The sequence below is a fragment of the Cnephaeus nilssonii genome, assembly GCF_951640355.1.
Source record: "Cnephaeus nilssonii genome assembly, chromosome: 14".
Lineage (NCBI taxonomy): Eukaryota > Metazoa > Chordata > Mammalia > Chiroptera > Vespertilionidae > Cnephaeus > Cnephaeus nilssonii.
This window is the reverse complement of record NC_137085.1, coordinates 14,564,379-14,852,736: the sequence shown is the minus strand read 5'-3', so window position 1 is coordinate 14,852,736 and position 288,358 is coordinate 14,564,379. Positions and strand designations below refer to the sequence as shown.

At 43.6% G+C, this 288,358-nt stretch overlaps 3 protein-coding genes across 4 annotated transcripts; 2 read left to right on the top strand and 1 right to left on the bottom strand.

Annotated features, from left to right (window-relative positions):
• Positions 1 to 15,960: 15,960 nt before the first annotated feature.
• Positions 15,961 to 107,129, top strand: MEGF9 (multiple EGF like domains 9). Its single transcript, XM_079789787.1, has 6 exons — positions 15,961 to 16,688; positions 66,406 to 66,607; positions 94,981 to 95,120; positions 100,205 to 100,348; positions 100,883 to 101,152; positions 102,972 to 107,129. Exons 1-6 carry the CDS (start codon positions 16,091 to 16,093, stop codon positions 103,421 to 103,423), a joined length of 1,806 nt encoding a protein of 601 aa, XP_079645913.1. The 5' UTR covers positions 15,961 to 16,090; the 3' UTR covers positions 103,424 to 107,129.
• A 12,653-nt stretch (positions 107,130 to 119,782) lies between these two features.
• CDK5RAP2 (CDK5 regulatory subunit associated protein 2) lies at positions 119,783 to 276,396 on the top strand. Of its 2 annotated transcripts, none has more exons than XM_079789850.1 (37): positions 119,783 to 120,005; positions 130,239 to 130,306; positions 133,944 to 134,011; positions 145,902 to 146,012; positions 149,984 to 150,060; positions 155,936 to 156,059; positions 158,789 to 158,943; positions 162,569 to 162,731; positions 163,807 to 163,860; positions 164,717 to 164,836; positions 167,525 to 167,617; positions 168,627 to 168,845; positions 189,643 to 189,819; positions 194,728 to 194,871; positions 200,764 to 200,861; positions 204,266 to 204,396; positions 206,152 to 206,261; positions 208,384 to 208,512; positions 213,196 to 213,291; positions 214,898 to 215,085; positions 222,516 to 222,948; positions 228,617 to 228,848; positions 230,135 to 230,711; positions 232,447 to 232,679; positions 242,678 to 242,726; positions 245,261 to 245,433; positions 249,450 to 249,569; positions 251,536 to 251,652; positions 253,559 to 253,748; positions 254,674 to 254,795; positions 255,794 to 256,018; positions 257,298 to 257,375; positions 258,324 to 258,589; positions 260,512 to 260,655; positions 267,118 to 267,244; positions 270,982 to 271,028; positions 271,442 to 276,396. In XM_079789850.1, the coding sequence occupies exons 1-37, from the start codon at positions 119,950 to 119,952 to the stop codon at positions 271,496 to 271,498; spliced, it is 5,571 nt and encodes a 1,856-aa protein (XP_079645976.1). In that variant the 5' UTR covers positions 119,783 to 119,949; the 3' UTR covers positions 271,499 to 276,396. The 2 variants fall into 2 exon arrangements, with proteins under 2 accessions (XP_079645976.1, XP_079645975.1); XM_079789849.1 differs by having other exon boundaries at positions 206,149 to 206,261.
• Positions 276,397 to 278,494: 2,098 nt separating this feature from the next.
• LOC307111225 (dolichyl-diphosphooligosaccharide--protein glycosyltransferase subunit 4-like) lies at positions 278,495 to 279,313 on the bottom strand. The gene has a single exon (XM_079790963.1). The coding sequence runs from the start codon at positions 278,854 to 278,856 to the stop codon at positions 278,749 to 278,751; it is 108 nt and encodes a 35-aa protein (XP_079647089.1). The 5' UTR covers positions 278,857 to 279,313; the 3' UTR covers positions 278,495 to 278,748.
• Between the last annotated feature and the right edge of the window lie 9,045 nt (positions 279,314 to 288,358).

Genomic DNA, 288,358 nt, shown 5'->3' with positions numbered 1-288,358 from the left:
CCGGCCAGGGCCTATATTTGTCATTTTTAAGCTGGTCATAGTATTCCTTCAAGTGAATGGGGCAGGGTTTGCCCCTCCGCCTGTCATTTGGCACTTGGGTAGCTCCAATTTTCTGCTCTTATATATCTTTAGAAATATTTCTTTAGAACAAATCCCTAGAAGCAGACTGAGGGGTCAACAGGTAAGAATAGAGTTCCTTGGCCTTGTTATTTAAGGTTAGATCATCCTCAAGAAAGATAAAACCAACTCACACGTGTTCTCTCCTGTTCTGAAATGGGCAAGGAATATGGAAGCAGTGCCAATGAGATGACAACACAATTTGCTGAGCCAGGCAGAATTTTCTGGAAGCGGGTGGAAGGGCTGGGCTTCTCTGTGAGAATGCCGTCAACTGAAATCCCAGTGCTCTGTCAGCTTATTCAGGGCCACTCCACCCCAGCCTCAAGCGCCTCGGCAGGAATTGTATCCTGGCAGTTGGTATAGAATGGGTGTTCTCTAGAATCTCCCACAAATTCTCAAGAGTCAAGTGCCTGTGGTGGGTGGGAGTAAATGTTATACCTGAACCAGGTAAGACAGCCTGGTGGAGGGAGCTCTACATTGACCCTGGATTTAGAAGACCTGGCTCCAGGCAGGGCCCTGCCGTCACACAGATGACTCACCAGGCCCTCCCTGTCACACTCACAGGGGTGGCACATTACTGACATTTCACAATTCTAGATGCATTCCTTTGACCAGGGACATTGACTCGATACCATGCAGGCCACCAGGGACAGGGCATGGTGCGTTCATACCCAGGGTGAACAGACCCGTGTGGGGAAGGAGGTGAAGGGCCCCATGAAAACTCTGAAAGCAGGGAAGGAGCCCCAAGAAGGAGGTGCAGCTCAGTCTAGCCTTTCATAAAAACTCAGCACCTAGGCTTCCTTCTCTAGTCGCCTCGGACTTGGGGGCGGGGCGGCGGGGGGGGGGGGGGGGGCGGGCTCTCCCGGGAGTGCACAGAGCCTTCCTGAGGTTTTTTGGCCTGGACAGAAACCTGGGATGGATGTTTGCTGTCAGCTTTGAGAACTGGCCACATATTCCCATGGATTTGCCCAGTGACCCTACCCCAGCCACATTGTGTGTGAGCCCCTGGTCTGCGTAGCTCACATCACACATGACCCGTGACTCCTTTGTGGCTCTCCTGTCTCCTGGACTCATCACTACGATTCATTCTTTAGCCAAACCCAGTGCGGCTCAGACCACTGTCTCCGCACAGATTCTGTCTCCTTCCTTCTTCCCCTCATTCCCTATCTTCTACCCATCCTGCCTTTTCTCTTCCTCAAACACACTAAGCTGGTTCCTGTGTGAGAGACTCGCCATGTGTGGGTCCCTGTCCTTGGATCTTCCCATGTATCCCCTGGTTCTCATTCAGGCCTCAGTTTGATGGGCACCTTTTCCCAAGAGGTCATTCCGCTGAGCCATTTGCTATCCCCTTATCAGCCTGTGTTTTCTTCTTAGCACTGTCATTTCCAAAAATGATCTTATTTACCCAGATATTGTCTGACTCTTTAACTAGAACGTAAGTTCCATGAGGACAGTGACAAGGGCTGTTCTGTTCCCTGCTCAGAGCTGAGAAGGACGCCAGCATCTGCAGGGGACCCATCCAGGAATCCCAGGGAGAGTGGCCCTCCCTGGTCTTCATTCAGCTCCTCAGTGGGATGTGCTTGGCAGCAGAGGGAGCCCTGGCTGGGCTGCATGCAGATTGGGGTTCCTGCCCAACTCAGCAGTTTTTTTTTTTTTAAATACATATATTTTATTGATTTTTTACAGAGAGGAAGAGAGAGGGATAGAGTTAGAAACATCGACGAGAGAGAAACATCGATCAGCTGCCTCCTGCACACCCCCCACTGGGGATGTGCCCGCAACCAAGGTACATGCCCTTGACCGGAATCGAACCCGGGACCCTTCAGTCCGCAGGCCGATGCTCTATCCACTGAGCCAAACCGGTTAGGGCCCAACTCAGCAGTTTTACCTGTGCTGTAACCTGGACCACCTCCTACCCAAGTCTGCGGGTGGACCAGACTGGACCCAGTGGGCAGAAGCTCATAGAGAAAGTCTTTACTTCGATATGAAGAGAACTTTTGAACAGAGCTGACGGGAGACAGAAGGGCAGTGCTGCCGCTCACCTGCGCCAGCTCCACACCTTGTCCATCCCTCTGTGGCCCGCTCCCTACCCTCTGCCTCCAGGGCGCCTGTCCACCAACCTGCTGGCTCACTGAGCTCACTGGCTCCTGGGCCTATGTTCCAGCACAGACGCTGGGGAACTAGATCAGATGATCTGTGTGGGCCATTTCATCTCCAGTTTCAGGGGCTTGGCCGAGAGCAGTTCATTTCTAATCTGCAGCCTGTGGACAGCAGGGCCTCCAGGGAGTGGAGGGTGACCGATTGGGTTAAGATGCTAATGGCATGCCAGCGTTAATGCTCAGTGACTCACAGGCCAGTACACTGGTTAGTAACCACATCTGACCCACCTGCTCTTTGCTTTGAACTGAAAGCTGACGGTCTGAATCAGGAATGCAGCACCTAGGGGAAATATGAGCTCCAGGCTGCGTCTGCTGCCGGGTTACTGCATGGGCTTGACTAAGTCCTTTCCTTCTCTGAGCCTTGTGTTTTTTTGTTTTGTTTTCTTAATCCCCACCTGAGGACATGCTAAGAGAGAGGATGGCCTAGAGAAAGAGAAAGAGAGAGAGACAGAAAGAACCGATGTGAGAGAGAAACATCAATCGGTTGCCTCCCATACATGCCCAGACCCAGATCAAACCTGAAACCTGGGTATGTGCCCTGACCGGGAATTGAAACTGGGACCGTTCAGTGTACAGGATGACACTCCAACCAACTGAGCCACACTGGCCAAGGCTTAAGGGCCTCTCTTCTAACCTTAACATTCTAGGATTCTAGTGAACCTCAGACGTGAAAATCCTAGTGCTCGTGCCCAAGCTCCAAGGATTCTTTAGCAGGTCATCCTTCTTAGTTGACATCCCAGCAAGGAACCAAGACCCCTGGCCCCCATCAGCAGCCCAAGTCTTCCGGAGTGTCTGTGTTTATTCGCAGCTCTGGCTGGGCAGGTGACATCAGTTTGTGACCTGTCAGTGGACAGAGCTGGAGATGTCCATCATGAGAGAGGTGAGCTGAATCTAGTCCAGAGTCACCTGGAGGCGGTCCCACCAGCACCCAGACTGGTCTGCTCATCCTGAGGTCAGGAGAGGGACTTTGTGCCTCTGACTTTGACCATGTGGGCACCCCGTGGGCAGCAAGCATCTTGGCCAAGACCTCCCTGGATGTGGCAGCCCTGGGCAGACCTCCCTGCGATGAAAAGGAGCCTCTCCATGATGCCCTGTGATAATTGCATGATGTTTATAGTAGTTCCACGTTGCTTTCCTGAAACTCCTCTGAATTAACCTGAGGCACGACCACACAGGAAGAACAGGAAGCCTAAGACTGAGTTCCTGGGGCCACTCTCTGTCCCGAGCCAGCTTTTTCTTTCACCCTGTAGGGTTCCTGTAGGAATGAAAGACTCAGAAAGTCCAATAGCTGAATAAACATTTCCCAAGCATCGTCTCTGTGCTAACCCCAGGTTGGAAATCAGAAATTAAAAATGAACCATTAGCTTTTTAATGCTCTGTGCAATATATATATATATATATATATATATATATATATATATATATATATACCTACACAAACACACGGTATAGATTCTCAGGAGAATAGGCTTTTCATGAAACAAATCTTGTAGATACCACTGTAAGGATGGATACACTGGCTTTAAGGGAATATACTTGTTTAAAAAATAAAGAATAAATACTAAAAGTAAAAAAAATGAATCAGACATGGTCCCTGTTCTCAGAGAGTTTGCATAAATCTTTTTACCCTCTGAGCCCTAGTTCTGCAAAATGGAGTTAATATTCCCTGTAGGGTTGTTAGATGGAGCGAATAAAAGTACATGATACTTAGTTAAATTTGAATTTCAGACATGCAAGGTATAATGGTTTAAGTATGAGTATGTCCCATGAAATATTTGGGACGTACTTATACTTAAAAATTCTTCACTGTGTATCTGAAATTCAAATTTTACTGGCATCTTGTACTTTATCTGGCAACCCTACCTCTGTCCAAACTAGTTCAGGGACTTTATGATGTGCAACAGGAATAATATATGAATTAATAATGTCTGAAAGTGCTTTCCAGTTTGTAAAGTTCTATGTCACCCATGAGTTTGGATTGCAGTGCTCTGATGGAAAAGGTTCTCTTGCAGGTCCAGGAGTCTCCTCTCACTGTGGAGACCCTACGAGACGAGGAGAAAGATTCAATGCCGCATCACAAGTGAACACCTTTTATTCTTGGGCAGTGGATCCAAAACCAATGGCACAAGATGAAGTAGTGCATGTGAGAAAGCCGAGGGTTTTGGTTCACAGAAAACCCAAAACAGGACCCACTAGGATGTGCACAGCACATGCATCTTCTGACTGCATCATGTCTAGAAGGCTGTGCTGCTCAGACTCCCCCTGGAGAACTGAAAGGGACAGGAAGGGCTGGCGTTAAGGGGCCTGGCGACAGACCAGTGTCCTGGCAGGGATAGGAGGGCTGAGAGGTATTTAACTTGGAGATCTGTGGATTCAGGCGACATAAGCCATCGGCTGCCCATCCAGCCGGGGTCTTGCTTCTGGAAGGTGCCACTTCCATCCAAGGTGGCATTTTGCTTTGGTAAAGAGCCCCAAGCAGACATTCCTTTTTTGTCTAGCGGAGAAGCAGAGCACTAATAGCAGCAGCAACTGTTCAAAATGTGAAGGCTGGACAAGCCCTTAGAATCCCCACTCCTCCCTCCTTCCATCTTCCAGAGAGGGAAGACCGGGCTGGAGAAAAGACTTGCCCAAGACCAGGTAATAAGTTAGGGCAGAGCTAGGCTGGAACCCACACTTGCTGCTTCCCAAGTCACAGTCCGACTCACTTTAACCCATCCTCTTCTGAGATGTCCTCCTGTCTCCTCCCCCCTCCCCCCAAGCAGCCACTGTCCTCCAAGGCCAAACATCCAGAGACACTGCTGAGAAACCTGTTTCCCACAGAGGGCAAGGTGGTTATTTAATAATAGTGATGATAATCTGCTTGGGGGCGGTACTTTATAGTTTAAAAAATACTTTCATGTCATTTATCTCACCTTCATCAACTTCTACCCGCCTACACCCTACACTTTCTGCCCTTGTCCACCCCTTAAGGTGCAGATCTCTCCCATGGAGAGGCAGGCTGGGGGATGGTTAGAGTGTGGCCTCTGGAGCCAAACTGTCCAAGACTGAAGCCTGGAGCAAGATTGTGTGGCCTTTGGCAAATCATGTGACAAAGGTTAACTGTGCCTCAGAGTTCCTACATGAGTTGGTGTGTGCTCACAACAATACCTAGCACATTGTTAGGACTTCACAAATCTCAGCTACCTCCATGACTATATTATTATTGTTGTTGTTATTTCAGAACTCTGTTCTATGGCCCAAAGCCTTTTCCTTCTTCCTGTCCCTCCTTCAAGACTCAGTTAAAATTCCCCTCCCCTAGGAAGAGTTCTTTGATCCCTTTCCCTGAACAGAGGTAGATGTTCTCTAACATTGACTGCTCCTATTTAAATGTAGAAATTTGCCTATTTTCTGGTTTCTCCCCATGACTAAGCTTTGAACTTCATCCCCTTATTTATCTGCAGCATATATGTGCTTAATTGATGTTTGTTGAATGAATGAGTGATCCCACTGATGCACCAATCTAGGAATCATTCTTGATTTCTTTCCTTCCATCACCCACACCCAATCCAAGAGCAAGTTTTGACAATTCTATGTCTAAAATACATCCCCAGTCTGCCTCTAGGCCAGTCTAGGCCACCATCTTCTCACACCTGAACAACCTGGCCTTCTCACTGGTTCCCATGCTCCTGTCCTGCCGCCCTGTGATCCACCTTCATCCCCTCCCAAGAACCCTCCCTTGACATCTCATTGCTATCAGAAGAAAATCTAGCCTACTGACATGGCTCTAGAGCTCTGCATAACTAGCTCCTACCCTATCTGGCACCATTCTCTCCATCATTGATACACTTCCTCCGCTCTGGTCTCCCTTCCAGTTCTTTCCCGCCTCATAGTCCCGCACTGGCTCTTCCTCTGGTCTTTGCAGAGCCAGCTTCTTCTTCTGATTTCAAGTTTAATGTTACATCCTCAAAGAGGCTTCCCCTGAGCACCCTAAGGGAACGTCTCCCAGTATTCTGCGTCACAACACCCTTTTAATCTCCTTTGTAACATTTACCATAATCGGTAAATACCTTGCTTGTTCACCCATTAATATGTGAATTGATTTTCCCACTCAATACATTGTGAGCACAAGTTCAGGATACACTTCTCTTTTTTTTCTTCTTCTGCATTTCTTTTTGTCTTGTTCACCAGAGTATTTCTAGATCAGTGCTTAATACATTTCCGATGAGTGAATGACTCCTCCTAGCACAGAACGAGTAGCCCAAACATGTACGCACGCTTTATAGCTGGCAAAACTGAAGTTTAGAGAGGTTGATTGCTGCCTTAGGTCACATAGGCTGGAAGTAGGGCACCAGGCCCACCAGATCATGGACTTTTCCCATAAGACCATTTCACCTTGAAGGGAGACAGACTCGGGGCTGGAAGCCCGGCTTAGCTGATTCATAGACTAATTATCCAACATGGAAGCAGATGGCAGACATCCCAAGGTTCTTGTCTCTAAACAATTAGTGCTTTCCGAGCTGGGTTGGCTCAGTGGCTAGAGGGTCGCCCTGCAGACTGAAGGGTCCCAGGTTCGATTCCGGTCAATGGCACATGCTTGGGTTGCAGGGTTGATTGATCCCCCGTGGGGGGCGCACAAGAGGCAGTCAATCAATGATTCTCATCATTGATGTTTCTATCTCTCCCTCTCCCTTCCTCTCTGAAATCAATGAAAATATATTTTAAAAAAATAAAGAAAGAAGTAGTGCTGCCAGTATGTAGCTCAGGATTACATCCAATTACAAATTCTGGGCTGCACCTGAGGCATTGCACACCCCCAATACACACCCAACGGCCGTAAGAAAAGTGCAGCGATTGTGTGAAAAAGGAAATCAGACCCACAGGCCTGAGAGCAGGCTTGCTCTCCCAGGACCCTCTTCAGGGCTGTTCTAATTTAGGCCTGATGGAATGGGAAAGATGTTGTTTCTAGTTCCCTTACACTAATGTGGCCTAATTTGGAAGATTTTGCCATTCCCGAGTTCCTGACTGATGCCCGAGAGCAGACCCTGATTATTGCCATCATTTAAAATACTGCCTTGGCCATTGATCAAAAGCTGGCAGCGAGACACCATTTCTGTGAGTTCAGGAGGCAAGTTCCTGGAGAGGGAGCCCGGTGACATGAGAATCCAGGTTGGGAAGTCAGAGGGCAGTGTTGTGGCTGGGAAGACAGACCCTTGGATTTCCAGCTAGCCGACTGTAGGTCCCTTGCTGACCCTCACCTGCCTCCTCTGTAAGGTGTGATTTGGTTCTGATGGTGGCCCTCGAGTCAGAGGGTTTGCATCTGATGTCAGGTCTGCTGCTGATGTGTGGTGAGGACCTTGTCAAGGTCCTTTTCTTTGGGTCTTGGTTTGTCATCTGCACAAGGACAGGTTTGAACCCAGCTCTGATATTTCCTCTTTCTGTGTCTTTTCCAGAGAAACAATTTCCCCTTTAGAACTGGGTTTCCAGCCCTAGGAAGCTAGCATGAAATCAGCATGGCTACTTCAAAACAGTTCTACAAAGAGCATCTTAGTCCTAAAGGCCTGGATTTCTCAGGGGCACTCGAGGAGTCGAGTGGCCATTCCTGTCACAGCCCTAGAAGCTGGGTACACATTTCAGTGACAGGTACCCACTCCAATGAAGGAGGCTCTTCAAGAGGGCAAAGTCAGGGAAGCAGGTTGGGGAGTGGTGTTCCTCTGAGAATCTAGAAGTTCTGAGCACTGAACCCCAAGGACATAGTACTTTCCTGGCCTTATCAGAAGACGAGGTTTAGGAAAATCAGGCATGTCCCAATGTCTTTTGAGCATTTACTGTGGGGCAGGCTTTGGCTCATCACTTTATATACATTGTTTTGTTTGACCTTGAGTCCTATGAGATAGATATTATGACCTTCATTATGCAGAGGAGACAGAAAGTAGAGACTCAAAGCTAAAGTGACTTGTCCAAGGTTATAAAGCTAGAAAAACCACGGTTGAACACAGTACTCTATTGTTAAACTCCTAATAAGCATAACAATAAAAATAATCAAAGTTGCAGAAGTTCAGCTTGGCCGGTGTGTCTCAGTGGTTGAGCGTCAACCCTTGAACTAGGAGGTCATGGTTTGATTCCTGGTCAGGGCACATGCTGGGGTTGTGGGCTCGATCCCTAGGGGGGGGCAACCAGGAGACAGCTGATCAATGATTCTCTATCATCATTGATGTTTCTATCCCTTACTCCCTCTCCCTCTCTCTGAAATCAATAAAAACATAAAAAAGAAAAGAAAAAGAAAAAATAAGACCACAAGTGAAGACTGGTCTTATTGAATTAAAAAAAAAGTTGAAGAAGTTCAGTAAGCAGTTGTGGACATTACTCTGGACTTGAGGTCTAAATAAATGTCTATGAATTCTAGTTCTTTCATTTATTAGTTTGGCGATCTTGGGCAAATCATTGGACTTATCTGAGTGGCAGTGTGTTAACATATGAAGTGGAGGCAATCACTCCTTCTACTTTATATTATAAAAGTAAAGGGGATAATGTGCGTGAATTGTTTAGCATTGGTGCCTGGCATATAACAAATGCTCAGTAAATGTTAGTCATGATTATTGTTATTACTACCTTCTCCCCAGAGTGGTTGCAAAGCTTAGCTGAGATAATGGTTGGGAAACCTCCGTGTCTTTTGCACCTGTCAGTAAATCCCCTTTATTACAATTATAGCAACCTAAGGGAGAGAGTTATTTGTGAAGCTCTGGCTCCATTCCTCCCCACAATGGTTAAAATTCTTTGATTTGCAGCCAACACTGATGACGAGCAAGGGTTTGACTGGGTGCCCACTGTGAATGACGTCCTACAGCAGATCTCCAAGAACTGCAGCAAATGCTTTTCTGAGCTTATTTTTAGACCAGAAGGTCTCTGAAGGAGGATTTAAATATTTAGCTTCATTGTTTGGGGAAGGCTATTTGTGATTAATGTGAATTTATGACTTAAGGCTTTCTCTTCCTCATCATCTTAAAAAGGTACCATGGAGGTAGATCAATTATGTGGTTGGCAGACTTACCTCCAGACCTAAGAGTTCTGTTGTTGGTTATTCCTGATTCTTGAAACAATATGTAGTTGTTGTAAAAACAATTTGGAAAAATGCAAACAAACAAGTATGAAGGGAAAAAACATGCAAATACCCATAAATGCAATCATTCAGAGATAAGATTATTAATATTTTGGTGTATTTTCTTTTGGTCTTCTATTTAATACTAGAGGCCTGGTGCATGAATTCATGCACGGGAGGGGTCAAGCCAGCCTGCCCTGATTGGGGGGGGGTGCCCATTGAGCTGGGCTGTCTGGGGGGAGGGGCCGTGGACAGTTGGCCAGCTGGCCCCACCCCCTGGTCAAACTCCCAGTTGAGGGGACAATTTGCATATTAGCCTTTTATTATATAGGACTAGAGAGGCCTGGTGCATGAAATTCGTGAATGGGTAGGGTCCCTAGGCCTGGCCAGCTATCAGGGCCGACCTGTGGGGCAACGGGTGGGGTGATCGAGGGGCCCCTGCTGGCACCTGCTTTGGCCGGCCTGGCGCCACCTGCTTGCCAGCCCTGCCCCCTGCTGCTGCTGCCGATCGCCTCCCTCTGCAGGGCAACTGGTGGGGCAATCGGGGGGGCCCCCCCGCTGGCACCTGCCTTGGCTAGCCTGGGACCTATGGGCTGGGGGCAGCTCCTGCATTGAGCGTCTGCCTCCTTGTGGTCAGTGTGCATCATAGTGACCGGTCGTTCCTCTGGTCGTTCTGCTGTTTGGTCAATTTGCATATTAGGCTTTTATTATATAGGATATATAGTCACACATTGTTTTACATAATACACAGTCATGTAACCTATTTTTAAATAAAACTTTATATTTTCAGAGTAGTTTTATGTTCATAGCAAAAAGAGAGGAAAGTACATATACCCCCTGCCCCAAAACATGCATAACCTTACTCAACATCAACATCCTCACCAGAGAGTACATTTGTTACAATTAATGAACCTATATTGAAACATCATATTCACCCAAAGTCAATATGGTTCACTCTTGGTGCTGTACATTCTGTGGGTTTAGACAAATGTATAATATACATATCCATCATTATAATATTATTCAGAGCATTTTCACTGCCCTAAAATTCCTCAGTGTCCCACCTATTCATCCTTCCCTCCCCGCTCCCCCCAAAACTGGCAATCACTGATCTGTTTATTGTCTCCATAGTTTTTGCCTTTTTCAGAATGTCATATAATTGGAATCATACAGTATGCAGCCGTTTCAAACTGGCTTCTTTCACTCAGTGATATACATTTAAGACCATGTCTTTTCATGGCTTGATAGCTAATTGTTTTTAAAATATATTTTTATTTATTTTAGAGAGAGGGAGGGAGAGGAATAGAGAGATAGAAACATCAATCAGCTGCCTCCCACACCCCTGCTCTGGACTTGAGGTCTACCACCAGGGCATGTGCCCTGCCTGAACAGGAATCAAACCGTGACCTCCTGGTTCATGGGCCGACCCTCAACCACTGAGCCACAATGGCCGGGCCAGCTAATTTTTTTTTTAGTATTAAATAATATTCTGTTGTCTGGATGTGCCACCGTTTATTTATCCATTCACCTACTGATGGACATCTTGACTGCTTCCAAGTTTTGGCAATTATGAATAAAGTTGCTGTAAACATCTGTGTGCAGGTTTTGGCGTGCACATACATTTTCAGCTCCTTTAGGTAAGTACCAAGAAGCATAACTACTGCATCATATGGTGAGTCTTCCAAAGTAGTGTGGCATTTTGCCTTTCCACAAGTTATAAATAAGAGTTCCTGTTGCTCTACATACTGGTCCTCCTTGGGTGCAGTGTGTCCAGATTTTGATCATTCAAAGAGGTATATAGTGTAACCCATTTTTTCACAAAGAGTTCCCTTCGTGGGTATCATTTTTTATAGACGTATAGTAGTCCAACCTAGGGAGTCCATAGGCCACAAAGTATTTAACCTATCCCTTATTATCAGTTTAGATTTTTTTCTAATATTCGCTATTATCAATAACATTTCGATGCACATTTTTGTACATAAATCTTTATTTTCATCTGCTTATTTATTTCCCTTGGATATATTCTTAAAAGTGGAAGTGAGTCAAAAGAGTACAAGCATTTTTCAGGACCCACAGTAGAAGCATGGATGATCCCTGTGTGAGGCCCAGAACTGGCCTGGATCACTTCGGCAAGGTCTTCTAGTCTGGGAAGGTTCTATCGCTTTACATTCCTACCAACAGCGTGAGGCACTCCCTTGCCAGCAACAAGTATTACCAGTTGTTTTAAATGTTTGCCAAACCAATAGGTTAAACAATGATAACTCGTTATCTCAATCTGCAAATCTCTGATTACCTAAGTTGAATGTACAGTACAGGTATTTCATGCTTCGTATTTCCCTGTGAGTTGTCTGTTAGTGTCCTTTTCCGGGCAGACTTTGTTAATAGTGGCCCTAATAATCCTAACGTTGATGCCAAACCTTGAATTTAGCCACATCTGATATGTGGCTGGGCTCCGGCAGGATTAGAAATAGTCCCTGTCAGCACTGCTGTCTCCATGAAACCAGAAGGGGCAAAGTTTTCGTGTTTTACTGGAATCTGGGAGATGAAGTTATTTTGCTGAGCCACATCTATTATATTATTATGCCTTCCTTTCTTACTCCCAAAGCTTCCCTTTTCTTCCATTCTGCTCTAGCAGGAGAGCTAGAGTTGGTGTGCATGGAGCCTTTCTTTCAGTATGTGTTCTTCAGCCCCCTACTCTGTGCTGCACAGTGGCCACATGAAAGGACTGTGGGGTCTAGAGAAGAGCCTGGGCTTTGAAGTTGGGCAGATCTTGGGCAAGTCCCTTAACCTTTCCGAAGCTCGGTTTCCTTTTCTTTTAAGTACCGGTGATAGCCCTCCCTTTGGGGAATACATGCTTTACGGATGCAAAATTCCTGGAACAGTGTCTGTCCCATCATACGATTCCATTTAGTTCAATAAACAATTATTGAGCCATTTCTGTGTATTTGACACGGTGCTAGGTGCTGAGTGTACCAAGAGGAATCAGATGGGGCCCTTTGCCTTCCAGGAGAAAAGGTCAGGCTGCTCATGGACTCTGACAAGGCCCTCCCTGACCCCTGCTGTTCTGCGGCCGCTCATTAAGTCCTGGGCCCACGTGTGGTGGGTGAGTTGACAGCTCTCTTTAGAGGCCTGAGCCTTAGTTGCAATTCTGGAGCAACAGGAAGTGCCAGGCAACATTTAGTTACACAGAGTCACGACTATAATTTTTATTTTCTCTTTTCTTCTTAACATAATATCATAAGCATTTTTTCTTTTATAGCACAGTTGTTAAGGGAACCACTAGAGCCAGCCATCCTCACTAAGTGAGCTTGGGCCAGTGGCTTAACCTTTCTGTGCCCTATTTTCTCTATCTGTGAAACAGGAATAATAACAGTATCTACTTCCTGGGGTTTTTCTTAGAATTCAACAAAATATTTCATGTGTATCTCTTAGTATAATGTCTAGCACCTAGTAAGAGATCAATGATCTAGTATTACTAGTTGCTATATGGCCTTCTTAGCCACTCTTACAATGACTTTATATGATTAAATTGAAGATACAATACTTTTTTCTGATGTTGGATATTTAAGGTGTTTCTGATTTTAAAACAGAGTAAAACATTATCCCTAAGAATGCCGAAACCGGTTTGGCTCAGTGGATAGAGCGTCAGCCTGCGGACTCAAGGGTCCCAGGTTCGATTCCGGTCAAGGGCATGTACCTTGGTTGCGGGCACATCCCTAGTAGGAGGTGTGCAAGAGGCAGCTGATCGATGTTTCTCTCTCATCGATGTTTCTAACTCTCTATCCCTCTCTCTTCCTCTCTGTAAAAAATCAATAAAATATATTAAAAAAAAACTCAATTAAAAAAAAAAAATTATCCCTAAGAAAATTGTTAAAAATCATCTTGTGGTTTAAAGGCAGAGCAAGAAATTTAAGAATTAAATGTTGAACGAATAACATTAATACGCTTAAGTTGCCTTTCAAAAGAAATTAATATCTCTGCACACATTACACAGTAATTAACCCATGGTAGAAGCATGGATGATCCCTGTGTGAGGCCCAGACCTGGCCTGGATCACTTCGGCAAGGTCTTCTAGTCTTTCTCCAGGCAAAGAAGCTGCATCAGCAGTTCTCTCCTTCTGCCAGAGAATCTTGGATGTAGCACAGCTGAAGGTCAACCCGGCATTTTCAGCTATCCCTTGGGACTACCTGGTAGGGCAACTGTCAAGTCACGTCTCCTGATGGGGAAGTTACGGGACAGGGATTATGCTGTGGTTCTTTAGCCAGCAAGGCTCAAAGTCAGCACTGGTGTACATGAAAGACGAACCTACACGGATCTAGCATCTTCCATGTGCCAGGCTCTATAAAAACATCCTCTACCATCCTTAACTCAGCTAAGTAAGACAGAATTTATTGGTCCCATTTTATAGATGAGGAAACTGAGAGGTATAAAGTTTCTTCTAAGGTTGCACAGCTGGCAGAGTCATGACCCAGATCTGTCTGATACAAGCTCTTCCCATAGCACACTGGATTACTTTTTAGTTTAAATCAATTTAACCAACATGGATTAACACTCACATATATGTATTACCCCTGCTAGACTGAGAACAGAGAGAGTAACCTAATAACAGAGACAGACCTAAGTCCCAAGTTCTAGTAGTTTTAGTAGTAGGCAGATGCATGCCTGTGAGAAGTAATAAAGCCATGTGAGAAGTTCAATTTATCTTGTGTATTTCTGAAAGCCATCCTTAATCCTTTCAGGAAGAGGCAGGGGAGAGATAGACTGGGTTGTAATCAATGAATAAACAAAGGACAGTGGGAAAATGGGGATGGAGAGACTAATTCTCACTCAGAGAACCACAAAAGTCTTGGAGGATATGGTACTTTGGCTGAGGTTTGAGGAAGAGGAAGAATCAGCTAGAGAATATTGGGAGGGGCATGTTGTGTTTGTCCTGACAGAGGTAAAAACAATCCTGATTTGTGTTTGCTAAATATTGCTCTGAAACCAGAATACCCACACCCACCTCCCTCATCTTGCCCTCCCCCCCTTACATACACAGACGACCCACCAAAACACTCATACTCACAAATGAAACAAACACAGAAAATACACATAAAACACTTACTAGTACACAACATACACAAATAGATAATGGCTCCCATATCATAAGCTCACACAAATTACATATAATATTCATACACGAAGACTCACAAGGATGTTTATGCTTTTATACACAGGTATGTACATATCCTATCCCCTCCCACCCACTACTCTTGCAGGTAAATAAATTCATTATTTCATTAACATATATGCAGGTTCACACGCAAATCTCATCCTGCCCTTCTGGTTGGAGGCCAGTGACTAATGGGAAGCCATGCACAAAGGCAAGCATCACCTAGCGGGGCCAGGAATGGGTTGGCGGTGGGGCTGGGATTAAGCCCAGTCAGATGACAAACCCGCCCCGCCTGGCTCCCTCTGAAAGCTGCTGAGCGGAGGCTGCAGCGCCTGAGAAAGCTCTGGATCCCGGGCGGATGGTGCGAGGCTGCGCGCCAGAATTCCAACCTCATTCAGGGTTTTAGTGTCACCCAGGGTCAAACTCTGCTATCAGACCCACCCCAATCCCTTCATTAGGCTGGCGGCTCTCGGGACACAACGGGGCTGTGGCCAGGGGCTTGTTTCAGCCCAGTACACTGAGAGGAGTTAGCATTAACAAGGGTTTACTGGGGGCCAGACATTGGGGGGTAAGCCTCTCAGAACATAATTCTTACAGCAGCTTTCTGTGTGGAGGGTGGGGTGCAGTGGGGTTAACATCCTCAGTTTAGAGGTGAGGAAACTGCGCTCTGGGCACAAAACCACTCAGCACGAGACCAGGAGCTGAGGTTTCACCCATTCGGTCCTATTTTCCCCGGGGTTTTGGGAAGAGTGCGTGTGAGTCCGTCTCCCCAATGCAGGGAGCTCTAGATGCCCTGTCCTGTATGGCACAGAGCTTGGCCCACAGCAGGTGCCTGGGGAGGGCGTGGGTCTTAGTTCAATAAGGCCCTCAACAAGGGCCTCAGTTTCCCCACCTCTGAAATGGGGATGGCAGCGCAGACCTCGCAGGGCCGAGGCCAGGCTCTCTTGGGCAGCAGAGGCAACGCTGAACTCTACATCCTTGTTGCTGTCGCCCTCGCCCATCGCCGAGGTTCCAGCCCAGTCCCCACCCGGGTGCGGCGCGGCGCCCCATTGTTCGAGAGGGCGGGATGCTCCCGGGAGCCGAATCCCCGCCCCGGGTGGCGCTCGCCGTCCAATGGAGCAGACGACTTGGCCCGGCGCCTGCCGCGCGGGGCGCGTCCTTTGTCTGCTCCGCGGCGCCCGGTGCCCGAGGCCCGCGCCCCGCTCCGCTGGCAGACAAAGCCGCGCTGCCGCGAGCCGAATCCGCTGGAGCGGGGCTCGCACCACCCTCCTCCAGCCTTAGCACCGCCCCCTCCTCTTGACGCCCTCTGATTGGCCTGTGAAGCTACAAAGAGGCTGGGGAGCGGCTGTGTCACGTGGGATAGCGTGGCCTTCCATTGGTCGGACGGGGCTGCCAATCGGAGAGGGCGGGCTGTCCGCGCTCGGCCGGGTCGCTCCCTCCGCGCTGGGGCCCGCCCGCGGGGCCGGCCGCCTGTCAGAGGGAGGTGGCGATGGTGCGCCGGGTGGCGTTGGCGCTGGCGGCTGCGGCGGCTTCCCTGGTCCGAGTGCAGGGAGGAGAAGATGACTGACCGGCCGAATGACTGAATGAATGAATGGCGGAGTCGAGCGCGCCATGAGGAGCCTGCCGAGCCTGGGCGGCCTCGCCCTGTTGTGCTGCGCCGCCGCCGCCGCCGCCGCCGCCGCCGCCTCAGTAACCGCGGCGGGGAATGTCACCGGTGGCAGCGGGGCCGCGGGGCAGGTGGACGCGTCGCCGAGCCCGGGGCTGGAAGGCGAGCCCACTCAGCCCTTCTCTAAGGCGACGGCTACCACGGCCCAGACCGCGAGGACCGGACCCCCGCGCGCTACCGTCCACCGACCCCTGACGGCGTCCTCTTCAGCCGGGTCCCCGGAGACCACCCCTCTTCGGGCGACGGCCGGACCCGCTCTCACCACCTCTCGGGCGCCACTCGGCCCCTCGTCGGCCGCCCCTGTGGCGGTGGAAAGCACCGCGACCACCCCTCGGGCGACGACCAGACCCGCGCCCACCACCCTCTCGGCGACCACTGGCCCGGCGCCGACTACCCCTGCGGCGACTACCGTTCCGGCGCCCACGACTCCACCGACCCCGACGCCCGTCGTCCCCCGGAGCAGCGTCCCGCCCACCCCACCTGCCACCGAGGCCCCCTCGCCGCCGCCCCCTCCCCCAGGTGAGTCCCAGCGCTTCCTCGCCCGGCCGGACCCACTCAGCGGCTGCCCATCCCTACCCCAGCCGCTGGGTCTAGGCTGGGCTGTTGGCTGGAGTGGACCATTTCTGGTCCCAGAGGCTCCCCAGATCTGGGCTCCCAAGGAGGGGGGCGGGGAGGGGGGGGCAAGCTCCAGCTAGCCTGCTTCCCACCCCCAGCCTGGAAAGTCTTTTGTCCCCCTGGGCTGGGTGGGAGGCATCGCACCTCCTTCCAAACGGGGCTTTCTGGCCTTTGTCAGAGACCCGGAATGGGCACAAACTTTTGGGCTTGGTTCGCCCATCCTGCCTCTCCGCCTGGGTCATTTGGGGAAGTTCGAAAGCCAGTCCAATACCTCCGTCAACCAGTGAGTCCAAAGCTGAGCCTAAGGTTTCTTGTTCGTTTCTCCTTGTTTATATAAACATCAGCTGTGCGTGTGGCAGGTGGAAGGGGCACCCGGAGCATTTTGTTTACAAATAGTAGTACAGTCCACTTGAGGCCAAGAGAAAAATAAAAGAGGGATATGGTGAACCCCCCACCGAAACAAGTGGATTCAGGAGGTCATTTGGGACAGGTGTGTATCTAGGTTGAGCACATTTATAAATTAGGTTAAATCCCTTCCTTGCACCATTTTTTTTTTCTCTCCCTCAGATACAAGGTCAGTATGTCTGGACAAATATACAATTTAAGCAGGGATGTCCCTTTTTTTTTTCCTTTCCCTTAAGCTAGAATGTTAAATTTGCTGATGCCGATAAATGCTGATTTCTGTTTGAGTCCACATGGAAAATAAGGCTTTTCCTGCTGGTTTGAAGTCTTCAAGCAAAGTCAGAGACTACTTTTATTCTCTCCCTTTTTAAAAAAAAATCTAAAATGGGCTTGGAACTAAACAAATAACACCTACCTTGTCCAAACCGTTTGCCTAGATGTACTTGACATTAATGGATCTCTGACCTAATTCTTAGGCTCAGTGATTGACTGCGGAGTCAGGTATGGACTTTGGACTGTAATTGAATTTGTGGAGTTTCTCACATGATTATTAGTCTTAATACAGTCTTGAATCTTGAGTTCAAGCTTGGCATTGCAGATTATTCACTCAAAAGAAGCCAAGATTGCATCTCTCCTAGCTTCAGGAGTGTATTAACCAGCTGGAATATAATCTGTTTTGGCCTTTGTATGGAGAGATTGACATATTATTGAGAAACAGGAAGCAAGTGGTTAAGAGTATGAATTCTGGAGAGCCTATTCGTAGGTTTGAATCCTAACCTGTGAAATGAAAGTAATAATAGTACAGTACTTTACTCTTCATAGGATTGCTGTGAAGAGTAAATAAGTTAATACATTTATAGTGCTTAGAGCAGTTCCTGGTGCAGAGTTAAGGACGGTAATAACGTGTGTGTTAGTTATCCTTATGATGAGGCTGTGTGTGTGTGTGTGTGTGTGTGTGTGTGTATTATAAAACATTTGAGAAACCTAGTAGGGATTTGTGGTGATTTTTATTTGTTTTAGTAAGGTATAATAGAAAAAGGATGAATTGGATTTTCTGGAATTTGAAGCACGCAGTAGCATTTAAGTAGCAAGATCATTTATTTTGAAGGGTCAGTATATGATAAATAAGTCTGTGTAACTGATGTTATTTTACTTTCATTATTTTTGTGTTGTTATTTTTAAATCACAATGTAACCATTACTTGCAAAAAATATTACAAATAACCAGAGGTCCTCAAAGGACCAAGTGAAAGTCATTCCTTTATTGCCACCAGGTTCCAGTCAGTCCCTAGAGGTTACTACTGTTAATAGTTCGATCTCTTTTCAGACATTTTTCTGGGCATATATGAACTTACACACAGAGTTTTTAAAAAATCTTGTGTGTAGCTTGGCTGGCATTGCTCAGTGGTTGAGCATTGACCTATGAACCAGGTCACAGTTTGATACCCGGTCAGGGCACCTGCTCGGATTGTGGGCTCCATCCCCAGTGGGTGGTGTGCAGGAGGCAGCCAATCGATGAGTCTCTCTTATCATTGATGTTTCTAAGTGATTCTCCCCCTCCCTTCCTCTCTGAAATAAAAAAATATATATATTTAAAAAAATTTTAAAAATCCTGTGTATAAGTTCATATAAAATAGTTTTTAAAAACTTTAAATGAAATAATTCTGTATATATTGTTTTGCAACTTGCTTATTCACTTAACTTTGTATCATGGGCTCCCCCACAACCCCACCCATGTTAATACTGAGGTCTACCTTATTTATTTATTTTTAACAGTTGCCTTTTGTGTTGTAGAAATGTATCATAACTTAATTAGTCTCTTATTATGTACACTTTATAAAAAGCACAGAGAAGAATGTGTTCTTGTTGAGTCCATTATATATATTATACTCTCTAATACTTTGGCTGGAGTTTTATAGACTCTAAAACATTTTAGATGAAGTAAAGCAAGACTGATTATATTTGCCATATGAATTGTTCAAGGCTTTTCAAGAACTAACATATACCTATGTCTGTGGTGGTCTTTGGGTCACAAAAGTCTTAGGAGGATGCCCAACTTTGGTGACTCTTGTGTTTTAAATTTTCTGTAGTTTGTACTTTTCTGTGAATTCACTATGGATTGCCTGTGTCTGATTCTCAGCGGCTGAACTGACTGGGCATATAAATAGGCAGTTTTAGCTTTACAGTGATATAATCAGGTGCAGCCTTTTTATCTGAGCATGGGTTCTAGTTTACTTCAAACAGTAAGCACATCTCTCTGACACAAGGAAAACTTCTACCTGAATTTGAGAGACCTGGTTTGGCTTGCAAAGTTGGATTCCCTGGCATTTGGGAAAATGGTTGTACAGGGCTTTTATTTTAATGCTCCTCTAAGTACTGAGTGCCTTTGATAATACATTATGTGATAGGATGGGTCTTCTGGTTGCTCTTTGAATTAATAAGAATTTCTTTCATGGAGGACTAGGTAAGAGCTCCTGCCCGCCTCTCAGTTTGGGCCCTCTTTTATTTACAGGGACACTGATCACAAACTGAAACTAATTGCCCAGTAAGTAGGCACTTTTCCTCCCACAGACCTGGCAAAACATTTGGCTGATTGGTTGGTTAGGTAGGACATTTTAAATAGGGTGAAGGGAGAGGCTGTGATACTAGAGAATAATAGTTATAACAGCAGTAAGAGACTGAGGTGATGACACATGTTTGATTTGTAAGGTTATGGGCCTTTAATGCATCTATTTGACAGAGCTGGAGCAGTTACTGTCTGCAGCTAAGGTTCCAGCACAGATGCAAGAAAAAATGGTCCTTGCACTTTCTGTCTGATTGTGGCAGCCAAGATTGAATGCGGGGCTACTGGAGAAAAAAAATATGGATCTTTAGGGCGCGATAGAACGTTACCACTACCTCCTAATAGGGCTCTACATTTCCGGAAATACTTCCATAGACTTAGCTGAAATATTTCTCTCTGTGGTTAACACAGACTGGTTCTGGTTCTGCCCTTTGGAGCCACACAGAATAAGTCTGCTCTCTCTGTGTCATGACAGTTCTTCAGGGATTTGGGGACAGTGATCATGTTCCCTCTGAGTCTGGACTAAATACCTTCAGCTCCCTCAACTGTTCTTTATGTGACATGGTTTCAAATTCCCTCACTATCCTGGTCACCCCACTTCTGAACTTTTAAAATCTTTCTGTGTCTCTCCCAAAGTGTGGAACACAGAGCTGAACATAATACTCCAGATGTGTTCTAACTAGCTGTAGCAGAGAGGGCAGTTACCTCGTTCTTTCTGGATGCTATACTACTGTTGATGTAGTTATTCCTAATCAAGAGTAACTTTTTTGGCAGCCGCACTATGTTGTTGACTCATTGAGTCCATTAAGATAGTTAAGTCTTCTTTTCTTTTTTCTTTTTTAACATGTGCTAGATGAATCTTCATTTATTCTGGACTTGGAAATTTTTGTTGTTTTTTTAAAGTATAAGCTGAGGCATTTGCTAAACATGTAAGATTTATTATGCTAGGTTCAAGTCATCCTTTTAGATCCCAGGTCTGTCGGTGTACCCCACCCAGTTTATTCATATTCACCTACAGGGTGTTCCTATAGACAGAGTCTAAGGACAAGTTAGTGCAGGTTATTCTTACCTCATAGGGGAGAATAAATTTATGGATGTTAAACAGTTTGGAAGGAAAGGAATAATAGTTTAGATAAGTTCTCAAGGGTCTCTTCCAGCTCTGAAATTCTGTAATGATGTGGTATGCATGATTGAGGACACATTAATGCCCCCCCCAAATATTCTTAATCATTTATTTGTGATCTAAATTAAGAGAATAGGCCTTGTTTAGAGTTTGAAAAATCTTGTTACTATGACACATACATAAATTATTACGAATGGATTTTATTTGAAAGGAACGTTCTGGGAATGCACCTGACTGTACTGGGGAATGTTTTCTTCATCCTAAAATTCTCTACTGCTAAGTTCAGGGTCTTATTTGCTTATAGTTATTTAAGAATATGACATTCATTTTAAGGAAATAGAAATTATTCAGATTCCAAAGGTAATGTAGGTCCATAATTGTATCCAAAACCTGTGGGGCTGGATGTATTTCACAATTTAGAATTTTTTAGGTTTTAGGAAGTTAATAAATACAACCCAGTGAAGTCTGGGGCAGTATCCTGTAATCAAGCACATTAAAATATTTGCAGCAAAATGCATATATATTCACACCAAGTAGGATAAATAAAAACTATAAATAGCCTTGAATTTTTTTCAGCTCAGGTTTTGGTGCCAAATGAGTTACAGAAAAACTTTGGTTTTTGGAGCTTCTGCTATTTAGCATCAGGTCTGAGGGATTGTGGACCACTGTCATTGTAATTGCAAACACATATAGTACTCACTATGTTCCAGGCAATGTTCTAAATGCTTCACATATATGTTTCTTAATCTTCACAACAATTAGGTGTAATCAAGTTATTATTATCCTCATTTTGTAGATAAGGAATCTGAAGCTTAGAGAAGCCTAGCTGTGGCAGAGCCTGGATTCGAACCAAGTTGTTCTGGTTCCAGAATCTGTATTACTGACATTTAAAGAAGTAGCTACAGCGTCATCTTGTACACATAAAAGGTTGTGGTTTCAGTTCCTAGGTTTTGGGTTTGATCCCCGGTTAGGGCACATACGGCAACTGATCGATGTTTCTCATGTCAATGTTTCACTCTTTCTCTCTCTAAAAACAACAAAAAGCCACACAACACATATCCTTGGGTGAGGATAAAAAAATAAAAAAAAGGAGGAGCCATATAGTAGAGAAGAGAAGGAAAGCATTTCGCTAAAAATATTGGTTCTTGGATACTAACCTGAAGAAAAAAAAAAATCTGTTCTCTGGCATGTATTCCCTTTACTCCATTGTGCACTATTCATTCACCTCAAATTTTCTGTTTTATAACTGTGATTTTAAATTATAGCTCTAATTCTTCCTTTGATTTGATTCTAATATGGTTTGTGACAGAGAAAAACTTGACTGTAGTCATTTTAGGGCCAGGCCCAAGACATCTCAAATTCACTATATCTTATTTCTAGGCTAAATACCTAGCTTTCTGTAGAAATTCCTTAGTCTGATTAGTTTCTGGAACATAATAGTTAAACTCAAGAACATTAGTTTCAATTCTTCTGAATTATGTCCCCAGGAAGCCTTCTGGCTAGTTGAAAATTTACACATTGATATAATCTGACTAGGTCTTTTTATCTCAATTTTTTTTAAAGACCCATAAAATTAAAGTGTGCATTACTTTCATCTCAGCATTTTTAAACATGTATATATTAACTTCCAGACCTCCTGGCACCCTTATAAAAAGAATGGAAGGAAAGTATCACAGTGCTGTTTTTACTGATGGGTAAATTATGGGTAGAGAGATTACTGCTCTAGGGCACTTAATAGATCAGAAGAAAATAGAAATATAAGATTGTGTTTGGCTGAAAGACAGTGTTAGATGATATTTTTAGTTATAATTAGCTTTAGTTTATGTTTTTTTGCCTTGATCTTTATATTTATTTATTTATTTATTTATTTTAGATATGATATGAAAACCTTTGTTACTAATGTTGAGATCATGTTACAGACACCTCTTCTATGGTCCCTTCGTCTTTTTTCAAGAACACATTATGGTTTATCTGTTTTTTAGTAGAAACAATTACCCTAATTGTACTGGTAACTTTAAAGGGAGATTTTCAAAAATTGTGACAAAAAAAGATAAAGATTATGTCTGAATACGTATGTGTTTGGATCACAGTAAAAGTCCACTCAAAATAATTATCCTCTTAGATGTATTTAAGTACATGCGATAAATTTGTGTCAAAATAATCCCTCTGGTAATGTCACTGTTCCACAGATCACTATTATTGTTAGGCGATATCTTTTCCTATTACTTTTTCTTCATTAAAAAAACTCGTTTGTCCCCCTTGCTAATTTTTTTTAACTTTAAACTCCTATATGTTCCTCTCACTCTTATTTCTTATTCTTAGCCTCATCCATTCTTTCATGCTCTTTAAGGAACCAAATTATTCTCTCTATTTAACAATTTACCACTTTGTCCTTCTTCAGTGCCTTCTCAAAGCTCAATTCTTCCAAGAAGTCTTTCTAGAGGAACAAAAGGTCCTTGAAGATGTCCTGGTAACAGGGTGCACAGAGTTGAACACTTTGCACTCAGAACAAAACCTGTCTTTCTCTGTGACTTTGACTTTCTTCCTTTGAATTTGTTTTTAGTCTATTTAATTTAGATTATTAAGCCCACTTGATAAGAAAATGTCATCATTTATGTGGTATATAAAACATGGAATTAATTATCCCTTTTTGAAAAAAGGAACTAGAAAAAAATGAGAGAAAAGTTTTGGTTTTGCTCTGGGGTCTTCTTTATTGCCCAGCTTCCCACCCCTCTCCCCCCAATCCATTCTCCTGAGGAACAATACAGAAAAAACTGTAATAACAGAAGTTATCTGTCTCAATTAAAAAAAAAATCAAATACTTTGAATAAGTAGCAATTTTTTTCTACTTATGAATAATATGAACTGGTTTTGAGGGGTAGGTGGATTGGGGCTGTATACCAGTATAAAGGGGTTAATTTGGTTGAGAAACAAATGTTTGCTCTTTTGAATGACAAAATGTCCCCTATAGAGATTTTATTAAAGTTAGTAGTGAACAAAGTGCTTCTAATAATGAATAAATATGCGGTGTTTTATAGTTTACAAGGTGCTCTTAGAATCTCCAAGATTTTGACATCCATATTTTGTTAATTTCTGAGTATTTCTTGAATGAATAAAGGCTAAGCTTCTGTTTTCTGTTGGTACTTTTATTGGTGAATATTGACAAAATCTTTACAGGTTTTTTGTGGATTTCACATTTGATATTTTGTATTTCAAACTGTTGCCTTTTAAGTTTATCTTGTTGAATGTAAATCTTTGACTGGTTTAGCTTACCCATATTTATAGGATGGAAAATGGTATTTGGAAAAGTGGATTGCTTACTTAACATTTTATTTCCTAGGTACTATATGGGGCTGAGTGTTATGGAAAGAGCCCAGTATTCATTGAAAGTAAATGGTGATGTAGATAACAAAAGTGAACTACAGAACTTGATTGAGAGGGCTCATGTAAATCTCACTTCTTCAGATTGAAATATGATTTAACTCTCTCCTAGTGTAGGAATCTCTTTGGAATTATCTTAACATTATTTTAGTTGTAATTCCTCAAATCAGTGTGTCAGTAGCAAAGAGACCTACTCTCTCACCTCTCATTTCTAATATAATATTTAACACTTTATCAGGAAAGGTAATTAATATTAATTGAGCACATATTACATGCCCAATTATTTACCAGGATTTTTTTTACACACATCATGTTATTTAATTCTTAAACAATGCAGTAGTTAAATATTATTATCCTTACTTTATGGATGGCAAATACTCAGATTTAGAAATATAAAGTAGCTTGCTTAAACCTATCTATATATATAAAAGCCTAAGCGACCTGACAACTGAATGACTGGTTGACTGGTCAACTGTTCACTATGATGTGCACTGACCACCAGGGGATAGACTCTTAATGCACAGGATTGGGTTCCCTCCTGTCTGGATCAGGCCTGTGGGGATTGGACTCCCTCCTGTCTGGATCGGGCCTATGGGGATCAGGCTGAAACTGGCTATCCGATATCCCCTGAGGGGTCCTGGATAGCAAGAGGGTGCAGGCCGGGTTGAGGGACCCCACCAGTGCGTGAATCCGTGCACTGGGCCTCTAGTCAGGTTTATAAAGTCCTTGAGGGCAGGGACTTCTGTTTGTTTTGTTCTCAATTGTATTCCCAGTGTTCAGCATAGAATAGATTCTCAATAAATATTTGATGATTAAATGAGTAAAAAAGAAGGAATGGTTTGTAGCTATACTACAGTTGCAGTGTATTCTTAAGGAAGATAATGTAATCTCCTGGCCTCTTCCCTTATAGTTTAGAAATGAACTTTTCTCCTTCTTTTCCCCTTTATTACTTATGACAAATAGAGTTCCTTGAAATCTAGCAAATTACATTATTTATTTACATTTTGTTACATAACTTTGTCCCTTCTATTTTTCTCAGTTAAAGGAAAGGAAGAACAGCAATAGACAAATAAACACTTGCTGACTTTTGTACAAAGAGCAGCTAAATTGGAAAAGTTGAGCACTTTTCTGTAAGTTATTTCTCAGGTCTTTCACCATTTCTGATCTTGGGCAAGTAATTACATCTGTAAAATGAGAGAGTTAGACTAGATTTGTGGTTTTTACTAGTAAACTGTATTATTTTGAGACCTAGGGTTCCTTAGATGTGTTTGGGAGGCAGTATAGGGACTGTGGAGGCCAAGTGGTTCTACTTCTGGGCCCTCCACTCCCAACTCCCACCCCCATATCACCACCCACACTTCAATCAGCTCCATTCTCGTCTGGTGTATATGCTGGGTTTCTTTCAGTAAAGATTTTTGAAATAGGAATTCTTCTACTCTACATTTCTACTATAATGAAATTATAGTAATCTATGAACTACTATGCAGGCATTAAAATAATTATATTATGTTTAGTAGCAATATGCTAATATACCATAGTGGCTAAAGCTAAATAATGAGATTATGGGTCATTTTAATTACCTTCTTTGTGTTTTTCTGAAATTTCCACTGAATATATCTAATTTTAATTTCAGATTCATAAAAATAAATAAAAAATAGAAAAAAAGTTGTGATAAGGTTGGTAAGCATTTATTTACATGATGACATCAAGTTAGTTGATATTACCTAGGGCCACTTAATTATAATTTCTTAATTGACTTAGCAATTTTTATTTGCATCAGAGATAATTGTTTAGTCTCAGTGAGTTGTCATTCTGAAGAGAGGAGATTGCTGAAGACAATACTGAAGAAAGGAAACTTTCCTGAGGCTTGACAAATCTTAAACATATGGTAGGGATGACATCTAAGATTTGGTACCTTTGGGAAGGTTTATCTGGGATCTAGAAGAGAATGAAAGCAGAACTGGTTCTTTATCCATTTAATTCTGTCTAGGAAATTTAAAGCATGCACTTAAAAATTAATTAAAATAGCTTATTAAAATAGTTCTTATTTAAATTGTGCAAATTTTGAATTTATGTCATGGTTCATAGCCTTTGCTAATAGAAGGTCTTTGATTAGATCTTCCTTTAAAGATATAAAGTTTGGTTTCAGTCTGTCTGTATGTTTTGCAATTAGATCAGATGGGATTGCTTTTATTCTGGTAATATACCAGCAGCTCTATATGATATCCTTGCCAGGGAGACAGCTAAGCTCTGAGGGAAAGGGAATTTATTCAATTAGAAAAAGGAATGTATTCTGATTAGTCACAGGGAAAATGATAAGGAGTAGGAATGTTTTCAACCTGGCTAGAGAATGGTAAATAACCTTTACTTAATAAGTGTTAGACTGACTTTGGAAACTTTTGTTTCAGTCTTTCATGTTTCCCAGAAACTGTCATATTACCAGGGATCTTATTATATTTTAATTATTTATTTTTAAAAAACTAGTGCTTTTGCTTAATGTATGTGAACAAAAAGAAGAGGTTAGGAGTAGCAGTTAAATGTAAGGAGAAAATTGTATTCTCTATGACCATTTTAATTTTGGAAACGGTCTTTAAAGGTGCAATTCCTTCAAAAATATTCTAGGGGAAGTTTAGATGTTGGCCTCTCGGAAGGAAGTTGGATGATTTGAGTACATTTTAGATTCTCTTCAGTCCTATCATTTATAGGGATGTAATAGTAGTTTGGGAAGAGTTAATGGAAATAATAGGGGATAAGAGGAGATGATTGATATTTCAATATATTTTATTGTTTATTGAGGCTTGCTTGATTAGAAGAAGCTTCGCATTGGGCTTTTTCTGCCATAGACTTCTCATTTGACTTCATATTCATTATAATCCTACCTTGTCTTTTGATTTATCTGTTCTATATTAACTGCATTAACAATATAGCCCCACCATCCATTGATGTTGTGTGAGTTAATGAATAGTTATAAAGTGTATCAAAAACACAAAGCAATCTAGCTGTTGGGTATTATTATACTGAATTGTTGGTATGTTGCCTGCAAACCTATCCTGTTCAACTGGTTTTAGTTTTTAAGTTAATTTGTTGCTTAAACTTGTCCATGAAGGCTGAGTTGAATGGACCAAGCTAATCAGTGGAACAGCAGTCAGAAGAACTGCATTTCAGTTTTTATTTCCATTCACTTTGTGAGTTCTTGAGCACATTTTTTAATGGCTCTGTGACTTAGTTTCTCTGACTATAACATAAAGCCTGCTACTTCCAGTCTCCCAAGGTTTTTGGTAAGTTATATGTGTAAATTATGGTGGGCTTTTCTCAACACAAAGGCTTTATAGAATTCAAACATTTATTTGGTATTCTTTCCTGATTATATGGTTTATGTAGCTTACAATATAATGTGAACAAGATAGCTTTTTTTAAAAAAAATCTTTATTGTTCAGATTATTACAGTTATTCCTCTTTTTTCCCCCCATAGCTCCCCTCTACCCGGTTCCCCCCCGCCACTGTCCTCATCCATAGGTGTATGATTTTTGTCCAGTCTCTACCCACACCCCTCAAGTCCCTTTCCCCCCGAGGACTGTCATTCCACTCCCTTTCTATGCCCCTGATTCTGTTATATTCACCAGATTATTCTGGTCATCGGATTTTTTATTCACTCGATTTTTAGATTCACTTGTTGATAGATGTGTATTTGTTGTTCATAATTTTTATCTTTACCTTTTTCTTATTCTTTCTCTTCTTAAAGAATACCTTTCAGAATTTCATATAATACTGGTTTGGTGGTGATGAACTCCTTTAGCTTTTTCTTATCTGTGAAGCTCTTTATCTGACCTTCAATTCTGAATGATAGCTTTGCTGGGTAGAGTAATCTTGGTTGTAGGTTCTTGCTATTCATCACTTTGACTATTTCTTGCCACTCCCGTCTGGCCTGCATAGTTTCTGTTGAGAAATCAGCTGACAATCATATGGGTGCTCCCTTGTAGGTAACTAACTGCTTTTCTCTTGCTGCTTTTAATATTCTCTCTTTGTCTTTTGCTCTTGGCATTTTAATTATGATGTGTCTTCGTGTGGTCCTCTTTGGATCCTTTTTGTTTGGGGTTCTCTGTGCTTCCTGGACTTGTAAGTCTATTTCTTTCACCAGGTGGGGGAAGTTTTCTGTCATTATTTCTTCAAATAGGTTTTCAGTATCTTGCTCTCTCTCTTCTTCTGGCACCCCCATAATTCAGATGTTGGTACACTTGAAGTTGTCCCAGAGGCTCCTTACATTATCTTCATATTTTTGGATTCTTTGTTCTTTTTGCTTTTCCGGTTGGGTGTTTTTTGCTTCTTTGTATTTCAAATCTTTGACTTGATTCTTGTGATCCTCTAGTCTGCTGTTGGATCTCTGTATATTATTCTTTATTTCAGTCAGTGTATGCTTAATTTCTAGTTGGTACTTTTTCATATCCTCGAGGATCTCACTAAATTTATCGGCCTTTTCTAGAAAATTCTTGAAAAACCTTATAATCATGGTTTTGAACTCTATATCCAGTCATTTGCTTTCCTCCATTTCTTTCATTTGTGACCTGTTTCTTTGTCTCTGCATTTTGGCTGCTTCCCTGAGTTGATAGAGTGGCTTTGTGTGCTAGGTGTCCTATAGGGCCCAGTGGCTCAGCCTCCCCAGTTACCTGAGGTGGACACTCTTGGTGCACCCCTTTGTGAGCTGTGTGCACAGTCTTGTTGTAGTTAAGCCTTGATTGTTGTTGGTATCACTGGGAGGAACTGACCTCCAGGCCAATTGGTTGTGAGGATCAGCTGTGTCTACGCTGGGAGAACTTATGTGCTGGAGACACCCTTCTGAGACAAGACTTGCTTCTGTGGGGCTTTGGTGCTCACTGAGTCTGCCCCCTGATTGTGTCCCTTATGGATCTGAGGAGTTGTAATCTGGATGGCCCTACTCTGACCTCTGGGTACACTGTCTCTTAGATCTCCAAGGAGGTGCTAATTTAGCCTCTGCCTGAGGCCACCCAGCAGGAGCTACGGAGAGATCTGCAGATTCCTCTTCTTTATTTGGGTTTTGGAGGTGCCCAGATGAGGCCCAGCTGTAAAGCAATGCAAGCTACTGTGGGGCCTTGGGCCTTCTTTTGGGTGTTCTGGGTCTCTCTGACTCAGCTGCAGTTTGTTAGGTAAGTGTAGATTTCAAAGGACCAGGCCATTCATATGCAAAAGCCTCTGCGTACAGCTTGGATGGGGCGGAGTCTCAGGGCAGAGCAAACAGCAATGGCTTCCCTTCAGCCCTACCCTAAGAGGCCCCTGGGTCTCAGTGTCCCTTGGTAATCGCTGCATGCACCTCTGAGAGAAAGCCGCCCTTGAGTTCCTCCTGCTGCCAGACAATCCAGTTTCTCCCCGTATGAGTCTGGGTCCCCAGAGTCTCGCCCGGAATTGGAGTTCAGAGCAGTCGGGAGCTTGTATCTCCCTGCTGATTGAAAAAGCCAGCCGTGTCCTCAGTTGCCAGCCCTCTCTGCACGTGCACCTCCGTACCTCTGCCTTTACTTCTGCAGCTCCTAAGAGTCTCAGTGTGCTTTTCTCTTTCCTTCTAGTTGTAGAATTTCCACTCAGCCAGCCTTCCTGTGGTTCTGGATGATGTCCGTTTTGTCTTTTAGTTGTAGTTTTGAAGTTGTTGTGCGAGGCGGCAAGTTCAGGTGTTTACCTATGCTGCCATCTTGGTTTCTCCTCAAGATAGCTTTTGATTAAACACAACAAAGAAGTGAATACATGCATTTTAAGGGGCTTCTTTATGCAAAAATATTTTTATGTTATTTTGTAGTTAACAAATTTGTATTGGTATTTTCCAAAGATTTGGGATCCTAAAGTATTATTTTTCTTCCTGTACTACCTTGAAAATAAAATAATCCTTATCTCATATTAAACTCATAAAATAAATCACTTATGCTTTTGTAGATCTTTAGTATTACTTTTAGTTGATCTCTTTAAAATGGGTTCCACTTAATCTTTTTTGTGATTTCAAAAATAATATGTTTATTTTAGAAAATATAAAGAAATATAAAGACAAAATGAACCCAGATACAACTAAAGTTAACATTTTAGTGGTAACTACAGAATTTTTTTATATCAATACTTATCTCCCTCCCTACCATTGAGGTAATTCTATATGGATATATTGCTTTGCAATTGCTGTTTAATGTAATATGTTTCAAATACTTAGCACTGTGAAATGGAACACTTTTCAAATGAAGTTGAAAGTAGTACTTTTGGTGCTATTACTGTAATTTAAATGATCAAACTCTGAGTGCTTACTCTGTTCAAGCTACTATATTAAGTGTCTCCTAATAGTTACAGAAAAAAAACTATACCATAAAACTTTTTAATCACTGACTGAATTTAACATTTTATTACTGCATACATTGCTTCATTTCTCACAGCAATAAATTAGGTCACTTATTTGTTATTAAAACAGGTGTGGGTTCTAAAGTCAAGTATATGACAGATCAAAATGGGGAAAAATTTACCCCATTTAAATCATTTGTCATGTCATCAAAAAGAACATAAATCTATTTTAAATAGAGATATCAGACTCCATATGATGCTTTTCTTGAGACTTGGTACTCCTTGGCAGAACTAAACTTGTGACTATTTTTCTTGTGTCTGTTCCAGCACAAGCATGATTTTTCTTGGGTTCAAGTGGTCTCTGAAAGCCCAAAGCAGTCTGAAACGAAGCCAGGCTTTTAGTATTTTCAATTCTGTGATGAGAGAAATCAAGGTGTCCATCTGCCTTGCTCATACATTGCCAAAAAAGGCCTAGGTGCTGGGCTAAAGTATGGCTTTGATCTTCAGGAAACTGATATGTATTTCATACGGTGATCTCTGTTCTCTGAAATTTGTGAAGAAAGGGTTATAACTTTCAAATCAAAGCAATAATGAACCATAGTGTTATTGAGAGAGGGTTAAATTATTAATGCATTTAAAACAATTCAGAAGTGTTTAATAACCAGCACAGATTAATAATCAGCACATAGTAAATACTCAAAGTTAGCTATAATTATTGTTAATAGTTTTTATTACCTACTCACAGTGTTTGAAAAACAGCAGAGAAAACTTTGTCAATTCTAGATTAATAAATTTACCTGGTTTCTTGACAGCGTCTGTAGACTGGCAACACATTGGTATTCAGGAAGACTTGCACATCGTAACATGTCAACCTTTCTAACAGGTAGTTCTAAGGTATAGAGTAATACTAATGTGCTTGACCACATCTTATCTTGTCAGAGTGGCCCAGGTTAGAGTGGCCAGAATTATCCTGTGACATGTTGCAGATACAACAGTAATGGTATTGCTCAGAACTGGACTAAATGGAAGCTGTTTTCAAAATGCAAATGCAAAGATAGAACTCCAAGGAATCCCTGAAACAGCCATTGTCCAGTTCTGGCAGATGGATACTTTTCTGAGATCTTTTGAAGGTATCAGGCCATAGCCACAAATAACCCAGTACAGTGAAAATAAAACTGGCCTATAGAAAGACATGACCACTCAATTTTATATTGGTTACACATTGATATTTTTGAGAGCCTGCCAAATACAACATGCACATAACACAGTGCAAGTCACATAATCTCCCCAGACTTCTATACCATCATATGTAACTTGAGTATAATAGTACCAATCTAATAGGGTTCTTGAGTGTTGACCTAGAATTGAAACCCAGCTCTGTCTGACTTAAAAGTCTGTGTTCTTTTTTCTTTTGACTAAACTGAGCTGCATTGCCAAAGCAGATGGGAATGAAATAAAGCAGTCAGTGGTACAGAGCACATTTAGGCTTCTGTTTCTATCGCCTTCTCTAGCCACCCCCAGCAAGCCCATACATTGTCCTTCTCAGCACTCATTCTGAATTACAGTGACTCAGGTTTGATTTCAGTAGCTCCTGTGAAAATCAAAATTAGATCAAAGAGTGTTTCTCAGAGGTAGATATGGTTGTGGAGTGGAGCTAGGGAGAGGAGATAATAGTGGAAATTAGTTGAAAGTAAATAGGTAGACAACCATGATAAATGTTAAGCAGAACTGAACAGTAACTATGAGGTTGTCTGGTCAGCGCCAGCAGGATTGGTCTAACAGAGACTGTAATGCTTATTAGCATTTGGCAAGAAATACCACACACTGCAAAATGGTAGTATCGATTGTTCTTGACAGTAAAACCTTTCATCTTTAACTTAATAGGGACTCTAACTCAAGATGCTGATGCAAGTCAATATGTTTTAAAAGGTAGCAGGTGACATTTGATTTTATGAAAGTCATAGAAGAATCTCAGATTTGCAAATGTAATGAATAGTTCTGCCAGTCACCTGAGGATGTATTCCCCTTCCCCATTTTATAAACTTCCCTCATTATGCAAAGATCAGACAAAGGAGAAACTATTATTTTAAGTATAGACCCAACTACTTCAGATATATTTGCAAAATATATTGGCAGATGATATACACAATTGGGAGTATTTATTAAAAAGAATTAAATAGCTTCAGTTTGTATGGTATCAGGGCTCAACAATAACATGCTGCACGTGTACAAGGGCAGTGGTCAGGTCGACTATGAAAATTTAGCTGTGGAGAATATATATATATATACAGTGCAAAGCCTGGTCATATCATTCTCCTAGTTAATAATTTAATGTAATCATACTTCAATATAATTCTCCTATTTTAACCACATAAATAATTCCATCCCAAAATGCTTAAGTTTCTTAATATGATTTAAAATGTCTTCATAATCTGTCTCTGTAATAATTTCCTACCATCTCCTTATACTCTAAACTCTAGCACAAACTGCTTTTATTTCCCACAAATACCATGCTTATTGTTATTAATAAGGCAGTCATCTGGGTCAGATACTCAGCGCTTTAAATGAATTATCATGACCTTGTTTAATTCTCAAAGAACCTAATAAGAAATATGTATTATTATCCCTACTTTACTAAGCACAAATTGAGACTTTGAGAGTTTAAGTACACCGAGCAAGGTCTTATAGCTAGTAAAATGTAGAACCTTGATTCCAATTCAGATCTGTCTAGCTTCAAAGCCTCCTTTCTTAATCACTAAACTAACTGGTCTCTAGTTAACTTTGTTTATGCTATTCCCTCTGCCTGGAATTCCCTTCTCTTCAGTTTTAATAAGGGTCTTAATTATAAGCAACAGAAATTGAATTTATTAAAAGGATATTGAAGAGTTCACAGAATCTCCAGGGAATTAAATTCAGGACATGGAGCTAGACATATGCCCTGTTGTGTCACAGAGAAGTCCACTGAATATGCCACTGACACCACCACTGAACATTAGAGGCTATAGTTGCAATACCAAGTACTGCTGCCACTTATCATACTGTAGCCATTTTCTCTCTGTCACTAGAGCTCATTGCTTTGGATCATTATTCTCTAATTCCAAGCCAGATGAGGGTGCATATGATTGTTAAAGCCTCAATCACTTGCCCATGCCCTGAAAGCAGGGAAAAAATGATCTGGTATTATGAACTTTTGTGGTACGATAGCAAAAGATTGATAATTTCCCCAAATAAGAACGAATTCTGAAATAGTAGGAAATTAGACTATGACACTAAGCTGTCTACCACATCCCTTTCTTTCACTGGATACACTTATTTGTCCTTGAAAAACATCCATGCAGCTTCCTATACTATTGCACCTTATATATTACTAGAGGCCCGATGCATGAAATTCGTGCAAGAGTAGGCCTTCCTTCCCCAGGCTGCTGGCACCTGGGACCTGGGCTTCCCTCGCAGCCCCAGCTTCGTCTGGAAGGATGTTTGGTCTAATTAGCATATTACACTTTTATTATTACAGATAACTAGAGGCCTAGTGCGTTGGGTGGAGGGGCTGTGGGTGGTTGACCAGCTGGCTCTGCTCTCTGGTCGAACTCCCGGTTGAACTCCAGGTCGAGGGGACAATTTGCATATTAGCCTTTTTATTATATAGGATATTACTGTACATATTATATTTTTATTACTTTGTAAGGATTCTTATTTTAAAATATTATTTGTTTATACAACTGACTCCTCTATATCTTGTTCTCAAGTAGCTTATTGACTGTCTTTTTGATGTTTGTAGTCTCTAACATCTACCTAGGACAGTGTTCAGCATATAGTAAGCACTCAATAAATAGTTGAACTGAACATAAATCCTCCCCACCCACCACCATTAGAATGTAAGTTCCATAAGTGCAGGGATTTTTCTCCCTCTCTCCCTTCATTCTTTTTTTCCCCCCTTTTCCCTCTCTCTCTCTCTCTCTCTCTCTCTCTCTCTCTCTCTCTCTTTCTCTCTTTCTCTCTTTCTCTCTTCTCTCTCTTCCCCACTATATGCCCAGCGCCTAGATTAATTCCTAGCATCTGGTAGGACCTAAGTAAATATTTATTAAATAAATGAATACTCCTTAATAGTAAATTATTTATCTCTGAGAATGGTATGACCAGGAAGACCATTAAGAACTATGTGATAGCCTGACTAGTCTGGCTCAGTGGATAGAGCGTCAGCCTGCGGACCTGCGGACTGAGGGATCCCGGTTTCAATTCTGGTCAAGGGCATGTACCTTGGTTGCGGGCATATCCCCAGTGGGGGATGTACAGGAGGCAGCTAATCGATGTTTCTCTCTCATCGATGTTTCTAACTCTCTATCCCTCTCCCTTCCTCTCTGTAAAAAAATCAATAAAATATATTAAAAAAAAAAAAGAACTATGTGATAATTTCCAACTAGACTGAATACTACAGTTTGAGGCCAGAAACTGCCTTTTTCATCTCTGGTTATCTCTTCCTCCTATCCAGAAGCATAATCAGAAAAGGGCAATTTGGAAACCTGGAATTCTTTCCCAGACCTATCATCATAATCACTAGCTGCAAAAGTGGCCCAAAATACCATACCTGCTTGACGTAAAACCTGTTTTTGTTGTCTCCTTTTGTATAACCAGCTACGTATATCCTGAGATTACATCTATCCCTGAAAGAAAAGGTTGTTGGGCAAAATGTCTTGTATCTTGTTTTAAAGTATAATAACGTACGACAATAGCATTTTACATAGAAGAAATGAGGAAATGAAGTCTCATGATTATGAAATTATTTGTACAAAGGCAGTAGAGTAGCAGAGATGTACTGTAGATTGGAGTTCTGTAGCTTTTAGAGGTTAACTTTTTGGAGTTAACAGAGCACAATTATGTCAATCTAAAAGAACTTGTTCAAGCTAACTAAAGAATTGTTATTATTATAATAGTGAAAACTATCATCTCTGGAGCCAGAATGCTTAGATTTGAATACTTTTCTCTACTACTTATTAGTTGTGTGACCTTGGGCTGTGCCTCAATTTTCTCATCTGTAAAAATGGGCTGAATAATAGCATTTACGTTACAGGAATATTATAAGGATTAAGTGAAAACATATACGAAGTACTTAGAATGTCAGACATAAGTAAGCCTTCTAAATATGAGCTGTTCTTTGTAGTTTTATATTTTGAATATCTGTGCACTTTCACTACTTCCATTCTTTTTGATTCTTCACTACCTCTACTTTTTTCAATTCTGAATTTGTAACGTTAATCTATTTTACAGAGAACCAGAATCTGAGGTGAGGTCCGGTTGTTTGCCCAATAGATACCTGGCTAGGAAATACTAGTTAGTTGGGATTCAACCCAAATCTATGTTATTTTTGAAGCTCTTTCTATCATGGTAAGTTAATATGCTAAAAGTAGTTTGAGTTTAATGTATTCTATTATATCTAACCTCTGTTGTTAATTTTAATGCACTTTTTCCCTTCTGCCACCTTCACTCTCTTTTCTGATTTGTAGTCATTGTTTTTCTGTCCATACCATAGATTTTTTAAATCACCCTGTTGGTTTTCCTTTAATTCTTTGGATTTGTAGTAGAAAGTATGCACTTTACCTGAAAGACCAAAGCATATCCTCACATACTAGTATAACTGTCCATTTTAATTTTACTTTTTTGTTAGTCTAATTGACCTGTACAGTGAATTGGTTTCCAGAGGGAAGACAGATATCTGTTATGAATCAGATAAGTAATTTTACATATTATCTAGGATGGCATTTAAAGGTAAATTGCATAATTCCAAAAACTTAGCATTTCAGTCAGTGTAAAAGATGACATACAAGTTTGTTAGAAATAGAGACAATATAAAAAATGCTATTGAGTTGCTATAAAAACTTCTCAACTTAATAAAGTACTTTTGTGTGTATTAATCATTGTTTAATTTTTGCATAAAATTTTTGTTGATAAATTCCAAATGGACTTTAGACATTTGTTGCAAAAAAAATGTTTACTTAAACTTACTGCTTTAGAGAATTATTTCTCTTAGCATATGATCTTTCTTGTTAACAACAGGACTTTTAACAGTTTATCAGAAAGTGGGGATTTATCTGTGCTATATTTCTTTTAGTTGACATTCTCATATAATAAATCACTCAGAAATACACACACTTAAAATCAGAGATTAAGTAGTCTTCATGGATTAAAGCCACAAGTGTCAGGAAGTTATTATTTTCTATTTCCTTATTGCTTAACCAAGCTTCCTTTTTCTTCTTCTTCTTTTTTTTTTTTTCAGCCAGACAAGATTTCAGATCCTCTTTTTATTTTATATTTTTTGTCTCGCCATGTTCATACTGGCCTTCAACTGTGTCTCAGTAAGATGGTTCAACTTAAGATTTTGCATTCATTTTTACTTAAGCAATGGGGAAAAGGGTAATCAGTAAGTTTACAGTGGGCTTTCCATTTTAACAAAATAAGATTCCTTTGTTTATCAGATCTTTGTTAATCACTTGCTGTGCACTTAGAGCTGGGGTAGAGAGATGCTGCAAGACAAATAAGATGGTTTCTGTCTTTGAGAACATATAGGATACAGAAAATCAGATGACAGGATGGTAAGTTCCATCACAATGGTATGCATATACTATAATAGCCAAGAGGGGACTCCTCACCCAGACTGTTTTTTTTTTTTGTTTTTTTTGAGGGTGGCGGTTTGCAGGATAATGTCAGAGAAGGCTTTCTGGAGGAAGTTTTCTTTGAGCTGAGTCTTGAGGTGGGGGAGGGGTTAGGGTTAGGAAAAGGGAGCGGCATGTGAAAAAGTACAGAGGTGAAAAAAGTACAGAGGTAAGAAAGCACATGCACAGCCTATACACGGTCATGAAGACCTGAGTGGCCTGAGTAGAGGAGGAGAGGTTGTGTGAGAATTGAACAAGGAATGGTGAAAGTTGAAGCTGGAATTTTCGGCAGTTGTGCAATAATGAGGTACTTTATATATCATGCTCAGAAATTTGTTCTAAATGCGACGAAGAAATATACTCCTCAAAGTTACATGGTAAGGTTTGTGTTTTAGATTAGTCTGGAAACTACAGTGCACTTCCGAAAGAGTAAATGATCCCCAGAAATGATAATTAGAGGCCACTGACTCTCTGTATAAATTTTTTCCAGCATTAATTTTGGATTAAAGGGTTTACATGCTAAGATAATATAATAATAGGAGGGGGACATCAATTAGTTTTCTGTCCTCTCTTATTAAGCAAACATTTGAAACCTATTTTGCTTGTTGGTATAACACACAGACTTGACAAAGCCAGCAGTTGATGCTGGACCTCTTAATGGATCTGCTGTTAGACTGAACAAACCTAAGTGCTTCCTGTGTGCTAGGTACTGTGCTAGGAGCTGAGGATAGAATGATGAATGAGTAAGGCATTTACAGTCTGATGGAAGGACAGACTTGTATATAAATGCTTTAGGATACTTATGTAATAGACTAGAGGCCCGGTGCACGAAATTCGTGCACGGGTGTGTGTGTGTCCCTCAGCCTAGCCTGCACCCTGTCTAATCTGGGACCCCTTGAGGGATATCTGACTGCCCATTTAGATCCCTACCGGGATCGGGCCTAAACAGGCAGTCGGACATCCCTCTCACAATCCAGGACTGCTGGCTCCCAACTACTCTCCTGCCTGCTTTCCTGATTGCCCCTAACCGCTTCTGCCTGCCAGCCTGATCACCCCCTAACCACTCCCCTGACAGCCTGATTGATGCCTAACTGCTCCCCTGCCAGCCTGATTGCCCCCAACTGCCCTCCCCTGCAGGCCTGGTCACCCCTAACTGCCCTCCCCTGCAGGCCTGGTCCCCCCCCAACTGCTCTCCCCTGCAGGCCTGGGTCACCCCCAACTGCCCTTCCCTGCAGGCCTGGTCGCCCCCAACTTCCCTCCTCTGCCGGCCTGGTCACCCCTAACTGCCCTCCCCTGCAGGCTTGATCACCCCCAACTGCCCTCCCTTGCAGGCCTGGTCCCTCTCAACTGCCCTCCCCTACTGGCCTGATCACCCACAACTGCCCTCCCTTGCAGGCCTGGTCCCTCCCAACTGCCCTCCCCTGCTGGCCATCTTGTGGAAGCCATCTTGTGTGTTGGAGTGACAGTCAATTTGCTTATTACTCTTTCATTAGATAGGATAGAGGCCTGGTGCACAGGTGGGGGCTGGCTGGTTTGTCCCGGATCAGGGTGGGGGTTCCCTTGGGCATGGGGCGGCCTGGGCGAGGGGCCTGTGGTCGTTTGCAGGCTGGCCACGCCCCCCTGCGACCCAAGCGGAGGCCCTGGTATCTGGGATTTATTTATCTTCTATAATTGAAACTTTGTAGCCTTGAGCAGAGGCTAGGGCGGGCAGAAAGCTTGGCTTCCTCCATCACCAGGGAAACCCAAGTCTCCTGCTCGCTCTGTGGCCGCAGCCATTTTTGTTGGGATTTATTTATCTTCTATAATTGAAACTTTGTAGCCTTGAGTGGAGTCCAGGGCCGGTCAGAGCAGGCAGAAAGCTTGGCTTCCTCCATCGCCAGGGAAACCCAAGCCTCCTGCTTGCTCCGTGGCCACAGCCATCTTGGTTTGGTTAATTTGCATACTCGCTCCTGATTGGCTGGTGGGTGTGGCTTGTGGGTGTAGCAGAGGTACGGTCAGTTTGCATATTACTCTTTTATTAGATAGGATTACATTTTCACCTTGCATCCTTACCTCAAACCTTCAAAGTGTGGGTGAGGAAACCAAGGATAAGAGAAGTTCCCCCCACCTTCAATTGTCACATATAACGTTGTGTAAGTTTAAGATGTATGGTGTGCTGATTTGATACACATATATATTGCAAATGTTTACCCTAAGTAAGGTTAGTTAACATATCCTTCACCTTACACAATTATCATTTTATTATTATTGCTATGGTGAGAATATTAAAGCTGTATGTACTAAGATATTTAATTTAGTCAAGGTCATGTAATAATGAATGGTAACTAGCTATAATTCAGTATTTGATCTACCTAACATCAAATGTTTTCCATTCCCCCACTATATACACTGCTTCCCCTGACAAGACAATGCATGTATATTTTTAAGCCAGAAGTAGTTTTTTTCCTCTCTTCTCTTAATTCTTTCCAACACTACGCAAACCAGTATTGTTGAGCCTCGAAGTATCCAGTCCTTAGTAACTAAAAGTGTAGGCTCTAAAGTCATTGTCTGGATTCAAATCCTAGCTCCATCTCTTACCTTTCTGTAAATCTGTTTTCTAGTGTTATGTTATGAGATAATGTTTCTCAGCCACTTAAAACAGTGAAAGCACAGGGAAAGAATTCAATAAATGTTAGTTGTTAAAATTGTCTTTGAAATAGAAACTTATCTGTTTTCCAAACATTCAGGAAATTTTGTTAAAATGCATTTAAACCAACCTACTTTTTTTCAAATTAATCTTGGCAAAGAGCTTTTGCCTAGCATGCATATTTAAAATCTGACCCCTTGCTCAGGGCATCAATGAATAACCTTGCTATCACAAACAAAAACCTGCGAAAATATGCCTGTGAAAGTAGCATAGACACTTAGAAAATTTTTTATTATGGAAAACCTTGAAAATATACAAAAGTTAACAGAATACCGGTAGTGTAATGACTTCTCTCATACCTGTCATCCACTCAGACAACCATTTGGGCCAATCCTGCCTCATTCATACCCTTATCCATTTACCTGCCTCCTGTATTATTTTGAAATAAATTTCAGACATCTTATAATTTTGTCTATGAATATTTCAGAATGTATTTCTAAAATCCAGGGCTGCTTATATTTTTCTTAATTAGCCACAATGCTGTTATCATACCTAAACAAACAAAAAAATTGAATAATTTCTTATCATCAAATACAGAGTCAGCAAAATGCTTTCTTTATGATTAGGGAGAAAATCCTTTCCTTAAAAAAAATTAAATCTAGAAATTTTATTATTTTTTGGGAGAGGTAATGAAAATTGGTAACTTCCATGTTGCTTCTGACATTGCTAATTACTTTATATAGCCCAACTGAGGCTGAAAACCAGCAATATAAATGGACTCCTTGAATTGTTCGAGGAGTGTTGGTTATATTAGATTATCCAGTTTTTACATGTGAGTAAACGAACTAAAAAAATAATTTGTCAATGGTCATATAAACTGCAGACAACTTGTGCTGAAATTTGTCATTTGAACCATGCTCATTCCATAAATATTTATTTAGTTCAAGAAACTTACTATTTATATTTCTTTTTAAATGTCTATGTCCCACATTATTTTTACAACAAGGACATTTTTCTTTTTGATCACCTAATTTTTTCCATCTTTTGTTGTCTTAGAAACACTTTCCCCCTCCTCTGCTCTGTCCTAATTTTAAGCTGGTGAAGTGACTATGGCTAATACAGGGGAAATTTTGGTTTCCAGCAGAGAGTCAGTTTCAACTATGAAAACAAGTCAGGCAAATGGTCTATTGATAGTGGAACTTTTCATTATAAAAAGTTTTTTTCAAATTCCTGGATATTGGTTGCTTGGTCACTGAAGAGTCTGTACTACCATTCACTAGCACCCTGGGTGTCTGAGCAGACCTGGTTAGGAATGTACTGCTTATATTGAATGAGAAAAAAGGATAGAGAAGCTGCCTCAAACATTACATCACTTAAGTCAAACATTGTACATATTATATAGTTAACACAAAACATTAGTCTTTTTGAATATACCCTAACAAACAACTAATTTTCATTTTGAGTGGTTCTGTCTTTGACTACAACCACATTTTTTACTACAATAACATTTTTTAATATACACTTGATATATACAATATGAGTTCTAGAGGGCATTGATGAAAGTTATTTGCTTTTCTGGCCTTTCTCAGTGAATAAGATTGTTTTAATATGTCAGGTCTGGTGTTGTCAACAAAATACCCCAGTGTACCTACCTTTTTTATTACCATTAAATTTTTTTAAGCCCTCAGACCTCATAATTTCCCCCAAATTTTACATACTGTCCACTGAACAATTAGCAGAAATCATAGTGTTAATGACTATGTCTTTGATATTGGTTTAGTTATATATCCAGAATGTTTATTTCCCTGAGCTTTCCAACCAAGGAAGCTGGGCATGAACTCCTACTTTGGAAAATATCTGAGTGGGCAGACTCATGTTGTTACATTACCCTCTTTGTCTGTCTTTGTTTATTCAGCTGAAAAGCTGTACTTGTCTTTTACCCATTGATCTCAAGGTCTCAGAAGCTGTTAAAATGGGTAGAAAACTTGTTTCGGGAAGGGGAAGGAATGAAAATTGTTATCAGATATTGACATAATGTATAATGAAGATGCTCTCTTAGGGAACAGCATGATGGCTTTTCATATTTTTGTATGGGCCTGTTTTATTAGGGTCTTAGATTTTATACAATTTCCCTAGCTTCCAGATAAGAGACTTTGATAATTTATTGGCACATATGATTTGTTTTTGCTACAGTAGAAAAACAAGTTTTAAGGACATGAACCTACCACCTGGCACAGGTAATGATAAATTTCCTGTGGTCTTAGTAATATACATATGCGCTTGGAGGCTCCTGAAAGGTCTCCTTACCTTCATTGTTTCCCAATCCATTCTTGGCATTGTAGTCAGTAATCTTTCTGAAATGTAGATGTGATCATGTCATTCTCTCTTGTTTAAAATTCTTCCATAGTTACCCAGCTGCTCTTAAAAAAGTCCTTCACCTGTCACCACTCCTACCTCCTATTCTATGCTGGAGCCAAAAAGAACTTGACTTATTTCTCTATGTACTGTGCTCTGTCTTACCTCCATGTCATTCCATATGGTACCCCCTTGCATTTGAGATATTCTTCCCCTCTACTCTTAGCCTGGCTAAACTTCCTCATTCTTTATGTCCCAGTTTAGATTTCTTCCTGGAAAGCTTTACTTGTTTCTCCCTGTGCAAATAGGCACACCATGTTTTCTCACATGCATATTTCCATTTTAGTACTTACCACACTATATTGCTTCTTTGTTTTTCTCTTTGTTATAACACCGTGAGCTGTTAGGAGGGTAGGGATCATGTCTTTCTTCCACATTATTGTATCTCCAGCATCTAGAAATTGCACTACCCATTTTTGACACAATATTAATTTGTTGAGTGAATTAATAATCATGGACTTTACCAAGAATCTTTTCTCTAACAAACTCAGAGAGAAAAATAGCATTCTGTTTTCATATTCTCGATATTTTCTCCCCATCTTCTAGTCATATTCATTCACTCATTTATTTATTCATTGTTATTCAATAGAATATTGCTTTGTGCCTTTTAAACCTCCATACCTTGTCCAGAAGCACGCATAAGGAACATGCAAAAGGAAAGCTCTTACATACCTTTAACATAGGCTTCTGTTTTCTATCCTATCTAAAATTGCACTCCCCAACACACACACACACACACACACACACACACACACACACACACACACACACAGTCTATCCTCTTCCCTGCACTCCATGTTTTCCTTTCCTGCATTGCTTTTCCTCTTTACCATTTTGCTACCTCCTAACATACTAGATATTTAACTTAAGTCATTTATTGTATGTCTCCCCCATGCTGAGATATAAAGGGCATGAGGGCATGAATTTTGGTGTATGTTATTTACTACTGCATCCCCAGCACCTAATATAGTGTGTGGCACATAGTGAATCAAAATATATTTGCTGAGTGGATGAATAAATCCATGGCCTTAGATGTGCATCCTTTTTGTTTTTAAACCTTTCAGTACACCTATTCAGTTCTGTTTCAAATACTATGTTGTTTTTCTTTTTTATCTTTCTTTTACTTTTCAGACTTTATATATAGTCCTATTTTGAGGCCATAATCTTGGATGCCCCAGGCAAAAATTCTGTTTATCTACTTTATTGCTTCAGGTAACTATCACTCAACTTAAGTTTGACCTCTATATCATCTAACTTGGTATCTGACTCTCACAGAGCCATGTTTGTGTATTTTGGGGAGGGTTGAGGATGCATTTAGAAATAAGTCAGATGTAAAACCTGTTCTAGAACAGGGGTGGGAAATCTGTTTTCTGCCAAGGACCACTTGGATATTTATGGTATCATTCACGGGCCATACAAAATTATCAACTTAAAAATTAGCCTGCTATCTACCTAATAAAAGAGTGACATGCTAATTGACCATAGCTTCACGACACCCATCAGCCAATCAGGAGTGAGTATGCAAATTAACCCACCAAAGATGGTGGGTTAATTTGCATATGTGGGCGCCGAGCGGCCGAGGCGGGGTGCTTGTGTTGTCATGGCGACGGTGCAGGCGTTCCACACCACCCCAACCGCTCCGGGCCACTGGGCAGCGTGGGAAGGCGGAAAGGGGGCTCTGGGCCAGAGCGGAAAGGTGGCTCTGGGCTGGAACGGAAAGGTGGCTCTGGCCAGAGTGAAGGCAGTGCCAGCAGCCAGGGGAAGGAAGGCCCATTCTTGCATGAATCTTTATTCATTGGGCCTCTAGTATTTGATAAAACAGTTAACTCACCCCTAATGCCTTGACCCCACCCTTGTTCTAGAATCTGGGTAGGACAGGTAGATAAGTAACTGTACTATAATATAAGTTTGAGTAGAAGAATATTTATTAATGAGAAATGTAAATGGGGAGAAGCTTATGTCTTATAAAAAATGATGAACTATATCAAGCTTCCAAAAAAGTATAGAAAGTAATATAGTGTTATTCACTGTATACCTACCTCTCATATTTGTAATATCTGAATTTTCTCCCACATTTGCTTTGGATTTTTTTTCCCCATTTTGAGATAAAATGCCAGATATGATTAAAGCTTTAAGTGCTCCTTCTTTATCCAGTTTTCTTCCTTCCCTACTCAGATGTAGCCACTATTCTGAAATTGGTCCTATGCATTTAAAAATGTTCCCATTAAATGTAATTCCTTTACACCCTCCCCACTCCAACCCCTGGTAATTACCATTCTAGTCTCTATTTTTATGAATTTGACTAATTTAGATACATCATATAAATGGAATAATTAGTATTTGTCTTTTTGTCACTGATTTTGTTTAACATAATAAGTTCAAGGTTTATTGATGTTGTAGATGTAGAATTTCATTGCTTTTTAAGGTTGAATAATATTCCATTGTATGTGTATCCCTCATTTTGTGTACTCATTCATCTGTTGATGGGCATTTGGGTTGCTTCCACATTTTGGCTGTTATGAATAACTAGGAGCCTGGTGCACAAAAATTCGTGCACTCAAATTTGTGCACTCAGGGTGGAGGGGTCCCTCAGCCCAGCCTGAGCCCTCTCACAGTCCAGGAGCCCTCAGGGAATGTCTGACTGATGGCTTAGGCCCGCTCCCGTGGGGAGCGGGCCTAAGCCACAGTCTGGCCTTCTTCTGCGGGAGGCAACTAGGCAGGCTGATCAGGGGACAGCACTGGGGCCCACCTCACATTGTCCCCCCCCCCCCCCCCCCGCTGCCACTGCTGGTGGCTCCCTCTGTGGGAGGCAACAGGGCGGGCCGATCAGGGGGGCACTGGCTGGAGAGCACCCCCCCCCAATCGTCCCCCACCACTGCTGCTGGTCACACCCCCCCCCCCATCACCGTCCCCTCCCTCTGCCCACTGGCACATGCCTTGGCTGGCCTGGTGTCGCCTGCTCACTGGCCCCGCTCCCCTGCCAACTGGTCATTCTGCTGTTAAGTCGATTTGCATATTACACTTTTATTATATAGGATGCTGCTCTGAACAGGGGCTGTACAAATGTCTCTTCAAGACCCTGCTTTCAATCCAGAAGGTTGGTCATATGGTAGTTCTATTTTTAACTTTTGGAGGAACCTCTAAACTGTTTTCTACAGCAGTTGCACCATTTTAAAGTCTCACCAACAGTGTGGTGATAGCTTTTAATGGTATAGAAAGTGATGAGTGAAATACATGAAATTAGAAGTGAAGTAGGAAGAATAGGTAAATTCCACTAGTGTGGAGATAAATTTCACTTAGCCTGCCCTGGCCTGTAGCTCAATGATTACAGCATCAGCCTGCGCACCAAAGGGTCACAGGTCATGTGTCTGGGTTGCGGGTTCCCTCTCATCCCCTGGTTGGGGCACATGTGGGGAGCAACCAGTCTCTTTCTTTCTTTCTCTCTCTCTCCCTCCTTCCCTTCCTTCCTCCCTTCCACTTTCTCTGAAAAGCAATGAAAAAAATATCATCTGGTGAGGATTAACAAGTTTCTGTTAGATATTTTAGCTAACATTGCTTGCTTCTCTAAGACTGACAAGAAAAAAAATCTGAGATGCCCTAAATTAAATTATAGCAGGCGGAAGGGTGGAAGGAAGAGACGAGAGAGGTTAATCAGTTAACAACTACAGGGCAAAACCAACAAAGACTGCGTACATTCCTAAATATATGTTGAAACTTTGAATTAATTTCCAGGTGGCTATTTTCCATGATTATCTAAAGAGAATAGCCGGGCAACTCCGTTTCTTGCTTGTACATGAACTTTCTGGACTGCTGCCCACAACCAGTCCTGAAGAACAAACACTTCTTCCTTAAAGACTTGGTGCCTATCTCAGAACTAGCCCCACTTCACCTTCTCCCACCCCCTTTAACTATAGTCAATGTCAATTCTTTCAAAACAACTTACATCTTCTTTCCCCAAACTATGTGCATGAAAGAGCCTCTTCAACTCCATGACAGTGGACATGTTTGTCTTTTCCACCTAGCCCTGCTGCTGGTGGTTCAGACTGCATGACCCAGGACCTGGTCCTTTTCTGGCTAGTTATTTGGCTCAATAAATCCTGTCTTTCAGAAAAGCTTTTGGCCATGAAATTTTTTTAATAGACTATTACTTCAGGAGTGGAGGAGGAAGCCAAATAATTTCTTTTTGATTTATTAAATTTTTATTTTATTTTTGTGGGCACTTAATATAATATATATTTAATTGAGGTAATATTGATTTATAATATTATGTAAGTTTCAGGTAGACAACATTATAATTTGATATCTCTATACCCTATAATGTACTCACCACCAAAAGTCTAGTGTCTATCTGTCATTTTACATTTGACCCCCTTTACCCATTTGGCCCTCCTTTCACCCACCTTCCCCTCTGGTAACCACCAATGTGTGTCTGTGTCTATGAGTTTGTTTTTGTTTTGTTTGTTCATCTGTTTCTTTTTCTCTGTTTTGTTTTGTTTTATATTTCACATATGAGTGAAATTATATGTTTTTTGTCCTTTTCTGCCTGACTTACCTCACTTAGTTAGCATAATACCCTCAAGGTCCATCCATGTCGCAAATGGTGATATTTTATCCTTTTTTTATGGCTAAGTTGTATTCCATTGTATATATACACCAAATCTTCTTTATCCATTCATCCGTAGATGGGCACTTAGGTTGTTTCCATATCTTGGCTATTGTGAATAATGCAATGAATGTAGGGATGCATATGTCTTTTTGAATTAGCATTTTTGTATTTTTCAGATAAATACCCAGTGGAATAGCTGGTTCATATAGTAGTTCTATTCTTAATTTGTTGAGAAACTTCTACACTGTTGTGCATAGCAGTTGCACCATTTTGCAATCCCAGTGGCAGTGTGGTAATAGCTTTTAATAGTATAGAAAGTGATGAATGGGATATGTGAAGTCAGAAGTGAAGTAGGTGAATTCCACTAGTGTGGAGACAAATTTCATTTAGCCAGAGTGTATTTCCCTTAGATATATTAGCTAAATAACATTGCTTGCTTCTCCAAGACTATTATTTCAGAGTGGAGGACAGAGACAAATACTTTATTTTTTTATTTGGTTTATTGACCACTGGTCCTTGAGAATTTCTGAGATTGTTAACTTCCAGTAGTGCCTTAGCAATTATTAGGGGAAGTTTGAAGGTTGTGTTTTGTATTGTTTGCAAACTGGAACAAGGTCTTTAACATCTTGGTGCTCCCAAATTCTTATTTGAAAAAAAATGCAGCCTTCCAATCTATGTTTAGATCACTTATGACCATTTCGGTTTTCTTTTTAAGGACCGTGTGTATGCGCGCACATGTGCATGTGTTTTTAAAGAGGGGTGATTAAGTTCCTCTAACGGTGTGTACAAAGCAGGAGTGAGCAGTGGAGTTGGAAGAGGGGTTTCTTCCTCCTCATGCCCTTATTTTCGAATTTGAGGTGTTACCCAAAGGCTTAGTCATGATGATAAAGCAAAGAACTTCATAGCTTGCAGTATAGAACAATGTTTATACTGTATTACGTGTTTGTTAATAGTGAAGAATGGCAGGAGAGTGGGAATTTGTCAACGTTTTGAGGAGTAAGAGAATTAGATAGGGAAAACAAAGTAAGATAGCCCACTTCCAGTTCCAAGAGAAGAAAGTACTTCTGTTAAGTGTCCTTTGGAATAATGTAAGGCTCAGCTATTTTACTTGGCTCTTAACTCCAAATCTATTAAACTTTTAGCACTGCAGACAGGTATATTTTCCACCTTGCAGTGTTTATTTATTTAAAAAGCAAATAGACTTAATTTCACTGGATAATATATAGACAAAGTATCTGTATGTTTGCAGAAGCAATCTTTACTAGTGACACTGCCCAGATTCAGATTTTCCTGTTAGACTGCTACAATAGTTTATCAATAAATCCATCACCTCCAGTCTCCCCTGAATCTTTCATTCACGTTGCTGCTAAAGGTAATCTAATTCCAAATGAATGCCTTATGGCATCGACCTTGGGGAAATTACTTAATTTCTCTGTGCCTCCATTTCCTTATTTTATCCCCTCTCTCTCCTGTACCTACCTTATTGGCTCGTTGAAAGTTTTTAATGTTCATGCATGTAAAGTACATAAAATAGTGCCTTGCATGTAATAAGTAAATAAATAAGTGAACAAATAATAAATAGTAGAGATAAATACTGTTGACATTACTATTGTTGCTATTTTTGTTTTTGTTGTTTTTACTTTTGAAGGGCAGCTCTGGCCACATCATTACTCTGCTCAATAATCTTTCATATTTCCCTTTGCTAGAGCAAACTTTTTGGGTATCAGGATCACTTTTGAAACTTGTAAAAAAAAAAGAAAAAAGCATATTCCTGAGTACCTCCACCAGAGATTTCTATTATGTCGGTGTAGGATGGGACCCAGGAATCAGTGTTTTGCTGTGCTCCCCAGGTGATTCTGAAGCAGGTGGTACTTATTTGGAGAATCATTCCATATAGGATGAGGTGCAAACTCCTTCACTGGAATTCAGAGTCCCAGTATACCTTTGTAATATGTATTTTCTTCTTCTATTACTTCCTGCCAGTCTTTGTTGCAACCCTAGTAAGTAGTTTTTTCTTTACTGACTCTTCCCTGTGTACCCCATGTATTTTTCCCCGGATAGTTTAGCATAATTTTGTGATCAAATACATATTTATTCCTAGTAATCTACAAACCATCCACTTAATAAAATGTTTAAGGATTGGCTGGGATGAATGCTAAACAATAATATGTGAGAACAACTTTACCTTTTTTGAAAAGTAGGAAAATTTCTAGGTTATATCACTGGGCATCTTAGAATGGTATTTTTAAATTGACCTTTCCGCTTGCTCTCTATGCACTCCTTTTCTCTGAATTAATTTTCCAGGTAGTATGATGAGCAAATACGTAGTTCTAGCCTTTAAGTTGCTCAGCTGTGCTCTGTAAACAGAGACACTAAGGCAAATCTAGTACTCGAAACAATTGGCAGTACTTGAAACTGAAGTTCTTTTATTTTTCTTACAGTTTCTGTTCTATTGCTACAAAATTAAGGCATTAATGAATTTATTTAGGATAACTTTTTAGTGCATTCAGAAATCTCTGATGATCCCTTTTAGTTCTCGATTTTTGCAATCTGTAGTAACATTTAAGGATGCTGCTTGCTAAAAAATAAAAAGTTGGCTTATAATAAAAAGTTAGGTGGGGATAGAGAAGGTCCTGTCCTAGGTATTTTCTTTGCCTTGTCTTTTCTATTTCTTAGAATACCCGCCTAAGTTAGGTTTCATTATCCCAATTATATGTAGTTGGACATTCTATATTTTAGAATGCTATATTAGCTAAAATTAATTGAACACGTGCAAAAGCACTATTTTATGAAAAGTCTTTACAAAGAGAGCGTGAAATTTAAGATCAAAGAGCTTATAAACAATGATTTCAGTATTTAAACCCAGGTCCCTTGACCTCATAGACTGCTCTCTTTCTGTTGTGGCCTGGAGCCAGATTTTAAGTTGTTCAAATTCATTTTCTGTATTTGCTTCTCCTCCCACCTCATCTCCCCTTGAGCTCAAGGGTACTGTGAAAACTGCTGTAAATAAAAAAGCTCATGTAACTTCAAAGTTTGTTAGAATAATTTTTATTTCAATCCACTTAGGCAGTGTTTGTTTATGTTTTAAAATTTATTTTTCAATTACACTTTATAATCAATATACTAGAAACCTGGTGCACGAAATTTGTGCACGGGTTAGGTCCCTAGGCCTGGCCGGTGATCAGGGCCAATCTGTGGGGCGACCAGCAGGGCAATTGGGAGGCCCCTGCTGGCACCCGCCTTGGCTGGCCTGGCACCACCTGCTCGCCAGTCTCGCCCCTCGCCCCCTGCCGCCACCACCAGTCGCCTCCCTCGGCGGGGCGATCAGGGGGGCCCCACTGGCACCTGCCTTGACTGGCCTGGGGCCTGTGGGCTAGGGGCAGCTCCTGCATTGAGCATCTGCCCCCTGGTGGTCAGTGCATGTAATAGCGACTGGTCGTTCCACTGATCATTCTGCTGTTCGGTCCATTTGCATATTAGGCTTTTATTATATAGGATTATTTTGTATTAATTTCAGGTGTACAGTTAGTTCTTTTAATACACCCTAAATTTGATAGGGGCCTTGCAGAATAAAATACCCTTTCAAAAAGTAAGCCATTAACTCAGTAAATGGCAAAATTAGTTTTTTTCAAAGCCTTGAAAAATGCAAACAAATGGGAAAATAATGGCACAAAATGAAAATTTTTTTGCCTAGGTTCAGATAGCAGTTTGGCAATTTAGCATAGTTCATATCCAGAATTTATAGAGATATTAGAAATGCTAATTAGCAGTATCATTTTATTTTAATTTTTAAGGTTATAATTATTTTTCAAATTTCAGCTATGAGACTACATTTAAATAAAATAAACAAATCCTAAATATTAAATTATGAGCATGTGTCTTTGGCTGTAAATAACATATTAAGATCCACCAGCCAAAAGCAAATGCGAGGTGTTCTAAGTCTCCAGTTGAGAAATTTTTTGTACCTTGAGCAAGTCTTTTCCCCTACTGTACTGTTTGTTAATCATTTGACTCAATGTCACTTGCTTAAAAAGAAAAGAGAAATAAACAAACAAACCCACCCAAACAATAAAACAATTGCATTTAACAGGACCAGGTGGAATTTTTTTCTTTCTTGCCCCGTCTCTTCTTCCCTTCTTTTTAAGGAAGAAAGCTCTGTGGTGAAGTGGAATGATGAAGGGCATTGGAGTTAGATAAACCTGGGGTTTGAATGCTGTCTCAACTACTTTACTGTAACTCTGTGGTCTTGGGCAAGTACCTAGCTTCTTTAAATTCTAGTTTTCCTATTTCTAAATAACCATTGCAGTGTTGTTGTGAAGCTAAATGTTCATGCAAGTAAAATGCCTGACAAAGGCTGAGACATGATAGGTAATAGTAAATGGTAATTACTTTTATTATAATCAATAATAAGGCTGACCTAGGGATTAAGATATGCAGCTGTGTGAAACAGTTTGCTCTATTTTGCCAACAAACTGTTGTCGTTGAGGAAATTCAGAATTATATCTGTTGTTAGCCAGGTAAGAGATGACCTTCAGTGAAAGACCTCACTCCATGTCACTTAAAAATAGAAGTCTTGCTCAGAAGAGTCAAGGAAAAACCATTAGAAATAATAAAGGAGTTCATCAAAATGACTATATAAGTATACCACAAAATCTAAGTTAATAAGTATTACTAGCTAGAAGAGATAATGGGGAAAAAAAATCACAGTTTTAACCATTACCACTAATGATGACAAGTTTAGAGATAATTTCAACAAGATATGTATGATACTCATATACATATATTTTTTAGTTTGAAATGTCACTGAGAGATATAAAAGAAGACTAAATAGATGGAGAAGCATACCAGTGCTCATAGATGGGAAAATTGAGTATTGTAAAGCTATCAGTTCTTGATACATTAATTTTTAGAATAAGTGGAATTATTGGGGAAATTACAGTAGGATTTTTTTGGAGGAAATATGGCAACAGAGTTCTGATGGAAACATAACTATGAACAACTAAAAGAAAATGTAAAGAAGAGTAATACATTAGTGAAACGTGATAAAGCTGTAGTTATTAAAACTTTAATATTGTACTGGTATAAGCATAGATCAATTTAATAAATCAGAAACAGATTCTGATGTGAAAAAATCTACATATATAAAAGCCCAGTGACCATTACGGCAGAACGACCAGAATGACCGGTCACTATGACACACACCACCAGGGTGCAGACGCTCAACACAGGAGCTGCCCCCTGATGGTTAGTGCGCTACCACAGCAGGAGCGCGCTGCTCTGCCAGAAGCTGGGCTCATGGCTTGCGAGTACAGTGGTGGTGGCAGGAGCCTCTCCCGCCTCCGCCGCCTCTGCCTCAGCGCCTAAGGAGCAGCGAGCCAAGTGGTAAAGAGTGAGCAGGCGAGCAGTAAGGAGCGAGGGGTCCCAGATTGCGAGAGGGCTCAGGCTGGGCTGAGGGACCCTCTCCCCCCACCCCTGAGCACAAATTTCGTGTATAGGGCCTCTAGTACATTAATATAAGTCCAGCCAGCGTGGCTCAGTGATTGAGCATTGACCTGTGAGCCAGGAGGTCACAATTCGCTTCCTGGACAGGGCACATACCTAGGTTGCAGGCTCGATCCCCAGTGTGGGGCATACAGGAGGCAGCTGATCAATGATTCTCTCCCATCATTGATGTTTCTACCTCTCTCTCCCTCTCCATTCCTCTCTGAAATCAATAAAATGTATTAAAAATATATTAATATGATATGAAAAGAATAAGCCAAACTTTATTTAACAATTCACCAGTCGAAGGTCATTAGTTCCAACTTTTAGTGATTATGAATAAAAGTGCTGTAAACATTTACTAACACTTATGTGTGAACATAAGTTTTCATTTCTCTTGGGTAGATACCCAGGAGTGGATTGCTGGGTCATACGGTAGGTGTAAATTTAACTTTATAAGAAACTGCCAGATTGTTTTCCAAGCATTCTTATCAGCAATATGTAAGAGTTCTATTTGCTAAGCATCCTTTTTAGTACTTGGTATTGCCAGTTTTTTAAAAATTTGGTCATTCTATTAGGTGATTTGGTCATTCTGTTAGCTATTTATTTATGGCTTAATTTGCATTTTCCTAATAAAAGATTTGAACATCTTTTCAATGTTTATTTTTCATACATTCATTTTCTTTGGTGAAGTGTGTGTTCATACCTTTCCCTCATTTAAAAATTTCAGTTTTCTTATTGTTGAATTTTGAGAGTTTTTTTGTATATTCTTTATTCAAAAACTGTGATTTGCAAATAATCTCCCAGTCAGTAGCTATATTTATATTCTTTTAGTAGTCTTTTAAAGAGCAAATGTTTTTATTTTAATAAAGTCCAATTTATAATTTTTTAAGTGAATTGTATCTAAAAGTCTTTTGCCTAACCCAAAGTTAGATTTTCTCCTGTGTTTTCTTCTAGAAGTGTTATAGTTTTGCATTTTACATTTGGGGCAGTGATCTATTTTGAGTTAATTTTTGTACAAGGTATGAGATAAAGCTGAGGTTCAATTTTTTGCATATGGATGTTTTAACTATTTTTACACCATTTATTGAAAAACAATATCATATCCCTGTTGAATTACCCTTGCACCTTGTCAAAAAATTAGTTGATATTTGTAAGGGTCTCTTCTTGCACTCTCTGTTCTGTTCCATTGACCATTATATCTATTCTTTTTTTTAATTTTTATTGATTTTTAGAGAGACAGGAAGGGAGAGAGAGAAACATTGATTGGCTGTCTCCTGCACGCCCCCTCCGGGGGATTGAGCCCACAACCCAGACATGTGCCCAGACCGGGAATCAAATTGGCAACCTTTTGGTGCATGGGACAACCAATGCCCAACCAAGTGAGCCACAATGGCCAGGGCCATTTTGTCCATTCTTTTACCAATAACACATTGTCTTGATTATTGTAGCTTTATAGTAAGTCTTGAAATCAGTTATGGAGAGTCCTCTAACTTTGTTATTCTTTGCTACTGAAGTTTCTTTGCTTTTTCATATTTATTTTGGAGTCAGCTTGTGAATATCTACCCAAAAAAATCCTGATGGGATTTTGAATGGGGTCATTGAATTGATAGATCTAATTGTTATAGTATGCCTCTCCATTTACTTAGGTCTTTTTTGGTTTCTTTCATCAGGGTTTTGGAGTTTTTAAGCATAAAGATCATACACATATTATGTTAGCTTTATACCTAAATATTTCATATAGACAGAGGACAAGAATCATCCACATTTTATAGATTGAGGCACCCTAAACTCAGAGCAGTTAGACTTATTGAAGGTCACAGTGCTGGTTAGTTAGCAGTAAATTCTGATTTTAAGGCATCCTGGCTCTGTGTAGTGTTTTTTCTACTTGTTTTCATAGGCAGAAGCTTGTTATGGTGAAAAGATGTGGACTTCAGAGTTACTCAGTTTGGGTTCCAAACTGTTCTCCACACTGATTAGTTGAGTGATTTGTTTGACCTCTCTAAGACTAATTTTCCTCATTCAAGGTACCTAACTCACAGGATAGTGGTGAAGACTAAAGGATACCATATGTATAAACTTTCTAGTGTGATGTTTGATGTAAACATAGTATACACTCAATAACTTTTTTATTAGTAATAGTGAATGCTAGTTGTTTTAACCTTTCCCAGAACTTGTCATCTTGTCTCATTAATTAGATGAATTTCTTTGAATTGTGGAAAAGTGGCAATGAGCCAGCGACAAGCACTAACAATGTGGTCCTTAAGTTCGAGACAGAAAAAATTTCTACAAAACCTGTGTCATGTTATTCCCCCTTTTTCATGTCTACCACAAAGTAGAAGAAATGTTTTGCAGTAGTGAATTGTGATTGGAAATTTTAGTGGGTACATTTTTATTTTAAAAGGTAAAGCATAAAGCGTTTCTTTAAAAGTGAAGGTTTTAAAACTTTCCGAATTACTTCAAAGTCTGGTTTAACTCAAAAATCTCATCAGCTTTAAAATTAAGTTTCCCAGCTTTGTAAAGATTTGTGACCCTGCCATGGCATAACATAAATGTGAAATGTAATTTGAGTATTACTGTTATGCTAGAGTAAAACCTTTTACAAAAATAAAAACTCTGTATTGATAATTCCTTTTCCTTAGAATGAGGCCTTTCTAAGATTCCTTTATTCTAAACCTACAAAGAGAAATAGGGGCCTAATAAAAAGTACATTTTTGAAATAAAGATACCATGCACTTAGGACAACAGGCCTATAGTCAAGACAATATATTTCATTGTTGTTATTTTCTGTTCTTTTGATGTTCAGGCTGAGGTTTGAAGTATTATTACTCTTGATTCTGATAATTATTTTTCCTTTTCTTTTCAATTTGAAAATCAAGAGAGATGTTATTTTTGTAGATGCTATCCTAGGTTTGTTAAAAAGGGTGAAGTTCTATGTTGGATAGGGAGGCTAGATTCAGAGTTGTTATACATGCATTTTTCTGGCCTTTGTTTAAATAGAGTAGGGTTTTTAATGATGAATCTCAAGGAAATAAATGATTGTATTTGAAAAAACGGCTGGAAATCCTATACCTCTTTAGCTCTCATTTTCTCCTATTCTCCCTCATTCTACTTGTAGCAATTACAACATGACTTAAGCTAGAGCTAAAGGAGAAAGATGCTGCTTCTTTTAGTTAAATAGTGTTTTAAGTCCTAAAATGTTCCACAACTTCTTATGCAATCTATATATATAAAAGGCTAATATGCTAAAGTGAACGACTGTCCGTCCAACCAGTTGCTATGATGTGCACTGACGACCTGAGGGCAGACACTCAACGCAGGAGCTACCTTGACATGCACTTGCCATTTACAGAGAAACGGCACTATGGACCTGGTGCTAACAAAGCAACACTCGGCTTCTCCCATGTGGGACACAGGCCCCGCCACCACCCCAGAACGACACCCCACCAAATCGCAGCTGATGCTGCCAGACCCCATGGCACAAAATGTGTCCCGCAGCCCAGCCTGGAAATGGTGGCTGTGGGCTTCGGGTAGTGACGTCACATAGCAACGCCTGGCTTCCTTTCCCTAGTGCAGTGATGGCAAACCTATGACACGCGTGTCAGCACTGACATGTGTAGCCATTTCTGATGATACGCGGCCGCTGAGGCGGCCGCATGCCGAGGATGAAACATTTGCGAAATAATGTTTTTTCCTCAAAGTGACACACTACCCGAGTTATGCTCAGTTTTTTGGCGAAGTTTGACACACCAAGCTCAAAAGGTTGCCCATCACTGCCCCCTAGTGACTAGCCTCCTTGCAGTTTCTTCCGCACAGGAACACGACTTGCTTCATAGCCAGGTGGAAACATTTTACACTTTAACCAGATGTCTGTGAAGCATTTTCCCGTGCCTCATCTCCTTTGATCGTCACAGAAGTCCTGGAGTAGGTAAATAGGAGACTCAGTGGAATCCTATTTTCTTTTCATTAGCTGGAAAAAGGAGATTTTGAAAGCTTAGAAACTTGACCCAACTGAAAAGAAGTAAGAGGTTTTCTCACTGTGCAGAATATAGTCAAACACTGCTGCAGTTAAATATTTTCCCCTTTGTTCTCCCTGCATGATCTATAATAATAATCTGCTTTGTATTGATATTTACTGCTGTGTTACTGACAATTACCTGAAAGAGAAGTTGGGGTGCTTCACTGGGCTGGAAAAAGTTTAGCTAAATCAGAAAGCACGTCTAATTAAGCAAGTTTATCTCTATATATAAAGCTCTCGCTGGTGCCAATCGCATGCGTGTATTTCCATCTGTCATTGTCGTTCTTGAATTTGGTTGACACTTCTATTATAGAGAAAGGGCAAATAGCGATATTAAAGTATTCTAATTAATTTCCTTTCAATGTGCATGGATTCGTGCACCAGGCCTCTAGTAATCAGATAAAGCATTAGTCAATTCTTGCTATCTTAATTGTAACATTAGCTTTAAAAAAGTTTATTAGTTGGGTGCCATGTTGACTTTAGTGCTACAGTCCAGCTAAAGTAGTTGCTTGTGGTATATCATGGCTTTTAGCAAAATTTAAGAGTCTAGTAAAACTTCATTGCTTTTTAAAAAAGTTTTTGTTATGAAATTTACATCTGATAAAATTTACTCATTTGATATTCAGTTCTGTTAGGTCTGACAAATGCACATTCAAGATGTAAAACAGTTTAATTACTCCTCAAAATTCCCTGTGCTTCCTTTTTGTAGTTAGCCCTTCTTCCTACTTCCAATTCCTGGCAAACCCCTGATCTATTCTCTGCTCTTATAGTTTTGCCTTTATCAGAATTTCATGTAAATGGAATCATACAATATTTAGTTTTTTGAGTCTGGCTTCTTTCATTCAACATAACGCATTTGATATCCTTCCATATTTGTGCCTATCAGTGGTTCATTCCTTTTTATGGCTGAGTAGTATTACATTGTAAGGATGTACCAATTCACCAGTTGAAGGACATTTGGGTTGTTTCTTGATTTGGGTGATTATGAATATAGCTACTATAAGAATTTGTATGCAAGTTTTTGTGTAAACATAGGTTTTCATAGTTCTTGGATAAATAACTAGGAGTGGTATTACTAGGTCATATTGTAAAGTATATTTAGCTTGATAAGAAACTAGAGGGTGGGGTCCTTCAGTCTGGCCTGTGGGGATCGGGCCGAAACTGGTGCTCTGACATCCCCTGAGGGGTCCCGGATTGCGAGAGGGCGCAGGCCAGGCCAAGAGAACCCACCAGTGCACGATTAGGGCTGGGGAGGGACCGCAGGAGCGCTCCAGGGCGTGTCTGGCCCGTCTTGCCCAGTCCCGATCTGCTGGACCCCAGCAGCAAGCTAATCTACCAGGCGAAGCGTCTGCCCCCTGGTGGTCAGTGCGCGTCATAGCAACTGGTTGAATGGTTGTACAGTCGGACACTTAGCATATTAGGCTCTTATTATATAGGATTGTCAAACTATTTTCCAAAGTGTCTGTACTATTTTGCATTCACAACAGTAATTTTTGAAAGTATCCTTGTCAACACTTGATATCGTCAGGTTTTTTTGTTTTGTTAATTTTAGGCATTCTAATAAGTGGGTACTTATTATCTCTTAATGTGAAGTTTGTTCTTTGACTTCCATTCAGTGGATGTTGTTCTAATGGTTGTGTTGTGTGTATAGAGAACTACTATCTACTTTTGTAAGTCAGATCATGGTTCTAACACTCTTAGTATCTGATATCTATTTTGCAGTTAGAATTTGAATAAGTAAAAAAGTATTTATCAGAGCCCTAGATATATGCTCACTAAGTGGTCATGCTCTTCTCATAAAGATACTAAAGTATAATATGTGTGCAAATATTAAAAGTAGTATTTATTATTATGCTAGAGAACCAGTGCACGAAATTCATGCACGGGGGAGGGGGGTGTATCCCTCAGCGCAGGTGTATCCTGCACCCTCTCCAATCTGCGATCCCACTCACAATCCAGGACTGCTGGCTTCCAACTGCTCGCCTGCCTGCCTTCCTGATTGCCCCTAACCGCTTCTGCCTGCCAGCCTGATCATCCCCTAACTATTCCCCTGCCAGCCTGATTGATGCCTAACTGCTCCCCTGCCAGCCTGATTGCCCCTAACTGCCCTCCCCTGCAGGCCTGGTCACCCCTAACTGCCCTCCCCTGCAGGCCCGGTCGCCCCCAACTTCCCTCTTCTACTGGCCTGGTCACCTCTAACTGCCCTCCTCTGCAGGCTTGATCGCCCCCAACTGTCCTCCCTTGCAGGCCTGATCTCTCCCAACTGCCCTCCCCTGCTGGACATCTTGTGGCGGCCATCTTGTGTCCACATGGGGGCATCCATCTTTGACCACATGGGGGCAGCCATCTTGTGTGTTGGAGTGACAGTCAATTTGCATATTACTCTTTTATTAGATAGGATAGAAGCCTGCTGCACGGGTGGTGGCCAGCTGGTTTGCCCTGAAGGGTGTCCTGGATCAGGGTGGGGGTTCCCTTGGGGCATGGGGCGGCCTGGGCGAGGGGCCTGTGGTGGTTTGCAGGCCGGCCACGCCCCCCCCCCCCCCCCCCCCCGGTGACTCAAGCGGAGGCCCTGGTATCTGGGATTTATTTATCTTCTATAATTGAAACTTTGTAGCCTTGAGTGGAGGCCTGGGCCAGCCAGGGTATGCAGGAAGCTTGGCTTCCTCCATTGCTGGGGAAACCCAAACCTCCTGTTCACTCTGTGGCCACTGCCATTTTTGTTGGGATTTATTTATCTTCTATAATTGAAACTTTGTAGCCTTGAGTGGAGGCCTGGGCCGGCCAGGGTGTGCAGGAAGCTTGGCTTCCTCCATTTCTGGGGAAACCCAAGCCTCCTGCTTTCTCCGTGGCTGCAGCCATCTTGGTTGGGTTAATTTGCATACTCACTCCTGATTGACTGGTGGGCGTGGCTTGTGGTTGTAGCGGAGGTACGGTCAATTTGCATATTACTCTTTTATTAGATAGGCTGCATACTTACTTTGCATTGTATTCTTTATTTCATTTAATATACAAACAATAGACCAAATTAGTAGAGAAAAAGAAAGAAGGAACGGGAGAAGGTATAGGAGTAGACAGGTATTCTGTAGGAAGTTATGTTTTTCTTTGGCTTCAGGGTACAATGAGAAATGGTAACAATTGTTCCAGTATGATGGGTGATGACATGATCTCCGTTATCTGACCTCAGTTCATAAAGCTCCCCAAATCCTATATAATAAAGCTTAATATGCAAATCAACTGAATGGCGGAACAACCGGTGGAATGACCGGTCACCGGAATGGCGGAACAACTGGTGGAATGACCAGGGGGCAGATGCTCAATGCAGGAGCTGCCCCCAGCCTGCAGGCCCCAGGCCAGTCAAGGCAGGTGCCAGTGGGGGCTTCCGCAGAGGGAGGTGACTGGTGGCAGCGGCAGCGGGGGACGGCACCAGCTGGCGTGCGGGTGGTGGTGGCGGTGGCAGCAGGGGGCAGGGCCAGCAGTTGGGAGGCACCAGGACAGCCATGGCAAGTGCCATTGGGGGCCCCCCTTTAGACCCGCTGATTGCCCCACAGATCAGTCCTGATCGCCGGCCAGGCCTAGGGATCCTACCCATGCACAAATTGCATGCATCAGGCCTCTAGTATTTTATATTCTAGAGTCAGTTTATTCCTTATCAATAATAAGCCCAAGACACTTAATTTCTCCATAATTATAGATGGCCTACTAATATTGACTAACAAAGTATTTATGTTTTCCTGCTGAAGATACTAAAGTACAGTATGCAAATAAAATGTAAAGTTTCTAGATATTTTGAAGTCCTGAGCATAAATCCTTCCCCTAGATTAAGGACTATTTGGAACAATTTAAAAACTGGTGGTGCTTGAGAAAAACACCTCTTATAGATATTAAATAATTTAAGAACAAAAAGTATACTTTAGAATACTTTGCTTATAGCTTATATTGATAACTAGAGGCCCAGTGCACGAAATTCGTGTGCTCGGGGGAGGGGGTGGTCCCTCAGCCTGGATTGCGAGAGGGCGCAGGCCAGGCCGAGGGACCCCACCGGTGCACAGTCGGGGCCGGGGAGGGACACGGGAGGTTGGCCAGCCGCAGAGGGACCGCAGGAGGGCTCCAGGGCATGTCCGGCCCATCTTGTTCAGTCCTGATCGGCCAGACCCCAGCAGCAAGCTAACCTACCAGTCGGAGCATCTGCCCCCCTGGCAGTCAGTGCATGTCATAGTGAGTGGTTGAGCAGCCTTAGCATATCATTAGCATATTACGCTTTGATTGGTTGAACAGATGACTGGATGACCGGACACTTAGCATATTAGGCTTTTATTATATTGATAATGTTTTTAAAATATTTTCAGATAAGCTTAAATTTACTAATGAATTTTTAATGTTTTGAATTTGGATATAAGATTAAGTACTGAACCTTAATACATTTTAAATACATATCTTTTAGTTTTTGCTACTTTGAGATTGAACAGAAGATGCCATTAATATTATATTACATTTTATGTCTTCTGAATATGGGGAAGAATGAAAAGTTTTGGAGTAGCAGGGAGCAATTTTTTTATTCTTTCAGTATCTAAAGATACTGATAAAGAAGAGTGAAGTTATTGTTGAAGGAATGAAAAAGAGTCAGAAATTAAATTTTTCAAAAGTATTTCTATAATTTTGCTATAGATAGAATTTCAGGCTATATTCCTGAACTAGATTTTTGTGAGTGGTCTGTGTTAGTTATATTTACAAGTATTTTTCCAGTATCTATGCAATACTTACTTTGTAACCATTTTAGTTCAGCAACAATACTGTTATCAATTTACATTTCTTTGTTGTATAAGATTTGCATCATGAATTGACTGAGGATACAATTTTTTCATCTCCTTATTCAAATCCTTTATTTACTGCCTTAAAGTTTGTTCTTATCTGCAAAAGATTAACACAGTATTGTACCAAACTGCTTGAGTCTCCAGACATCATAGTTCATTACACCTCCCAGAAAGGACTCCAGGAAGAGGTACAGGAAGAACAAGGACACGTTAATTAGAACATACTATCACAATTAAAATTTTTCTAAAATCAGCTTATTCTCATCAAAGTAGCTGCAGATACAAAAACACAATTAAAATTTTCTAGAAGATATAATGGACTTTTTACTGGGCAGGAACATGAGGTGGTTTAAGTTTCACACAGAGAGAAGCCTGCCAGGTGTATGAAAGGTCCAGAAGAGGTCTTAAGTATGTTCAAGGAGATAATATCTTGACAAGGACAGGTGTTTGTGCATGGGGTGGGGTGGGGGGACTTGTGGGACTTCTAAACAAAATTACTCTATTGTATTTTTCAGGTGATTAAAATTTTCATCTCTTGGTCCTTGGTAGGGAATGTTGCAAAAAGTACAGTGTGTGATTTAAATGCAAGGATTACTCTGGATACTTTTACATAAAAAACATTCCATAAATTCAGGTTCTCAGAGAAAAACACAAATTTATTGTCTTTTCTTTGGGCCTTTATATGTCTATTTTCAAACAGTTTGGCACCAAATTTTATTTTCTTATTCTTCTTCAGGGTTCAAATCACTGTGTTTCATTGCTCTTCAGAAGCCAAACAAAAAGAAAAAACATTGCCAAAGGTTGCAGTCTCTCTGCTAACATTTGCTTTCTACACACTACATTCTTCTCTATTTCTCTATAGAGTTTTCCTAAGAATTATAGATCACTGAAAGGAAAACTGCTACTGAAATGACAGAGAGTTTATTCCATATTTGATCTTAGGCAACCAAATGAGCTTTTGGCATTTTATTCATACTTGTCTGTGATTACCTTTTTGTGTCCTCTTCATATTATTTCATTCTCATTATCATCCATTAGTCATGTTACAGACTCCTTTGTGCTGCTCTGGTATCTATTATTCTACTTCATTAAAAAATCAGTGCTTCATCTCTTTTCTTTGGCTATAGGTCCTACCTATTGCTTCTGACAATTGAAATTTTATTTCTTTTCATTTTGCCAACCTCCTAGTAAACTGCATTGTTTCTGCATTAACTCCTGTCTGGTTCCATATGAATATTAATAACTGTGAAGGCTCTGAGATTTTATTCTACTGACAAGTTAGCAAGCTTTCCTGATATATTAAATGGATGTTCATGGTACTTTACATTTATTACTGTTGCTCAGGCTATTTATTTAACTTGAGTCATTTCATTTGAGGTCGATCCCTGGGATAGGGCCTTGGATTCTGAGCTCCAAACAGAAGAGATGCACATCTTCCTGGGCTTTGCTTCAGCTTCCTTTTCTTTGGTTAATTTGGAGAGGAATGTTAACATGATAGTGTGTTTTTGTCTTGATATATCAGCTCTCTTCCTGGCACTCAAGTGGTCTGTCTTGCTGAAATATTTGCCATTCACGTTACTACTGTTAGGAATAAATTCTCTTTCTCATTCTCTCTGAAAACATGTCCTAAACTTTTCTGTTTTTGTCATTGTATTTATAGGAACCCATATTAATAATGTATAGAGCCAGGCATATGTGGGATACCATTTTATTCTCTACTTATAGATGGCCCACAACTTTAAATTTAAATGCAATAATTACTTTGAATACTTTTACATCAAAATTATACCATAAGTTCAAGTTCTCAGATAAAAACATGAGTGTGTAGTCTTTTCTTTGGGCCTTTATATTTCTATTTTCAAACAGTTTAAAAACGGGGCTTTCAGATCTTGTCCACAGGGTACAACAAAGCTGTGTGGCCTATGAATCTGACATCTGAATTGTGTTTATTTTATTAGGTATTCATTTCTACCAGCAATTGTATTAATTATTGCAGTACTCCAAATTACTTCCAGCTTAGATGTTGGGGCTAAGTGTTATAAGTACTATATTATGCCCTTTTTACATATGAGAAAAGAAAGGCACAAGGTTCGCTAACTTGCTTAAGGTCATAAAGTTCATAAGTGAGAGAAGTAGATTTAACCTGCAGCTGTCTGCCTCTACAGTCTGTGCTCAAAACTGTTTCACTTTATTGTCATATGAGAGTTATAAGTGGTAGATGTTATGGATTCACACTAAAAACAATAGAGTTTGAATTTATGAAGGAGTAAATTTCAACTGATTCTTGAAATAGGTTTGAATATGTGGAGAGGAGAAAGCATTTCAAGAGAAACAGAATGAGCAAAGGTTCAAAGATGGGACTAGAAAGAATATATTCAGGGGATAATGAAGAGTTTGAATTGCCTCTATAGAAATAACTAATGAACTTGGTTAGTATTGAAGATTTAGCCATTAAAACTTTACTGAAGAAAAACCTTACTATTGCCTCAGAGTTCTTAGATTAATTGAGTTCTTAAAAAAATACTACTAATTATTCATTGGGAATACTGATTCAGGTTTCAGATGAACGTAGATTAGTAAGGAAATAATAGGATAAAATTCTCAGTCTTTTTTTTTTTTTAGATCCTCACCCAAGGATATGTTTTCATTGATTTTAGACAAAGAGGAAGGGGGAAGGGGAGGGAGGGAAGGAGAAAGGGGAGAGGAGAGAGAGAGAGAGAGAGAGAGAGAGAGAGAGAGAGAGAGAGAGAGAGAGAGAAGGGAAACCTTCAATCAGTTGCCTCCTGTATGTGCTCTGACCGGGGATTGAACCTGAAACCTGAGTATGTGTCCTGATTGGTAATCGAACCTGCGACCCTTTGGTCCATGGGGCGACACTCCAACCAACTGAGCCACACTGGCCAGAGCAAAATTCTCAGTCTTTATTATAGAGTTAAATAAACATTTTTTTTTTTTTTTAGCTAGTTTTGCCCCTACTAGTATAATTTGGTTAGGTAACTTGTGGTGAAATTGGTTCAGCAGGAGGAATTTGGATGCATGTTGAAGTTCTGCCATATTTTGGAAGAAAAGTGTTATTTTAAGCATTCTGGTCATTTTTGGTGGAGTGAAGGTCTTGCCATGAAGTTGTCATTGGCAGGTTTACAGACCACTAAACATGGCTTCCTTATTTACAAAAACCACACACACACACACACACACACACTAGAAATAATGTGAAAATGTAACTCTGTCAAAGAAATGTCATGCTTATATAGCTAATAAAAATAAGAATATTGATTGAGATTGGAAGCTGATTCCTTTCTGAAGTTTGGGGCTGAAGAAATCTGAATTTAACTCTAGGTTTGTAACTAACTCACCACTCAAGCCTGACATATACATAAAATAATCACTCACCCATATATATTTTTTATTTTGGTAAATTTACAAATTAGAAGAGGTGGAAAGAGCAGGGAGATAAGCTGACATTAAAGGTTAGGAACTGAAGAAATGTGGAAGGTATAGAGTTGGTCACATGGGAATATCTGTGTGGAATCCTTTGTTTTGACTTGTGTGAATAAACTGCTTCTGATGACATAAATGTTTTTGAAGGTTAATTTCCTTTTCTAGAATAGAGAAATAAACTCCTTTATAAAACTCTGGATTTTCAGTTATCTCGTAACTTTTAAGAAATCATCAAAAATTACATTAAAGATTTTTTTGAGCTAAACTTTTGTCAGAATAATGCCATTTTATATAGTACCTTATCTATTCAGAAATATAATTTGTATGATAGATTTCTCTGAGCTTTTAAAACCTAGGTTCATAGCTGTTTTGGAATGGGGGCTATTCCTAAAATATGTACAAAGTTTTGTTTTATCTGCAGTTTATTATAAGTTTTTGCATGTTTGCAAAACTATGCTGAAAATGCTTTCTTCCTAATAAAATGAGTATAAATAATAGCACAAGCCAAATCCTAACTGACCTTTAAATGTATCTGAATTAAAAGGGTAACACCAAGGACTTCTAAATAACTTCATCTAAAGAACTATTTGAAATGTATCTAAAGAAAATGTTGCCGAAACCGGTTTGGCTCAGTGGATAGAGCGTCAGCCTGCGGACTCAAAGGTCCTGGGTTCGATTCCGGTCAAGGGCATGTACCTTGGTTGCAGGCACATCCCCAGTAGGGGGTGTGCAGGAGGCAGCTGATCGATGTTTCTAACTCTCTATTCCTCTCTCTTCCTCTCTGTAAAAAAATCAAAAAATCAATAAAATATATTTTAAAAAGAAAGAAAATGTTTATTTTCTAAATCTTTTAACTTGGGAAAGAGATTCAAATTGTGATTGGTTTTAACCCACTGATCAGGACGACCCTATACTAGTAAACTTTCTCATCTGGGATTTATCTTATCATTTTCTCACCTTAAAGTTTCAATTCTCTGTTAATTTCTTTCTGGGAAGAACATATTAACTTATGATTCTAGCTGTAGCACAATCTTGTCTGATCTATGTAAGTTATCACAGTTAACTATTTGAGCCTTAGGCTTTTTCAGCTATACAATGGGATTATTTATCTACACTAATAAAAGAGAAAGATGCAAATTGACCGTACCTTCACGACACCCACCAGCCAATCAAGAGTATGCAAATTAACCCAACAAAGATGGCAGGTTAATTTGCATACGCAGGCACCGAGCAGCTGGGCGTTCTGCATCGCCCCAGCTGCTCAGGGCCTCTGGGCAGCGTGGGAAGGCGGGGCCGGAACGGAAAGAGGCGGCTCTGGGGCCTGAGTGGAAAGGCGGTGCCGAGAGCCAGGGGAAGGAAGGCCCATTCCTGCATGAATCTTCGTGCATCGGGCTTCTAGTTATTTAATAAGTTGTCATTTTCAACATGTGCCCGGTGGATAAGCTTAAGCCCTGCCTTTGGCAATTTACAATCCAGAAAAACTAATAATAGATATAGACCCACACACATTGGATTGTAAGGTCAAAGAGCTAGAAGATGAAGAGTACTGGAAAGGAAATTGAAATGTCAGTTTTATAAATATGAATGATACATAGTTTCATGACTTTACTATATATATTTCCCAATTTAAATGAACTAAGTAGAATAGAAAGTGGATTTGAACTAGAATTAGTTTTATCTATCCATACAAAGCTGTCATGAACATTGATTAAGAAAAATAGAGTTCATTTTATTAAGAAAGCATTAAATCTTAGTTAATAATGTCTCTTTCCTTCTCTCTGCAGAATATGTATGTAACTGCTCTGTGGTTGGAAGCCTGGATGTGAATCGCTGCAACCAGACCACAGGGCAGTGCGAGTGTCTGCCAGGGTATCAGGGGCTTCACTGTGAAACCTGCAAGGAGGGCTTTTACCTGAATCACACTTCTGGGCTCTGTCTGCCATGTGAATGTAGCCCACATGGAGCCCTCAGCATCCTCTGCAATAGGTAAGCAGCAGAAGGTAGAGGTGAAGTTAATTTTATTTGATTAAAAAAAAATAATAATGCTCCTGCTCTCAAGGACCAGACTGGTTTAAATGAAGAGGGAGAGTGGCCATAGACTTACAAAATATTTCACAGACTTTTATCACCTCATTATATATATATTATGTTATATTTAATGTCAAGATTACAAAGCTTCTAATTTACAGATTTAGTTCTTCAGAAGCACCTGGGTCCCAATTTTGCTTTGTGATAGTTTCTCTAAATTTCATGGGGAAAAAAATTATTGAGAAAGCAATCTGCTTTATGGAAGCAGTAAGTTCAGGCATTTCTGGTGGAAATAATTCTATTTATTAACATGCCATTAGAGGTTCAGGAAATGTATTCTTTGATTTATTTTTTTCTCTTATCAAAATTCTAGAACAGTGTCTTTGCACATCTAAGGCTTAAACTTGAAAATTTATTAATTTCTTTAGCTAGTGGGAAAAAGACTGAGTTCACTTTATGTACCAGCACATTTTTGGGGACCAAAACTAGATTAAGCAGAAATTGTCTGAAAGTTACCTTTAAAATAGTATGTTATTTGGAGGTGACTTAATCTAGTAGAACAAATCTGAGGATTTGCCTTCTCCTACACTGAAAATAATTATTCTTTGACTTTGTATGAGACATGTAGCTTTTTGTGGACCCCATGTCAGAAAGCCAAAGAGATGATGTTATGTAAAGAAAAGAGCACAAGCTTTAGAATCAATCTAACTTCAGTATGGATCCAAGATCTGCTGCCACTTAGGAGCTGTGTGTTTTTGGCAAGTTATTTCATTTCTCCGAGTCTCAGTTTGTTCTCAAGGTTGTTGTGAAGGCCAAATGAGTAGAATGTATATAAAATTCCTAGCACACATCACTTAATAAATTCTGGTTTGTTTTAATTTGAAAGGAATATTGTTAGCTTACTGAGGGAATATCTTTTAATATATTTTATTGATTTTTTACAGAGAGGATGGGAGAAGGATAGAGAGTTAGAAACATCAATGAGAGAGAAACATCGATCAGCTGCCTCCTGTACACCCCCTACTGGGGATGCGCCCTCAACCAAGGTACATGCCCTTGACCAGAATCGAACCTGGAACCCTTCAGTCCACAGGCCATTGCTCTATCCACTGAGCCAAACGGGTTAGGGCAATGAGGGAATATTTTTAAAGAACTTTTAGCTCTGTAGCAGAAAAGGTTCTTTATACTTAGCAGTAGATATTTTGTATGCTTCATAAATCATAGTGTACTATTGTACAATATTGTATCATATTGTACTTCAAAGTATAGAAGTGAATTTGATTAAGAAGTCTATGATTTCAAGTGCAACAATAACAAATTTAGGATGCTAGTTATGTTACATAATTATTTCCCTTAATCCTCACAACTCCTTTTATGTATGTTATTAAATCACAAAGGTTGTAAGTGGCAGAGAAAGAATTCCAAGTTAGGTCTTCTAAGTTCAGTGTTCTTATCACTGTACCATATGGCTTTTATAATGAGAAAACTGTTAATTCCTCTATTGAGGTTGAGAACATAATCATTGCTTACCATTGCTTCCTTTACTCCCCCAAAACATGCCTACACAAGTTATATTCAGAAGGTTCACATTTCTTACCATTTTAAAAGATGAGATTTGTTCATTCTGGTATCTAATGGCCTGTTCACTGTTATCTTAATATATAAAAACCCAGGGTCCGTAATGACCAAAGGCTCGACCAAATGCCAGGCTGCGCACACAGCAGGCTCCGGTGGGCAGGGACTGGTGAGCGGGCTGAACTGCTGACCTCTTGGGGAGAGAGAGAGGCGGGGCTGATCAGCGGCTACTGCAGCTGCTGGCGAGGCTCTGAGAGAGCGAGAGAGAGAAGCAGGGTCTGATCTGCAGCATCTGCGTATTAGACCCTGCTTCTCTCTTTCTCTGGTCCTGGCCAGCAGCCACACCTCTCTCTCTCCGAGAGATCAGCAGTTCAGCCCGCTCACCAGCAGCCTGGGGTGGCTGTTGATCAGCCCCGCCTCTCTGATCAGACCCGGAGATAGGCCCGGAGATACTGACTGGCATTGAAACTGACCAATCAGAACCAAATCTGGGTGAACTGCGAGGAGCCAATGGCTGCCTAGGATGCAGATCTTCTGATGCTGACTGGCATAGAAACTGACCAATCAGAACCTAATCTGGGTGAACTGCGAAGGCAGAACCTAAGGTGGGGGCTGAGGAGGGGTTTTAAGGGCAACAGCTGTTTGGTGTAAGGTGTAAGAAAGCGGTTCAATTTTTTAATGACCGATTTGGCAGTATAGTGCATATTGCTGGCTATCAGTCCAGATATAGGGATTATGTATTTTTGTCTGCCAAGAGCATCTCTTCCTGCTGAAAAAGGCTCCCCCCCCCCCTCCATTTAAGCAATCCTATCCAATATAATCTATCTATATCTATACTAACAAAAGGGTAATATGCTAATTAGACCAGGTCAACCGGCCATCTTCTGGACGTCCGACTTCCTTCCGGACAAAGCCATTGTGGTGGGGGCCAAGGCAGAGGCAGTTAGGGGCGAGATCAGGCCGGCAGGGGAGGGCAGTTAGGGGCGATCAGGCAGGCAGGCAGGCAGGTGAGCAGTTAGGAGCCAGCAGTCCCAGATTGCGAGAGGGATGTCCGATTGCCGGTTTAGGCCTGATCCCATCACCCAAGGGGTCCCTGATTGGAGAGGGTGCAGGCTGGGCTGAGGGAACCCTCCCTGTTCATGAATTTCGTGCACCGGGCCACTAGTCTATTTATATATAAAAGCAACCGGCCGACCAGCCAGTAGCTATGATGTGCACTGACCACCAAGGGGCAGATGCTCAATGCAGGAGCTGCCGAACTGTGGTCACTTGGCAGTGGCGGTTCTTAGGTGACCCGGAACCAAAGAGGAGGGAGCCCGATTCTGGGGTGTGTCACCCGAGAACTGCCCTCTCGTAATCTAGGATCCTTCAGGGGATGTCGGAGAGCGGGTTTTGATCTGATCCCCACAGGCCAGGCTGAGGGACCCCACCATGCACAAATCTGTGCACCGGGCTTCTAGTTGTTAAAATAAGATAATGCAAACACATTTGCTTTGAGTACTTCTGGAAAGAGAGAAAAATGTTTACTTCTAAGCCTGTACTTAAAAGAAATCTTTAGAAGGAAGACATGGGAGCCCTAAATCTAGCTCGAAGCACCACATTTCTTACCATCAGAAAGGAAGTTAAATTGACCTGAAATTAGAGAAACAGAAAGGGAAGTTGCAGAACTATGTGTTTTGGCAAGAACATATGGTATACTATGAGGAAACACTTCTCTGTGTTGTGCTCTGCTATTAATTATATATAGGTGAATTAAAGGAGAAAGGAAATTGTAGGCAAATATGTGAGGTGTAGTAGAAAGGAACTGGAATCTGAAATTAGTAGATTTTGATCCATTCTTGGTTTAGCCATTTACTAACTATATAATCGTTACTAAGATGTTTGACCTCTCTGGGCCTCAGTGTTTTCATCTGTAAAATAAGATTAATATATACAACATAAAGGATTTTTGTGAGAAGTGTGTGTGTGTGTGTGTGTGTGTGTGTGCCCACTTACATTGTGACTGGCACATGGATTCAGCTCTATAACTTCCTAGGAGTTGAATCTATTTTTTTTTTTTTTAAAAAAGCAAAGAATAGAATTGGTGAATCACAAATAAGGAGGATTAAGTCAACCAGACTTAGCTATGAGTAGGGATTGAAGTATTTGGGTTTTTTGGGTAGGTTAAAGAAGAAATTATTTATTCTAATGGATATATTTTCTTCCATTTTCATAAAGAAACCTATTAAACTTTTAATATTAGGCATTCTATATTTTAGAATAATAATAATAGGTAAAATTAATTGAACATGTGCTAGGCACTATCCCAAGCCTTTTGCATGTAGTAGTAATTCACTTCTCAGAGCAGCCATATCAGGTCAAGACTATTATTATTATTCTCATTTGCACAATAAAAGAATTGTAAGTTAGGTAATTAGTCTAACTTACAAGGTAATAGCCAGTAAGCAAAAGAGTTGGGGTTGAAACATTTGCAATCTAGATCTAGATTATGTATTCCTATTCATTATGCTGGTACAGCTTTTTTTCAAAATCTCAGATACTGAGCAAAGAGAGTGAGTACTGTAAGAAACTTCGATGCTATGGAATAAACTATTTGATATTTTATAGGAATTTCTTTTTAAATACTTTTTATTGATTTTTAGAGATAGAGGAAGGGAGAGGGATAGAGAGATAGAAGCATTGATGAGAGAGGACATCATCAATCGACTGCCATCTGCATGGTTCCCACTGGGGATTGAACCCATAATCCGGGAAGCAAACCAGCGACCTCTTGTTTCCTGGGTCGATGCTCAACCGCTGAGCCATGCCAGCCAGGCTATAGGAATTTCTTATGGTTGTACTCTGGTAATCAGACCCTGACTTCAATGTGATGTCATGCTATATGAATAACTTCTTGGTAAAAACGTAGTAGAAATTGAGAGCATCAGAGGATCAGCCCTTCAATGAATAATTATCAATTACAATATCTATTATATTAACATCTCTTTGTGTCAAATCTGTTTTAATAAAAAAAAGTGAGGAATAGGATTGGTGACTTACAAAAGAGGACTAAAACCTTTGGAGTGAAAACAATACTGCTTTTGCTTTTGTGAAGAAACATGTAATTTATGCAAGACCAATAAAAGATGCAAAGCTGCTAAAACCAATTCAAAACAGTGCTAAATTTCTAAGTAGAGTAGTTTACAGTGGGAGAAAAACAGGAATAAGCTGAACTAATAAGGAAAGGCGTTCAAGAGAAGGTAGGAACTAAGATGTGCTTTCCAAGTTATGATTTGGGAAGTTAGAGAGATGAGAAGATGACTGTATCAAGAGGGGAAACAAAGTGAATTCAGCCCTAGCTGGTTTGGTTCAGTGGATGGAGCGTCGGCCTGCGGACTGAAAGGTCATGGGTTCGATTCCAGTGAAGGGCACATGCCCGGGTTGCTGGCTCAATCCCCAGTAAGGGGTGTGTGCAGGAGGCAGCCGATCAATGATTCTCTCTCATCATTGATGTTTCTATCTCTTTCTCCCTCTCCCTTCCTCTTTGAAATCAATAAAAATATATTTTTTAAAAAAGTGAATGCAAATGAATTTTATAAGATTATACAGAGAGATTAAAAAAATCTGATCTCTTAACACCTACTCAAATTCTTTCCTATTGTAAACTCCCTGTTCCCTTTTTAAAAATAAATAGAAGTAGTAAAATGGACTCAATTCTGACTGATTTCTCTCATATATCTAATACCCTGGGAACAAACAGCTGGCTTTTTAAAAATTTATTTCCATGTTCTTTATGCCAATATATTTTAGTGGGAGTTGTCCCAGTGAGCGTAGAATTTGGCTACAGGCGCCAGATGTGGGTTGAGCAATGTTTTTGTGTACAAAAACAAAGTCCTTTATGTTCTGACAGATGGCCACCCCCTCACATCACCATTGGTGTTCCAACCTGTTTAACTGGGACAGAGTTGGTTTATAAAATATTAACGTTTCATTTTTGCTTTTGGAATTCATTTCTAATGTTTTCATGATTTACATTTGGACATATGTTTAATAAACAAATGAAGAAATCACATAGCATTTTATCTCAAAGAGCAGTATGTCTAGTGAGGAGAGCCCGAGTCTTTTAATACAGCTCTTAAAAAATATTTCAGGGCTGACTTTATATCTAGACAATTATATACGTATTTGAGATTTTTAAAAATGTATTCATAGTATGTTAAGATGCATCATTTTAGACTGTCTGTAAGATAGCAAAGAAATTCTGTAGTGGTGTAATATCCTTTTCATAAAATCTGTGGTTGCTGCTATACAGTGTATTTTGAAATATTTACTACTTTGTACTTTTTTAAAAAAATCTTCACCCAAGGATATTTTTCCCATTGATTTTCAAAGAGAGAGTGGAAGGGAGGCAGGAGGGAGGGAAGGTGAGAGGGAGGCAGAGAGAGAAGGGTCAGGGAGAGAGAAACATCAATGTGAGAGAGACACATCGACTGGTTGCCTCCCACACGCCCCAATCAAGTCCGGGGATCAAGCCTGCAACCAAGGTATGTGTCCCTGACTGGGAATCAAACATGTGATCCTTTGGTCTGTAGGCTGAGGCTCTAACCACTGAACAACCAGCCAGGGCAGTATTTTGCACTTTTAATTATGGGACTGTGCCCCAGGACAGAGGGCAAAATTTTACTCATGAAGTAAAATTATGCTGAAATAAATGTCAAGTAGAAAGATGACAAAACCTCCAAGGTTCACATTCATATGGGGCTCTGAAAATCATCTTTTGTGTAATAATTGAGAATAACAGCTGCTTGTATAAACTCTTATTTATTACTTTGCCTGTAATTCTGAGAGATCAAGAAAAAATTATTTGATCACTAGGTACAATTAGTTATTGAGGAAAGCTTTGTCATTTTACTCACTTGTTCCACTGAATAAAGACATTGCATTTGCCAATTATGTGTCCAAAGACATTATAATCCCTGTGCTCAAGAAACTTACTGTTAGAGGAAAGATAAAAATGCAAGTAAAATATGAATATTCATAAAGTGCATAAGCAATTCAGAGAGGTCTTGAGAGAAAAAGTTGCATCTAAATTGAGACTTGAAGGATGAGTAGAAGTTTGTATAAAAAAATTAAGGCATCTTTAAGTAGATTGCAAGAGGTTATTTCTTGAAGGCAAGGAATCCTCTATAATAAAAGCCTAATATGCAAATGGACTGACCAGTGGAACGACTGGCGGAATGACTGGTCTCTATGACGTGCACTGACCACCAGGGGGCAGACGCTCCAATGCAGGAGCTGCCCCCAGCCTGCAGGCCCCAGGCCAGCCAAGGCGGGTGCCAGCGCCGCCCCCCCACCACCACCACCACCACATCACTCCGCTGGTTGCCCCACAGATGGGCCCTGATTGCCGGCCAGGCCTAGGGGCCCTACCCGTGCAGAAATTCATGCACCGGGCCTCTAGTACTTGATAATGGTGGAGAGGAGGAGTTGAAGGAGAGTGGGGAATGCTAAGACATGAGACTTGCCTTTTTGTTTACTGTTGTATCACTAACACCTAGAACAGTGCCTTGCACAAAGTAGTCTCAGTAAATATTTGATGAATTAACAGATTGAATGAAGAATAAATAGGGCGAGGCCATGAAGGACCTGCTGTGTGCCATGCAAGTTATTTTATCCAGTGAAGAATATTGAGTAAGAGTAATATCAGATTTGCTTTTTAGAAAAATTATTCTATCAGAAGTCTGGTGGATAAAGACAGAGAACTCAGGCAAGGAGACCAGCAAGAAGGCTATTATAATAATCCAAGCAAGAGAGGTTAAAGGCCTGATGTAAAGCATTGACATTGGCACTGGCAGTGGTGCTGGAGAGCAGACAACCAATGTAAGAAATATTTGGAAGATAAAATCTACAAGATTAGATAGTTGATGTATGTATAGAATAAGAGACAAAAAAAATAGCTCCCATATTTCTTTCTCACATGGGCACATGACTGAAAAAATATTTTATTAACTGGATAAGAATATAGGTAAATAAGCAAGTTGGAGGGACATGATGATGATGTTGATTTTCAGACATGCTCATTCAGTGACCATGGGACATTCAGATAGAGATGTCTGGTAGACAGTTGCATACACATAGTATACCAAAGTCAAGAAATTTTAACTTGCATTTTTCATGCTGTTTTAGAGGAAAACAGAACAAAGCCTCATAGCTTTAATTTTAAAATAACTTCATTCTGTACCCCTATTATTATTCTTGCAATCATACCAATCTGTAGTTTAAATTACTTTTTTTGGGTACATTTTAATATTTTTTTCCTTGAAGGTAGAATTTTAACCATCTTGATCAAAAGCAGCTAACTCTACTCAGCCTCTGACCTATCATGATTCATTTGCTTCAATAATTTTTGTACAGTACCACATGGTTTATGTCTTAGAAGATATTTTAAGCACATTATACCAAGTATCATGTTAAATTTATAGTAAACAAATTAGAGTAAAACTTGAATGTTAACAAATGGCCAGACAGGGGCTTATTCAGAAAAAGGCTCTGAGTGTATTGAGGTTTAAATGTAAATAATGCTATTACAGTTTGGAAAGCTCTGTGTGTTTTTCAGTGCATTTCTATCTTAAATCCTCCATTCAACAGGACATGATCTGTCCTCCTGGTCTTCTAATTATTACTTAGATATCAGCTCTAGTCAAATGAATGAGAAAATAAAACAAAAACAAGCATCGTCATACTTTTCCCCCACCAGCTCTCAGTGACCTTTGTGAACATTAACATGTCTCAGTGAATTGATGTAGTTGCTGTTGATCAAACATGTTACTTTCCCTAAACCATTTTACAGACTTTTTTATGCTTTTCATTTCTTTTAAGCCACTTCTAGGTGAGTTTGAAATTTTTAAAAGAAATATTTTAAAGTTAAAAGTTTTGTTATTGATAATATTAAAATATTATGTTTCTTCTGAGTGGCTCCCTCAAGTCTGTAGTTATGTATATGTTAATAGTACAAAAAACCAAGTTCATAACAAATGCTGTATTTGGTACCAGGGTATTTATTTGTTCAACACATTTTGTGCTGGATACTTTAATAGGCCTTGTGGGAAACAGAAGATAAACAGGACAATGGAAGACCAAAGGAGCTTCTGATCTAGTAAGGTCACTAAGAAATATATACAAAACTGACCCACATCATAAAACATTAAGATAAAAAGTCAAGGGGGTTATGAAACTGGGAGATATCATTTATAGCTGGAAAAATCAGAAATGATTTCATTGAGGAGATAGCTTTTGAACTTAGTTTTGAAGAAAGGAAAGGATTTAGACAGAAGTGGGAAAGTCATTACAGAACAGGAAACAGCAAGATTAACGTCTCAGAGATGTGCTTACACAGGATGTAAGGTGGAAGAGAAGTAGGGGTAGAGGAGAGTTTGACAAATCCTGCTGGGGTCAGGTCACAGCGGGCCGTAAGGGCCTGACAAATTATTTGGATTTTATTCACAAAGCAATTTTTAGGCAGAAGAACGGTCAGCACTGTGTTCCAGCAGTAGTAGAATGGATGGGGATAAATAGGAGAAGATTAGAGACAGAATGAAAACTAGTGAGGGCCAAAATTAGAGTAATAATAGTGAGAATGGGTGTAATATTGAAAGAATGGAGAATAATGAGAATGGTGATATGCAGTGTTTCTGTGCATAATTCTCTAGAAAGTTTGTGATTTTTGCATTAATACATACATACAAATATAAAGGTAGTTTGTATTTCTCAGTTGAATTTAAGAATTTGCTCAGTCCTAGGGTTCCTTCTCAGGCCCATACCCTCTCCCTGTGCTTACCATTCTTCCTTTGCTGCAGGCTGCAGAAATTGAATCTGTTTTCCTCTGCTTCAGTAGTTGCTCCCACCCACTGTATCCCCTGGTATTTTTATGCCTCCATAAGCTTTGCTGCTGAATGTCAAGCAGTGTCCCCATACTCATGTTCTTTCTGTGTTGCTAAAATTAATTCAAGGGCCCTTTATTTTTTAAGAGTTTTAAAACTATTCATCTTTATAATAAGGCCTGTTTGGGGAACAAATATAATAGATATGGGGAAGTCGAAAGCTTATGTAACTGACAAACTTTTCTACAAATAGAGTTCAAATTTAGGCATACCTGTTTTTCCCCAGTCAATTCCTCTGACACTCATATACCTCAGTAGCATAAATCCAGTGCCCTCCTTTTGAGGCAACCCATTCTCCACCAATTAATTACTTTATTTTTTAAATAACTCTAGGAGTCAATCTTCCTCTCATGCTAAGTATTAAGGGAACATGATTCTGATTAGTTCGCTGATATTGTTGTTTGCCACTCCTACACGGGTTGAGGCCTGGCCCTGAACAACCTGACAGATGATGCTTGTTCACTATTCTGATGAAGTTTTTATTGGTACAGCAACAATTCTTTAAGGGAGGATAAACCCACTCTCTTTGTGCCAATTCTTTAAAAAAATGCTCTAAATTGGGGGTCCTAAGTTATAAATCTTAACAATCATCTCCTTCAGTTTTATACATACATCCACATCCCACTGTGCAAGCCAGCTCCAAGAGTACTGGTGGAGGACATTTTATACAATGTTTTACCTAACAAATTCCTAACCCCCCTTCTTCCGGTTTTCAAAAGGTCTTATTAAATCCTTCTCTATGAACAGTGGGGCTTGTTCACTCTATACTTACATAACTAAGGGAAACCTAACTTAAATGATTCTTCACCCAGTCAGGAAGACCTACTTCCAGGTTTTTTTCTATCCCTGCCCAAATGGTAAAGCCATTATAAACTTCTCTTGCTAAAAAAGGAACTACAAATTTAATCTCAAGTTAAATATCTCTCTGCTAGGACATTTTACTACACTTAAAGTTTTTAAAATCTTACAAACATATAGTGTTTTTCTGATCTGTAGTTTGACTTCCTTCTAAGATGAAAATGTCACACAACGTGGCCAATACATTAACATTATTACTACCACTATCTAGTCCAGAATGAACAGCATTAACATTTATTAAATATTTATTATGTCCCAGGCTAAATGCTTTATATATACTATCTTATAAGGATAAAATAGCAACTGATTGAAGTGGTATTATTTTACAGATGAAAAAACTGAGACTTCAATAATTTGCCCCCCAACAGACTAGTAAGTGGCAGAAACAGGCTCAAACCAATGCCTGTTTGACTAGACTGCCTTCAGTAGGTCCTAGAGTTTATTAATTGAGTGGCTGAACCTCTACTTATTTTCTAAATAAGCATGATAACCATACTAAGTTTAGCTCTCATATGGACAGATTCCTAACATGAAAAATTCTCATTTGCATGATCAAGATAATAACATAATCAGTAATAAGTTATATATATAGTTATCATGTAGTCCCTAATAAGATGCAATGAGAAGAGCACATTATCTCTGTGATATTCTTTCCCAATATAACCTCAGTCTAATTGTGACAAGACATCAAGGAAAATCAAATTGGTAAACATTTTACAAAATATCTGACCAGTACTCTTCAAAAGCTTCAAGATCATAAGAGACAAGGAAAGCTGAGAAGCTGTCAGATTGGAGGCTAAGGAGATAAGGCAAGCAAATATAAGGTGATATCCTGATTGGATCATGGAATAGAAAAAGGACAGTAGTATAAAAATTAGATTAAATATAATAGTATATAGTTTAGTTAATAGTACTAAAAATTATAGCACTGTTAATAATTTTTAGTTTTGATGAGTATACCATGTTTATATGATAAGTTAACATAAGCGGAAGTTGGGTGAATGATATACAACTGTACTATCTTGACAACTTTTCTTTAAATCTAGTATTATTTCTAAATAAAAAGTTAATAGAATTGTTATTTGGAGCAGTTAGTCAAGGGAATATGGATAATATTACTGTATTCTTTTTAAAAAATATATTTTATTGACTTTTTTTACAGAGAGGAAGGCAAGAGGGAGAGGGATAGAGAGTTAGAAACATCGATGAGACAGAAACATCAGTTCAGCTGCCTCCTGCATACTCCCTACCGGGGATGTGCCCGCAACTAAGGTACATGCCCTTGACCAGAACTGAACCCAGGACCCTTCAGTCCGCAGGCCGACACTCTATCCGCTGAGCCAAACCGGTTAGGGCATATTACTGTATTCTTATGAGGACAAAGTTGTTTCTGGATAATTGTTAGCCTGAGGTCCAGAAGAAGAATCAGGATAAGGAAATAGACTTATTCTGGTGGCATAGATATCTACCATTTTAGATGTATGACATTGTGCTTAGAATATTCAATCAAATTCACAGCCTATTTTAATGTTTTAAATACATTTTTTCTCTAAAGTTTTAAAAGAAGAGCTTCTCAAACTTATGTTAGACTTAGGCTGAAATAGAAGGATGCTTGTTGCCACAAAGAAGGCTTTGTCTTTTCCTCTGTCCCTTGAAAGAAAATTAAATCAGCATGACTTTTTCCATCTCAGATGGTTCTTTTCATAGCAAGAAATGTTTCCTAGAGGGTAGAGAGAGAAATATGGGACTATTCATCTTTTTTCTCCTTGGACTTGATTTCCACTCAAAATATCTAAATTTTTTAATTCCAGAGAGAGATATATTTTGACTTGAAGTTTCTCTGGATTTCCTATGAAAAAGGTACATAACTGCTTCGGCTATGATTACTTTGGCATTCAAAGTATATAGGACTAGGTTAAAAATTGTTAATTTCATTATTTTGGTTCTTTATGTATTAAGTGAATTCTCTGGTATTATTTATCTCATATGTTTCAATAATTTGGGTTTTCCAAACTTGTGCCTGTATTTATAAATTCAGTAGTTTCCAGGGAATGTTAATAACTACTTACAAAGTCATTTACAATAAACAGTATTCTTTTCTCCTGTACATTTTCTTATTTGGTTCTAACAACAATCCCAAGAGGTAGATAAGGACGTATTCCATCAAATTAAAGATGAGAAATATTAATTGAAAGGTTCCATAATGAGCCCAAGCTTGGATATCCTATCTAATAAAAGAGTAATATGCAAATTAACCATCACTCGGCTATACCCACAAGCCACGCCCACCAGCCAATCAGGAGTGAGTATGCAAATTAACCCAACCAAGATGGCTGCGACCACAGAGCTAGCAGGAGGCTTGGGTTTCCCTGGCAATGGAGGAAGCCAAGCTTTCTGCACACCCTGGCGGGCCCAGGCCTCCACTCAAGGCTACAAAGTTTGAATTATAGAAGATAAATAAATCCCAACAAAAATGGCAGCAGCCACAGAGCTGGAGAGAGTAGGAGGCTTGGGTTGCCCCCGGCGATGGAGGAAGCCAAGCTCCCGCAGCCCTGGCCTGCCTTGGCCTCCGCTACAAAGTTTCAATTATAGAAGATAAATAAATCCCAACAAAAATGGCTGCAGCCATGGAGCAAGCAGGAGGCTTGGCTCCGCTCAAGGCTACGAAGTTTCAATTATAGAAGATAAATAAATCCCAGATACCAGGGCCTCCGCTTGGGTCACCGGGGGGCGTGGCCAGCCTGCAAACCACCACAGGCCCCTCACCCAGGCCGCCCCATGTTCCAAGGGAACCCCCACCCTGATCCGGGACACCCTTCAGGGCAAACCAGCTGGCCCCCACCCCACCCATGCACCAGGCCTCTATCCTATCTAATAAAAGAGTAATATGCAAATTGACCATCACTCCAACACAAGATGGCTGCCCCCATGTGGACACAAGATGGCCAGCAGGGGAGGGCAGTTGAGAGGGACCAGGCCTGCAAGGGAGGGCAGTTGGGGGCAATCAAGCCTGCAGGGGAGGGCAGTTGGGGGGGACCAGGCTGGTAGAGGACGGAAGTTGGGGGCAACCGGGCCTACAGGGAAGGGCAGTTGGGGGAGACCCAGGCCTGCAGGGGAGAGCAGTTGGGGGGACCAGGCCTGAAGGGGAGGGCAGTTAGGGGTGACCAGGCCTGAAGGGGAGGGCAGTTAGGGGTGACCAGGCTGTTAGGGGCAAACAGGCTGGCAGGGGAGCAGTTAGGCATCAATCAGACTTTCAGGGGAGTGGTTAGGGGGTGATCAGGCTGGCAGGCAGAAGCGGTTAGGGGCAATCAGGAAGGCAGGCAGGCGAGCAGTTGGGAGCCAGCAGTCCTGGATTGTGAGAGGGATGTCCAACTGCCTGTTTAGGCCCGATCCTACCAGGATCGGGCCTAAACAGGCAGTCGGACGTCCCTTGAGGGGTCCCAGATTGGAGAGGGTGCAGGCTGGCTGAGGGACACCCCCCCACCTCCGTGCACGAATTTCGTACACCAGGCCTCTAGTTAATTAAATATCAGAGTGATAAGAAGAGTCAATTCAAGGTCTTTTGAAACCATATCCCATGTTCTTTCTGTTACATTAAACTCCCATGGTTTTCATTTCTGGGTTAGTATATGCTCCTATGCTCGAGATCAGAAGTTCTTAACCTAAGAGGAGGGAAGCATGTGAAATGTAATGGTGAATATGTACATATTTCTGTGGAGGCGGTCTGTAACATATAATAACTTTCAATAGATTCTCATAGAGATCTGAGATCCCATCAAGTTTAAGAAGTTTTATTTTTAAATATTTAAGTTTTGTGCTATGTATTTTATTTATTTATAACTCCATAGTATGAACTCAGTAAATGTTAATATTGCCTTCTGACCATTCCACCACTTAAGGGTTCAGAACTCAAAGGCATAGGACTTGGGTTTAAAGGACTTGGTCCTCAGCACTATCAGTATACTAGTAAACATTTTGTTTTTGTTTGCTCTTCTGGAAACTAAGCCACCGCTTTTGCTGTCGTTTCTGTGAAAAAATGAGTTCTAAATTCTAGGCACTATGATTTAATTTTTGTGACATAGCATGTATACAAATCAAGTATTAATAATCACCGAAACTTTTGTAATGGTTACAAAGAATAAAAATGTTAACATATTTGAGAAGCATCTTCTTTTCAAGAAGATTATACTGGACTTCGTGCTTTTTCTCTTTTCAAAATGAACTTTTGAAATGCAGAAATTTTGATCAAATAATGGAGTAATCGTGTAGGTTTGAGAATTCTTATGGCTGTATTTCTTCCATAAAAAAAGAAAAAACACGGAAGTAAGAAATAACTTTCCTAGTTACATTAACTTAATCTTCCTAAGTTGTGGTTTGGGAAATATGACACTTTTTATTTTTCTTTGCCATTAAGTTTTACTTCTGACTTTTTAAGTAAACGTTTAAGTTTGATTTTTTCAGCTATCAAAAAATATTTTTGTACTTAGGTAATATCCTTTTTGAGTATTGAGACTTTCTGTCTGAATATGGATTTCCTCTAAACATATTTTAGACTATTTACTTTAAAAAATATAAGGAATGTTTAGCATAATGGCCCAATGTTTTCAACTAATAAAGCTATCCTTTTTTCCCCCTCCAGAAAAGGAGCTTTGCTCATTGCATAATGGTCTTTTCCATGATTGTAGATAGAAGAACACTTAGTGCAGATAGTCTTTTGCCAAAATGTTTAATTATTGAGTTTATTTCATAACAAAAGAGGAAAAATTATTTCTTTCATTACCTTTATAATATGACACAGACATGAAATTAAGAATTTATTTTCCTATGTAAAAGCTTCTTCCAGTTAGAAAAATGTTTTCTAGCTGTCTTTTTTTTTTTTTTTAATTATTGATTTGAGAGAGAGAGGAAAAGGAAAGAGATAGAGAAACATGGGTGAAACATCGATCGGTTGCCTCTCATTTGTGCCCCTACTGGGGATTGAACCTGCAACCTAGGTAGGTGCCCTGATGGGGAATCGAACCTACCACCTATTGATGTACAGGACTATGCTCCAACCAACTGAGCCACCCAGCCAGAGTTAGCTCTCTGTTAATATTATTTTTAAATTATTGAGAGAACTTGTAATCCACAATTTACTGACAATTTCAGTACTTTCAGTCTCTCCCTAAACTAAATTTACTTATTTATTAAAAAAGAGGAAGAAAATAATAGATGCATTTGTTTATCTATTTTTTCTGTTTCTCGTTCTTTCCATGATAGACTGCCAATATGTAAACTGTCTGAGGAAGGAGGAAAGAGGAAAAAATAAAGCTTCTTAATAAATTAATTTCCCCTAACTAGAACTGTATCTTTGGTTATTTTGTGACTGCTTGAGTTAAAATTAATAACATGATAGCTAAAGGTATGCCATACATACAATTTGTAGCTTATAAATATTAGGAAGAAAATAGACAATGTTTTTTATAACAAAACATGCCAAGACATATGACAATTAAAAAAAAAAAAAGTAAAATCATTTAGCTAGTTGGTACAAAAGCACATCAGGTCTCCCTGGCTTTGGTCCCGCCTAATGTAGGAGTTGCTGATCCTTTCCCTTCTCAATTTTTAATTCTCTTTCCAAAAACCTTTTCTACCATGTGTTCAATAATATGCTTTCTTTTCCTAGCCACATTTGCTTCAATCTAGTAATTACCCTATAAATTCTTTCAATTTTTCCAAGTTTGTTAACAGAATTTGAAAAGTAAATAACTTAGTCTGTCTATCTTTGCCTACTAGAGATCCTAACCCATTCTCCTTACAATTCTCAGGAAAAAATTCAAGTTCTAGGACATTGTTATTATCCTCATATTTCTTTCATTTTTGAGTACTGATTATGTGCCAGACATATGCAATATGCAATCTTTAATTTTCACAATAATCATACAGAGTTTGGTATAATTGCCTTCATTTTACAAATGAGAATACTGAGTCCAAGATGGAATAAGTACTTGGTCCCAGCTAGTTACTAGCAGAACTGGAATTTGCTCTCCCTATCTCCTCAGGCTATGAATTTTCCATAGACCCTGATACCTCCCTTCCTGTGTTCCACCCTTCCCACCCTAGCCAGTGTGATGATAAAATAATGGAAATTCTGAAGATTCTCCACCCATTCATCTTAAACAAAACAAAACCTTTAAAAGGACATTTTGGTTAATGCTTGTATGACATAAATATTTACCCTATCTTGAAATAATACACCGTTGAATTTCCTTTTGAAATATTAATAGCTTCATTTCAGAAAACATACTACTTGTTTACATTTTAAGAAATAATTTTAAGTGTTCAAAATTTGTAATAGTTGCTCACACCTATGAGTGTGATAAAGTCTCTAAGCACTTACAACCATAAGAAAATCTGACAATTCCATTTGGGATAGTGTAAGATATGTGTAGTATATTTGTAGTTATACTTAGTGTAGCTTAGTTCCACAATGCTTGTGCTTACTTTATAATTAATTATATATTCTTTTTTTCTGATATAATTCTCTATACCATGTTATACTTTACTAGCAGTTAACTCATATCTATAAAGAGTGACATCAGATGAGCAGTTCTATCTTAAATTCTTTGTTAGTTTATCTCAGTAGTATAGATTTCTGACTTTTATTCAAACTCCAGCTCTTTGCTCTTATTCTCTAGGTATTGTTAACGAAAAAAACCATTGAAACCTGTAAAGAATTTTAGTGAGTTTATTTGAGCCAAACTGTCGACATATGCCGGGAAGCAGAACCTCAACGAATTGAGATTATGCTCCGAAGAATGGTGGGTTACATCTGTATTTATGCATTGCCATCAAAGGAGGGACATAGGTGGGCTACATGAAATTCATTGGATAAAGTCAAACGGTGGGAAACCCCTGGGATTGGACAAAAGTAAAATGATGGACACATACTTAGGTGGGTACAGGAACAATTAACAGGATAATGAAGGAATTTGAGGCATCTGTCCTGGCGCCTACCACACTTGGTTGTGCCCCAGGGGCTCCAGCAAAAGAAGGAAGTTACAAGTTACCCAGACATCTCACAGATATGTTATCTTAGAGGCGAAAAGGCAAATGGGCTCAGGAAAGAAGATCTAAGTTGATCTTTGTCAGGGAAGGTATCAGCTTAGGAATGACTGCCCACTATAACCTGTTTGTAGTTAAATATTTAATTTTCAAACCATCCTTTGTGGTTATTCCAGGTCTCTGAGTTTGCAAGACTGCCACGCAGGCCTCCCCTGAGCTTGTCAGGTTAGCATGTGGCTCCTTTCGTCCACACATTCCCCTTTTGGTCATAAATCAATCCAAAGGATGCATTGATGACCAACCTTTTGGTTGGATAATGGAGTCCCACGGTGCTAGGAAGGCTCATTCCTAGGATGTCTCAGTGTCAGCATGTCTTGCTGAACAGGTGGACCACTGGGGATGGGGCAAGACCATAACCTTAGATGGCATTTAAGGTCGAATTATATATTTTAAAAAGGCAGGTAAATGGGAGGCAGTCAAATCCTATATGTCCTTGTTAAAAAGTATTCTGGATCATTTCTAATTTTGAGCCACCATGATCCGAGTCTTTTTGCTGTTTGTCTTACGTTTTGCTTTTCTGCATCTAATATAACATTTACATATCAAGAACAAAAGTAACAATAGTAAACCAATAACAACACTGATTAGGAACAGAAAATGTCTAATACTAGACAAGGAAAATTCTAAGGGGAACAAGCATCACAGCTAACCAAAAAACCCTTTACATGTATTATCATAATCTTTTATTAAGCTAATTATGCTTTCCTCCTTCATCCACTGTCATTTGTACCTTATGATATGTTTGGCCAAATGAATTAAGACTCTACTATTTCATTATCTAGAAGCTCTAATTTTCTTCTGGCCAATTAGTTCCCATAAAAATGGCTTCATGGGGAGGAGTTCAATTTCCCAATACATTGGTTTTTCAGTATCAATATTATCACAGATTTTATGAACACCAGGCAAAGTCATTCTGCCTATAATTTCAGTATTACACCATATTCTAGTATTATTTAATGTAAACTTGGTGATATTACAGTAAAGATTGCTTTTAACCCTTCCCAGCAAAACGCCCCTTTCCTATATACTATATTATTTGTTGGGGTAGATACAATAAGCCAGGACTGGGTGAATTCAGTATTCCATATGGATTGAGGGCATAACCATTCACTTTTCCAATTTTCACAGACAGTGAGATGGGTTCACATTGTTTATTATTTTTAAATATGGCCCATCTACTTCCCATTGGAAGTATTCTAGTATTATTGAGGATGGTCCCTATGCCGGCCAGTTGAACTACTGGGAATTTAAGCCTAGGATTTAACTCGCACCTGGGCTTTTAAAAACACAATATTGTAGATCACATTTCCCATTTAAAATTTTCCAAATGCCTGGGGAACCATATGAGTCCCATAAGTGTCTGGCCTGGGCTTCTGCAGCCATTATAGTTGGCCATTGTTTCATAGCCACTTCAGATTCCTTGCATTAGTATAGACAACAGGCCCAGTTGAATTAGGGCACAAGCATGTTCCCATTGTTGGGTTTGGGCATGAGTTTTTAGTCTGTCGAGCCTGTTCTATCCATTAAACTAAGGCTTTATTATCTTTCCATGCTGCTTCCCACTGTTTTTCCTTCTTCCAGAAACAGCATTCCCTCTATGTGACCTATTTGAGATAAAAATCTTTTTCTAATGAATGACATTCTTCATTAGCTACATACAACTTCAGCTTGTCCCGGATACCAAGGCCAGCCCCTACTGCTCCAAGTATTCCCCTTTTGCTTCTTTTAGGGGGACCAATGTTGTTGGATCCACCAGAAATGTTGTTGCCATTTGGGTAGCTATGGCTTGGGAGCAGTTAGGGTATACTGAGTGGAGCCAAAAATGTTGAGTTTCCTATGCCATAGTTAAATGGGTGAAGGTGACCCCCAAATGAGCTAGAGTTTGAGTATTCATAGGGCTCCTCAAACGTCCAGGACACAAGGACAGTGGGGTAATTATAAACATATCTACCCACCAAGTGATGTCAATAATTTCTGAAATGGGGACCCATTGAATTCTCTCTTGTTTCACAGACATCCAGCCATAAGAGCATGGCTGGTGAGTCTGAGGACATGAAATGCTATGACAGATAGCACAGGCTGCTGCAAGCCTTTGGCCATCATATCCAGGTGTTTTTCTTAGTTATTCATCACCCATCTCTATAGCCATACAATATTCATCCAGATTACATCCATATACAATTCTACCAGTGGAATTATCAGGGAGATATTCTTGGAGGTATTTGCCTAAGGTGGGTCCTTTAAAATAGAGCCAGAAAACAACAACAACAACAACAACCAAAGCTTATATTGATAGGAGAAGACCAATGTGTGGCTAACAAGGCATTAATTTCACTATCATACCTGATAACCAGAACATCATTGTGTAGTAGGTAGGAAAGATTAGCAGGTATTTAGGTTAAATTTTTTCATATCTAATAAAGAGGTCTGGGGAGGTAGATATTGTTTCCACTAGGGAACCATAAGGATAATAATAATATGAAAATCATTTTATGTACATTCAATCAATATCAATCAGATGATATAAAAACAAGCAATATCAGTTTGTGAGTATACAGGCCTTGTTGACGTCATCTTGGGATAGCTGTCTGCCTCCGTGGTCAGCGACTTCTCGTCCTTGAAAAGTCTGTGATCTCCGCTGCAGACGGAGATGGTGTCAGAGATGGGAGTAGACGTCCATTCACAGTCAGATGCCTTTTTTAAATGAGAAATGTGAATCCATGAGCTAACTCCTTTAAGCTTAGCTGCACATGGGTTAGTTAGTAATACCTGGTAAGGTCCCCTCCAATGAGGTTGGAGAGTTTTTTATTTGGTGTCTTTTCTTAAGACAGCAAATCTCCTGGTTGTAAGCCATGATCTTTGAACGCTTCGTCTCCTGGGAGCGCACTGTGAAATGAATCTGTTACCAATTTGTTAGTTCCTATAATGCAGAATGTCTGCTCTTTACTTTTCTCTATATTCAGGAAACAAGAGATTTAAGAGTCAACAATATTTTAAATAGAATCATAAGAATAATTATTTTCAATTCATTTAGTCCCATAGTTGTTTTTGTTTATTTATTCCTTGAAGTTCTATAAATCTTTATCCAGTTCAAAATATGACCTGCTTAGAAGCCTGCAAGTTAGAGTAAATCTGAGTCCTTTTCATGGATTTTTCTAGACATATATACCTACAAATGCATCAGAATAAAGCTGTCCACAAATGACAAAAATTTAAAAGTGGCATGGTTATAGATTTGATAAAAACTTTGCTTTTCTATAAAATATAATATTCCAAGACAACAACTTCTTGGTAAGTAATAATCCCTGTAAAATGACATAGAGAATAATATAAAATTTGTATACCTTTAGATTCAATTATAATTTCAACATATAAAGAATAATATGTAAGAGTTTAAAATGAGGCACATGGCTTATTGCAAGCAGTGTATTGAGCATTGAAAATAATACATAAACTCCCAATATGTGAAACGCAAATACCCAGAGTATCACTGGCAGACGCCCCCACAGGGAATCATGACGCTTGGCTTGCCAGTGTCCCTGACTGGACACATGCTACCCTCCTACAGTTTCCTGTTTGAACTTAGCTTTGAGAATTTTTGCAATTTTCTTTCTGAAGCAGAGTGCCTTAACAAGGCACGTAACCTGTCCTTGCTCTTGATTGGAGCTCAGGCACATGGTCTTTCCCGATTGGCTAATTCAAAGGGAGGGGTTGGCCCTTGCTCTTTCAAGGGGAGCAGCAAGCCATGCGGCCAACATGGCGGCTGCCAAGTCACAGACCAAAATGGAGGCTGTCTAAACTATTCTTTGACAGAGAAGATGATTTGTTTATTCTCACAACAAATAAGGAAAGAGCAAACCAAATCCCTAAAAGATAGACAGCCACAATTATATTTTCAGACAAACAGACACAAATCTCACTAGCTGTTTCTGGAGGCTGAACCCTGAGAGGGAGAGCAAGAAGAGCCCCCAAGATTAATAAGAATTCTTGGCAGCTGCTGGGACGTTCTTGCAATCTCTCTCACGCCTTCAACCTCACCACACACAACTAGGCTTCCCCAAAGCGGGAGTTGCCTCTTCTTTCAACAAATTAAACAACAACAAAGAGACACAAAAACATCAACACTCTTATACAGGCGCGCAGAAAACACACTAAGAATTTACACCAGAGAATGTCTAGCATTAAAATTACCAAAGCAGTGTCTTTTGTCCCCGGTTCGGGAACTGCCTCTCTCTAGAATTTCAGTACATTCCCAAAGGACTATTCAAAAATGGCTGTAGACATTTGTTAACTTCAAAATAGTTCTGAAACAGTCTCTGAAAATCTTTTTTATTAATTTCCATCTTATTGGAAGAAAATTTTTTCTTAGAAGCTTCTAGTTTCCAAATCAAGATACGCTTCCCATATACTCATTCACTTTAATTTCAGAGCCGGTATTTTTTTTTTTCTCTGCATGCAAAATATTAACATAGGTATCCCAAGCAAACTGCATTTTTTTTCTTTCTTTTTTCTGGCCATTCCTCAGTTAATATTTTCTAGTTAAATTTTCTCATTTCTGTTAAGTACTTGCAAGTAAAGGCTTCTTATCAGGAGTGTTAAATGAGGGCTGGGGTCTTGGGAGCTTCTAGCCTTGGAGGCACAATTTCCCATGTTAAATTTTTTTATTTTTGGATATCTGTAGTCTGAGCAAACTTTAGATATGTTATGTAGTAGGTCAAATGTGGCCTCAGTTTCTCTCCCGGCTGTCTAAAACCACAAAAAAAGTTTTGGGGCCCGGGCAGACCAAGTCTTTATGGGGGCCCCCTAGAAAAGCCATTTAGCAGTTGTGTCGGAACTTCCAGATGGGGCTCCTGCATTTCTGACACTTCCACAAAATTCTTAGTCACCTAAGAACACCTCAGAATCGGACTATTCTTTAAAAATAAAGAAAATGTTGCCCCTTTATCTTCGGAGCTGAATGAGTTCAGCTCATTTATACGGCGAAAGTTACTTTTGCTCAGACTCTCAGCAATTCCAATTGAAAAGCCAAAATCAAAACCAGCCACCCATATTTTTTTTTCTCCAGTCCCGCCTTAGCCTGGGTTCTGCCAACCCTTAACCTGGGGTTCTGTCAACCCTGGTTCCACCTCGAGGATTTTAAAACAGCTCAAATAAAGTCAGACCCTCTACCAAAGCGAGGGAAGGTCCTGGATCCAAGAGACGACTCACCCACATTCACCCAATGGGCGGAGAACCGGTGGGCTCAAGGGGCCCTTTGCTGGATCCTAGCTCCAAGTCCATGTCCAAGGGATGATCCCGGGTGAGTCTTCTTTGGAATCCTGCCGACTACGCCAAGTAATGTTAACGAAAAAAACCATTGAAACCTGTAAAGAATTTTAGTGAGTTTATTTGAGCCAAACTGTCGACATATGCCGGGAAGCAGAACCTCAACGAATTGAGATTATGCTCCGAAGAATGGTGGGTTACATCTGTATTTATGCATTGCCATCAAAGGAGGGACATAGGTGGGCTACATGAAATTCATTGGATAAAGTCAAACGGTGGGAAACCCCTGGGATTGGACAAAAGTAAAATGATGGACACATACTTAGGTGGGTACAGGAACAATTAACAGGATAATGAAGGAATTTGAGGCATCTGTCCTGGCGCCTACCACACTTGGTTGTGCCCCAGGGGCTCCAGCAAAAGAAGGAAGTTACAAGTTACCCAGACATCTCACAGATATGTTATCTTAGAGGCGAAAAGGCAAATGGGCTCAGGAAAGAAGATCTAAGTTGATCTTTGTCAGGGAAGGTATCAGCTTAGGAATGACTGCCCACTATAACCTGTTTGTAGTTAAATATTTAATTTTCAAACCATCCTTTGTGGTTATTCCAGGTCTCTGAGTTTGCAAGACTGCCACGCAGGCCTCCCCTGAGCTTGTCAGGTTAGCATGTGGCTCCTTTCGTCCACAGTATGAATATGTGAGTCTTTGGTTCTTTCATTTCAAACCTATGGATAAGCATAAGTGGTTTGTTAACAGACCCACTTTTTTTTTCTTCCTTGCATTTATATCATTGACCTTTGCTTCCAAAAGCATTCAGCAGTTTTTAACAGAGGGATACCATGAAAGGGGGCGTTGTAAAGGCTTTATTCTATAAAAGAAGTCACACAGGGAAAGCTTTATATTTGCTGAGTGATTTAATTCTTATACATGCAGAGCTTGGCCATGGGCCATGAGTAGCATGGTGGAAAAGCCTACTAGAGCAGCCTCACAATTAAACTTCCCCACTCCATTCTGTATATTTTTTAAAAAGAGAGAAAAAAGCATCTTCTTTCCTGTTGTTCTGAAATATGCCCAAGAAAAGTGAAGCATGGTGTCTAGACTAGTTAACTGCTTATCAAGATTCTTAAAGCCATTCATGGATTTTTTTAAAAAATCATCAGCTAATGATCATATACTCCAGGGAGAAAGATGCCTGCTTAAATTAGACTTCCGAGTGCCCAGAGAAGAATTACAAAAGGAAAGTCCACTTAAAAGAATAGCATCTACTTTGAGAACACTGGCTGTACCTTATAATAGTAATATATTATTAATTAACAATAATATTAATTAATTATTAATATATTATTAGGTATTCTAAGATTATACCTTTTATAGGTGGTGGATTGGGCAAACACTGTCATTAAAAATAACTATTTATTCTTCTATATACTGAATAATCTAATGTCTGTAGAGAAATGAGAAACAAGCCTATTTTGGTTAATGTTTTAAAAGCTTTGGAATTTGGCTAGTGAACTAGTGAACTGTTGTTAGCCATTCTCTGAAAGGTACCGTTATATACTTTATAATTTTCAATATAGCAAGACTTAAATTGACTGGTTACTTCTTGTTGAGTCATAAGGTATTCCTGAAGTTCATTTTGATGAACACACATTTTCATTACTAGATCTTTAAGTAACTTGGGATATTTCTGTGTGAGACTGTATGTATATCACAGACTGTATATATATATAAATTTTCTCTTTAAATTTTTTTGCAAAGTTACTTAAGAGACATGGTTGTTAGTAATCAATTTCTGTAGCATTTTAAAAACAATGCTCATCGTCTATACTATGATCAGTACAAATTTTAATTGATTTTAATTAAGCTTTAACTAAGCATCACAATTTTGGGGATTTGTCTTCTGAGAACCTTGGATTTTGCTAGTCAGTTTCTCTTCAAGCACTAATACCTCTTAGCTTTTGTTTAGGAAGTCCTAAAATTTTCTGGCAGTGAGAAAAGAGATGAGAGTTTATTCTGGGTAAGGCAGAAACAGCTCACTGGGATTAGAACTTAAATAAATGGTGAATTGTGGTGCTTGGAAGCTACATAATGAAGCTTGATACTCAAGGGGTGACAAGTTGTTTGGCAGGCAAATTTCTTGTAGAAATTTAGAGTCAAACTTAGGGAAGGATAAGTAGCATGGTATAGGGGGAAAGTCTATCTTTGTATTTCCTAATAATTGCTAGGTGTGGACAATAATTTTAAATTTTTTGCATTTCCTCAATAGTAAGATGAGGATTATGACCTTTACCTAGTAGAGTTATTTTGAGGATTAGAGAGAATATATAATTGACAGTCCCTTAATGAACAATGGCTCATTGTTTTTATCATCATCACGCCTGCTTTCAGATGCTTCCATTTTACACTTTCTGTAAATTTATTTGTTAGTCAAGAAATTGAATAACCAACCCAATATACTGGGCAGCTTTAAGATAGAAAGATGTTGGTAGGCTACTTCTCTGGATACAAGACTTTTAAGATATGTTACAAATAGAAGCCTGGCTTTCTTTCCTTTCTGGACTGGTTTTGTTTGAGGAAAACCCTAAAAAACATTCCATGTAGAACTGTTTTTCTACTCCTTTTTGGAAGCCAGGCTTCTATTTATTTATATATTATCTCACATAAAACAATATTTCTTAGGTTTGTATGCTACAAGTAGAATACACAGAGTTGAAAGTTGCTTTACTTCCATTCTGCAAAGTTTAACCCAAAGTTCCAATAACTCTCAAATTTAGAACTTCCATTTTTACTACAGAAATAGGAATATGGGAAATAGTAGGGGATTACTTTAACTGATGATATGTGTAAGTATTAACAATCTGAGGTTGGGCTCCTGAGCTAAAACTAATAACACCATGGGGACTCATTAGGAGCTGAATTTCTTTTAAAAAATTATATTGAGAAGCAGTTCTACCTTGGATTGTCTCCCATTCAATATCACTGGTGCCAAAATCTACTCAGATGCAGTCTAAAAATTTAAGATACAGAATGAGCATATAAAGAAGGGTTATACTGTTGGAAAAAAAAGGAAGAATCTTAGCTGTTCTGAAGGGTAACTAGTATAGCCCTTCACTTTTTTCCCTTCCAGTACTTAGCTCTAACATTCAGTTTGTGTATTTATTGTCCATTTATTTGTCAAGTATATATTAGGTTCCTACAACAAACCAGGTACTGTACTAGACTCTGAGGATATTAAGATGGCTAAGTACAGTCCCTGGACTCAGAAAACTTACCAAGTAAGATGTATGAAGTGAAAATAGTTATAGTACACTATCTGTAGGCTTGTGCTATGTCTTGAGGATAATAAAAAACCCCTGCATGATACAGTCATTGCCTCAGGTCTTTAACAATGTAATTAGAGAAGCAAGAGTTTTATATATATACTAGTAGCCCGTTTGCACGAAGATTCGTGCAATAGACCTTCATTCACCTGGCTGCCTGCACCAGTTTTCTGCCGGCACCAGGGACCCAGGCCTTGGCTGTGGCCACCGCCTTCTGCCTTTTTCAGGGTCGGGGCTTGGCCCCGGGCGGTGGCCTTGGGCTCCGCGGCACCCAACATCCTTGCTAAGGATCTCAGGAGCTGACCCCCAGTGGTTTCCTGTGATCGGTGCAGGCTCCCCGCTGGTGCCCAAGGCCCGGAAAGCCTCCGCCCCAGGCTTTCCTGGCCTTGGGCTCGCCACACCCAGCATCCCTGCTACCGATCACAGGAGCCGACCCCCAGTGGTTTCCTGCGATCAGTGCAGGCTCCCCGCTGGTGCCCAAGGCCCGGAAAGCCTAGGCCCCTGGGACCCCCTGGAGCGGCGGGAGGGGCGGGATGGGCATGGCCAAGCCCCCCCAGGTGGCCGATCACCCCCCCCCGGGACCCCTGGGAGGGGCGGGAGGAGCCGGCCACGCCCCCCCCCCGGGGTGCCGATGGCCCCAGGCACCCCGGGAGGGGCGGCATGGGCCCGGCCATGCCCCCCCGGGGTGCCGATGGCCCCAGGCACCCCGGGAGGGGCGGCATGGGCCCGGCCACGCCCCCCCGGGGTGCCGATCGCCCCAGGCACCCCCGGGAGCGGCGGCATGGGCCCGGCCACTGAGCACCACCATCTTGATCTTCTCAACGGCGGATATGCCACCTGGAGTCCCGCCCCCAGCCTCCTGCCGGCCCAATCGTGGGCATAGCGGAGGTGCGGTCAATTTGCATGTTTCTCTATTATAAGGTAAGACTAGGAGCCCAGCACGCGATTTGAAATCACGCGGTGCCGCCGACCCTCGAGTCGCTGGTCCGGCCCTGCCTCCCTCTCCGGTCCTTGAAGCAGCCTCGGCCACTGCTGATCAGGCCTTTTCCCAGGGCAGGCGCATGGAGGCCCCTGCCACCCCGCCCCCGATGCTGTGCGTGCAACCTCCTCCCGTCGGGTTGACCCGTTACAGCATCCCAGTTAATTAGCATCTTTCTCTATTTTATATAGATAGGTAGATAGATAGATAGATAGATAGATAGATAGATAGATAGATAGATGAATGAATATAGAACAGACCATAGTTAAGGTTAAAATTTATGGTGCAGAGAATGTGAAGTCAGGAAGCCAAAAGATCTCTTTAGAGAAAAGTTTCATAGAAAAAGATGAGCGTGATAGCAGGAAATTTTTGAGAGGTGGAGAAGGAAAGACATTCTAAGAGAAATATTTGTAGAGGAAATAACAATACCAAGAGATATTTTGAAAGAAAATTTGATATAAATTAGTGAAATATTGGATTTGAGTGAGTGATTGTAAGAACATGGGGTAGAGAGGACTTGAAAATGACAACAGAGATTTAAGTTTCACTGTTTGGAAAGAGGTGATATTAATGTAATGGTCATCTAAGAAAAAGTAAATAGATTAATAAGAAGAGATGGGATATTAAATAAACTATTTTTCTTTAGATTTTTAGACCTTTGGGTTTGAAAATCTATAATTTTTATATGGATTTAATCTAGAAAGTGATAGATGTCACCATACAGTCATTTTACATAACTGTGAATTCCAGTTAAATTGCCAGATATATTTTAATATAGCCTGTACCTAAAATAGAAAATTATATCAAGTTTCCAGCATCTAAATGTTAGTTGACACTTTCATTAAGATACTGGTCTTCATATTCTTCACCCAGAAGCTAGGGTTGGGTGAAGGCTAGGTGGTTTTTCTTTTCATCTCCAGATTGGGCAGTGTGGATGCTGGTGGAACTGTGGAATGATTCAGGAATGAGATGTAGCAGTAGTATCAGTTCTATGCCCCAGTACTTAATGAACAATGATTTCTAAGCTCTGGGACTTATATTCTCCATGGCTCCTTTATCATTCATTTTAAACCACCTAGTAGAGGATTAAGTTGTCACAAATTATTGGTATTAGTACTATGTTAATTGAATATTTATGGAAAAACATGTGGGGTACAGCCAAAAAGTCATTCTATTTAGAGGAGCCCTAAACACAAGGCCAATACTTCTAGTTGAAATAATTTCTACATTAAGATCCTCGAATGATGGGATGTTAGCAACACAATTTTAAACTGATTTACTTTGCTTATTGTCTTTGCTTTTATTTGCAGTTCTGGGAAATGCCAGTGTAAAGTGGGTGTCACCGGCTCTGCATGTGATCGATGCCAAGATGGATATTATGGCTTTAGTAGGAGTGGCTGCTTGCCCTGCCAATGCAATAATCGATCTGCCAGTTGTGATGCCCTCACAGGTACACACTTTCCTTATCTTTTTAAAAATCAGTCCATTGTTCTTTTTACTTTGAGGTCCTTCATCTGTAGGTTGATTCTTTCTAAATAGTTTGTAAGGGTCTTTCTCCTTTAAGTGGGATGTAATAGGTTTAGCAAGCCAAACTCCTGCAACAAAAACTTGAAAAAAACATACAAATAAATTTTAAAAATCTTATTGATCGTAGAGCTGTGGAAACAAGGAGGATGATATGAACTAAAATTCCAGAAAGTGTAGAACTCCTACGTAAGCTGATGATCCTAGCCATTTCCTTTCCAGGGGACATTTGCTGAATCTGGGCATAGGCTAAGGAACAGAGGTTAGCCCAAGCAAAGGAATGATTTTTGAGGAAAGAGATACAAGAAGAGCTTTTGGCAGTCATTTGGGGCTTGTGTGATGGATTGGAAACTAGAGGCGCTCTAAACACAAGGCCATTTTTCCCTTAGGACCCTAGCTGACTGTGTAGGAGATAGAAGGCTAGCCCAAAAGGTAGAAAGAAATTTCTCAGCCTTGTAGTGCTTAGGAGACAAAAATCTCTTTAAAGAGGACCTGCTACAACATACAGCCATCTCTCTCTCAAGACATTGCCAGATTTTGAAGGTGCGAGTAGGACCTGAAGGGAAGTGCTGAATCTGTTGCAGTCTTTCAGGGCTGAGGAGACTCAGGCCTGTTAGGTTCTCAATTAGAAGTCTTAGAGGGCCACGACCAAGACTTGTGATGAACCGTTGGTGAACTGACTCATACTGAGATTGTGATCATCCTCAACCCCTCTCCATTTCTGATTGGTTGGGAATCTAACTATGACATAGTTCATAGGTCGACGCTCAACCACTGAGCCACGCTGGCCGGGCTCCTAGGCAGTATAAGAACAAGAAATCCACATTTAGGCAAACTTAAAGTATTAAAAAACTAAAGACAATTAACATTTCTGGTCTTTAATTTTGAAATATTTTTTCCCCCAATAAAAATTCAGGATGCTTAGAACGGCCTTTCTAATACACTTCTATCCCCAACCCTGGACCCTTTACCTTAATAAATCATATCCTGCCTTCAGGCCTTTAGTTAAAAGTTACTGCATTAGAAAGCAGTTCCTGATGCTTCAGGATAAATGATAATTCCCATTTATACACATTGTATTTTTTTATAGCCCTTATCACAGTTCGTAATTGCATATTTATTTGTGATTATGAGTCACATATGGCTTAGTCACTACATTGTAAGTTCCACATCAGTTTTGTTCACCATTGTACACTATCTTTAGCATGTAACTTGGCACATAGTAATTCTAACTAACATTTAAAAAAAATAAATGAACAAGTAAATGGAAATACACACAATACATGAGTTCCAATCCTAGGTAATAGCAGAAATGCTTCATCATATTGAGTTGATTTAAATTGCTCCCTAGATCTTTTGCGGGACCAGGAAACAGCCCACATTGCTGGTTGTAACTTCTTATTTTCCTTGCAGCAATAAGCTAGCTATCTTTAATGTTAAGTAAATTCCAACCTGTCCTTGCTCTGGAGATAATTTTAAGGCAAAAGAAATCCTTTTCATGGTTATGCTTTCTAAAAGCAGTTAGTAATAAGAGAAATAAATGATTTATCTGTTTTGAAATATAATAAAAATGGAATCCAATGTGAAGGATCGCCAATACTTGATTTAAAACTGTATGCTTAATATAAAATTAGTCTTTCGTCTAAAATGAGATTTTTTTCCAAGAGTGCTGTGTTACGGTTGCCCTCTGGTGGCCACTTACTATGTTTTCATAGTCTTTATTTTTCCTCACTCTAGTCTTTTTCTATACCTTGTATTTTATATTGAAGTAGACTTTAACCTTTTTGTGATAAGATATATTGGGGGGAAATTTGGAAAGCAGTTTGACAATGTGTATCAGAAGTCTTAAAAATACTTCCTTGATTCAGTAATTCTGTTTCTAGGAATCTAGTCTAAGAAAATAATTCTAAATTCATAAAAAGCTTTATGTTCAAAGATGTTCATCAAAGTGGTACTTATAATTCTAAAAAATTAGACCATCCTATTTCTAGCAGGGAATGAAGCAAATTATGTTATCTAGGCAATACATGGTTAAGAGCACAGAAAGTGAAATCTTTACCTGTGCAAGTTTCTTAGCCTGTCTTTTTTTTTAATCTAGAAATTTGGGATAATGACAGTAACTGCTTCATGGGTTGTGAAGATTCAATGCAATCCTATATAATAAGGAGCTAATATGCTAATTAGACCGAACAGCAGAACAACTGTCCAGATGACCTTCTGGGTGAAGCCGGGGCTGTGAGGGCCGAGCCCCTTGCACGAATTTTGTGCATCAGGCCTCTAGTATACTTATAAAACTCTTAATACAGTGCCTGGCTCATTATAAACAATCAATAAATGGAAACTGTTATTATGTTGTCATTAAAATGTTTTAAAAATGATATATAACAATATGAGAGGGAAAGAAGCAGGGTATAAAAATGACATGTGGGGTACGTTTAGATTATTTAAAAAGCAAAATCCAAACCTCTCTATGTGGAGATTTCAAGTAACCTTTCAAAATCTTACACAGTTCTTTGGGTAATTATTTTGTCTTTCTACTCTACTGTATTTTTCTAGATTTTCTTTATAGAGCACATATTTTCCTTAAAGTGGAGGTGGGAGGACTATTATTTTTTAAACTAGAACTTTCTGTTCATATTGTGTACTTCTTTTTAAGAATTAAGCTCCTTCATGTATTCATAGTGTTCCATGGCAGCTTGACTGAGTTGAATACTCCTTCACTCCTCAATGACTTTCTTTACTTTAGGATATCACACTTTTCTGGCTCTTTTTCCCTATCCGAAATTGGCTCAGCCCTTGGCATTCTTATCTTTTCCATTTATACGCTCTCTAAATGATCTCATTCAGTCCCCTGGATTTAATTTTTTAAAAAAATATATTTTATTGATTTTTTTTACAGAGAGGAAGGGAGAGGGATAGAGAGTTAGAAACATCGATCAGCTGCCTCCTGCACACCCCCTCCTGGGGATGTGCCCACAACCAAGGTACATGCCCTTGACCGGAATTGAACCTGGGACCTTTCAGTCTGAAGGCCGACGCTCTATCAACTGAGCCAAAACGGTTTTGGCCCCCTGGATTTAATTTAAATGTCATCTACATATGTGCTGATTACCAGATTTACATTTCTTTCTTGATCTTCACACTCAAAGATCTAACAATGCTTTCGACATTTTTACTTGAAGGCTTTAATTGGCATCATAATCCTAACACATCCCCAAAACATCTCTATTTTACCCTATAAGTCAATCTGCTTTACTCTTAGTGTTCTTCATTTTGGTGACTGGCAACCATTCACCCAGTTGCTAAGTCCAAAAGCCTGGGAGTTATATTTTATTCCTTTTTTTTCCTACTGCAAATATCCAATCCATCAGCAAGTTCTCTTAGCTTGACATTCAGCATAACACCCAGAGTCTGACCACTGTTTATGATCATTGCTGTCATCCTTGTCTAAGCCACTGTCCTCTCTCTGAACTACTTTGACACTCATCTGATCTCTGCCTCCTCTTTTGTTCTCTCATCCCCTAACCCCCACCCTACCATAGTCCAGTCTCCATGTAACAACCAGAGTGATCTTTTAAAAATGTAAAACCAGATAATGTCATTCCCATGCTTAAGGCCTCTTGGAATAAAATTCAAACATGTAACTGACACACCCCTCCAATCCAGGGGTGCTGTCTGTAAGACGGGAGACACAATTTCCTGATTTGGGGTCGGTTCCCGGAGTAGCTCCTGGGAGGGGTCCCCCCACACACACACCGCCAAAGGGAAGATGGGGGCGCGCAAAAAATAAAGAAAAAGAAGAAGCATACAGCACCCTGTATTCCCAGGCGGTCTCCCATCCAAGTCCAGGCCCGACCCTGCTTAGCTTCCGAGATCAGACGAGATGGGGCGTGTTCAGGGTGGTATGGACGTAAATGGTGGAGGAAGCCTCCGGGAGCCCCAAGAGCCCGAGCACCCAGCCTCCAGGCCCGCTCAGCCCTTGGCCCCCTCGCTGACCTGGTGCTCAGTCTCCCTCCCCACCCCGCCTTTCTCTTTGACCTTATCTCTTGGTACTCTCTTCCTTGTTCATATAAGCTTAGCCTTTTTTCTGTTTGACAGGTTAAAGTTTGCCTTCTGCCCTGTAGACATGATCAGTACTTGCTATATTTTTGACAGGTTTATATATAAACTATGAAATGGTGAAATAAATGAGGAAAAGTCTTTTTACATGTGGCAATTTATGTTTTCAACATTTTGTCACTGAGTTTAGTGGGAAAGGAACCATCTCTCCTAGTGACAATAACAATAAAAATAATCAAAGTTGAAGAAGTTCAGCCTGGCTGGCATGGCTCAGTCAGTGTTTGAGCATCGACCCATGAACCAGGAGGTCATGGTTCAATTCCTGGTCAGGGCACATGCCCTGGTTTTGGGCTCCATCCCGGTGGGGGGCATGCAGGAGGCAGCTGATCAGTGATTCTTATCATTGATGTTTCTGTCTCTCTTTCCCTCTCCCTTCCTCTCTCTGAAAGCAATAAAAACACTTAAACAAAAAAAGTAAATACTCTCCTTCCATATATATCATTCTGCAATTTGCTTTTTCAACCGACATTATTTTTAAGATTTATGCATGTTCGTAACATATAGGTTTAGTTCACTTATTTAATTCAGTATCCCAGTGATTCAAATCGTATAGTTTTACCTATTTTCTTTCAATGATTTTTAGATTGTTTTTGTTTTTTCTTTATAAATAGCTGGCCTACTTTCAGTATGTAGTCAATCAATCAACAAGGGCTTACTGCAATTCTTGTCACCTTTCCCTAAAGAGTTTACAATCTGCTAGGGGGCACCAAACTTGCAGACCTGGCCAATGTAAGAAGTAAGATGGGGCAGAAACTGAACTCTGTCCAATCTCTATTGGACCACTTTTTCTTGATATCTCTTAAGGTCTTTTTGTTGCAGGTATGATTTATATAAAGTTACTGTGCTATCAGAGTAAATCTTTAACTTCTTAAAATAATTTACTTCTTTTAGGTGCTTGTTTAAACTGTCTGGGAAATAGCAAAGGGGACCACTGTGAAGAATGCAAAGAAGGATTTTATCAGAGTCCCGATGCCACTAAAGAATGTTTTCGCTGCCCTTGTTCAGCAGTGACATCTACAGGCAGTTGTATCATAAGTAAGGCCTTTCTCTAAATCTTTATTTTTTAGAAGCAAAAAGAGTGAATCAGTTATCAATAGGTATAAAATGTGTTCATAAAGTCTGGGTGCTGCAGGTGAAAGAGAGTTATAAAAACAGCAAAAATTTCCTTTCAAGGCATTTGCAGTCAAATCCAAATACATATGTGAAATGAGACTTGAGAGAGGGATGAGGAAGTTTTTGTTAAAAGCATATTCTATTTAATCTGTCATGAGTAAAGAGGAAGGGATAAAAAATTGAGTGCCTATTCATTGTAATTATTTAGATTCCTTATGTAAGCATATTTCTTTTGTTCTCTACTGAATAGGTTCTCTGTGGCCCCATCATTCTCACAATAAATTGGACAATTAATAAATAAGGTGTAGATTTTTAGTTTAATTCCATGTGTCTCTTAAATTTGAGAGGAGGTAGTAGGGAAAGCTTATAATCTGTTTTGAGAACTAGTAATTGTTTTGCATTTTCAATTGTAGCTTGAGACTGGACTAAATTATTTTGATGTTCTCTCTGTTTTAGAATTGGGTGAATTGGAACCTAAATGTGTCCAGTGTAAAGAGGGTTACACAGGCCAGAACTGCAATAAATGTGAAAATGGCTATTACAATTATGACAGCATCTGTATGAAGTGCCAATGTCATGGCCACGTGGACCCAATTAAAACTCCAAAGATTTGCAAGCCTGAGAGTGGAGAGTGCATCAACTGCCTCCATAACACCACTGGGTTTTGGTGTGAGAACTGCCTAGAAGGTTATGTTCGAGACCTGGAAGAAAATTGCATCAAGAAAGGTAAACTTCACCTAAGGTTGTAAATTTAATATCTAAGCCTAGCATTGAAAATTTCAGGACAGCTACCTTTTGCTTTGTAAAACCTTCTAATTCCACAAGAGGAGTTTTCTGGAAATAGATTTTGATAGATATTTGCCTATAGAGAATTCCTTCCATTCCTGCTGCTCTCCTGATACTCCAAAATCAACTCCAGAAATTTGAGGACCAAGACCAAGTCATTGCAGTGTTTTCACATTTTCTATTCATCTACTTTTATTTTTATGTTAATAATTTAAAAGTCCTATCATTTTTTTTTCCTTTGCTTCCTGTATTCTCATCATCTCCAGTGATCAGCAAAGGTCTTTTTAAATAGGGACCTCTAATCTGGTTAGAAGTTCCAGCTGAGAAAAATGAGTTTGTTTTAGCATCTATCCTAACTCTGGGCCTAAGATTTCCCGTATGTAATGGAGGAAATAGTAATAATATTCCTTTTGATTTTTAAAAGAAAAGGTTACTCAAATGGCAAAATGTTTCTTATAGGGAGGTTCAGGAAGGGTTTAGATACAAATTAATGATTAGAGATACAAGATGAGTTAAGAATATTTAGGCTTTACTAGGTCACAGAGATTAGACCACGTTCTTTTACAAACTACCCTTTGATATTCTGACAGATGTTGAATATTGGGCTGATGGATACTTAGCCTGTGGCAAGGGTTGTCCTGCCATTTTCTTGATATCCTTATTCTCTTGTGATCCAGGCTACGAAACTCAGATTGAACCTTAGCACTAGCCTGGAGATCCTGTCACTCATTTCTCTTTCCCACTTGGAGGCATACCTTGTCTACATTTAGGTGTCAGGACTGTGGTGATTATTGGTTATTAAATAATATAAAACATGCCTCTTTTTAGGATAAATTGATGTGGATGATTGTGGTGATGAATTATAAAGATAAAAGTAATCATTTTGTTGAATGACTACTATGTGCCAAGCACTGTAAACATTGAAAAATAACAATGTTATTTCATTTAATAATGTATTTCATTCAATGTATGTTATCTCATTTAATCTTTCAATAACTTTGCAAAGTAGATATTATTATTCCCATTTATAGATAAGGAACCTCAGTTTTAAAAAGATTGACTGACTTATCTATAACCACACACTTCTACTTAATTCTAGAGCCTTTGGTATTTCCACTGAGCTATGCTGCCTCAGAAGTACAAAGTGTAGTATGTTAATTATAAAATAGCTAAAATCTACACAAGAAAGAATTACTATACATGAAATTAAAGGAAGTCTCTTTTTTTCTCTTGACTGACATCAACTTTGGACATTTAAATTGTGTTATTCAGAAGTAACTAGAAATACAGTTTTTTTCCCTATTTTCTTTTTGTCTCCTTTGAAGAGAAGTTTGCCCTTATGAAATGCCATCAGACATGCTGAACTTATTTTAGTTCAAATGATTATCATCTATCCCTGTCACTTTTAACCACGTGATTTAGAACTCAGTAGTGACATATTTACTGTCTTTGCAGGAATTTGTATGAATCTATCCAAGAATAAAGAAGGATGGAAAATTCCAACATTAGAATTTCCCCAAAGATTTTAATATAGATATTATACATTTTAAATAATAGCCATGGATATAATAATCAAGCTTTCTAGATCTTGATTCTTTTCACTATATTTCTCTAAAAGTTATTTTTAACTTGCATGACCTTAAAGAAAACTATCATGTCAACATGCCATACCAACTTCCACTCCCATGTATTTCTTTTATTGTTTCTTATAACTAGATAATTTTGTCTTTTACATTTCATTCTCTGTTTTTATTTTCAGAAGTTATTGTTCCAACACCTGAAGGTTCTACCATTTTGGTTTCCAATGCCTCTTTGACCACATCAGTGCCCACCCCTGTTATAAATAGTACATTTACCCCCACCACCTTGCAAACTATCTTTTCAGTAAGCTCTGCTGAAAACAGCACATCAGCTTTAGCTGATGTTTCATGGACCCAATTTAACATCATCATTTTGACTGTCATCATCATTGTGGTGGTGCTGCTGATGGGATTTGTGGGGGCTGTATATATGTATCGGGAGTACCAAAACCGGAAACTCAATGCCCCCTTTTGGACCATCGAGCTGAAAGAAGACAATATCAGTTTCAGCAGCTACCATGACAGCATTCCCAATGCAGACGTGTCAGGATTGTTGGAAGATGATGGCAATGAAGTGACTCCCAATGGGCAACTGACTCTGACAACATCCATGCATAATTACAAAGCCTAAGGAGCTAGACATGTTCTCCTGAATTGTTAGACCACAGTACTCACTAAGACAGCATCAGCCCCTGGGCATGACAGAGCCTGGGTAGAGTTTGCTGAGAAAGCAAAGGCATATAGTGCATGGAAGTCTTCAGGTACAAATTCATAATGCACTTAGCCTATTACTTTTAGTTTACCATGAAGATTTGAAGCAGTCACTATCAATAAGGACTTGAAGTAAAGTATATTTTTGTACAAACCACATGGGAGTATAGAAAGGCTGAACCCAATAGTGCAGCCCTAATTGCTTTGACCTCCAAATAGACTCTTGGGGAGTGTTCACTCAACCAGCGGAAACAGGATGATGAATGTGGAGTGGGAGAGGACTACTGGAAGACTTCATCTCCATTCCTGAAACACTTTTTTTAAAAGGAGGTTCAGGGACGATATTCATTTACTGTACTAAAAGACATCATTGAGGAAAAGCTAATGTCTGGGCTGTATCACAATAAACAATCTTGATTGTTTCTAAAATAGGAGCAGAAAAGTCCCAACAAGGTCTTTAGAAGGGTTTCATTTTTCCTTTCAGAATTCTTGCTCAATGATAGGATTAAGGCACAAGATAAGCTTCTAATGGTACAGAGAGGAAGGCAATATCTGGGAGCAGGAAGCTGATAGTCCTCCTTAAGGTCTCAGTGTAAATGATGAATTATCTAAAAATAAGGAATATTCCTGCCTCTAGAGAAATAAGGTGTATATATTTGATGTAGCATATCTGGTCAACATTGTATTTGTATCTATTTGTAAAAAAATCATGTCATATTTTATCTAGAATGTATTTGTACAGCAGTTAATGACAATGTAAAAAGAAAATATGGGGTTTGGTTAAAATAATGTAAAATAGATGGCAATATTGCTAGAGCTGGGACTCTGGTGAGCATCATTCATTCTTAGTCCCTCTTTGGACATCATTGAAATTTATAAAAGGTTGAATGTTTCTAATCTTTCTTTCCCTTTCTCATTCTAAACATAGAATTATGTGTTCTTTGACTTATAGATTCAAGCAATAGATTTTGAAGTCAGTGATTGTTAAGCTGGAACACAGGCTGTACTCTCCAAGCTACTCACCTAATTAGACATTAGCCACTCTCTATATTTTATATAGATTAATGTGGAACATAGCCTCATTAAAATGCTTTTTAATGTAAAAGATAGTTTTTCAAAGGAATTATAAATATTTTAGTTCCAAAAGAAAAGCCATCATATCACTTGGCATCCCATTTTCATGCCTGTGAAATATTTATATTTCTCCTCCCCACCTCAAAAAAAAGTATCTCCTACATTTGAACATAGCCTGTCACTCATATACCATGAGGAATGTACCATCTCTCTGCAGGGCTACAGTTCTCCTATCTTCTTGTCCAGGTGAGAGTAGCACTGTAGTTGAGTGGATATGGTTAGTCCTTGTTTTTAGGGCAGTTTTTTTCCAGAGGCCATCCACTGTTGCTCTCATCTGTTATGATATAGGCAGATTGTGGATTAAAGTTAGAAAATGCAGACAGAAGATAACTATAGATATTTATTAAGCAGAACAGAAAACTGTCCAAGTGGTTAAAGAAGAGTAAAGACTGTACAAGGTGCCATCCAGGGCCTATGCCTATGAAGGACTGTATGGAAAGAACACAGGAAGATTACTATCTGAAGCCAGTATTGGTGATAAGAAAATAAAAATACCTGTTTGTGCTTCATTAAAGTGAATTCTTCCAAGTGGGGAGAGAAAACCTGCGTTCCTCCGCAGTTGCCACATAATGTGTGTATAGGCTGTGCACTGCACATTTGAAGGAATTGTGCAAAGTGGCATACCTGCTTTCCCCCAGATTACCACCCCTCAAAGCCAGGGATTAATGATGGTGAGAAATAAACATTTGATAAACAGAAGTTAACCCAATAGAGAAAGGAGCCAAACAGTCCACATTCTGGCCATGTAGAGATTCCTTGAAACAGACCTTAGAAGGTATTGCAAAAATTAATCACAAAGAATGTTTACCTTTAAAACTTAAGAACAGTCCTAGATCATGTTTTTAATTTTTCCCAATGGAATAAAATGGACTTAAAAAATTTTAAGTAATATTTCATGTCCCCTCTTTTAGCTGGTGGAAATAATTTTGCTTTAAAATTTAAGTCAATCATGAAGTGATCTACCACCAAAATCAGACTAGAAAACTAGCATGGAATGCATTACACAATATTCATTTCTCTAAAGGCATGATCCATCCTATGAACTATGGCATTCAGCACGAGGATCCCATCAATCCTTTAGAAAGACTAGTACTGGAAGAGTTTTTGTCTAGAAATTAGAAATGTGTTTATTTTCAAATAAGGCTAGTTGAATCTTACTGATAAATAACAGATACTGCTATTGAGTGATACTTTTATCTTCATTAATTCATTTTAACAAGCACTTAAACATTTCAGACAGTTAGATGCTCTAAGTGTTGTTAAGTATGTTTGTCCTCCTTTATTCCCTCCCCTCCCCTCTATCCTCTAGCTCCCAGAGGTCTTTTATTAATAATTTCTTCAGTTATAGAGAAAAATGATAATAAAAACTAAAACTCATTTATACTAAGGTCCTGTGGACTTAATGTGTTACTCTTAGGGATACCTGAATTTTAAGAGAGGATCAAAGAGTAGACATGGAATGGGAGGAGATTTGGGGAGAAGAGGATTTGTAGAAGCATCAAATTATATGACTACTTTCTAGCCCAATATTCCCAAGGAAATTGACCATTAAAGCAACACTCACTGACCCCGGTTTAATTTTGGTCAGATGACTTGGTTATTTTGGAGGCAGAAAATTATTTCCTCCTGACAACAGTACTTCCTCCTGACAGCCTCAGTTGGGATTGGGTTATTAGATTATTTACCTTGGTCCTATATTTTTTGTAGGACACGTGGGGAACATAACACCACTTGTAATGGATATTCCCTGGTTCATACATTTTGAAGTAATATAGATAGGAGTTGAATTTACACATCTCAAGGAAAACTCTCTGACAAAAGTTCAGAGAAGTAAAAAGCACCCAATGTAACCTGTTAGAGTAAGGAAAGCATTTCTGGCCTCATCCATGAAGAAGCTTTGGTCTGTTATGATCTTGATACAGTAGTAAGGAGTTTGGGAGCTAAAATGAGTTTGGTGTGTGCAGGGGAGTAATAATGGAAGATGAATGCAAGTTTTCTCTTTAACCCTGAGCCAGTGACTATGCCAAGGGGAAAAGCAGGAAGAACATGCTGATTCATCTGAAGAAGTCAAATATCAAATGGACTACGGGTTACAGATCATTAAAATGTCAGTGGCTGAATGATGCTTTTTCAAAAGCAGTTGGGAATCTGTCCTACGCGCAGTAACTGCGACAGCAGCCCTGGAATGTGAGCCCAGGGCTCCAGATTTAAGTTAATGCAAAAACTAAATGCTTTAAAGTTAAATTTTAATGCTAGGCACAAGCACTCTGTAATACATTAAATTTCAGCCCAAGCAATTAGAGAATGTTTCTGAAACATTAAAGTTGTATTTATGTCACTAAAATTCTAACACAAATTTTAAAAACGTGTTCTCATCCATATGTTGTACTAGGCTTCATGATGCATTTCTAAATTTGTGTATGATTTGAATATATAAAAGAATTTATACAAGAGTGTTATTTAAAATTATTAAAAATAAATGTATATAATTTGTACCTATTGTAGATTTGTTGTTTTACTTTTTTATGTGGTAAGAGTGGTTGGAAGTCTTTTGATATATGTCACAGATCATTTATTTTCAAACCATGTCATGAAAATCTTGAACCTTTCACTTGTTAACTATGCTTTTTGTTTTAAGAATTTCCACCTGGCGAGTGTTGCTCAGTGGTTGAGCTTTGACCTATGAACTAGGAGGTCACAGTTCGATACTCCGTCAGGGCACATTCCCGGGTTGTGGGCTCAATCCCCAGTGGGGCGTACAGGAGGCAGCAGATCAAGGATTCTCTCTCATCCTTGATGTTTCTCTCTCTCTCTCCCTCTCCCTTTCTCTCTGAAATCAATAAAGAATGTTTTTCACTTGGGAAAAAAAAAGCCACATTGAAGAAGATTCCCCTTCTTAGAACAAATCAAAACAACACACCATGAGGGGGAAAACCTAGATATTAACATATATTCTTGTTTGTGCTTTTTTTTTTTTTAAAAAAAATGGTTTTTTTTATTGATTTCAGAGAGGAAGGGAGAGGGAGAGAGAGATGGAAACATCAACGATGAGAGAGAATCATTGATCGGCTGCCTCCTTCACGCCCCCTACTGGGGATTGAGCCACAACCCCGGCATGTGCCATTGACCGGAATTGAACCCTGGGACTCTTCAGTCCATAGGCCGAAGCTCTATCTACTGAGCCAAACCAGCTAGGGCTTGTTTGTGCTTTTGCTTGTCCCCTCCCATCCATTGGGATTTCCATGGAAATGTTATGGGGAAAAAACTCGCTCCTTTTGGATTCCTTTTAGTATAAATTTGAAGGGCCACAACCATGTTCTATGTGTTTATTAGATAACTGATAATGAGAGTGCATCTTTTTATTTTGAAATACCCTTGAAGATCCTCTATTCTGACATAGTTTAGAGGTGTTTAATTGGATGCCATTTGGAGACCCAAGGGGGTATTTGAAAAAGAAGAAAAACTTAAGGCCTTTCTTTGTGCTGACAGGTTTATAAACTTCAACTGGTTTATTCAGCATCACTTGTTGATATTTAAACTTTATAACCCTGTTTTTCTTTTCTAGTCACACAAGAAAGTGGGTTTTATTTATAATCCCACCTTATAATTTATACATAGGGTTCTATACATGTAGATATAGGATGTACATGAATTGGGTGTTGTTTCAAGGAAACAGAATAAGCATGGCAGAAATCTAAGCAACTTAAAATTTCAAGAGAAAGTAAATCTACAAATTTACTACAAGAGGAAAAAACATTACTTTTATAGAATTGTAGTCATACTTTTGGTGCAAGTCCATCAGATAAAGATATTTACTAGATTGCATTGTCAAAATTGGTTGTATTCATTTTCCATAGGGATATAAAATTACACATGATTCCTTATAATTCAATCAGTAACTTCAGAGTAACAGTTATGCTTAATCACACTTAAATAGTTTAAGCTAAATTCAAAACAAAATATTTTTCATGAGATAGTATTAGGAGTGTTAATTGACAGGCTAAAAAGGAGCATTCTCAGTGAATGTTAAAAAGTTATAATTTTACCTATGTAGGTTTTTCAAGACAAATTTATGAAGAAATTATTGTCATAATTATTGTATAGGCTTCCTAATACTTCGGCTAATCAAATGAAAGCCATCAGACAATGTTACATTTTAAATGTGTTGCCAGTTTGTTTTAATAGGTAGGTTTTAAACCTTGTATGTTGAACACCAAACTTCAGATAGCTGCAGAAAAAAAAACACAAAACAGGCAAAGTCTTTGTATGTAGCAAGAGTAGGTTTGAGTAATAAAGGAAGTATTTGGGAGGAAATCTTCTTTTGTGGTTTCCTTTGTGTTGTCAGATCAATTGCTACAGTCTTATACAGCAGTGTTGTTTTTCTTAGTCTCTATCCCAAATAAGGAAGAGCCTTAGCCTCTCCTTATGTTCACTACCATTCTAACCCAACCATGTTAAAATTCATGTATAATTTCCTGTATATGCTAGGTTATATGATGTCTCTTTCTGTCTTTGCTGGTGCTGTTTCTTCTATCTATAGCATCCTAGAGCAAGCATGTCAAACTCGCGGCCGGCGGGCCACATGCCTCATTTATTTGGCCCATATTAGCCTTTGAGTTTGACATGCTTGTCCTAGAGAATACTTCTTCATTCTTTGCAACCCCTTGATAAAAGAAAGTTGATCAATCCATAATTTGTATCTCTACTTTGTCTAATGAATACCTCTCTTATTATACATATTTTACATAAATACTTGTTATTTTATGTCTTCCCCAGTAGATTCTATTCCTTGAAGCCAGGGGCAATTATTCTCCTGTCTCTAGTATCTGGCATAGTGCTGGCACATGTGGGTGCTCAGTAAATGATGGTATAAAACAAAAGGTACTTGACAGATACAAGAGTTGGTGTGTAGACTTATTTGGTGAAGTATTATAAGAAAATCATATTCAGTGAGTAAGTCAATATAATTTTAAATATGTTTTGATTGATTTTAGAGAGATAAGAAGGGAAAGGGAGAAACATCGATGAGAAACATCAATCGGCTGCTTCCTGTACGCCCCCTACTGGGCATCGAGCTGGCAACGTGGGAATTGAATGAAGGACCTCTTAGTGCACAGGACAATGCTCAATTCATTGAAGCACACTGGCAGGGCAAGACTATTTTTAATTTAATAGAGATGTCAGCATAGTATGCACTTCAGAGGGTCTGAGAAACTGTTGAGATTGTATGCTGTTTGGTTTGTGAATACAAACTGTGTGTGTGTGTGTGTGTGTGTGTGTGTGTGTGTGTGTGTGTTTCTGAAAAGGTCCATACCCTTAATCATAGTCTCCAAAGGATCTATGATCCCAAAGGGTTAATTACCTGGAAGGGGGTGACTTTATTTATTTCAGCAATAAAAACCCTTCCACTGAATAAAAATCAGTTCTGCCTTGATTCAAGAAATCCACATCTGGGAACCCTTTTTAATGAAATGACCTAAAAAACAGAGAATTCTGTGCAAAAAATGTATTAAAAAATGGGACAAACTCTAGGTGTTTAACAACAGAGCATACACTTGTTAAGATAACATACAGATATTAAAAAGAATAAGAAAGAATGATTAAAAACAGAAAGTTAAGTGAAGAAAAACAGGGTATTTTGAACATGTGCACCAGGACCCACGACTCACATTCTTCATTGAAGCATCATTTGTTACAGCAAAATAATAATTTGAAACACCCAACTGTCTGTCAGTAGAAGAATGTATAAGTTGTGGTCTATCTATATCCTTTGAACAGAATTTTATGCATTAGTCAAAAATGAATGAGTTACAACTATATACATCAATATGGATGAATCTCAAAAACATAATGTTCAGCAAATAAGTCATAGAGAATATATAATTTCTTTTATATAATGGCTAAAATGGAAAATGTTATTTAAAAATACGTAAGTGGGAAAACTAAAGAAAAATAAGTGAATGATTAATACAAAAGTGAAGATAACTTTTTGGAAGGAAGAGAGTGATGCACAGATGTCTTCAAAGGCATTGGTACTATAAAGTGGTGTGTGTGTACATGGCTTTTTCATTGTATTTTTTAAAAACTCTATGCATGTTTATACACATATATACTCTGGTATATATGTAAATAGCAAAAATTTTAAGATATAAACTGGTGCATATAACATAATTTTCAACTATGTTGGAAAATACAGAAAATGTTTGAAAGGAAATGCCATAATTTGGTGATATCTGTACTAAAGAGACAAAACAAAACCACTACATTTTATTTCATAATGGTAAAGAAATAAATCAGGAGGATATAGTAATCCTGAATGTTTATGCACTTAGTAAAAGAGCTTCTGAATACATGAAGCAAAACTTGTTAGTACTGAAAAGAGAAATAGGCAAAACCATAATTATAGTTGGAGATTGCAACCCCTCTCTCAATAACGTATAGAACAAGTAGACAGAAAACCAGTAAGGATATAGAACACTTGAACAACAACATCACCAACTTGACCTAATTGACACAGAACAGTCACCCAACAATAGCAGGGTATACATTATTTTTAACTGCACATGGAACATTTGTTAAGATAGAGCATACACTTGTCCATAAAATGTCTTAACAAATTTAAAAATATAACAAAATATTTTTTCTGACCACATGGAATTAAGTGAGAAATTAGTAACAAATATATCTGGGAAATTCTGAAATATTTAAAAACCAACATACTTCTGAATAACACCTAGGTCAAAGAAGAACTAAAAAATTAGTACTTTGAACTGAATTAAAATGAAAACACAATATTACACATTTGTGGAATGCAGCTGAAGCAGTGCTTAGAGGGAAAGTCAGAGAGCACTGAATGTTTCTATTAGAAAAGAGGAAAAATCTCAAATCAATGACCTAAGCTTCTATATTAAAAAACTAGAGAAGAAAGAGCAAAACAAACCCCAAACAAGCAGAAGATAAGAAGTAATAAAGATAAGGGCCAAAATAAATACAAAAGAAAACGGGAAAAAAAATCAATGGAACTAAAAGTTGGTCCTTGAGAAATTCAATAAAATTGATAAACTTCCAGCTAAATAATCAGGAAAATGTTTAAAAGGAAGAAGACACCCCCCCCCCAAAGAAAACAATATCAAGAATGAGAGTGGCATAACTATGGCTTCTACAGACATTAAAAGAATAATAAGGGAGGTTCAGCCAATACATTTGATGACTTAGGTGAAACGTACAGATTTTTACTCAAAAAAAAAAAAAAAAAAGATAACCTATGTAGCCCTATTTCTATTAAAGAAACTGAATTTGTATTTAACAACCTTCCATAAAGAAAACTCTAAGTGTGGTTAGCTTCACTGGTGAATTCTATGAAAAACTTAAAGAAATAATACCAGTTAAACACAAACTCTTCCTGAGAGATTAAAAAGAGACAATATTTCCTAATTGATTCTATGGGACTAGCATTAATCACCCTGATACCAAAACCAGACAAAGATATCTAAAGAAAAGAAAACTACAGATCAACATCTCTCATGAACACAAACCCAAATATTGTAAGAAAATGTAAGCTAACTAAATACAACCACATACAAAAAAAGATAGTACTGGGGTTTATCCCATGAATGCAAGATTGGTGTAATATTTGAAAATTAATGCAATTCACACAGACTGAAAAAAAGAAAAAATCACATGATAATCATCTCAGTATATACAGAAAAAAAAGCATTTGACAAAATCCAGTATTCATTCATGATAAAAATGATGATGATGAAGAAGAAAAGAAGAAAAGGAAGAGTGAGAAGGAGCGGGGAGGAGAAGGGAAGAGGAAGAAGGAGAAGAAAAAGAAGAAACTCTCTGCTATCAAGTTATCTGTTCAATTTGAAGGCTGGGACAATCTTTATCTTTTAATGCCAAGGCCAAGCACAGGCCCTGGTACCAAAAAGAGCTCAATAAATATTAGTGAATGAATGAATGACTGAATTAGCTGTGTTGCCATTTTTGCACTGGTAAATATGGTGAGACATGTACTGCAGTTTGTAGGCTTTGAATTAGACAAAGCCTAACCAAAAAACAAATATACTGTTATTTTGGGCAACACTTGTACGTAGGGATGTTTTTTGAGTGACCCTAGGAACAAACAGCATAAAATTTCCTTTAGTGGAATGGTGCCGATGAAAATCATTCCTTCAGTGCAGAGAGATCTCGCCCACAGACTGGATTGAATGTCCTCAAACACTGTGGCATGTGCTGACTGGGTAGGAGGCAGACTTAGTCTGCTATGTGGATGCTTTTGGTGCCTTCCCTTCCTGCCTTTATGTTCAGTAGCTTCAGAACCAACAGGCTATAGCTCAGCTTTTTAATTTCCCCCAAACATTTTCTAAATGAGCCATTGTTACTTTTTATCACCATAGCTAGGGGATTATTCAGCTTCATTTTAAGAAGCTATTTTTACCAAGAGATGAGATTCTTCCAGACAAGGATAAAAACATTAATGGCTGTCTATTAAGACTCTGTTTAGTTGAGATAATAATTTTGGGGTAATTAAGCAAATTGTATAGACTCCAATGGGCCATTAATCCCCAAACGAATCTTGTGAAATGGAGAGGCCTTTAAATTCTGTAGCAAGGATCAGAGTTTAGCAACAGTGACATTTTGAATTTCCTTCAGTAAAAATGAAAAGGTAGCAATGTTAACAGGTATTGGTTCTGTCTAAAGAATTAACTTCATTTACTTATAATCTGTACCTCACCTTGCTGTGTTAAAAGAGATAATTAAAACATTAAAGTAAGGGTTCAAGTATCAGTTAAGTACACCAGCATCCCTGGGCTAAAGGTTACATTAGCAATTGACACCCAGTTTAGCTAAGTGTCCCAGCAACCAACAACACGGATTACTTAGCTATTAGTACCTAGTTAAAGGAGGCACCCTGGAAATACAGAAAACCTCTTTAACTGAGTTCTAAAAAACAATAGTTTGCAGAACAGAGAGCATCAAGTTTGGAAGCAGAGAAATGTGAAGTCCAGTGCAGGCTTTACAACCCTAGGATCTTGGGCAAGTTCATAGACGGCTCTTAATCCTACTCTCCCTACCTGTAAAAGAATAATAGCGCTGAACTCTTAGGATTGCATTGAGGTTAAATGAAATCTTATATGTGAAGCACCCCAGCACATGCCAGGTCTACAATGAATGATATTTCCCTTCTACTCTGCCTTTTCAATGAAAAGAGAGATCTTCAATAAAAGCTTTAAAAAAAAAAAAAAGGCTCTGAGATGATTCCAGTACTGAGAAGGAGAGCAACGCGGCTGATCTCCTCAAGCTAGTTATATATTTCCCTAAAATGGGAGGAACTACAAAAAGTCATGTTACTCAAGTTGCAGCCCACCTCACCAATTTGTTCAAGCAATCTTTGGCTACCACTTCTGAATGTCTGCAGACACATTTGCTATAGATTTCTTTGAAAAGAAATGGAAGCACACAGCAAAAGGAAAGCACTGGGAAGAAAAGATAGCTCAAAAGAGGAAGGAAATTGGGGAAGTAGGTGCTGTGGCCACTTACTTGTGGTCTTTCCCTAGGAACCTGCTCGCTCAACTGCATTTAAGGGAGAGGCCAGTTTACCACCCACTCCTACAAGTCACAATCAAAGACATCAGTGCTTTGCCCTAGCCTGTGTGGCTCTGGGTAGGGGTGTGCAGGAGCAGCAGATTGATCTCTCTCTCTCTCTCTCTCTCTCTCTCTCTCTCTCTCTCTCTCTCTCCCTCCCGCCCTCCCTCCCTTTCCCTCTCCCTTCCTCTCTCTCTCTAAAAAAAAAAAAAAATCAAAAATACATATTTTTAAAAAAGACATCAGTGCTTCTTTTAATCTGCAAAAAGTCCAGACAGTTAATTAATTCAATTACCCTTCTTTGCCTACAGCTACTGCTGTTTTACATATTCAAATGTGCAGCTGGGAAGGGAGCTCAAAAGCTCTTCCTGGCACCTTCCGAGAGTTTTCCCAATAGTCTTTTGTTTTAACTTTATTTTTACTGTTGACATTATTACAGATGTCCCCATTCCCCCCCACCTTTGCCCACCTCCACCCAGCCCCTGGCCCCCCTTCCCTCTGGCCACCACCACACTGTTGTCTATGCTTATGTGTCACGTTGCAGCATTATTTACAATAGCCAAGATCTGGAAACAGCCCAAGTAGATGCACGGATAAAAAAGCTGTAGTACATGGATCTCTGTCCTCCCCTCTCTCTCTCTCTCTTCTCCTCTCCCTCTAAAAATCAATAAAAACATATGCTTGGGTGAGGATTGAAAAAAAGTGGTACCTTTACGGAATGGAATATTATGTGGCTGTAAAAAAGAAGGAAATCGTACCTTTTGTAACAGCATGGATGGACCTGGAGATTATTATGCTAAGTGAAATAAGCCAGTCAGAAAAAGACCAATACCATATGATCTCACTTATATGTAGAACCTAATGAACAAAATAGAAACAGAGGCATGGATGCATGGAACAGACCGACAGCTGTCAGAGGGGAGAGGGGTGTTACTGTGTGAAAGAAGGTAAAGGAATTTTCCAATAGTCTTTGACTCTCATATCCAGCCTCTGCGTTTCGGTGCATGGGGATCTGGCTGTGGTACTGAGGACGATCAGTTTAAGCAGGGAGATCTTGAACTGGGACGTATCTAGGCCTTCTGTAAGTTTCAAAAAGTTCAGAAGTGCCGTATTTGGAGGTCATGGATTTTGCCTGTAAAACACCTTCTCCCAACCCCTCTATCAGAATGACTCAAACTCTTCTCTTTATGCCCCTAGCATCTTACTGTTATTTTTCTCATAACAAGAAAGTATTTTAGGATGTTTTACTTTGATTTATAGTTACTTATGTGCATTTTAACCAGCTTATTGGAGGCAGGATAGCAGTAACTGAGTGAAAGGCACCATGGCATAGTGATTAAGAATATGGGCATTAGATTGAAATCTGGGTTCAATTCCCAGCTCCACCACTGAGCTGCTGTATGGCCAGGCAAATCTCTCTCCTCCCTGAGCCTCAGTTTTGTCAACTGTAAAACTGGAGCAAAATTGGTCCCTATTTTATATGGTTATTGTAAGGATTGAGTGTAAAGTTTAACACAGTGCCTGGTACATAGAAAGGCACAGCATCACTTTTGTGTTGCCAAAAATGTCATAATCTCAATTTAATCATGAGGAAACACACCACATGAACCTGAATTAAGAAACATTCTACCAAGTAACTGGCAAGAACTTTTATGAAATGTCAATGCCACGAAAGAAACAGACAGAGGAACTGTCACAGATTAGAGAACAGAAAGGAGACATGACAACTAAATGCAGTGTGGAATCCTCGGCCAGATAAAGGGCACTAATGGGAAACTGATGAACTTCAAATAAAGTCTGTAGTGATCACAGTGTCTCAATGAATTTCTTGTTTTTGACAATTGTGGTATGGTTATGTAAGGTGTCAATATTTTAGGAAGCTAGGTGAAGGCAATACAAGGAATTTTTTTTGCAACTTTCCCCCCTAAATCTGAAGTTATTTCTAAAAGAAAAGCTAAAAAAGAGAGAAAGGGAAAAGGTGGCCTTTGGCAAATCTCTCCTCTCTCTGAGCCTTAGTTTCCTCATCTGTAGAGCAGGGCAATAATTCCAACCTACTTCACAGCAGCATGAGGATAACATGAAACAATGCAGAGGAGCAACGTGCACGTATTTATCCCATAAAAAGGTATTCTTGCTGTTAGTAATGGCAGCTCATGTGTCTTGATGAGATGCTTGAGCTGCTAAAACTTTAGGAGGGTTGTACCCTAATGAGAAACATCTGGCTGCAAGCTACTTCCTCACAGCCACTCGACATGACCTTGCCCAAGGAAATAAGAATGCCAGCTTTGTGGCTGGGTGGCTGTTGTCAAGGAGATGGCGCCAGATAGCCCAGACAGCTGGTGGTAGTGACGTCACCTCTAGGCTTGGCAGAAAGAAAGGCCATGGTGAGACAGAGACAGAGACGGGGCAAAGGGCTTTATCCCTGACCATGAAAACAGGAAAAACAACTTCCCCAATAGCCTATCCTTTGTACGACTGATTCTATTTTCAGTTTCCAGGTTCACCAAAGGGTTTAGCACACAATCCAGGAACATGGTCATTTTTTTGAATGGGACAATGGATTAATCATAAGGAGAATGCCTTACAGGCTCGTATTTCTTTATTATTCCCAAAGTATCTAATTAGATAATGCAAGTGTGTGAGCTCAGCACTGTCTGCCCTGCTTTACACCTGGAACACTCGAGGAGAAGCAAAGGGAAGGTGCTCCAGGTCACAGGATGTCAGAGGACTCTCCAGAGTCAGAATTCAGGTACCCAGACTTCCAGTCTGCAGTCAGACTGTCCACACTAAGATTTCCCTCACGGCCACCTTGAAGCAGTTGCCCAAGGAGTCTGCTGAACACATCCCTGAAATGTCTCACCTCTGAATCCTAAAGTCTAAAGTGGAGAAAAAGGAAGACATAGGGAAGACAGGCTGCCTGAAACAGTTAGGACACTGACGTTTAGAGAGACCTGAGAAAGTCGTCTTTACCTCTTCCAGCCTCAGTCTTCTCCTGTGCAAGTGAAGTGGGGTTCATAGTAGACCTCCTCCAGAGGGTTGTGGCGAGAGTTAAATGAGGGGGTGCGTGTGATGTGCCTGTCAAAGGGGGCACGAAAGAGATGTTCAGAATGTGTAAGTCCTCTTCCTTGTTTCCTTTCTCAAGAGCTTGCATCTTGCCCTGGCCGGCTTGGCTCAGTGGATAGAGCGTCAGCCTGCGGACTGTGGGGTCCCGGGTTCGGTTCCCGTCAAGGGCACATTCCTGGGTTGCAGGCTCGATCCCCAGTGGGGGGTGTGTGGGAAGCAGCCGATCAATGATTCTCTCTCATCTATCTCTCTCTCTTTCTCCCTTTCTCTATGAAATCAATAAAGAAATATATTTAAAAAAATTTAAAATATATATAGATATTAATTTTTTTCTTTTTTTAAAAGAGCTTTCAGCCCTAACCGGTTTGGCTCAGTGGATAGAGCGTCGGCCTGCGGACTCAGGGGTACCGGGTTCGATTCCGGTCAAGGGCATGTACCTTGATTGCCGCACATCCCCAGTGGGGCGTGTACAGGAGGCAGCTGATCGATGTTTCTAACTCTCTATCCCTCTCCCTTCCTCTCTGTAAAAACTAATAAAATATGTTAAAAAAATAAAAAGAGCTTTCATCTGCTGGATGGAAAGTTAGTTCCTTCATGTGAGAAATGATGATTGTAACTCAGCCTCCCTCACCAGAACAGAGTTGGTTGTGCATTAGTAGCTTTGAAAAACACACAAAGGAATTGCCTCCAGAGCTGTGAGGGCCTGAGACATCCATCCAGTCCAGCCTCTGGTTTTACAGCGGTAGAAACTGAGGCCAGAGAAGAGGAGTGGGCGGTCAGAGATCCCAGGGAGCCAGTGGCGGAACCAGCTTCGCTGCTTTTGGACACACTCATCTCATTGCTTGAACTCAGCTGTCAAGAACTGTTGGTTCCACGGCGTCAAGCACTGCTCCTTTCCTGGAGACAGTGGGTTCCTGCCCACGCTGTCTTTCAGGATGTTGTTTTATTGCTGATTCTGAGGTGGTTGAAGATCTGGGAAAGGGAGAGGAACAGGCACAGGACCATGTGCTTTATAGGTTTCACAAAGAAACACACACACACACACACACACACACACACGAGAGAGAGAGAGAGAGAGAGAGAGAGAGAGAGAGAGAGAGAGAGAGAATAGGAATATGTAGGGTGTTTACTGAACTATTATAAGTATCTTAGGTCATCTTCACATCCTTGCAGGATAGGTTTTGGCTCCATTTCCCAGGTAGATTGAATCATTCAACATATATTTTTAAACACCTGCTGGGTGGCAGGCACTGTGATAGGTGCTGGGGATAAAGCAGTAAACTATTGTGAATATAGTCTCTGCCCTCATGGAGCTTCCAGTCTAGTGCAAGAGGACAACACTGAAAAACAAACAAACACCCCCCCCCCCCCGCCCGAAATCTATACTTGCAAAATATAGTAAGTGCCACAGAGGAAAAGCAGAGTTGCTAAGACTTCAAGAAAGGGCTGATTTAGATGAGAGGATTAGAGAAGGCTTCTTTTGGAAAGGAACACTTGAAGTGAAGAACGGGGAAACTGAGGCTGAGGGTGGACTTACACAGGATAACAGGGAAAGTCACCATCAACCCATCTTTTCACGTTATTTTCATCCAGGACTCTCCTGTCAGCCTGCAGAGGTAGGTGGGCAACCCCGAGGTGGGGAGATGAAGGTTGGGTTCACGGGCCAAGCTCTGCCCCAATTACCCAGGTGTTCAGGGAGGCCCGGTGCTTTAGGAAAGGCCGCGGGGTTCCGCAGAGCCACGCTGCAGGGGCTGGGGCCGGGGGCGTGGCTCCAGTTCTCCGGTTTATTGGGCATGACTTTGGGCCAGTGGCTTCGTCTCGCTGGGCCTCAGTTTACAGATCTCAAGTGCGTTCGAGACCTGAAGGTAACGGTCCCTAGGAGAGATTGGAGAGGAAGTGTTGCTGACCACTGGGCTCATAGGCGTGAGCTTGTTTCAAATTAAGGGTGCAAATTACTACTTGAGTTGGGATTCCACAGGTAGGATTTTTCTTTTTCTCTTTTTTAAAATTTCTTTATTGATTAAGGTATCACATATTTGTCCTCATCCCCCCATTCCCACCCCACACCCCTCCCCGCCAGGTAGGATTTTTCTAAAGGGAGGCAGCACCGGATGATCGGGTGAGTTTCAATTGAAGGCGGAAAAAGGGAATTTGGAAGAACAGACTGTAAGGTTCGTGGTCACTCTTCTAGAAAAGCACACAGGAGGTTATGAACGCTGAAGGTCCCTGAGTGGCCCGATGCCCAGCTCCCGCTTAAACTAACGGACCTCGACCGACCTTCGCCCTCCACAAAGATGGCGCCTCCCCCGGCCGCGGCCAGGCTGCCCTCGTCCAACATGGCCGCCGCAGGCCTCACTTTCCTTAGTTTTGCGGGCCCGAGTGCGGGCGCCCTGCCCTTAGTGAAGATGGCGTCCGCCCGCGCTCCGCTGCCCGGCTTCACGGCACGCGCCTCGTTGACCCCGCCCCGTTTCCGTAGGAAGAAGCGCCGGGAAAGATGGCGGCGGCTGCGGTTTGAATTCCAGCGGCGCCGCCGGAGTCCGAACAAGAGCTGGATTGGAGGGGGCGGGGACCCGTGGAGCCGGGCGGGTCGTGGCCGCAGGAGAAGCCGGTGGTGCCGCCACCGCGGACACCAATGCCACCACCTGCTCTGTGTCCGTGATGGACTCGGTGTTGGAAGAGGACGTCACCCTCCCCGGGTCGCTCAGCGGCTGCAGGTGCGGCCCGGGTTCGAGGGGTTCGCGATAACGGGGTCGGGGTGCCCGCTGATGGGGGTTCGCTCTGGAGGGTGTTTCTGGACAGGGCCGGGTGTGGGCTGGGTTTCTTGGAGGGCGTTCTCTTTGGGGACCCACCCGTTGGTACTGAGGGAGGGGGCCTGGGGGTCCCGACCGGCCCCACACTCGCCCTTCGTATTTGGGGTCCTTCTTTGGAGGGGATGTGCGGGGCCGGCAAGGCCTCTCTGGAAGGGCCGAGGAGGGGGCCTCTTGGAGTGCGCCTCCGTGGGAGCTGGTGGAGGGGCAGGACTGGGAGCATTCTGGTTTGGGGTTCGCTTTCATTATGGGGACTTTGCTTATGGGGCCACCAAGACCGAGGCGATGGAGTGCAATGGTTAAGAACCTTGGCTGGAGTTGAACAGAATTGGATCCAAATCCAAGCCCTGGGGGGGGGGGGGGGGGCGCGGAGGTGGGCTGGGAGGGGTCCATGGGGGAAAAAAGGGGACATATGTAATACTTTCAACAATAAAGATTAAAAAAAATCCAGGTCCTTTTAGCTGAGTGACCTTGGTAGAGTGGCTTAGCCTACTTTCCCATCTGTAAAATGGGGCTAGTGGTAATATCCACCAACAGAGTTGGGGTGAGGATTAAAGGAGATGTCTGCCCATCCATTTGCTTGGCAAGTGCAGTGTCTGGCACATAATCAGTGCCTAAAAAATGATTGTGCTGCTATTATCATCATCACCATCATCATCATCATCATCACCATCATCATCATCATCATCAATAATGGTTGAGAGTGGCCTCCCAATGGACCTGTTCCAAGAGGCAGTTGGACTCCACTTTGCTGGTGGGACCAGGTGTCTCCTATGGGAGGGCCTGAGAGACCCTTGCGCTGCTCTAGGGCTGGGCCCTTTGGTTGTCCTGGGTCCCTGGTTGGAGGGCGCGGGAAGGATGCTGAGGACAGCCGGACCGAGACAATGCACTGTCTCTCCAGGTCTGCTAGGGACAGGCTGCTACTTTTAGTCAACAGACCCCAATTGAAAGGGCGACTATATTATTTGTTGTGCAAACCTGGGCTCTTTGAAGAGGGAAATGGGCACAATTAATATTTATGCCTGGACATCAGGCATAAATAAGTCCCATCTTGGACAAACCTTGACAAATAGTTTCTCTGTTTATGGAGGATCTACTCTGGATAAGCCAGAGCCAGGCCCTTTGCAGCTTCTGCTTAATTGGATCCAGTGGTAGTTCATCATGTCTCTGTCTTCATCTTACTACCACAGCCCCAATATATTGTGGTATGACCTCTCACCCGGATTGTCCTGTTTTCCCTGACCCCTCTAATATTCATTCAGTATTCCCATATATTATCATTCTAACTTGTAGCAGGTATCAACATTTCATTCCTTTTTATGGCTGAATAATATTCCACTGTATGCACGCAGCATATTTTGTTTATTCATTCATTGGTTTGTGGCATTGGGTTGTTTCTGCTTTTTTTTTGGCTATTATAAATAATACTTCTATGAACATTTATTTATATACAAGTTTTTATATGGACATATGTTTTCATTTCTTTCTAGGTATATAACTGGAAGTGAAATTGCTGGGTCATATGGTAACATTATATTTAACATTTTGAGGAACTGTCCAACTCTTTCCCAAAGTGGCTGATGTCTTCCAGGTCATCTGGTAGCTTCGGGACAAGGCAGTGTATGAGGGTCCTTATTTCTCCATAGCCTCACCAACACTTGATATTGTCTGTCTCTCTTATTCTAGCCATCCATGGAAGTGTGACATGGTATCACATTGTGGTATTGATTTGCATTTTCCTAATGACAATGATGTTTAGCATTTTTTCATGTGCTTATTAGATATTTGTATATGTTCAAACCCTTTGCCCATTCAAAAATATGAATATGTTTTGGTCCAGCAGTTCCACTTCTTGTTATCTATGCACAAGAAATCCTCATGCATGTGCACAAGGAGTCCTGTATGCATTGTAAAAGGAAAAACTTAGAAACAAATTGAATGACCATCAGGGGATTGTGTACATACAGATCTTTTCAAAACTATCTTTCAGACTGTGACCCATGACAGCTCATGAAATTCAGTTTAGTAGGTTGCAATCAGAATTTTATAAAATGGAATAGAACAGAATAGAAAACATTACAAGAATTAAGGGTAATACGTTTCCTTCTATGGGTCGTATGCAATAAGTTTTGGAAAAAAAGTGTTGTAGAATGCTTTGTGGGAGTTAAAAACATTGAGGGAGATCTATTTGTATTGCCATGAAAATATCTTTAGGACACATTAAGTGAAGAAAAGATGCTGCAGAATAATATATAAAATTTGATTGTATTTATTTATTTTTAAACCACAAAATAAAACGATGTCTCTGTGTATGTAAATGCATAGATTCAGATCTGGAAGAATACATGTCTTGTGGCAGCATGGTTACCTCTTAGGAGGGGACTGAGTTGGGAGTGAGGAGTAGTTGAAGAGAACATTAGGCTTATATATACTTTTTTTAAAAAAATATATTTTATTGATTTTTTTACAGAGAAGGGAGAGGGAGAGAGAGTTAGAAACATCAATGAGAGAGAAACATCGATCAGCTGCCTCCTGCATACCCCCCACTGGGGATGTGCCCACAACCAAGGTACATGCCCTTGACCGGAATCGAACCCGGGACCTTTCAGTCCGCAGGCCGACGCTCTATCCACTGAGCCAAACCGGTTTTGGCCATTATATATACTTTTGTATTTATATATTTCCTTTCTAAGGATAAGTAACATAGAATGACAAATGAATTGTTGAAGGGCAAACAAAAGTGCACTTGTAATAGTTTTCTGAGAGTGAGGTCCAGTCCCATCCTCGGCACTCATAACACTTTACCAATGAAATGCTTAGGCCTTGTTGGGTCTGTGGGGTGAGTGGACAATTGTTGCTGCCATATACAGACACAGAAAGAGATCGCTCCTATTGAGTGGCTGTAGAGTAAGGAGGATGAGATGGTGAAGCTCAGGGGAGTGTCCATTCATTCACTCAACAAATGGTTGACAAACAGCAGTCGTGATGGCTCTGCACTGTGGAAGTGAGCACTGAAAATCCTCTGCCTCTGTTCATTCAGACTTCGCTACAGCCCCCGGAGGAAGGGGTTAGGGGCGTAGAGGTTAAAAGCATGGAGGTTGAAATCTCGGTAGCTTGGCCTTTGCATGTTATTAACTTTTCTGGGCCGCTGTTTCCTCATTTTAAAAAATGGTAACATTTAAAAACTACCACCTGCCACAGAAGGGCTGTGATGAGCCTTAAATGGGAGGCTGCCTGTCCTCCCATGTGGTGCCTGCTTAGTGTGGGTGCCCTTCAGGGTATGATTATGCTGGATTTTGTCTCAGCTTTGTGATTCTAAGCAAATTAGTTTCTTCCCCTTTCTGGGCCTTAGTCTCCCCAATCTGTATAATGATAAAACCATATCTAAACTCTTTTTTTTTTTTATTGCATACAAAAGCTGCCCCTTTTTTTTTCTTTTTTTTTCAACTTTACTTCTTAGGCTAATTATCCGAATGGGAAGAGGGAGCTACTTAGAATTGGAAGGGCAGCTGGAACTGACTGGAGTGTGCAGATGACAGATACATAGCATTTAAAAGTGGTCAGGTGGTTGGAGTGTTGTCTCATACACTAAAAGGTTTCGGGTTTGATTCCCGGTCAGGGCACATACCCAGGTTTCAGGTTTGATCTTGGTTGGGGTGGGTGTGGGAGGCAGCTGATTGATGTTTCTCACATTGATGTTTCTCTACCCCCTATCCTTTTCAAAATAACAGAACAAACAAACAAACAGAAAGAATATATCCTCAGAAAAGGATTATTTTTTTTTAAAAAAGGGTAGGTTAAAGCCCAAGTGGAAACTTGACAAGGACCAGACGGGAATTTCTGGGTTACATAGTGGTTTCTTCTAAGAGTTGGGATGTCACACGTCATTTTTCAAAGTTTAGTATTTGCCTATTGGAAACTTGTCTAAGACTAAATTCTTTGGCTTTGTCAACCGTGATTGATCTTGGCTTGAGTAATTGATGGGTCAGTTTAGTCAGTGGGAGTCATTCAATGGCTGTGGTGGGGAGAACCCCAGATTGGGAATGTAGAGACTAGACTGTAGGATGAGCTTAATCAGTAACCCAGTGGGCCTTTGGGCCACCATCTGTGAAAGGTGCTGATTGAACTTGATTTTAACTTTTAAGAAAATTCAGTTTAGAAAATGGAGTTTGTCCTTCTAGTGATGCTTATTGGAGGAAATTGAGAATTATAGAAAATTAAAAGAGGAAAGTATCTCTTATTTCCACAAATGATGATTTTAAATATTTCCCTTGTCTTGTTATATATTTACTAGAGGCCCGGTGCACGAAATTCGTGCACGGGGTTGGGGTGTCCCTCAGCCCAGCCTGCACCCTCTCCAATCTGGGACATCCCTCTCACAATCCAGGATTGCTGGCTCCGAACTGCTTGCCTGCCTGCCTTCCTGATTGCCCCTATCCACTTCTGCCTGCCAGCCTGATCACCCCCTAACCACTCTCCTGCCAGCCTGGTCAATGCCTAACTGTTCCCCTGCCAGCCCAGTCATCCCCAACTGCCTTCCTCTGACAGCCCGGTCACCCCCAAATGCTCTCCCCTCCTATTACCTCTTTAGTAGATAGGGTTTTTTTCTTTAACATATTGGACTGTGTACCTGCCGTGGTCTTCACAAACCAGTAAAAATGTAAACCCAAACTAAAAGTGTCATAAAATAAACTTAAACAGGAATTTCATGAGACCTTAGAAAGGTGATATGATGTGGTTGTTTCTTTCTTTTTTCTTTCTTTTTCTTGATGTTTCAACTTTTGTCCTTTCTTTCTTTTTTCCTTTTATTCCTTTTCTGTCCTCTTTCTCTTAACTTTTCCGTTGGTAGAATTGTCAGTACTTGAATCTGTCTTGCTTCCAGAAGACAAAGAAGAGGGAAACACACAGTCATCTGAAGAAAAAGATGATCTATGATGGGATCGGTGGTGTTTCTGGTTTTGCTCTTTTCCCGGTTTGATTGTCATTTCTGCCGGCCCCGGCATCTTCAGGACTTGTGCGTGGGCACTTCTTATTCATGTCTACAAAACCTCCCTGCCGTGGTGAAAACTGTAGGGGAAAAGGCCTTCCTGGGTGGGCTCAAGCCCTGCCCAAGGTGCTGAGGAACCAGGGTGGGGAGCACTCTGCACCGCCGCTGCAGAGCCAACCTCCGGACCTCGGGGTACTCTCCAGTAATGTAACTGCAATCTCCAGGTTTGCCTTCAGAAATTAGTTGTAAGTTACTTCCGATGTGAAACCCTACCTCAGACATTTCCATGTGGTTCCTAAAGATTTTACAAAACCCATTTACCTCACTAACCTGGTCAGAACTTTCTACCCAATGGGAGAGGTTTGCTAGGCAGCATCGCCCAGATATCACCGCCCATCTCGAATCACTCGGCTGGCAGCAAGGGAAGTTCCAAGGCTATAGTGTGTGGGGGGGATCACTCCATGGGGGTGCAGCCTGACACCCCAGGCTGCCTCTTGGAGGGAATAGCTCTGGGGGGCACGGCTGCCTCCCAGGCCTACACCCCCCAGCTGCAGATGGGAGCTGATCTCAGAGGGGGCAGGGTGGGGGGGTGGGGAGGGAGGTGTATAGGCAGCCTGGGTCTCCCAGGCCCACAGCCCAGGCTGGGACAGGCAGCAGACGGCTCCTGCCATGCACGGGAACCTCACAGGCCCAATGCCCAGGCCGCTGTGGGCAGCTGATCGCGCCGGCCTTGTGCAGTCGCCTCCCAGACCCACAGCCCGGGCCTCGGCAGGCAGCTGATTGTGCACGCCTTGCACAATGTAACTGCAATGTCCAGACCAGACCCACGGCCCTCCCAGACCCACAGCCCGGGTTGCGGAGGGCAGCTGATGGAGGCTGCGGTGCGCGGGCGCCTCCCAGACCCACGGCCCGGGTCGCAGAGGGCAGCTGATGGAGCCGGCCGTGCGCGGGTGCCTCCCAGACCCACGGCCCGGGTCGCGGAGGGCAGCAGGTCAAGGCGGCCGTGCGCGGGCGCCTCCCAGACCCACGGCCCGGGTCCAGGCAGGAAGCTGATGGAGGCGGCTGTGCACGATCGCCTCCCAGACACATGGCTCGGGTCGAGGCAGGAAGCTGATGGAGGCACGCGCCTCCCAGACACACGGCCCGGGTCCAGGCAGGAAGCTGATGGAGGCGGCCGTGCACGATTGCCTCCCAGACCCACGGCCCGGGTCCAGGCAGGAAGCTGATGGAGGCGGCTGTGCGCGGGCGCCTCCCAGACCCACGGCCTGGGTCGGGGCAGGAAGCTGATGGAGGCGGCAGTGCACGATCGCCTCCCAGACACACGGCCCGGGTCCAGGCAGGAAGCTGATGGAGGCGGCTGTGCACGATCGCCTCCCAGACACACGGCCCGGGTCCAGGCAGGAAGCTGATGGAGGCGGCCGTGCGTGGGCGCCTCCCAGACCCACGGCCTGGGTCCAGGCAGGAAGCTGATGGAGGCGGCTGTGCACGATCGCCTCCCAGACACACGGCTCGGGTCGAGGCAGGAAGCTGATGGAGGCACGCGCCTCCCAGACCCACGGCCCGGGTCCAGTTAGGAAGCTGATGGAGGCGGCCGTGCGCGATCGCCTCCCAGACACACGGCCCGGGTCCAGGCAGGAAGCTGATGGAGGCGGCCATGCACGATCGCCTCTCAGACACACAGCCCGGGTCCAGGCAGGAAGCTGATGGAGGCGGCCGTGCACGATCGCCTCCCAGACACACGGCCCGGGTTGCGGAGGGCAGCTGATCATGGCGGCCATGTTCAAGCATCTCCCACACCCATGTCCCGGGTTGGGCGGGCAGCTGATCATGGCGGCTGTGCAAGGGCGCCTCTCAGACCCACGGCCAGGTTCAGGGCTAGGAGAGGATCTGGCCGGAGGGCAAAGCCGCCTCCTAGGCCAACAGGCTGGGCTGCTCGCTGCCTTCTCTCAACGGCAGCCTTCCTTGGGACTGGGGGACTCCTGCGGGCCTGAGAGGACTGGGCGCCGCCATCTTGTGTCTATGGGCGCCGCCATTTTTGTCGCGGAGTGATGGTTAATTTGCATATTACTCTATTATTAGATAGGATAGCCCACCTAATTTCCAAGAAGGATTAGTGGTGACTTTAGTATATATGTATTTTTTAAATAATTGAGGACATATTCTATTTAAGTTTTTTTCAGTTGTCTTTAAAAAATTAAAAAAAATTCTTTACTGATTAAAGTATTACATATGTCTCCTTTTCCCCCCATTGACCTCTCCCTGGCCACTCACACCCCCCAGCATATGCCCTTACCCCCCTAGTGTCTTTGTCCATTGGTTATGCTTATATGCATGCATTCAAGTCGTTTGGTTGATCTCTTACCGCCTCCCCCCACTACCCTGCCTTCCCTCTGAGGTTTGATGGTCTGTTTGATACTTCTCTGGATCTATTTTTGTTCATCAGTGTATGTTGTTTTTTATATTCCACAAATGAGTGAGATCATATGATATTTATCTTTCTCTGACTGGCTTATTTCACTTAGCATAATGCTCTCCAGTTCCATCCATGCTGTTGCGAATGGTAAGAGTTCCTTCTTTTTTGCAGCAGCGTAGTATTCCATTGTGTAGATGTACCACAGTTTTTTAATCCACTCATCTGCTGATGGGCACTTAGGCTGTTTTCAGATCTTAACTATTGTAAATTGTGCTGCTGTGAACATAGAGGTGCATAAATCCTTTCTGATTGGTGTTTCTGATTTCTTGGGATATATTCCTAGAAGTGGGGTTACTGGGTCAAATGGGAGTGCCATTTTTAATTTTTTGAGGAAATGTCATACTGTTTTACACGGTGGCTGCACCAGTCTGCATTCCCACCAGCAGTGCACGAGGGTTCCTTTTTCTCTGCATCCTCTCCAGCACTTGTCATTTGTTGATTTGTTGATGATAGCCATTCTGATAGGTGTGAGATGGTATCTCATTGTCGTTTTGATTTGCATCTCTCAGATGATTAGTGACTTTGAGCATATTTTCACATGTCTCTTGGCCTTCTGTATGTCCCCTTTAGAAAAGTGTCTATTTAGGTCCTTTGCTCATTTTTTGATTGGATTGTTTATTTTCCCTTTGTTAAGTTGTATGAGTTCCCTGTAAATGTTGGAGATTAAACCCTTATCGGTGATAACATTGGCAAATAATGTTCTCCCATGCAGTGGGCTTTCTTGTTTTGTTGATGGTTTCTTTTGCTGTGCAGAAGCTTTTTATTTTGATGTAGTCCCATTTATTTATTTTTCTTTAGTCTCCATTGCCCTAGGAGATGTATAGGTAAAGATATTGCTACAACATATGTCTGATATTTTGCTGCCTGTGGAGTCTTCTAAGATTTTTATGGTTTCCCGTCTTACATTTAAGTCCTTTATCCATTTTGAGTTTATTTTTGTGTATGGTGTAAGTTGGTGGTCTAGTTTCATTTTTTTTTGCATGTATCTGCCCAATTTTCCCAACACCATTTATTGAAGAGGCTGTCTTGACTCCATTGTATGCTCTTGCCTCTTTTATTAAATATTAATTGAGCATAATGGCTTGGGTCAATTTCTGGGTTCTCTGTTCTGTTCCATTGGCTTATATGTCTGTTCTTGTGCCAGTACCAGACAGTTTTGAGAATAGTGGCTTTGTAATAAAGCTTGATAATTGGTATTGAGATCCCTCCTAATTGGGTCTTCTTTCTCAGGATTGCTGCGGCTATTCGGGGTCTTTTTTATTCCATATGAATTTTTGGAGAGTTTGTTCTAGGTGTGTGAAATATGCCGTTGGTATTTTAATGGGGAGTGCATTGAATCTGTATATTTTTTTAGTTGTCTTTATAGCAGACACATTTTGTGTAAATCATTCTCTTGATGTTGAATTTTATGATACCCATATATTTTGCTTGGCACTCATCTTGGAGGTGTATGCCAGCTTTAACCCTTTGCACTCGCTTGCTTTTTTCTCGATTCCTTTATTCTAATGCTAACCGTGTCGAGTCACACTCGACATCCGAGTGCAAAAGGTTAAGTTTGGTGATCAGGCAGAATTATCTTTGGAACAGAATGGATTCCGATTTAGAGATCTGGAAAGAACAATCTGCCAAGAAGCCAAGCTGGGCTTCCATCACCTCCTAGGTTACAGCTTGGGGCAGGGATGCGTCATTGTGGACTAGACACAAAAGGCTTGGATTCTGGACTTGGATCTCTACTTAACTACCATTCCACACTGGATAGGCCGCTGGAGTTATCTGGATCTTAGCGCCTTCCTTTGAAAAATACATGGACCCTCAGGGAATTGGGTAGCTCTCATAACAGTAAATCCTTTGTAAATTATAAAGCACAGTATGTTTCTAGGTGACAGTGATATTTTGCTTCCATTTATGGGGTGCCTCCAATATGAAGATACCTTGCTGGGCACTGTGTCTTGTTTAATTGTCAGTTACTCTCTGAAATGGTTGCTGTTCTCCTTTCACAGATGAAAGAAGCAAAGCCGGGAGGGGTATGTGGCAGAGCTTAGAATAGGACCCAGGGTAATATCTTTTGTGTTAAACCACGCCTCCTAATATGGCTTAGTTTTCTGACAATGTCTCCAGGTCTTCACTGAACCTATTTTTATAATTCACCTAGTAAAACTTCTTGGATCAGTGAATTTTGTATTTTTGTGCGATGTTCTTAAAGCATCTGAATTGGTACCTGATTCTTGGAAGCTTAATTTTTGGTTGTGATAGATATATTAATAATAGTAATGACAAAAACAATAGGTGCCACTTACTGAGTGTTTACCATGTGCTGTGTGTTCATATACATTCACTCATTAAATCTTTACAGCTAGAGGGTGGTATTCCCATGTAACAGATTGAGTGAGACTCAGAAACTTAACTCGCTTATATTTGGCTCAGTGCCTCTGCCCCTGCTGCATGTATGGCACACAGAATACTTGTATGAGTGAATGAATGAATGAATGAATGACCAACCAACCTTACTGAAGGTCACTCAGCTATTGAGTTCTTAACCTCTGCACTGCATGCCTCCCAGGTGGCTCAGCTGTGTGTCCCTCTGTGGCCGTGGCCTGATGATTGTCATGTGCACACTGTCTTAACGGTCTCCCTGTTGTTCAAATACTAACTCATCTCTTATGTACATGTTCTCTCTTAGTGGCCTTGTCCCCAAGTTACCAGATGACCTGGAAGGTATCAGCCCCATTGCTGGTTTGGGAAATGGAGGTAAGTACACAAAACTGGGTATTCTCTTGAGCAAGAACCAGGGATGTAGACACCAGACCATGAGGGCCTTGAGGCCTTGAGCCTGGGACTGGGCTCTGATGTCTCTGGGCCCAGAGCCTACTCTGGCCTGGCTAGGCGCTCAGAGTAGGTGCTCAGTATTTTGTATATGTATTGATTTGTTATTCACTTCCTTTCATAAACATGGGACTAGAGCAGTGGTCGGCAAACTGCGGCTCACGAGCCACATGCGGCTCTTTGGCCCCTTGAGTGTGGCTCGGCTTTAGAACCACTTCTTCAAAATAGACTCGCCCAGGCCGAAAACTGACTTCTGCGCATGGGCCACGAAGTTTCAATCGCACTGTACGTGCGTGCCCGTGCGTGGTATTTTGTGGAAGAGCCACACTCAAGGGGCCAAAGAGCCGCATGTGGCTCGCGAGCCGCGGTTTGCCGACCACTGGACTAAAGGAATTGATGTCCTTCAGGCCATATTACATGAGTTTTCTTTTTTAATCCTCACCGGAGGACATGTTTTTTCATTTATTCTAGAGAGAGAGAAAGAGGAAGAGAGAGAAACATCGATCGGTTGCCTTACGCATACACCCTGACTGGGGATCGAACCCACAACTTGGGTATGTGCCCGGGCCAGGAATTGAATCCTTGACCCTGTGGTGCACGGGACGGCGCTCTAACCATGGAGCACACCGGCCAGGGCGAGTTTTCTGTTTTGCTACCAAGCTTGTAGGGGTTCAGTCTGTGTTTGCTAAACTGAATGACTGTGTGGAGGCTGGAGGTTGAACTGGTGACTAGTCAGACAAGGAAGGTCTGGTGGTCCCACTGCTGAGTGGCTGGAGGCTGAGGAGAGCTCCTGTCTGAGCTTCCGTGTGCCGAGGCCTTCCTGGCAGGCTGCTGGGTTCCATCTGCCAGCGGAGGCCCAGCATTCCTACCCGGGCCTGCCCTTTGGAGACAAATAGCTGGTTAGACCACAGGAGACGGTGCCGAGTAAATAAGCAGTCTATTGTGGTGGAGCCCATTATGAGGAGACTTTCCGCTTTGCAGTGTGGATTTTGCTAAGCATTCTTCATAACTTTTGTTTCTGAAAAAAGTGCAAGCTATCGTAAGTATCTGTGGGAACTGCTAATAATTTGACTTGTTGAAATATCTCAGAGAGATATTTTGACTTGCATTTTATTCTCTTCTCCAAAGTGATGAGATATGTGCAAAAGGGAGAAGTTTTTAGAGCAGGTCATATAAATGTCACAGGGTTTATTTCTGGAGCATATAGGCCACCCTTAGGTTTTCCTTAAAATATGTTAACTTTTAACACAAATTCAATAACTCTGGCTTCTGCTCTCCCTGCCCACAGGCAGTTAAAAGAAAATTGGTAGGCCTGCTCCTTAATGCAGCCCATGTGTACGTCTGCTTCATGTCAGGCTCTGGGCTAAGCACTGGGATTCAACCTTGAACAGGTTACAGTCAAGCTGAGAAGATAGGCAATTAAAGAATAATTATGATAAATCATATGACGAATATAACTAGCGAAGAAGTATAAGGTGCTGTGAGAGGGGTAAGAGGGAATTTACCCTGGAACTGGAGGAGTTGGGTCAGGCAAGAGTTTCCTAAGAAACTGATATGGGAGCAAAGACTTGAAGAATGAATAGTACCTAGATAGGGAGACAGCACAGGTGATCGAGAGCATGGCCCGTTTGAGGAGCAGGAACACAGACCTGTGTGCCCTGAGTCTGCGGACAGGGCCCTTCACAGTCTGCGCCTGCCCAGCTCCTGAACCTCTTTTCTGCGGAATGGCTCAGACGCCGTGCCCACTCACACCTCCGGGCCTCTGCATGGGATGCTGCTTTTCCTTTTGCTCCCTCATCTGCCTGCTGCCTCTTTAAGACTGAGCTTGAAGCTCATTGCCTTCCCTGGCTCTCCGCGGGCTGACTTAGGTGCGCTTTCCTTTCTGAAACGTACATGTTTAATTTTATTTCATTGATTCCTGTTGGGTGCTTTAAAAATACCCAGAATTAGATAACTTCTGCCATCCTGGTCTAAGCCACTGTGATCTCTGGCCTGGACTGTGCGTGTATTCTCCTAACTGGTCTCCTTGTTCCTCAGCTCCCTTCAGTCTGTTCTCAGTGAGGCAGCCAGAGGGAGCCTGTGGAAGCAGAGTCCCATCATGTTACTCCTCAGCTCAGAATCCGCTGTTGGCTCTCCGAGTCCTGAGAGGAGCCTACAAGGCCTTCCACAGCCTGTCCCCCAGTACTTCGCTCACCTCCTTTCTGCCCCTCTTAGTCCATTGGCATCACGGCTGGTCCTCAGACCCACTAGGCATGCTCCCCCCTCAGACTTCTCCCTTTGCCCTTCCCTCAAGTCTGCTCAGATGTCACCTCAGTGAGACCTTCCCTAATTTAACCACCTTACTTAAAGTTGCAACCCTTACCTCATCCTTGGTATTTCTCATCCTTATCCACTTTGTTTTTCTCTACAGTATTTATCACATTTTAACATACTATATAATTGCCCTATTATTTTTTTGTCTATCTCTTCTTTCCAGAATATCGGCTCCATTTGTTTGTTTTGTTTCCTAATATAGCCACATCTAGAATGAGGCCTAGCAGAGCAGAGGCCTGCCAGGCATATTTGTTGGAAGAATGCTTTCATTCACTCAACACCCATCTACTCAGCAGCTAAAAAGTGCCACGCCCTTTGTGCAGCATAATAGTTTGTGTCCATATCTGTCTTGCTCACTAGATTGGAGATCTCTCGGGCCCAGCATCAGTGTCTCCTTCACTGTTGTTTCCCCAGCACCTAGTATGGTGCTTGGCACAGAGTAGGGGTGTAATAAATGTTTGGTGAGTTAAAGAAGCTGTGGAAAAATTTGGGTTTTGGCAAAGTCTTTAATCATTCCAAAGCAGGGCTCGGCAGTTTCCGACCCACAGCCTGCTTTTGAAAATAAGCTTTTATTGGAGCAGCTTCTTTATTGGTTTATGAATTGTCTGTGGCTCTTTTTGTGCTGCAACAGAAGAGTTAGTAATGTAACTGTCTTATATTTGTAACAGAGTTTAGGCTTCATATATGACCTACAAAGTCTAAAATATTTGTTGTCACACATTTTGCCGACCCCTGCTCTCAAGTCAGTTGGATATGCTTTGTTTTAGTTGCTGACATGTGAGATGACATCCTGGTCAGCAGAATAATTTTATGACAAACAGTAAGGAAGTGCTGCTTTGCCACACGCCCAGTGCATTTTCTGGTTCATCCTCTGACACATACATTATTACAGTGGGGCTAGTTTAAGTAATTTGTAAATATTTGAAATCTAATGGTTTAGAGCTTTCCCGGGACTCAAATCAGTAAATCACAACAGACAGAAAGTACCAGCAGAATGTGTGGGGAGGGGTGTGGGATGGGAATGGGGGGATGAGGACAAATATGTGATACCTTAATCAATAAAGAAATTAAAAAAAAAACCAAAAAACTACACAAGAAAGTAAAAAAAAAAAAAAAAAAAGAAAGAAAGTACCAGCAGAATATACTGTGGAAGCTACTTATGTTTTTTCCCCCTCTGGGCTCTGTCCCCTAATAGGGATGCTGGGTGATTTGCATACCATGATGTTTTGTCTACTTTACCTTCTTACAGTGCTCCCAAAGGTGTCAGAAGAAACGGTGTCTCCCACAAGAGCACGGAACATGAAGGACTTTGAAAATGTAAGTGGAGATGCCAAGTTACCAGCCCTAACAAATCATGCCTGCTGCCGCTGTCATGGCAGACCCAGGAGGGAGCTGTATTTCTTGACAAGTGTCTTAGCTGGGTAGTGCCAGGGTTTGGAGGAATGCCATGTCTCTGTGAGACTGTTGCATACCTAGGCAATCGGCCCTTGAATACGTGGCCAGTTATGCATTCTAACAGGATCAGCAATTTCCAACTTGGGGGAAGGTGGAGTATTCTGGTGTCCCGACTGTGAGGTTATTACCCTCTTGCATAGTTGAGAGGAGCTCATATTTGTCAAGGGCTTTTTTATGATGTCAGACGCCTTATTTATGGTCCCCATTTAATTTTTGCTACAACTCTGTGAGGGATTTTGTATTATCCCCATTTTACAGATAAGGAATCACATAATATTTAAGCGGCAGAGCTGGGATTGGAATCCAGGTTTTTAATGACTCCAAAGCCATTATTCTTTTCACCACATTGGGGTGGCTCCTTGCATTTTGTAGGCTTCATCTTTGTTGCTGTTGAATGAAATGTGAGCAGCCTGGACCCAGTGCTGTTGGTAATTGTCTGAGGATGGATTACGTGGTGATAGATTTGTCGCCTGTACTTAATGTCTTTTGGCACCATGTCTTTCATTTGTTAGTGGAGGGGAAGGGAGGTTTGTTGTCAAGTAACAGGAAAATAAGGTTGTTTTCCCAATTCCAAATCTCCTTAACAAGTTACCTGTTCAGTGCTCTCATTTATCATAGGAATAATTAGACCCTTCTTCATTTGTAACCAAATGGAATCCATACTGTACAAGATAAAGGAGATATTTATCAGAGAGAAGACGGAGGACACTGAGAAGGACGTTCCCCAATTGTGTTTCTCTCTCCCCAGTTGTCTGCACAGAACAGAGCGGTACTGTCTCTAGATTTAATTTAGAATACTCATTACTGCTAATAGTTATCTGCAAACCACCAGTGACCAATTGAAGAAATGACTTGTCAGATCTCTAATGGAAACAAGTAATTTCTGAGCTTTGAGTTGTTATAATTTCAACTGTACAACATGATCTATGCCGTGGGGTCTGGGGCCTCAAACGAATGAGATTTGATTATTTCACATTGTGTATAATTAAAATGTGCTCTAATATTAAATGGTGGTTCCTGGTTTATCATAGAGTAATAATAGCTACTGCTTATTGAACTCTTGTTCTGAGCTGGGCACTTACATGTTAGGCTCTTCATATACATTACATTAATATTAAAGCAGCTTTGCAAGATATAGTTATTTAATTTATGAAGGGCACGGTTTTGAATTTTATTTCTAGATGGAAAAATTTAATAGAATCTTAGAATTTTTGTTTCACGCTTTATTGTCTGCCTTTTGACGTGGGATGAATCCAACCCTCTTTATTATATGTAGGAGAAACTGAGACCCAGAGGTGTGACATGGCAAAGCTGTTCTCTGAGGACCACAGCCTCTGGAGCCAGACTGCCTGCTCACCTACTTCTGCTGGGTGACCTTGGGCCTGTTACTTAACAGTTTCTATTTCGTAGTGCTGTTGTGAGGATTAGGAGTGAGTGTGTGAAGCACATGTGCCTACCGAGTTCATCCTGTGTCAGCTGTTGCTCCTCTTATAGTTATTGGTATATATGTTATTGTGATTTTTTATCCTACTCTGCATGTGACTTAAGTTTCGCTTGCTCAAGCCTGCTCTTGATGACCTAAATACCATTTTTCTTAAAGGCGAAGGAGAGCCTTCCATGCCAATGTTTTAGGATTTATGGTTGTTTTTTTTGTGTGTGTTTTTTATGACTGTGCTCCTTTGGCTGCTGTTAGGTTTTTATGGCATTAATATTTTTTACTGTAGCATTTTTAAGAGCGAATTCTTCAGTTGAAATTGAAATGACCACACTGTTCTCAGTGTTTCCCTTTTAGGTCTTTATAAGTCACTGAAGATTTTCATCTGGCCTGAGCTACCCAGAGCATGACCTCTGTGCTGAGGTAGTCTGAACTTTCTGCGGGATGCTTATAGGAAATGCTCTTGGCATCTCATGCTAATTTTAAAATCAGCATGCATATTAAAGAGGAGGCAGGAATAGTTTTGATTTAAAGGGGAAACTTATGATTCTTCTAGTCTCAGATAACAGGTACCTGAACATCAGGGTCTGTTAGCCAACATCTAGCAAGACATAGGCCTCCTTCTGGTTTTGCTCAGAGTTCATCTGTTCTTTAATGAATATTTTCAGATATATGCCCTGTGCCAGGCTGGGCCAGGGACTGGGAATTTGCAGTAGGTTAATACTGGGTACGTTTCCCTGTCAAGAGGCTCACAGTCTAGTTGGGGAGATGGAGAGGAAAACAGTGCAGTGATAGAGGTAAGTACAGGGTGCTGTGGGGCACAGAGGATGGGCCCTGAACCTGGCCTGGGGGTTCAGGGCAGCCTCCCTGGAAGAGGTATTCCTTAAGTTGGGTGTTCAGGGACAGGGAGGGATTAGCCAAAGCAAGAGAACTGGGAGAGCATCCAGACACAAGGACTCACATGGGCAAACGTAGAGAGAGGCATGGAGGGTGCGATGAGTTTAGAGAAACTGTTAAGTTCCCCTTGGCTGGAAGGAGCCTCTGTAAGGGGGCCTGAGAGAAGTGAGGCCATTGAAGCGGGCAGGGGTCAGATTCTGTCTGTCACACTGCTTTGTTTGATTTTGTCCTGAAGGTGAAGGGGAGCCAATGATGGCTTTTAATCCGGAGGGAAATGACCAAATTACACTTTCAAATCACCCAGACTGGTGACTGCAGGAGGAGCAAGGCTGGGGGCAAGGTGACCAGTTAAAAGGCTGCTATGTGTGGTCTCATGGGAAAGAGGATGATGCTGGAGCTAAGGGATGGGGTCACGAGATGTTTAGAAGAAAGCCAGAATTTCAGAGCTAGAGGAATGCCAGGAGTCCCTTCATTTGACACATGAGGACTTCGAAGCCCAGAGAGTGGGAGGGCCTTCTTCAGGCTTTGGACTTGGACCACTCTGCTATTCTGTGCAAGGTCTCACTCTGCCATATGAGAACCACATGCCTTCCTTTGGGTCTTTAAACTGGTAATCCATTGCCTAGTACTTTTATTACCTGAAGGTATAATCACCTCTATGGCAGACCTATGGTTGCTGGCAAATCATTTTGGTCTTCAGTGGGGGCCTGTCTTATTGGACCCAGATTCTGATTCAGCCTATCCAGTTAGTCCAGTAGCAATTTTTATTCGTATATAGAAGAGTTTAATTCTGGCTTTTTCTGTGACCTTCTTGACAGGGAATGACAGGGGTAGCTTTCCACCTCCGTTAATACTACTGATGGATAGTGTTATTTAATGACTGTCTGAAGTTCATAAAGACTTATTAAAAGGGATGGATTGAACAGTAATCTACATAATCTTTTATTGTGAGACATTCGTATTGTTTCTAATTTTTTACTATTACAAACAAAGCTGTGATGAATATCCTTATGCACACATATTTTGACAGTTATGTGATTATTGTCTTAGGGTAAACTCAGCTGCCCTGGGGTGCTGGTGTTCTTGTATCTGGCCCTTGTTCCTTTTTGTTAAAAATTCTTGGTCTTAGCTGAGGCGTTTAGTCAAATTTAGTGTTTTATATGAGGAATGGTAGGAAGTTCACATCTTCAGATTTGCTCTGTAGCTTCTATGTTGTGAGTTACTTATTATACCAGGGAATAGCTCCTTCATTCCCCACCCCTGCCCCATTTGTTGTAAAAAAATATTACTCTTGAGCCCACTAATCCATTTTGGGAAAACTTATCCTCAGAAAACAACCCAGTAGAGGGAAAAAGCTCTGTGAGTAAGGTGTTTGTTGCCACATGGTATATAATTGTGAAAAGTTGGGAACAAAGGAATGATATTTTACATTTGTTATTTCTTTGGCTTCTTGCAATAAGTTTGTGATGAAGGTATTTCACAGATGAGGAAGCTGAGATTGGCGAGATTAAGTGACTTGCCCATGAGCTTGGTGTGATTGAGAAACTCAAAGCAGGCAAAATTCAAGCCTGGTCTTCTTGATTATAAAGCCAGAACGATTTCTACTAGATCACATTGACTGCATAGATGCTCAGTAGAGAAATGTGAAATGATCGACAGTGAATCAGTTAAGTAGAATTCAGTGCAGTCGTTTCAAATGATAATTGTGTAATTCTGCAACAACAATTTAAGACATTAGGGGAAAGCAGTGGAATATCCAAATTCACTTATAATATATAAAAAAATGTATATTCATGAGTGAAAGCTGAAAAGAATATAACAGAAGTTGATCTCATAAGTTAATTTCATTGTATTCCAAGTATTGTTTAAGGTTTAGTTTTAAAATTCGGTTACTGCTACAGTACTGATTGTTAATAAATAGATGTTTGCCAAGAACAGTTTTCTTGATGATTTGAGGACCAGGGAGAGTTTTGGAATCAGAAACTAATTCCAAAGTGTCCTTATTTTCCTAACCTCACTTAGCTGCTACTGGCAAAACCATCATACACGTGGTATTGTTTACCAGAGATGAATTCTGGACAGTAAGAGTTCGTGGTTTTTGTGATGTACAGGTGAGTGGGCTAACACCTTTTGGATTTTTAAAGAGGGTAACAGAATTGTTGGTAACCCAAAGATCTCTTTAACGAGGGCTTGAGTGGAAACGGGTTCCTTTTGAAAGCCAGCCTTTGTTTCCTGTTTGCTAGTGCCAGGCTCTGCAGGTGCTTTAACTCATTCGGTTGTCACAACACCCCTGTGAGGTCATTGAATTTTATCCTCATTTTATAGATGAGCCAACAAAGATGTTAAATGTTCCCAAGGTCACACAGCTCATAGGTGGCAGCATTGGGAGTTCAGTTCATTCTGCTGACCCCAGGGCCTTGCTCCTAGCCCAGCTGCCTTGAATTGAAAGGTGATCTGATGGGTGAGCTTCAGCTTTGGAGTCCCCGGCTCCTGCAAGCCATTGAAACTGATCGCCAGAGTGAGGTCCCTCGCTTAGATTTCAGTGAAGGAGGGCCTGGTTGGAATTGCCCTGATTCTTTTTCCCATGGTTGATTTTTGTTTTTCCCTGTTTGGTGAAGCTTTAGGCTTAGGCAAGGCTCTTGATAGGGAATGAGAGTGGGAGGGAGCCAGAAGGACTGAGTAGCAGCTCTTTCAAAGTGGGGCCCTGTCCAGCTTCAGAAAGCACCACCCGTGACCATGCTGGATGTTTCCCCTTGCAGAGGCTGCGCTTCCACAACAACACTGGGCTCTGAAGGCGGGAATGTGGCAAGCACAGCCCTTGCATGAGCTTACTTTTGAGTGTTAGGTTTCTGAGTCATATTTGGTGGGTTTTCTATTTTGAGGTATTTATTCCTACTGTTTGGTAAGCTGATTTCAGTTTTTCCAGCTCAAGTTTAAAAAAATTTTTTGAACTTGTTCTCATAAAGGGAAAAGCAAAAATGAGAAGACTATGAATATGTTTTAAGTTCTTATGCTGTGCTGGGCATAATACTAAGCAATGAAGTTAATTTCTTCTAATCCTTATAATAGCTCTCTGAAATGGGCATTATTATAATCCCATTTGTATAGATAAAGGAACTGAGGCAAAGGGGAAAATGAACATGACTAAAGTCATACAGCTAGTAAGGTAGTAAGGATTGCATTTATTTATTAACTTATTCACTCATTTAGCAAATGTTGTTTGAATGCTGCTGTGTTCTAGAGACTGTGCTAAAACCTCAGGGCCATAAACAGATAAGGTTCGTGCCCTCAAGAAGTAGATTATCCTATATAATAAAAGTCTACTATGCAAATCGACCGAACAGCGGAATGACTGTTCGGCAGGGGGCGGGGGCTGGCGAGCAGGCAGTGCCAGGCCAGCCAAGTCGCATGCCAGCAGGCAGAAGGAGGGGATGGTGATAGGTGGGCGGCGATCGGTGGGTGGCGGTGGTGGTGACTGGTAGTGGAGGGGTGATGGGGGCGCACCATCCCCTGATCTGCCTGCTGGTCGCCTCCCACAGGGGGAGGCCAGACTGCGGTTTAGGCCCGCTCCCAAGCCATCAGTTGGACATCCCCTGAGGGCTCCTGGACTGCGAGAGGGCGCAGGCTGAGCTGAGGGACTCCCCCCCCCCGCCCCCTCCTGCCCCGAGTGCATGAATTTTCGTGCACTGGGCCTCTAGTATTCATATAATAAGCATAATAAATAATAAATGTGTTAGTAAATAAGGTGAATAAAGATTGTGAAAAGTCTTGGCAAGAAAATAAGAGTTAGGTGTCAGAGCATGATTTGGTGGAGGTGATAGAGATGAGGACCACTTTAGATTGGATAGTTAGGAAGGGCCCCTCTGAGTTGTTGACATTTGAGCTGAGATGGAAAGGATGAGACTGAGCCACCCTGGCAAGTGCTGCGGAAGAGCTGTGCAGACAGACAGGGGCTGGGCTTATCTGAGGACCAGAAAGGAGGCCAGTGGGGCTGGAACACTGAGCAAGGGAGAGGATGTATACGGTGAGACTAGAACAGGCCGGAGCCAGGTCATACAGCGCTTTGTGGCCAGGGCAGGGAGTTCTTGTCTGAAAGTGGAGAAAAACACAATGGAGTGATGTGAACCAGATCTGTCTGACTCGGATGCCTTCTTGCATTGCACTTCTTCAAGAAATTCTTAAATGTGTTTGTTCACCCATTCAGCCATTGGGTATTTAGTAAACTGTCTCTTATGTTTTATACTAGAATGCACACGAAGATATGGTTCCTGATGTCTTAAAGATGGTTTGGGTAGAAAGGCAAATAACCAGCTCGTACAATGCACTGTGATAACTGTTATGATGAAGAAAGTGGAGGGTGTATGGAAATATTTAGAAGGGTTCCTTCCCAGTTCAGCCTGGTGGGGGTGGTCAGAGAAAACTTGATGAGGGAAGTGCAGAGAACTAGACTGGCATTGTTGTTGAATAGATTGTGCCTGTATGTCTTCTGAGCCAGTCTGGCATTGGCAATGAGCTTCTTGAGGCTTATTTACCTTTCTCTTATTTTTTTAAGAAAATGTCTTTACCTATGAATAGGACAAATATTTTTTCAAGTGGTGTTAAGAATTTTAGCAGTGTGTACAATGTGGGCATTCTGAGCAAGCTCCATAAATATTTTATTGGTAGCTGAGTAACAGAGTAAGGTTTCTCTTTATAGGATGCAGCTGGCAGGGTAGACTTTTTTGTTTGAATGAATGTTTTATGTGCTGTTTCCTTACAACATTTAAAAGGAGGCTTTAATGAACCTACCAATTGTTTCTTGTGCTGTTCTTGTTAGCCACAAAATTGTTAACAAGAGGGCCATGGGCAGACAGTATGAAAATATAATGCAGAGTATGCTTATCATTTTCTTTTATCCAGTAATAAAAGTATGTTTATTAAAAAGAGTATTATATGCTATTACCAATTATTTTTTAAAGTGCAGAAAAAAAACCCTGAGTGATATGTGTGGAGATATTAGGCATTCTAGTACAGCTATTAATATTTTGCTATATTTCTTTTTTGTTATTTTAAATTAAACTTATTGAGATATAATTTACATAAAATTTACCAATTTTAAGTGTTGGATGAGTTTTGGATGAGAGTTGGATGTGTTGGATGAGTATACTCTCTTGTAACCTCTATCATAATGAAGATATAATATGTAAATGTATATAGTTATAATTTTTTAATATGTGTATACTCTTCTAGGTTCATGTGACCATCATCACAATCAGAATATAGAATTAGTTTCATGATGCCCACATGCCTCTTTGTGGTCAAACCCTCTCTTTTCCTCAAACCTCTGGCAGCTATTATGTTCTGTCCTTAGTCCCTATAATTTTGCTTTTTCCAGATGTCACATAAATGGAATCATACAGTTTGTAATCTTTTGAGGCTAGCTTCTTTTCCTCAGTGTAATGTCTTTGAAATATATTCATGTTGTGTGTATCACAGTAGCCAAGTATTATGTCATCATATGGATGTACACTATTTAGTCTTTCACCCTTTGAAGGACATTTGGATTCTTTCTGTGTTTTGGTGATTGTTAATGAAGCTGCAGTAAACAGTCACATACAGGTTTTTGTGTGAACATAGGTTTTCATTTCTGTAGGGTAAATACCTCGGAGTGGAATTGCTGAGTCATGTGATGAGTGTAGTTTTCCAAACTGTTATCCAGATGGGTTGTGCCATTTTGCATTCTCATCAGCAGAGTATGAGAACCCCATTTGCTTCAAATCCTCATTAGCATTTGATATTATCAATTGTAAATTTTTTTTTAGCTAGGGTAGTAGGTGCATAGTAATTTTGTAGTTTTGATTTGCATTTTCCTAATGGCTAAAATTGGCTTGTTTGCTTACAGTTACATTTTGAGAGTTATTTATGTTCTGGCTATAGTTTCTATGTTGAATATGTGAAGGACGTCCAGAATGATGTCCAGAAGACATCTGGTCTAATTAGGATATTACCCTTTTATTATTATAGAATTATAGATAACTAGAGGCCCGGTGCACAAAATTCGTCCATGGGGGTGTGTGTCCCTCAGCCCAGCCTGCACCCTCTCCAATCTGGGACCTCTCAAGGGATGTCTGAGGATCGGGCCTAAACGGGCAGTCGGACATCCCTCTCACAATCCAGGACTGCTGGCTCCCAACTGCTCACCTGCCTGCCTTCCTGATTGCCCCTAACCGCTTCTGCCTGCCAGCCTGATCACCCCCTAACCACTCCCCTGCCAGCCTGATTGCCCCTAACTGCCCTCCCCTGCTGGTCTGGTACCCCCCCCCCCAACTGCCCTCCCCTGCAGGCCTGGGTCCCCCCAAACAGTCTTCCCCTGCAGGCCTGGTCCCCCTCAACTGCTCTTCCCTGCAGGCCTGGTCCCCCCAACTGCCCACCCCTGCAGGCCTGGTCCCCCCCAACTGCTCTCCCCTGCAGGCCTGGTCCCCCCAACTGCCCTCCGCTGTAGGCTTGGTATCCCCCAACTGCTCTCCCCTGCAGGCCTGGGTCCCCCTAACTGCCCTCCCCTGCAGGCCTGGTCCCCCCCAACTGCTCTCCCCTGCAGGCCTGGTCCCTCCCAACTGCCCTCCCCTGTTGGCCATCTTGTGGCAGCCATCTTGTGTCCACATGGGGGCAGCCATCTTGTGTGTTGGAGTGACAGTCAATTTGCATATTACTCTTTTATTAGATAGGATTCTACTGAGCCGTAGGTTTCCCCCTATGTAGTCTTCTAAAAGTTATATATTTTTACCTTGCCTATTTTGTCATAAATTAATTGACCATATAAGTGTGAGTTTGTTTCTGTGCTCTCTATTCTGTTCCGTTTATCTATGTGTCTATTTTGACTACGATAGCTTTATAGTATAGTTTGAAATCATGGAGCATAATACTTCCAACTTTGTAATTCTTTCTCAAGATTGCTTTGGCTATTCAGGGTCCTTTGTGATAAATTTTAGGATTCTTTGTTCTATTCTGTCAAAAATGCCATTGATATTTTGATAGAATTGTTTGAATCTGTAGATTGCTTTGAGTACTGTGGACATTTTAATGATATTAATTCTTCCAATCCATGAGCATTGTATAGCCTTTCATTTACTTGAGTCTTGTTCAGTTTATTTCATCAGTGTCTTAGTTTTCAGAGTACAAGTCTTTTACCTCCTTGGTTAAATTTATTCCTAGGTATTTTATTCTTTTTGATGCAATTGTAAATGGGTTGTTTTCTTAATTTCTGATGGTTCATTATTTGTGTATAGAAACACAACATATTTCTGAATATTAATTTTGTATCCTGCAACTTGACTGAATTCATTTATTAGTTCTAATAGTTTTTTGGTGGATTCCTTTCTTCTCATTCATTAGAGAGTTAGTTGCAGAAATCTTGATAGCACCCTTAAGGACTTCAGTATGTATTTCTTACTTAAGACATTCTCTTACAAAATCATACTATTATCTAATATAAAGTTGTTATTCATATTTCCTCAGTTGTCTTCACATAGCTCTAGCTTTTAAATTCAAGATTCACTATATGATTTCATTGTACTTAGTTGTCATGCCTCTATTACTTCCATTTATTTATTTATTTATTTTTATTTATTAAATTTATTGGGGTGACATTGGTCAACGTGAACATATAGGTTTCAGGGGTGGGTTTCTATGTTACAAGGTCTGTATATTGCACTGTGTGCCTGCATTTTTAAAACAATATTTTTATTGATTTCAGAGAGAAAGGGAGAAGGAGACAGAGATAGAAATGTCAGTGATGAGAGAGAATCACTATCGGCTGCCACCTGCATGCCCCCACTGGGGATGGAGCCTGCAACCTGGGCATATGCCCTGACAGAATCAAACTGTGACCTCCTGGTTCATAGGTTGATGCTCAACCATTGAGCCACACCTGCTGGGCAGTACTTCCATTTATTTGGAAGAGTTCCCTAACCATTTTTTACTTAAGATTGTCATTAAGATTTTTTTTTAAGTTTTATTTTATTGTTTAAAGTATTTCATATAGTATTGCATATGTCTCCTTTTTCTCCCATTGACTTCCCCCCAACCAACCCCCCACTCCCCCGCATATACCCTCACCCCTCTAGTATCTTTGTCCATTGGTTATGCTTATGTGCATGCATACAAGTCCTTTGGTTGATCTCTTACCCCCACCTCCAACCCCTTCCCACTGAAGTTTGACAGTCTGTTCGATGCTTCTTTGTCTCTGTATCTAGTTTTGTTTATCAGTTTATAATGTTCATTATATTCTACAAATGTCATTAAGATTTTTGAAGAGTCCAGGCCTGTTGTTTTGCAGAAAATCCTTCAATCTGGATATGTCTGATCAACAACTTTTGATTAGATTCAAGGCAGAAGTATTTTAAGTGAAATTGCTTCCTTTCAGTGATTTATTTCAGGAGGCACGTGATGTCAGTTTGTCTTATCAGGGTGATTTTAACTACAGCTGGCTCTCCATATTTGTGTGTTTTGCATCTGGAATCAACCAACTAAAAATATTTTGGTTTTAAATATTTTTTAAAATATAGGTTATATTCAAATACTACACCATTTTATATAAAGGGTGAGAGCATCTACTGATTTTGGTTTCCATGGGAGTTCTTGGGACTCATCCTCTGTTGGATACTGAGGGACAACTGTATATGCTCTTTTTAAAAAAATTAGTTTTTATTGATTTGAAAGAGAGAGGAAGAGAGAAGGAGAGAGAAAGAAACATTGATTGGCTGCCTCCTACATGCACCCGGATGCATTTGGACCTCGGATCGAGCCCCCAACCTGGGCATGTGCCCTGACCGGGAATTGAACCAGTAACCCTTTGGTGCACCAGATGACGTTTAACCAACTGAGCCACACCGGCCAGGGCTGTCTGTGCTCTTGATTAACGTGGTGTCTGATAAGTTTCTTAATTTTAAATCTACCTTTTCCTTTTGTAATTAATAAGCTATCTGTGGGGTGATATCTTGAGACTGTGTGAATGGATATCATGCTGTCCAGTGATCTTTCATCTAAATTTTTTAGCATTGATGATTCTCACCTGAGTCAGTTATTACTATAGTGGTTGTGTAATGGTGATTTTCTGTTCCTAGTATTCTTCTACATTTATTAACTGGATTTATATTGTAAAGAACAGATTCCTCTCTTCTTTTTCCTTCCTTTCTTGACTTATTGTCAGTGTGAAATTTTGAATTCCTTCTTTACTTGGTCATTATTTATTCTGATGCTCAGATTGTCCTAAATTTGATTAGAGGGAACTACTTAGCTCTGGGTTAGTACAATTATAGCAAAGGTAAGCTTTCTCTAGTATTTAACATTTGAATCCATTTGTAGCCTCAGGAGCTCTGAGAATTAATGTAGGTAACATCCCTTTGACCTTATTTTGATAACCCATCTGTGCTTATTTTCCAGCAAATCACTGAATTGAAGAAAGAAAACTTTAACCTAAAGCTTCGCATCTATTTCCTTGAAGAACGAATGCAACAGGAATTTCATGGCCCCACAGAGCACATCTATAAAACTGTGAGTGTCCTACTTCTCGCTGCCATCACTGGTGTCTTTCCTCAAAGTCCTCCGAACAGAAATTTGATTAATATTTATGCTCAGAGTTAGCATGAGTAGATAGAGCTGCCTTCATTTAGTTTGAATTGATTATGAGGAGCATAAAGATAATAGGATGACCTTAATACTAAGCAAAGAGATACAAGATTAATTTTAAAGGAGTCTTTTTCTCTTCCTAAAATTGGACTTCTGATTTCCTATATCTCAATTGCCTTCCAAAATTTATTTATAATTTAGACAAAGACAGTGAAATGGTAGAACGTCTTTGGAATTTCATCTTATTGTTATCAACTAATTTGTCTAACTGTAGGCAAGTCACTTCAGTTGTCTGGGCTTGGTCCAGAGTTGAGTGATAATCACTGTGTCATAGGGTTATTAGTGTGGATTAAAATGAGGGGACAGATGAAAAGCCCCAGCACGCAGTCAGTGCTGGCAGTTACCATCATGGTCTCATGAAGGCTTCCATGGGCAGCCGAGAGTTAGGATTGTCAGTGTTTCTGTGATGTGACTCCTCGGTGTGCTTTATGTGCTTGCTTATAACTAACTGTCAGAAAAAATGTCAATTTCCATCTGAAGTCTTGGCCTGGAGGCCTCTGCCTGAAAACAAACCTTGGTTCTGAAAGTTGAAAAAAGAACTTGGCTTTCTTGAAAAGGCATGAGTACAAACAATATTTCAGTGCCTATTTCTTGGCTTTCTCCAGTAGATTAGCCCTTGGCCTGGGAATTATTCCATTTTTTCTCTTCTGAAGTTTGCACCAGTGGAAACTTTTGAAGGAGGAAAAGGAACTCTGCTTGAGTTTCAGTGGGTGAACTTAAATGGGCTTGTCTTGAAGAGGGATTGTACTGTACTTCTGAGGCTTTTCAAGAATTGAAAAGCTCCCTTGTCCCTTAGGACACAATGTTTTCCCTTCATTGTGGGGGTGGAAAGACAATGAGGGCGTCCTCTTTTCTGGAAGGAAGTGGTGATGCAATCAAAATGTTAAAGACAAACCAGTAGCCTAAAACATTTTACATGTAAGTATGGTTATCATCTGTCTCAGAACTCCAGGGTGATGAGAAGCCAAATGGTGTTAATCGCCTTCGCTAGGTCAGGCACTGTCCTGGGCCTTTGTACATCATCGCCTTATTTTAATGCTCAAGACAGCCCTTTGCTGTGGAGATTATCCTCACGTGCAGGAGAGGACACTGAAGCTCAGGGAAGATCAGTGACTTGCTTGATGTCATAGTTACTGTGTGCGGTGGGTTTGAACCCAGGTCTGCCTACCTCATTGTACCACGCTGTTTCAGCTAGTCTTTTCCATTGTCTGATTAGGTGACCTGATGTTATTGCACTTTTATTGCAATTTAAGTTTTTATATAGGTGTACATGGTTCAAAATTAAAAAAGCATAAAAGGTATACACTGAAAGACTTTCTTCCACCCTGTCTCCTAGTCCCCTAGGTCTAACCAATAGTGTTATTTCCTCAGGCAAAGATATTTTATGTCTATAAAAGCAAGTGTGTGTGTTCAAACTCCCTTTTAGATAAATGCTAGCATGTTCTGTTCTGTATCTTGCATTTTTCCTTAACAATATCTTGGATATCTTTCCTTAATAGTGGCTTAAGAGCTTCTGTCTTCTTTAAAAAATTGTTTTTAATCCTCACCTGAGGACATATTTTCCATTGAATATAGAGAGAGGAACAGGGAGGGAGGAAGGGAGGGAGAGAGAGAGAGAAACATTAATGTAAGAGAGAAACATCAATCAGTTGTCTCCCATATGCATCCTGACTAGGGATCGAACCCACAACCTAGGCATGTGCCCTGACAGGGAATTGAACCCGCAACCCTTTAGTGTACAGGATGATGCTCCAACTAACCAAGTCATCTGACCAGGCTATTCTTTTTTTATAATGATATTTCATTTATGCTAATAAGGTATCTTGATTTTTCGTTTCGAAATAATGATTCTCATGTATGTAAGTTTATAACTTAAGGTGTTGGGCTTGTGAAAAATAGTCTAGTGGACACATTAGCTCTCTGTTCTTTTAAATTCGCTAGGCTGGAGTGCCATTTGGTTCATCAGAAAGTATAGCACTCAGAATCTGTGCTATCAGCTCTTACACAGTTCTCTGCCCTTCTGAGACCTGGCAAGGAATCTTCAGTTGAAGGGTGTTTCTGTTTTTTTCACAAACCGCAGTTGAAAACATTGTGCACTGTCACTCAGTGTCCTTTATCAAAGATCACTTTCTTCTGGAAAAAGTTCTGCTGCGTGATGACTTCTTTAGTTCCTGTTGTTTGGCGTTGAAGACAATAATACATTCTGAGCCTTGTCTTTAGGCTGCTCTCATTCGTTAGCTCGCTTAGTCCTAAAATTTCCCATGTCAGGTGGCTTATTGATTTTCATTTGCCACATGGGGAACTGAGAGGAGAAACCTTTCAGTGTCACATCCTGGGCTTGTGCTTCTGCAGACAGTTACAGGCTCACACTTCCAAGTTTCTGTGTGACGTTAGCATGAAGGCAGGCTGTGTCTGCCTTGTATACCAGGGTCCTCAGTGCTTAGCCCAGTGCTTGGCACATCACAGGGACTGGGGAATGTCTATGAAGTGAAGGAATGAATACATGAGCATTTACTGACTACTACAGTTTCCTCTTGGTGAAGAGTGGAGGCAGAATTTGAACCCATTTCCTTCTGGTCTCAAGCCCATGACCTTTCCTTTCTGGCTGACTTCTCAACCTGGGTATCTCCTACAGCTATTTGGCTGAAAGGAGGGAGGCATGTCCTGAGATTATACATTTTACTGGAAGTTTTATGTTTTTTAAAAATATTTTTATTAATTTTAGACAGAGGAAGGGAGAGGGAGAGAGAGAAGCATCAATGATGAGAGAATCATTGATTAGTTGCCTCCTGCACCATACCTACTGGGGATGGAGTCTGCAACCTGGGCATGTGCCCCTACTGGGAATTGAACCGGTGACCTCTTGGTTCATGGGTTGACACTCGACCACTGAGCCACACCAGTTGGGCTGGATGTGCTATTTTTATTTAAAATGATGAACATGTTTTGTGGAGTAGAATGTAAAATTGGCACGAGTTATTAAAATAAAACAGGAGCAAGATTTCAAAGGACACCTAGATTTATAGCAGTTCTCTGCAAACTGTGTACCCAGATCCCTGTTTTTACTATGTGAATCCATCTAATATTCTGTCTGGGAAACATTTGTGGACTAGTTTGAGAAGGCATCCACTGCCCCAACTGTCTCACGTTGTGATCCACTTGTCAAAGACTCTGTCTTTAGATTCTCATGTGAATTATGAGTCCAAGGCCATGTGTGACTCCCTTCCTTCTAGTCAATTAAGAGGAAGATGGTTGGTTGGAGAACATTGTGGTGTCCCTTACTGACAGCTTGCCCTGCGTGGTTGTGGCTCTTTTGTAAGTGAATACCCTGAAATCTTACATTGAAAGGAGATAGGCAGTGATGAGGTTCCCATTTATCCAGCCACATGTTTTATTTTTTAAAGCTGTAAAACGTTTCCACTTCTACAACCAGGACATGCATGATGGTAAACAACCAGAAGTAATTGCCTTGGAATGGTAAAAGCAAACTGCGAAATTGCTTGTAAATTTGCTTGGTGGAGGGCAAACAATTTTTAAATCGGCCTCTCTTATATGACATTTATGCCTCAATGTTTGTATGCTCTGGCTGTTAGAAGCTTGGAAAATTTACATAATTGTTCCAAGTCTTGAGAAATCTGGGGCTTTCTTTTGAGACCACCAGTGTTTAATAATTCCCTTTTCCCAGTGCCCTGAGGCTAATGAGATTTTGCATCTAATGGCTGCCTATTACGAGCATCCTGTAGTCAGTCCACACCGAAAGCTGTTTCCCCACGGTAGACATTCCTTCGTCCTGTGTTTTACACTGTTTCTTTTTTCCCCCCAATCTCGTCTGAAAGAATATCGAGCTCAAGGTGGAAGTAGAAAGTCTGAAGCGTGAGCTCCAAGAGAGAGAGCAGCTGCTCATCAAAGCCTCGTGAGTACCTGTCATCCTGTCATAAGCTTGCGGGTAGCCCAGGGGTTCTGATGGTGGCAGCTAAGTGGGTCAGTGAAATAGAACCTTGTGCTTTCTAAGCCACTTGTTCTCCAGCTGGGCTCTGAGGAGGTTTCATTTTTATTTAAGTATTTTTCAACAAACTTAACATTTATAGGAAAATGAACAGATCTTGTACATGCAGCAGAATGAATTTAAGCAGACACACCTGTGGGGCCACCATCCTGATCAGAAACCAGCACATCACCAGCCCCCAAGAAGTCCCCTTTGTGCTCCCGGAACTTACCCTTCTGCCACAAAGATGACCACTTTGCTGACCAGTAGTATCACCTTTAGTTCTGCCCCTTTTTGAACTTTTTAGAAATGGAATCATATACTGTGCATGCACCCTTATATGTCTGGTCCTTTTCCTCAGCAATGTACTTGTGAGATCCATCCAGGTCTTAAAGTATATCATTAACTCATTCATTTCTGTAAAAACCCTAGGGGCTTAAAAGGGATTCTGAGGGCCCTGGCTTGACCTCGCATGTGCAGTATTTTCTAAGTGAGTGAATGAATGAATGAGTAAATTAAATCAGGTTAACACATTTTTTTATTTTTGTTGTAGTTTTCTTTAGAGGCACATCACTCACCATTCTCTAGGCAGGGAGTCAAATCAACTTTACCAAGCCTGGAAGTCAGTAGTAGAATTCGGTTTATTTTATACTCAGAGCCCTGCCTGCTGCAGGTCTTGCATGTACACATGGAAGCCCAGACTCACCAAGGCTATGCACACTCCTCATACCAGCATGCAGGGTGGAGTGCTTTGTATGCAGAGATTCTCCAAACTGCCCAAATTAGTGTTTAAGGCCCTTTGGTCTGATCTTATTTATCAGTTTATTCAGAAAATATTTATTAAGCAGCTGTTCTGTGCTGCACTGGCCTCAGCTCCTGGGGATGCAGTGGTGAGCCAGACAGACGCATGGGGCTTACATTCTAGTGTGACTGATGAGGATCAAATACTTCAATAATAAATATATCAATACAAACTGGGAGAAGAGCCGTGAGAAAAATAAAGGGAGCTGTGAGAACTTATAGCAGCGGGAGTAGATACATAAGTATATGTCTACTAGAGGCCTGGTGCACAGATTCGTGCATTGGTGGGGTCCCTCGGCCTGGCCTATGGGGATCTGGCCGAATCTAGCAGTCCAACATCCCCCGAGGGGTCCCGAATGCAAGAGGTCACTCTACAAAGTTGCTGTTGCTCCGCAGCTCCTGTATTGAGCGTCTGCCCCCTGGTAGTGTGCATCACAGCTACGGGCTGGTCAGCTGGTCGCTTAGGCTTTTATATATATAGATAGATAGCAGGGAAGAGACCCTGAGGAAGTAGCATTTGAGATGAGGTCTGAGGGGTCAGTAGGAATTAGCCAGGTGAAAGGGTGGTGAAAAGTGTTTAAGGGGAAATAAATGTGCAGTTCTGAGGAAATAGAAGCCTAGGGGGTTCATTCTTGTCTTGCAGAGTCTGGAGGCCTGATTAGAGATTTTGGTCTTTATCCTAAGATCAAAGGAAAAACAGTCATGGGTTTTAAGCAACTGATACAATCAGAGTTTTGTTTTTTAAAAGTTCGCTCTGGATGCTGAGTAGGAAATGTTTGGTAGAGGGAGCGGGAGTGGAAGAGTGAGAAGGCTAGTTCAGCAGCGTAGGTGACAGGTTAGTGAGGGAAGTAGATGGTGGATTGGAAAGACACTTAGGAAGCAAAATCAACAGGACTTGGTGGATGGGAAGAGAGCCGGCAAGGATAGGTTAGGGATCAGATCACGAGCTCCGTTTAAGAATGCTCACCGTGACTTAGCTGCTCCAGCTTTCTCTTCACCAACTTTTAATCCCAAACCCAGTTCACAGGTACTAGAAAGGTTCCTGTTCCTGCTGCTCTGCCGCTGCCCTGGCAGACCTCTTCCCTGCCCAGCCCGCCCAGCCCCAGTGCCTCTCCTGTTGTCCACCCTTAATACAGGCTTCTGTTGACTCCCACGTGGCTGCCTCGGCCCATATCTGTCTCTTCATATATAATGACAGTCCCATAGGTGTTTGGCACTTTTCAGTGTATAAAACACTTTCACATCTATTTGCATTCCATCGTTATCCCGAGAGTTCATCTAATCTTGAGGAAAGCATCATATGAGAGAGGAGGAAATTTCAGATTGGAGAAGGGAAGGGCCATGACTAAAATCCCTCAGCCAGAAAGATCAGAGCTGGCTTAGAACTCAAGTTTGTGACTTCTGGTCCAGCACGAGGTTTCAGATTCTTTTTAGTTTTCATTTCTTCAACATGACTCTACATCTAAGCCCAGGGCCTCTTCTGTAGTGGGGTACGGGGCAGTGGGAAGGGCGGGCTCTGGGTTGGCTCTACCAATAGGGAGGACTGTGCTCTCCGAGCCTTGGCTTCTCAGTCGTTCTACATCCTAGGGCTTTTGTGCAGATTACCTGCCATAGGATACGCACACCGTCTACCACAGACCTGCTCAGTGGGCCTTTCCCTGGACCTCCACCTGCCCGGCACTTGGCAGTGTGTGTGTGATACAACCTTGTTGATGGAAAAATAGCTTTTTATTAATGCCCTCAACTCCCTTTTTGAGTTTTATGGTTGTTTTTATTGGGGGGGAGAGGGGAGAGAGATACGGGAAAAGCCCCTGTTTTTCTCCAAAGAACTATAATTAGAACAGAAAGAGGAAATGTTGATGGTTAACAAGAGTAGCGAGGGTGGTGTTTATAGAAGTTCTCTTTTGTATTGGGTGGAAAGCTGGATTAGACCGCTTTCCTCAGCCTTTCCTCTCCTTAGGTCTTGCAGAGAGTCTTGTCTGTTGGCCCAAATTCTATAAGGAAGGAAAGGGTAGAGGGAGGGAACTAACATTTATTGAGATCCTTCTTAGCCCTTAACCCTGTGCCTGGCACTTGACTTGCTTGACTGCATCTGACTTCACAGCAGTTATGTGAGGCAGCCAGTATTCCCATTTGAGCGAAGAGGAAACGGGGCTCAGGGGAGTGAGGGAACTTGCCCAAGTTGGCAACAGAGCTGGGGCTGATCTGGCTCTGGAGCCCACTCTGCCTCGCTGTGAAGTAAACATATATGTTCGCTGATTTTCCATTGTTCTATTTTTCAGTTACCATAAGGGGACATTAAAACCAAAAGCAGACATATTGTCAGGAGTGAATTTTATCTCTGTAGCTTTAAAACACAAACAAAAATAATAATTCCATTAGTAGAGTAAAATTGTACCATACTGCTGAGTATAAATTTTATTGCTACAGTAACTGTAAAATACAAAGATGATAAATGAAAAGTTGGAACATTTATTATTGGGTGTATATTTTATTGGTATAACTAAAATGCAAGCAAACTGAATAATGTCGTTACTTGTTAAAAATTGTAGTCGGCCTTCTGACAATGTGTGTGATGCTGACTGTAAAACACCAAGGTTTGATCTGGGCGGGCAGGAGGGAGCCAGTATATTTGCACCTGCTGGGTGGAGGGGAGGGTGGGGGAGGGGTAATGGAGCCATTTGCGAGAGGAGGCTCTATGAAGCCCAAGGGCTAAGACATTTGTGGTTCGTTGGAGGAAATTGAGGACTGGAAAATTCTGTATCCAAGGATCAGGAAGGAAAAGCTTCTTTTCTAGAATTCTTTTTAAAAAAATTATTCTTGACACTATTACAACTGTCCCCCACTTCCTCCCCTTTAGTCCAGAATTCTTGCAGCCATATAGAATACCCTCTTGAGAAGAGGCAGAAATGATTGTGAGTCATGTGAACTCCCGACAGTCCTGGTCAAGAAGTGAGCTGAGGGACTGGGCTCAGGACGCTTGGTGGCATTAATCAGGAAGTGGCAGCTTTGGCCTTAGTTCAGGCCAGCGGACGATCTGTTCTCGGCTGCGACACCAGCGGAGGGAAGAATGAGGCCGCTCAGCATCTTAGCAGAGGCAGCGCCGCGGTGGCCGCGGGAACCACAGGCTGTCCTGCAGCACTCAGAGCAGAGGAAGGAGCCCAGTGCTTTGGCCGCCGCATGTGCTAGCACATTAATTCTAAGAGGGCATCACCTCGTTTTTCAAATGAGGAAACTGAGGTGAACGAGGTAATTTACCCAGAGTCACACTGAGGACATAATAGAGGAAAAATTTGGAAGCAGATCTGTTCTGCTTCAGAGCTCATGTTCTTTCTTCCCAGTTGTCCACATTGAATTCCATTAAAATGATATCATGACACTGGGGCCTTGTGAAGGCTCGTTGGTGAAAGGAAACAAGATATGAATAAAACCTTTATTTGCAGGCAGTTCATGTCTGAGGCTTGGACAGCAAGTATGGCCCTCTTGACTTTCCATTGTTCTCAGGCAAAAATTCACATGGCCCGTGCATGTGCATGTCTGATCACATGGCTCTTGGTCGGAAAAGTCTTACATACCCCTAACGCAGGGCTTGGGAGGCTGGTGGTGAATAGATTTGTCCTATTGCAGTTTTCTGAGAAACCAGCTTTAGGTGGAGCCATTTCCTTATATTATTCTGCCTTCTGGAAACCCACAATCATCTTAGAAACCCAACAGAACTGCTCTGAGTACATGTCTCACAAATTCATATCCGACACTGCTTTTCTTCTGGGGAGAACCAGATGAAAGGCGTCAGTGGTTGTGGTCCTCTGTCTGATTTTGTGTGCCATCCCCACCACGGCCTGTCAGGCGGACAGAGTGTTTATTCCGTGGTGCCACAGTGATGTGAAGTCTGCATTTCATGTTAGAGTAACACGGAGTGTGGGCTGCTTGCGTGCTCTCTCCTCCTCATGCCCTGAGTAGTAGCTAGTGCTCACACATAGCAGTGTGCTGTATTTAAAATGCATTCTCTCCAAGCCCCAGCCAGGTAGCTCAGTTGGCTAGAGCATCGTCCCGATATGCCAAGGTTGTGGGTTCAGTTCCGATCGGGCACATGCAAGAATCAACCAGTGAATCCATAAATAAATGATACAACAAATCGATGTTTCTCTCTGTGTCTTTCTCTGTCTCTCTAAAAAAATTAATAAATAAAATTTAAAAATAAAATAAAACGCTTCCCCTCCTGCTGGAGCAAACCAACCTTCAATCCCTCCGATTCATTTTGTTGCATACTTTCTGTGTACATTGGTGTGCCAAGCCAGCTCTCCACCTTCCTACCACTGGTGGAGGTGTGCTTTGTTGGAAGTTTCCTGGTGGGAAACTTGGCAATAGCTGTCAAAAAAGTCTTAGAAGAGTATTTACACTTTGACCCCGAAATTCCCTTTCTTGGAATTGACCCTAAGGAAATCACTGGATAGTTTACATACAAGGATGTGTTTTCATCACATTACTTATAATAACAAACAATAACACTGACATTTGTTGTCTACTTTGTTGAGTACTTTGGCCACTGTTCTGAGAGCTTTGTAAGTGTTATCGGACAAATATATAAAATCAGAAGCAATCTAAATGTTTTAAAAATAGGGATTGATTTAATATAGTACATTTCATATAGCAAATTAGTATGTAGCCTTTAAAAATGATGATACACATTTATATTTATTGACACAAAAGGTGTTATAGTGTGTTAAGCAATAAAATCGTGATGAGATATATATGATGCTTACTTTGTTTTTAAATAATATGTATTTTTATTGACTCATAATTGACATTTAACATTGTGCAAGTTTAAGGGGTACAACATGTTGATTTGATACATTTATATATTGTATGGTCAGTGTTTTTGAGCTACAAATATTAATTAAAATAAAAAGAAGCTCAGCACAGGCCCATGGGAGGATTCGTTGTTTCTTGGGGTGATTAAAATCACTACCTGACTGTCACCCTTATTTGCCTCATTTTGCAGCAAAGCAGTGGAGAGCCTCGCTGAAGGGGGCGGCTCAGAAGTTCGGCGGGTGAAAGAGGATGCTCAGAAGAAGGTGCAGCAGGTTGAAGATCTCCTCACCAAAAGGATATTCCTTTTGGAAGAGGCAAGTCTGGAGACCCTGTGGAGACTGTGTTTCTTGCAGTGGGTTAATAATGGAGTGGGCAGCATTGTGTTTCTTCCTCATAAACTTCCGCAGACACGAGAACCATCCTCATTGAATCTCTCCGGGGTTCCAGCCCCATCAGAGATGCTTGGCATAAAGAATTTATACCCGTTCACCCTGCAAACTGGCCATTATTGTTTTATTCCTATAGATGAGGACATTGAGGTATGGAGAGAAATACTAACCAGTCCAAGTTTAATCCTGCATTTAAATATAGATTGCTGTCTCTAAACCCCGTGTTCTTGCTACTCCACTCTTCTTATTATCTAGTTGCCTTTATTTCACTGAGGAGGAAACTGAGGCCCAGAGAGGGAAGCCACTCACCCAACATTAGCTAAGCCTGAAACCAGATTTTCTGATTTGTAGGTCATTGTGTGTCCACGCAGCCCCTCTCCCTTCCCCCCCACCGGGTCCAGCCTCCACTCCACCATGCACCCGTGTTGACTGAGGACCTGTCTGGGAGGCTCTGTGTGTAGCTCCTCCTCCTGATTCCAGTCAGATGCTTCCTAGGTATTAAACAGGTTTCCTCCATTAAAGCTAATATTAAGTAAACTAATTACTTAAGTCTTGGTCTTTGAAGTCTTATTTCATCTCACTTTTTCTACCTGCAACCCTGATTTTTCTAAGCAGGGAGGAGGAGAAATAGCGCCAAAGAGAACTTCTGGATACAAAGAGTGAATACATTTGTACTGTAATTTGCAGCTAACAATGGCCTTTTTTAGTCATGATGTTCAGCCCTTGTTTATGAGCGTGTACAGATATTAGGTCAATCATACAGATGAGGAAATAAGCTCAGAGAAGGTGAGAAAGTAGTCCTCGTCGTTAGTGGTAGAGCTAGGACCAAAAGAATGGGCTCTGAGCCCAAGTTCTGAATTTTAGTTAAGGTGACAGTGAGACTGCCGTAGCCTGTTTGGCTCAGTCGGCCTGTGCACCCCAGGGCCCCGGGTTTGATTCCGGTCAAGGTCATGTACCTTGGTTGCAGGCTCCTCCCCGGCCCGCGCCCTCTTTGGGGTGCATGCAGGAGGCAACCAATCGATGTGTTTCTCTCACATTGATATTTCTTTCTGTCTTTCCCTCTCTCTTCCACTCTCTAAAAAAATCAATGGAAAAATAGCCTCGGGTGAGGATTAAAACAAACAAACAAACAAACAAACAAACAAACAAACAAGATGATTGTGAGACTTTTAAGAGACTTAACCTAATCTTGCTCATTCATCTTATTTTTCCCAGTAAGTGCCTTCCAGTGTGTTGGGCTGCCAGTGTAACTGATAGTGCTGGGTTGAATCCCTACTCTGTCACTTACTAGCTTTGTCACCTTGGATAAAGCATTTGCCTTCCCTGAGCCTTTGCCTCTGTAAAACGAGGCTAGTGATACGTGCTTTGCCGTAGTAATTGTAATAACAACAGCAGTACTAACAATTTATGGAAGGCTTACCACATATAAGGCCTCCTTCTCAGCGTTTTCCATATATTGATTTAGGTAATCCCCTCAGCAAACCTCGGAGGTAAATGCTGCATCATCCTTTAACAACAGAAAGAAAAACATGATGACACCGGCACAGAGTGGCTGAGTCACTTGCTTAAGGTGACACAGGCCGGAAATGCCTGGTGGTCTGGCTGCAGAGCCTGCGTTGTAAACTGCAGTAATCTGTCTCTCTATGTCAGTGTTTAGGCTTGAGTGAGAATCAAAGATAATATAAACAGAGCTTCTGGTAAAACCTGGCATTGAGTAAGCTCCCACTGAATAATAGGCTTCGTTGTTTGTTGTCTCAGAATATTGGGAAATGATTTTTCCCAGCTGTCATTGAGATTGACAGGCACGCCTCTTGGGGAGACAGCGTTCGGGAGGCACTGGAGGGAAAAGGTGGGGAGGAGGAAGTCACATTTTTCTTGGGTTTCCCATGATGCAGCAGGCACTTGACAGAGCCTCACAACAATTCTCTGATGAGATGGTCATTAGGAAGCTGGGTCTCAAAGAGGTTAAGCGACTATCCAAGGTCACACAGCAAATAAGTGGGAGCTGGGTTTTGAACCTAGTTTGATTTGACTTTCATCTTTGTGATGCAATCAGAGGCAGTTGGCATGAGCAGTCAGAGATGCCCATCTACTCGGGTCACTTTCATGAGCACCAGGGCCTTTGCCCCTAACACAGACGCTGCCTGCATGATTTAGATAATTTCTTCTGTGAGTGCTCAGGTAGAACATACAGTTTTTCACCACCTAAATCACTTTGGAGATGGAGAAAATGTACTTAGAATTGTATCGTCATTATCTGAAAAAAAAAATACTGAGGGGGCGGTGGGGTGTGGAATGAATTTGTGTGGAGATTGTGGTGACTCTTTGGAATTTATGTATGTTTAAGTATTGAGAGGTACGTTATTCCTTGTTCTCATTGAGCTGTAAATATTGATCTGATTTTTCAAAACCACAACAGTTCTTATAGACTTGAGTCTTTTCCATTGGAAATGCCTATTACTCTTCAGGATACAAGAAGGAAAGATGGCTGGCAAATGTATTTATTACTGATTCTCCCCATGTAGAGTACAATTCAGGGAGGGGAAATGTGCCGGAGAAAAAGTCATAAATATTTATATTTTAATCCAATTTCCTTTCAAAGTGTTCCCAATTGTATTGAAAAATTGCATCAAATGCATTTAATTTAACTCTAGGATGTGAAAGCCGCCCAAGCAGAACTGGAAAAGGCCGTTGCAGGGGCAGAAACAGAGAAGGCTCTTCGGCTGAGCTTGGAAAACAAGCTTTCAGAGATGAAGAAGATGCACGAGGGGGACTTGGACATGGCTCTGGTCCTGGAGGAAAAAGACAGGTCTGGCTCTTGTCCCTGTGATACCCTGACAGTCATTTATCTGGCAGTCCTTTTCCCACCCCTTTCCTACTGGTTCCCCACAGTAAGAAAACTAGGAATGTGAGGAGAGAGAGAGAGGTAGTAGATAGAAATTCATGCTGGAATTTTCTACTCAGATACTAAATTTAGCATTCAGTTTTGGCTGTAAGCTTCCTGGTAGTCAAAGGAAAAAGGGAAAAACAATCTTGATGGACATAAGATTCGCATTGTTGATAAAATAAAACAAGTTAGTAACTCAGGAGAAGCCCCGTTTTACTTGACATTGTTTAGACTCTTCTCTTGTGGATCTTCTTGTAGGGAACAGTTAATGTCTACATCCCCACAATAAATACCAGTGCATTTTGTGTGACCTGTTTCTGACATGTCTTTTAATGCAGGCGGAGGGCCCAGGTTTGTACAGTGCGAAGGGCCAAAACAGTGCACACCAAGTACAGAGCTCTTTGATGGTCCAGGAATAAAACGTGTGCCATGTGGACTAAGGTGACAGAACTAGGGATGGAGAAGAATAAGAGAGATATTTAGAAGGTAGAATCAATCACATGTTGGCTTGAAGGGCTTGGTGGCTTATTGGATTTGGGGCTGAGGGAAAAGGCTGCCGAGATACCCCCTCACCCAGATGAGCAATGGTGGGATAGTATTGCAGTTGGCTGAGTGTGGGAGAAAAAGGGAGAAAGAGATGTTTTTGGGTAGAGGGGGTGGGAAGATGAGCTTTCAGTTGGGACTTGTTAGGTTGAAGGATTGTGCTAGCCAAGAGGAGAGTCCAGGTGGTACTTGGGTATATGGATCAAGGCCCGGATTAGAGGAGATAAGATTCATTCATTAGCCACCCACTGAGCAAGGCCTGGGTTGGGTGCCAGGAATGCAAAGGTGAGCACTGTCTTCCTTACAGGGAGCTCCCAAGTGTAGGAGGGGACAGAATTAAAGGGAAGATGGCGCTGGAGGTAAGGTCGGCGTCTGTGCTGTGACAGAGGCGAGGGAGCTTTGCTTGGGCGAGGAGCAGGGAAGGCTTCTCAGAGGAGGAGTGCTGGGAGGTGGGGGAGGCAGCCTTGCCGAGCGGGGGAACGGCATGTGCAGAGGTGTGGCGTCTGGCTCATTTCAAGGTAATTACAGAGGAAAGGGGTCCCCGATGAGACTTGGATTCTCATCTTTTTGGAAAAGGGAATTTGGGAAGGATTAATGCTTGTTGAGTTCTTACCGGCCCAAGCGGTGGGGTCTCCATGGACGTGGGTAGTCAGGTGAAAGGCTTTGTCTTCCTGGGGTTTCCTAGAGGTCTGGCTGGATAGGCACAGAAACCTGAGTTGTCAGCACTGCGAATGCGTCTGTCCCAGGGGTAGGTGTCCCAGCCTCACTCCCAGAGACCAAAGAGCAGCCAGATGCCTACGCTGGGTTCCTGCTCGCTCTGGGCACGGCCCTCTGGTGGAGCTCTCCCGGGTCTGAGGGCAGGGTTTCCTCCCTGAAGACGGGCCTATCTGGGAAGCTAAATCCATACGAGAAGGTGAGTGCTGAGCGCAGAATTGGAGTAAGGGTCTCCGTCATGCCCTGGTGAGATGGATCCAGATTGGCCACACAGATTGGCCCGCCTTGGGCAGGGCCCTCACGAGGATGTCCTTGTCTTTCTGGCCCCCACCACCCTTTTCAAAGGTGTGCACTTTAGCTACTTGATTTCCTGCCATCTGACCTTGAAGTTAGTCTGTATCTTTAAGGTAGTTGACAGTAAAGAGCCCTGCAGTCAGGTTTGGCCGTTGGATATGTTTTATCTTTTTTTTTTTTTAGAGTTTAACTAAAAACATCTAATTTTATGTAAGAGTCTGAATTTCCAGATTCTCTTGAAAACCTGGGAGGGGTGGGAGGACGGGCCGTGGTATTGCTGGAGTGCGGCCGCTCCCTCAGGCGGCCCGGCGCTCCTGCTTGGCCGCAGTCCCCGCAGGCCTGCCCTGCTCATTTCCACCCCAGCTGCACCTTGCTGTAAGGTACCCAAAAAACAGTTTTATCGAGGTGGAAGGTACACACAAGGCAACGCATGCATGTTAGAGTACAGTTTGGTGCCTTTACCTCTCCAGTGGATTATGTGATGATTTCAGAATTGAGCCCCTAGAGGGCACTCTTACTTCTCTTTCCTAGTTTTGGGGGGTGTTGTATTGATGCTGCCAGTTCTCGCTGTATCCAGTTGTCTTAGTCCATTTGATGCCATAACAAAATAATACACACTGGATCGCTTATAAATAATACATTTATTTCTTACAGTTCTGGGTGCTGGAAGTCCAAGGTCAGGTGCAGCGTGGTCAGTGAAGGCCCCCTTTAGGTCCTCTTTCTCGTTGTGTCCCCACCTGGCAGAAGGACCAAGGGATCTCTCTAGAGCTTCCTTTAGAAGGCATCACTCCAATTCACGAGAGCTCCACTGTCATGACCTTGTCTTCTCCCAAAGGCCCCACCTCCTAATGCCACCACTTGTGGGGACACACAGTGTTCAGACAGTGCGCCAGGTGCTCCAACTGCTTTTGGTGCCCTCCCCACCTGCACCTGGGGCACCTGTCCTCTTTCTGCCACAGTAAGTTGCTTTTTAGGCTTAGCTACAAACACTCTTAAGGTCTTTTGACAAAATGCTAATCATTGAATGCTAAAAAAAGTACTAATTATAGCAACTGTCACTTGTTGAGTTCTGCCATATGCCTGGAGCTGTGGAGGGCCCTTTTAAAAAGCTTATCTCCCTCCCACGTAAGCAAGTTATCCCCATTTTATAGCTGAGGAGATGCAGGCTGAGAGCTGAAATAATTTGACGGTTTTGTCAGGGAGCAGTTAATAGAGGGAATTTAGTGGCCTCCAGAAGGGTGTGTTCATCTCTACCTGAGGGGGCTCTCGGGGTGTCGATTGGCAAAGCTTCCCAGAGAATAATGCCTAATGAAGTCTGGTGTATGATGGGTGTCTAGGAGGTGGAGGTGGCGGTGGAGTTGTGAAGGGCATTCTAGGTACAGGAACTGTGGGAACAAAGGTCCAGAGGCCCGGGGGGGGGGGGGGGGGGGGGAGGGGTGGTGCTTCCTGTGAGAGGTGACCCGAAGCTTCAGCGGGGCCTCTGATCTCGGCCCTAAAAGCTCGGGCTCAGCTGCCTGCCGAGGAGTTTGTTCTTCATCTTGAAAGTCAGTGTATTTTAAACTTTGCCCTGAGACGCCTCGGAGAGACGTTCTTTGTTTTTCACATTTACCAGAATATTTCTGCTTTATTGATCATGTTTGTTTAGCCTTCAGTGCCAGATTTCTTTTGGAGAGAAGATTTCTTGGCTAAAAAATTTAGTAATCCACAGCTGTCGGTGGTGGGGGCCGTTGAATGGCTGAGCAGCGGTGTGACTCAGTCAGACCATAGTCCAGCAGCTCAGAGGGTGGATCGCCCGGGGCCAGGCTGGAGGTGAGGGGACAGTTAATGTCACACGGATTCTGGCCCTTAGTCTCCGACCTGCAAAATGCGATTTCGTTCATGTTCAGTCACTGGCCATGTCTACTTTGAAGATGTCTGGCCCCATTTTCTACCTCCTCCTGCTCCGCTGAGCTGAGAGAGCAGTGTAGAATTAATATTGAAATCTGTTCTCTTTTAGACTGATTGAGGAGTTGAGGCTGTCTTTGAAGAGCAAAGAAGCTTTAATTCAGCGCCTGAGAGAGGAGAAATCTCAGATGGCGCCTGCTGCTGAGAATGTGTCATCTGGAGAGCTCCGCGGGCTTTCTGCTGCTCGCAGGGCTGAGAAGGAGAGAGAAACCGTGGTGAGGCACAGCACGTGGAGGGGACTTTAGTTAGCACCCCAGACTGCACGGGCCAAGGGACGCACATGCAGGCCCCCTGCCTCACCCACCCTGTGGGCTGAGGATCAGCAGAAACTTCCTGTCAGGGGCCTGGCATATTTTTCCCCCCCCAGCCTTGTGTTCACAGAGTTGGTTAAAACACCAGTCCATACCTGCTTGCCTCTGTTTTATTATGTGTTCATTTGTTGTTGCCTGGGGACTTGATCTTATTTTCATCCTTTGGATTTTCTTAGGATAAAATTGTGTTACTTTCTCATTTCACCTTTTGTGGTTAGAGGCCGGCTTAAGGCCAGCTGTGGTCTGAGACTGCAGAGGCAGTGGGGCAGGCGGCTGCCCTGTCTTGGGTGTGCCGCGCACAAAGGGACTCCGGGTTCCCCTCATCTCAGCCGCCTGGCCACCTTGCGAGGCTGGGATCTCCGTCCCTCATCGAGTTTAGAAACAGGCTCAGCTCAGAGATGTTGTTGTATTTTCCTAGGCTTCAAGAGGTGGGTTAGTAGTACCGATCCCAAAGCCTCCTGGGACCCCTCCCCACACTAGGCAGCCTCCACAGCAAGCTCTTTTGAAGAGGGTGGGCAGGACCTGGAAGTGCAGGTAGGCCTAGTCAGACCTTCCCATTCCTGTTGGACCACGGGTGCTGCTGCATGTGGTTTGTTCACCTCAGGGACATTCTGGATGCTCATGGAAGGCTTGACTTCATTTTGGAGCAGGGTCTCCTTTGTCCCTAACACAGCAGTGACTTCCTTAGCCTCGTATGAGTTTTAGGCTGTCATCAGCCTTTGTCTCCTGCTTCTTTGAACCCTCTGTCTCACTTCCTTGGCCCTGTCCTTTCAAAGGCCCTTTTCATTGTCCAGTCGCCCTTTGGTTTACTCTCTATGGGGCTGGTGATCATCTTTACATTTTTCTGCACTTGGGTGGGACTTTGGGTGAGTTCCACAGCAGGGGGAACAGCAAGTAAATGAGGTGCTCATTCTAATTGTTCGGGGGAAGCTGTTGGATTATGGGTCCCTTCTGGGCACCAATTAATGTCTTTTCGTAGGCTGCACAAGTGGAACGCCAGACGGAGAGAAATCGCTTTGAAGAGAGGATCCAGGTATGTTGATACAGTTTTAAAAATGTGTTGAAGATTTATCTTTGCCTCTTGCTTTATTCTGAGTGCAATAGATAATTCTGTGTGGCAATAGCTGTCACTCATTGAATGCTGCTGTCTGCCAGTCAAGCTTTAGGCACTGTGGAGAGGGTTTCTCAGTCTTTGTAATAACTCCGTGAAGCAGGCATGCCCATCTTGCAGATGTGACACGTGAGGCTCAGAGCGGTGAGATCCCTACCCAAGGTCACGTAGCTTGGAGTATAGTAGGGATTCAGACTTGCCAGTCTATGACTCCAAAGCCTTTGCTCCATGGTCCCTTAGTCTCAGCAGCTAGCATTTGTATAGAACCTGCTGGCTTAGAAAGAGCTTTCACATCCATTATCTCATTTGATCCTTACGACAGCCTGGGAGGAAGGCAGCAGTGAGTATCTTTAGAAATGAACTCAGACTATAAATGTATATGTTCAGTCTCCATCAAACCAAATTCTCTGCTAGTGTTTGTAGCATTAAGGAATGATATTAATGATCTGTTATTTCCCCCCAAATAACTGGTATGATTTCAAAGACTCTGATGTGACTGTATTCAACTTCCAGAAGGCATTGGAGTCCTTCCTATAGGAATAGCTGTCATCTTCTTAACTGATCTGATCCCCTTCCTTTCACCCAGCCCTGTTGCCGAGAGCGGTAATACAGTAAGTTGGAGCTGATGCCACTACGTTCAGCTCTACTTGGAAACATTAATCACAGGCTGACAGGAATAAGATAGAATAACTGCATTTGAGTGTTCTCTTAAAGATATATACTGTGCATTTTGGTTGGAACACATCAACTTAGTGAATCTTTTTCTAATCTAATTTAGGCACTTCAGGAGGACCTGAGAGAGAAGGAAAGAGAAATTGCTACAGAAAAGAAAAATAGTTTAAAGAGGGATAAAGCCATTCAGGGTCTAACCATGGCATTAAAGTCAAAGGAAAAAGAGGTATGTCTGCTAGATCTCAAGTGAGATTTTTCTTTATTAGCTTCTGTGACTGGCCTGTCCTTCCCTGAATTTTTAGCTTTAAGGAAAAAGTTTGTAAAAGAGCTGAGTTGACTGTAGAAAGTGGGGTAGGGATCCTTTAGTCGATTAGAAGTTCTTTTGGAATGTCTAATCCAGCACTGTCCAATGCAAATATATGAGTTACATATGTAATTTTAATTTACTAGTAGCCACATTAAAAGAAGTAAAAAGAAGCAAACATATTTGTCATATATATTTACTAATATATATGACAAATATTATCATTTCAACATCCAGTCAACAGAACAAAATTAATAAAGAGGTATTTAACATTTATTTTTTATTTTTATTTTTTGTTAATCCTCACCTGAGGATATTTTTCCATTGATTTTTAGGGAGAGTGGAAGAGAGAGGGAAAGACAGAGAGAAACATTGATGTGAGAGCAACACATCGATTGGTTGCCTCCAGACCAGGGCCTGGGCCGGGGAGGAGCCTGCAACCAAGGTACATGCCCTTGACCGGAATCGAACCCGCAGGCTGACGCTCTATCCACTGAGCCAAACCTGCTTAGGCCTTTAACATTTAAAAAAGTCTGAAGTCCAGATATGCTTACAGCACATCTCAAGTCAGACTAACCACATTTCAAGTGCCCAGTAGCCACAAGCTGACTTGTGGCTACCATATTGGACAGTGCAGGTCTAATCCTTGGAAAGACAACAGAAAATTGAGATAAAGGAGTTAGATAGGTACGTGGGTTGTTGTTTTTGGGACCCAAGGTGGTGGCAGGTGATTCTGTGCTGTTTTCTTGTCATTGGTGTAGCAATCTTGTGTCTCAGTTGGAGGCACAGAAACAGAGAAGCAAAATTTAGCTGTGCTCACAAGCCTAGTGGGGAAGAAAGACAATGAAGGTGTTGTGATTGAGGGAAGTACAGAGGCTGTGAGGTGGAGCAAAGGGGTCCTAATCCAGATTAGGGTTGGGAAGGGGGTCTGGTGCTTTGAGGAGTAGATGTTTGAGCTGAATCTTAAAGGATGAGTAGACGTTGGTTGGGAAGGAGGACAGAAAAGAAGAGGCCATTTCATACAGAGGGGAGAACATTGGTCAGGCATTCAGTGGGGAAAGAGCCTGATATGTTTTTGTGGAACAGTTTGAGGTCATCAGAGCATCAAGTGCAGAACTGAAGTGAGGTGAGAGAAGAGGCTGGAGAGGTTGCCAGGGAACAGCGGTGGTGGTGGATCTATTCATGTTCCACTGCTTGGGTGACACTCCACTGAAGACTCTTAAGCAGGATGGGTGTGATCACATTGCATTTTAGCCAGGTCTCTGCCTGTATCCAGAGAGTGGGTTGTAGGAGGGAGAGAATAGATACAGGGAGGCCAGTAGCCAAGGTGAGAGCCACCTAATTCAGAAAGGCTAAATTAGAGCAGTGGTCACAGCAAGCAAGAGTGGTGGTGGGGGGGCTAATTCAGGAAACAAAATTAGAAAAAATTAAAAGTATATGGCTAACTACTATGCTGTACAGCTGACACAAATATAAAATAATATTGAATGTCAACTGTAATTGAAAAATAAAATTAAAAATAAAAATAAAATTAAAAATACAACTAAAAATACATAATTAATTAATTAATTAAAGATTAGAAGTAAATTTGGGGAAATTTGATGGTCAGACGTAGGAATGGAGAGAAGGAGTAATCCAGGACGACTTCTGCTGGCACCACTAGAGAGATGGTCTTGCCACCAACTCCGCATGGAAGATGGAGGATGATGGTGGGATGGGGGGTAGTGATGGAAGTGATGAGACTTTTAGAAAGTATTCACTTTGAGGAGTCTGTGGACCATCCAGGTGAGATGTCCAGGAGACAGGTAGATCTGCAAGTCTAAAGACCCTTGGAGAGAGCTCATTAGGCCTGAAAGTAGAGATCGGAGAGTCCCTCTTCAACAGATGTGAGTTAAAATTCTGAGAGTTGATCACCTTATCCAAGGAGAGTGTAGAGTGGGGTAGAAGGCTGAGGATCGGACCACAGGGGACATCAGAATTGAAGGTGCAGGAAGAGGAATGCACAAAGAAGACGGAAGAAGGAATGGCTGTAGAAGAATGAAGCCAACCAGGAAACTGGTGCTGAAGAAGCTAAAGGAGAGAATGAGTTTGAGTAATCACCACTGTCAGATGCAGCAGAGAGCTGGTTCTAATAATAGTAGCTGTAGTTTGTGCTGGGAGTTCAGGGCCCAGTGGTGGAGCAGTTCTGGGTGCCGGCAAAGTCCAGGTGTGACCTTGGTAGCTATTGGCTGTCTCTGGGTAGATGGGAGTAGCCAGGCTAGGTTTTTGGGTGGCTCATCTCTATGGACAATAATAATTATAGTGACAGTATGAGCCAACATGATTTTAGCACCACTGCACGTTACCTCGTCAGCAGTGCGAGGTTGGGTGAGCGGTGTTATCTTCATTTTATAGTTAAGGGAATTGAGTCTCAAAGAGATTAAGTTTTGTGCTTTGAGTGATCCAACTAGTAAACAGCCAAACTAGAAATCCCACTTTTCTGACTTCAGGCTTTTTCTGACTACAAAGCCCTTGATTATAAGCACAACCCAGCAGTTAAAGCAGTTGGGCCATGCGGAGATAGGAGGAGCCCAGTTGCACACTTGGCTGCTAGTCCTTATTTTTACCCAGGTTGAAGAACTTAACTCTGAAATCGAAGAGCTCAATGCTGCCTTTGCTAAAGTCAAAGAGGCCCGCCAGAAACCAGAGACCCAGAAATTCCAGGTAAGTGTTCACTTGGGTGAAGCAGTTCTCTCTTTGAACCTTTCTCCTGCTGAGGTCAGGACTTCATAGCTGAAAGGAATGGAGGAAAACTCAGTGGTCTTTAATAACAGAACCATCTCATTCTAGTTCAATTGGCCTGGCCAGAGTGGCTCACTTGGTTGAACATTGTTCTGTGCACTGAAGTGTTGATCAGTGCCCAGTTGGGGCACATATAGAAGTCAGCTGATCAATATTTCTCTCTCATATCAATGTTTCTCTCTCTCCCTATCCCCCCTTCTTCTCTCTAGTCATGTCCTCAGTGAGAATTAAAAAAAATAAAAATAAAAAATAAAATAAATTGTTTTGTTTTTTTAAATTATTATCTAATGAACAAAATAAATTGATGACCAAAAAAGATCCAGTGACATAGAAGCATGGAACAGACTGATGAACCTCAGAGGGAAGGCAGGGGTGGGGTGTATTTATATGCATATCTGCATAACCCAGGGATACTGACAATAGTGTGATGAAGGCTTTGGAGTGGGTGCGGAGTGGAGGGGGGTCAATGGGGAAAGAAAGGAGACACCTGTAATACTTTCAACAATAAAGATTAATTAAAAATAAAACTTTACCAAAAAAAATTTCTTATATTTCAAAGGAAAAAAATCATTATAAAAGTTACATACTCACTAAACTTAGGACATTTGAAAATACAGAGTAGTGAAGGAAAAAAGTCAACTGTGTTTCCACCTCATGAAAGAAAGTTACTGTTAACTTTCTGTACTTTCCCTTCTAGTCTTAAAAAAAGTTTCTTTTACACAGTTGTAGCTTCTCCCTTTCCTTTAACATCAACACCGTAATATAAACATTACCCTGAGTTATTTCACAATCTTCATATTATTTGTGCTCTAGGTCCTGAATGATGTTTTTATTAATCCCTCCCCCCCCCCCCCCCCCCCGCTGCAAGGTGAAAAAGGAGCACAGATTTCTTGGTTTGTTTAATGAGCTGTCTCCCCCACCCCTCTTCTAGGGGTCTGAAGATTATGAAGCTGCTCTGTTGGAAAAGGCAGCCCTGTTGGCTGAGCTGCACTCAGAAAACCTCACCAAGAGTACAGAGAACCACAGACTACGGAGGAACTTTAAGAAAGTCACACAGGAGCTGAGCGACTTGCAGCAGGAGAAGGAGAGACTAGAAAAGGATCTGGAGGCAGCCCATCGAGAGAAGAGCAAGAGAGACTGCACCATCCACGTGAGCACCCCCATTCCCTTCTGAAATAGCGGGCAGTGCAGCGGGCTGGGGCTATTCCATGTCATGGTTTTTGGGGAGATTCACTGCAGACAACTTAGAAAATCTGAAAAATTTAAAGAAGAAAATACTTCACTCATCTGATCACCTAGAAATGACCAGTTGATGTCTTAACTAGTTGATGTTTCATTCCCTTTGTACTCTTTCTTCCCTCACCCACAGGCATTGGTATCAAGCTGAAAATGTAGTTTTGTGTCAATTTTTTAAGTTCTGTGTTCTCTCTTTGGTGTGTTGCCATGTTATGAATGTTCTTCAAAAACGTTTTTGTGTGTGTACAACAAAATATTTCATCGCCTGGATGTGCTACAATTTATGAGTGATTTTTTAAAGACTACTCTATTCAGCATTGGGTGTTAGCATCATAAAAGAAATCTCTGAACTTGGAAAGGAGAAAATAATTTATCTTTAAAAATTTTTATTGTATTTAAACTTAAGTATTCAGCATCCTTAGAGTCACATCCAGATACATAAGCCTTGGTGCGGTCAGGTAGGAGAGGGTCGGAGTTGGAGTAGTTAGTGGCACTCAGGTTAATTGGATTTCCTGCACGGGAATCGGGGGCAGGAAGAATCAGAGTAGAGAGCTCAGAAGAGAGACTATAGGTATCAGAGGTTAGTTCTCTGGGGGCTGCTGTTGGCAGGGACACCAAGATCCATAATTTGAAATCCTGATGGTAATGCTGACGAAAGAATTGAAATACAATGTTTGTATAGTTCAACAAAAACTTTAATGAACATTAGAGAGCAATAATGGAAATTTAGATAATTAAGAAATCGGCACCTACCATTCCAATGAAGTAACTCTTGTTTTTCAAGTTCACCCTTCCGTGTAGTTACAGCTGGACCCCCAATCTAATCAGAGGCTAACTACTGTCAGTGTTCTTTGGTCACCTGGCGCATGTCCCCATGTCACTTCCCTTATCATGGACATCTCCCAGGTCACTTTCTCTGTTATGACATCTCCAATGTTGTATAGATTCCAGAGTAATTAGGTTGAATGGTGCATATCCCTCACTGAATAGATTTCACATGATTACTTAATCATTTCCTCCTTTGTTGGACATTTTGGCTGTTTAAGTAATGCTACAGTGAACATCTTTGATCAGTAAGGCATTTTCTCTTGAAATCCCTAGATATATTCTGAGGAATGAGATAATTGGTACAAATATTTTACACTAGTTAATCATGCTGACAAATTATTTGTCCAAAAGGCTGGTCCAGTTTATGTTGCCACCAGCAATATTATAGAGTACCAGTTTGTTGCTTGTTATTAAAAGACCTGTTCCCTGTATTTATTCAGTGTTGTTGAACACCAAATATACCTGGTGTAGATGTTGATGGAAATACAAGGCATGGCCTCTGAAAGCTTTATTTTTCTAAGGAAGTTGAAAATGTTATACATGACAAAATGCAAAGTAGTTTGAAATCCAGAGCTAATGAATGTAGTTTATATAGTCAGTGCAGAAGATCCTTGTAGGATGGAGTAGTCAGGGAGACCTTCCAGGAGGAGAGGATACTTGAGTTGATTGAAAAGAGTGAGGTCTGAGTAGTGTGCCTTTGTGGATGAGGTAAGGATGAGACTGGCCAGAGAGTCCTTTTACAGAGGTGCAGTTTTCAGAGTCAATTTTTATACCCCTCACAAAATTTTTACGTTAACAAAACCTGTGGCATAACAGGTTGTTGTTTTTTTTTTAAAGTTTAAAATAGTTTGTTTTCTTTCTCCTTCACTGTCATCATAAAAATATTCAATAAAATTTGGATGGGGGAACATATATATGTGTATATGTATTCATATGTGAAATATGTAATTTTTTTACACTGTCACTTACTCTTGGCAATAAATAGCTAGATAACTATATCAAAAGGGTATTTAGCTATCTCTCTATTGTGAGACATTGTTGGTCCCAAAATTCACTTATTCATGTAAACTCTGGTGTTTCTAAAATAATGTTGGGCTGCTATTGATAAAAAGCTGCATTCTTAGGCAAAAAGGGACATTTGTTGCCTTGTAACTAAATTGCTGGGAGGATGGATGACTGGGACACTGCCAGGACCCGGTCTCTGTCTCTCTGAGAGCTGACTTCTTTATTTTGTTAATCGTCACCTGAGGATATTTTTTCCAATGATTTTTTGAGAGAGTGGAAAGGGGGTGGAGGGGAAGAGAGAGAGAGAGAGAGAGAGAGAGAGAGAGAGAGAGAGAGAGACAGACATCGAGCGAGAGAAACATTGACGTGAGAGAGACACAGCGATTAGTTGCCTCCTGCACCAGGGCTGTGGATCGAACCTGCAACCTAGGCTGGTGCTCTTGACCAGGAATCAAACCTGAGATCCTTCATTGCTGGGGCCAGCACTCTAACCACTGAGCCACTGGCCAGGATGAGAGGGAGTGGCTTCTTTTTCTTGCATCTACTTCCTCCAGTTCCAAGTGGTTGGACCCATCCCTGCCAGCCCTGCCGGGATCCCATTTTCCCAGTTCATTACATAGAGGAAGGGGGGCTCACACTCCACTACCCCGCTGTGTCTGTCAGGGTGGCCAGAGGGGTGAGATACCGAGAGGCCAGCTTGGGTCCCATGCCCATGCTTCTTTGTCAGAAGTGCGTGTTTGCCGTCGTCGTCAGCGTCCCCTGGAACCATGTGCTTGCTTGGAGGGGGATGAGCGAAAGCACTGTTTGGTTTCATGGCCCTGGGCAGACCAAAACCACAGCTGTGCACCCTGAGTGCTTTCCTCAGGTGAGCGTGTCTGGGACTCAGCTTCCTCGCACCTCGTGACTACTTTTCTGCGTCACATATATGTTTCTGACAAGGTCATAATGGCTGTGGTTTCTTTTTGTGTATGTATTGCATCACAGGTATCTCTATTTAACTTCTGGTTATATTCTAAGAATTTGGTTGTGTCCATCTCATATGGATGATTTACGCCTGATCTTGGGGTCACTGGCTTGTTCAGAGAATGGGGAGACATGTTGGGGTGGTGTTTTTGCCTTAGGGTGCTAGGTGCATGCAGAGGCAGAGCACAACCACCGGCCTCGCATGTCCCATCAGCTTGTTCTGTTAATTGGAGCCCTTCCCTCACCAGCTGCTACTGCTGGTGCTCTGGATTGAAACAAACAAACGGAGAACCAGACTTCTTAGTGTTCCTGCCCTGGCAAAGGAAAGGAACAGTCACGTGTTTAGCAGGTCCTCAACTTGGCATGGGGACAGTTCCGTACTGAGATACAAACAAAGTACCACGGAGCACGGAGGAAGGAAGTGCTTGCAGGATCAGAGCAGGCTCTGGGGAAAGTAACTTCTGAACTGGTTCTGAAGTTCAAGTTTAAGGTTGTTAGATAGGCAAGGGAGAGCAGGGGGATTTTGCATGGAAGTTGAAGGTACAGAGGTGTGAGAGTGTATGTTGTTTTGGGAGAAACAAAGTAAGAACATCCAGCTTAAAGTATTCTGGTTATTTGAAGTTTTAAAAATTGTAAATTCTTTTCAAAACATTTTCAGAGGTTTATGGATCATCATGAAATTAAGTGAAATGAAAAATGAAGATAAAGGCATTAGGGTGAAGGAAAAATAAGGTGACTGGTGAAATGGAATCAGTGAGTAGAAATGCAGGTTGTGATACCCGCCACAGTACTGACGAGGGGGACTTAACTTCAGCTGGTAGCTCCTGGCAGCGCAAGTAAAAAGGGAAATTCAGTTACAAGGTCTCCAGTGTCTGTAGGATGAACATGTTAAGATGAAAGGACAGCTTTGCCAGCACTCAGGCCTGAGGGAAGTATTGCCTCTGGTGGGTTTTATAAAGAGTTCTCTGAGCAGTATACAGAATCTTTGACAATGCCCCATTCAATAAAAGCAATTTTGCACAGGGCCAGGTCAGTGTCATCCAAGTCGGTAAGCTTGTAAGCATTAAGTTAAGGTTTTCAGTCCCTGGGTCTGTGTGTGGCTGTTTCCCATTATTCTCATGTCTTGGACAACTACAAAGTCCGTGGGAAATACTGCGGCCCTGTTTGTAGACGTGCCCTGACTGCAAGCCTTTGCAGTGGCCCCCTACCCTGCAGTGCTAGATTTCCTAGCATTCCCTGAATTCTTTCTAATGGTAAGCAATCAGCTCTCTTTTGGATGTGATCAAACCATCCTTTGCTCATGCCAAAAACATTTACTGCCGTCTCACTGTGTCTGCTTTTAAGCATTTCGGGGGAGACAGTGCCTGTCTGAATAGAGGCATATGAATTCACTTGTCTTATTGTGCATGAACGCTGAGAAGTTTGGCCCTGAGAGTCATTTCTCGTTTGTTTTAATTGCCGGCGATGGCAGGGACCCAGTGCCAGTTGACTCAGCATGTGTTGTAATGTGCAGTTTGTTCACTTGTTTATTTAAGGGACACTTCCTGAGTACTTGCAATGGTGCAGGCACTGTGGGTAGGCTGTGGGGAATACAAGTTTGGTTTTTACTTTGGAAGTGTTTTTACAACAAGGGAGGTCAAGAATTGAGGGCCTCACAGATATATCTCTTTTATTGTATTATGCCTCCTTGTCACCAGAGGGATTCATGTCTCTTTGAGGAAATTCAGCAGGCCTTCACAAAAGCAAACAAAAAACCCAGGATGCCCAAGTCAGTGTCCTTACTGTGATGTTTAAAGTGCCCTAGTTTCTGTGGTCTGTCAGGCGGGCTGCTTGGCTCCCCACATCCTTGCCCTCACATCTCTGACTCGGCTACATTGCTTGGTTCCAGAGACATAAGGCTCTCCTTTTAGTGTGTGCATGCACGTGTGTGTGCTTGTGTGTGTGCGTACATGTTTCTGTGCGTGTGTGTGTGCATTTGATGAAGGTGATAGAGCGGTACATCTTTATTTTAGATTTGCTATCTCTGGTTCAGGTGTTCTGTGTGCTATTCAGGGTGTGTGGGAGAGAAGAGCAAGTCCTAGTCTTTTTCTTCTCCTGTAGAAGTAACGTATATTAGACATGGGTTTAGCCATACTCCCCAGATTGTCACATAATGCTCTCATCTGTCACGAGACCTGTCATCCGCTTCTCTGACAAGTGTGTGCTTCAGTACCTGGGCACTTAGCTCTGTGGGAATGCATTTGCTGGCTAAAGCCCAAAAATCTAATTAAAGTTGTACCTGCCACCCAGCTGGCTAACCCAGTGCGCTATGACAGGAGCGGGTTTTAATTTCAGGGTAGTTCAGCCTGCACCCCTCCGGTTCTCACGTGCGTTTGTTGATGGGTAGCTCCAAATGAGATTGTGACAGCATCCAGAATATCTCTTGGTGGATCGTAATCAAAACATGGCCCTTAGAGACAGTGTCTGTAGGCTGGCTGGTTAGGGCTAAGACCACAGACCCGAGGCAGTGTGATTTTTACCCAGGGCCAAGCTCCCCTTGTCTTCTTTTGTTTGTTTTAATCAGGTGTAAAGATTTTTGAGTTGGTATCCTTGTAGAATCATATGCAGTTTAAGTGTCCTATGTTGGAAGAAGTTCTGTCTTTGCAAATTCCAGTTTCTTATAAGAGAGGCCAAATGCAGAGACTTCGGAGTCAAACTGGGTTTGAATCCTGGCTCCATCACTTGTGAGCTGTTGAACTATGAGGTAGGAACTGTGCCTCTCCAAACTGTGGGGTCCATTTCTCTTAGAAGACAGATTAGTTGTAGGGATTACAGGAGATACCACTTAGCATCAGACCTGGCACATCACAAATGATCAGTGAACGGTAGCTGTTTTCATGATGGTGATGCTGCCGCCGCCTTGGGAGCTAGAAACAGCCATTTTAGTAGGTGTCTTCGGAATAGTGGAAAACAGGGCTGGGCTCAAGTTGGAATCTCAGCTTCAGCAGGTGTTTAAGCCTCTAAGTCAGTTACTTAACCTTTCGAAACTAATGTTTTCTCCCCTAAAATGGGATTGATTGTATCTACTTTAGGATTAAATAAATGAATAATAAAATGTAATGCATGAGAAAGCACCTACTGTGGTTCCTGGCGCATAGAGGTAGATGCTCAGTGTATTACATTCCTTCTCTTCTTTCCTCTTTTCCTGTTTTTAATTGTGTGGCACGTGCTGGCTTAGGACTTTGAATGACAAACCATTGGCTGCTAGAATCTAATAGACACCGTTGACTAATAAATGTGGTCTACCTTTTACCAGTCAAGTCAACACTGCTGAAACTTTCTTCTTGGTCACCACTCACCTCTTCTCTGAAGAAAGTGCTTCTCTGTGCCTGTCCCACTAATGGTTCCCTCCAGAAAGGGAGTCAGAGCCCTTTGGAGTGACAGACTCGGAGTGGATCAGTGTCTCACGTGCGGGGCTGCTGGAGGAGCTGGTTTCAAGGCTGTTCCCATCAGTGTTCATATGGAATTGCTCTAAGAGAGGCTTTTCCTGATCTCTGGGTCTTATTTTAGGATTTCTGTGCCAGGCTCTGTCCTGGGCACTGGGAGTACAGAACAGAATCAAATCAGATACAGTCTCTGAGAGAATCTAGTAGAGAAATATAATAGAAATGCAGGCAAAGAGCCAATGCTAAGTGCTGATAGAGGGATGGGCCACATGCTTTGGGGAGGGGAAGGAGGGAAGGCTCCACTGAGGAGGTGGATTTGAGTTGAGACTGGACGGGAGGTGCAGATGCATTCCCAGAAGAGGGACGGCCCGTGCAAAGGCTTGGGGGCCTGAATGAGCATGGCACAAGGGAGAACAGTAGTGGGGCTGGAGGAGAGGGCAGGTATGCTCCAGGGCACCATCCAGGTGGGGTTTAGAGAGGTGTGGTGCCTGGCAGCTGTTAAGTGACTCAGCTGGGCCTTGACCCCTGCACAGCTTCATTTCCTTTGTTATTTCCATCTTTCTGGTGAAAGCTACATTGAGCTCCTTGCACGGAACTCCTGCAGTCCTCACAGCCAGAAACACACGCTGGTTCTCTGTGACAAGGGCTGTCTCCTTCCAGTGGCTTCTGTTTATTTAATTTTTAAGCATGTGGCTTCTTTGTTCAAATGAACTCTTCTGAAGAACAAACATATAAAAGTAGAGCTGCTCAGGGTGAAGTGAGGGAGGAGGCCTGGTACTCCCCCCTTCCCCACCATGTCCTGCTTCTGCCACAGCCCCCAGGAGCCACGAGGCTCCACAGAAGGGGCTTGGACACCTCGTCTCACACCAGTTCTAGGAATTCGTACATCACTGAGTTCCTACACCTCATTAAGATTTTGGAGAGGTTTCCTTTGTATATTTAAAGGTAACCACTGAGCACTTTGACAAGCTTTTTCACAGCGAACCTGATAAAGTAGAAACTTGATGGATGAGAACCTTCTCATTCTCCATCTGGCCAGAGATAAAACAAACTAGCTGACTGGAGAAGCAAGTGAGAGGGCCTGGCTTTCATTTCTAATGTGATTCTAAGATTATAGGGATATTTTATTTTTCTAATAACCCACTTTTTAAAAATCAGTCTGTTCTAAGAGAGCCTGACATGCAAAAGCATCACTCAGCTCAGTGTTGGTTGAGAGTGTACTGTGAACCTGAAAGGAAAATTGTCCAGTAGGGTAGAAATTGAAGCCACTCAGTTGATGCCTCAAATATAAACTTCTATGTTTTTCCCCAAGTTGACCGTCAGTTTCTGGATGAACATGTAGTCAGATGATATGGATAGTTGGCCAGGCTTGGGCATTGCTAATCCTAGGGCTTCTTGGGCTCCAAATTGCTAGTTTAGTGAAAATAACACAAATAGACCTGGTTTTAAATCCTGATTCCACACCTTTTATTTTGGTTAAGTTGCTTGAACATTTCAAACTTCCGTTTCTTGGATGATAAATGGATATAATTAGAGCATCTGCTTTGTAGGGTTGTGAGTTGAATGAGGTGATGGTGTTTCTGAAGGATGATTACTGCGGGTAGAATAGGGAGGGAGGGCTTTGTGGAAGAGGTGGCACTTGGTTGGGTCTTATAAGATAAGCATGCTGTCTCCAGGCAGAATTGAGGGAATTTATTTTATTTTTCTAGTTGCAGGAGACTGGGTGGGTACAGGTGCAGGGCCTGGAGAGTGTAAATAAAGTGGTTGGGTGAGAGAAGGCTCAAAGGCAAGCTAGAACGTACTGGCGGGAGCCTGGAATGACTGCTTTAAGGTAGCTTCACTCTGCAGTCAACTCCGAGTCACTGAAGGGTTCCAGGCAGAGATGTAATGATCAAGGCTGAGTGTGTGATTTGGTGGGTGAACCCAGAGACAGGGAGAGCAGTTAGGAAGCTGCTGCGGTTGACCAGGTGAGAGCTAAGTTCTGAAGAAGGCAGGGGCAGTGGGATGCGGGAGAGGAGGGGCTGAGTGTGCAGGGAGGGACACTTTCCCCCCAGTACCTCAGCCTCTGTCCTTCTTCCTTCTTCCTTTCTAACACCCCCTCAAGGGAGGAGGACTGACTCCTCTGGTTATTCAGAGTCTTGCTAATGGGTGGGTTACAAGTTCTAGGTTCTTCCGCTTTCTAACTGCAGATCTCGCTTGGCCTGGCCTTTGCTGGGTAGGTGACTGGCTCCTGTAAGCTGTATATACCCTCCCCATTCACAAAACACAAACAACTCTCAGTGTTATCAGAAAGCCCTGCTCTGGGTATGAGATTTTTAGTCTGCGATCGTTTATGTTTAGCTCCTTTGTTCTGCGGGAGTTTGGGGTGGTTGGCAGGGCGGGATTTGGCACTTGGTTCCACATAAAAGCACCAAATCCTCACCGCTCATTTCTCATGTGCTCTGTATGGAGGATGTGCTGTCCCCTCAGGCCTGGATGTCCTGTTGGATGACAAGGTGTGTGTGAGAGGGAGGGGGAAGAGTTGAACCTTGGGGCTGGGTGGAAGGTGATGCTGTGGCCACACAGAAAACCTGAGAATAGAGGTCAGCCTGAAGGATGTGTGTGGGGAGGTGGCGCAGTATCATTTCCTGTGCATCTGCTTCTGAGCTGGCCACCCATCTTGCATTTTCTCATTTACCTCTCCAAGGACCCTAGGAGTTTGTATTATTATTCCTATTTACTGGAAAGGAAACAATCATAAAGATTTAAATTACCTGTTTTAGCCACATAGCTTTTTAGCAGTAAAGCAGGATGCAAGGCTAGGTCTGCCTGTCTTCACAGCCCTGGAATATTGAAGGAGGTTTGGGGAAACCACCCAAGATTATCAATTTTCAGTTCTGATTGTTTTGCTCAGGCGAGACATGCCGTCTCCATACCTCCCCTAAACATTTATTATGCCTCCACTGGTGCCAAGCACATGAGCCTGTCGGCTGTCTTTGTGTTGCCATGGTAGCTGCTCCTGCTCAAGGCCACCTGAGCACACATTTCCCCATTCCCTGCAGTGGTCCTTTTTCTAAGCCTTCTCTGACTGCTCTCCACATGTGGTCCAAGGTCGTTGGTCCTGCCCTGTTCTTTAGCAGGAGGGCCTCCGTCCCAGGCTGGGTGTTCCTTCAGTCCTGAGCCTTGGGAAACTAAAATATGAGCTTGGGGTATTGAAATTATTAAACAAGGGGAGCCCATGTCATAGAGTGGTTTTCTATTTCTTTGGTCCTAACAGTGCAGTTAGGTGGAAAGAGCACAGGATTTGGGGTCAGACTGACTTGAGTTTGAATTTCAGCTCTACGGCTTAGTTGTAAAGCTTTGTGAAAGCCTCTGTGAGCCAGTTTCCTTTCTGTAAACATGGAACTAATAATACTTACCATGTAGGCAGTCATTGAGGCTAGAGATGTTTTATGTAAAAATGCCTTGGCCCATGCTTGGCTCATAGCTGGTGCTCGGTAAATAGTAGTTTCTATTACTAATGCTTATAATAAGAGAAATGGTTTATACTCTTTGGTGTCCTGGGACCCTGATTTATGCTGACAGCCCTCAAATCCCCAAAAAGTACACACACACAGATTTGTATAGGCTCCCAGGGGCCCATTCAATGGATCTTAGGTTAAGAACCCCCAGTCTTAGGAATGACAAAATTACATGTCCTCTGGGATTCTGAACCAATTATTTTCATGTTGGCAACTGTTAGGTTGGGGTATATGTGGAAAAAATGTGACACGAGATTAATAGCCTTTCTTAAAACGTGTAAGAAGTTCTTAAAACATATAGGTAGCTGAATTAAAATTTTATAAGCAAATGAAATGGAGAATGGAATAAATTATTGCTGACACACACATTAATAAGTGGACCTATAATAAATGTGTACATGAATGGTGCATATGTCTTGCTTAGCATAATATATAAACATTTTAAAATTAAAAAGTCAGCATGATCTTTCTAGGATGGCAGGCAAATTTATTGTGAATTTAAAGATGTACCTAAGTAGCTTAACATAGATTTTATGGTTCCTATTCTTGCACCAGGTTTTAGGGAGAGCTTTCAAAGGCGAGCATCAGGTGACTGCAGTGGATTAGGATCACTGCAAAAGAAATCCAAACCCTTGTCATACTGTGGAAGTGAACTGAAAGTCTTGGACTCGGAGGGACCTAGGATCAGGCAGGTGCTGTTACTTAGTGACTGTGACCTTGGATAAATTACTTTTGTGAGCTTGTTTGCTCATTCATTAAATGGGAGCAACCACATCTACCTTATCCATCCAACCAACCAACCAACTAACCAACCAAACAACAGGTATTATTACTAGTAGGTGCCGTTCTGGTTACCTATTGTTGCATAACAAATGATCTCAAAACTTGGTGTCTTAAAACAATGATCATTTTGTTATATATCATTTTTGTGGGTCAGGGATTTGTGTAGGGCTCAGCTAGGTGGTTTTCTGCTGAACACCAGGTCTCTCATGGTATTCAGCTGGTGAATGGGCTGGTCTGGAGGGTCCGTGACTCTTCAGTCACATGTCTTGTGCCGCGCCGGCATGGCCAAGGGTGAACCTGAGTGGGGGCGGCTGACAGGCTTAGAAAAGACAGACAAGAGAATGAAAGCTGGGTCTCGGTGGGACGCTGCTTCCTGAGAGACAGCGCCGCCGCCCACAAGCCGTGTCTTTATTTTATAGCAGGTGCCACGAGGCAAAGTAAGAGCGTGATCAAGATGTTTACAACATTCTCGTGAGTTTCAATCCTACTCAACTACATGCACCTGAACTCTATCAAGCCCACATCACTCAGGCAAGTGGGGCCACGTGTTTGGACCATAGGTTCAAGCTTACAACTACAGCTGTTGGCTATAATTGTGCTGGGAGGGCTCTGCCCTCCAAGCTGGGACTTGCACGTGGCAATGAGAGGACTGTGCCCTCTCATCAGTCCAAGGCTTGAACCTGTCCAAAACACTGTAGCCACATCCCACATATCCCCCTTTTGTTTTTAAACATGTCTATTTACATTATCAAAAAACTCTAAACAAATTATTCAGCATAATTAATACATCAAAACAAACTTCTGGCTATTAACAAAACATTCAACTCAGCAACATTAATACAGCAACAAGAGAGAACAAAACTCTGTCTATGAATAACAAAACAAAGCCAATGCAATACAGCAATAAGAGAAAAACCAAACTTCAGACATGTTAACATTTTCAGGATATCTTACTCAGAGTCCTTAGATTTGGCTGCACAAGACTTTACAGAAGACTGGCAGCTAACCAATGCTAACATAGCCATAAACATGGCTGAAGGAGTAGCTTCCACTCCTTGGTTTTCTGCCATTTGCTGGGCCTCAGTTGTTAGCTTCTTCAGCTGACCCCATGTTGGCACCTCGGTCCCTTGCATGTGGCCTTCGTTATCTTCTTCTTGTGTGCCGCAACTCTCAGTCTTTTGAACGGAGGGACAAGGAACCTTCCTGGGTCCCCTGCGGCGACGCATGTCCTGCTCTGGCACCCAAATCAGCTGCGCTGCACCCTCTGGATTCTGAGGATCAGGCTGCTTGGACAGTTGGCTTTGGGACTGAGTTGGCTGGAAAGGCTGCGGTAGGGTCGAGAATACAGTCCCCTCTACCTGGTGGGGCCGGGGCTGGCCCCGCTTGAAGTTTCCCTGCCTAGGGGGTATTGGATCATCATTAATATCAGTCCTGGAGCGGCATTCGTTTACCCAATGCTTTCCTCTCCTGCATCTTGGGCACAGTCCAGGCTGCTTGTTTCCACTCTCCGTAGCCTTTTGACTTCCATGTTTTGCTTTACAGTCCTTAGCAAAATGTCCTGGCTTGGCTTTAAGCGTCCCGCTGACCACGTTTTCCATCCTTTGCTTTTACAGTTCCCAACTATCTCTTATTTCCTACCTCCTATTTTCTACTTTATTTTATTTTCTACCTATTTCTAACTCCTATTTCTACTGCTTACTTTCTACCGCTCACTTTTCTATTTCTACCGCTTATTTCTACTTATTTTCTACCTCTATCTGTGAACTATAGGTAGGCTTGGCTGCCCCTGCCCAAACCTCCCTGGGTTGCAACCCCCATAAATTCCACACCTTAACTGAACCCGCAAAACCCCACGAGGTCCAGTGCCTATGAGCAAACAAATTACCAAAATTTTACCTGTACTATCTTCTACTTCTAGTTTTCCACTTAATCTGTATCTATCTTATTTTCTATTTTCTATATTCTATTTTCTACTTATTTTCTCCTTAAGAAATTTAAAAATGCTTCTACTTATTTTCTCCGTAAGAAATTTAAAAATGCTTCTACTTATTTTCTCTGTAAGAAATATAAAAATGCTTCTACTTACTTTCTCCTTAAGAAATTTAAAAATGCTTCAATAAGCATTGTTTTTAGGGATCCCTTGCTAGGGTCCTGAATTTCCCAAGTTTTACACCGAGCTATTACCACACCTCGGCTCCCTACCTTACTGCACCAGCGCTCTCGCCTTGGGGCCTCCTTTCACCTAACAATTGTAGTTCCCCCGAACTCAGGCCCTGTTTGGGTGCCACTTGTGCCGCACTGGCACGGCTAAGGGTGAACCTGAGTGGGGGCAGCTGAAGGCTTAGAAAAGATAGACAAGAGAATGAAAGCTGGGTCTTGGTGGGACACTGCTTCCGCAGAGCGCCACTGCCCACAAGCCGTGTCTTTATTTTATAGCAGGTGCCACGAGGCAAAGTAAGGGCGTGATCAAGATGTTTACAACATTCTGGTGGGTTTCAATCCTACTCAACTACATGCACCTGAACTCTATCAAGCCCACATCACTCAGGCAGGTGGGGCCACATGTTCGGACCATAGGTTCAAGCTTACAACTATAGCTGTTGGCTATAATTGTGCTGGGAGGGCTCTGCCCGCCAAGCTGGGACTTGCACGTGGCAATGAGAGGACTGTGCCCTCTCATTAGTCCAAGGCTTGAACCTGTCCAAACACTGTAGCCGCGCCCCACAGTGTCTGGTGCCTTTGGGGGAATGGCTGGAAAGCTTAGCACAGCTGGGATTGTCAGTTGCATTAAGGTAGACATACTTTCTGAGCTGATGACAGGGTTCCCAGAGAGAGTGTTACAAGAGACAAGAGTTGGAAGCAGCCATTTTGTTAAATTTGGGCTTAGAAATGGGCACACTGTCACTTCTGCTGTATTCTGTTGGTCCCAGTAGTCATTGCATTGCCTAGATTATAGCTATAGGAGGGGACTTAGAATCCACAGTCCCTTGATAAAAAGAAGGTCAAGGAATTTATGGCTGTCTTTATTTTGCCATGAGTGCCTACTATGTGCCAGGTACCATTCTAGGTGCTTGAGCTTCAGCAGTAAACGAAATACACAAAAATCCCTGCCCTTGTGGAGCTTACATTCTGGTGGGGGAGACTATAAACAAAATTTATAAATTAAATAAATGCTACATTAGAAGATGCAATCAGGATGAATAATGAAGGGAAGGAATACAGAGAGTGAGGTTGTGGTGGGGCTAGTGGTGATTTCCGAAGGGATGGTCAGGAAAGACTGGACTGGGAAATGACATTTGAGCACAGACTTGATGGAAATGAGGAAGCAGGCTTGAGGAAGTACTTTGCAGGCAGAGAGAACAGCAGGTTTAAAAGTCTTGAGCTGCGAGTACACATGGTATGTTAGAGAAACAGCAAGAAAGCCAGGGTTGCCAGAGCAGAACAGGTTGAGGGGAGAGCAGCAGGAGACGAAGTCAGTAAGGCAGCCTTGCAGCCATCGTAGGTTGTGAAGATTACCTGGGTGAACACGAAAGTGCCTAGCACAGTGCCTGGCACTGCAGTAGCCATTTGACACACAATAGCTTTTATTACTAACAGAACCCAGGTGTGGGAGCTCCCAGGTCCTCCTCACTCCACACACTACCTACCGCTCAGCCGCAGCAGTTCCTCTGCACTGGTGCATGCTCTCATTCTGATTAGTAACAGCTCACAAAACACAGCCAGGAAGGCCAAAAAATAACGAACATAATCTACTTCTTCTCTAACAGCATGACTAAGACAGGTGGACTTTGTCCTGGTGGCTTTTCTGATGTGGGGGGCCAAGGAGTTGGTGTGTGTGCTTGTGTATGCACACCATGGGTGATTCCTGAGAGATCAACTTTTCATGAGAACCGCCCTTGAAAGTACTTTTATTATGGCCAATTTACATAAGGGGAAATCCAAACAATAGTCAAATATATAGAAATATGGTGACAATCAAAGAAATGCAAATTCAAACTCTTGCGAAGAACCATTTTATACCAATTAAATTAGCAAACATTTAAGAATATGTCAGTGCTAGTGAGAAAGCAAATCAAAAGTTAGGAAAAAAATTTGTTTTATGCACAGAGCTATTCTTTGCTGTATTATCTGGAGACGGTGGGGAAATAGATAAAAATGAATTGTGATATACTCATTGAAATGGAGAAATATGGAGATTGTCTATCTTTCACTGAGTATCAACTAGCGACCACATCTTGTCTTTCCCGTGGACCAGCAGGATGGGGAAAACCCAGTTGTAAGCTCAGATGTACCAGCTCTGTAGATCTTTCTTATCTCTACTTTTTTTGTTTGTTTTTGTTAATCCTCACCCAAGGATACTTTTTCCATTGATTTTTAGAGAGAGTGGAAGGGAAGGGGAGAGACAGAGAAAAACATCAATGTGATAGAGATACATTGATTGGTTGCCTTCTGCTTGCAACCGAGATAGTGCCTTTGACTGGAATCGAACTCAGGACTCTTCAGTCTTTGGGCTGACACTCTAACCACTGAGCAAGACTGGCTAGGGTTCATCTCTATGTTTTTCTTTTTCTTTTTAAATAACTGTTTTCTTGACTTGATGCTGTTAAACTTTTTGTTTTATAATTGTTCTTCAGTTGTGTAATTATTTAATGGGTGTGTGCTGTTTTGTAGGTTGTGGTGTAATGGAATAAATAAATCAAGTAAAATGGGAACAAATTCAAACCATTTATAATTGCATAAAAATTATGGCTGCAGATGGACAAGGACCAATAGGATCATCTACAGTTTGAAAATGGCTAATTTGTTGGCATGACACTAATGTGGGACATGTTCTTAGTTTTTAACTTTAGAGTTCTATTAATGTCGCTTTAGTATTATTTGTATAATATAAAAAAAACATTCTTTCCTCCCTCTAGAATTGAATTTCTATTTACTGACATTTACAATTCATGATAGGTTCTTGGTCCAGTTGTTTTGGATTAATGGTTTAGGGCAATCTTATCACCATCTGTTTGCCCAAGAGAAAAATTAACATTTAATTTTTAAGGTAGTTTCTTTTAAAAAATGTTACTTTAAAAATGTTTCCCCCTCCATTATAAATATAGTATATACTTAGCATAACATATTTAAAAAATAGAGAAAAAATAACATAATTAAAAATATCATTTATAATCATGTGTATTTCCTCCAGGTTTTTAATCAGTGCTTAAACATGCACACTCACACACACACGCACACGCGCACACACACACGCACACACAATTACTTATTGTGGAAAATTTCACGCACACACAAAATGAGAGAGAATGAACCTCTGTGTACTTGTCACCCAACTTCAGCAGTCAAACAACTAACCTGTTTTATCTGTACCCTTTCCCACCTCCCTCTCTTTCAACACTGAAGTATTTTAAGCAGTTCCAAGGCATTACTTCATCAGTTTCTCAGGATGTTCTTTTTTCTTGAATTTATTGGGACATTGATTAACAAAATTAGATAGTTTTCTTTTAATAAATATCATTTTTACTTCAGAAAGATGAACAGTCTTTTAACATTACCAAGTAGCCAATTAATGTTTAGATTTCTCTGATTATCTCATTTAAAAATTGTTTTAAACAGTTTGCTCAAGTCATGATCCAGAGAAGGTATATACACTGCATCAATTGATATATCTTTTAAACAACTTTTCATTTTATTTTTATGTCTTATTGATTTTAGAGAGAGATGAAGAGAGAAGGAGAGGGAGAGGGAGAGGGAAAGGGAGGGAAGAAGGGAGGGGAGAGAGAGAGAGAGAGAGAGAGAGAGAGAGAGAGAGAGAGAGAGAGAAAGTTAGGGTAGGCTTGAATGAACCCTGTGGAATCATGTATGAACTCATGTGTTCACATTAACCTTCCCTAACTTTATTAATTATTTAATCCACAGCTTCTTCCTCTTTCTCCCCATATAATTTATTTGTTGAATAAGTTGGGTAGTTTGTTCTTTACAGTTTTCCATTCTGGATTTTGCTGATTGTGATTTTGTAATGGCATTTAAATTGTTTCTCTGCTGACTCTCTTTCTAGTAAATTAGTAGTTAGATAAGATGCATAATCAAATTCAGGTTTAAAATTTTGACAAGATTTACATTATAGGTGGTCATTTGTACTTCCAATAGGTGGTGCATAATATTTGATACTTCCTGTTTTCGTGATGATACTGTTGATGACCATTTGCAAAATGGTAATAATTTAATCTCTTCATTCCTTATTCATTTACAGCTAAGTAATTCTATAAAGAAAAACTTATTTTTCATCATCTATTTAGTTACCCTGGGGTGCAGTTCATACGGAAAGACAAAATAAAGAATTCACTAGAATTCTCCAAAGGCAGTTAACTGTATTAGTTTCTATTGCTGTGGTAACAAGTTACCATGACCTTGGTGGCTTAACACAGATTTGTCGGATAGCTTTGGGGTTCGGAAGTCTGAAATGGGTCTGACCAGGCTGAGTTGAAGGCGTCAGCACGGCTGCACTCCTGAAGGCTCTGGGAAGTCCCTTTCCTCGCCTTCCCAGCTTTTGGAGGCTGCCAGCATGTCTAGGCCCTGGGCTCACTTCCGTCTTCACAGCCAGCAGTGACGGCTGATGTCTTTTTTGTGCTTCCCCTCTTTCACTTTTAAGGACCTTTGTAATTATATAGGACCCACCTGGTTAATCTATTTTAAGGTCAGCTGGTTAGTAAACTTAATTCCATCTGCAACTTTTATCACGTAATTTAGCATATTCACAGATTTTGGGAATTAGGATGTGAACATCTAATTTGGGGGGACATTATTCTGCCTATTATAGTGATCATTTTTTGTTTTTGTTTTAGTATTATTATGAGCTCAGATTTTTAAAATTTTTAACATATTTTTATTGTTATTATTCTCGATGCTTAGAGAGGAAGGAGGAGAGCGAGAGAGAGACATTGATGTGAGAGCTATATGGGCTGGTTGCCTTCTGTATGCGTCCCGACTAGGGACCAAACTCAAAACCCAGGTGTGTGCCCTGACTGTGAATGGAACCAGCAACCTTTCGGTGGCACAGGATGATGCTCAACTAACTGAGCTACTCCGGCCAGGCCCTGAGTTCTTTAGACATGAACATTGAGACTTTGATAGCTTCCTTCCTTTCTGACATGAGAAGATGTTTGGGCTCACGTTGTATGTTGCTGCCTTGGGTCTGGAATCATTCCTTCCCATAAGGCAAGCTTTAGTGTGCATCAGAACCACTTGGAGGGCTTATTAAAACACAGATTGATGGACCCAACCTACCTGCAGAATTTCTGATTTAATAGGTCTGGATGGGGTCCAGTAATTTGCTTTTGCCATGTCCAGGTGGTGCTGATAACGCTGCTCTAGGGACTACACTTTGAGAACCACTGCTTTAAAGAACCCTATTCTTTTTGGTGGGAAATGGTACTTAGAGACTACAGTCTGATGATAGGGATGGTAATGATTCTAGGCTTTTTCAGTAAAGGAAGGAAATAACAGAAAATATAAGTTCATATTGATGTTTCCAATTCAAATTTAGAATTACATATGTTAACTTTTTATATTTGTACTAGAAGCCCGGTGCACGAAATTCGTGCACGGCGGGGGGTTGTCCCTCAGCCCAGCCTGTACCCTCTCCAATCTGGGATCGGGCCTAAACGGGCAGTCGGACATCCCTCTCAAAATCCAGGACTGCTGGCTCCCAACTGCTTGCCTGCCTGCCTTCCTGATTGCCCTTAAAAGCTTCTGCCTGCCAGCCTGATCACCCCCTAACCACTCCGCTGCCAGCCTGGTTGATGCTTAACTGCTCCCCTGCCAGCCTGTTTGCCCCCAACTTCCCTCCTCTGCCAGCCTGGTCACCCCTAACTGCCCTCTCCTGCAGGGTTGATCACCTCCAACTGCCCTCCCTTGCAAGCCTGGTCCCTCTCAACTGCCCTCCCTTGCAGGCCGGGTGCCTCCCAACTGCCCTCTCCTGCTGGCCATCTTGTGGTGGCCATCTTGCGTCCACATGGGGGCAGGATCTTTGACCACATGGGGGCAGCTATATTGTGTGTTGCAGTGATGGTCAATCTGTATATTACTCTTTTATTAGATAGGATAGAGGCCTGGTGCATGGGTGGGGGCCAGCTGGTTTGCCCTGAAGGGTGTCACAGATAAGGGTGGGGGTTCCCTTGGGGTGTGGGGCAGCCTGAGCGAGGGGCCTGTGGTGGTTTGCAGGCCGGCCACGCCCCCTGGCAACCCAAGGGGAGGTCCTGGTATCTGGAATTTATTTTCCTTCTACAATTGAAACTTTGTAGCCTGGGGCGGCAGCCATTTCTGTGGCAGTTAATTCACCTTCTACAATTGAAACTTTGTAGCCTTAAGCGGGTGGGCCCGGCCAGGGTGTGCGGAAAGCTTTGCTTCCCCTGTTGCCAGTGGCAACCCTGGCCTGCTCTCTCAAGCTCCATTCTGCCGCCATTTGTTTGAATTTGTTTACCTTCTATAATTGGAACTTTGTAGCTTGAGTGGAGGCTTAGGCCTGCAACGGCTATGGAAAGCTTGGCTTGCTCTGTTACCTGGGAAACCTTGCTCTCTGTGGCTGTAGCCATCTTGGATTGGGGTTAATTTGCATGCTCGCCCTGATTGGCTGGTGGGCGTGGCTTGCCTGGTGGGTGTGGCTTATGTAGCGGAGTGATGGTTAATTTGCATATTACCATTTTATTAGAGAGGATTTTTTCTCTTAGGCTTAAAGTCTTGGTTTTTATGACATTAATAATTACTTATTTAATAAATATACACACAGTTTCAGAATAACAATACCAATATTATTTCTTATAACATTGTATTAAAAACAGTTTAAGATTTTTTTTGCAGCAGTTCCTTTTGTCCTTAGAAAAATATCTCATTAGAGATGCACAAATTACTTGGCTTTAAAGTTATTGAAATCATTTCTTTCTGTTTGGTTAACTAATCAACTCAATACACAGATTCACTTGTTGTTTTTGCTCTGCTTTCAGTTTTAGGGAATTTTAATTTTATTTTAAAAATAATTATCTAAATATTTAAATGGTTTCAATTAACATCTATAAAATGACTTCTTCTTTTAATTTCTGTCCCTTCTATTTTATTCTTTCTTTTTCCTTGTAGACAGCCATTTAATTTGTTTTATGGTTAAATAAATATTAATAAGCTATACATACTTTTTTTTCTCCTGGGGTCTGTCCCCTTTGCCCTTCTCCCTTGCAGCAATATATTCTAAAGATTACTTTAGGGCAGTATATTTATAGAGTAATCATTCATTGTCCTTGATAGCATCAGAGTTCTCCCTGTGAGCATTTACGAGAGTTTATTCCTCTCTTGGTGGACATTTGGGTTGTTTCCACCTTTTGCTGTTATGACTAGGGCTTCAGTATTACAAATAGTACATATTTTGAGGTAGTTACAATCACTGTATACAATTTCCTGTTTTTTCTTTAATGTCAAAACATGAGCATTTCTATGTAAATGTCATGATTTAAGACAGTTTTTTTTCAGATTATAAAAGTAATACAGACTTATTTAGAGATTTTAGAAGCTGAGAAAAATAAAAAATTACCCTTAATTCCTCTACTTAGGTATGCTGTTATTATTTTGATGTGTTCCCTTATAGCCTTAACAACATTTTGTGTGAACAGTTAGAAAACAATTAGCATCATAGTACATAGTATCCTGGTTTGCTTTTTAAAAATTTTATTTATTTATTCTATATTAAAAAATACATTTAAAAATATTTTTATTGATTTCAGAGAAGAAGAGAGAGGAAGAGAGAAATACCAGTAGAAACATCAGTGATGAGAGAGAATCATTGGTCGGCTTACTCCTGCACATCCCCTACTGGGGACTGAGCCCACTACCCGGCCATGTGCCCTAACCCATGGGTCGATGCCCAACCAGTGAACCATACTGGCCAGGCTATCCTGGTTTGCTTTTATTTATAATTGTGCAGTTTTTCATACCATCACTTTTTTTATAATTCCTTACTGGTAGATATTTAGTTTCTTTCCGGTTTTTCAGTGCTATAAATAATGTGATAACATCTGTGCTTTTTCCAAATTTCAGATTATTCTTAAAGTTGGATTTTGTAAGACTTTAAATGAAAAGGAAGTATACATTTGTTAAATACATCTACTGGTTTGCTTATTTTTGTCAAGTAAATTCCAATTTTTTCTTTTCCTTCTGGCAGGACCTTAGAAATGAAGTTGAGAAATTACGCAACGAAGTGAATGAAAGAGAGAAAGCAGTGGAGAACCATTATAAGAGTCTTTTGAGTGAAAGTAACAAAAAATTACACAGTCAAGAGCAGGTGATCAGCCGTCTAACAGAAAGTACCAATCAAAAGGACAAAGACTTGTTGCCTCAGGTATCAAAACTTTTTTCTTTTGTATTTAGATTTCGACTTGGCGTAGGTTTCTTTAAACTTTTGCATGAACATTTATATAAAAACACGTTTGGTAAAAATGATTTTAGCCTTCATTGCTATATATCAGAGCACTTTAGAGCTTCCTTTCTATCATTTGGGCCTCAGGCACCAGGGAGGTAAGTTTGGAGAAATGGAAGCCCAGCAAAGGGAAGGAACTTATCCTGGGTCACATGACTGGTAAGTGGCAGATCCGATTCAGGCTCTGACCTGTTTTGCTCTTGCGCCCCCCTGCTTCCCTGAGTACATCTTCAGCAGGTGCTTGCTGTTCCTCATTCATGCTGTGCCCTTTCACGCTGCTGTACTTTCCTCTAACTCAGTGCTTCTCAACCTTTCTAATGCCGCGACCCTTTAATACAGTTCCTCATGTTGTGGTGACCCCCAACCATAAAATTATTTTCGTTGCTACTTCATAACAGTAATTTTGCTCCTGTTAATGAGTCGTAATATAAATATCTGTGTTTTCCGATGGTCTTAGGCTCTACAGCAGCGGTTCTCAACCTGTGGGTCGCGACTGCTAGCAGGGTCGCCTAAGACCATCGGCATTAGAAAGGTTGAGAACCACTGCTCTAACTGTTCCTTTTTGTCTTGGAAGACCCTTCATGTTTGATTATGTTTCTTTAAAAAAAAAAAAATTTTATTGATTTTTTACAGAGAGGAAGGGAGAGAGATAGAGAGTTAGAAACATCAATGAGAGAGAAACATCTATCAGCTGCCTCCTGCATACCCCCTACTGGGGAAGTGCCCACAACTAAGGTACATGCCCTTGACTGGAATCGAACCTGGGACCCTTCAGTCCGCAGGCCGACGCTCTATCCACTGAGCCAAACTGGTTAGGGCTGATCATGTTTCATTCAGCTCAGACTTACAGGGACCATGATGGATCCAACATGGGTATTTAACTCTGCTTCCTGCTGAAGCCTCGTTAACATGGCAGTGGAGGGGTAAAAAGGTATAAGCCCACAGGCCTAGGAGGAGGGGAGTGTGCAACAGCAGGTCGCTGTCTGGATGATAAATGAATGGGCAGGTGGTAACTACGTGGGCTTCCGCTTTCTCCACATTGCTGCTACGTGCTTTGGGATGAAAAGCTAAGAAGAAGCAAGCTGGTTTACCCTACAGAACCCAGAAGGCTCAGCAGGCAGTGCAGGTACCTGGTGTCTTGGTAAACAGGAGAGGGGCTGGAACACTGGGCAGTTCGGTGACCTCTTTTCTTCACTAATTGGAAATGGGAGCTTTACTCTCTGGGGAGCTGGTCCGGGGGTCACTGGGTGCATCTGAACGCAGAGTGGAGGGAGCGGATGTGCGTGTACCCAGCTGTGGGCTCCTCTGAAAGGGGAAAGACGGAAAGGTGCTGACAGTGGGGGTCCCCATCGAGAGGCCGCCAGCGATGGATCTCTCCGCACTCACAGAGCTTCTGAGCACGTGTACACTGAAACCTGCTTGGAGGCTGGAGTTCAGCAGACAGGAGAGAAGTGTCTCAGAGGAAAGACAAAGGCCAAGCAGACAGAACAAAGCTACATAGAGGAGCTAGAAACAGTGGAGGATGGGAAGAAAACTAGCGTGACAAACTCAACGCTAACATGTTTAGATAATAAATGAGATCAGGCTCTGGTAAAGATATTTGGAAAAGAAGGGCAATCTATTGGAAACTGGTATAGATAAAAAAAGTTTAATAGAAGAATTAGAAAAGTTGGAAGATAAAGAGCAAGTTTTGCAGCAAATGGGAGAGAAAAGAGGAAATTGGAGCCTTGATTGAAGAGCTCCAATATATGACTGAGAAGTTCCAGAAAGAACAAACAGGTAAAGCAGAGGGAAGAAAATTTTCAAAGTAATAGAAAATTTCCAAAATGGAAGGACAGATAGCTGTGCATTGAGTGGGCCTGCTCTGTTTCTAGCACAATGGAAGATAAAGACCTGCAGCTCAAGGCATGTCTTTGTGAAATTTCAGAACACGGGTAACGCGAGCATCCGAAAAGCTTCCAGAGAGAGGAAAACATGGGTGACATACAAAGTCCTCAAAATTACAGAATTCTCAGCTGGAACACGAAGCCAGAAGATGGGATAGCAGTATTTTCAGATTATTGAGGAAGAGTGATTTCTTTTTACTTTTCCTTTTTTTAATCCTCACCTGAGGATATATTTTTCCCCATTGATTTTTAGAGAGAGTGGAAGGGAAGAAGGAGGGGAGAGAGAGAGAGAGAGAGAGAGAGAGAGAGAGAGAGAGAGAGAGAGAGAGAGATTGACGTGAGAGAGACACATCGATTGGTTGCCTCCCCTGTGAGGCAATTGAACCTGCAACTGAGGTATGTACTCTTGACCAGGAATCAAACCCACAACCCTTCGGTCATCGGACCAACGCTCTCCCAATGAGTCAAACCGTCCAGAGCAGGAAGAGTGATTTCCAGTCCAGCATTCTGTGCTCACAGAGCTGTTAGCAAGAGTGAGGGCAGAGTAAAGGCATTTCCAGATGTTTGGTGTCTGAACTCATCTGCCTCCCATGGACTCCTTGCAGGAGACATCTGGAGGATGATGTTAAACGAGGAAGTAACCAAAAGGAAGCATGGAATCCAGAAAGTAGAGAATTCACCTGGGATGTGAAGCCCCAGGCGGGTGGCTGACATGTAGGGAGCCCAGATTTGAGCTGTTGAGGGAGCTTAGAATTTCTCAAAGAAACGGAAATGGAATATCACTTATCTGGAGTATCTGACTCCATCTAGAGGAATTTTTAAGTTCTTTTAGAGCAGTGGTCGGCAAACTCATTAGTCAGCAGAGCCAAATATCAACAGTACAACGATTGAAATTTCTTTTGAGAGCCAAATTTTTTAAACTTAAACTTCTTCTAACGCCACTTCTTCAAAATAGACTCGCCCAGGCCGTGGTATTTTGTGGAAGAGCCACACTCAAGGGGCCAAAGAGCTGCATGTGGCTCGCGTGGTTTGCTGACCACTGTTTTAGAGAGTTTGGAGGTAAATTAACATTAAGTACATGATTTAGTTTTATGAACTAAGTAGACAAACAGAACAAAGCAGTTGTTACTGATTCCACGAAAAGTAAAGAACTGAAAAGGAAAGGAAATGTAATCATGGAACTCAATATGTATGGCTGAGCCATAAACAGTATTTGCATGGCCATACTGTAAATGTGGAATATTGATTTACTAAAATTGTGATAAAACTATTAGGAAAAGTATGTGTGGGGCAGATGATATAAGCTAAATTTTAAGACTTCTGTGATAGGAGCCAACAGATAAAATCTAACCATAAGAAGTCAAGAAATGTGGGAATAGGAGCCTAATATAGAAATGTGGACATAATTAACACAAAATAGCTGTAGAGTTGCAAGTTGTTTTTTTCTGGGAGTGGGACTAAGCTGAGAAGTGGAGAGGTGGAGGCAACTGTTTTGTATTTAAGCTTCACAGTACTGTTAATATCTATATATATAAAAGCTAAGCGACCATTACGACAGGTCTACCGCTTGACTGGTCGACCAGTCACTATGACGCACACTGACCACCAGGGGCAGATGCTCAATGCAGGAGCTGCCCCCTGGAGGTCAGTGTGCTCCCACAGCTGGAGCGCCGCTCACCTAGAAGCTGGGCTCACTGCTGGCGAGCACAGCTGCGGTGGCAGGAGCCTCTCATCACTCAGCGACAGCGCTCCCGTGTGGGCGGTGGCAGGCACAGCTGGGCCGGGATGAGCGGGAGCAGCATGATGCCCGGCCCCAGCTCAGGGTCCTCCCGGGCCGCCGCCACTTCGGCACTGCTACATCCCTTGGGGATGGGGCCGAAACCGACAGTCTGACATCCCTCGAGGGGTCCTGGATTGCGAGAGGGTGCAGGCCAGGCTGAGGGACCCCACCCATGCACGAATCTGTGCACCGGGCCTCTAGTATATGTATAATTGGACTTTAAAAAAGTAAAGATAAACGTGTAACACAAGCACAACAGTATGATGGCAATTCTAGAAATTCAGTGTTGGCTATTTGATTCCTAGTTCTTCCTGTTACAGGTCAATGGGTTTTTATAAAAATTTGTCTCTGCTGCTTCTTGGTGTGTGTTCACCTAATTTTTCTGACAAGCTTGACATGATGAATTAATTCTGATAGGCTAAGGAATAAGATGTGGTTCTTGCCCTGAAATTCTGACAGAGTGCAGAAACCTAGTTCAGGGGTTACCAGGTTTTAAGTAGGTAGGTCTAGATTCTATGCTTGAACTTGGACACAAGATGGGAGAAACGATCTCTAGTTATGCCGTGTTGTTGCATGTCACCTCTTCTGCAGGGGGCGGGGCGGGGGGAACTGCATTGTGCATCAGCATGAAGGAGCTTTAGATGTGTGACCAGACCTCAAAGCAGTGTTTGCAGTCTTGTCTTTTTCTCCCTGGAAGTCAAATCTCCTCACAGGTATGGGTGATTCAGGTTTTATCAAATTTGTAATATTTCAAGAGACACTGCCCTTTGGTGGTTGTGATATACAATCTCCCTAATCACTTCAGTAACCCCGTAGGATGGGAAACAGACCCGGAGGTCACACTGGTCAGGGGGACTCAGGATTGGAACCCAGCCCCCTGGGACCAGAGCCTGGGCCTTGCTCTCCACACCTGCTGGGAGGCTGTCTCAGTGGTGCCAGAAGGAAGGTTTGTAAGGACCACCACCATGCTGGCATCTGACTTCCAGCTGTAATAACACACACATGGGGTGCATTACAGTTTTGTAATTGCCAGTATTTGGGGATGATGGAAGTTCCTTAGAGGACATTGTGAAGAAAAAAAGTATCTTTCCTTAAAGAGCAGGGGCTAATCTCTTAATGTATTTTTTGATGAAAACGTCCTTATGATTTGTTTTGTTTCTTTAGAAATTCAATGGCAAAGATTCAGAAGCAGGACAGCAAAATCGTTATTTAATGACTGCGGAGGATCTCAAGTTCAGGAGGGAAGACTTAATAACGGAAAAGTGCTCCTCTCAGCCGTCACCGGGCAGCAGAAGCATCTTCTCGGAGGTGAGCGTGCCTGAAACGGGACGTTCACATGCGAATTCATATTCTTTTCTGGCACATATTTGGTCATTCCTTTGATCTAGAAAGCCTCAGATGCCTTGTTGCTGATAGTTGAGCTTACAGCAGTAAGAGGAGGGGCTGTGAGTCTGTCTAACTTAGAGATTAGTATCCCACAGCCGAGCGTTAGTGTTTGCACTGCCCAGGAAACAGAAATCGAGGCTCGTTAAAAGATGAGCCTCATGTTTGCTCTGGAGGGTTCACCTCTCAAGAACTAGGAAATCTCAAGTGTTAAGAACATTTTCCTGTTCAAACACACATGAAAAAGGGCACAGCAGCCCTTCCTTATCTGCCCCCAAGTTATCTTTCCAGTCCCATTTTCTTTCATTCCTTCTCATCACTAACACCTGCCAACTTCTTGCAGGTTCCTGAAAGCGCCATCTTTGCAGGCATTGTTCCATCCCCTGGAATGCCTTTTTCTTCCCTGTTTGCCTGGTGACTCCTGGGCGTCTCTAATGGCCCTCTGGTGTCACCACCTCTGTGGCCCCTCCCCTGAACCCGCTCTTCCTCTCTGGGGCACAGCACTGTGCACGCCCATCCATCCTAGCACTTAGTTCTTGTGTTGACATTACAGGATCCATCTTTCTGCTTTCCCCTCACTCGAGCCCCTGTGCACCATGGGCAGGCACCTCAGAGATAGAGAACTGACACTCGTGTTGATCCCCAACATCTAGCCCAATGGCTGGCTCAGTAAATGCTTATTGAGTGAATGAATGACTGTTGCTTTATGAGAGATATGTAGATAGTATTCTGACCCCAGCTTGAATGAAATGCAACTTGGCAGCCAGATATGGGAAAGGAAAGGAGTTCAAGTTTTGAAACTTGACTTTAATTAAGTTCATACATTTAGGACAGACTCTTACACAAATTAGTTCTCTGATGAATGGCTCTGATCATGATGTGTGGTTTTGCAAAGGGTGATTCTCAAAATAATTAACTGGTGCAGCATGGGCCCAGCTATGGGAGTAGACTCAGGCGGTAGGGCTGGAGCAGGGTCCTGGAGGCCTGCTCGTGTGCCAGGGACCAACCCTGTAGGTACTGGGTCTCGGAGAGATCCCTAGGAGTCTACTGGGAGGGCCAGGACAGCTGGGCTGGTTGGGGTGGATGGATCAGGGGCTATTTTACAACTGGTGTAGAAGTACTTCAGTATTTTAGCATCAGTACTAGCCATTGCACTGAGTATCAGCTCAGTATCAGTCCCGGTCCAGAGGGCATCATTGGCTGAACAGTGGGAGCTCTTTCTTAACTTTGACCATGTATGGATTTGCATTTTTCTGTGTCTTTGGAATAAGAGTGTCAGCATAGACTAGTGAGGAGCACTAGAGCCAGGCCAGAAGTCTGCAGGCCTGGATTCCTCTCTTGGCTATGTCACTTAGCTGGGTAAGTCCGATAACTAAACCTCACAGGACTGACATTTTGTAATTCTAACCTACGTATAGTTATTTTATTTTGACCAAATTTAGTTGGGTATTAGGATATACTCTAACCTGTCTAAGGTACAGTCTGTTTTGAAACAAGATAGCACCCCATCAGGTGTTCTAGATGGACACATTTAGTTAAATTTTGCTATTTTGCATCATGTTTTAGTCATGTAAAAAGTATGTGAATGTTGAATAACATGTTCATGAATCTAGTGAACAGGCTGAGTTGGATGATCTGCACCACTCCATGTTTAGTTTTTTTTGGTCTGGGTGGTGTTTGTACTTTCATATAACCACAAGTATAAAGTCATTTCATGGGTATTTCCTTTATATTTAGAACCTGATGTTTAAATTATTGTGCAAAATGCCTAAGTATTTTAGCAAAGGTTTTAATTCTGTTCTGTAAGACTAATTGCAAATTGTGGATAAGGATTTATAAGTTATCATTTAGGAATTGTAAATTTCTAGGTGTCAGTTTAAGAAATCCCAGCTGTTAGAGGCTATGTTTCCCCCTCCTCCCCCAAAGGTATACTTTTCAGATTGCAGTTCTTTCTTTGTAGAAAATGTGGATTTCTTCTGCTATGCCCTTGGCCATTTTGTGTTAATTTAGGTTTTATCCTCTTCCCATTTCTACAAAGAACTTGAGGCTGTAATGATGTCCCCATCTACTCTGGGCAGACTGTTTCCCTTCTAATTATTGTGTGATCCTGAGAATGAATGCTGGATGCTCAGGGAATTAAAGAACAGAGAGTAAAACCACTGACCATATTAAACTTGCAGCAGCCAGAGATTTTTAGATCCTGGCTGTTGACATGTTTGGAACATCGCTGCTGAAGTTCCGAGTATTAAATACCTTTATTGCAGGGCTGTGTCATAGCTACCAAGATAGACACCACCCATCTTCCAGGCCACTAAATGCCCTCATTATCAAGAAGTGAGCCATTAAGTCCTCTTGTTACATATCTCTTCAGATTGTGGTCAACACCTTGCATGTGTTTCCTTCATGTCATTAAGAAAGCTGGGGTAGAGTAGAAAATGCCCTGCTTTGGTGTTGGAATGTCAGTTCTGCTACAATAAGCTCTGTGACTTGGGTCAGGTCTCTTAATCTCTCTGGAACTCACCTTCCTAATCTGTAAAATGGAGAATTCCATGCTAATTTCCCAAGAGGATTAGAAATAATGTAGTGTATTAGTTAAGGTTCTTTTGGTTGCCAGTAACAGAATACAACATTGAGTAGTTTGAGCAAAATAGCAGTGAACTGGAGTGTTTACTGGTAGCATAAGGAGGCTTTCGCAGATGCCAGGGGAGAGCCCAGCAGCCATGCCTGGGGGAGAGTGAACCTGCAGCAGGCCCATGGACAGCAGAAGCTTCACCCTAGGGCTCTGTCTGTTGTTGTTTTTTAGTTAATCCTCACCTGAGGATATTTTTTCCATTGATTTTTAGAGAGAGTGAAAAGAAGGGAGGGAGGAAGGGAGAGAGAGAGAGAAACATCAATGTGAGAGAATCATATCAATTGGTTGCCTCTTGCATGCTCACACACCCACCTGCAACTGGGAATCTAACCCTCGACCCTCTAGTTTGCAGGCCGATGCTCTAACTAGTGAGCAACACTGGCCAGGGTTAGGACTCTGTCTTTGACCTGAGTCACACCTAGCAACTCTCAGACTGATGGTGTTTCAGTTTACATTTCTGAATCCCTGGAGAGAATCATACTAGTTTCGTGAGGACCCAGGGTCTGGCTCGCAGAGGCGAGAGGGGTCTTCCCTCTCTCGTCACTGTGTTTTAGGGACAGTTCTCAGATGGGCCAAAGGGATGGTGGTGAGCTGGTTGGGTGGTCTTGGGCTGCAGAGAACCAACTGCAGAGTCAGACACAGTAGATGCGTGGTGATCGTGTCTCCGGTGGGATGAGTGGTCTCCTGTCTGGGTTGTTTCTTGTTTGGAGGGACAGCGTGGAGGTTGCTCCTGCTCAGAGGTGCCTCTCCTTACTGCTCTCCTGGCACCCCTCTGCCTGTATGCCGAGGAGACCCATTGGTTTGTCAGCTCTCTCTAATGGGGCATGACTCAACGCAAGGGAATAGGTGGTGGATGAAATGGGACCCAAATGGCTCCAAAGAGTTCATTTATTTAGCAAGGGTGACCATTTTGCTTCTAGAAGACGTTGACTCACTCCGACGCCATTATGCAAAATACCCACAAGACTGTGCTCTGAAGATTCATATGGGTCCCGTGTTGCCTCTTAGTTATTTAATCATCAGGTCTGCAAGTATTGTGGCAGCGTTTGATCTGTGCCAGGCACTGTGCTGCCCACAAGGAGCCCTCAGACCGATAAACAGGTGGCTAGGCATCTTTGGCAGGAATATCACAGGTGTGATGCTGTGTTCTCATTGTGTCCGTCCGATGGCACATGATTTCGATCTGCCCTATTACTGGCCACGCTGACTTTGATAACTTTATGAAGATGGTGTCTGCCAGGTGTCTCAGCTATAGTTATTTTCATTTGTAATTAACAAGTATTTGTGTGTGTGTTTGTGTGTGTGTGGGGGGTGTTCTGAATTTATGTAAATACCTTGATCTTCAGACTTTCACCCACTAGTTTCCTTTTATGTTTCTTGGCTGAATTATTAATTCCCATGATGGTTGGCAAATGGTGAGTTTTCTAATTCCATCATTCCTTCTACATTTGTTAGTTGTTGTTCTACTTTAAAGAAAAATGCACCCTTCTTCCCATTTATTCATATCAATATGGACTCAAGAATTCATATTTTATTCAGTAGGTTATAATGTTACTACTGTTATTTATTTTGATGCTCAAATTATTCCAGAGTTGGCCTTTTCTTTAAAAAATTTTTTTATTGATTTCTTTTTAATTTTAAGAGAACATTTTCTTTTTTTTTAAATAAATCACAGAGGTAGAAAAAGTAATTCCTAGAAGAAATAGCCTTAGGAAAAGAGTTATGGCGGTAAAGGAAGGGCCCTTGGCGCTTAGGGGTGAGGAAGCTAATGGTAACGTGCCAACGTGCCGGGCAGGGCGGGAGAGGGGGAGGGAGGGAGAAGAGGAAGGGGAAGGCAAAAGCAAAGGAAAAGGCACAGGCATGCTCCCGGGAGGAAGAGTGCCTCATTATTTTTTATTTTTTATTTTTATTTTTAAGAGAGGAAGGGAGAGGGAAAGAGAGAAATGTCGAAGCATTGTTTGGCTGCCTCCTGCATGCCATTCACAGGGATCAAGCTCACAACCCAGGCATGTGCCCTGACCAGGAATTGAACTGGCAACTTTTCAGTGCACGGGATGACACCCAACCAACTGAGCCATCCCGGCCAGGGCCAGACGTGGCCTTTTCAGTCTGGCTCCTTTGTCCTTCTGGAAACACACTGCATCATTGTTTAAACAATTCCATCTTTTCTGGCATCACAAAATTGTATTGTCCTTGATTTCTTGCCCCAATACTGGCACTGGCCATTTCTCTCGGGACCCCTTATAGTACCCATCTAACTTGATCTGCTCCATAACTCCATGAGGTGGTGGTCATTGTCTACCATTTACAGATGGAATACCAAGGCTTTAGTAAAGAACCTCCTTAGGAACTGGTAAGTGGCAGAGACAAAATTTGAACCTTAAAAATAAATTCGTAGTGCCCTGGCTGGGTAACTCAGTTGGTTAGAGTGTTGTCTCGATACGGAAAGGTTGTGGGTTTGATCCTGGTCAGAGCACATTCAAGAATCAACTAATGAATACATAAATAAATGGAACAATGAATCGATGTTTCTCCCTCTCTCCCCCCTTCCTCTCTCTAAAAAAATCAATAAAATAAAAATTCACGTTTGTGAAGGCTAATTCACAAAATTACATCCCCAGTGCATAAGTGAGGAGACTAAAGCTCATAGAGGCTTGTTAACTAGTTACCTGGGTTACGTAGCTGCTTGGTGCAGAGCTCCCCGTCAGGTCTCTGTAGCATCGCTCTGTCCGGATGCCTGTAAAGCACGACTCACTTGACCTCTTCTACTTGAATGTAAGTCCCTTACCCCTAATACTTGTCAGGTTTGGGTTTAGAAATTATTTATTTTTGAACAAGAGCAGTGTGGAAAGGCATTCTCTATAGTGTTGTGAAAATGATAACCAGAAGCTCTGAGGGGTGGCTATTTTATGATGGGCAAATAGGGTAACTATGATGGTTCTCTGTGACAGCTAGTTAGTGTTGGGAGCACAGCTCCACTTCATTCTGAGGTAAGTGATGGCCAGTCATTCCCCACTCCTCCTGCAGGTGGTGCTCACTGACCGTGGCCTGATCCAGAGCCCGGCACTGGCGATCACCTTTGTTTGGATTTAGAAACCAGAAGCACCCACCTAGGTTTGCATAATGTAAGGACGTGCTCTTTTAAATTCCTTCTCTTAATGTCAGATATCCATTGTCATTTGCAGGAAAAGCAGCAGTTAGACTATGAAGAGCTGATTCAGGTCTTAAAGAAAGAGCAGGACATCTATGCCCACCTGGTGAAATCTCTGCAGGACTCAGACAGGTAAGGGTTTCTGTTTGGACATCACACAGACGTGAGTGTGAGCACTTATTTGAATAAGTGCTTGTTGTTTCTGAGGCAGCAAAGTTTGCCTAGGAAGCTCCAAGTGCTTGGATGGACCGCCTTGGTTAAGTCAGACATACCCATTTTCTACCAAGAATTGTCTGACTCTTGACAAATTTAGGATTATCACTCAGATTTTTATTTAGAAAGTGTGTCTATGTATTATCTCCAGTGATCCTCACAGCAGTTCTCTGAGGTAAGTAATACTGTTATTTCTGTTTTCCATAAAGCCATTTTCCATGAGAGGTTAAGTGACTTGTCCAAAGTCACATGGATGATGAGTGACAGGACCCCACAACTCACTCAAGCAACTTGTGTTTTTACAGAATTACTGGGATGATTTGGTGCCTGGGAGTGTGGTGAGGAGAGTTGATTACAGGCTAGAGGTCTTGTCGTAGCCCTAGTTCTGTGTCCATAGGCAAATGGCCTGCCCTGGGCCACTGTTTGCCCATCTATAGATATAGGGGAGGCCTCAGTGATTTCTCATAGTAAGAAATCATCTTTCTCTGAACTGAGATAGTAACAGGTGAAAGGAATTATGTCTGGAGTTTATTTCAAAACAGCACAGAAGCAGAGGAAGTGGACAGGGATACTGTGGAACAAGATTGCCGTGGCTTCCTGGTTGGGGCTGGGGTGGGACTAGATGGGGCAAGGAGTGGAAGTCAGTTCTTGGAGGTAGTCAGGGTATTGTCCAGGCGTCTACAGCTCGGAACGACCAGAGCTCAGACCTCCCTGGCTCCCGAGCCTCTGCCCTTCCTGAGACGTCTCTCATCTTGAGAACTCGGACAGTTTTCACTGCCCTGTGACTCAGCTTTCTCACCCTTGGCACTATTGGGACTTGAGGCTGGGTAATTTTTTGTTAGGAGGGGCTATCCTGTGCATTGTCTCATTTAGCAACATCTCTGACTTTCTCCACTACATGCCGGTAGCTCCCTTCCACGCCCCAGTTGTGACAACTATCAGTGTCTGCAGATATTGCCACTTGTTCCCTGGATGCCAAAATTGTTTCCATATGAGAATCACTGATGTAACTCATGAGAATCAGACATTTGGCTTATAAATGTTATCTTCTTGGGGGAGTTTTTAGGATACGCGGAAGGAAGGAAATAATGTGTTGAGTATTTTAGTATGTGTTAGGCACTATGCTGTGTTCTTTCCCATATAACACCTAATTTAATCCTCAAAACAACCTTGAAGGAGAGATATCACCCCATTTTACAGAGGAGGAAATTAGAACTAAGGCCTGAGGTCATAGAGCGAGCTGTTGGAGGTTGCCTTTTGGTGCTTGGGTCTCTACTGCTCATTTCTGCCTCTTTCCCTACCACGTTCCAGAGAGAGGAATGCACAGGGCTTTTGCTTCCTTTGCTTCTTTTGTTCCACCAAATCTCTGCACCTTGAAAAGATTCTGGAGTTGGGGAAACATAAATAATAGACAGGGGCGCAGCAGCGAATGGAAGAGAGAGTGAAGCAGTTAGCTTTCCCAGCCCTAATCGCACGAGCTTTGCTAAAGCAATCTCCTTTTTTCTTTTTCCCTGGTTAAATGTGTCTGCAGCCCAGCCGTATCCAAGCAAGTGCTGCGCTGTGACACTCTGGAAGGTTTTCCATCAGCCTTACAAATTGGTCATTATGATTGTCTTGAAATGGAAGTAGGTGCAAGTTGCTGGTAGGGCCCCTTGCTTTGCAAGAAGACGGCTTTCACAATGAGCCATCGTCAAAGCAGTGAGCATAGAAGATTAGACATAATGGTTTATTTTCCTTCCAATATATGTTGATTTATGTGTGCAGTCCGGTGGATGGAGCTGGAAGAAATTTGTGAAGGAGAAGTAGGGCTTGAGTCTGCAGCACATATACTTAGAGCAATAGCTTGTATCTGTTTCGGGGTGTGGACCCCTTTTGAAAAGTCTCTTGAAAGCTTATGGGCCCTCTTCCTAGGAAAAGCCACACAGACAATTCCAAAGTGTTGATGGACACTCTTAGGGAACGATAGGTCAGATGCTGGATAGGGAGTGATATATCACTTGGTGTCCGAAAAAGGAGGCTTTCTGACGTGTTAGTGTGTTTTGGTGGTCTTGAGAAATGTTCATATAGTTTGACTGTCCTTGCACTGCTGGGAAACTTGTCTTAAGAAACTAACCCGAGTGTGGAACAAGGCTTAGGCACCGAGTTCAGTGAAGCGTTGTTTATGTTACTCAGATTTTGGCTGGGGTCTCTGTTCCTCTGAGAGCTGGTGTGCCGGTTTGGACCCCTGCCGTGTACACAGCAGTAGGATCACAGTCCTTCCTGTGGACATGCATGGTCCAATTAGTAGCCACTAGCCATGTGACTATTTAAATTTAAATTTTAACAAATTAGGCATTTAGTTCTTTGGTATGCTAGTCACAGTTTAAATGCTCTGTAGGCGCTGTTAGCTAGTCGCTGCTGTATTAGATAGTGTAGATACCGAACATTTCCATCGTCGGAGGGATGCTGTGGGACAGTCCTCCCCAAGGTCAATGCCAGTTCTGGGAGGTGTGCATTTTCATGGCCTCCTCTGAGTTCCAGGTTGCTCTCTCTCTAGCTTAGCACTGTGTCACAGTGACCCTGATGTCATACTTGGCTCCCCATCCTAAGATAAGAACCCATTCCACCATGTATTTGGGAGGGACTGACCCACCACAGTGGAGTTCTGTTGGTCTTTAAATTGGTCCTTCCCTCCCTCTTTTTATTGACTTGCTTTGTTCTTTATTTTTCTCTCTTCTTTCCTGTCCCTCACCCTTACCCTCTACCACCTCTTTTTGGAGTGATACAACCGACATTCTCTCTTGTCTCCTCTCTGCTGAAGCCTGGGTGCCAGGTGACACCAGGCTCCGGAGAGCCTCCCTTTTATACCCACGCCCTCACAGGCACTTCCCAGCAGAGACATTCTGCAGAGTCAAACTATTTTCACTTATTTCCATCTGTAGCAAAAACCTGAAGTGATCCCAATGCGCACGGATAGGGGAGGAGTTAATGCTACAGAGTCAAAAATTGATGTTTGCAAACAACTTCCAAATGTGTAGGGGAATATTTAAGTGAGGAACACACAACCTAGCATTGTACGTCCATTTCAACCTTGTAATAATACTCAGGGGGGAAGATTGGGAGGAAATACAGTCTGTCAAGTGTTAATTGGTAGTGGGATCATGGTAATTTTTCTTTTCTTTATTCTTTTGTCTTATATTTTAAAATTCTGATAACAAAATATTTACTTTTATAACCAGAAACAACCACAAAAGACATAAAAATCAAAGGGAAGGCTGGCAGGGTTTTGCATCTTAAAGCACAAACGGGTCTGTTTTTTAATTTCTGTGTCTCATTTTACCAAGTGTCAGCAACCTGCAGGCTGAGTTAAACAGCATCCTTGCCCTGCGGAAGCAGCTGGAGCGGGATGTGCTCACCTATCGGAATCTGCAAAGGACGCTGGAGGAGCAGATCAGTGAAATACGGAGGCGGGAAGGTACACGCTCTTGTATTTATTTCCCTTTGGTTTTTCCACTCGGAGGACTGGGACTGGACTCTACGGGAGTCCTAAACCCCATTAGGACATGAGTCACCCACAGGATTTCATCTGCGGGTCCTTTTCTGTGGGGATGTCAGTGTTTTCTCTCCCAGTCTGTAGCCGCCTGGCTTCGGTCTTCATAGTGGAAGACCCAGCAAATGGTGTGAATTCCGCAGAGCTCTGCTGCAGGACTGCTTCCCTCTGCCTCTCCTGGGTTCTGTAGCGCTTGATACTTCTAGTTGCAGGTAACCTTGGAACCTTCCAGTACCCCTTATAACAGCCCTGGCTGCCCAGAGCGTCCGGGCTCTGCCTTCCACAGCACCCCATGCAGAGCCCGGACTACAGACACGTGAGGGCGAGATCGCTGCTTCATATTCAAACACTACTTTTTGTGTCGTCGTGACCACAGTGGACTCATTTAGGGAGGGCTGCAAGATGAGGGTCCTGTGGTTCTTGTATTGCTGTGCTTCTCACAGTAATGTTTGGCCCTCTCCCTTCCTAGAACCTGAGCCCCTTAGCGTCTGGCTTGGAATCTCCTCCCTTTCTGTATCTCTAGCCTGGCATGTGTGGTATAAATTGGTAATAGTGGTGGGCTTAACATTTCTTGAGCGACTACTGTGTACAAGGCACAGCGCCAGGCAATTAACTTCTCATCCCTGATCCTGACAATCATCCCGGTAGGTAGAGTAGGTATTGACTTTATTTTACAGATGAAGAAATGAGGCTCAGGGGTGGAGTGGGACTTGGTTTACCCAGATGTGAGCCAGGACATCTTCCTTTGAAGTGCAGCTCTGCCTAGTGCATTAAGTGTAGCAGCTCTTACCCGCGTGTGTTAAATGAGGTCATGTTTGTGGGTATGCCTCACTCAGTAAACAGCCTGCCCCTTCCCTGCGCCTTCCCTCCCTATTAGAATGTGACCTTTGCTGCAGAGCAGCAATTTTCAGCCGTTTTCATCTCACGGCACATAAACTAACTACTAACATTCTGCAGCACACCAAAAAATGTATTTTTTTGCTGATCTAACAACAACAACAAAAGGGTATAATTTTGGTTTATTCACACCACTGGCCGGCTATTGTTGTGTTGGCTGTTGTCATTTTTTTATTTGACAGTCTAAGGGGAAAGGGTCAGTGCCCTGACTACATAGTCAGGTACTGCATGTTTTAAACATTCTTGCGGAACACTGAAGACGGCTGCTGCAGAGGGAGCCGGCCCTTATGTAGGGGACTCGGCTCTCTTATCTGAGATCTAGCAGGCATTTTCTGCACGGGGTATGCTCGCTACCATGGAGGCTCTGGGGTCAGTAAAAAATACATTAGGCATTTATTTCCCTTGAGTTCTACCCTTGAAGGTCACATCTAATTTTCCTGTATTCTCACCTAAACAGAATCATTCCCTCTTTTAAACTGAAATCACCATTTTCTTGTGCCACTCAGGCACAACACTTGATATGCAAATTATAATTCAGAATTGGCTACAGTGAAAGCTTCTGCAGCCCATGATGAAACCACACTTTGAGACATCAGCCTGTAGAGAAAGAAGGGAAAATTACTTTGCTCCAAAGCTTAGACTCCCTATGGGTACTTCTGTCCCTCTGTCCCCACCCCCACCCAATTCAAACTGCCAGAGATGGATTGCACTGGGACTGATCTTGGAAGGATCTATTTCTGATTTTCTTTTTCTCCTCCTGCCACTTTGTTTTCTTTCTAGCAGAAGAACCATTTTCATTTTATAGTGATCAAACATCTTATCTAAGTATTTGCCTTGAAGAGCACAATCGGTTTCAAGTGGACCATTTTTCTCAAGAAGAACTTAAGAAAAAGGTATTTGCCTATTACTTTCAGTTCTCTTTTGGTTATTTGTTGTCTCTTGGGTTCCTGATCAGAGGTGTAAGAGTCTCAAACCCCCTTTCTCTCCTTTCTTTCCTCCCCTCCCTGCTTGCCTTTGCTCCTTCACGCGCGCTACCTGGAGCGCCCTCCCCAGGTCTGATACACTCCTTAGGCTCAAGGACCAGCCCCGCTCGAGCTGCTCTCGGACACGCTCTCTAGTCCCTCCACGTAGAGTTGGCCACCTTCCCCTCAGGTTGTTCACCTCTCTTCTTGTACCAGGCACATCGATTCCCTTCGCATGCGGGTCTGCAATTATCGGGGTGTTGTCTATTTCCTCTGCTAGGCCGTGAACACCCCATTTATCTCTGGTTTTCCAGTATCCTGGCACATGTAGTGGGAGTTAATAGATACTTTTTGAAAGAATAAACGTTCAAGTTTGATAAAAAAAAATCTTTTTTAAAATTGAAAAGGTTTTTTCAATCTGTTGATCGTTGTTGGTGTGGTTAGAGTGATTTAATATTTCAAGGTTCTAAGAATAGAGTAAGAATAGGAAGTGTGAGCTCAGAGGAGACTGTTTTATTGTAAAATTATCATACATGTATGACAGATTCAGTTTCTGTCTTGGAATAACTTACAATCTGATAGAGTGAGTAGACTTGTAAATAAGTAATTGCAATGTGGGGTGTAGGGGTTGCTGTAATAGGCAGATGTGCAGGGTATGGAGGTAGCAGAGAAGGAAAGGTTAACTGTTGGGTTTGGGGAGTGCTCACTTGATCAGAGAAAGCTTCTCAGCGTAAGTGAGGCCCGAAGTGGATTTTGAAGAATGGATAGGAGTTTGTGTGGGTAGAGGGCTTTTTTAGCAGAGAAGGGGAAAATAGCCGGTGTAAGGCACAGAAGTAAGAAATAGAAAGGAGAATTATAAAAATTTCAGTATTGTGGGAGGAGTAAAGCAAGGAGCATGAGGCATTTAATTTTTGAAGGTAAAGAAAATGGGGACGATATAGCTGCTGCTCGTACCTACTGTGGCTGTGTTAAGGGCAGGAAATTGTTCACGTGGTTGACACGTAGTAAGTGTCACATAGTGTTTATAGGATCAGAATATCTTATATTTTCCATTATAACCTTGAGCATCGGGTTCAGTTTGTACCCATGTGTTGGTGTATTTTGGACATCTGCTATGGATAGTCTGGGTGGGTAGGATTTCCCACTTTATTGGAGGGGCTAATGATTACCCTGTTAAGAAGTCCCTGGAAAATTACTGGCCATTGGGATTTGAAACTTGCTGGGAACAAAGGTGGTGTCTGCTCAATTGCTTATGTACCTGGCCTAGCAAGACCGGTACCTTAAGGAGGAGCACAGGCTGGGAGTGTCCGGATCGCAGCTCCGGCCGGGCTGTGCCTCTGTGGAGGCAGCTGCCCTTTCCCACATGGCGAGGCACGTTGGCTGTTACCTGCCATTTGTTCTCCAGGCACCCCCAGCGGTGGGACCTTGGGCAGTGAAGGTCTTTCCACCCCAGGCTCTTCATTGTAAAATGGGGATAATTATACTAGTCTATCCACCTCCTCAAGATTTTTGAAAAGAATAATCGACTCAAGCTTGTGGGAGTATTTTAGTAGCTGTAAATTGCTTTGTAATTGAAGACTATTATTATTACTGACACTGCTAGGTAAGTGTACAGAGAAGGCGATGCTGTAAAATAAGGCTCTGACAGTCTCAGAAACTTCAGTCTCGGGCATTTTCCTCCCGAGGGCCTCAAGTACCAGACAGGTAGTGTTAGCTGTTATTAGACTGTACCATGGACTTAGGGCACTGTGACCATGATCTGATTCAATTCTCGCAGTAACCCATTCCACAGGTGAGGAGTTGGAGGCTTAGCTTAGGCCACTTGCCCAGCACCTCTGCCATGAAGTGCAGGTTCTGGGAGTAGAGGACAGGCATGCTGGTGTTTCCCCCTCACTGTCCCCAGGGGAGCCTGAAGCCTGGAACAAGACGGCCTGGTGCTCCACAGCCGTGCTGCTGAGAGGTCTGCTCAGTAGGAAGGTCTGTGCCCAGGAGTGTGGCCCTGGGAAGCTGAAGTCTGCTTGTGGGTATCCAGTTCTCTCCTCCTACCTCCTAGGTCAGCGACCTCATACAGCTCGTGAAGGAGCTGTATACAGACAACCAGCACCTGAAGAAAACCATCTTTGACCTCTCCTGCCTGGGCTTCCCGGGGGATGACAGACTTGAGTCAACAGAACAAATGGAGGTAAGAAAAACCATCCTTGTCACGTGCTAATTACAAAAAAATAACAACACCCCAGATTTCTCAAGACTGCGCCTGTCCTGGGGAGTCTCTAGAGAAATTCCCTCGGCCGTGGTTGGGGTTTTGAGGGCCCTCTTGGGTCAGCAGGTCTGTCCACAGGCTTCCTCAAGTTTGGGCCATGTTTGCGGGGACACATTCGGTACATTGGGATGCCTTTGACTCCAAGCCCGGCCCTGAGATCTGTGCTGCAGATGGCACATCTGGAAGAGAGGTGCGGGCTGAGGGATCGGGAGAGTTGCCAGGTCACCCAGATACTTTGGGTAGTGCAGATGCAGCCTGTAGTTCCCTGGGAGCGTGTTCCGAGGGAGAGAGGCCCATGTGTGAGTTTGCTCCGGGAAGGACCAGGGAAGCCTTGTGCCCCCTGACGACCTCTGGCCTCTGCTCATCTTTGCCAAGTGTTGCCTTTGATGTTCTCTGTTCTCAGCCCGGGGTGTACAATGGGAGGACCCCAAAGTTGTGACAGTGAGGCAGAGTTTGTCGTTTCCTCCCTTCTGCCCCTAACTCGGCCCAACTCTCTGCTTGAAGAGCCGTAACCCCTGCATCTGATAGCCTTTTTCAGAAGACGAATCGTTCTCACCCTGAAATGCAGGTGGGCCTGTTTGGGGCCCCTGGAATCTTCTTGGTCAGAGTTGTCTTGAACCAGCCTGACATGTCATGTCAATGGACGTCTCATTGCCACATCATTTCTGGGGAAAGATTTGTCAGCTTTAAGCTGTCTCCTCCCACCTTCCACGTGGGAAATGCTCAAAGGTATTGAAGCTGCGCTGGCCATCTGCTGTCTTGGAGAGGGAATGTTACTGATCTCAGCCTCCAGGGCTCCGGAGCATTTTGAAAACCAAGAATATCTGCGATTCATTTAGGGAGAAACAAGTCTCTTGGCTTCTTTTCTCCAAGGCAGCATTTTTAATAAGCAGCTCATTCTTCACCTACTTCATTTGAGTGGTAAATGGCAAGTTTGTTTGTTCATTTGTCCTTTGAAAAATCTGTTAAATGTCCCATTGTGTCCTTTGGAGAACAGAGGCCTTTTCCTCTTCCCACTCTGAGGTCTTCATACCAGCCGGTTCAGATTTGAGTAATATGTCAGATTGCACTTCCATTTGATGTTCCCTATGAGTCGCCTTGTCCTTTGTAGCCTAGTTCCCGTCATCCCTGCAATGGGAAGGGGGATGTTCCCACAACAACCTTGAGCCCAGGGAGGAGAAGTTAGGGTGAGGGTGGGTGACAAGGAGGGGCGGCTGCGCTCCCTGGGAGGGCGTGTGGCTCTCCTTCGTGAGAAGGAGGCAGGAACACTGGACCTGCTGTGTCCACGCCTCTTCTGAGCAGCAGGGCTTGCAGTGTGGAGCTGGCACCGATCCTGCTCTCTGGGACCTAGAAATCAGAAAAGGAAAACGACGACGGCAAATGTCGTTTGTGTGATAAATTCAGTGTTTTTCTCCAATATTTAACTCCAAAATTTAATTAACCCATAGCATTACCCAATGCTTGGAAAATAGAGAAAAGAAATCACCCCATAATCCTGTCACTTTAAAACACAGTTAACTCGCATTTTGGCATCTTTCCTTCTCCGTTTGTGTGTATGGACACGTGCATGCCCACAAGACATATATACAGTTTTGTTTCTTGTGTTTTTCCTGTCACTGTTCTGTTATAGCATCTTATGAATGGACTGAAATTTAACTAACTGCCTCACTATTGCTGAACATGGAGATTGTTTTCAGCGATTCACTATTTTAAATTTACCTGCTGAGTGCCTTTGGACTCAAATCTTTTCTGGGTTTAGGATTTTTTTCCTTAGGCTTTATTTCCAGATATGCAGTTACTAGGTCTGACGTACAAATACTAATAGATACAGGTATAAAATAGGCATATCATTTATTTTTATATGCCCTCCTGCCACAACTTTTAATTTGACAAAGGGGTCCAAATAGTAGGAGGCCCTTGAAGACAGTTGGTCGGGTTCATCTTCAAAACGGTTGCTGTGGCGTGGATTCCCTCCAGCTGCTGCAGTCCGCTGCTGCCCTGCGCCTGGCACTTTACTTCAGACCACCCACAAAGGCCATGCACAGGTGTCCTTTTGTTTTAAAGTGCATTTAAAATCTCTCATGAGGTTGCTCCGGTTTCTTTACATTTATTTATTGGTTATTAATTTATGTATTATAGAAAAATGTAGTTGAGAATTGACATACAGGCCCAGCTGGGTGACTCAGTTGGTTGGAGCGACGGTCTGTGCACCAGAAAGGTTGCAGTTTCGATTCCTGGTCAGGGCACATGCGTAGGTTGTGGGTTCGATCCCCTGTTTGGGCACATATTGATGAGAGGCAACCGATTGATGTTTCTCTTGTACACTGATATTTTTCTTTCTCTCTCTCTATCTTCCCCTCTCTCTCAAAATCAATAAAAAATATGACCAGGGGGCGGGGGTGAGTTAGAAGGGGCCGATGGGGGCGAAATGGGAGATATGTGATACTTTCAACAATAAAGATTAAAAAAAAAAATCCGTGGGTGAGGATTTAAAAAAAGAGATGGAGAGAATTGACATACGGTAGTGTTTTGAGCAGACTGTAGTCAGGGTAGTCTCACCATCTAGATTCTACTATTAACATTTCCCACCTGTCCATCATCACTCAGCTTATCTTTTTGATACATTTTAATGTACAAACATCAGTACACTTTCCCCTAAGTACTCCAACATGCTTATCTTTAACTTTAATATGTTTTATAGTTATTTTTTCTTTTAAGGTTAAATTCGCATACAGTGAAATGAATAAACCGTAAGTCTACATTTGCTAACTTTTACAAATGTATGTACCTTTGTAACCCCAATCCCTAGCAAGATCATGGCCCTTCTAGTCAATCCCCACTTCACCCTGTCCACTTCTCTCATCTTGTTCTCCTGGATTAGTTGTGCCTGGACTGTTCCTTTACGTAAATGGAATCATAAAGGATGCTTTCTTTTGTGTAATGCTTTTTCACTCAGCATGTTTTTGAGATTGGTCCATGTTGTTACATGAATCAACAGTTTATTCCTTTTTATTGCTCAGTAGTATTCTAATATATGATTAAGTTTTAGTTTGTTTATTCATTCTGCTATTGATGAACATTTGGATTGTTTCTGGGTTTTGGATACTGTTATAAAAGCTGATACGAATATTCATATGCAAACCTTTTTGTGGACATGTTTCTAGTTCTCTTGATGAATACCTAGGAGTGGGATTTCTGGATCATCGGGTTATTAGTTTTATAAGAAATTGCCAGTATTTTTTCTATAGTGGCTTAACATTTTATACTCTCACTAACAAGTTTAACAGTCCTGGTTGATCTCTATAACTGAGAAAGTTTTAATGATGAGGGAAGAAGCCAGTAGCAGGAGTGGGTTCCTCCCCTGTATTTAGAAACCTGTATGCCCTAACAAGTATACTTATGTAATCTTAGTCTGCTTATTGCTTGATAGTACAGATCTGATTTGTGATCATCAATTCTATTTGATCCTCATTGCAGATTTGGATGTGGTTAGATTGAATATATTCTGATCCTGGGATATTTTCTATAAAATGACTTTTCTGATATTAGTTTGCTGTGTTTTGTTTTTCTTCTTCCAAAACAAGAGTTTCCTCTAAAAGGAAGAATAGAAAATTTTAAGTTGGGCTGGGAGAATTATGGGTAGTTGATTAAATGTATAAATTCATAGAATAAAACTATGGTGCTAGAATCCTAGACATCTCATATGTTCAACATGCCCAGCAAGTGACTCCGTGCTTAGTCTGTGGGTTTAACGCTGGTGAAATGGGGTTTGGTATAATTTTTGAGACAGCTGTGACTGATTCCCTCCCTGGGGATGGCCACCTTTCCTCTCATGTTTTATTTGGTTAATCCAGGTGCTGCATGATTAGAATTTTCACTCTCCCAGACAGCAGAGATCTGGCCCTCTTGAGAACGTCGTACTGTCTGTTCTGCATTCTGCAGAACCTTTGGGAATTGCACTTCTTTAAAGCATCAGGGATTTATGCACTTTTTATAAATAACTGTCCTTCGTTTTCAAAAGCATGAAGTTATCATCAGGCAAGCCTGATCCTCTTTATTAGCAATGAGGACATTTGTCAGCAAAATGACAGTGTTGCTGGGACTGTCCATCTCAGATGCGTGACACTCCAAAGAGAGGTCGATGCCCTGTGCGAAGTAGAAGCAGTGGTGCATAAACCATAGATTTCATTTACTGCTTTCTCGCTGTCTGATATTTTCAATCCCATCAATAGCTATTTTCCAAAATCTTGTTACTTTTATATAATCTGAAAGTGAATTCGGCAATGGCAGGACAACAGACAGCATATTCCACTTACAGCAGCTCAGGGAGGGCCGTGCAAGGGCAGGGAAAATAGCTCGAGTTATTTCTTGGGGAGTTTGTCCTTAAATTATGCCTGGTCCCAGGCAGCTGTGTGTGATTTCCAGAACTAGCAACTCTAACTTTAGTTAATTTTTATTTCATGGCTTTGGCATTTTTTTTTGCTTCTTTTTTTGGTTTGTTTTTGTTTTGCATTTAAAAAAAAAGTCATCACTGACTTATTCATACATATTCATGCTACATCCTTTTTTGGGTTGCATTTTCACACCATTCCATGCACCATGTAGCTTCCGGCTGGCAAGGAAGACGAGGACACGATCAGAATTGGAGAGGGTGATGAGAGTACTTCCCTGAGTGACCCGCATTTGGAGCAGACTAAGAAGGTAGGAACACAGCAGTTAATTCCTTTCCCCTATCCCCCTCTCTGTGCCCAAGCCAGTCGGCTAGTCTGGGATGTGTCCCATGGGTTTCCTGTTCATTCCACCTGTATTGAGCGCCTGCTGTGTGCCTGTGGAGAGCCGAGAGACTAGGTCCCTTCCTTCTTAGGAGTCACTGACTGGGTGGGAGAGCCAGTAATGAAACAGTAAACAAACATATACTTGCAAATAAAAACAGGGCTTTACAAGGAGAATAACTTTCCTGAGTGACCAGCACCAATGAGAATTTGACTCTGTCCACATTGAATGTTCCTCCAGCCACACTGATACTGAATATTTGGAGCAAACACTCTCGAAGTTTGAAAAAGATCCTCAAGACTGGGATGTGGTGGGAGATAGGAGGCTGCAGATTTGACATTTGCAGCCTTCATGGTGTTCAAGTTCATGGAGTCATGAATGGGAGATCATTAAAATGTAGATAGTGATGGAGAGCAAAGCTGTTAAAAGGCAGGGCTTTGGAATGAGACTTGATTTTGGGTCTCGGTCGGTATCTCTGTGACCCTGGTTAACCCTTACTTAGCCTCTAAGCCTGAGTTTCCCCATCAATGAAGATAATAATACTTCTTGTTAGACTTGTTGTGATATTTAAATAGAAATGCATGTACTAAGTGCTCAGTACATGATAGCGGTTACTATTTTTATTAGTGTATTCTAGACTTTTCCTTCTTGGGAGGTTGCTTATGTAGATGGATTTAATAGCTAGATTAGTGGCACACAAGACCCTATAAATAACAGCTCCTTTGTGTAGGTCTTGTCTTCCATTTAAAATCTTAATCATTTTACAAGTGTGGAGAGAGGGGTGTGATGGCTAGTGTATATATCACCAGCAGTAATGAAGTCGAGGGGAGTTATTTATAGGTTGGTAAAGAGATTTACAGCTTTGGAAAGGAGGGGCAAGAATGCTAATTGCAGCACCTCAAGACATGCCCAGCCAGGCTCTAACTGGATGCATCCTTGGCACCACTCCTCTGGGACCCTCCGTGACCCAAGAAGGCGGATCTGGAAATAACATCTCCATGGGAATGAGGAACTCTCCACTTTCCTAATGAGGCAAACCACAGTTACGTTACTTAGGATGTCTCTGTAAAGAGCAAGTGGGCTTTCTGTTCCATAATGGGGAGGCTACATTGCAGAAGTGTAGCTAAGTGTCCACAGCACTGGTAATGGCATGGGTTCTGTGCCCTTCTTAGAAGAACTTCCAAAGAGTGGGCCGTGGGGGAGGGGGGGAGAAACATGCCGTAGTGGCTAAGACCCAGAGCCACACACTTAAGTGAGTTGGTCATCTCATCTTGTTCTCTAGTCACCTTGGGAGGTGGCATTACTGTCCCCATTTTATAGAGGAGAAAACTGATCTAAACATCTCTGTGCTCTTGTCAGAGTGTCTCCCTGCCATGAAGAGACCGTGTGGCGTCCCTCTCTCCCCTCCCTCATTCATGTTCTCTCTGCCTTACTTGTACTTGCTTACTCTCTGTCTCCCTCCTTTCTCTCTCCTCCACCTGCCCCCTTCCCCTCTGCCAGAGTCCATTATTTGATCAAATTCTTTGATTTGCAGATTACTGAGGATTATTCCAAAGGGGGCTGCAAAAATGGATATTTAAGGCACACAGATTCCAATATTTTAGACTACGATGGAGCCCACATACCTGGCGGCCCTGGAGACCAGAGTCTGGAGGAAGGCGAGCTTATGAACCTGCTGGCCCCGTTCTTCAATGAGAAGGCCACGTTGTTACTGGAATCCAGGTGACGTGGGGCCCCGGCATTGCTTTGTCTCTGTAGTTTAGGAGAATAAACTCTCATTTGGCTAAGTGGATGTAGCTGGCATGTGGTGCTGTGTAATTTACCTGAGAAAGCTCCTGAAATGACGGGGAAGGAGCCTTGCCAGTCACGCAGTTAAGTCATTAGGCTGCATGCTCGTGGCTGTGAGGGCCTTCAGCTCAGCCCATGCAGCCCGTTAGAAGGAGGAGAAAGAGAGCTTCCTTTGGAATCATTCCTGCGAGCCCCAGACAGGGCTATCTGGATGTCGGCGCGAGGAATCAGCCCCAGTGACATGGCTTCCAGTTCTGCATCGGCAGAGAAACTGCCATTGTAGTTGGAACTCTGCTGTTTCATATTGAGCTTGAACCAAAATTCTCTTCTCATTATATCTGCAGGGAGTCATTCCTACGTGAGGAGATACTACAGGGTGTTATACTTAAAACAAAAACGGAGAAACATTTGGTACATTTGTATTGAAAATTAATCCTTTAGGAGCCATTTCCTCCCCGTTCACATTCTTTCTGGTTCATCAACAGCTGCTGTGCCCTCATCTCTCAGTGCCTCAGCCTCTCTGACCACTCCTCAGCGTTGCTCTGAGGAGTAAGAAAAAGTGCTGTTTATGGAAAATGGCTGGCATGTGGGTGTGTACAGTAAAAGTTGTCAGTTCTCTTCCAGTAAAGATGGCGAGATGGAGCTGGTGACTGCCTCCCATGCCTCTTGGCAAGAGTCAGGAACCCTACTCTTTCTATATCCTTGGCGGACTAAGCCTCATGGGCATTTCTTTAGCTAAGAAGAAGGATTGACGTGTTCTGTGTTTGTGAGCTCACGCAGGCCACCCCCTCCCTGGTCCTGACATCTGTCTAACATTTTCCAGCGTGAGTCCTCTTGGGACGTGCCCAGTGGCTCTTCCGGTTTATTATCACAGGGAGTTAGGTGCCTTGAGACATGTCAGTGCTTGAGAAATGGAGGATTGCCTCAACATCAGAATCCCAAATGTTCCATCGAGTGGAAGATGCAATTCTCTCTTTCCCTCTGAGGGCCACCTAGAACGTACCTGGGTGATGGGAGCTGGGGAAGTTGAGTGGGCGTCGTAGGAGTGGGCAAACAGGTATGAGTGCTCCCTTCTAGCGGACAGGAGCTTCTCAGCTCCGGCTGCACCCCCTTCTTCAACACACTCTGCCAGGGCCCAAGCTGGCACTTATAGTAAAATGCCTGATCTCATTTTACCTTCATACCTGCTTTGCATGCTGCTGGTCTCGACTTTACAGTGTGGGAGCAGACATTTGGGGACTTGACATTTCCTTAGCTAGTGAATGGCAGAGCCATTGGAGACGTTTCTGGAGGAGTCAGAGAAAAACCAGTCCTCTACCCGGATTTCCCTCCAGGTGGTCGGTGGTTTTGTGTACTAGAAAAAGCCGAGTTTGGAGTAAAACAAACCTGTGCTCCAGTTCAGCTGTGTCATTTAGACCTGTGACATCACTCCCCATCTTGGTTTCCTCATCTGAAATGTGCAGGGTGATGATGCTTACCCATCCCATTAGACATCTTTTTTTTTTTTCTTCCCATTTATCTCATTTTTATATTGTTTTTGTTATTATTGCTTTTGAGTGTTTAACAATTTTTTATTTGCAATTGATTTCTTGCTTTTCTATTAATGGACAGATTTCTCTTACTTGGCTGACAATTCCCACTTTGTGGTACCTACCAACATTAAGCTAATAGTAAATACAAACAATTTTATCTTTAATTTTCTGAGTTCATTAGACGTCTTTTGAGGATTAAGTGAAATAATGGGTATAGAGTATAGATCCAGGTTGGCAGTAAATGGGGTTTAGGTGATATTACTGCTTAAATTGTGCCCTACCAACTACTACTACTCTGTCCCACTGCCCTCAGGTAAGATTCATACCAAATGCAAGACACTGGCCAGCCCATGATTCATGCCTCCGAGGTCATTGTGAGCCACCTGATAACCCCGGTGCTGAGCTCTCACAGCCTAGGCCTGAGACTTCCCTTCAGCTTGTGAGCTCCTCCACCTTCCAGCCATCTGTAGGTCTCTGCTGGGGCCTGTGGGGCTAGCGGAAGAGCTGGGCCCCCGGAACACACTAATTCAACTTACCGTCTGCCAGGATGCTATAAGGAAGCAACATGTCCGGTAGTTACCGTAGCCTAATTAGTTGTCTTGCACTTGACCCACCAGAGCAATGTATTCCTCGGAGGTGGAGTGAAAGGCTGGGTGCAGGCCCCGCCTGGCCGGCCCCTCCTCTCCTGCGGATCACTGGGATCACTGTGTGTGATCCCAGCCCTCTCTCTAGGTGCTTCCAATTCCATTTGGCTCCGTTCCCTGGAGGACATGGTTTAGGATTTTGTCACGTCAATGTTTTGGTCTTTGTAGCCAAAAATTAGGTGTGAAATTTGATATCGGAAAATCTAAAAGGGGAACCCTTGGGGATTATTTTTTTGAAAAGCTGATACAGTCTTGAGCTCTAGGTAATAGAAGTGGGGCAGCGACTCCTAGGAAATCTGAGTCCGCTTTGCTGGGCATGGCTGCGGGGCAGGGCAGGTGCCACCAGACAGAGGCGCTGGCGAGGGGTCCTCAGAAGTTAGAGGCTAGCACATAAACAGCTGAAGAGACTTGGCGTGTGTAGGCTGCGGGGGAAGCAGACTTGGCAAGTGCCTGAAGGTACAGTCCATGCTGGAGAGGGACTAGATCCCAGAAACCCAGGGTCCTCCTCAATTCTCCCCTTTCCTTCACCGCCCAAACCTAAGTCCTGACCATCTGCCTCCTGATATAGCTCTTAATTTGCATACTTCTCACCATCCCTGTTGCCTCCTGTCCATCCTCAGCTCCCGTCAGATTGCTCGGCATCACTGCAGTAGTCTCCTAACTAGTCCCCAGAGACTCCACTTTTCTCGGGACCCAAATCCTTAGCGTGGCCTGCTAGGCGCTGCGTGGTCTGGCAACCCTGTCCTGTCCCGCAGGTGTGTTAGCACTGTTCCTGCTTTCTGTGCTTCCGCCGTGCTCCCCTTCTTTCAGTTCCCAGGATGAGCTGACCGGCTACGTCCGTCTTTGCATATGCCAAGAATGAATACACCCTCCCTGGACATGGGTTAATCCCTGTTTATCTGCTGCATCCAACCCTTTCCTAAGACCTTGACTTGACCAGCTACTCATGTTACATGCGCTCATATGACAGATCCAATTATCAACACTAATTTCAAAATGAGCACTCAACATTGCCCAGCGCAAGACTGTTGCAGCTTCTCTTCTCCCCTCCCCGACTGACGACCTTGCCTTATACTTGACTGAAAAAACAGTTGAACTCAAGCTATTTTTCTTTTCCCACCAGTGCTGCCAGCTTATGCCCTTCTATATCCATGAACTCTGACTCCTGCTGTCGGAATGGGAGAAAGGAATATTCTGCTCCTGTCCAAGACCAACGGGCACCCTCTCTTTTCTGTATCATTCATATTTTCCTGTTACTGAATCATTGCCATTAGCATAAGACAGTGGTCGGCAAACTGCGGCTCGTGAGTCTCGGTTTGCCGCTCTGTTGACTAATGAGTTTGCCGACCACTGGGATAGGGGCTTAATCACAAGGAACAACAACAGCCTGTAATTATTGGAATCGAGAGTCTAGGTCAGTGGTTGGCAAACTCATTAGTCAACAGAGCCGCAGTTTGCCGACCACTGGCATAAGACGTGCATTAATAGCCATTTGGGAGACGTTCCCCCTGCACCCTCCCTTCCCCTCCCCAGTTTTACTCCAGCTACTGCCCATTTCTTTCTTCCCTCAAAGGGAGTTTTCTTGGAAGACCTGTTCGTATTTCCTGTATCCACTTTCTTTCCTTGCGTCCCCTCTTTCTCTCATTCCAGGGCTTTCATACCTTTCACTGCACGGACCAAGGTCAGTGACAGTCTCCAAGTTGTGAAGTTCAGTTGCCAGGGTCAGCCTTTATCAGCAGAGCTGGCCACTCTCTGTGGTCTCCGTTCAAGCCCTCCCTCCCTCTTTTCTTCTGCCTCACTGGCCTCGAGCCTCCTTTGCTGGCTGTTGAATGTTGGCGTGCCCCTGAGCTGTGTCCTTAGCCCGTTTCTCTCTCTCTCTTTCCTCTCCCATGGCTTTAGAGTACGCTTTGGGACTTTCAAATGTGTACCCACAGCCCGGCTTCTCCAGGTCATACCGTCAGCTGTCTGCTTGACATCTCCACCTTCAACATTTGTCCAAAACTAAACTCCCTGTTCTTACCTTCCTCACGTCAGTTAACAGCCCTGTGACCTATCTAATTGGTGTAGCTGAAAGTCCAGTTTCCACAGTCCCCATATCCGTCAGCAAGTCCTGTTGATTCCACCTTCAACGTGCATCCCTAATCAGCCACTTCACATCTTTTCTGCTCCCCTCTCCGCAGCAGCTCCAGTTCTGGCCTGGACTCAGCATCCTGGCGGAAGACGACGTTAGGAACCCGGGAAGAGTGCAGGGCTTCTTCGGCGTCAGAACGGCCCGAGTGCCAGGCACTGCTCTGCACATTGCTCGGGCATCTTGACTCTTTACAAGCTCATTTCTTCATATGTAAAATGCGGTTCATGTTAGCCCCCATCTCACAGTCTTCCTCTGATGACTAAATGTATTTAGTGTATTTAAAGGATCTGACACCGAAGTGCTTCATAAACATCAGTCCCTTTCCCTTATGCCTTCTGTGTGACCAAGATGCTCAGGAAGGGCGCGGAAACAATGCTCAGGGCTCTGACAGGACCCCGGGGCTGGCCACTGAAAAGGTCCTGACTGCAGTGACAGCTTAATGATCTGCTGTTCAGGTTTCCAGCAAAGGAACGCTTGAAATGCTTTATTTAACAGCACACCACTTTAGTATATTATAATGGCCTCTTTCACCGCCTTTTACTACCCATTTGTAAAGTCTTTTTCCTGGGTTTTATTGTGTGTTGTTTGGTCTTGAGTAATGGTGCTCCTTTGGCTAGCTGAATAGCAATTGTCATTATTTTTAATCTATATTAAGGGAAGGAGAGGAAAGGAAAATTTAGTTTAATGTGCTTAAAATACCAGAAATATTTCTAAAGTCTGAGTTTACTGAATTTTAAGATGGTTTGTGTAGTCTAGATGATTTCATATTAGAAGTGAACAACGTACCATACATTTTAATTTTGTTTTTTATACTTTTGTTTTTTGCTCTGTTTTAGTGAGCTGTAGCTGTTTCATTTGCGTTGAATTGACTCTGCCCCAGAGCTAGATGATCAGAATCCAGAGAAGAGTGAGACCGTGCCCCTGCCCTCAGAGGGCTCCGTGGGGAAGATGAAACACGGGCTCTGCTCCTTCTAGTGGCAGCAGAGATGCAGAGCAAGGGAAGCCCAGCGTGTGTGAGAGGTGTTGGTAGTTGTGGTCTCACTGTCCCACGGGAGTTTGGAAGTAAGGCCGGCGGGAGAAACTGCAGAGAGAAGAAAAGGGATCGAACGCTGATGAGGGCCTGTTCTGTCCTCCCTCTCTGCTGACGGCACTACCTCCTCCTGCCCCACGTCTTTCTCCTGGAAGAAGCAACCGCTTTCCGCCTTGCCCTGTCCCTCCACTTCCTTTTCTCATAATTTTCTGTCTCAATTTTATAACTTCCTCTTCTTTTTTTATGAATTTCTTTTTCTCTTATATTTGGAGATGATTTAAACATGCTTATTTTAAAATTCTTCTTTAGATTGCTTTGTTATTTTTATTTCCTTGAGTGTGAATTCGCTTTGTTGGTTTGTTATCTGTCTTGGATCATAGTGGGTTTTGTTGGCAAGGTTGGTTTGCCTGTGTTAAGCCCTGATCAGTCCCCCACCCTTACTCCTCCCTGCATGGTGGCTTGCCTCAACTTGACTTTCTAGATCTTACTGTAGAGCTTATGATATTTACATGGTTCTTCTACCAGTGGAGTGAAATTTCTGGTCCCACTGCTTTCTGCAAATGCCCCTTTCTCATGACTTTGGGCTCTACTGTTTCTGACCTTGGAATAAATTTTATCTTGACTTTGAATCCTGTAGTGCAGCTTTCAACATTTTTGTTGTTCCATATTCTTGCTGCCCTTTACATGTGTTTAGAACAGAGTGGAGGGGCTCCTGTGTGTACCGATACCACCCTCTGGGCAGGGGATCTCTCCCTTCCTTCTTTACACCACAGCCTGCCTGAGCCATCTTTCCGGAGCTCGTGGGACCGTGATGCTCCCTCGCACAGAGCCTTGCAGTGGCTTGTCCTTCCTTACCATGGCTGGGTCTCCCACCTCCCTTTCCAGCCTCATCTCCCTGTTCTCCAGTGTGTCTTGCCTCTATTCATATTTTTCCACGCTCCCAGTGTTCCGTTTTCCTTTTCCCTGGCTAGGCGCTGTCAGCTCTGGAATAGTTTAATGACATTCTTCCTGCTGCCCCGGTCTGGACACCTGGGATTGTTGCTCTGTCTCTTTCGGAAACTTGCACAGTGCTCTGATCCGCTCCCTACCTGTGGAGGAAGGACTGTGTACACACCGGTCTCCAGCAGCAGGCTCAGTCCTCGCAGGCCGTTTTGTACCCCCAGTGCCCATTACAGTGCCTGGCACAAGAAATACCTCACAAGGGATTCTTCTCGAACTACTCCACAGTCTTTTACGTGCTGGCTTAGTTTGCGTTCCCGGGAAAGCAGAGCCTGCGATGAGGACTTGGGTATAAGTGGCTTATTTGGGATGTTGATTCCAGGGAGTAGGAAGGAGGGGTCAGGGGAAGCAAGATAGAAATGGAGGTAAAGCCAACAAGGGTACATCATTGCTCTAGTTACTGCTGTGGACAGCTGGGGCTCAGTCCTCCTGTCCACTCTGAGGGACAGCACAGACCGGGCCGTAGTGTCGTCCCTCCAAAGGATGGGAGCCTGGGACATTCACTCAGCAGCCCTCTTCCCCACTGCTTGAGTGTTTCCCCAGGTACGAACTGGTCCACACTTTCCCACTGCCCTGCTGGCTGGCTCAGCGAGCTCTGGAAAAGTCCCAAGGCAGCAGAGAGATGCAGGGAGCACTTGAGGTGGGACTGTGCATGTCTATGAGAGCTGTCCGTCCACACAGCTGTAGCTGGAGTCCGAGGGAGGCTAAGGGCATGTGGCAAGGGGCAGATAAAGTATCTGATACCCATACACTCTCGTTTAATCCTCGTAGCTGTCCTGTGGAGGAAGACTTACTTTCAAAGAATCGCAGTTAGAATTTGAAGCCACTTTTGCCTGATATTAGAGCCGCTGCTCTTTCAATTAAGAGCAGTTTACAGCATCCCTTTATTCAGTGCCTAGTTACTGAGCACCAGTCATGCACCATGACGGACCAGGGCCAGTCAGTGAGGACACCCTGGGAAAGCTGGTAGAGAACAAGGCCATAGCAGAAGCTTAGTTTTCCCACTTCTGTCTCTTTTGGAAAAACAGGCCGGACCTTCTGAAAGTTCTGCGTGAACTGCTCCTGGAACGAATCTGCTTGCCAGAGCAGGAAGTTTCCGGAGAACACCTTGAGGCTGAAACTGAGAAGACACTTAAGCAGATGGCTGCTCAGCTACGAGGTGAACTTAGACAGTTCATCCAAGCCAACTCCTTTTCCAAGCCCCATGATGAGCTGAAGTCGCCTAGGGGCGGCCAGCTAGTAAAGGTGGAGGAACCGTCCAGGGTGGAGCTGAAAGATGCCTCGGTGCAGACCATGGCCACGGAGCGTGACCTGCTCAGATTCAAACACGAAGGCACGAGAGAGGCTTGGGAAGAGACACTGCCAGCTGCCGCATTCAGCACGGGTTACCAGCCGGAGAGCCTGGGCGGGACGGCAGGGCGTCAGGCCTGCCCTCTTTCCTTCCCCCGTGGGGCTGACAAAGTGAGTTTCTCTTTACATTACTTATTTTATACAAAGAGAACACTTAAAATCACCGGTGTTTGTCTGAAACTGGGTTTATATAAAACCTGGTGTCCCCCTCTGCCTGCACTTATCCTGGCCTCTGCTTGGGGGTGTGTGTCTGTCCTAACCTTCCCTAAAGTATCACCATTGTTTCCCCTTTCTCCTTCCCCATCCCAGCCCTACCTATTTGTTTATCACACACACACACTGTATATGAAAAGACACTGCTATTATATTAACGGTGCTCGAGATGCAAATTTGTGCAATTTGGCTAAAATAGAAATGCTCTCATCTGCCCCAGCTCCTTTAGTTTGTACCTACATATTAGGAAAACTAGGTCCCGCGCGCCCCTCCCCCCCCATTTGTATGGGAGATATCATTCTATATTCAGGAAGTTTGGGTAATTGAATGAACTTAATTTCCCTGAATGTATTAAAAATCTTTTTTTAAAAAAAATATATTTCTTTATTGATTTCATAGAGGAAGGGAGAAGGAGAGAGAGATAGAAACATCAATGATGAGAGAGAATCATGGATCGGCTGCCTCCTGCATGCCCCCCACTGGGGATCGAGCCCACAACCCAGGCACGTGCCCTTGGCTGGAATCGAACCTGGGACCCGCAAGCTGACGCTCTATCCACTGAGCCAAACCAGTGAGGGCTGAAAATCTTTTTTAGTTTGGAATTATCCTATTTGCTTGTATCTTCAAAACAAAGGTAAATGTGCTTATTTTATTGTGTCTGTTCTTTGTGCCAGAATTGTGCTAGATATCTGTCCATACATCATTACATTTAATCTTTCTGTGAAAGGCTCAGAAAATTGTCCAGAGTGACTCAGCTGTTAAGAGGAGGAGAAGTGCCTGGCCGGCGTGGCTCAGTGGTTGAGCGTCGACCTATGAACCAGGAGGTCATGGTTTAATTCCTGGTCGGAGCATATGCCCAGGTTGTGGTCTCGATCCCCAGTGTGGGGTGTGCAGGAGGCAGCCAATCAATGATTCTTCTCTCATCATTAATGTTTCTATCTCTCTAGCCTTCTCCCTTTTTCTCTGAAATCAATAAAAATATATTTTTTTAAAAAGAGGAGGAGAAGGATATAAAACTGAATTCCTGTTTTACAAGTAGACGGGGCTCTTATAAACCTACCTTTCTCAGGAGGGGTGGAGCCATCTTATCACCATAGTGGCCTCCATTCTATGCAAAGTGGAAGAAAATTTAATGATTTTCTTTGGGGTCTTTGGTTGGTCAATGAATCAGTAATCCTAAGGCTTAAGCCAGAACTCTGGTATCTTGTTGAAAAGAACATCATTGCAGTTCAACAGTGAAACAAGGAGATGGATATAATTCCGGTTGTTTGGTTTTAGAAGCAAGAGAATGGACTTTACAGATATACCTGTGATTGCATCGGGCCTGACATTTAGCTACTTTGAGTCCTTGTGTAAGTCACCCGATCTTTCTCAGTGACTTGAATGGGATCAGTGTGACCTAGAACCTGAGGCTGGCATGATGGATAGCTAAATGAGGTCATGTGTGGCCGTGCCTTGCACATGGTAGGAGCTCAGTGTGTGCGCTTTCCTGTTCCCTTCCATTGCCAGGTGAGAAGTTTCATGACATCTTCCATAAGGTGGTAGGTGGGAATCTGCTCGGCGTCCATAAGGTAGCATTTTCTGCAGTGTTATTTTAGAACCGGCGTTAGGTTGACTGACAGCAGTCTTCCAGCCTGGAATTGGCTTTGGCATTTGTGCACTTGCAGATAGCTTTCCTGCTGCCATCTGACACACAGATTTGGATCCAAGAATAAAGATCGGTGGAGACAGAGGACCAAGCAAATGACTGTTATTTTCCAGTCCTCTATGATGAGGCATCCACCTCCTCCCAAATAGTCCCTTCACCACCACAAGTGCTCTTGTCCTTGAACCTGTTCTCTCTCTCCTCTGGAATTTCAGGGCAGAAGAGCCTCCCTTTTCTGAACTGAGCAGTAGAGTCTGAAGAGCTTGTTTGAGGTCCATCTGTCCAACCTTGTTGTATGACATTGACTGCTTGTTTGGCATCTCCGTTCTTTGTCTGGAAAATAGGCATGATAATATCTATTATTCTCTGAGCTCTGGGAATACAGTTTACTTGAGGATTCTGGGAGAATGCCTGGAAGCATTTTATATCCTAGAATGTGCAAGAAGGGGTTTTTCTTCTTCTTTTCTTCTTGAGAGACCTTGCTGATTTTCTCATTCCCAGGATCCCAAATATTTCTTGTTTTCCTCTCAGGTTCCTTCACCACCACTTAAAAAAATAAAAAATAGCATAGCTTTACTTAACTATAATTCATATATCCTCCAATTGATTCACTGAATGTATATAATAAAGTGGGTTTTGAAAAATATATTCATAGAGTTGAGCAACCATTACCATAATTAATTTTAGAACATGTAGATTATTCCAAAGGAAACCCTGAACCCATTAGCAATCAGTGCCCATTTCTCCACACCTGTTTACCCCTAGCTGTGCCTATTCTGGATTTTCATACAAATGGAATCATAGAATATGTGTCTTTGGTGACTGGCTTCTTCCATTCAGCGTAATGTTTTCAAGGTTCATTCATGCTATAATCTGTATCACTACTTTATTTCCATTGCCAAACAATAGTCCACTGTGTGGAGATGGTACATTTAATTTGATAGGCATTTTGACTGTTTCCACTTTTTGGCTATTATGAATAACTAGAGGTCCGGTGCACGAAACTCGTGCACGGGGTGGGGGTGGGAGGGGGGGTGTCCCTCAGCCCAGCCTGCACCCTCTCCAGCCTGGGATCCCTTGAGGGATGTCCGACCACCCGTAGGACATCCCTCTCATAATCCAGGAATGCTGGCTTCCAACTGCACGCCTGCCTCTGCCTGATTGCCCCTAAACGCTTCTGCCTGCCAGCCTGATCACCCCCTAACCACTCCCCTGCCAGCCTGATCGACGCCTAACTGCTCCCCGGCTGGCCGGATTGCCCCTAACTGCCCTCCCTTGCCATCCTGGTCACCCCTAACTGGCCTCCCCTGCCAGTCTGGTTGCCCCTAACTGTCCTCCCCTGCTGGCCCGGTCACCCCTAATTGCCCTCCCTTGCCAGCCTGGTCATCCCTAACTGCCCTCCCCTGCTGGCCTGGTCGCCTCCAACTGCCCTCCCCTGCAGGCCTGGTCCCCCCAACTGCCCTCTCCTGCAGGCCTGGTCCCCCCCAACTGCCCTCCCTTGCTGGCCTGGTCTCCCCAACTGCCCTCCTCTGCCGGCCTGGTCACCCTCAACTGCCCTCCTCTGCTGGCCTGCTCACCCCTAACTGCCCACAAGTGCCCTTCCCTGCAGGCCATCTTGTGGCGGCCATCTTGTGTCCATATGGGGGCAGCCATCTTTGACCACATGGGGGTGGTCATCTTGTGTCTTGGAGTGACAGTCAATTTGCATATTACTCTTTCATTAGATAGGATGTTGCTGTGAATTTTCATGTGTATGTTTTGGTGAGTATACATGTTTTCATTTTTCCTGGGTTTATACCTAGGAGTGGAATTGCTGGGTCACAGTAACTCTATGTTCAACGTTTTGAGGAACTACCAGACTGTTTTCTAAAGCAACTGCTCCTAGTTTACATTTTCACCAGCAATGTGTGAGGGTTGCAGTTTCTCTACATCCTCACTAACACTTGTTTTATTATCTTTTTTTATTATTATCTCTGTCCTAATGAGTAGGATTGGCAGCATTTCATTGCAATTTGATTTATATTTCCTGATGACTAATGATATTGAGCATCTCTTCATGTGCTTATTGGCCATATATATTTCTTCTTTTGAGAAATGTCTATCAGATCTTTTGCCCATCTTTTAATTTGATCTATTTGTGTTTTTATTATTGAATTTTAATAGTCCTTTTTTCTTTTTAAGATTTTTAATTCATTTTTAGAGAAAGAGGAAGGGAGAGGGAGAGAGAGAGAAACAATTATAGGAGAGTGAGACATTGATCGCTGCCTCCTACATACCCCCTACCAGGGATCAAGCCTGCAATCCAGGCATATGCCCTGACTGGGGATTGAACTGGCAACCTTTTGGTGCATAGGGTGACGTCCAACAAACTGAACCACACTCGCCAGGACTTAATAGTTCTTTTATATTCCAGATTCAGTCCTTCTCCTCAGAGTGTGAATATGTTTAAAATTCTCCCACTTGAAAGGCACCCTTTTGGCCTCTTAAGTTATTGTTTGCATGTTCATTCCACAAGTCGTTATTGAGTACCCACTGAGTACTAGTTCTTGTGCTGGAAACTGTGAATAGAGTGTGACCAAGAATTGCAGAGTCCCTGAACCCTGGAGCTTGTAGGCCAGAGCAGAAGATAGACAAAGAACAAGAATTGCATAGGCATTTAATTATAATGGTACTAATGTTCTCCCAGGAGAATCATAGGCGGCAGTGAGTGTATGACCGGGAGATCTGACCTGGTCTTGGAAATCAAGGCCCATTCTCCTGAGCAAGGCACATTTGAGCGGAGTCCTAATGAACGTATTGGGATTAGTGGGTGAAGTGGGGATGGGCAAGAAAGAGTTCTAGGCAGAGGAGACAGCATACGCTAAGCTCTGAGTGGAAGGAGCCTATGATTTTGAAGAACTGTTAGAGGGTGAGTATTTGGCAGTTAGGAAGTGGGAGAGAGGGAGGAACTCAGGCTGCAGGTCATGCTCAGTGTGGGCTGTGGTCAGGACTTTGACCTTCGTCATAAGGCAACTGGTAAGCAGTAAAATAGTTTAAGCAGAGGAGAGGGATGGTAGTTTGCCTTTTCTGTTGCAGCATGGAGAGTGGATTAGAAAGGGCAGGAGTGAGTGTTGGGAGGACCACTCAGAAGGCTGTGGCAGTGCCTCGTGAGGGCGTCCTGGAGTTGAATGGTGGTAGTGGAGGATGAGGGGAGTGGAAAGAATTCAGAGACAACTTGGGAGGTGGAATTAATGGAACCTGGTGAGTGATGAAAGTGTGTGACGAATATAAAGGGAAGTTTAAAAAGGACTCCCAGGTTTTGGGTTGTGCTATAAGTGGACGGTGGTGTGAGTCACCAGGACAGAGACTTTTTAAGTGGTGTAGCTTTGGGGACATGGGGTGATGGTATTGAAGAGTTGAGTTCTCAGTTGACTTTGGAGTGCCCGTGAGCCATTGAAAATGAAGATGTCTAGGATAGGCAGGTCCCAAGCTTTGATCCTGGGAAATATTTATTGGATTAGTGACTCAGTAGCCACTGAAAACTGTAGTAAGAGGTGGTGCTGGTGGACTAGCAGGGGTGGGAGGCAGATTGGCCTAGATTGAGGAATGGGTGGAGGTGAGGAAATAGGCCAGGAGGAAGAAAATGTTTCTCAGAAGATTGTGTTGCAAAAGGACTGCCATATCCTGAACATCTGGAATGTCTAGAGAGGGTCAGTGGGTCATGGCCAAGAGGGTGTCGAGGAGGAAAAGCTTGGCACTTGCTGGTCAGAGGAGGGACTTGCCAAGATACAAGCTCTGCAGACTGGGAGGCAAACACAGATGCCAGTATAGGAACCAGAAGTCTGAATAGTGGTTTGAATTCAGTTTTATAAGGTTGGCACGAGACGGCTGATTATGTGACCACAGGAAGTGTATTCATTGTGTCTCTGTGTATGTTTTCAGGATGCTAAGAAGTCCCGTTTGCCCGTCCTGATAAAACCATCCCAGTCATTGGGAAGTGTGTATCGGCTCCCAGCCGCGCAGGAGGTGGTGGCCCAGCTGCAGGCTCAGATCTTGGAGCTGCAGGGGGAGCTGAAGGAATTTAAAATTCGCAACAAGCAACTTCACCAAAAGTTAATTCTGGCTGAAGCAATGATGGAGGGGAGCCCAGCGCCAGACAAAACGCTACAGAAAGGTAAGCACCTAGAAAAATGTCTTCTCCGCAAGCTAGATGAACGGCCGATTGAACTGCTGGAAATGTCAGCCTTGTTGTTTAGAATTGCAATAAGTTCGAGTATAAATTTCATGAATTGCAGTGATTAATCTTGACTCTTGACAAATACACAATTGAGGGAACACAATAAGGAAAATGAATCTATTGTTTTCACTTTATTCTGAGTCTGAATACAGGGACTTGTGGTGCTCACAGGTCTTGCGAGGTCACTGCTCCCCTCACTTGGGATTGCCTGCGGTGCCCCAGATGTGATGACTTGAACCTGGGCTTTTTTTCTGGCTTCGTCTGTGGATTTTTAGAATGATCTGTAGCCAGAGGTATTTTTCCATATAATTTTAGGTTCTATCTTGGCTTTACCTTAGTTTCGGTTTCAAGATAAGTTGGCCTTTGGCAGGATTCCTCTTCTCTCCCTCCCTTCCTCCTTCCTTTCCCTGCTCTTCATCCATCCATCTACCCATGCAGGCATCTACTCACTGGTTCAGTGGATGTCCCCTGAGCATTTGCTGTGTCCCCGGCCTCATGCACTGGGTAAGGAGAGAGAGGAATGAGAGACCGTCTCTGCCTCCTGAGAACTCCAGGTCTCGGGGTGGGCGCAGATAATTAAATCAATGTGGGTCCTGGGTCGGGGGGAGGGTGCACTTCAGAGAGGAAAGATTTTATGGCAAAGGCGACTCAGCCAAACATAGGCCTGGCACTTTGTCCAGGGCTCGCCAATTTGCACTTACCAATGTTTTTATTTCTTGTTGAGACCCCAGGGTGCCTCAACCATGTGCTACTTCCTTCCAGAGTTTCCCAGAAGGTCCTGGGGCCTCTCTCTTGGGAAAGGTGGGCATGAGTCTATGGAAATCATTTTCTCATAGTTTTTTGAGAGCCTGAACTTAAACCATTTCAGACAAGCTGCAGTATATTTATGCTTTTTATGTCCTGTTATGGCAGCTCAATAGATTAATATTATCTCATAAATTGCATTTTGCCTCCCCAGTGTTTTTATTTCCCTGTTGTATCTTTGTGTTCCTCTCAGTATTTGTTGGCAGGAGGGTGGTTCCCATGGTTAAATTCACTTTTTAGAACAGTCGCTCTGAGGAAGAGGCTGGGGTGAGAGGTGAGAGGTGAGAGGGAAGACTGCAGTCAGGGGGCTTGTTAGGAGGCCCTTGCAGTGGTCTCAGCTCAGCAGTGCTGTGAGGAAGGACAGAGGGGATGGGTTTCAGCACAGGAGATACACTGACATAAATGTGCTTGATTTTTAGACTCTGAAATTGACCAACCCAGTGACCTTGCCATCTTGCCAACATGCAAAGAGAATCCGTCTGAAGATTTTCAGAGCCCAACTTCAGTAGCTGCTTACCTGAATTCTAAGAGTCAGCTTCCCACTGAAGTCAGTGTGATTGGAACCGATCAGTGTAAGAACATCGATACCTCAAATGATACAGAAAACTTGAAACAGAAAATCTATTCCTTGGAAACTGAGCTCGAGGGCTACCAGAATTTCATATTTCAGCTTCAAAAGCATTCCCAGTGCAGTGAGGCCATCATCACAGTTTTGTGTGGGACAGAAGGGGCTCAGGATGGCTCCAACCAGACCAAGGGTCATACTGATGAAGAAGAAATGACCTTTTCAAGTTTGCACCAAGTACGTTATGTGAAACACATGCAAATCCTCCATCCGCCGGACCCAGAGATGGCTGATGGCAGGATGCTGGAGAGCCTTGAGCAGCAGCTGGGAGACCAGGAATGTGAGCTGCAGAAGGAGCACAATTTGAACATGGAACTTTTCAGTGAAGTGCATGACCTGCAGAATAAGTTCAGAGATCTCTCGCCCTCAAGGTACATCCCATTGTTTAAGCCTCCAGTTTCCTTATGTTGCCACTAGGTTGGAGCCAATGAGCTGAAGGGGGCCATGAGTGGGGTGTGTACTGTGGAAGGCTTGGTGGTGGGGTGCAGGCAGCTAGGCCCTGCCCAGAAGCTAAATGTGAGGCCACACAGAATAGTGCCTGCACACATGCAAATCTTGTATCCTCTGCAATTGTCAGGGCAGATTTTGCCTTCCCCTGGTTGGGGCCTCAGTAAACATTTTATACCAGTCACTTGTGATTTATAGTATGTTTGCTGAATGGCAGTGTTCACTTCTGGACACTATTACTGGCTTTTACTTACTGTGCTGCAGAACTGAAAAATGTCCTAGGCAGGTGGGAAGAATAAAAATATTTTCCATCTTTACCATTTAAGGTCATCTTAAAGAAACAAGCCAGTGTGGAAAGAGAAGAATTCTTAGGTCATGAAGATATGTTTTATGGGCCTAGATACATACAGCTTTGCTTCATGAGATCTGGCAAAAATGGGATCATTTGTAAAGTTGACCTTCATTCGTCACTAATTTGAGACAAACACATAGTTCTGAATTGTCAGGAGCCAGAGTGAATTTTTCAAGACTTCCAAACATTGAGATGGAAGGAAGCTTGTATTTATTGAAAGGCCATTGTGTCAGACCTTCCATTGGGCACTTTTCTTATTTAACCCTCAAAATCACCCGAGGAGAAGGCATTATTAAATGTGTTTTTATAGATGAAGAAATTGAGCCTCCTGGAGGTTGCCTTGACTTGCCTAAGATTCATAAAGACATTGCCTGAGTCCCAGCCCACAGTGACCACTCTAATACTCGTGTCCTTTATCATCCATTCAACTGGCCCCCACCTGCAGTACTGCTGCCACATGATTGTATGTGCAAACTGAGGGCAGGTGGTCACCAGTCCCACACACTGTCGACATTTTAGGGAGGGGGAACATGTTGACGAGGGCTCAGTGTCTTTGCCAGCCGCTCTGGAGCCAGGTTACTGTGGCCAGTTTCTGTGAGCCACGTTTTCCTCAGTGCCTCCCAGTACCTGAGGGCTTACTGGGAAGCCCAGTACAGTGGCATAATAGGGCGTGCGCTCTGAAGGCAGAGCTGTGTTTGAGTCTGAAATCTTCACCGTTTAACTAACTTTGTGTCTCTGAGAGTCAGTTTCCTCTTCTGTAAAAGGGGAGGTTCATACATTGGTTGGAAGATTGGGAGGATCAGATAACTTACAAAAAACACTCACTACAGTGACTAACAAACACGCCATAGACCCTCCATGAATGGTAGTTGGGATCCTGCTTATTCCTTGGCCTTTGGGTTGAGACGAGGGAGTCCTGTCTGTTTTCCTGCCTACAGTTTCTGTTTTGTTCTTCATGGAATTTGTGGTGGGTTCCCTGTCCCTTGGGCGCTTGTTTCTACAATTCGGAATAGGGTTTTTGAAGAGTGTATGGAAACTGATTGTTCTCTTGAGTCCTTGCCAATCTTACTTTAATTGGGGGCTTCATAAGGTTAAAAATATTGCAGAAGAACCTTTGTTCCAGCATTTGTTAGCTGTTTTGAAATCGAAGGAGTGACCTTGTACAGTTTCAATTTTTCTAAAAGTATATATACTTGTACAGCTGCAGGCTTTTAAAAATTGTGCTCTGTCATTTTTCCAATTAGTGTTAAGGTCACAAAAATTCAATTCTAAAATGGCACAAGCATTTTCTTTCCCCCTTTTATCAGATACAATTCATTAGTTCAGTCCCAAGCCAGGGAGCTCTCCCTTCAGCGGCAGCAGATCAAGGATAGCCATGACATCTGTGTCATTTATCGTCAACACATGAGCACCATGATTAAGGCATTTGAGGAGTTGCTGCAGGCCAGTGATGTGGACTACTATGTGGCTGAGGGCTTCCAGGAACAGCTGAATCAATGTGCCGAGCTGCTCGAGAAATTGGAAAAGCTGTTTCTCAATGGTAAGTGGGGCGAGGCACTCGAGTCTTAAGGCACATCAGTAATCGACCCGGGGCTTCTTGGAGGGCCCAGGGGGAACTGACTCCTTGGCCCCATGTACCTTCCACCCTGTGCTCTGATGAGGTGACAACAGGACCACACTGACTGCTTCTTTCTCCCAGTGACCGTTCCATGTTCCAAACCTGGGGCCCTGCCTCGGGCTGGCTGGTGGGACACACAAGTGAAGCCAGCGGGGAAGTGCTGCCCTCAGCACCTGCCACATGGTGGTTGGTTCATCCATAAGAGAAGACGGAAATTGGTGTTTTGTTGTTGTTGTTTTGGTAAAAAACGCATGAGTTTTAAATATTGGCAACAACAAATAAACGAAAAAAAATCTAAACTGTTTTTTTTTCAAATGTATTTTTATTGATTTCAGAGAGGAAGGGAGAGGGAGATAGAAACATCATTGATGAGAGAGAATCATTGATCAGCTGCCTCCTGCACACCCCCTACTGGGGATCGAGCCCGCAACCCAGGCATGTGTCCTTGACCGGAATCGGACCTGGACCTTTCAGTCCACAGGCCGATGCTCTATCCACTGATCCAAACCGGCTAGGGCTGAACTTTTTTTGGTTAAAAAATATATTCAATTGGATGGGTGGGAAGAGATCAACCAAAGAATTTGTATGCATATATGCATAATCCATGGACATAGACAATAGGGCCGTGAAGGCCTGCGAGCGGGGAGGGGAGGAGGCAGGAGGGGGCTAGAAGCGGTCAATGGAGGGGAAAAAGGGGACATATGTAATACTTTCAACAATAAAGATTATATATTTATATATATTCAAAGGCCAGAGGTAGTCAGAAGAGGGATGAAAAAAAACCTTTGCTAACCATTTGTCATATGCTAGGTACTTCAATAAATATTACTAGTTTAATAAATATTACTATATTAAAATGTTTTTAAAAAATAATTTGCAATTTTCTGAGACTGCAACAAAGAACTTCCGTATACCCTTCATGCAGCCTTGTCAGTGGTTGGTATTTTGCCACATTGCTTTATCATTCTCTCTCTCTTTCTCTCTCTCTCTCTCTCTCTCTCTCTCTCTCTCTCTCTCTCACCTATACTAGAGGCCCAGTGCACGACATTCATGCCCTGGGGGGAAGGGGACATCTCTCAGCCTGGCCTGTGCCCTCTCGCAGTCCAGGACCCCTCAGGGGATGTCCACCTGCCGGCTTAGGCCCCATCCCTCAGGGGGCAGTCAGATATCCCTCTCGCAATCTGGGGCTCTTGCAGTCCAGGACCCCTCGCTCCTTACCGCCCGCTTGCAGCAGAGGTGGGAGAGGCTCAGCCGTGAGGCTTCTGGTTGAGTGGTGCTCTCCCTGTTGGGAGTGCACTGACCATCAGGGGCAACTCCTACATTGAGTGTCTGCCCCCTGGGGGTCAGTGCATGTCATAGCGACTGGTTGTTCTGCTGTTTGGTCGATTTGCATATTAGCGTTTTATTATATAGGATAGGATATATACAGACACACACACACCTTATTTTTTTCCTAACCCTGTGAGAGTGGATTGATGATATCATGTGTCATCAGTCTCCCTAGATACTTCAGACCAAGACCATTCTCTTAACCACAATTATCAAAATCAGGAAAAGTATTTTCTAATATATAGTCTATAGACAAATTTCAGTAATTGATTCAGTAATGTCTTTTATGATCCCACAGGCAACCACTGTTCTGGACTTTCCTTAGATTAGTCTTGTCTATTCTTGAACTTCATGTAAATGGAATCATACCGTAGTAAAAATATGTCTTTTATGAGCGTTTTATTCCCGATCCTGATCCAGGATCCAGCCTCACACTACATCTAGGTGTCCCAGCTCATTGGTGTCCTGTAGTCTGGAGTAGTTCACCTTTCGTCTTTCATGATAAATTTCAGGAGTTCGGGCCGCTCTCACTTTGGGATTATCGGTTGTTTCCTCTTGATTAGATTAGGTGCATTGGGTGGCTTTGGCAGGTGTTCTCATGGTGTCATGTTAAGGAGGTCCATGATATCAGTCTGTCCCATTTTTGGTAGTGGTAATTTTAATTCCTAGTTAAGGTAATGGCTGTCAGATTTCTTCACTGTGGTTTACAGTATTTCCCTGTGTAATGTAAAAGTAACTAATGAGGGATACTTTGCAACTCTGAAGTATTTCATTCCTCTTCAGACTTTTATCCATGGGATTTACCATCCATTGAGGATTCTTGCCTTAGTCATTTATCACTGTGATGATGCTATCATGGTCATTTTTTCTTTTTTTAAATATTTTTTTTATTAAGGTATTATATGTGTACATATCTTACCATTGCCCCCCCCACCCCAATCCCATATATGCCCTCACCCCCCATTTTTCTAATGCCATCATTCCTTCACTTATTATTAGGTGGCATCTGTTATAAGGATGAATTCTTTCTTTAACTCCTTTTACTTATATAGTTGTTATTTGTTTATTATCAGTGTTGATTTGTAGATTCTTCTTTTATTCAGTGGACTATGTGTTATCCATTCTATCATTCATATTAATACTCAAATTGTTCCAGAATTGGCAGGTGGCAGTTCCTTTTGACATGTCTCCATCTTTTTGGGGGGCACTTCCTAGCCCAAAAGATGTTCCAGTCTGTCTTTCTTTCTTTCTTTCTTTCTTTCTTTCTTTCTTTCTTTCTTTCTTTCTTTCTTTCTTTCTTTCTTTCTTTCTCTCACTGGAGGATATGTTTTTACTGATTTTAGAGAAAGGGAAAGGGGGAGAGAAAGAGAGAGAAAGAGAAACATCGATGTATAAGAGAAACATGGATCAGTGGCCTGCCATACCCAGCCCCACTGGGGACTGAACCTGCAATCTAGGTAATGTACCCTGCCTGGGAATTGGACCACACTGGCCAGGGCTCCAAGCTCATTTTATTCTGTCTTTTCCCCTGAATCAGCCATTTCTCTAAGTAGCCCTGGTTCATTGTAAAAGGCAATGCCATTTAAAAACCAAGAGTTGGTGCTGGCTGTGTTTATTGCTACTGGTGTGTAATTGTTTCTAGGTCCTCTAGCAACAGAACAAAGATATATGTTCACATACATATACATACACTGATACACACAATATAACTATATATGTATGTATAAAAAGTATGTATGTTTAAAAGTATCCTATCCTATATAATAAAAGCTTAATATGCAAATTGTCCCCTTGACCAGGAGTTCAACCGGGAGTTCGACCAGGGGGCAGGGGGCATAGCCCTCCCCCTGACTGGCCCCGCCCCCAATCAGCCCCTCTACCCTGATCGGGGGCGGGGCTGGGTGGCCTACCTCCTGCGTCCCCTCCCCCCTGCTGGTCTGGCCCAATCAGCCCGGATCAGGGCTGGTGGGCCAGACCCCACCCGTGCACGAATTCATGTACTGGACCTCTGGTATAATATATTAAAAAAATCACAGTGGTACTTACAATTTCTATTCAGATCCACTGTGTTATTTCTTGCTTTCTTGCTTCTATATTTGTGTTTCCCTTCTCCTGGCTCTCACAATATCAACATATCTGCTCATTTGCTTAATTCTATAATACACACAGAGTTCCAGAATCGCTTTGCCCATACCCTGGTGAAATATAAACCTAAAAGAGTTCAGGATTTGTTTATAGTTATTTTTGTTTTCAGGCTAAGGGTATTTAGTCAGGTATTAAATTTAGTTATTTGCTTTCATACAGTCTTGTTATGTTATTCACTTGAAATACAGTCAGATTTTTGTTTTCTTTCTGTTTGTATTCAATTTTAGGGTTCCCCTGTCCTTATTGATTTAACTTAGTTTTATTTTTTGAATATGAAAAACATTAAGATGGTTCCAAAGTTAAAACTTTCATTCTTTTAAATTTCTTCTATGAAGTCATTATTTTTGTCCCTCTTCTTTATGTCCATTAGTGTTACTTCGCAGTCTCCCTTCCTCTCTTAAACCCTCTGGTTCGGGGCTCTCAGACATCCCAAGCTTTCCATCCACATGGCATTTGCCAGAGTCACTAACAACTTCCACTTGCTGAACCCAGCGATCCATTTTCAGACTGCATTTCAGTCAAACCCACAGAAGTTTTGGTTTCTGCGATGACATCAGTGAATCAGTCTGTACCCAACACACGGGCTGCCCCTTGGAAGCTCTCCCTTCAGCCTGGATTCAGAGGCGGGCCAATGGTCACTCCCTTGCTGCTGCCACAGCTCCAGATCGCCGTTGCCACCTCCCGTGGGTCATCGCAGTCCTGTTCTCCCTGGGTCCGCACTCCCACCCTGGTCCCACTACTGTCCATTTCCACACAGTAGTCAGTGATCTTTTCAAAATGTAAGTCGGGGCAGTCCATTCTCTGCTCACGTCAGAGGCTTTCCTGTGTGAGCCGTGTGGGTTAAGTTAAACAGTGCGAGGCTTGTAGGTCCTGCGTGCTCACGAGGATCTGCGCTTGTGAGTTGGGGGCTGAGTCCCCAGAACAGCCTGGTGGGCGGAGGAGCTTGGCCCTCACAGAGGAAAGTCAGTTGCTCAAAGTCACAGAATTGGGATTTGACCCCAGTTCTTCTCTCTTCATTCCTATGGTACAGATGGTTCATGAGGTCCACATATGTTCAGTTAATTCCAAGATAGAACGTGGGGTAGCTTGCCCTATGAGCCCGGGAATGTTTTTCCTTGATCTTTTGAAGAGCCCAACAGCAAGGCTGGTTGCAGACTGATTCTCTAGGACCGGATCTGCGGGGCCTGTGAGGGCCGCCAGGGCGTAGGGGCATTGGCTTCCCAGCTTTATGGAATCTGCCTTCTTCTGGTGAAGGGTTTCCAAATAAGTGAGTTTTCCTTTTATTATTGGAGAATAACGGGTCCTCAAGATGGAGCTGCACCTTCCAGGCCCCCGGTGCTTCCCATCTGCCCCTGCAAGCCCTCCGCCTGGGCCCCGGAGGTGGGGCTGAGAGAGTGCCCGGCACCAGCTGCCCTTCCTCGCTCGTTCAGCCACCCCCTTGATTTATTTTCTAGTTATTTACCTTGACAAGCCCGGGGAGATCGCACTCTCTGTTTCCTGCAAAGCAGGAGTATTTCAGTCTTGGCAGACAACACAAACACAGAACTGCATTTTCTTCTCCAGAAGGCACAAAGGTCTCGGGAACCTCATGGCACCTCTTTTCCTTGGAGAATAAAATGGAACAGAGGTGGGTCCTTCTTAGATGCTATCGAAGGTCTGGCTCCTGAATTATGAAATGAGCTTACCACAGACTAGTTTTATATTTGAGGCAGTGGCATAGCATGAGTTCTTAAAAAATTTAAATATGGTCTTTTTTTTTATTAATACAAAGCAGTACGTTTATTGTAGAATAATAGATAAGCAAATGCTCCTGTAATTGCACCATTTATACCGCAAAACATGAACACCCTGCGTTTATATTTTCAGATCTTTTTTATACGTATTTGTATTTTTTGTGGAAGTAGGACTGTTTGTAATCTCTCCCTTTGTTCAATTATAGATGATAAGCATTACTCTACATTGTAAGTTCTGGTTGCTACCGAGCATTCTTTTGTATGAGTGTACCATCATTTATTTAATCATCCCCATTAGATGGACATTCAGGTTGCTCTCAGTTTGGGGCTATTGTAATGAACACTGTGTTGGAGTCTTTGTGCACATTCTTGCTATTTTTTTGTTACTATTTGACTGGTAGAACCCAAGAAGCAGGGTGATAGTGTGGTTTCCTAATGCTTGTCATGAGAGCTGACAAGAGTAGGTCTGGAGCCTTGCAGATTTTGTGAGTATGTGCACTTTTCTGGGGTGAGGGTCTAAAACTTAGATTTTCAAAATAGGCTGGTGTGGCCCAGTGGCTGAGTGTTGACCTATGAACCAGGAGGTCACTGTTCGATTCCTAGTCAGGGCACATGCCCGGGTTGTGGGCTCGATCTCCAGTACGGGGTGTGCTCCTGCTACAGTCCCTTGCTCGTTCAGCCACCTCCTTGATTTATTTTCCTGCTATTTACCTTGACAAGCCCAGGGTGATCTCACTCTCCTGGTCTGATCGATGATTCTCATCATTGATGTTTCTGTCTCTCTCTCCCTTTCCCTTCCTCTCTCTGAAATCAATTAAAAAAAAACACACCACACACACACACACACACACACACACACACACACACACACAAGGGTGGAGACCCCAATATAGATCAGGAACTGGTGTTGCAGTCCCAGGTTTCCCACCATTTCCTTGTGTATGGTACCTCCCAGACCAGTAGCTTAAATCGGTTTGGCAGTGTTTGTCTTCAGGTATGTTTGAGTAAGCCCTGGGGAAGGTACAAAGAAGATGAAATAGTTCCTTTCCTGAGTGTGCTTGCCAGGTGCGCCAGGGTTAGCCACATGAATAGACAGCTGCTGGATCCTTCCCCTTGGCTCTCCTTTGCCTGCAGGGATGAATACATTTCTTTTAAGGCCTTACACAGTCTACCTTTTTCAGCCCACTAATCTCTAAATAATGATGATGATGATGATAAAGGCGAAACACTGAGGAAGGCTGGTCATTATGGAGTGCTTCTATATTCTGGGCATTGTGCTCAGCCTATGAGGTACTTTTTATCTTCATTTAATGAATGAGGAACAGAAAGGTTGATTTAGTTGCTCAGGGTAACACAGGAAGTGACAGAGTCTGGATTTGAGCTCAGACATTGGCTTCCACACCCTAACCTCCTGACCACCCTGGTGTCGTGAGTCTCACACTCCTATCACGTTAGGTGTCTTGGTCAAATGTTTCTGTGGGTCAGGCCTTGCATTTCCCCACTTCTGTGACTCTATTCAAACTGGTTCCTTTTCTAGAAGGCTTTTACTACCTCTCTGATTCTAGAGATTCTGTCTACCTTCTAGGAAGCTTTCCTTGTTCACCCCTGAGTAGAGCCAATTTGTTCCTTCTCTTTACTTCTGGGCTGTTTGCAGCACCCAGCTGACAGTCACATCTGGGCTTATGATGGAGGCCATGTGCTGGGATGGAAAGAACAAACCTTTGGACCCAAACCGACTTGAGTTCACATCCCATTTGGGTCAGGTAGGAGTTGCCAGGTTGTGATATTTGATCCTAATTCTGCGTAATTGGTAGCTTTTGAGCTAGGGAGTACTGTTTGAAAAGAAGCTTTTTAAATGGTGGCAGTGTACAAGGATGGATCAGTGCAGAGAGGAAACTGGAGATGGGTCAACCAATTACACGTCTGTCCTGCATAATAATTCTCTTGCTTATTCAACTATGGATTTGATAACTACATGTCCTTTAATTTGGAAAGATGAAGTCCCCTTGCTGGCACATAGCTTTTGGGGGTAGCAATAAGACTTACTTGAGAGATGGGAGCAGTCCTGTCATGACATCCTTCTTCCGCTTTTGGAGTAGCCTGACAGATGGTACCCTGTGATTTGCATGCAGCCAGTTTCCACCAAGAAATACGCGGCATCAGCTGTAATGATCTCCATGTGAATCCCACTATAACAATTTGTCGTTTGGTTTTAAAGAACACTGTTGTGATAGGGAACGGGTGGAATGCAATTGTGGAGTCATCACAAGCCCCTCAAAGGATCTCTTATTTGAAGAAGAGGAACCCATGCTGCTGGTGGCATCAGGCCACTTCCTTCTTTGGTCATAAGTTTTGTTAGGAATTGAGGAGAGGTTTTTGATAGTTTTAAGATCAGTTTGTGAATGCTTAAAATCTGTCCCAGACCAAGGGCCCCCTGTCCCGAGAACTTCCCGAGGAGTGTATGGATGCCCATAGAGAACGATGGTAAGTGTGAAGCGGGAGGTACTGCTGGCCTGGCCGGTGTGTGTAGAACACCCAGCTCTTTGGAGGCTGGGCTGCAGCAGATGGCCCCTCGGGGTCTGTAGGGCCCAAATCTTATCATCCGCTGAATGTTGGTGAGCAGCCCCAGTGCAGGTGTGAGATGAAGGACGCTGAGTTGTTTGGATATGCAGTTGTCCCTGCCCGTTCGTGGGGGTCTTGCAGTCGGAACTTCTAGCCTTGGTCTTGGAACCTGACCCAATCAGATAGAGATTCCTCCCTTGAGGAATGTGGAGAACAGAGAGGTGGAGCCCTTGGGAGCACCCACCATGGTAGAGGCCAGTGAACCCCTTCCAGGAGCCCATATAGCACGTCATTGCAGGATGTAAGCGAGAGGATGGAGACGTAGATGTGTGGTGGAGCTAACTGTGGGCATGTCTCCGTGTCCCTTGCTAAACAGGAACCTGCAGGAAAGGAGGTGAGAGTGTGCATTGGGCAGAGCGGGCGAGTGGAAGCAGTAGACCTCCTGGATTTTCACTTCTTGTAAAATGGAGATACTGACACTGGGCCTGTAGGATGGTTGTGAGGCCTGTTCTTTAATATCAGTGGTTATTGAAGAACCATCCTCAGGGCCCGGCTCCTGGTCGCTCAGGCCTGACTGGTGCCCACAGAGCCCTGCAATGGGAGGTGACATAAACACAGGATGTATGGCTGTGACCTGCAGCCCAGTGGCTGGCATGGCGGGTGGAGAGGGAGCCCTGACGGCCCCTCCAGCCGTGGGAACCACAGGCAGAAAGCAAATGTGCGGATCTCCAGTGATCTTTTCCTGGGGCGGTGGCGTTGTGAACTCTCCTTTAGGAGTTGTTTTGAAAATGGTGTGCGTGGTGTAGCTTAATTGTAGGCTCATTTTTCAAGTATGGCTATGGAAGGGTTTGTTTTGTTCTTTAGCCACACGTTAGTTTCTTCAAAGAGCTCATCTCAGTCGGCAGTTTCCAGAGTTCTGAAGTATTTTTCAAATAAAGTTGTTAGTCTCTTTGAAATCTGGGCTCATGTGCCTCCTTTCAAACAGCAAGTGAGGACCTGCAGGAGAGGGAGGAGGATCTTTTGCCCAGCTGTGCTTTGTTTCACTTTGTTTTCTTTGTCATCCCCCCTGTTGTAGACACTGGCTTTTTCAACGGTAATCATATACTCCTTTGCCTAGTAATCCCTCTTCTGAGAGTCTTTCCCAAGGAAACAATTTAAATGCAGATAAAGCTGCATGCACAAAGATGTTTATTTCATTTTTTTTTTATAAAAGTGAAAAATTGGTGATGACCTAAATGTCAAAATGGGACAGGCAAAATTGTGGTATGTGCATGTCTATACTGGAATATTAATGTGGTCATTAAAAAGGATGTTTCTAAAGCACATTTAGTAAGAGAAATGCTTAGAATTACGAAGTGAAAAATTCAGTCACAGTATCCTATCACCCATGCCAAAATGCATGGACAAAGAATGGAAGAGACTGGATTCAGTGACACGTGCGTAGCGGGTACCCAAAGGACAGTGATCTTTTTCTTGCTTCTGTTATCATCCTATCCTATATAATACAAGGCTAATATGCAAATTGACCGAATGGTGGAATGACCAGTGCTATGATGCTCACTGACCACCAGGAGGCAGACACTCAGTGCAGGAGCTACCCCAGTGCAGGGTAACACAGGAAGTGACAGAGTCTGCTTAGCCAGAAGCTGGGCTCAAGGCTGGCGAGTGCAGTGGCAGTGGCGGGAGCCTCGCCTGCCTCCACGGCAGCGCTGAGGATGTCTGCGGTGAGTGGAGCGGGCCTAAGCCATCAGTCAGACATCCCCTGAGGGCTCCTGGATTGTAAGAGGGCACAGGCCAGGCTGAGGACCCCCACCCCCCACTCCAAGTGCATGAATCTCGTGCACTGGGCCTCTAGTTTCCTATAAAGAGCATGTGTTCTGCTAGTATCAGAGTTTTAGAGAAGGACCGAGAACCTGCACCTGTGCCATTGCTTTTAGCTTCAGTGCTGTCACTGTCCTGCTAGAACTGGAGCCCGAACAGTATGAGGAGTCTTGGTCCTAATCATGTTCTCGGTAATCCTACTTTAAATACCCGGGGTTGCTATAAAGAGTGATTCAACAGATGAAATAGTGTCTCTGCAAACGTCTGAACAAGAAATCATCAGGGAACACCTTTTAAAAATGTTTTTCTTAATGTTATTTCTGCTTCTAGGAAAATCAGTAGGAGTGGACATGAGTACCCAGAGTGAACTGATAGAGAGGTGAGTGTGCAGTGTTTGTAAGAGGGCTGCAGGTGTGGTTTGTCTGTGGGTGTTTTTAGTATTCCCGCTCCCTCCCCCTGGTAGTTTCCTGCTTCTTGTAAATAAAGCATAAACACCCGTGAAACTGAGAATGGCCACACTGAACCAAGGGGCCATGCGGTGTGTCCTGCAGCCTTCATTCAGCTGATTAGGTTACTCGTGGCATTTCTCTGCCAGGTGCTGTGACCCAGAGGACACATTCCTCCTGTTGGCACCTGGGTACCTGCAGAATCAATCCATTTGAGGCCCTTCTTGGTCTGACCCATCTTTCCTTTCCATCATGTATCCCATGCTTCTCGGACTGTTGTTCTCTAGACCAGAGGTTGCCAACCTTTCGGACCTCATGGACCACCAGTGGTCCGTGGACCACCGGTTGGTGACCGCTGCTCTAGACCATGATGGCAGTCAGTTCACATGGAAACCAACTGGCTCCTCCTGACACTCCCATCTCTCCACTGTATTCAGGATCAGTTGTTCTTCCTGTAGCACTTGACACATAATTACATTACAGAACTTAGCACACGGTATTGTGATACTTTCTGTATTCATCTTTTACTCCCAAATTCCTCAAAAGAGGAAAGGATCTAGCATTAACTGGGTTTTGGTATGTGTCAGTCCCGGCCTAAGCATCCACTTTCAATAGTTCTGGCCTTACAAGGTGAGCATTATTCTTCTCATTTTTGAATGAGGAGCCTGAGGGTCAGAGTTGAGCAGAGCTGAGATTTGAACTTGAGCCTGTTGTACTCCAACACCTGGGCTGTTATTATTATTCCACATTGCCTTTGAAAGTCAAAGACTGTGTTTTTAATACCTTTATACCTGCTCCAACCTCAGGTATCTGGCATGTAGTTGGGATTCAGAAAATGTTCCCGGACTAAATGGATTGCATACTCTCGGAGCTTGCCTCTGGGCAACTGGAAGTGTCAAGGTCTTGCCCTCCTCTGTTTTCTTGTTAAAGGTTCTGAATGCTACAGGGCTATGGGCACTTCTCTCTTCCTGGGAACTGCAGCCCTCTGGGCTCCTGGGGGTGAAATGAAGAATAGAGACCAGTCTGGGGTGCAGAATTTATTTGGCATCATGAAAGCCACCAGCAAGCAGGCAGGGAGGTGATCACAGCTCACTGGGGGACATTTCTATCAGTGCTGTAACTTTAGAAGAAATACTCCTCTCCCCTTGCAGTATTCGCAGTTCAACCCTCCACTTCCATCCTTAAAATAACAGATCACATCCCATTGGCAGGCTGTGGGGAGGGCAGGGAAGGCCTCCCAGACTGGAGACAGTCTTTGCTGAGATCTAAAGGATGAGCATTGAGGGCTAGGCGAGTGTCCATTCTTGATGCACGGGAGATGTGGCCCCTTTAAGCAGTGTGGCTGCTGCATGAAATGTGAGGGTTGAGGTTAGAGAGGCAGGCAGGGCCTTGTTGGGCTTATCCACAAATACTGTGTTAAGAGTCCAAAATTTGTTCTGTAGGAAGAGGGGAGTCTTTGAGGAGGGTGAGCTGGCACTACACATGATCAGATTTGCCATCTGAAAGGCAACGTGGTTCTTGGAGAATGGGCGGAGGGAGGCAGGGAGCCTCCTCAACCGTGTGTCACCCTTCCGCTTCTGACAGGCTTGTTTCTCTCCTTCTGTTCTACCTGTTTCAGCTGTAGGCTTAGCACTCACATGGGCCACTCCTAGCTAATTAAACGGGGGCTCTTGGCCCATTCCGCACTTTGCCAGGCAGTGGTAAGCCCACACATCCATCACGCTGTCTGAGCAAAGTTGCATCTGGTGTTTACCTGTTAATGAATGCATTGCAGCTTTGGAGTCCTTTGCTCTTGTCTGAGTTTATGAATAATGAGACAAGAAGTAATAGGAAAAAGTGGGAGAAAAAAAGCTTAAATGAAGGAACTTATCTATAATGGAGATTCACATGGGCTTTTTACAGAGTTCAGGATGTTTTTCCTCATGGCCTAGGTTGCCCTTGGGAAATACAGGTTAATAACCAGATGATTGCCAGAATGGAGATATTGGGCCACAAGGGTTTTGAGGTTTTTAAACCCCTAAGGCCACTTCATGAGTTTGAGTTGGTCTCCCTCATTCTCCTGGGGTCTCAAAGGCAGGCAGACCTGGGTTCAAATGTGAGCCCCGTCACCTGGGAGCTGTGAGACAGCAGGCAAGTTTATTTGGGACTCCGTCTCCCCAACTCTAGGTGAGAATCCTACTCCCTGCTTCACAGGGTTTCTGCGAGGACCAAGTAATATAGTTCACTCATCTGCCTGGTGTGCCATGGACTGATGCCCTCTCTCAGGTCTCTCCCCAAGAGCCAGGTGGTGGTGGCTCCCCCTGCTCCAAACTCAAGCCCCTGAGCCCTTTTTGTCTTCTGAGTGTCCTTCTGAAAATGCTCCAAGGAAACAGAGGGGCTCCAGCACAGCAAAGGGCCCAGGAATCTTAAGTGTTCTGAAGGCATGGTCCTTGGGATCTTAGCTTTCTTTCTCACTCCCATGGTCAAGGCTTGAGGAAGACAGCTTACCCTACCAACATATTCTACCTGAATCTCCTGAGCCTGCGGCCTCGCACGCGTTGTCTGATTGTGAAATGTCCGAAAAGTCCTCCTCCTCACAAGACCAGAAGCAAGACAGCGAGTCTGAGAGGACTTCAGTTTCGGTGAACAATTTTTCTCAAGGTAAGCTAAGCTTTACGCAGCATTTTAAACATAGCCAAGGTTTCCTGGTTTAAGCAACAGTTTGTCATCTTGCCGTGGTAAGCGGAGTGTGGTGACATTTGAATATTTCTTTGAGGAGACTCTGGGTGGGCCAGAGCTGGTCACTCAGAGTGTCATTTATCACTGGGGAAAGCTAGGGTTGTTGAAAGTGTTGGTGACTGGGGAAAAGCCATTTTTGTTTTTTAAATGATGACTTCTTATATGACTTGCCATTTCCTTCTCTTCTAAGTAGGCAGGCTGGAAACTCGGGTTAATTTCCTTTGTTTCTTTCACACTCTTCCTAAGGCAGGGCACTAGGAAGACTCTTCTGCTTTGAATTGTACAGATGCCAGAGATCACCTAACCCGTTAAATATTTTATAATTCTGTAAATCTGTTGTGTTTCTCTTTCGTGGAACCTCTGGCCCATGGGTCGGCCCCTTGCCCTGCCTCTGATCATGGAGCCACGGGCTCAGGTGGCAGAACCAGCCTCCCGAGGCCCCACCTGCCTCTAAGCCCCCTTTACCTCTTCTGTATTTGCAGTTCGTTACATCCTGTTGGGGTATTAGGTAGGGCTTCGTGTTTATAATTCAGTGTATTTCAGAAGTTCAAGGAACAGTATAGACCAGAACAGATAGACCAGGAACTGGACCTATTTTCCTGTAAAAGGCCAGAGACTAAATATTTAAGTTTTGTGGGCATTTGCTCTTTGTTTCAATTACTAAATCCTGTTGTTGCAGTAAAAAGCAGCCATAGATAATATGTAAACAAATGATGTGGTTGGGTTCCAATAAAACTTTATTCACCAAGATAGGTGTGGGTGTATTTGACCCAGGGCTGTTTTCTAACCCCTGGTATAGACTCTGGACCTCCGCTGACTTCTTCTGGTCTCTCTTCTAGCGGGTTCTTTGCAAGGAGCCCAGAGTGGACCCAGAGGTCCTTTGTTGACACCTGATTACACAGCAAAATGGTTTTCAGAAACTTTAAATCCTTTTTTTTTTTTTTTTTTTTTAGCAACAGGACCTCCACTCACCCCTCTCCACTTTTTTTTTTTTTTTTTCCAGATGAAACTTTACATGTGGGTCCAGTATGTAAAAAGATCCGAGTGGAAGCTTTGTCCCCATGGTGGCCTCCCAGGCTCCCCTAGGACACTCAGGGTCCTGAGGAGCACAGTTTGAAAACATACCTAGAGCATGAAGTACACATGCGTGATGTAACTCGGGTCTCAGCTGGGGCCTCCAGTAGCTACCCCCCTATATTTGCTTTCTTTGGGTTTCTGGCTGTACCCCTCTACGATTTCTGTGTGCGATCTACCTTCTTCTAATTTAGGTCAGACCCTGAATTGTTTGGTCCCCGGTACCACCTCCTGCACTGTCAGTTGGCATGGAACTCAGTCCCTTTCCCAGAAACCCCAGGCCTTTGTGGGAAGAGCCGACTTGACTGAGGGTGGGAGGACCAGGAGGGTCCGGGTCCCAATGCAGCAAGCCAGCTCAGTAACATCAGAATGCTTAAGATCTCTGTTCTTCAGAGCCCTCCTGCTATGGTGCTGGGCACTTCCCACGTTTCCTCTTGCCTGTCCCTCTTTTTTCTAGTCTCTCTTTTTTTTTTTCCAGTGTAGAACCATTCAGTAGTCTTTAATTTTGATTCCTCTGAGGACCCATGACCTTGGCTTATGCCCTCCTCCTGGGTTCCCAGGCACTCCCCTCATGGGGATGGTGCTCACTGGTCCCCTGACAAACACACTGTTCACTTTCTTGGTTTGTCTTCAGAATTTTAGTCTTTGCATCTGTCTTTTCCTTTTGTCATATTCATAATCTGAATGGAGAGAGAATTTTGTGTTTTTCCTTTTTTTCACTTAGCATTATATCATAAGCTTTCTAACATGTTACAGAACATCATTTTTAGTGGCTTTAGCGTAGTCCTCTGAAAGGCCGAACTGCAGGTTTTCTTATGTTCCCTGTTGCAGAACATTCAAATCATTTCAAATATCTCACAGTTTTGATCACTGCTGTAGGGAATATCTTTGAATATGAGCTTTCACCTTATTGAAGGGTATTTCTTAACCTAGGTTCTGTAAATTGGAATTTCTAGTCAGAAGATGTACACAGTGTTTTTGGTGGTTGCTTTTAAACAGGATTTATGGTTTTAAGGAGTTAGCATTTGTCAGAAGGGTGTTATTGTGAGAGGGACGGATATTTTTCTCCCACCTGTAAAGGCGAGTATACTGTTTCCTTCTCCTTGGTGAGGGCTGCATAATTAACACGTGGTGTCCAGTTCCACTGGGAATGTGTCCTTAAGCCCAAGTGATGATTCCAGCTCCCAGCCAGACTCAGTAGAAGATGACTTGTGCTGATGGCTGCTGAGATTATTACCGCAGAAGCCAGCAGCATGCGACGGGGAGAAACTGGCAAGGATGGCCGCAGTGAGAGCAGATAAGCTCCCGGCTCCCTCCGACCTGCCTAGCCGCTGGAAGGTGTGCAGGGAGCGAGGCAGGCACAGCAGGTGCGGTGACATGACGTGACGCGCTGGGAGTCTGTGACAGGCCGTTCTTCAGCCTGGGCTGCAGCGAGGGCCTCAGACAGTCCAGCAAATGGCTTGCCACACGTGTGGCATTAGTAGGAGATAGCTGAGGGTTTGGGAATTAAGTCATCTCATAACCTTTCAGATTCATGGCAAAATTGCTATTTAATTAGGAAAAGATCTGTAACATTGTACTACTTTAAAATGAAAGTCTTCTTGGAGGAATTAAAACTGGGTCATAACATTAGTATAATGTTTTAAAGTAAACTTACTAAGACATACTGAGTGTACCCTAATTGATGGATTAAAAACTTCAGTTTTGCCTTTTGATACTTAATGTGATTGTGCTTTAAACACTGATTCTGGAAACCTACCTCTAGGTTGGAGCTGTGCTTCCTTCTTTGTTAAAGTGAGGTGTGGCAGAGGCTAAAAAAAATGACATGCTCATTTTAGAAAATGTGGGAAATTTAATTTTCATATATTATTAAATATAATATTAAGATGTAATATAGAAGTTTTGAGAAACCAAAAACCTATACCCAAAGGCAATCTCTGTGAATATATCGGTGTATTTCCTTCTTTTGTGTATGTGTCTTTCCTGTCTGCACATTTTTAAATAGAGCTTTGATTGCACTGATAAGCCATTTTGTATCTATATTTTTCTATGGTACTATAAGGTCATCATAATATACTTTTAATAGCTGTGTAATACTACATCATAATACATGTAACACAATTTATTTAATAATTTGAGTTATTTTCAGTTCTTGCTGTTACATACAGTGTCAAAAAGAACATTTTCTTGCATCTGGCAAATGGTTGTCAGCAGCTCTGGTGACCTCTTAAATAAGTTCCTAGAATTAGAATTATTTGGTAGAAGACATTGGAAAGAACCTTTCTTTCTAAGGTTAATGATAAAAACAGTCCCAAAAAGTCATATACATTTATACTCATGCTAACAGGATGTATTCTTGAGTGTACCATTCTCACAAGATTATTGTTTGTTTTGTTTTTAAGACTGAAATTAGTAAGTGATAAATGGATAACATATGCCTTTCAAAGAATTAGTCCTGAAAATATCTGGATTCATAATGGAGGAAGTTTAATCAACTCTTAGGCAATTCAGGCAGACTTCAGAGCGATCTGTTAGTTTCACCATAAGGAAGATTTTAAATGAATATTTGATATTTAGAAGAATAAAGGGCTGCATGAGAGTTAGCATTAAAATTGTATGGAATAGAATTTTTCCATGTGATGTACAATATCTCCCTCGTGGAAGGCTGCAGAGAATCGTTACAGCACGGTGTCTGTGGGCTGTGGGCAGCAGCTCAGCCTCCCCCTGCTAGGAAGGAATTGCCAGTTGCTGACTATCTTAGCACAGCCAGTGAATTGGAATTTCAAGATCACTGCAAAATCTAGAAATTATTCACTTTGCTGGGGGCTTCAGTCCATAAATAAAAACTGTCCTTCTTCCCATAGACCTACTAATGGAACATATACAGGAAATTCGAAGTTTGAGACAACGTTTAGAAGAATCTATTAAGACAAATGAGAAGCTACGGAGACAGTTGGAACGGCAAGGGCTTGAATTTGATCAAGGTAAGAAGGACTTTCCCAAAGCCGGCGCAGTTCATTTGCCTGGATCAGCATTCTGTGTACTGGGAAGAGCATCGGACTCGTGGCCAGAGAGGTTTCAATTCAAACCCTGACTCTGCTGCTTACCTCCAGGGTGCCCTCACTTAACCTTGCTGGCTTTCAGTTTTAGTAACTTTTCTAATTTTATCCTGTTGTGATGAGAATTACGTGAGCTAACTTAAGGAGAGAGCCCCACAGCCCCTTACATAGTAGTCACTTGATAAATGTTGATTTCCCAGCCACTGGAGAAGTCTGCCAGCCCCCTAGACGTCTTGGATTGTGGTTGGCTCCGCATTTGCCTTTGGAAGCTGTACAGAAATAGATAGGTATTTTAAAACAAAACAAAGCGGCATTTTGTCTTTTTAATAATGGATTATGAAAATATTAGCATTTTAGCAGTCTAGTAAATCTCACATGCCAATCAAAAAGTCACCAATAATGCTGCATAGCCACACTTAGCTCTGAATGGGATATTCTTCCATGAAGAATTTTTAAATGTGTATTTTTTCCATAGGTAAGATATTCTTATGATTCAAAAATTGATATGTCCTATTATCCCTTCTCTCCTCCCACTTCTGCTAGTTTTCTTCTGTATTCTTAAACAGTGTTTTTTAAAAATATAAATACAAATATTTATTCTTATTCCCTTTCTCACTTAACCTGAAGGTGTACAATACTTTATATCACTATTCTGTCCCCTCTTTTTCTTCAAACAGTACATTTTGGACATCTTTCCTTCTTGCTCCGAGGACTGTGTCCTCATTTCGTGAAGAATGTGTCTGAGAGCAGCTTTGTGCCTCAGGAAAGTGGGAGATTGTTTGGGGTTGGACTACCTGGTGTGGATCCCAGAGCTTCTGTTGATTAGTTTGTGGCTTTGGGCAAATCTCCCCAGCTCTCCCCATCTTAATTATCTTATAAGAGTCACTGAGATTAAATGAGGCAGTGTTATGAATGGGGCCTTGCTTAAGCTCCTCTCAATAAATGGTGGTTTTCTTCATCATTACCAGTTTTATTTTATTTATTGTGTAACTTTACCAGTTTAACTTTGCAGCGCTCTGCAAAGAGTGGGGATGCTGATGTCATTCCATTTTTGGAGATGAGATGACAAAGTTCTGCATCTTTATCAAAGATGTACTCAGTGGTAACTCGCGGCTGGCACGGAGCTCCTTGACGTGAATCTTTGGACCCTAGTCCAGTTCTCATTGCTCTCCAGCCTGTCGCAGTCATCAGCCTAGGAGTACTGCGCATGCTGCCATTTGGTTCCAAATGGTTCTCTCTCTCTCTCTCTCTCTCTCTCTCTCCCCCCTCTTCCTTCCCACCTGCATCCAGCATCCTCCCCCCTGTCAGCCCCAGGGAAATTTATTAATCTGAGTTATTAGTCACATCAAACACAGGAAAGAAATACACGCCTGGGCCCTTCACGTTCGCTCTTGGTAATGCCCGAATTAGATTCATTCTGTTTTACATTTTCCCTAGCAAATTCAATTATAGAATTATTTGGGGGCTCAAATGGCCACCAGCTATAATGGAGCAGGCAATTGCTCTGGAGAGTAATTCACTTTGACAGGAAGGTTTACAAAAAGGCATTCATAACGTATTCACGCTGGTGGAAAGACATGCTGTTCTCACCATGTTGTCACAGTCTCCGAGAGACAAAGAAATAAACGTGGCTGCGCCTCCCCCGCTGCCAAGTGTTCACCTTGGGAGCAGGTTTGAGAAAGGCATGGCTCCTTGTAATGCTGAGGATGTGGGGGAGCCCCCTCTTGTCTCCTCTTTCAAGCTCACTCTTGTCTCCCTTTGGGCTCTGGTAGCAGCATATATAGTTCATAGGAGTGATTTTCTTATGTTTCCTCATTATTTAAAGCTGTTTTCTAGAAACTTCTATACTGACCTTGAGACTGCATAAATCACTGTTTTTGTGTTTTTATAGGTTCTTTAAACAGTTTTGCTTGTGGTTCAGAGCTGCATAATTCTCTGACATCAGAAATTCGTTTCCTGAGGAAGCAGAACCAGGCCCTCAATACAATGCTTGCTAGAGGATCCAGAGGTAAGACTTAAAGGGGTCTCTGCAGCCTGGAGCCCCCCGCCTTCGGTGGCTTGGGAAGAGTGCGGGCGCTGCACTCTGAGCAGCCTAGGCTCACCTCCCGCGGCTCTGGCCTTGGGCGGGTCACTTGACCTCTCTGAATCTCCGTATTTTTCGCTGTAAAACAGGAATACCTCATGGGGCTGTAGTGACAGTTAAACACTGTAAAGCCCTCAGCTCAGTAAATGTTGCTTTTTGCCCTTGTTACACATCCCCTCTATCCAGCCACCTCTCATCTGTCTTAGTTCCCAGGGGGAGAGAGAAGGCCTGGAAGTATATTACTGCCACCTCTCAATCAGAGGTTTCCTACTGTCAGGAGAGTTTCTCCAGTATTTCTTATAAAGATCCCTTCTCTTAATTCCTTCTGTTTGGAGCTTAGTCCCCCACAAGCTTTCACTTACATTACCTCTCAGTACTTAAAATGTTTCTGGAGTGATATGTCATTAGTCCTGTTTCACAGGTAAGAGACAGGCCTAAGGAATTGACTGAACTGTGGTCACAGAGCTAGAAGGTGGGCCAGAGCTGAAACTTGGGCCGGTTTATTTCACTTTCCCTAGAGGTTATTCATGCTGATTTTGTTTAAGAGATGAAATTCGGGCTTCTGCAGATCATTCATTCACTCAGCAAACATTCCTGGCTCCAGTTCTATGTCAGGGCCTGTGTGGATGCTGTTACAGAAATGAATTGAGAACTGGTCCTTTTCCTCGTGGTCTGATGGGAGACACAGCAGGCCAGTCTGTGGACTAGCCACGATGCAGGCAGGCTCGGAGCTACAGGATCCTGGAGACAGCATCCTGGCCAGGGAAAGCTGGTCTTCAGAAGCAGAGTCTAGAGGTTAAGTAGGGATTAACCAAGGTGCCTCCGGTTTAGAGGAGCAGGGCCTTTTCAATAGAAGAAGGAGAGCGGACACAGGCCTAGGGTTAGAGATGGGGCGAGTACAGACCACTCGGGAATTACATGAGGCTGAGTGTGGCTGGGGTCGGGGGCAGGAGAACATTGCTGGAGAATTAACGTGTCATGGTTAAGAGTGGAATCAGAAAACCCGGGTCTGAGTCTTGGCTCTGCCACTTACTGACTGTGTGGTCTTGGGAAAGTCTTAACCTCTTTGCTCCTTATTTTCCTGTCTGGGGAACGGGAGAATGCTAGTACCTTCCTTGGAGGTTTGCTGTGACGAGTACCTAACATGATACATGTGGAGATCTTAGCGTGATGCCTGCAGATGGCTGGTACAGCACTGCCAGCAGCCTGCACTGTGGAGTGCTTACAGCCTCCAGCGTGCTGGGGAAGCCCTGTGCATGCAGTCCCCGGGTAACCCTCATACTGGCACATGGAGGAAACCGAGGCACAGAGAAGGGAAGAAGCCCACTCCAGGCCGTGGAGCCAGTGAGCAGAAGAGCACTGCCTCTGGGCCCGAGGTGTGTCTTCCTCCTCAGGAGAGGGCTGTCCTCAGGGCTGAGGCGTGGATGGGGCCCAGGCCGCCATCTGCACATCCCTGCTGGCCTGGTGAGAGGCTTGTGGACTTTTCCAACACCCAGGGCCAGGATTTGGGGCCTGTTTCTTGCCTCTGTCTTTAATTTCTACCCACTGTTTGCTCTGTGAAGGCAAAGTCACTAGGTTTGCACAGCCCATTATTTAATAGAAAATTAAACAGGCCCATTTCATCCCAGTGACGTTTAATCTGCAGCCGTGGTGTTGACAGATTTATCTGCCCACAATGCATAAGATAATTGGAGTGCCAGAATCATAAATGCCAGATTAAATCTCATTCTCTTTTGTATTCTTGGAGTGCTCGAACTGAAGTGCCGTATTTGCGTAATAAGGTTGGGAAAAACAAATGGGGATGCTTCTCAGTGGCGCATTTTGTTTGCAGATAAACAGAAGGAGAATGAAAAATTACGAGAGTCCCTCTCCAGGAAGACGGCGAACCTTGAGCGGCTCCAGCGGGAGCTTGCCTGTGTGAAGGGGGAGAAGGAAAGGCTGCAGCAGGAGGCGGGCCAGAGGGAGCGGCACAACCAGCAGCTGCGCCAGGAGCTCTGTGCCAGCCGCAGCGAGCTCAGCAGGTAGTCCGGCACCCCTGGCCTGGCGGCTGTGCGGGCCTCGGGCCCTGGGCTGTGGCCACGGGACAGGGCATGCCAGCCCCTGCCCTAGTGCGCAGGGACCGCAGAGAGTATGACAGTAAACACCCAAACACGGACTACGTCACGTGGGAATACAGCATACGGAGAGAGGTCTTCGCAGTCAGCAGGGTCGGCTCGGGGGCTGATTGTGGTTTTCACGCAGGGCGGGTCAGGGAAGCCGTGTGGAGATGCTGTCGGGGCAGTGCGGTGTGAGCTCTGCGGGTATCTGGTGAAGAGCATTGTCGGAGGGAAGGGTGCGGGCCGGGGGCCGGGCCTCAGCGCAGGGAGGCCAGTGCCGCTGGAGGAGAGGCTGCGGGACGGGTGAGGGCAGAGAGGTGGCTAGAGGCTGGATCACATAGGACCTCGTCACGTGGTCAAGACTGTGGTTTTTACTCTGAGTGACGGGAAGGCTGGGGAGATTCTGAGTAGAGGGGCCGCATGAGCCTGACTTAGATTTTAAAGGGATTGTGCCAACTGCTCTGCCGTTTCCCCTTGGGCTCCGCCTTGTCCCCATGTTTCCAGCCTTTCCTGTCGCAGCGTGAGGGCCTTGCTCTCTTAGAGTGACTGACCTCAGCCTGGGTCACCCGGGGGCACGTGGTCTTTCCCATCCTGCCTCCTCTCCGGCTGTGCTCCCTGGGCTTCCCTTCCTCCTGTCCGAGTGGAGGATTAGCTAGCACGTTCCTTTCTGTGTCTGTGAAGATCCCATGAGATAATGGATGTAAAAGGCTGGGCTGTGACTGCAATTCTGAACCACGCTTGTCACTCTGGTCCACGCTCTCCCAGCTGAGGGTGGGCTGGCTGCCCGCGGGGTCCAGCTGAGTCACTCTAAGTTAGCATAACCTCTCCTCCCCGGTGCTGGCCTTCGCAGGGTGCAGGAGGGGTTGAAGTGGAGGCAGGAGCTGCTCTCCCAGAACAACAGGCTGCTGCAGTCCCTGCGAGTGGAGCTGAAGGTGTATGAGAAGCTGGACGCGCAGCACGGGATTCCCAGAGGTACGGGCGCTGGTCCCGGCCTTTCCCGGCCTGGGCTCTGTGTCGGGCTGTCATCACACCCCGGGCTCACCTGGATGGGAGGTGTATTTCAGAGCAAGCTCTCTGGCCCGCTCTTCCTCTCAGGAGGCTCAGGAGCCAGGCCAGCTGACGTGTGGATTTTCACCGCCTTGCTCTCTGTGGCCCTCAGCAGTTCGTCTCACCCCTGGGGGCCTGTGTCTTCCTCTGTAAAGCGTGCTCACTGATGCCTGTTCTGTAGAGTTGCTGAGATAATGATCTGAGGTCATTTATTAAATGCACCCTAACACAGTACCTAGCACATAGTAGGCACTCAAGATACGGTTTTTATGACTGTTTTCTTGCTACTATGTGTTTCCTTTTTGCCCATTCATCCAGCGAGTGTTTATGGAGCACCCCTCCACAGTGGCCATTGCTCCGGAGGTGGTCGTTGGCCCTGGTCCTCTCTGTATCCTGAGAGAGACTCCAGAGCAGAGCGACTCGACTGTGAACTCAGATGTTTTAGATTCAATTTTGAGGTGTGGTGGGGTTTTTTTAAAACTAATTTTCCAGATGGTTTCTCCCTATTGAAAATTTATCTAGAAAAGGGTCACAGCTTTTATTTTCTCTTCAAGTTGCTTTTCTTATTCTTGCTGTTGTGCCTTTTTAAATATACTGTGGCTCTTAAAATCAGCCCCTTTCATTCTATAATTCCACCCAAATAGATTTTATTACTACTAGACATAATTTCGGGGTTTGGTGTGCAATTTGCTATGCTTTTATGGCCAGAAGTGAAAATTAATTTCCAGCTCTTATTTAGCCTGTGGAATAGCAGCAATTAGGCCTGCCAATATTTTTGTTTTTAAAGTCAAGTTGTTATTTTAAATTGTACCTAGTTCTTAGGAAGGGGAGGGTGATGGTGGCGGGTTTAAAACTCGAGCGCCTTTGATGGCCGACCCTTTGGTGGAAGAAGGTGTCAAGGCTTCCCCTGCACGTGTTTGCAGAGTCCAGAGCAGAGATGTCGGGAGAAGGCTGGAAGGGGCAGGACCCGCTCGGTGACCTGCATGACCTCCTGACCGAGATCCAGGCTCTGCGGGCACAACTGGAAAGAAGCATCGATACCAACAGCACCCTGCAGGGCAGGCTCGAGGAGCAGCTGGGGCAGGGCGGGCGGAAGGCGCTCCAAACCCTGCCCACGCCCGAGCGGCCCCTCCCAGCAGACAAACACGGTACTGCTCCCGCCTCTGCTCCCTGTTAGAGAAAGCAGCCCTGTGTGTCTGCAGGACCCGCAAGCGCCTGGTGCTGCCCTTCCTCACAGAGGTGTCTTTCCATTGACAGCAGACATGCTCTACCCTGGGAGCCAGGGGACCTGACCACTAATTAGCTGTCACCTTTGGCAAAATGTGTAAGCTCTGTCTGCAGCCTCCTGGTTCTCAGGGAGTGGGGTTTGGGCTGCTAGCCACCCTCATTGCCTCCGGTCTTGGTCCCTCCCATCCATCTAGTCCTGCCCACATCCCTCCTCTGCTGAACATCCCTTCTAGTCCCTCTTACTGCCTTTAAAAGAGAATTTAAGCCTCTTATCCTGACTGACAATGCTTTTCAGGACCTGGTAGGTTTGAAAACTGGTTCTGCTTTGCATTTGCTTGTGTTGCAGATCATCTTATATAGCATCTGGTTGATTGTGCCTCCTTACATTGTTTCAGAACTGCATCCCCTCCCAAATCCTTTTTCGGGTCACTCTTCTCTCTTGCTTGAGTTACTGTGGCAGCCTCCAGGCTCACCCCTCCAGTCCGAAGCGCAGACCTCGCTGCACACTGCCCTGCCTCACTCCCTGGAGTGGGTCCCACGTCCTCACAGTTCTGGCCTGGCTCCCTGGGCTCAGCCATTTGAACTGCAGCAGTCTCCCTGGGAGTGTAGAGATGGCTCACTCCTTTGTGCCTCTGCATCCCCTAGCTGGTTGAATTTCTTCCTCTGCCTGCATTTCTTTTTCTCCTCGGGGTTAGCGCCCCTCCCTTAACCCTGAGCACCCCAAGGGAAATGGCCTGTTTACTTGTCTGGACAAGAGGGTCCTTCCGGGGCGGGGACTGAGTCTGCTCATTCTTTTTACTTATTTATTATTTTTATTATTTAATCCTTACATGAGGATGTGTTTTTCTAATTGATTTAGAGAGAGGAATGGGAGAGAGGGAGGGAAGGGGATGAGAGAGAGAGAGGGGGAAGAGAGAGAGAGAGAGACAGAGAGACATCAGTCGGTTGCCCTTGAATGTGCCCTGACTGGGACTCAAACCTGCAACCTTTTGGTGTACAGGATGATGGTGCAACCAACTGAACCAGGGAAGCCTGATCACTCTTACCCTGTGTCTGCACAGGACTGGGCAGGAGAGATCCCAGTGAGCTTATGAAGGAATGCTTGTGTGTCAGATACTTTACCATATTCTCCTTCAGTTTTCTCTCTGAAACAAAAACATTTCACAGCTCATTTTCCTTCTCTTATTTTGCATTTTGTAGATGGTGACAGATGTCCTGTGGCAACTGATAATTCCTATGATCTGCGTGACTCCGCCCCACCTGTGTCCCCGAGATCAGGTACAAAGCCGACATCTGGGTTGACTACAGCACGGTCGGGTTTGTCAGTAGGACTTTTTATTTTATTTTATTTTTTAATATTTTAATTGATTTCAGAGAAGAAGTGAGAGGGAGAGGGAGATAGAAACATCAATGATGAGAGGGAATCATTGATCGGCTGCCTCCTGCACGCCCCCTACTGGGGATCGAGCCCACAACCCCGGCATGTGCTCTTGACCAGAATCGAACCTGGGACCCAAACTGGCAAGAGCAGGACTTTTTAAATTGAAGAAAAGGATGTCCCTGGTCTTAATCTAAGAGGGTGTTTGGTAGGATTTGGGGTTTCATGTCGTCAGCATCTCTAGCTGGTGATCTCCTTCTCCAAGCCAGTTAAGTGGTCCCTAAGTATCACCAACCTCAATGACATCATTGGGTCTCTTGATTAAAGTGTGACACCTCGAGTGGCTTTCAAGGTTCTGGAGCAGCCAGACTCAATGGGCTCGGTCCAGCCTTATCCCTCTGCCCTCATGCTCTCATACAGAGGGGTCACATTCCTGCAGACATGCTCCCACTTTCCTCCTTTTCCAGACCGCCCTTGTCCCATTCTCTGCCACTCATCACGAATGCAAACTTCACTGGCGTCCCAGCCAGAATTTTTAACTCTGAGCCCTGACTCTTGTCGTACTGTTCCACCTCCCATGTGTCTGTGTTCTCATTGGACCATGGGTTCCAGGAGTGCAGGCACTGGCTTGATTCATCTGTGTGAATCAGGGTCTTCTGCGAGTGGGTGCCTGACCTGCTAAGTGTTGGTTGAATTGAATTGAGCTTCTCCCACAAGACGAACAAGCCCAGTGTGGGGTAAGGTACAGACTGAGGGCCGCTCTTAGCCCCCCTAGCTGGCTGAATGCAGCTCATGGAACCCAGGGTGCTGCCCCCAATAGATCTGACATCTTCCCTCTCATTATCTAGCGTCAGAGAGCCTTCCGCTCTCTAGAAATGACATGGACTCCCTGTCCTGTGACAGTGGCAGCTCGGCCACCAGCGCCCCGAGTATGTCTCGCCTGGTCCCGGGCCATCACTTGTGGGCCAGCAAGAGTGGCAGCCACATCCTGGGCCTGATTGAGGACTACGAGGCCCTGTGCACGCAGGTTGGCCAGGGCCAGAAGCTCCTTGCTGAGATGGACATTCAGATCCAGGAGGCGCCCAGCCCCTCAAGTCGAGACCTGGGAACAAAGGTAACCTGGCCTGTGACAGAGCTGGAGGGAGACTGATGCTCAGTAGGGGCAGGCGTGGACGTGCCGGCTGAGGGCGCTGGGAGGCAAGGGGCACAGGTGACCTCACTGAGGCCCTGGGACGAGGAACCTGGGAGTGTAGCCACGAGGGCTGAGAGGTCAGGTCCCATTGGAGGCTTCTCTTGTTTTCTGTGGGAGGGACACTTGTCGAGGCTGATGCCCTGCATTATTGCCATCGCTTACTGGAACCTGCCCTAGGACTGCTGTCTGTCCAGCCTTCCATCCATCCTTCCGTCCTTCAGTCCTCCCAGACTGGACCCAGCTTCCGTGGGCCACATTTCCAGGTCCCTCATCTCAGGTCCTTACTGAGGACATTGGAGCCCCCTGCTTCCTGATACCTTTTTGCCTTTTGTTTCGTTTTGTTTTACTACCATATTGTAAAATCAGCTTCGCGTCTTACGTTTCAGTAGATCCGTGGTCGGCAAACTGCGGCTTGCCAGCCACATGCGGCTCTTTGGCCCCTTGAGTGTGGCTCTTCCACAAAATACCAAGCCTGGGCACGTCTATTTTGAAGAAGTGGCGTTAAAAGAAGTTTAAGTTTAAAAAATTTGGCTCTCAAAAGAAATTTCAGTCGTTGTACTGTTGATATTTGGCTCTGTTGACTAATGAGTTTGCCGACCACTGCACTAGATAATGAGCTCCAGGAGAGCAGGGTAGTGTCTGCTTTGCCCAACACTGTTATCGATGCCCTAGCTCAGGGCCTGGCATGGCATAGCTGCGTGGCAAATATTTGTTGAATGAACTAATCAATCTTAATAAGGTTATTCTTTTCTGATTATAATTTTTGTAAAAAAAAATTAGAAACTAGAAATGCATAAAAGGAAAACATAAAAATACCACATGGTGCTTAACACTTAAAATTTTGATAAATATACTTTTAGTTTTTCATGAAGCTTAATTACACTGACTCCAGCAAATATGAATTTCATATTTTGACTTTCAGTTCACATTATACTAACATTTTTCCTCTCTCAGTCAGTATAATTTCTAGAACTTGACTTTTAATGGCTGAAAAATAAGCTAACCTGTGGGTGTACCACCCTTGATTTACTTTACAGCTGGCTGGTGGCTCTCTCAGCTGTGATGGTCCTTATAAATAGGTCTCTGTCATGTCTTTGACTACTTCCTTAGGGACGAACTTCCCAACGTGGAATTACCTGTTCGAAGGCTGTGAACTCTTGTGATACCTCTTACTACATCACTTTCCAAAAATATTGCTATCTCATTGCACCTTGGTCTGCACTGAGTGTTTTTATTTGTTTGTGTCTTTTTTTTGCCAATTTGATAGCTAAAAGGGGAGTGTGGTGTTTTATTTTACATTTATTTGATAGTGAAAACAATGCCCTTTCAGTTTCTGTTTTTAAATTTATTTTGTTTTCCTCTCCTGATTCTTGTTCTTTGCTTTCCCATGCCCTCGCCATCCCCCAGTTTGAGTTTGCTTCGCCAGCAGAGAGGGTGAGAGACTACAGGGCCCCGCTGTGCGCTGGCAGCAAGCGGAGCCGTTCAGCGGGCGGCTGAGGCAGGAGCGTGCGTGTTGCATTACGTGCTGTTGGCGTCGTCTGCCTTCCCGAGAGGCAGTGAGAGTGGTCCGACCACGCACCCTCTTCTTGGCATAGTAAATATAGTTAATGCAGGTGGTTATTAATCATGGTTATTGATTGGGCTAAATTCACCACCGAATTCTCTCATAATCTATAATTCACCCGTCTTTAAGAACAATAAATTGGTGTCGTCTGGCACCAGGCTCTTGCTCAGCATGTGGAGCGTGAGCCCTGCGGTCTGGAGATTTATGCCGTCCATTAAAGCTGGCTTGTCCATAATTGTTTTCAAGGCTGCATGTAACAACTTCTCATCCCCCCATGCAGGGTCTCCACCCGGTGCCTCTGAGCAGGTTTGTCACCAGCGTGAGCAGAGCCAAGCTGGTCCTGGAAGAGGCCGCGAGGTTACTGACGCTTCTCTGGAGGGTCTCACTCCCCACGGATGGCCAGTGCACACTCCACTGTGAGCAGGTGCGTGGTGACACATGGTGCAGAGGCTCAGGGGTGCCACTACGGCGTGTGTCCCAGTCTCCAGCACGTCCAGCCAGGACCTGGCTCACGGCAGTTGGATGCTCAGTGTGGGGACTGTCAGAGGGCAGGGAAGGCATTGTGCCAGGTACCAAGCTGGTGCTCCCAGTTGTTCCTCATCCACCACCACCCCTGCTGCCCTAACCCGGCCCTGCCCTCACTCCCAGGGCATCTTTGTTGAGGGAGGTCCTGTTTGCATCCTACACATGAGGAAACTGAGGCTCGGCGAATGGGGCCCATACTCAAGGTTACAGAGCTGATTTGAAAGCGCAAGTGTCTGAATCCAAAGAATAAACTTTTGTTTTATGGGCTGTAGGTCCCACCTTGTCCCGTGAACCAGCTCCTTCCCTTCTTCTCAGAGTCTTTCAGTTCAGACGCCTTCTTCTGGGCTGGCTGATGCCTTTGCTAGTTTTCAGCATTGTATTAAGTTGGCCTTATTCAAATCTGTTTTAACTATTTAGGAACTACTTTTTTGAATCAGTGAAAATAATTTACTATAAAACCATTGAAACTTCCCGTAAAAGCTCGACTTTGTAGACACTTGAATGTGACTAAATTAAGAACTGCTGATCCCACCCCCATCCTCATCTCATGTCTCATAGGCACTACTCAGGAGTCAGGTGGGCGGAAGTGGTCCCAGGGTTTTGTCTGCGGGAAACGTGTGTTGCAACAGGTGAGCGCCCACTCTGCTGGCCAGAGAAACCTCCTGGAAGCAGGGGTGCGCATGTTGAGGAGGCGTTAGAACTCTGCCTGGTGGCCTGACAGATGTGGCCCCTGTACTTCTCTAACCCAGTGGTCGGCAAACTCATTAGTCAACAGAGCCAAATATCAACAGTACAACGATTGAAATTTCTTTTAAGAGCCAAATTTTTTAAACTTAAACTTCTTCTAACGCCACTTCTTCAAAATAGACTCGCCCAGGCCGTGGTATTTTGTGGAAGAGCCACACTCAAGAGACCAAAGAGCCGCATGTGGCTCGCGAGCCGCGGTTTGCCGACCACTGGTCTAACCTATACATTCCTGCCGAAGGCAGCAGGGAATTTTGCCGTCCGTGTCAATACCCGTCTAATTAAGCCCCTTTGATGGCTCTCAGGTCTGTCAGAAGTGGCGGTGAAGCAGTTCTCTGCTTGGAGGGTCTGTGGCGCCTGTCTTAAGACTTCCCTCTCGGGACCCTGGGGAGAAGTTTGGGTGCACTGAGCGTGGGAAGTACGGAACCAATCCTGGTGCAGGAAATCCTGCTTTGCCCTCTTGTAGCTGGAATGTTGGAGGGAAGAAGGCCCATTGGCTTCCAGGCCCCCATTGGCCTTTCCTTTTCTTCTAACCCATTGAGCTCTCTTCCCTCTGAGGCTTAGACACAGATGCTCTGCCTCCTAACCCTGCCTCCCTCCCAGCTCCTGGCTCCTCGTCTCTCCCGTCTCCGCTTAAATGTTACGTCAAGGTCAGAAAGGGCTCCCTGTTCACTCAGCATAGCTTTCCTTTCATCATAGCCCTTATCACAAATTATAATTACATATTCATTTGTTTAATGACTGCCTCCGCTATTTTCCATGAGGGGCCAAGTCTAAGTTGTTCATATTTTTAAATGAATAATTTCCTCTCATACTATCAAACTAGTATTTTCCCATATGATTTTTAGAGCATAACATGTCTGAACTAAACAGTTTACTCTCAATGCAATGTTTTTGTCCTCAGTACATAGTAATGTCTGTGAAATAGAATGCAGTCCTTATTGTGTGTGTGTGTGTGTGTGTGTGTGTGTGTGTGTGTGTGTAAACTAGGCTCACATTGATCTCCCCACTAGCAAATCAGTCTAGGGACTGATCAGTGCTTGTGATGATTCACCCCATCTTTCTGAGTCTTTCTCCAGGAATTGATGATGCTCACTTTAGCATCATAGAATTTTAGAGCCACAAAAAGGACCTTGGAGATGCTCCGATATGGTTGCTGGTGTACACAGACCCCCTGTGTGGTGTTAAATTGCCTCCAGCCACTTTTCTGTCCCTGCCCATGTTTCATACAGTGCCTTTTTCTTGGTGTGAAAAGTGTGTAAATCAGATTTCCAAGTTGTCACCAGCAACCCCAGTGGCTTTTTACTACCTGGTGTTTTCTCGGAGTGTCATTAATTTGCCTTTTGCATTTAATACATCATCCCCTGCAGTTCCAGGACTACTCTGGAAAGTGTGATCATATACTTCAGTTTGTCTAAGAAAGTTGTGAGGAGGGGTACAAATATATACATATATTTAGTTATAAAAATTTTTAATGGATAAATAATAAACAGGTTACTTGTAGGGGGTGGGAAGTAAGAGGATGGATGGGCAGGATAGAAAGTACCTTGCTCTGAATAGAACTTTTTTTGTAAATTTGACTTTGAAACTGTATAAATGCTTTGCATAATTATAAATAAAAGTAAATCAAAGTGAGAAAAAAGCACTTTCTAAGAATTCATAGCAAGATGAAACGAACAAACCTTAGTGTCTATAGTATTGAAGGCATAACCACACAGAGAGGAAACACTTCAGTGACTAAAACAGCAATTTGGCTGCATGGAAATACTCCAAGGGCAAAAAGAACTGCAAAAAGTTTTAAACTGTTTTCATTAAGTTATTAGTAATAATATTGGTATTGATGTTCTAAAATATTATATTTCTACTATATGATAAAACAAATAACTATATTGAGTTTTTTACTGTTAGGGAAGAGATTAAATAAAATAAAAATCAAAGAAGTAAAAGTCCTGCAATCCTTAATTTAAATTGGAAATATCAGTATGGACTCATGATGTATTTACTATAGTTCTCTCTAATTAAAAGGCTTTAACAGTGTCCAAAACAGAACCAGTGAGCACCTCTAGTGCCAGATTGTGGTTTCTAAATACCTTTTCCCACTACTAGGAACCAGGAGTCCTTGGAGAAAGGGCTTGAGTCTAGGTCTGGGGCAGAAAATGTGCAATATGAGAACATCTTTTCACCCTAGGAAAAATGAGGGAAGGGGGGAGTGAAATTTGCAGGTTTGTGGTGATTCTTAAAGTATGGTTTCTTAATCAGCAGCATGAGCACATCTGGAAACTAGCTGGAAAGGCAAATTAGGGGGCCTCATCCCAGACCCACTGCATCAGAACGTCTGGGAGTGGGCTCCAGCGTTCTGTTTTTACAAGTCCTGTTGTTGTGAGAACCACTGGATTAAAAGAAATTTAAGAAACACATCAGTAAAATACAAAATGTGTTTATTTGTATTCCAATTTAGTTAGAATCAAACCAATTATTCAAAAAATTGTGATGCAATCAGGGAAATGTGTCTACTGGCATATTTAGTGATAGGAGGCAGTTATTGTCACTGCTTTAGATGTGGTAATTATATTGTGTTTTTTAAAGAATCTGTTTCTTCCAGAGCTATAAACTGAAACATTTATGGATGAAATATGATTGGCTCCTGGGGTTGATTTTAGAAACAACTTTAGGGTGAGGATGGGCAGGGATGACACAGTGTTGGCCATGATTTGATAATTACTGAAGCTGGGAGGGAACGTTGGTGCTTCATTGTCCTCTTCTTTCTACTTTTGTCAATGTTTGAGAATTTTCATCGTGAAAAAGAAAGCAAACACGGCACAACAGAACCGTCCCCGCCCCAGCAGCCAGGTGGGTGCTAGGAGTAAGTCTGAGGCCCCTGGGAGGGGTGTGGTGTTCGTGCCCAGCTCAGCCCGGTGGCCTTGGGGAAGGCTTGCTCTGTGGCAGGCTCCTGGGTGCAGGCTCTCTGCTCTACACTCAGCATCTCACTTCATCCCTCGCAGTAGCCTTTAGAGAGTGAGGGATTACTTCCATTTTCTGGAAGTAAGGACTGAAGCTCCCTTGCTCCATCACCATCTGGAAGTGACTGAGCTGGGCTTTGGAACCCTGAAGTTTACCAAGGTGTTTTCATCCTATAAAAATGAAGATTTTAGATGGGAGGAACAGCAGACACTATCTAAATTCTGTGTTTTAAGTGCTGGATAGAATATGTATGGAGTGTTTGAGAGCGCAGGTGGAATTAACCCCCAGTTGGCGGATGGTCCAGGTGCTGATGGTCAGGGAAGAATTGAGTTCTGCCCTCAGCGAGCTGGTGGTCCGGGAGGGGAAGCAAACAACTTCCATGCTCTCCTCACCTCTGAAAAATCAAGATGGTGCCCTAAGGGTCAGACTCTCCTAAAAATACTTTCATATCTCTTTCTACGATTTAAGCATTAAAATGTGAAGGGAAGCACCACGCACAGTGGGCACCCAAAGGAGCAGAAACCAGCTCAGACTCCTGGGGAGAGTCTCAGGGAAAGCTCCCTGGAGGAGGTGATGCCTGAGTTGACTTTAGGAAGAGAAAGGGGCTGGCCAGGCAGGGGTGAAACAGTCGTCCTCCCTGGCTTCCGGCAGCACCTCATTTGAGGCTCTCTCTTGCAGTGTGATGGCTGGGGTGCGGGTCCTCCCTATTTTACAGACGTGGAAGGAACTGAGGCTCTGAATATGGATAGAATGACTGTGCTGAAAGGTGTGGCCCTTGAAGCCATGACCAGATCACGGGTCTTTGTGGGCTCTTAGCATGAGGAAGAGAATCAAAGAAAAGCTAATATTTAAATTAGAATGTTTTGGAAGAACAGTTGAAGTCCTTGTAGCTGACACAGTTGTTTAATCTTAAAAGTAGGTTAAAGCAGGGAATCAAAAAATGATACATACCTTAAACATTTTAGGTTAACTTAAAACAGTTAATTGTACGTTATTTGCCATTCTTTTGATGTAGGGCCAGAGTCTTTCCTTTGAATATGGGTCTGCTGTTCGGAGTTCTACATTTCCTTTCTTTCATAAATTACATCTATAATGTATGTCTGTCACTTCCAATTTCTGTTTCTTTAAGATGAAGAAAAAATGTAGACACATGAAAAGCAGTTTGAATATAGAATTCATCTAGACCATGTTCCTCCCACAACTTTTACAGTTGATGCACCCACACCTCATTTGCCAGAAATGGGTTTTTAGTGACTTGCCTTTACCAAGTCTTTCCTGAATTAGTTTTCATACAACTAGGTCTCTCTTTTCACACACAATATTTCACAGGGTTACTTAACACTTAATTAAATCACACACAGTAAGTCCTCGCTTAATGTCAACAATAGGTTCCGTGACTTTTAAGCGAGATGACATATAAGGAAATACATTTTACCACAGACTAATTGATGCAAACAAGGGTTAAGTGCCTGCGGCATCTCATCAACGTAATAAGGAAATGATGTTGAACGAAAATGACCTTATTCGAGGACCTGCTGTAACTGATTCAGTAAAACTGCCATAAATAAGTTGGGAACGAACTAAAGTGACTCTTCATAAGCTAAGAGCCCAGCGTTTCCCCTCTTGGGGACAGAGGAGTCTTGATGTAGGGGAGAGTGGTTTGTGCCAGGGCACCTTACAGTCGGGGTTTTAGGAGAAAGGGGGTGTGCTAACACTATGCATGAGTCAGGCGGAGGCTCGCTAAGAGGGCTGCGGGGTGTGCCCTTTTCCCTTCGGGGGACGGGGGCGCTGGTCTTGCGGCCCTTCCATGCTCTCCTCACCTCTGAAAAATCAAGATAGGTGCCCTAATGGGCCAGACTCTCCTAATAATACTTTTATATCTCTTTGTAAGATTTAAGCATTAAAATTTTTTGAAAATTAGCATTGTAGTTTTTGTTTAAAAAGTCAATCAATTCTGATAAATTTTTAAAATGAAACAAAACATTCCAAATCACATTTCTCGGGGATAATCGTTATTGACATTTTGATGACATTTCTATGTCACCAGTGTTTGTGTAGACATCTTGATGTACCCATCTGTGAATGTAGATGTATGTAATCGGTTTTATGGAACAGGAATGCCTAATACACAATAGCTGTTCTGGGCTCTTTGTCACTAATTACTATCATCTTTCAATGTCAATAAGTAGAGTTCTACAACGTCATTTTTAATAGCTGCAGAATTATTCCACTGTGTGTGAGCACCATGATTTATTATCTAGACCCCTACTAATCAGTTTATTTTTTCCTGCTAAGAACAATGCTGAGATGAACATCTCTGAACACAGGCATCTTCTTGTGCTTATATTATTCCTTGGGGGTAAATGCCAAAGGGTAGAATTGCTGGGTCAGAGGGTTAAGCACATTTTATAATTTGGCAAATCTTGCCAGGTCATTGTTCCACCTGGGCACAGCCCCTCAGCGTGCTTCCCCACACCCCACCTTCGCTGGGTTTGGCCTGTTTTTGCCAACCTGACCACAGAAAATGGCTTCTAGTTTTTATTTGAATACCTTTGTAGGTGAGGTGGAGCATCGTTATATGTGGTTTTGTAACTCTGCCCATGTGAGATGATGTTGGATATCCTGTGTTCATTTTTCCAATGGCTCTCCTCTTTAGACTGGAGAAATGAAGGCAGAGATCACCAAACTGCACAAAAAATTATTTGAACAAGAAAAGAAGTTGCAACACACCATGAAGCTTTTGCAGCTGAGCAAGCACCAGGAAAAAGTCATCTTTGATCAGTGTAAGTGAACGGTGGGGGGCGGCCGCCATGTCTGACCACTTCCTGCCTCTGGGACTAACAAGCCAGCCCTGGACCACCCTCTTTGGAGCCCAGACCGTTGTCATCACACCTCCTGTGGGTGGGTTTCCTTTCATATTTCATCCTTCCTGACTCACACAGACAAATGCATTCACCCAGCACACTGTGGAGGGCACTCTGTGCCAGGGACAGTCGCCTCACTGTGAGACGGCGTGTGGCATGTGCTTTGATAGGAACATGTGCAGGGTCCTAGGGAGCACTAAGGTGGGAGGGAGCGGGTGCCACCGTGCCCTGGGAGCTGAGTCTGCAAGGAGGAGTAGGCATTGGTCAGGTGGAAATGGAACCGTGTAGACAACGGCAAGGAGGAAAGAAAGAAGGTTTTGTATGTGAGAAACCACCACATGTCACATTGCTGTACTAAGAGCTGTAAGTGGCCAGTTGAGGCAGGAGGGGTCCGGGGGACCGGGACTGTGTTGCCACAGGCCTTAGGTGGCAGGCTCAGGTGTCTCGCACTCAGAGCAGAGCATGGCCCTGTCACTTCTGTGTGCAGGGCAGGCTGGTGAGGAGGAGCCAGGCAGACGAAAAGGACGCCTGTGCCGGGCAGTGGGCTTCCAGAGGCAGGGATGGGGTTGAGAAACAATTTTTGAGGCAGATACAAGACTCAAGGTCACAGAGATAAAACCACTTTGTGAGGTCAGCCCCAGCCCCCACCTGGGAGCTTCAGGTTATTGGGAGCAGCCCCCGAGTTCCTTCCGGTGCGTCAGGCTGTCTGCCTGTCACCGCCCAGTCTTAGCAGAACTGCTGACCGTGGCACTTTCCTGTCCTCGCTGCCTGTGCACTCTTATCAAAGTCCTGCATTTCTGGGGCATTTCCGAGAAGCACAGAGCGTGGATTATTGTCACAGAAGAGTTCTCCTTAGCCCGTGGGAGCCTTCTGAACACAGACGGTGAGACTGTGAACTGCAGAAGAGAGCTGCTTAGTCGCCAGCCAGCACCGGTTCCTGCTCCATGCCCCGTGCCAGGCTCGGGGACAGCAGTGAGCGAGACAGCTCTTGCCAGGTGGAGCTTTGCCTGAATGGGGAGACACAGAAATGAGCTGCAGAATCATGGACCTGCATCCCAGGCAGCCTGAGAGGGGCTTCAAGGCTCTGGGCCAGTTGGGTCTTGTCACAAAGGGCCTTGTGGGCCGGACTCAGGGATGAGCAGCAGGGACTGACTGGTTCATTGTGTGTGGGAAGGTCTGTGGCTGAGCATGGAGGGGCTGGAAGTGGGGACACCTCTTCGGCACAGGCAGGCTGTGGAGAGGCCTGATGGGGCCGGCACAGGGCCATGGAGGAGAGGGGGTGGCTTTGAAAGATGAAGGCAGTAGCCCTGGCAGAGTGGTGGGTGTCTGTGAGGTTCTCGCCCAGGGTTCATGTCACTGGTAGAGAAAAGGAGCGCTGGAGGGGACCCGGGGGAGATGGTGCCAGTGTGGTCCTGTCTGAGGTCGGCCTGCTGGAGCAGCAAGGGGTGGGGCAGGTGCTTCTGTTCAGCCCCCAAGTCCAGGGAAAGTCGGAACTCGCCCTATGGGCATCTCTCCTCGGCAGCCCTGAGCAGTCACAGGGCACATCAAGTCAACCCTGCTGCAGGCGAGGGGATTTTGGAAGTGGGCAGTACGTGCAGGTGGGTGAGTGACCGTGCAGACCCAAAGGGCAGATCCAGCCCCACGTCCAAGGTCGGTGCCTGGAATCACTAGTGAGCACAGGCCAGGTCTCTGCTCTCCTGTGTGACCTGGATGGAGTACATGGCTTTAACGCTCTGAACTTCAGACTCATCATCTCTGATTGGAGACGATAATACCGAAGGACTCAGACTGGCCAGATGGCCAAGTTCTCAACACAACCTTATAAAAGTGCTTCAGTTCCCTCCTCTGTCACCTCGATGGTAACAATGCCTAAACTTCATTATGCTCTTTCTGGGTAGAGCGGAAGCTCAACAAACGTTAGTTCTCTGCCTCTTTTTCCAGTAGGTCGGACTGAACCCCATGTATGGGGGTGCTAAACCATTAATAGTGCGAAAAGCCTAAATGTGTCATGGCAGCCCCCATGCTAAGATGGTGTCCCCCATCTCTGTGTCTCCAAGGCCTGGCACAGCGGGGGCTCAGCTCAGTGCCGGGGAGGGGCTTGCCTGAGTCCACACAGCTGGTGGCAGGCCCTGGACTGTGACTGCCCCTGGCCAGGCTCGGCACCTCATCCCGACGAATCGGGTCCTTGCAAGTGGCTCAAACGCCAGCCTGGCAGGGCTGCTTCTGGCTGTGAGTGACTGTGTGCAAGTGTCCCCTCCTGCCCCTTCTCCGCACGGTGACTGGAGGAGTGAGGCCCAGGGTGGTCCCTGCCAGAGTCTCCTCCCAGAGTCTGCAGGGGAAAGGAAGGAGAGGGGTCACCGTGAGACCCCAGGACCCCACCACTCCCTCGCCATGTTACCTGGAGTCACCCGCTTCCCTCCCAGCCTCTGAGACAGGAGTACCTGCTGCTCAGGGTTGGTGTGTTCACCAGGTCACCGTTGTCACCAGCGAGACACCGCGGGGGTTGGCGTCTTCTTGCCAGCCTCTGCTGATGCGGAGGAGCCCTGCGCTGAGTAACAGCCTGGCTCCAGTCCGTCCTCACTCTGCGCGAGTCTGGACTTGGGCTGCGCCCTGTACCGCTCTGTCCTGGGCTTCTGATGGCAGCGGGATTTCCACGCCCCGGGAGGTGGGCGGGCAGTGCTGTTCAGATGTGGGAGTCCCTTCCGGGCGAGCCTCAGCTCCTCCCCGGGGAGTCTTGTTCTTCAACATCACAGCCTTATTTTAACCTCCATGGCTGCGACACTTACTTGTTGGTGACTCTCAGGAGAGGTATGATCTCTCTCCAGAAAGATGCATCCGTGTACACACACACACACACACACACACACACACACAAGATTTACACTTAGTTTCCGGGGATTTGGGCCATTCCAAAGCACTCCCCTGGATCCAGGGTAGAACTCCCTGGGCTGCAGCCCGGGATTGGGGGAGGGCACCTCTGAAGTCTGCCCATACACAGCTCAGTGCCGGGTCTGGGGGCGCCTCTGCAGCCGCCCCACCCACCCCTCCTGTCCTGGCCACGTGTGACTTGCTCCTCTGCCAGCTGCAGGGCAGCTCAGGAGGAAAGTGCCAGCGCTCTTCCTCCCTGGTCATTGGGGCCTGCTCGGTGCTGCTGGTACACGTGTGACTACAGAATTGCCCTCCACCCTGGGCTTGGCCTTCACACGGGGGCTTGCTTCGGTGGGCACCCCCTTCCAGAAGCCGGGGTATGCAGGATGCTAGTCAGGCGCAGGCCCCCACGCCCCTGCCCTGGCCGCTCCTGGGCCTGTAGACGTGAGCCCTGGGCACACCTGAGCATCCAGCCCTGGGCACACCTGAGCATCCAGCTGGCCTCTCGAGCCTCGGTTTTGTCTGGAACGAGGCGTAGAACCTCTGCTCCACCTCTAGTATCGCTGTGTGGTTGTGGCTCAGCATGGCATATTGAACAGGTGTCTGGTCCACCCTCTGATGATTATTTATTTGGTCCTGGGTATCACCTTCACACCTCTCTCTGGCCTGGGCGCTCAGGCTTGTCTGAACCTGGCTCGTCCACTGTCTTCCTGGGTACCCGCACCTAACCCTCCACTGTCTTCCTGCGTACCCGCACCTAACCCTCCTGTTCTCCGCTCTCTCCTCAGTGCTCATCACCCACAAGGTCCTCCGGAAGGCCCGAGGAAACCTGGAGGTAACGCCCTGCAGCTCCTCCCTCGGAAAGCCAGGTGGGCGGGCGGGCGGGGCAGGGCAGGCAGTGACCTCTTTGAACAACGAAGGTGAAACCAGGGCACCCGCCCTCACACACTGGAGCACAGAACTGGCCTCTCATCTGCCACGGCCTCAGTAGCTCTGATTACCAACTGGCTGTGGTTTTCACCAGTGAGAGACAGTGCCTAGTGCCTGGCGCACAGGGGCCACTTGGGAAATAGTTATTTTGAATGAATGAGTAAATACGATTGCATTGTCATTTGGTTGTAGATATTTACTCACCAAACAGTGTCTTAGATGGTAGTTTCAGCCTAATAGTGTCCCCTTTAACTCTGTCCGAGTTCCCTCGGACACCCTCCTTGGGTCCTAAGCTTCTCCTGTTTTCCTCTCTTCCAGCTGAGGCCCGGGGGCGCCCACCCAGGACCGTGCAGTCCCAGCAGGCCGGGCTCCTGACAGCGTGCAGACAATAAAGCTCGCGGTACCCACTGTCTCCTTGTCACAGGCGTGGTTCCTACTTACTGAGGAAAAGAGCCGTCTGCTCAAAGAAATCTGGTTTTCCTTTTAATGTTTTCTGTCCTGAAGTTGGTTTACGGGTTGTTGTCAGACAAGGTTCCCATGCTGTGCAGCGGTGTGTTGAACAGGCCTCTGCGTTGGGGCGTCCCTGTGCGTAGCAGTGGGCTCCACCCACCCGATTCGCTTAGCGCTCAGCCAGCCCTGCAGGGTGAGGTTCACATGAAATGATTTGTTTCAACTTGGTGATGCAGTGACTGTGTGGAGCTCAAAGCCCAGGTCCCCCACACCCAAGGGGGACAGGCTGGGTCTTGGGAGTGGCCCTCAGATGTTGCTAAGCTCTCTGCCGATTCCAGCCAGGTGTCCAGAGAGGAATGACGCCATGTGACATGGCCAGGGCACCAGTGCCTGCACCTGGCATGGACTCGGCGATGCACAGAGTCGTCCTCGAGCAGCCCGCTGAGGTGGTGCCGTTCCCACTGGGACCGACCAGGAGGCTGCGGTGGGGACTTGGCAGTGCAGTGTCCCCACGATGACCCTGGTCTTTCCACCCCCCTGCCTGCTGCATCTGCTACAGCCCTGCCGCTGGCCTTCCTGTTAAATTGTCCTCCATCTTTGCCCTGAGCTTCGCGATGTCCCTGAGAAATACGCAGGGTGGGGCAGGTGAGTCTCCAGACTGGCCAGTTGGCCCTGGGCGGCGCCAACAGCCGCTCTGCTTTTCTGCCCCACAGCCCTGCCCACCACCTCGGTGCCTTCAAAGCCCTCCCCTGGGTCCATCACTCAGTTCAGTACCGTCCTTAGTCCATGACCTCACTGGTGTGGGGTGGCGGGCGGTCAGAATCAGGCCAGTCTTCTCAGCACAGCTGAGCGACTTGTCCAAGGCCCTTACCTTCGAGGTAAAGCTGGGGCGTGATCCCCCCTCCTGTGCTCTCTGCTGCTGCCCCTGCAGCTCCCCGGACACGACGGTGACGAGGTGACGTGATTGCATCGGCTGCAGGCACAGGGATGGAGGAGCAGGAGCCAGGCTGGGAGTTGGGGAGCCGGCCTCATTCTGGCCCGGGCCCCCACTTCTCTGCCTGTTTCCCATCAGGTGAGGGGCGGGGCAGGTGGACTGGAAGGACCCTCTGTGCTTGGGTCCCTGTCACCTGAGCTCTCTCATGAGAAGTGTTGGCACAGGTGTACCTTAGTACCTGCCAGCGTGTGAAAACTCAGCTTCAGGCATAAAGTCAGTCACATGACTGGGTTCCTTAGCGGGAGCTCTGATCCGTGGCCAGGACAGCTCCACTTGGTTCTGTGGAGGGAGCAGGAGGCCTGGCTTGTAGTCCCAAGTCACAGCCCTGTCACCAACCAGTCCCTTCATCTGTGAGTGGCAGTCACCCTTCTGCCCAGTCTGATCACAGCGTGGGAGCCTCAAGATTTGGAGGTAGCCAACCGAACCCTTTCCCAAAAGTAATGACTCACTCAGTGTCTCTCAGTGGTTGGTCTCCAGGACGTTTTCAAAGCACTGTTTTAAGTTACCAGTGGTTGATGAGCACAAATGCAAGTGTGTAAGTGTTGGGGGTGGGGTGAGGAGAGAAGAGGGGAGTAGGTCGAACGGGACAGTGGTTAGAACTCAGGTGGGGCTTGGAGGTCAGACCCGGGTTCAGACATACCTATAGGGGCAGTACTGCCTACTTCACTGGCAGTTGTGCGTATATTGCCTGGCATGTGGTCAGTGCACAGGCCCGGGAGCTGGGCTTGGTCATTGGCAGGGGCATGAGCGGAAGGGTTGAGGGCAGATACACTTTTCTGGCACATTCCTGGCCCATGTGGGTGCCTGAGAGCAGGGCCTGGGGAGGAGGGGCTCTGGGAGTCCCGCCAGCCACTCGCCTCAGCCACCCACAGCCTTTCAGGAACACAGTCATCCCAGGCGAAGTGTATTTTTTAAATTCCGCCCCCCGCCCCCCCAACTCTTAGAATCGTGCAAACTATTCCCAACCTTGGGCTAGTGAAGGCCCTCCCTTTGGAAGGTGGAGGAGCAGCCCGGTTTGGGCTGGATTAGGGCCAAGAGCAAACTCGGCAAATAAGAACAATTTGGGCTTTGGAAAAGGCTCCATTGTCCCTGGTGAGTTAATTTTACCAGCAGCTGAATTCAGGAGGCTCTGAAGCCGTAATCAGGAAATGCATCAGTTTCCCGTTGGTGAAATTCATCACCACCTATGTCCTCGGACTGAGCCGCCCCTGCACCTGAGAGGGGCAGCTGCAGGCCAAATACACAGAGAAGGAGCGGGGCGGCACAGGCCTGCTCGCCCACTTTGGCCCACCTGCCCACTTCCCTGGCCTCAGTCCAAAGGGTAAAGTCCTTGCTCCTGCAGGCTGGCGCCCACCTGCTTAGCAGTAGCCACACTGTGCATCCTCTCATTAGTTAATTTGCACCATCCTGTTCGTTTTACAAACGAGAAAACGGATGGAATCATCTTAGTACAGGGGTCGGGGATGTCCGGCCATCGGGCCATGAAAGGCCCAGAAATCATTTGGTCTGGCCCTGCCAAGGCATTAGGGTGAGATAATTAAATGTTTGACCAAATATAGCAGGCTAATTTTTAACCTGATAATTTTGTATGGCCTGTGAATGATATTATAAATATCTAAATGGCCCTTGGCAGAAAAAAGGTCCCCACCCCTGCCTGAGTAAGTGCTGGAGCCAGGATTTGAACTGAGTCTGTCATAACCCGTTTTCTACGTTATCCTGTCTTCTGGATCATTCCATCTCCCCGAGTGCTCTCTGTTCCCCAAACAGCAGTCCTTCCCTGTATTACAAACCAGTCTTCTCACTCTACCCTTTTCAACAAAATGTCTCTGGGTGACCAGAGCAGGGGCCCAGAGACCCACAATTGAATTCCTCGGCACGGCAGCCCTGAGAACCGCTTGTAAACGGGGCTGTGGACAGGAGAAAGAGTGATCTTGTTAATAAGTTCTCAGCATTGTGGAGGCAGAGAAACTGCCTGGGGGCTCCTGACCCTGCCAAATTGCTTCTTCAATCTTGGCCGTTTTTTAAGTCTAACTCAAAAATTCAATTATCAGAATTACTCATCCAGTCTCCTGAGAAGCCCAGGACTCTGCTTTCGGGGCCAGATGTGTGTGCCTCTTGCCACAGCTGGGGCCTTCCCAACTCACTCTGCCGGCTTCAGGTGGGGTGGGCCTAGGCGGGTTCTCAGGGGCTCCTAGTAGAACCCAGTCTCACTTCCTCTGCAAGATTATGATGTGGAAAGGAAAAGATGGCTAACTGTGAGCCCCAGACATTGGCCAAATCCCTGGGGTTTGCTTGTTCATTCATTTCCGTGAAGGTTCTGCCTCCAGCCAGCAGCTTACACTCAAGCTATCCCTGACACCTCCTTCTCCCTCACCCTCTGTATCCCGGCCACAGTCACGGCTGTTCTATCCATGTTGTCTCCCAAGGCCATTGCTTCGTTTATCTTCATCACCACTTGGTCCAGGTCTCTCACCTGAACCACCAGCTATAATGGCTTCCTAGTTGGCCTCCCCACTTCCACCCCTACTCTCTCCAGTATCCCCAAACCACGGCTGGAGTGATGCCTTAAAATGCAAAGCTGATTGTGTTATCTCTGGTGTAAACGCTGACTGCTTCCCATTTGCACTTAGGGTGACCTACAGGTAGTGTGCTGAGTTCTGCCCATTCCTTCGTTTCCCCTAGTGGCCTCAGAGGGCTTGTTTTCTGGCCACAGGGCCTTTGCACATGCTTCCCTGCCTTGCATCTTCCCATCCACTTCCCCGGCATCCCTTCTCTCGTTGGTTGGCTCCTGTTTATGCCTCAGAGAAGTCTTCTGAATCAGGAGCCCCTGTTATACAGTGATGTCCTCACCGGCACTTGGCCACCATGTGACTTTCTTTGGTTACGCCTTTTCCCATCACTAGCTGGCAGGTCTGTGAGGCCACAGGCCCCGTGCGATTTGCTCACCACTCCAGCCCTGTGCCAGCCTCAGAGCAGCAAATACGTTTACTCACCACACATTGTTGGGCTTCTCTCACCTCCTCCTGGAAGAGCTCACACTGGTGGGGGGAGCACAGGTAGTAACTCCACTAGGGAAGACTTGTTTCCGAGCCAGCAGTCTGTAACATCACGTGTGATCACGTGACAGCCCTGTGGGGGAGATGCTGCTCTTTTCAGATGGAAGACTGGGGTGCAGAGTAAACTGCTCAAGATCGGGCCAGTGGGCCGTGGAGCCGGATTCAAGCAGAAGCTGTTGGCAGCTGCAGAGCCCAGGCCTCATCCCAGCGCTTCGGCGAGCACAGCTGGAGATGGTGAGTGCCGAGCGAGCTCAGGGCTGGGGCGCAGTCTGCACCCCAGTGCTGCTTCTCCTGGCAGCCTGCCCAGGAGCTTTCTGCCACCAGATCCAAAGCCCAGTCCTGCCCCTGGCTTGGCCAGTCTCTGCCGCTCTCGAGGCATCAGCCTGTCCGTCGTCCATAGAGACAAGCAGCTGGAGCTGCCTCTGGCTGACTCCTCGCAGGTCTCTGTCTCCCAGGACTCTTTCGGCTCTGGATTCGACCCCGTCCTCATCCTTGGGGAAGCCCTGCCCCGCCTGGCCCCAGAGGGCAGCCCTGGGCATGGTGAGCCCCTTACCTGCTTGATGACAAAGTTAATAAAATTTCAGTGGTTACCAACCACCTTTCACACAAATACGTAATCATGTCATTCTTGACAGGCATTCACATGAGAGCTTAATTACAGGTTTTCAGAGTTAAAAAGATCCTTTGTTTGTATTAATGCTACTTCCTCCAAACAGAACAGCGGGTGGGCCCGCTCATTGGTGGCTCTGGTGGGCTGTGACAGCAGATGGCAAAGAAAGAGGTCGGGGCCACCCTGGCTTCTCCAAAACGACAGTGGGGTCAGGGGTCACAGACACAGGGTGACCAGGCTACAAGGCTCCCTGGTGGTGGAAGCCAATGGCTGGAGCCCAATGTGTGTGTGTGTGTGTGTGTGTGTGTGTGTGTGTGTGAGTGTGAGAGAGAGAGACTCGTGGGGCGGGGTTGGGGGGTGGGGGGTGGGCACTCAGCATACAAAGTGGCTGAGAGAGAATTCAGTTTATCAAGTTCAACATCTTCCTGCACCCGCCCTGCAGTGACCTGGTGACCGGGCTGCCCACCGCTCTTTCATCTGAGACAGGACAGTGGTCCCAGCTGCTGTGCAGAGAGGATCTGTGTTGCAGCTCCGTGGATTCTTGCGGCCTGACCTTGGTGATCTGATCTTTCTCAGCCCCCAGTCTCATATATATTTTTTTCTTTCTTTTTTTCTCAGTCCCTCCACTGTCCTCCCAGCCCCCCTCCACACAACAGCTGTGAGCCTGCTCTCTCCAGTTTCTCATCTTTAAGACAGAAGTAATAATATATCCCTTTCCCTCCTCAACCTCTTCCTTGTCTTTGAGATCCAGCCCCTGGTCCCCCAGCTGCTTCCAGTCTCTCCAGGAGGTGGTCCTCTTGCTGCCTCTCACCAGCCCAGTCAACCTCCTTCCTTACCTCTCTCCATTCTCCTCTCCATCCACCTCCCTGGCCTGGGTGAGGCTGCAGCCTCCCAGGGGTCTCCCTGCCTCCTGCCCCCCCACCCCCTTCCTGTCTGGTCTCTGTGCATAGCTAGGGTGAACTGATCAATCACAAGCCCAACCACTCCTTCCTGTTTGCACACATTGTCCCAGGCCAAGTCCCCATTCCTGCTGGGCATGCGGTCCTCCCTGCCTGACCTGGCCTTTCTCTCCCATCTCTCTGGGCTCATCACTGTGATACCCCACCCCCACACTCCTCAGAGTCCCCGGAGTCACCTCCTATTCTGCAACACCAGGTTTGCACACGCGTCTCCTGCTCTGAAATACTCGTCTCCCACACCCCCAGCTTGACTCACTCCACTCATCCTTCAAGTCTCCTCTCCGGAACCACCCCAGGGCCTCCATCCTTCAGCCTCACTTTGTCCCGCTATAAAATGGGTGCGGTCTCTTTGCCCCCTTGTAACTGGAGACAGACTTAGGGTTTTAATTGACTACTAGCAGGCAAGTTCACTGAGACCAAAGAAGAAGGGACCTCAAATGCTAATACTACCTCGGCTGCATCAGTAGAGGTATAGAGGCCAAAAAAGAGAGGTAAAGAGTCCTGCCCTGTCTGTGGCTTGCCATCCTGCACTGAGAGTCTGTGATCATGTCCTGTACTGTGCAATGGGATGGATATTGGCAAAGTAGATTATATCATTGACACTGTCACCCCTGATCATCAAATTGGTTTTCCATTTATCAAACATATACATGGCAGGCACTGTACCTATGTCACATTTAATCCTGCTATTCTGCCCTTTAGACAGGTGAGGAGGAATAAATTCAGTCTGCTTGGTGTTGCAATAAAATAATGCCCGTGGCAGGTGGAGCAGTGTCCCCAGAACATGACCGTTCTCTAGTCTGGAATCGTGACTATTGACCTAACGTGGCAAAGGGAAGTTTACAAGTGTCCTTCATGTTAAAGACTGGGATGGGATGCTGCAGCTGGGCCCACTCTAATCACAAGAGGAGGATCTTTCCCAGCGGTGGTCAGAGCAGACGTGACGGCAGGAAGAGGGTAGAGCGGCTGGCTTTGACGCTGGAGGAAGGGGCCAGAGTCATGGAATGCAGGGGACCCGGAGGAGCTGGAAAGGTTGAGCAGGCAGATTCTCCCCTGGAAACTCCAGAAAGAACTCAGTCCTGCCAACACGGAGTTCTGGGAGACCCATGCCAGACTTCCGACCCCTAGAGCTGTAAGAGAATACATTTGTGCTGCTTCAAGCCACCAAGTTTGGGGTGATTTGTTATAGCAGCAATAGAAATACACTGCAATGCCTAAAATAGTCACTGGAGAGCCGATCACATGAATTTAGAGATGATGCCATGGGCTTGCGGTAATGTTGAGTAATTTCTTTAAAAAAAAAAAAAACTATATTCTTACATCAGGGGGAGGGAGTAGGAAAGCAGCCCCTAAACTGGGCCCTACTCAGTGGCAGCTTCTTGTTCCATAGGATGAAGGAAGACTTGGAATACAAGTTGTTTGGAAAAACCCAGGTGCAATTGCTTTATATGCTGAGATGGGTAGAAGGATGAAGTGAAGTGTGAGGGCCCCTCACACCCCTCATTGCCTCACACTATGTCCTGGAACCCTGGGCGGAGAAACCGCCACTTTCATTCCTACTTCTTGGGGTTGTTGATGGCCACGTAGTGATAGAGAATGACAAGCAGGAAGGGCGACACGCCCAGCATGTTGGCGAAGACGGCGAACTGCACGTCGCTAATCATCCTGACCAGCTGGGCTGCTGTCTAATTTCTGAATGACAGGGCCCATCAAATAGATAGCCAGGGAGGTAATGAGCTCCCGTCCTGGAGGCGTGGCTGCAAAGTGCAGGTGGAGATGGGCAGGTACTTGAACAAAGCCTTCTCACCCCCTTCATGACCCTCAGAGGCCAGGGTCAGAAGCCATGTGACCGTGGGCAGGAGCAAGTCACGGCTCTCCCTGCAGGCTGGGAGGCCTCCGTCACTCCGCCACCACCCGTGGCATCCTCCCTCAGGCGAGTTGTTATAGATGGTCACAGGACTCCATTACTTCAGAACGCCTCTGTGTAATGCATTGAAAGAATTATTGAAATGTGTAATTATAGTGTGCATTGTAATATAAAACAAGTCTATTATATTCATTTGATGGAACTGTGCTCCATAATGTCTATTCTCATATAAAAGATTCTGCCATTAGCGTGTTATATTGTGTGATGATAATTGTCCGTCTGCAGACACCGTCTCCCTGTCTTCATCCGGTTCCCACGCTTCCCCTTGATGTGTCTACCGGCCTGAAACCAGAGTACCAAGCTTCAGAGTTGGGGAGCATGTTGGGGTCATTCTGTCCAACCCCACATTCGACAGATGGGGAAAGGGAAGCCTTGAGGGATGAGGCATCTGCCCAAGGTCCAGAACTGGTACCACTGGTATCTTCCCAGTCCCAGACATCGTTTTGCCTGTGATCCCCAAACACTTTTGGAAATTGGAACCCTTTCCTCACAAAGAATCTCATGTGGAACCACATACACAGGCAGACCAGAGGGTCAGCTCTGCGCGGGCTGCCGGGCTGACCCACCACCCCCACGCCGAGCTCCCCCAGACACTGGGGCTCTAAGGGACAACCCCCCATTGGAAACCGGTGGCCCAAGTTCTTCATCATCCAGATGAGAAAGTGCTTGCCCAAGATCAGACCCCAAGTGGGAATTTTCTCTTCCCCACCCTGGCTGCCGTGGTCTCCGGGAGTGTTGCTCATCCAGATGGGAGTCCCTCCCTGCAGGGGGCGGGGCGGGGGTCTGTGCCAGGCTTAGGAACCCCCTGGGGACCTGCTGCACAGCGGGAGGTGAGAACAGCTTCCTCCTGCCTGCACCTCGCTGGCCTGCCCGCTCAGCCTCCTCGCCTGCATCCATACATGCTTAGAGCGCCAACACGTGCTGGCACTGTTCTGGGCCCATGGGACACAGCAGTGAACAAAGCAAAGACTCTGCTTACACATCGGCAGTGAGAGGACATAGTAGAGAAGCAACGACCCCCTCTGTTGGAGCGTGAACATGGTACAGCCAACAGGACAGGAGAGCAGTGCCGGGGGAAGTGGCAGGACAGAGTGATGTGAGCAGAGCCGGGAGGAGAGGAGGGACTGGGCGAACAGACATCAGGGTCAGGGTGTCCCAGGCTGAGGGGACAGCTGCTGGATCAGTACCGGGAGGCAGGAGGCAGCCCAGGTGCCTGAGGAGCAGCGAGCCGGTCGGGGTGCTTGGGGGAGAGCGGCGGGAGGTGAGCTTGGATGACGACAGGGCCTGTGCAGGCCTGTGGGCCCTGGGAGGGTTGGCGTGACTGTGAGTGGCGGACCCTGGAGGCTGTGGAGCAGGTGTGCTCTGACCTGGGCTTTTGCAGCATCACTCTGGTTCCCGTGCCAGGAGGCCGGGCACACCCAGGAGAGGAATGGCTGCCTCCTGCCCCCGGTCCAACCCTGTGGTTTCCCATCGGGCCAGGCTGTGGCCGCCAGGGAGATTGCTGAGAAAAGAGGGAGCCCGCTGTGCGTTAGGTAACAAAATCTGTCTTTGCCGCAGAATGCCATTATCTTCTTCATCACCCTGTTGCCCGAGCCTCCATGTCTAGAGTGTTTTGAGTAGATTCTCTCACCTCTAAATCTCCCAGCAACTTCCTGTGACGTAAGCTTCACGCCTTGTATTTTGTGCCCAAAGAACTGTTCCGAGAGGAAAGGAGAACTGCCTGAGGTCACACGGGGTGGGTGGGAGCCAGGACTAAGCAGGCTCCTGGTCCGCGCTTCTCACCGAAGGGGGACCCCTGGGAGGGCCAGCCCAGGCCCCCTGGGTTCCAGCAGCGAGCCCACGGAAGTCCCAGGCAGGGACTGTGTTTACGTTCAGAGTCGGACGCTGAAGCTTACCTTGCCAAGTTCTACACCCACCATCTCACTTTCACAACTTGCCTAGGCAGTGGTTTTAATTCTCCCACTCCGGAGACCCGGAAATGAATCGGCGAGGTTAACTCACTTGCTCAGGGTCGCATTCCCAGTAGTAAATCGGGGCTCTGGGACTGGAGCCGGATCCTTTGTTTCCAGCAGTTGGAGTCACCTCGTGAAATATCGGCTGAGCCGCAGGATGGAGCTGTGGCGGGTTGGACTGGCTGGGTCAGAGCCCTGGGTCCCCGGACTGGCCATGTAAAGCGTGCTGTTCAAATCCAGCACAAAGGCTGCTGCTAGCAGGACCGGCATCTCCTCTGTGCGTTTGGAAAAGCTTCATCTTAAAGCATCTCGGCCTGTGCAGCCGTGACCCTGGGGGAGTCCGTGGGAATGAAGTCAGGAGCCAGGATCAGGAGGAAGGGAGAGGAAGGTCAGCCTTTGAAATGACAACGAGGCGCTGTTTTTCTCAGCCGGGTAGGCAAGCCCGCTGGGCTGCAGATTTTAATTCCAATCTCCGCAGCTGCTAATGTGCTTGTTTCTTGGAGAATAGACACTAATTGACAAGCAACTAAATAAATAACGTGTAACATGAAAGCAAACACAAGCTTTCAAGGAGAGGAAAAAATAGCAAAGGGGCTGAAATTTAAAAATGCAGGGGGTTGAACAGTGTTTTCCTCATTCTGTTCAAGTGACATCAAAAGGCTTTTCAAAATATTTGTTTCATGGTGAAGACACAGTTTGGAATGAGCCGAGCTCCTGTCCCCATGCTGCTGTGCTGGAGATTGGAGAGGCTTCCCAGGGACTTGGAGACACGCCAGGGCCGCTGGGGAATGACCGGCCAACCCCCTCGCTTTATGGAGGCCCAGCCCGGGGCACACCCAGGGTCCCACAGCGGGCCTAGGGGAGGTCAGGCCTCCCGTGTGGATTGCACTGTGTTCCCACCTGCAAAAAAAGATACATTGCAGCTCCCATACCTCGCATCTCAGAATTAGGGTCATTACAGGTGTAACTAGTTAAGATGAGGTCATCCAGGATAGGGTGGGCCCTTCACCCGCTGTAATTGGCGTCCATTTAGCAAGGGAGAGGCATGGGGAGCACAGCACGTGAACGGGGAGAGATGGCCAGGTGACCACAGACAGAGGAGCGAGAGCGAGGCAGTGCAGGCTGAGGAGGGCGGAGGTTGCTGGCCACCACTAGAAGCTGGAAGCGGCAGGAGGGAATCGACCCAGAGTCCCAGGCGCATCTCGGCTTTGATTCTGGACGTCTAGCCTCCGGAAAGGTGAGAGAATCCACTTCTGTTGTGTGAAGCCCCCAGTTTATGGGATGTGGTGACTGCAGCCCTCGGAAGCACACGCAGCCTCGGGCTGTACCCCTGCTCCCCGCTGGGCCGGCCCTCCTGCCCCTGGTCCCTGAGTTCTCTCACCCAGTCAGTCCCTGGTCACCGCAGGGCCGTGACATGTCACTTTGGTTCCCCCGTTCTCATTGTTTATGTAGTTCTTGGCACCTAGACTCTCAGGACCTGCTCAAATCATGATTCAATGAGTCCCACAGGCACTTCTCAGGCTTCCTAACCCAGCCCCCCACGGGGTCACCTGCCCTAACCCCTGTCCCTCCAGCCCGGCCACCTTGGCCCCTCGCACAAGCCTGAGGGGCCCAGAGCGCTCCCCTCAGAGCCTGGGTGCTTGCTCTGCCTGAATGCCTTCCTCCAGGCCTCCCCGGCCCCTCCTCGGAGACTGCTCAGAACCACTTCTCAGTGAGGCCTGCACTGAGCGCATTTAAAGGGACAGCCTGCCCGTGACCTGCTTACTGCCCATTGTCCGTTTTTCCTTCCTAGACTGTACATTCTAGGGCCCCCTTCTGCTCTGCTCGTCTAAGATGGTGCCTGGCCCTCGATGACCACCCCCTGGAAGGAGGCTGCTCCCCGTGCCAGGCCCTGCGCTGGGCACTAGGGACACCGACATATGGACCTTAAGTAGCTACAGCATCGCAGGCGACCGACGTGAGCCGATTCCAGCTCAGCTGCTCAGCGCGACAATTGGGTGCCTGGGGTGACAGGACTGGTGAGTCACTGTTCCCGGGTGGCACAGGCCTTCCACGGGCTGCTGTCAGGTGAGCCGGCGGGTGGGCAGGAGGCCAGGCCCAGGGACCCGACGTGTGAAACTGAGTCCGCAAGGAGGGATAAGCTCATGGGACCGTAGACAGCGAGGCCTGGGAGGAGTAGGGGGTGGGGGAGGGGCCCTCAGGAGGGAGTCACTGGGATTCTCACCCCCAGCGGGGAGCCTGAGGCCCAGGAAGGCGAGCGGCTCATCTGACCAGCCCCTCAAATGGGAGTGGATGTGACAAATTGGGTGCCTGACATACAGTGAAATAGCGTATCAGAGGAATCACGCTAAAAGTAAAATAAATTAGACTTCGCACTGACGTCGTAATTTTAAAAATTAACTAAGAATAAAAAGAAGATGCATCTGAAAGGACGGGAGAAGTCTCCTTTCGACAGACAGTAATTAATCCTGCGCTCAGGGTTCAAGAACGGCCGCCGTGCAAATGGCTCCTTTGCAGGCCTGGAACTCCCTGGGGTGCATCACGGGGAGGCCACTTCTGGGGACCCGTGGGTGGGGCTGTGAGGCCCCACAGTCACGCCTTCCAGGCACATGAGCACCCACAGTGCCCCGGGCCCCCCCTGGTGTCGTGCTGAGTGCTCACGGGGGAACGTGATGGAGCCTGCGCCCTCCCAGGGCTCACAGTCAGATGGAGGAGACAGACTCGCCTATGAGGGGCCTGTGCCGTGCTGTGGTTGGGGAAGGAGAAGGAGCTGGGGGACTCGGGAGGGGGGTCCTGAAATGAGTCTTGGAGGATTCTTGGGGCTTCCCAGGAGAGAGGGGCAGTGGGGAGTTCCAGGCAGAGAACAACGCTGAGACGGGCAGAAACTCCGTGGTCTCTGGATCTGCTGGAAAGTGCACCGTCCGGCACTAAAGGGAGAGCAGGATGCAGGGTGGACAGTGGGCTGGGGAGGTGCCCTTGAATACCAGGCCCCGGAGAGCAGACTCGATCCTGGGGCAGCAGGAAGTCACCACCGGGTCCAAGGCAGGAGTGGCTCGATCCTGAGAGAGACCACCCTGTCTGAAGTCCCGTTGATATGCTTGCTTCTTGTAGCCTGGGTCCTGTCCAGAACTCCCCGCCTGCCCATCGGGCACATTCCTTCTTTCTAAAATAAATGTCTTAAGTTTGAGACAATCTTGAACTTACAGACAATCTGCAAAGTAAGGCTGCGTTTGGGGCAGGGGGCTGTCCTGTGTGTGGGTGGCAGTGACACCTCTCAGGCTCACCCCGTTGGTTATGACCACACACACAAATGGTTAAAGCCTCGTATTGAACAGACACAAATTCAGGCTGAGTGATGAGGAGTAAAAACGAGAAGTTTCTAAAATATTCAATGACGGGAGAGTTTGGTATCCTGGAGTATTATGCTGGTAAAAACATTTGAAAAAAGAACTTTTAATGACATGGGGCTATGCTGATGATATAATGTTGAATGGGCAAAGCAGCGGGCAAGGTGTGGCATGATTTCTAGGGTGTTGGTGAAGCGTGGAGAAAAGTCTACCGAAATGTTAACAGAACTTTTAAATCTGGACTGTGGGCTTGGGGGTGACTTTTATTTCCCTCTTTATCTTTCTGTGTTTTCCGCAATAAACAATGCCACTTATATTACTTACAATAAAAAATTACAAGAAACAACATTACTTTTGGAGAAAGAAAAAAATCACATAAAAGTTTACAAAAGGAACCCAACACCACGTCATTTGTAAGTGACACTATCTTCACGTGAAGCTGTTACAAGTCCTCGTACCTCCAGAGGCACAGGTCACCCGAATCATGTCCCCCCCCCCAAAAAAAAACAACAACAACAGCCCCCTTGTCCTTTCGTGAGGCTGGCATTTATATAAGCAAAACGGGGGAGAGAGGAACTGGTGACAGGGCGAGGGACCGTGTAGGGAGGGGCGGAGAAGCAGGAGGAGAAGACGGTGGCAGTTCCAGCTGTGCGGCCTCTGATGGCTAGGGGGTTGGGAGGGCTGCTGGGGCTTGTTCACACTGTCTCACCCTCACCCCGTTTGGGGGGTGGTTGGGTGGACTTAGGGGTACAGTTTGTGGTCAGAGAACAGAATCGGTTTAAGAGACCAACTCAGGGACTTAATTGGTCATCATAAAAAGTCAAGCTAGGAATGGCTTATAAATTACCTTTCATTCACTATTTTGCCATCTCGACAACCCCCTGGGATAGACATTATTATCTCTATTTGGGTAACAAGGAAGCTAAGGTGAGGGTGGTTGAGAATCACGTTCCAAGTTGCCCAGCTCCTGGATGCTGGGGTTTGGATTTTGGCACGGCTGTCTAAACGTCAAGTTCTTGCCATGATAGTTATCCCATCGGGTGATGTTCTAGCCACCGAATAAACTCTGTGACTCAATCCTGAAAATCCTAGGAATCTCTCATGGGCTGTTGTTCTAACTCCTTTCCGGTTCCTGTGACTTGCAACTGCCTCGGGATTGCCTGGGTCAGCACTACCCCTCAGCACAGCACAGGAGCCAATGACTGCCCCAGAGCACTTAAAAAAAGTCTTTATCATTAACTTTAGAGTTAACTGAAAGGAGGATCTTTCAATGCTCCATATTTTATTTTATTTATTTTAAAGCAAAAGGGGAATTCACTGAGCAAGGTAACAGAAATGTGTGGAGTGATACAAGCTACAGGCACATCAAGGGGCTCCGTGGCATCAGCTCTGATTTGCTTCAGTCTGTACACAGTCACATACCCAGGAGCAAGAAGATGGACACAGAAAGGCCCAGATTCACATTCTCCCAAGTTGATAACACTGGCTGAAAGTCAGTATCTTCCCCAAGAGTGCTGGTCAAAAAGTCCCAGGGAAGGCTCTGATTGGCCAGGCTATATCATGTGACCATTTCTATAGCCAAAGGTCAGCCCCACCTTAACCACACAAGTGGATCACCCCCAAGGAAAGAGGGGACATGTCACCAAAAACAGAATCCACCAACAATTGAAGTTATAAATATTATAATTCTATTTCTTGACTTACTTCCTTTAGACACTCCCAGTTTCCTCCTGCTAAGAAAGATGAGGAATTGATATACTTTATTGCCTTCCATCTCTCCTTTCCCTTACTGAATTTTATAGTTATGGCATTATTCTGAGTTCTGATTTTGTAACTTTCAATAGCGTACGAACTCTCTACTTCTTTATTGATTCCTTTTGGACTGTAACTATTGATCACTGTTCTGAAGATTTAAAAAAATCAGCATATTTACCCTTTCTTCAGTGGCTCCTGCCTACCCTCCAATTCCTGTTAAATAATTATTCTTATAATGTCAAGGTTCATAACATTTACATTCTCTCTGTTACTATAATGGTTTTTCATAATTTTTCTACAGGTTGGTTCTAAAAATGTTTAAATCCAATAAAATACCAGTTACATACATTTGATTATGGGAATATTCACTGCAGAACCAAGTGATGGATTTAGACCTGTAGAGACGATAATGTGACCATACGTCTCATACCCTTACTGCTCACAGGGCATGTTCTACACGCCAGGGCCAGAGAATAATCTTGTAATTTGGTTTTCCCTTTCCTCGGTCTGAACTTACCCTTAGCTGCTGTTGTTGCCTGGGTCTATGCTTTTTCTCTTCCCTAAGCTTCTTTAACATACATTTTTCTACTTGAATGATTTTTAAAGTGTGCAATTTAGTGGCATTAAGTGCATTCACGATGCTTTGTATCGTCGCCGTTACGCAGTTCAGTGAAACACGCAGGCAGGTGTTTCCTTGGTCCAATGTTGTCCTGCCCTTTCCTTCTATGAAATCACACCGGCTTCTCGAAGGCCGGGCAGCACCAGCTCTCTCCTGGGAGCCAGAGCGTCTTGTCCGGAGCTGCTTTCGCTGGCTTGGCTTCCAGGGAACTTCCCCTGACCGGAGGAGGTTAAGAAACACTTCCCATTATCTGCGTTGCCTGTTCACTGCAGCTCTCTTCACAGTAGCCGAGATGTGGCAACAACCCGGATGTCCACAGACAGATGAATGGAAGCAGGAAATGCGGGACATAGATAAAACGGAATACTATTTTGCCTTACAAAAGAGGGAAATCCTGCTATTTTTGACATGGATGAACCCAAGGACATGATACTAAGTGAAATAACGCAGAAGGACAAATACTGCATGATCTCACTCATAGGAGATATCTAAAATAGCCAAGCTCATAGAGGCAGAGAGTGGAATGCTGTGGGGTGGGGGGTGAGGGTAGGGAGGGTGAATCAGGGAATTGGTATCAATTGGTATAAAGTTACACTTTATAGATTAGTTCTAGAGATCGTCTGGGCACCATTATGCTTCTGGTTAACAATCCAGTGTTGTGCACTTAAAATTTTAAGATGGTAGATAGTGTGTTAAGTGCTCTTCCCACCAAAAACAAACAAACAAAAAACCAAAAGGATAGCAGGAGACTTTGGGAGGTGATGGAGCCATTTATCTCCTTCATTGTGGCGATGGTATCACAGGTGTGTGCACATGGTATGCATTAACTACGTATATGCAGTGTTTTGTGTAACACTTTTACCTTCAATACAGCTGTTGAGAAAAGGGAACCACTGCTCTTGCTGATGACAAAATCTCTCCCTTTCATAATGATCGCCTTGCCCAAGCCACTGCCCATTCTATTCATTCTATTCTGAGAAGCTCTCCAGCACCATGTCCCCGTGCGGTGGAGGGAGCACCGGGTTAGGGACCCAGGGCCCGGGTGCGGCTGTCAGAGCTCCCCTCTTGGCCGCTCTTGCTCTCACGTGCTCAGCTTGGGCGCCAGCTGCTCTCAGTGTCCCCTCCCCATTGCAGGCCCCGGCTCCCGGCTCTGTGGTTGGTCTCTGTCTCAACAGGTTGGCTGAGGGCTCAAGAAGAGAGCTGCCTTCATCATGAAGAAGGTGAATCAATCTTCTGGGAACTGGTTGTGAAAATTCAGACCCTTCCCCTCCATGAGCAATGAGCACATTCAGGCCCTGTTCCCCGGGCTTGGCCAGAAGAGACTCAGTCCCTGCCCCTGCAGAGCTGCCCTCTGGGCCAAGGAGAAACAAATTTCCAGTTTCTCTGGGCCCGTGGGTACCCAGGAGCTACTGATGGCCTCTCTGACATTCTTCATGGGCCTGGGACATGATGACACAGTAAATATTAGGTGAGTAAATCAGCATGGTTTTATATTTTTCTTCAAGAAATGGCTTGGGATCTCTGGAAAAAAATACTGATGAATAATTGAATGAGAATATTGTTCAA

Excerpts from the sequence above, each read along its gene's own strand:
- MEGF9 (XM_079789787.1), top strand. The coding sequence starts at position 16,091 with ATGAATGGCGGAGTCGAGCGCGCCATGAGGAGCCTGCCGAGCCTGGGC. Across the intron at positions 66,608-94,980 it reads CTCAGCATCCTCTGCAATAG|TTCTGGGAAATGCCAGTGTA; the intron begins GTAAGCAGCAGA and ends TTTTATTTGCAG. Across the intron at positions 101,153-102,971 it reads AGAAAATTGCATCAAGAAAG|AAGTTATTGTTCCAACACCT; the intron begins GTAAACTTCACC and ends TTTTATTTTCAG.
- CDK5RAP2 (XM_079789849.1), top strand. The coding sequence starts at position 119,950 with ATGGACTCGGTGTTGGAAGAGGACGTCACCCTCCCCGGGTCGCTCAGC. Across the intron at positions 120,006-130,238 it reads GGGTCGCTCAGCGGCTGCAG|TGGCCTTGTCCCCAAGTTAC; the intron begins GTGCGGCCCGGG and ends GTTCTCTCTTAG. Across the intron at positions 253,749-254,673 it reads AGCCGCAGCGAGCTCAGCAG|GGTGCAGGAGGGGTTGAAGT; the intron begins GTAGTCCGGCAC and ends TGGCCTTCGCAG.
- LOC307111225 (XM_079790963.1), bottom strand. The coding sequence starts at position 278,856 with ATGATTAGCGACGTGCAGTTCGCCGTCTTCGCCAACATGCTGGGCGTG.